Raw genomic sequence first — 288,358 nt, forward strand, 5'->3', positions numbered from 1 at the left:
GCCTCACTGCCCTTATAGCGAGTCGCAATGGAAGCCATACACCTACATCTTTTCGAGGACAAAGATCCTCTACTTGGTTTCAAGGTCGTTGTCATTTCAATAGTGGTCATGGATCTTCCAATAAACACTACCATTCCCCTCACTCTCATCAAGGGTCCAACTCTAACCAAGGGTCCCACACTTACCACGGGTCCAACTCTCACCAAGGGTCACACTCTCGCCAAAATGATGGGATTCTCGACACAGCTCCTTCCCAAGGTATTTCACTACTGAACGAATTCAATGTCAAATATGTAGTCGTCATGATCATTCTGCCATCGACTATTTCAACCGCCTAAACATGTCTTATGAAGGACGCGTCCCTACACTGCGACTACCATACAAGAGTGGTTGTTTGACTCAGGGGCCAATGCTCACATCACAAATAATCCTACTAGTGTTTCAAATCCTCATCCTTATAATGGCATGGACCAAGTCAATGGAGTTGTTGGTGGAACAGGTTTGACAATTTCACACATAGGCAACACTTGCATTTGTACACCTAACTCCACATTTACATTACCCAATACACTACTATGCCCAAATGCATCAACCAATATTATTTCCATCCATCGCTTTACAAATGATCATAACTACTCTCTAACCTTATACCCTAATTCGTACTCTGTTCAGGAACTTCACACAGGGAGGATGCTTTTACAAGGCCTGAGTAGAAATGGATTCTACCCCTTCTCTGGTGTCTCATCATCAATTAAAGGTGTGTCTGCATTTTTAGGTACTAGGGTGTCCAATTCAATTTGGCACTCTAGGTTAGGTCATACATCTTCTCATATTTTGCAAAGTTTAGTTTCTAGGAATAAATTACCCATTAAAGGCGTTGTCACTAGTAAGTTCTGTCACTCATGTCCCATGGGTAAGAGTCACAAGTTGCCTCTTCAATTGTCAGTTTCTAGGTCTTTGTCTCCATTAGTGGTTCATTCCAATGTATGGACTACACCTTCATTTTCTATCAATGGTTTTAAATATTATGTAGTATTTATTGATGATTATTCCCGCTACTCTTGGTTATATCCATTAAAATTAAAATCCGATGTTTTTCCTACTTTTGTGTCATTCAAGAAACTGGTTGAAAACATGTTTAATACTAAAATTAAATCACTTAAAACTGATGGAGGAGGAGAGTACGTAAACAATAATTTTAAAACCTTTTTGACTCACCATGGAGTTCTACATCACTTTACATGTCCACATCATCCCGAACAAAACGGCATTTCTAAACGTAAACATCGTCATATAGTTGAAATTGGTCTCACATTCCTTGCTCATTCATCCTTACCAACTTCATTTTGGGATTGATGTTTTTCATACAACAAATTATTTGATCAATCGTTTACCAACTAAAGTTCTCCATGATGAGTCTCCATTCCAAAAGATGTTTCACAAATCTCCTCAATATGATTTTCTTAAAGTTTTGGGTGTGCATGTTTTCCATATCTTCGTCCCTATAATACTAATAAGTTACAATTTCATTCCAAACGTTGCATTTTCTTAGGTTATTCATTAAATCAACAAGGTTATAGGTGTTTAAATCCGTCCACAGGTCGCATATTTTGTCATGTCATGTCTTATTTGATGAAACCAATTTCCCATACAAAGAATCCATTTCTACAAAGCCTTCATCCTCCCACTCATCTACGATACTGAACATTGATCCCTTGATGTGAAATATTCTAACACTCAAATTAAAACCCTATGATTGTAGTATATGAAAGTAGGGATCGTTTTAGTCTGGGGATTAGAAGGGATGCTAATCTACTCTAAACTGACTTAAAAACACAAAGCTAAACTTAAAAACACTTAACTAGACTTATAAGACTCAAAACAGCACAAAACAATCAAAAAGACTCAAACTAGACTTTAAAGGTGATTTGGACGAAAATTACTTTTAACTTGACTCAAAACACTTACAAACACAATTTGGACAGATTCTAACTAATTTGACACAACAAAGTAATGGGGGATTGGATTTTGGACGAAATTAAGGTAAAAACAAACAGATTGTAAAGACTCTAAACAACTTTGACGAAATTAGGGAAAACTATGGGTGAATGGCTAGCTAGAGGGTCCTTCTCCACACATGATACATATGCATACAAATCGATTTCCAGTTATTATTCCTTTAAACCATGAATGACAATACCCCAAGTTAATTGCATCACACAACCAACCATCAGATTTTCCTTATTTCATTGAATTGAATGAATACGCATTACAACCAAATTATCTTTCTCAAGTTCCCTATATGAAACGCATGATAGAGATACATATCAAAAGTCATTAAGTTCTATAAAAATCATAAGCATTAACAAGGCATTCATCACTATGAAACGCATGAGACTCCTGCCAAGGATTCACTTTACACAATCATGACTAGTGACTTCCACTACTTATGAATATAAGTGAATAACTATTACATGAAACTCCCTTATATTCTAGCATCAAATTCATGCATGCAAACTAAGTAGGCCTCCTTAATCAACATACAAGAATAAGTTATCAATCAAATAGATAAGTAAATCGCATTCATGATTTATGAAACAATAATTGGATGAAATCAATTCATATCACATATATGTTCATGGCTTTGAATTCACCTCTAACTAAAACAAATTTAGTTCCTCATGTTTGCAAAACAAAGATAATTAAACTTAAACATTAAAAATAAAGATATAATACACCTAGAAACACTCCAAGTGGTTCCTCCTTCCTTCCTTGTTGCGCACAATGGGGATTTGTGTGAAATTAGGCTCTTGAGGTGTGGTGGATGGTGTGGTGTGAAATTGTGGTAGAAGGTGGTGGTTTATGATGTTGCGGCATCATGTATTTATAGGGTGAAGGGAAGGCACGAAATTGGGCTGAAAATGAGAGGAATTAGGACTCCAAATCACCAAAGAACAAGGACACTTTCAATCAGATTCCAAGGAGGACAAGGAATGGTCCTTGTGGCAGATTCTAGAACTTCTAGAAGGGTTACATGTAGCATAAACTTAGGGCACGAAAATAGGGCTTCTAGAACCTGATATTTAGGTGATTTAATGTGAAAATGAGTCCTCTTTGAAGCTGGAATTAAGGTATGAAAAGATTAGGATAGGATAAGATAAAATAAGGTTGGATAAGGTTTAGATAAGATAAGGAAATTTGGATAATATTCCTTCTTTGTAGTTGATTCCTTATCTTCCAAGTCTTCAATTTAATTCTTCCATATGTTAATCACATTCCTAGCCTCTCTTGATCTTCAAATTCATCCATCCACCTTGCTTCATGCATGTGCAATCCATTCCAAGCCCAAAACTACTCTAAAATGCTCCAAATTGCACTTTCTTGCCAACTTTGTCAATTGAACCTAAAAACACACGAAAATAGCTTAAAACACTCTAACAAGTAGAAATTAGCTATGTAAATGCAAGAAAACAAGGTAACTAAGTCGTATAAATATGCTCCTATCATCCCTCCCCTTTAATATATCCCTCTAAGAACCCTATTTCCCCTACTTTACCACAAAATCCGCATCACTCCTTCCATCCCACCATACCATCCACACAACCTAACCCTATTCCCCCTACCTTACCTCAAAACATGCACCATCCCATGCATCACATCATAACATCCACATAACCTAACCCTATTCCCCCTACTTTACCACCAAATCTGAACCACCTCATCCCTCCCACCATATCATCCACACAACCTAATCTTCCCCATTCACCTATATTAAATAATCATATTCCATCACCGTCACCCATCTCCCATGTACCCTCTATCCCTGACCCTTCGCCAATTCTATCATCTACGAATGCAGTAGGTGTTGCTCCTATCTCATCTTCCTCTCAGAGACACATTCAACCTGTTCACTCCATGGTTACACATTCAAAGGATGGCATTCAAAAACCAAATCCCAAATATGTTCTTGTTTCTGATGTGACTAATGAAATTGTTGAGCCCACTTGTTTTACACAGGCAACTAAGTACCCTGAATGGCGTATGGCTATGGCAAAAGAGTTCAATGCTCTGCAAAGAACAGGAATGTGGTCCCTGCTTCCTTTTCATCCCTCCATGAATGTTATACCAAATAAATAGGTGTACCGTATTAAACGTAAATCTGACGATTCCATTCAAAGATTTAAAGCACGTCTTGTTGCCAATGGTTTTCGTCAATAAGAAGGGATCGATTACAATGAGACGTTTAGTCCTATTGTCACTCATGCTACCATCAGACTTATTCTCTCCATGGCTCTTCATTTTAACTGGCAAATTCGCCAACTTGATGTCAAAAATGCGTTTCTCCATGGTTCTTTAACTGAGGAAGTATACATGCGCCAACGTTCTGGCTTTATCGATCCACAGTTTCCATCACATGTATGTCATCTTCGGCGATCGCTATATGGCTTAAAACAGGCCCCACGTGCCTAGTTTCAGTGCTTCTCTCAACATTTGGAAGAACTCGGGTTTCAAGCATCAATGGCAAATTCTTCGCTGTTCATTTTCTTCAATGAAACTACTGTCATTTATGTACTCATCTACGTTGATGACATTCTTGTCACAAGTAATAATTCATCCCACATCTCCACATTGATTCAACAATTTGGGACAAAAATTTTCCATGAAGGACCTTGGGGCTTTACATTATTTTTTGGGAATGGAAATTACGAGAACACCGACGGCCATGTATTTAACACAGTCAAAATATATCCTGGACCTCCTCAAACGCACTCAGATGGCTGACGCCAAACCATTGTCTACTCCAGCCCTCCGTGGCCGGAAGCTTAATCTATATGAGGGTAAGCCTTTAGATGATGGAACAAATTTTCAAAGCGTTGTTGGGGCTCTCCAATACCTCTTATTCACAGCGCCTGACATTGCTTTCGCTGTCAATCAAGTCTGTCAATATATGCATTCACCCACCACTACACATTGGGCTGTAGTCAAGCGCATTCTTCGCTATCTGAAGGTCACTCATGATCGCGGTATAGTTTACAAACCCAGTTCATTGTCCCTAACAGCCTTTGCAAATGATGACTATGCTAGTGACCCAGATGATCGTCGCTCCACTGATGGTCATTGCATTTTTCTAGGGGATAACTTAATCTCTTGGAGTTCTAAAAAACAAAGAGGTGTATCTCACTCAAGTACAGAGGTTGAGTATCGACAAATGGCCTATACCTCCGCCACTTTATCTTGCTTCAAACACATATTCCGTGATCTTCATCTTCCTCTCAATCCACCAAGATTGTGGTGTGATAATATCAGTGCATTGGCAGTAGCTTCCAATCCAGTTTATCAGGCTCGTATGCGTCATGTGGAAGTTGATTATCATTATGTTAGAGAAAAAGTAATTCAAAATGAACTTGTTGTGGGATATGTTTCATCCGCTGACCAAATCACAGATATCTTAACAAAGGGTTTGTCCATAGCTCGTTTCAGTTATCTCCTTTCCAAGCTTCCTGTTTGTCAACGCCCACTCAACTTGCGGGGAGGTGATAAACCAAATATTCAAGATATTTCTCCACGTCAGCAATGCATGGTAAAGGACTCTCCAAGTCAGCTACACAAGTTGGATAATCTTCAAACTCTTCAACATAGAGAAAGGAATCACAATCCTTCCTTATCTAAAATTCATGTGTAACTTAGTTTTGAATTTCAAATGTAATCAGATGATATGTTTATACTGTAACCAACCTCATCTTGTAATCTCTATATAATGAAGTCCATACCTCACTCATAATTAATTGAGTTAAGTTTATGCAATCAATCTTTGCAACCCTATCTTAAATTCTTTCAGATTATATGTGTAGTAGTGTTCTTTGGTTTTTTTTGGGAACTAAATACTATTTTGCTTCTCTTGCGGGCAGATTCGCAATTGGAATGTCTACATTTTTCTCGAGTATTGAATTATAGTTGGAACACTTGGCTTAAGTGCGTGTCTTTTTGGAATAGTTTGCATGGATACACTTTGGATTCTACGAAACATACTTCTCATATATCCAATTTCTAATCACACTTTAATAATACAAATGAAACACATAAAACATATGCGAATTGTATTACAGTTAGGCCCGAAGTATTATTGCACCTTTTTAGATGCACATTCAACAACTTTAACTTTTTTGCAAGTGGCTTTTTACCATAGTGGTGGAAAGGTGTTGAGCCATTGCAGGACGGCATGGGTTTAAACCTCGTCAGTGGCTAATCCAACATTTAATCTAACAAAATCTATCGTTTGACAAAAAAAAAAAAAAAAAAAAAAAAAACAACTTAACTTTTTAATGTTTAAATATGAAAATGAAGAGCCGTGTCTCAAAATAAATAAAAGCTGAGAATCACATTCACCTACATTGTTCTACACGTTGTTGTTACATCACTCCTATGTAGATACAAATTGAAGAGCCTAATCTTAAATAAAGTAAGCTAAGAGCATCTTTAATGGATATTGTCAAACATAAAATATTAAGTTAGTATTTAATAGTTTATGTGACGATTTGACAATTTTATAATATTTTACATTCGATGTTATAAAAATAGCATTATAAACATTTTTCATCTGTTTGAGGAGAAATTTTGGGATTTGGTTTTTAGGCCAACTTACTTCACTTTGAACATTTTTCATCTCTTTAAGGAGAAATTTTGAGGTCTGGTTTTCAGGCCAGCTTACCTTTCCTTAAGAGTGAAGAATGTGATTAGTTATGAAATGTGGTTAGTTGTAATGTGTAGGCAGTTAAGGTGGTTATAAGGATAAGTTTGTTAGAAGTTGTTGTGGTAATAACTAAAGAAGTTAGAAGGCATTATTGTAATTGAGTACATCATTTAGCTCTATAAAACCAAAGTGTAAATTGCCATTTATGGCATCTGGAAATATACAATCATTATCTATCAACACATACTCTCTCTTAGTGCTCTCTAGTTTTTCATCTCAGTTCTTTACATTTGTTCAAAGATCTTATTAAAGCTAGTATGGTATCATCGCCGGCAAAGGCTCACGGCCATTTCTGATCTTGAAGCTTTCATTTCTTCCCCTAATTCAACTCTGAAGGGCTTCTGGTTCTTGGTGGTGAATCAATTATGCAGTTCTTCGACAATTGGGTTTTGGAGGTTCGCGAAATTGTTGATGTTGTTACTCGCTTATCAGGTACTATTGTTTGTATTCTCAATCAGTAATTTGGGGATTTTATTCGTTGGTATTCTACATCTGTGTTAACTGCTCTGCAATTTAAAGTTTTCAAGATTATGTGATTTGGGAATTTTGAGTTGATTGCTCGAATGTTCATGTGATTTCTAAATTTTCTGTTTTGTTGATAATTCAAGAAAGTGTTAGTCTTTCTTGATATTGCAGAAAGTATCAATCTTTCTTGATTTAGCTGAAGATATAAATCTTTCTTCGCATATAAGGTAAGTGTCAATCTTCTTGAATAGTAAGAAAGTGTCAATCTTTCTTGGATAACTAGATAGTGGTGAGTATCATTCTCACTTTAGTGGGTGAAATTCTTCTCTGAAGTATTACAATTTGTGTTTCTTAAGTATTTCATCATGTCTACAACTATTGTTAAGGTTGAGAGTCTTTTGGGCATGCTTATAATAAAATTGAAGGATGACAATTTTGCTAAATGGGCATTTCAATTTAAGTCAGTTCTTAAAGGCTATAAAATGTTTGGTCATTTTGATGGTACTGATGTATGTCCACCAAAATTTGTGATACACACTGACATTGGAGTCACAACTGAGAATACTACATCATATATTGAATAGGAATCAACTGATATGGCATTGCTCAATTTGTTATTGGCAACTTTGTCTGATGAAGCTATTGAATATGTTCTTGGTTGTAAAAGTGCATTTGAAGTTTGGTCAAATCTTGTGGAACATTTTGCCTCTGTGTCTAAGTCCAGGATTAACCATTTGAAAACTGAGCTGCATACAGTACAAAAAGGATCAAATTTCATTGATAAGTATATGTTGAGGCTTAAGAACATAAGAGAATAGTTAACTGTTGCAGGGGAGTTTATTTCTGACAATGATGTAATGATTGATGGTCTTGCTAGATTACCAAATGAGTATGCTATAATTTGAACAGTTATTCTTGCTAGAGAATCAATTATTACATTGAAAGAATTTTGTGCTTAGTTGTTAGGTGCTGAAAAACAAATTGAAGGAGAAATGAATGTGCTATCCCAAAGCATGGCTACATTATACACTCAAGGATCATCTACAACACAGAATTCATCTAATGTATCTGGATCTAATCCTTTGGGTCATTATTATATCCCTACAACAGGTGGTACAATTACACAACAACAATTTTCCCAACAGCAATTTCCACTACCACAGTATCCACAGCAGCAGTTTCCACAATAGTCTCAACTCGTTGATTCACAGTCTTATGGTTTTGCTTTCATAGGCAATGGATCGAACTCTGGTAGTCCAAGATAGAACTTTGGTCAAAAATCATTCAACGGTTCAAATTACAAAGGTAATAATTACAAGCTAAATGTTGGTTATAAAGGCAAAAATTTCAGCTCTAGTGGCTCTTCAGGCTTTCAATCTGGGAATTCAAGACTTAATGGCTCTAGTATGTGGTCTGCTAGCATTAAAAACAAGTCCAATGTGGTAATTGAATGCCAAATATGCAATAAAATAGGTCATACAGCTGTCAATTGCTTCCATCAAAATTCAAATACATCAACTATAGGTTCATTGCTAGAATGTCAGATTTGTAGAAAAATAGGACATTCTACACTATAGTGTTTTCACAGGGCAAATTATGCATTTCAAGGTCCTCTTCCACCTGCAACATTGAATGCTATGGCAGCACAACAAACACCTCAATATGTTCAACAAGATTCTTGGATTGTTGATACTGGAGCTTCTCACCATATCACTGCTGATGTGAATACACTCAATCAAGTCACTCCATTTGAATGTTATGAGAAAATCACAATTGGCAATGGCAAACCATTGACAATATTGGTTCAACTACACTCAAACACAATTCCCATGAATTGATCCTTAAAAATGTGTTACATGTTCCTAAAATTGCAATGAGTCTTCTTTCTGTACGACAATTATGTGATGATAACCATAGTTGGTTTATTTGTGATGGGAGTGAGTTTTTTGTGCAGGACAAGAAGACAAATGAGGTTTTGTATAAAGGAAACAGTAAGCCTAGGGAGCTATTTGAAGTACCAGTTGTGAAAGGATCAAGAGGAGTGCAATCTACAGTGCAGAATTCAGCTGTTTTGGAACAGTTGGTAAAGTTAAAACAGTCCAATATATGTATAGATATAGATAGTACTCATAATATGTGTACTTATTGTGTAAAAGGCAAGATGTCAAGGATTCCTTTTTTTCTATTAGAAGTGATAAATGTTCTCTGCCATTTTAGAAGGTTCACTCAAATATTTGGGGACCATCTCCTGTAAAATTTATTGAAGGGTATAGATACCATGTAACGTTTGTTGATGAATATACAAAGTATGTGTGGATTTTTTCATTATGCAACAAATTTGATACAATTATTGTGTTTGTAAGGTTCTATAATTTTGTTCGCACTCAATTTGGAATTGTAATTAAATGTTTACAAACTAATGGAGGAGGAGAATACACTAGTCTTGCATTTAAAGCTTTTCTTTATTCAAAAGGGATTGAACATATAATCTCTTGTCTTTATACTCCACAACAAAATGGAGTGGTAGAAAGGAAACACAGGTTATCACTTTGCTTATTGTTGCTGGTTTACCTGCTGAATTTTGGTATTATGCATGTGTACATTCAGTGTTTTTTATCAATAGGATGACATGTAAGTCTTTGGCACTGGAATCCCCTTACAAAAGATTGTATACCAAGCAACCAGATTTGAAGTCTATAAGAATATTTGGTACTACTGTGTATCCATGGTTAAAACAATATAACAATAATAAACTACAACCAAGATCTGAGAGATGTATTTTCTTGGGATATTCAATGGGTTATAAAGGTGTTATCTGTTACAATCCCAAAACTAGGAAATCCATTGTTTCAAGGCATGTACTTTTTGATGAAATCGTATTTCCTTATATTCAAGACTCACAATATAACATCTCTAAGCAACCTTTTACATCATCTCATTCGGTTAGATCAGTCGTTGTTCCATTTGCAATTCCAACACAGGTTCTACATCATGAAAATGCAGCAAATCAAAATGGCCATCTTCATTCAGCTTCTTCTCTAAGTCGGTCTGGGAACATTTCTTTACAATATAAAGGGTCTTCCAATATTTCTATCAATTCCAATGCTTCTACAAACATAGAAAATAAAGATATCAGTAGTCAAGTCCATGGCTCAACATCTACAATAGGCAATACTCTATCCTCCTCATCTGATACGCCTTTTTTGCTTCATGTCCTTGATCCTGCACAATTCCAAGTAATACTCACTATTTCTTCTTCACCTAACACTCATAACATTGCTCAATGTTTAGATCATGGCATCCAAACTCAACTAAGGACAGGAGTTATTCAAAGACAAAACTATTCATCCTTTGTTGTTGCTTTACCAAAGTTACAATCATTACAATTTCAAGATCCTAGTGTATCATTAGAATTTGATTACATGTGTGGAGAATTCTCATTCATTGTTGATATAACTAAGGTTGAAGGACCTAAACATTTTAAAGCAGCATCCACAATAGTACAATGGCAAAATGCCACGCATGAGGAATTCGATGCATTGACAGCTCAAGGAACTTGGAGATTAGTTCCCCCTGCAACCAATAAAATTGTTATTAGGAGTAAATGGGTGTACAAAGTCAAAAGAAATCCTGATGGGACAGTTGCAAGGTATAAGGCAAGGTTGGTGGCAGAAGGTTACAGTCAATAACAAGGTCTAGACTACTCTGAAACATTCAGTCCAGTAGTTCGACACATTTCAGTGAGATTAATACTTGCATTGGTAGTTCAAAATAATTGGAGTCTGAGACAATTAGACATCAAGAATGCATTTCTACATGGGGAACTTGAGGAGGAGGTCTACATGAAACAACCACAAGGTTTTTTGAATTCCAAGCATCCAACACATGTTTGCAGGTTAATTAAATTTCTATACAATCTCAAACAGGCTCCAAGAGCCTGGAATTCGAAGTTTACTAATTTCCTGCCTTCCCTGGGATTTAAAACCTAATGTCTGATACTAGTCTATTTCTGAAACAAGATGATGGAGATGTGATTATCATGCTATTATATGTGGATGACATAATATTGACTAGTTCAAATCTTGCAAAGAGACAATCTGCCATTTCCCAACTTGCAGAGGTCTTTGATTTAAAAGACATTGGACAATTGACATATTTCTTAGGACTTCAAGTTCACTATCAATCAGATGGATCTATATTTGTTAATCAATCGATGTACACAAAAGAGTCGCTAAAGAAAGCAGGCATAGAGTCATTTAAGCCCACTTTAATTCCATCAAAGCCTCACTCTCAAATACTTGTTTCTAAAGGAATTCATGTTGACGATCCAACTCATTACAGAAGCTTAGTAGGTGCACTTCAATACCTTACATTTACAAGACCTATATAGCTCATGTTGTCAACGTTGTTTGCCAATACATGACAAAGCCATTTAAGTTACATATGCATTTGGTTAAACGGATTTTGAGATATTTGGAGGAACCATTCATTATGGTTTAAGGTATGCAAAATCAGCTGACTCTACCATTTCAACCTATTCCAACTCTTATTGGGCAGCAAATATTAACACCAAGAGGTCTATCACTGGTTATGTGGCTTATATTGGTTATAATCCAATCTCATGGCAATCTAACAAGCAATCCACTGTGCAGCTAATGGGTTTTGGATCCATTCATTACTGAAAGATTTGAACCAGTTTATTCCCATACCACCTTAATTACAATGTGATAATTTGGCAGCATTAGCTTTGTGTTCTAATCCAGTGTTTCACTCAAAAATTAAACACCTAGACTCAGACTACCATTTTGTTCGAGAAAAAAAGAGTACAAAAAGGGATATTATTGTGCAATACATTCCCATTGAAGAACAAGTAGATGATGTATTCACAAAGGGTCTTCATAGTCTAGTCTTTCTTAAACACTACAACAATCTCAACATTGGAGTTCTTCCTCAACAGTTTACAAATGCATCAGGGACTTAGTGTTCTTGAAGATGTCTTGCTATCAATCTAAGCTCTGGCAGCTTAGCGTGAGGGGGGAGTATTAACCATAGTCATTAGTGATGACATGGTTACTAAAGAGTGAAGAATGTGATTAGTTGAGAAGTGTGGTTAGTTGTAATGTGTAGGCAGGTAAGCTGGTTATAAGGATAAGTTTATTAAAAGTTTGTGGTAATAACCAAAGAAGTTAGAGAGCATTATTGTAATTGAGCACGTCATTTAGCTCTATAAAACCAAAGTGTAAATTGCCATTTATGGCATCTGGAAATATACAATCATTCTCGCTCAACACATACTCTCTCTTATTGCCCTCTAGTTTTTCATCTCAGTTCTTTACATTTGTTCAAAGATCTTAGTGAAGTTAATAATTGCTACCTCATCTCTCTTGATTTTTCATGGTTACATGGTCCACTTTTAGTCTCATCCCTCCCATAGAAATAGAATATTTTTGCCAACCACCCCCAACTTCAAATGATGTTGATTAATACTTTATTTTATCACTCTTAGATGAGTTTAAATTTCGAGATCCATCTTGTGAATAGACAAATCTCAAAATTCAAACACATGCACTAATAATAATAGAGTGGTGAGTATTACCACTATTTAAGATGGTAAAAACAAATGCACATTAAAAAAATCTCTCCCCTCTCACACTATCCGGATTAGGGGTGTAGTACCCAACATCATGAAGAGATCCTTTCATGATCTCTCACACCAAACCCCACCAATCAATTAATCTGGGCTCTTGAAATTTGATCCAACAGCTAAAATTATTTTTACTTTTTAAAGGACTCCCTGTTTGTAATCGTTAGATCAAATTTCAAGAGTTTTAATTAATTGATTGGTGGGTTATGGTAGGAGAGATCCGGAGAGGATCTCTTCCCCCAACATCCTCTCCTCAATATTATAATACGACACGTGGGAAAACAAAACTGCACCAACACAAAACAGTAATTCTACCACATCGGCAAATCGGCAAAACAAAGGCAACGGGAAAAACAAAACTGCACCAACACAAAACAGTATTCATCGCACATCGGCAAAACAAAGGCAACGGGGAAACCAAAGTTCATAGCATAGACTCATCGAGCTTACCACTAAAGCCTAAACAGACAAAGCTAAAGAAAAATGGAAGACAAACATAAGAATCTGCTCAAGAATTCAAACATCACAACATCACCAACACAGAACCCACCTAAGACAAAATCCAGGCCAACCCAACTCTCATTTCATTCAAATACCTCACAGTATGACAAATTACAGAATTTTTTTTTGTTTAATTTTATTTAACGGTTTCATGTATATTTAAGGAGGATGAGGGTTCAGAGCAAATGGAGTGCTGTGGATAATATGACCGAGATGGGTGTGGGGAGCTTAGATTCTTCTACTTGTTCAAGGGTAACCATTTTTGTAGTCTTGGGTTTGGTTTTGAACTTGGCAGTGGTTTGTAATGGAGGTCAAACAAGCGCTTTCGTGCGGAAAATTGATTTCAGCGCGGATATGCCGCTTGACAGTGACGTCTTTCGAGTCCCTCCTGGGTACAATGCACCTCAACAAGTATAATCTCTCTCTCTCTCTCTAGAATTACGATACATTGTTAATGCAGTTCTGTCTTTTGTTTTGATTGTTTACATTCTTTTGAATTGTATGGAACCATGTTTACAAGACCCGTTACTGTTTTTTTTTAGTTTTGATTTCAGAATCTTATTGCTTACTACATAGTCTTGCTTCTTTTCTTGATGGGATTGACTAATTTGTGTGGTTTCGAGCGTTTATTTTTTTTATTTAGTTTACTTGTCTGAAATGTTTGTGCTGAGTAAAGGTTCATATAACACAAGGAGACCACACGGGAAGCGCGGTGATTGTGTCATGGATCACTGCCGACGAACCAGGTTACAGTAAGGTGGTTTATTGGAGTGCAAATAGCGAGAACCAGACGGCTGAGGGCATAATTACAACTTATACTTTTTACAATTACACTTCTGGTTACATTCACCATTGTGTCATCGGAAACTTGACGGTACGTTTCCTCTGCTTTATGTTTTGCCTCATTTTTTATTCATCTTCAATTGCATAGTTTCTGGAATTGGTCCGACAGTTTCGGAATTTGCTGACTGAAATTACGCATGTAGCCTAAGTACAAGTTTATAGATAATAGTATGTTCTAATCAGCTAAATTGTTATGCAGTTCAACACCAGATATTACTATGTGGTTGGAATTGGCGAAGAAACTGAAACGCAGTTCTGGTTTACAACTCCTCCTGAAGTTGGGCCGGACGTACCTTACACATTTGGTCTCATAGGTGAGGATGTCATACCAGAAATGGATGCATCGTAACGTGATGCAACTAATTAGACTTGCTTTAACTTTTGGCTTTCTGATTCAAAGATAAGTTCATGCTGTTTAGTGGGTTGGAAAGTTTTGCTAGTTTAAATGTTTTGAAACTCGTTCCTTGGTGCGCAAGTTTCTAATTTGAAACAGTATGCATTTTGTTTTTGGCCTTAATCATTGGGGTTTTATTTGCAGGGGATCTGGGTCAGACCTTTGATTCAAACAAGACTCTTACTCATTACGAATCAAACCCGCTGAAAGGACAAACAATATTGTATCTTGGGGACCTCTCCTATGCAGATGACTACCCGAATCATAATAATGTTAGGTGGGATACATGGGGAAGATTTGTGGAGAGAAGTGCTGCTTATCAACCTTGGATATGGACCGCAGGGAATCATGAAATTGATTTTGCCCCAGAAATTGTAAGCTAAAAACTAAACCGTCCTGTATGATATAGCTAATGGACTAGGAATATAGAATCTTCCTCGACTATGATCCCATTGTGTTTACAGATTTAAACTGGAATTGCTGCTCATTTCACGAACGTATATTTTGCAAATGGGATAAAGTATTTTGCTAAAAGAAGCTTGGTACTTTTGTTGCAGGGTGAACCAATACCTTTTAAGCCTTACACTCACCGGTATTATGTCCCGTATAATGCATCGGGGAGTACTGCCCCATTTTGGTACTCAATCAAAAGAGCTTCCGCATACGTTATTGTCTTGGGTTCTTATTCTGCATACGGTAAGGGAATAAAATATAGGTGTCTCTGTGTGTGTGTGTTTGTGTGTGTGTGTGTGTGTGTGTGTGTGTGTGTGTGTGTGTGTGTGTGTGTGTACGTATTTCGTTTTCTATACAGAATACATACTATATCTGAATTGGTGGTCAGGTCATCCTGCACACGTATTTCGTTTTCTATACAGAATACATACTATATCTGAATTGGTGGTCAGGTCATCCTGCACAATGTTTTCGTTTAATCGAATGGTTCTACTGCTTAATGTGACATATAATCATTTCCCTTTTTTTTTTTTTGTTAAGGTACATACACTCCGCAGTACAAATGGCTCCAGGAGGAGCTACCGAAAGTTAACAGGAGTGAGACCCCTTGGTTGATTGTTATAATGCATTGTCCATGGTATAATAGCTACCAGTCGCACTATATGGAAGGAGAAGCCATGAGAGTAATGTTTGAGGCCTGGTTTGTGGAGTACAAAGTCGATGTGGTATTTAGCGGTCATGTCCATGCCTACGAGCGATCTGTAAGTGCCCAGTGTATATATAACATATGTGTGTGTGTGTGTGTGTGTGTGTGTGTGTGTGTGTGTGTGTGTTAATGAGATTCTCTCTGCAGGACATCCATTCATCAATTTTTGATGTCTTTATTTGACTAGTGATCGGTTATATCGCAGGAACGCATCTCCAATGTTGCATATGACATTGTGAATGCTAATTGCACTCCTGTAAAAGATCAATCTGCACCCGTCTACATTACTGTTGGTGATGGAGGAAATCTTGAAGGCTTATCGACCGTGTAAGAACATCAACATACACGAATAGATTCAGTATTTTCCTATTAGAATTGCATACTAACGTATGAATATTTTTTGCTAATCAATTACCATCAAGGGCTTGACAACTTTTCAAAATACTTAGAAAGACTTAGCATATGTGTTTTCGTGCTTTCTTTCGCGGTGCAGTATGACGGAGCCACAGCCAGATTACTCAGTCTTCCGGGAAGCCAGTTTTGGTCACGGCATCTTTGACATCAAGAACAGAACCCATGCTCACTTTAGCTGGCACCGCAACGAAGATGGATATGCCGTAGAAGCTGATTCGCATTGGCTTTTCAATAGATACTATTATCCCGCTGATGATTCAAAATCCACAAGTGCCTAATTAGTGATGTATAATACAAATGTATGAGTAATTACAAGATTCAATATTCCAAGAAAGAATATTGAAGATCATGAAGTAACCTTCACTTCAGGGAATTTCAGGTGTTGTTCGGATTCATCTTCTCATAAGGGAATTTCAGGTGCTATGAAAAGATTAATTAAGGCACGAAAAAAAATTGGATACAACAATTGTCATCTTCTCATCACGTGACTAGTTATCTGATAAGAAAGATATATAGAATATAAAACTGGTTACATTTTCTCAAAATCTTTTGGCAAGATGAATGCAACTGTTCCTCAACAAGTGACTTGGCTCATTTCTTACGGTAATATTCTCAATATTATGGGCGAGAAAAATGTTTATATATTTTTGTATTTATAACGGGTTATTTCTACTTATGCATGTCTAAAGAGTGGCATTCAAATATAAGGCAAACTTGAATTTGATCCATAAAAAAAACTTAAAAAGTGATTAAATGGAAAGGGGGAGCGGTTTCAGTCCCACTTCCAGGTGGGAATCACTTTTGATATAAAAAATAATAATATATATTAGGCCACTTACTAAATCCTAAATCCGAGGATTGCGAGTTAAAAGCTTAACATATGGTAGAAGACGCGTTATCACAGTAGTGGAAAGTAATTTGTCTATACATTCTGGTATGGGTTTAATTCACATCAATCCTCCTCCTTTTAATAACTAACAATTTAATCAACTACCACTATTTGTCAAAAAGAAAAAAAAAAAAAAAAAAAACCAAAAACTTAATGTATTCAAGCTTCTACATAAAACCCAATATTTGGGTATTCATCGGTCAGCATCTTTATCTCACTGACCACCTATGTGGCCCACTAAAATTGCCACACGTGTCAAGTAATATATTCTCAAACCCTGGCCAGCTTCACAACCAAACATTCATCTTCTTCCTGCCCTTCTTGCTTATGAACAGATCTCGTCAACCATCAATTTGTAATTATTATCCTTATACTACAAGGAATTTTGCTCGTACTGGAGTCTGTGACTTGTATATATCGTACTCTCTATACGCCAATGAAATCATTCAGTTTAAACTTATTGCCTCGTCGAATCACGTATTTTCTCTGCAAATTTTCCCCGTTGCCTTATTCTTACATCACTGCATGTTTCACACATCTTTCGCCTCTCTATCTTGACTTGCAGACTTGCAGTGTAAACTCCATATGCACTTTTTAGTTTGATGAATACACATAAACTCCAAATTTAATAATTAATTAGAAGCATGATTACAAACATAGTATGAGATGAATCCCACATTGGTGAGAGAGGACTTACATGAGCTTATAAGTAAGTTGGCTACTTCTTATATTGCTAATTGGTTTATAGTGAACCTCAACTTCTTTTATGGTATCAGAGCAAGTTATCCTGTGTGTGAAGCCACACATGCTCCACGTAACCTCGGTTGTGTCGTCCATGTGTTTGGTTTGAAAATTTGTCACACGTGACAGGAGCATGTTGAGATGAATCACACATTGATAAGAGAAAGAACCTTGCATGAGCGTATAAGTAAGTTGGGTTACTTCTCATATTGCCAATTACTTTTACAATAAACCTCAACTTCATTCACATAGCAACAAGCTGCTACTATTTAATCCTCGCGTTCTATTCCAAATTCCAGGTACACATGCAAAAATAATTAAACAGCAAAAGCATCCAGTAAAGCTACACACCCACACACATATATATAGATACAGAATGTATGAAACCGATTACATAAATCTTTATTCATTACTATAAGCTTCTCTCAGCAAACGATTACAGAAAAGATAAAAGTAGCATACATCCATGGAAGGATAACTAGTAATTATTTAAAATGCAAAACAAAACAAGTTAAGACTCCTAATCTCTGCATTAATCTTTACTATTTTGTTCTCTTAGCAGTTGTTGAAAGTTTTCTCCAAACCAACTACCGGAGGAAAACCGATTCCATTAATATATGCTGCTTTAGAAGGTCGGGACTTTTTTGGGGCAGGTGGGCATCGCACATTCTCCGGTCGCATTAGTCTAGCCTCTTTAGCTGTGGGTGTAGTTGAACTTGCTTCTTCCGATTTTTCTTCGCTTTTGGTATTGATTGGCTTCACCGAGGTTAAATCCATCTTGATGACTAAAATCAGCTAAAACGTACACTGCTACACAACAAACAAACGCACGGAGGTAATTCAAGACGTCCAACGCAAAGTACGTAGCCAAGGAAATTAAAGGTGGTTTTGTTGAGATTAATATTAAGGCTTATATTTATACTAGTGTGTTCATCGGCTAGTGTTTGTTGGAAATTATATATTATAATTAATATTATAATATTTAATTTCAATATGAATGAAAAATAAGAGTCATGTGTCATAGTTGAATTCAAATTTATAAGTTGCGTCTATTCGTTGGAACTTTAGGCAACAGTCACAATGTATCAAAAGGGGTGGCTTGAGTTCTATATAAACTCAAACATCCCACATATCTAATGGACCGAAGAGAAGAGTTTTCTTCCATATCTTAGTAAAAATCCAAGTCGTGTCTTGAGAGTACGAAATATATGAAATTCGCCAGAGTCCGAAGATTGAAGTGCTTTAACTTCGGATTACAGATTGTTAAATCCTGGGAGACAGACGCCTACCGAACCACAAGCACAAGAGTAGGGGTGAAATTCTGTCTTTAAGACATTGCATTTATGCAATCCTCAATCTCCAAGTTTGTCATTTTTTTCTAATTTTCTTTCTAGTTGTTTATATTAATCTGATATATAATTGATGTTGTGAATTTCTTTATGATTATTATCATTGGAATTATATTGTTATTTTTCATATTTTCTAATATTGCTCCAACAATCTAAAGACAGAATTTTAATTATGCAATAATTGAAAAATATGGTTGTGAGAATTAAATTGAGAAAAATAGAGAAAGCAGCAAGGAAGTTGACTACTTGTTGATGAGTCTGGTGTTAGATCATTTGGCAAGATGCACACTGTTTGTTGTATATTCAGTATACAAAATAGCGAAAGATCAATTGCCATTGAGGGACTGGTTTTGGATTGAAGAAACATTGCAATTGATACAGTGATCAGTACGCAAATTGACGGTGTTGTTTGGGTAAAGTGGAGCCTTTTTTACAACTATTTCCCAGTCTTCGATCGCCGCCGTGAAAGAGGTGAGGTTCTGCTTTCTTACCCGGGAATATTGACAAGGGGGAAAAGCCGCTTCGCACCACTGATAGACTACTTAAGATTCAATTCAAAAGGCCCTTTTGAATTACTTTCTAGTAATCCGGTAATAAAGGCAATCGGCGGTTCCAAATTCTAGAAAAATTGCTTTGCTTGAATACAACACATGATAAAATGTGTGTATTTCAATTCAAAGCCTCTTAATGCAGAATGATTCACCAACAAAATTACGCTAGCATATTGGAAATAATTTCTCTTGCTTTTCAGAACCACATGTTGTGGATTGTATGTTTAGCATACAAAACAACGAAAGAGTTATGGGAATTATTGATGATTAAGATACATTTGTGTGTTTCTTATTTTTATAAGTTGAGATCTAATATGTAACGTGGATGTTTGGTTTGGTAAACTGAATAAAGTTTCTTAACATATATACATGCAGAGTCCTGTTAACTAATGACAGTGGAATTGTTTGAATTCATTCTGCATTAATCATTTGTTTATATTAGTATGTGGCCAAGAATTTGTCGGCATGATTTATAATATGTTATATGTATGAATGTTCATTCATGAGTAATTAATTGAGATATTGAAGCACGAAGATATATTGCACAACTGTCACTAATCGCATAATTAGGCATGATGAAAATGCCCTGATATAGTATCCTCTTTATGCTTTTATATTTAAAGAGTTGTGTGTAATATAGGTATGCCAAAAGGTTACCGTTGTGATGCCAATCGGTTATGTTTGGTAAGTTATGAATGTTTTGAATTTAATAACCGATGCACCTTTTCAACTGATATTATGATTAAGACAGGGGACCTCTGGTTGCATCTCGTTAAACTAGTGCATGGTTTATTAAGTGATTCCTGGAGAGAATCAAACTAATAAGCAATATCAGTTTATGAGAAATTCATTATTAAAAGGTTGCTCTTATATCAGGAAAGTCATATCTTGATACGTAGGAAGATGCAAACCATTGCATAACTGGGATTGATCATTGGGTGTTAATCCGTGAGACCGCGGCTTGCAGCCTTCCATGCCTGCGGTTTTATATCCATTATATTTGAGTCAAGGATTTTGAGTCATATAGAACCATGTGGTGGTTAAGTTGCATAAAGATGCAACTATTCAACAAATGGATGGTTTTGTAATGCGGTGGAATTGAAAATTGAAATCTGCCATGTGAGATTCAAAGAAAAAGCATGCCATTTGAAGTGCTGCTTTTGATAGTGAAAGGGTATGACCTTTTCAACTAGTCATTGACATATTCAAATGCGTTCATGGGCTAGTATGTAAACTTCTACATACCGACTGGATGTATTATCATATAGTGATAATAATGTTGTAAAATCGTTTATATGGTTTCTTCAAAGTGATATATTTATAAATTTCAAGAGGTCCAAGATGATATTGTGCGTCAATTTAGGTGATATTAATATAAAGAAATAATCATGAAAGTGTGGGGTCTTTCAAAAAGGACAATACCATAAGGAAAATATGAAAGACATTTCGCAGATTTGAATTCAACATAATGATGCTTATTAAGTAAGCATACGAATGGACATGGCCATTGGGTCATGCATGTTAGTCATAGTAAGGAAATAATGAAAGCCAAGAAGTGATTTTCTCATAATTTCTACTGAGGCATGAAGGCCTAAAAAGATAAATAGAGTCTATCTTAGTTGTTCCTTACTTCTTAAAGTGGAAAATGTGATCAATTTAATGATAGCATTAAAAGAAACTACAATTGTGAAATAATTGTAGGGGTTGATTAAAAGTAATTTGCTAATTGAACGACATTTAAGATATCATCTCTTGTAATGAGTAATTGTTTAAGGTATGGCAAGGTTAGAGATCTTCTTACAAATACCTTAAATGTGGGGGAGTTTACCCAAGTGCTTCTTGTTAGCAAATTACTTAGTAATTAAGTCCTAATATAATTTTGAGGACTTGACATTTCAAACAATGTCAAACAACTACTCTCGTATGAAATATAATTTCATAAGATGGATTGTGCACACCATTAATGATAGTCAACCTAGTGGTGGATCCAATTATTAAAAGTTAGACTAGAGAGTAAGTTGATCATCGAGGGGAATGAGGCTAAAGCCAACATAACTAATGAATTAGTTGGGCGGAAACCTAACTTAGTTGATTGGAGATCCCATGGTCTAAGTTCAATAGGCAAATTGGTCGGGCATGATTCAAAGAAGTTAACACACTATATACCTCATTCCTATGATGGAAGAAGTGTGTTGTCTGCAGAAGTTTAGGATGTATATTTATACTTAATGACAGTGATATCTTATAAATAAGAGGAATATTGTAGAGTATTCTTAATCAGTGGTCACCTATGTGAAAGTAGAAGTGGGTCGCTTTTATGAGTATGAGATGGCTAAATTCTCTAAAGCTCTCATGAATCCGGGATTTGTTCAGGACTAAAATGAACACAACTGTATGAACTAGAATATATTAGAATTAGTGATGTGTGTTGCTTATTGTCTTGATTTACTACTGCAGTGAACAGTTCAATATTCCATATTCACTGCGTCACCAAGTAAATTCGATAAGTATTCACTAGGGTAGGTTCAAGTCCAAAAGACACATCTCCCGATGCATCTCTTGTCCGCCTGTACTCTCAAATTCTTCCTAATTTTTCATTCATGTGGGGGATTGTTAGAAATCATATATTATAATTAATATTATAATATTTAATTTCTATATGAATGAAAAATAAGGGTCGTGTCATAGTTGAATTCAAATTCATGAGTTGTGTCTATTCATTAGAATTTTAGGCAACAGTCACAATGTATCAAAAGGGGTGGCTTCAATTCTATATAAACTCAAACATCCCATATATCTAATGGACCGAAGAGAAGAGTTTTCTCCAATGTCTTAGTAAAAATTCAAGTCGTGTCTTGAGAGTACGGAATATATAAAGTTCGCCAGAGTCCGAAAATTGAAGTGTTTTGACTTCGAATTATAGATTGTTGAATCTTAGGAGACGAACGCCTACCGAACTACAAGCACAAGAGTAGGGGCGAAATCCTGTCTTTAGGACATTGCATTTATGCAAGCCTCAATCTCCAAGTTTATCAGTTTTTTCTAATTTTCTCTCTAGTTGTTTATATTAATCTCATTTATAATTGATGTTGTGAATTTCTTTATGATTATTATCATTGGAATTATATTGTTATTTTTTATATTTTCTAATATTGCTCCAACAATTTTTCCTTTCCGACAACCAAAAAAGGAATATAGCTTAACCATATAACGGGTATATAGCCAATTCCTAGAGAGAGGGGAAGAACATATAAAAAAAAGCTAGGTATGAAAAGGTTAAGTCTATGAAATATGTAAATAATATAATTATAAGTTACCCATAAATCCAATTTAACCTTAAAAAATGGAAAATCTAGTAGGAAAGCAATTTTTTGGATTGGTGGGATTTCCTGGAAAATTAGCACCAAACTCGACATTTATGATATTCGAACTTAAGACTTTTTATTTACAAATTAAAAGTAATATCATTAAACCGTATTACACTAAATAAAATACCTTCATTATATGTATTAGTTGTTAGCTTCTTGTTCTTTTATCTTTACTTCCTCAAACCCTTTTCAAGCTAATCCGACTTTTAACCTTACCGGACAATTAGGTATTAAGTAAATATCCACATAAACCCTAATCGACCTCGCCATTGTCATCTTATTCTGTTGGATTGACGTCTTGCCTGCCTAGATCCAACATAAACTCAAGCCTGATTTCCAGCTCGAATTCTAAACATGTCTAGAAATTGATCTTGGGATATTAGTACACAAAATAGTTAACTGCAATTGAGTGATAAATATAATATAGATAGTATATAAGAAGGGAAGTGTTATTGGCACTCCAAAAATTTCATTCTGCACTCCAAAAATTTCATTCTACACTCCTTACAAGTGTATTTTTCTTTCTTAATATAGAAAGTTTGGAGTGTAGAATGAGATTTTTGGAGTGTTAATAACAATTCCCTATAAGAAAATAATTTATTGAAATGTTAAGTAAATTGTCATCCAATATCTCGGTGAGTTGTTGACATAAATATTTCTCTACCATCTTGAGTTTCCTCTGTTCGAATAGTATGAACCAAGCATTAACTTTGTTGATATATGAGTCAAATCAGGATTCGAATTGATGATCAATTTAATTCTAGTGATTCGTAAACACCGTGTTGACCTTAAAAATTAATCGGGTACAAACACACTGAAAAAGACTATAAACCATTGTCAAATTTGCAACAATTGTAACTCAAGTGCTTAAAGATGTTTATTTGTGTGCTTGGTTAAAAAAATGTAAAGCAAACTTTTAATGTTATATTTTATTTTGTAATTACAAATAAAAAGTATTCAACTTTTATACAAACAAACGCTTTTAAGTCTTACCATTTGAATTATAATTTGCAATTTAGTATTGTGTTTCGAGTCTCAATTTGGACAAAATTTGTAGTGCAACCGAAATTTTATCTTCATGTGCTTATCTCACTCTTCATGTGACTAAATGTCATATATACAACTGATTGCATCTGAATTTCCTTCCTCAAGCTAAAACACCTCCTCACACAATAGCAGGTGATGTTTGAACTAATTTGTGTATGAACTTGTACATACGGCTTTTCCAATTTCCACCGTAGGCTTTTATTTCTTTCACTTATCCCAGAACTTTTATCATGATCAATTTTCTTTCGAAAGTGGCATTTTATCACAGTGGTGAAAATGTGTTAAGTCATTACTGACGGCATAAGTACGAACTCTGTCAATGACTAATCTAACATCTAACCTAACAAAATCTATCGTGAGTGGATCCTAATTTTCCCTCATTTGAAGTTAAATATGACTTCTAGCCATATTAAAACTCACTACCGCGAATTCAATTCTCTATCATGCAAATTTAATGTATCGACTTCCGCATAAAGAGCTCAACAAAATGACATTTTTACTATTTAAGTGACTCGAATGTTTTCCACCTTAGAAATATGGACAGAATATTTGATTAAAATTTAGAAATTTTGGTGGAGATATAATTTGCCATTAATAAAAGTTGAGTAAGTATTAACTAAAATAAATGTTTATGATAAAAATTGACAATGACCTACAAGTTCATGTAAATTCACGATGATTTTTAACTCATAATAAAAAAGGATTCAATTTTCAAAACTTTACGAATTAAATGTTAATTATGATTTATAGTTTAAGTGGTGTGATATTCACACATCTCATTTTACTTTTTACACATATTTTTAATTTTAAATCGTCGATCAGATGAATTGTATCAACGGATAAAAACTATCAATGAATATATAAAAAGTAAAATGAGATAGGTGGATAGCACACCCCTACTTTAATTAGACATAGCAAAGTAAGCTAATTTTAACCAAAAGTTGAGCTTCGATCTCTGCTTCTGCAGTTTCTTTAATTTTGTGATCCAGCAGCATAAACGAGACAAAGAGTAATATTTCTCATAAGTCAAACGATTTCACCTTCCTCAGATGACGGAGAAAAGCGGCGACGGCGAGGGCAGCGGCGGGGGTGATGGTGGTCCAGCAGAGGAGGAGAAGAATAATAATAATGCTGATGGTGGTGTTCCACCAGAGGAAGAGAAGGAGAAAGACAAGAATGGAGATCCAGAACTGCTGATCTGCTTGCTTCAACCTGCTCCCGCCGACTCCGATCCCGACTACATTGGCATCCGTCGCCTTCTCCTCTCTCGCAAGCCCCAGTCCCCATTTCATCGCCGCCGAGTATTCTCCTCCTCCTCCTCCTTCTCACTAACAATTCGCATAATTCAAACTTTCATTTCGTTCATTCCAGTCACATTGTTATTGCTTCTGATTGTTGAAGGATTGGAGATGCAATGGAAAAGGGTACGTCGCGTTTCGAAATTACATCCGGCGGCCGAGGAATTGGGAGAGGATGCAGACTCCGAGCCTCCAGACCACTCCCGGAAACAGGTCGGCGATCAATTCATATCAAAGCTTTGCTAATCTCTCGAAACGTGATGAAATCGAAAGTTAATTTTCTGATTAGTGAGTGTTTAGTATGTTTTCTTAAATTCGTAATGTATGCTGACATCAGGGTAATTTACTGCTTCATGCATCAGTGGGCGATGGATTCTGCCTACAAGTCCACTGTCCCTTTTGTACGACGTCGAAAGCTGGAGTCCTGGCAGGGTATGCAGTGCATTTCGAGTTCAATTTCCATTACGTTATGGGTTTTTGTTAATCCTATATAGTGTGCATTTGTTGCACATTCTAATCGTTTTCGGTTGATTGAATGAGGACATGTAATTCTTTAGCTTTTCGAACTGTAAAATCAATGACCCTTGAACACAATGCGAAAGTTTGTCATTTGTACGTTCTTTCCTGGATTTTTCCTTTTTCGGTTTTGTTATACTTTCGTTTTATTTTAGGACGTCCAGAGTGGCAGTCAACCTTCACCTCGCAGAAGTTTTGGCTCCAGTATAAGTGATAGTGACCGCCCACATCCTCGGCGTGCAGAACCTGCATACTCGTTTGTAGGAATGCATTGCATCTTTGATCAGTGCAAAGCCTCTGGTAACTATTTTCCTTTGAGTACTAGACTAGAGGGACCCCATTGTTGTGTTATTAAGCTGAGATTGAATGTGACTTTTAAAAAGGTTGAAATTTGAAACCTCATTGGTTTTTATGTACAGTTACGGTTTTGAAGTTTGGGCACATGAGTTCTGATCTGCTTGCATATGGAGCATCAGATGGAACCTTGACAGTATGCACTGTTTCTGATCCACCTTCAATCCTCAAGCATCTGCATGGTCACTCCAAAGATGTTACAGGTTCGATCGACTGGTATTGCTACTGTTGTCTTTTCTTTTGTTTTTGTTATGATATATTTGTAGCCATGTTTTAGTAAAATCTCGCGGTCAAGGACTTTAATTTTATTATTCCTTGAGATGTAGAAAACAGAAGTGCTCGGTTGCAATTTGCTCCAAGTACACACTTTTGTACCACAAAAATTCCTTTTTGGTTTAGGCAATCAATTTCCGGTAGTAGATTAATAGGTTGTATTCTTAGTGGTTCTAATGTTTAAAAACGTAACAGAAACATGATATGCAACAGAGTTGAACATCAAGTCCGTAATCTATACAAGATGCAAATCTTTTTAGCTTCTCTTTCTATCCGTTTTTGAAATTCTGGTTCATTTTTCAGACTTTGATTTTTCGTCGAACAATCAATACATTGCATCCTCATCAATGGATAAAACTGTACGAGTGTGGGAGATTTCAAAAGGCCTTTGTATTCGAGTAATATATGGAGTGTCTCCGCAACTGTGTATCCGTTTTCACCCTGTAAGTGTGCACAAAAATTAAGAAAGTTCAGCCCTCGAAATTGCCACAATATTTTTGTTATATTGGTTATCTTACTATAAAAGCATGTTTAAAGTGTTTTTTTGTTTCATCAATGCAAGTCATTTTATTCAAACCAAGTACTGGTTTCAGCATAGAATACCTGTCAGGCTTTTAGGTTGCCTTTCTACCAGATTCTCAAAGAATAGGGGTGAAGGGGGGGTTTACATACAACCGAGGCAAAGTGGTTTATGATTGAATCTCAGAGGCATTCTTATCATTTGGTAGATCCAAGTCCATGGCCTATTTCGGGTTCACTCGGAGCTTTGGCAACCACCGTAGGAGGTGTGATGTACATGCATCCATTTCAAGGGGGTGCAACACTTCTTAGTTTGGGCCTCATATTCATCCTATAGACCATGTTCGTATGGTGGCGCGATGTTCTACGTGAATCCGCGTTGGAAGGACATCATACCAAAGTTGTACAATTAGGACTTCGATTTGGTTTTATTCCGTTCATCGTATCGGAGGTTATGTTCCTTTTTGCTCTACCAGATTCTCAAAGAAGATTACGTTCACTAGCCTCAAATGACCCTCATTTGCAATAACGTTCCCTTTTAAACCTTCACAGATCAAGTTAATATTGGCTTTCCCTTTGACAATCCGTGGATGACAAACTGTTACTGCATTTTGAGCTCTTAATACAGTATTATTCCTCATAAAAAATCTATGGATGACTTCAGTGCAAAGTGAAAATCATTTGCCCCATTTTATATTTATTTTGTACATGAAAATACTGCCATTTAAGGGTTTTTTTTTTTTTTCTGTTATCTTCTCGATGCAGGTAAATAATAACTTTCTTTCAGCTGGCAATGCAGACAAAGAAGTTACGGTAATGACTGCATACCTTATGTTCATTCACAGTTGAAACTTGAACACATTGTATAACTTGTACTTTAATGTAAAGTGGATGAGGTACAGGTATTTGAGTCATATTGTCATTATTATCTATTCATTTGGACTGAATATGGGCACCAAAGAAGAGTACAGCGGGAGATTTCCCTGGGAAACTACAACTGATACATGTTACATGTTTCTGTTAATCATCAGTTCATCTGAACGTAAGTAATCAGAAAAGAAGGCCCAACTGCGTGCCTATTTTCTCACTGGTGTATCTTGTGTAAGTAATGGCTGCTGGGGAAGGTGCTGACCATGTGTTCCTTATTTGTCCCGTTGCTCAAAATTTGTGACACAGTTTATTATCAGAGGTTGGGGTGAGATAGATTATTCCAAGAGATTATTCTGCTCTACTTTGTGAAGGATAAAGTATTGGGGACAGGAAAAAAGCTAAAGTCTTACGGGTTGTATGGTATCCTTATGTGTTATGGTGATAGTAGTTATTTGGTTTATTTGGTTGAAGAAAAATGAGAGGATATTCGAAATATAAGGGGGTTGGTGTGGAAGTGCTTTTGAAGCAAGTCAGATTTGGGCATTAGGATGGAACTTGAGGAATTTTCTTTTCTGCTATTTATTTAGATTGGAAGGCAGTTGTGTGTTCATCTGAGCTAGGATGAGTATGATATACATTAAAAAAATTGTTTTGTTAGAGTATGTGTTCTTCTGGTCCAATGGTCCTGCAGTATAAATTGTATTTCTTTTAGTTTAAAAAATACCTTGGATCTCAAATTAATATGAATATGGATTCATACTTTATAACTAAAGATCTTACTGCTCTTGATAAAATGAACAGTATGCCCATTTATCGTAGGAATTGCATTACAATCATAATGGAACACCTCATTAGACATCCCCACACAAAAAGTTTTATTGCTACATTGATTTTTGTTTATCTTTTTACGAAACATGAGAGAACCAGTTTTTTTTAACTCCAATAATGTCATAGGGTTGCAAGGATATTATCAATTTAATTGATTGTATTTGATTGTATCTGATTGGTGGAACTTATACATCTATATTTCAGGTTTTCAATTTCAGCACTGGGAGGGTCATTCATAAAATATTCTTTGACAGTGAGGTTACCTCCATGGATTCTGCTCACACTGGACAGCTCATTTTCTGTGGTGATGCGACGGTGTGTTATTGCATATATTCATTTACAGTTCTCTTCCAATGAGCTGCCAATCCTTTTACTGATACACTCTCTTGGATAATTTGTTACAGGGCTGTATATATTCTATAAGCATGAATTCTCACACAGGAATGTTGTCTCGCTCTCATCGTCACCGAAGTAGCACAAGGCGGAAATCTGCAGTCATAACTGTGCAGTACCGAAGTTTTTCTCTGTTGGCTCGGGGCCCTGTCTTGCTTACGTGTACTCAAGATGGAAATTTATCTTTCTTCAGGTTTGGCCACTGAACCTGCCCTGTTACTTTTGTTGTATATTCAAAATTTCAAGCCACTGATAGTGAGGTTGGTATGCTGTAGTGTTGCTCTGGAAATACAGGGTTATTTGACTCTCCGTTGCTCACTGAAACTAAATCCACGAATATACAGAATCCGGGCTTCCTTCTGTCCGCTGCTTTCCCTTGAAAAAGGAGAATTTATAGGTTTGTATGCCAATATCAATGTTACCACATACTTCATTACTACTTTTCTTTTAGTGTTTGCTGACAGTCATACTGTTACAATGCCTAGTTTCCGGAAGTGAGGATTCAAATGTCTACTTCTACGATTTAACTCGGCCAAAGCATACTTGTGTAAACAAGCTACAGGTTCGTCTTATTTTTACACAAGGTTTTATTCTTTCCTATGGTATGAAAATGGACCCTAAAGACCAAAATATATCCAACTGCAGGGTCATCGATTTCCGGTTATTGGTGTTGCTTGGAACCATGGAGAAAACTTGTTAGCATCATCTGATTTCTACGGAACGGTTATTGTATGGAAGAGATCAAAGACAGGTTAAAACAAACATATACAAAGAGATACAAGTTTCAACTCACACTCTCGCGATAGCGGGCTATAATTCTTCCATTTTCCCCAAAAATGAGGTATTAAACGTTATAACGTCTCGTATAATGTACTATTAACCGTATCAATCACGTACGGAATAGAGTGGCATTACTTGTACAAGTGCTTGTATCTTTTTTGCCAATGTAATATGAAGCCACCAACTTGTTTTGAATAAAGAGAGCTATGCAAATGAGATGTATGTTTTTTGTAGTTGATATAATAAAGCTTAGTTTTCTTCTTATGAGCACAAAACAGTTAATATGGCTGGTGATTAGAAAGATTCTTTTTAATTTTTGTTTTACAGTGAGGGATTTTGTCGAGTCATTAGGACTTTTTTTTATATCATATAGTTACACCGAATTGCAGCCTCCGTTGTAGTCTAGTTGGTCAGGATACTCGGCTCTCACCCGAGAGACCCGGGTTCAAGTCCCGGCAACGGAATTTCTTTTTTGATTTTTAATATAATTATAGATTATAATTGTTTTGCGTTACTGTTACCGTTACCACGGAGCACTTGTGCAGTTTAGATTTCCGCTTGTTAAAAGTAGAAGATTCCTTAGTCATCTGTAAGAAGTAATGTCTTTCGTATTTTATAGATAAGTAAATTATAATTGGTTTATTGTAATTTCAATTTATTAAATCCGTGATCCTAATATCTTCTTGTTATTCTTATGATTTTAGAATATGTCTTACAAGTATAAAATAGGTACATCTTCTGTTTTTTTTAAATGAAAAAATGGGTGCCATTCAAACTGGAGAATCCATTGTTACATCGGACAATATGTTCGTTGTCACTAACCCACTAAGGTTACATGATAAATATTCGCACTCACACTCAAAAGCAGTGGAAAGGCCATGGACCATGCACTGTACAAGAGTTGCATTATGTGCATCGTATATTTTAAATCTTAATTCGTGTGGCATCTTACTCTTAGTATAATAAAATATAAAAAGTAAAAAATACTAACCACTAGAGAGAATATAGATAAATAAAAAAACACAAATCCTCGGCCATCGACTCTGGTCTTTAGCTAAGGGGGTTGGTGGCAATCTCTTTTGGTCTTTTACTCATTTTCTGATGCAGGGCACAGCGGACAGAAACAAAATAAAATAAAATGAAAACTAAAATATAGGGTTCATTATCTTCTAATGCGAGAAGAGACCCGAAAACTCCAAAGCTTTGTCTCTAGTACCAGCCTACAACGTAAACAACTAGAAGAACAAAGCTTGAATAATCTCACAAGAGAAAGGCAAGCAACTGAAACAAAGAAGCACTATGAGTATTTCATTCAACAAAAAACATCCAATACACCCTGACTGTTAGTAAGTGCGAATGGCTTTTATTAAGGTACTCAAACCTCAGAAGCGACTCTGATTTAAATTTGAGATGGTGGTATTTTGAGCTTCTTGTGGTCTGTGTACTTGATAAAAGACTATGAGAAGAAAGCTCGACATGTGTTTAAGCCTTGTGGATAATTTATAATACTGCTTTGCCAACGATTGCAAGATCGTGACAAGTAATACATGTTTTCCTCATGGTACCTTTACAGTAGTGATCCAGTTGACAAAGTTTCATTTTCTTTACGAGTATTATCTTTCATGTTGGTTGGATACAGATCATCTTGAGATGATTTCTGCAACGCGGGAACAGTGAAATATATAGTGTCCAAACTTGTCGATGCTAGACCTAAGCAGGAAGATCCAGTAGGGGAATAAATGCGTTCGGAATATTCACAATTCTACATTCCATAACTACATACATACATACATACACGTCCTCGACCTTAAATAGATAGAGGATCTACTTAATTACATATAAAGGTTTTCAAGCTAGTTTTCGTCTTCCAATTAACTCATAGATACACAATTTGTGATGCAAGACATGTCTCCCGTCTCCGTGCTTGCTTAAGCCCTACCAATGATCAGAAGGCCACAACCTCTAGTTTATCAGATTGACTTGTATATACAATATCACCTCCGACGCCGTTTTGTATCCACCTGAAAGACAACATGAATGAAATTCAAGAATACTTTGTGGCCATTGGCTTCAAAGAGATGCTAGAGACCAACAACCATCAATGATAAACACTGCCTTGGTTGTTTTTTCTTGAGTCTTGACAAAATCAAGCTTCAAACAAACCCATTAAATTACCTACATTTCCAAATACTAGTCGTTCTCATAACAAATTATACGCCTTAAAATTCATATAAAGTCGGACAACTTAATGAACGCATAAGTATATTTGCTTTTTTATGCCATTGCCTCGTCGCCTACTGCATGATATTCATGAAGTCTGACCAATGATGCCTACAACCAATAGTCCTGGAAATTTGTAATAAGTTTCTTTCTATTCAATGTATGGTTTCTTTTAACACCCTTTTCTGTTCTTTCTATTCAACTTAATCTGGTCTCAAAACTGAGAGTATATATTCATCACAAGCCCCTATGTGTCTTCGAGTCATTTAATAATAGATAAAGAAATCCGAAACATGTCCAATAACATGTCAATTACCAGAGGACATGCAATTCAAATTGAGTCCACAACTCCACATGCAACCAAGAATGATAATGGTAAACCTAACTTTAAATTTTATCCAACACTTACAAAAGAAATGTACCTTTGTATCAGGGTGTCTGGAAGCAGTATGGGAATTCTGCAATTTCTTTTGACCCTCGGAAGAGCAGCCTTCACAGAAAAAGTGATCTAGTCTTTTGGCTTCCTGTATATTCATGTCTATACAAGCAGGATGAAACCTGAATCAAGTGCAGTAAATTGAATATTGCATCTGTATTATAAAAGGATTGGCAAGGGGAAGAAAGTACAAGTGAAAATAGACAAAAAGCATATCACTTAAGAAAAGACTAGGCATCCGTGCTTCGATGCCTTTGTTTTCACTATTCTCAAGCAATAGCCCCTCAAGTGTCAACCTCAGAAGCTGCGGAAAGCAATGGCTCAGCAACACACCACATGCTCAAGGCAGACCAGCATAAGGTTATACACTTGTCAGTATGCTTCATGCTTATTCCATGTTAGCATTTGGGAATTTGGGACAAATATCAGAGATATATGCATACCGAAAAAGGGTAAAGCAAAACATTCCATCTAAAAATAGTTCCTCTAAACGGTATACTTCTTTAGAAGGAGCAACACCTTGAGACGTCGTCTGGTGCACAAATAAACAAAATGTCTAGCTGATTCACATTCAAGAAGTTCCTCGTAATAACTAACATGATGGTATGGCACGTTAACTATGTATATTTGAATGCTAATCTGTAGTAGTGTATGAACACAGTTCCATGAACTAACCAATTACTTCCCCTAATTTCCCCTCAAGTTATGAATAACAGTTACTTTAAAATTAAATTTATAATCCATCCATCCACTTCAATTTCACAACAATTTCCCCTCCAGCATTTAGATGCAATTTATACCCCAGAAAAACAATGGTGCAAAATAATGAAATCAACCAGGTTAGCTTTTCAAAAATCTGTTACACTCCAGAAAGGTCCGTCTGAAATATATAAGAAGTACAAAGTCACAGTCTTCGAGATCTAGTAAAAGGGAACAGCCAAGTTTCAGTGTGCACCTGGTTAGCAACTGAATGCATGTGTAAATTAAAACATGATAAATAAAATCTATCAAGAGATAAGAGAAATATTCAGACGAAGGACCAACTTTTCAACTTTATGATAAGAATCCAATCCACCCTCCGTGAGGCATTAGCATGGGGAGCGCACAAACAACTAAATAACTTAAACATTTAACTTACCAATCACTACAACCTTCACACTGAACCATGAGGTCATCCGGGTTGTAAGGCATCTCACATTTGCAATACCTGCCACGTAACATCAGAAACCCAAAAAGAGGCATTTTGATATCAGTCATTCCAAAACCCAATGTGGCAACAACTTGAGCTTGTTCACAAAGATCAAATAGAAAGGCTGACAACTTAACAGCCATGAGCAAAAACAAAAATTGTGGGAAACTTATATAACTAATAAAAAATTGGACACTTAAGCTCAAGGCTCAAAATATGTTTCGGTTATGATTTCATCAAACTCAAATATTAGTATAACCTATATAAGATAAAGAGTGAAAACGAAATCTTGAAAGTCAAGCTACGTTGATAACCATAAGGATAGGAAACTGAGAATTAAGGGTGAAGGACCAGATGAAGATGCATAAAACTTAAATCAATGAAGAAAAGTTTTGGGCTTTTAGTTCTAGAGGCCGTTTGCCAACCATTTCGTTTTCAGTTTTCGATTTTGTTTTTACTACTGAAAACTTGCATGGTAACCGTTGTCAGTTTTCAAAAGAAAAAACTGAAAGCTACTGTTTTGAGTATTCAAATTTTGGACTACCATTCATCTTGGTTATCTTGTACTTATGAACAAGCTTGGGGCTACTTTAAAGTTTATGCTTGCTACTAGGGCTTCCAGCCCTAATTCGTACGCTTAATCGGGTCTCATAGCCCCTGTGACCTTCACTTCAGAGCCTGATTCATGCGCTTTAAAAGCGCACTTCTATGGCCCTTCGCCGAGCAGTTCTAAGTTTTCACAATCAAACAAGTTTTCAGTTAAAATTGTTATCAAACGGGCCCATAGTTTTACGTATTTCTTAAAGTTTCCAGAGACTACTACAATGTATGATGGAAGTAACAATGAAGAGTGAGCAAAAGTTCATTGCTTTTATATTTAATGCACTCTAAAAACAATAGAAACCAACCAAATCATAGCAATTGAAGCACGAAATCAATACTAAACACCAAATAACAAGAAAAGTTGAAGAACTGACAACTCAATCTCCATTCCAATTCAACCAATTTGAAGCAAAAGAAGAACAAACATACACGGCAACGCGGTCGGGATTGAAAGCCCCAGTGGAGGAATTATACTCAAAACGACAGAAGAAATCGTCGTTTCCAACAGCGTCAAGCTTGGTGTAGCTCTTGAAGGTGTGGACCGTACACTTGGCCTCGATGGTGTCGGCGCTCTGAACATCGTGGTGATCGGAGAGAAAGACCTCTTTGGAGCCGTGAAACTGCCTCCGGCCGCCGAGCGACTCCTCCGGCCGATAGTACCACTGGACGTGGACCTTGACGTTGGAGCCGCGGCTGTCGGCCTCGATGCGCTCGATCTTCGCCACGTACGACGGCTTCCCCGGCTCCGACGGCCGCATCAGGACGCAGTCACCGGCTGACCCACAAACACAGAAATCAAATTTACAGAGAATCCGAATCGAATTTAGAATTTTTAGAAATAGGGAACTGAATTCCGAGTAGTGAGTAGTGGAAGTGGTGTACCTCTGATGGTTTTGTTGATGGGTTTGACGGTGTATGAGTCCAGCGTTCGTCTCGGAGCTTTGGGTTTGGCCATGGCGGAGATTCTAGAAGCTCATCGCCCGAACCAGATACGCAGAAATTGGAATTTGGAATTCGGAAGAAGAAACGTGGGGGGGGTTAGTTCCTTCGTACGAGGGGTTGGATTGTAGGGGCATAGCATGGACGCATGCAGAGAGGATAATAGCTCCTTTATTGGAGGGGACTTTTTCTTCTACGTATTGACTCGGGTTTCTTTGTTGACTGTTTTTCAACATGAAATTGTTGTGACTTCCCCAGTTGGAATTGTGAGGTTGGAGTTGAAGTTTTCAGCAATTTTTTATGGTGTTTCGGAGTATTAGATATTTCGGAATTTCTAACTGTTAAATTTTAATTAAAAGTCGAGATTTAAAGGTTAGAAAGATTGAAGCATCCTTTGCTCCAAAGCACCGTAAAATTTTCGTGAAATGTAGACCATATATTTGTACTAGATGAGTTGATACTTGATACCCATATTGTGGAGTAGGATTTCAGCAACTTGTTCGTTTGGACCTCCTTGTATAATCAAATTTGAAATCATTCGATCATCCAATAGTCTTCCAATAAACAGACAAGTCTCACTTAAACATTGAAATTTTGACAACGATTTTATTTGGTTGATTTTTGCAAAGTTAATCTTTAAAGGTTGATCAATCAAGTAGACGGTTCTAATCATCAAACAACATTGTAAGATGTGAAGTAGAGCCGAAAAAGTAAAACAAAAATGTTTGAGTGAGAAAGTTGTTAACACCTCATATGCTAATAGCGCACTAACCATATGTGAAAGTTAATGCACATGACGTGTTGGAAATTATATATTATAATATTTAATTTTTATGTGAAAGAAAAATAAGAGTCAAGTGTTATAGTTGAATTCAAATTCATGAGTTGTATTTATTCGTTGGAATTTAAGCAACAATCACAATGTTTCAAAATGGGTGGCTTGAGTTCTATATAAACTCAACCATCTTAGACGTCTAAATAATAAAAAGTAGAGTTTAATCCCCAAGATTTTATTGTCTCTCTCATTATTAAATATCTTCCGAGTTGTGTCTTGAAAGTACAGAATATATCAAATTCGCCAGAGTCCGAAGATTGAAGTGTTTTGACTTCGAATTATAGATTGTTGAATTATGAGAGATGAACACCTACCGAACTATAAGTACAAGAGTAGGGACGAAATTTTGTCTTTAGAACATTGCATTTATGCAAGTCTCAATCTTCAAGTTTGTCAATTTTTCTAACTTTCTCTCGTTGTTTATATTAATCTTGTATACTATTGATGTTGTGATTTTCCTTGTGATTATTGTGATTGGAATTCTTGTGTTGTTTTCATATTTTCTAATATTACTCCAACATGACGTTGATAAAATTAGAATCTCCAAAATGTCGTAAGACTATTTGTCAAAATATGGTGGTGCTTATACTGACAATAAACCAGTGTGCGTGTTTATCATTTTCCTTAAAGTCAAGTTGAATACGAATTTCTCCTGTCATCCTCAATCTGAATCGAAACTTCAACTGGGAAACTTTGTGATTGAGAAGCTTCCTTTCAGTTGTCTGAAAAGATCAGCATTCCATGCCTACTTCCGTAGACAATACCCTTACATTTCCATACACCAAATGTGACATTCTATATTTTGTTGCTAAAACACTGCTCTGCTGCTGCCTAATCCAATTTTCGTATGGCATTAAATTTTTCCCAAGTTCGGTCTTGTACCCTTGAATTTGGTTCTGGCAGTTTTTCTTTCGTTCAGCGGTCATGGCAGTTCAAGTGCTTATAGGGGAACAAACAGCTTCCACAGATAACTTTTTTAGTTTGCTTGGACAAGGGTCCGCGCCGAAGTTGGTGTTTGATATGGTCAATGAACACTTCTGCTTACCTACGCACTCCTGTCAAGATAAAACATCACCAAAATCTCGATTACGTTGAAACTTTGACATCTCTATGAGTTGATTGGAAAACTTATAACTCTTTACTGCAGTAAATTAGGAGCAATATCTGAGAAGTACCTTCTGCAGGACAGCATTTGAGTTTGGAGCGTGACAGGTGCCGTGCTGAAATTTCCCACAGCTTCCGGATGGAGTTCCAAAGCTTGAAAATTTAATAGCAGTAATGGAGTGTCCATCTGTACAGTGTAGGCTAATTTCAGGCTTCTGTTGCACTTCCGTTTGGCCATGGCTCTCAGTGTGCCAGTTTGTAATGCGTGGGTGATTTTCAGAAACCTCGGCACAAACACTCGTCACCGATTTTTTCACAAGAGCAACCTTTGATACATCACCACCAATCTCCTCAAATACTACCAAGAGGTTCTTAGACGGCTTCAGCCAAGAGCGAGGAACATGGTACCTGAGACATGACAGAATTAAAGTTCAGTTCTTGAAGTGGTTCTCACTGTGTTTTCTGCATGGATTTACTGTACCCTAAACCGTGAATGAAGTTGGTACCATTGTTGAGTTGGATGCTGACAACCAAATTGGCATTTCTTAGGCCTGAATGTACCAGAATATGTGCATGCACTGCAATCGCCATCAGCGTAAATAGTCCAGTATCTTCCGATGCTCTGCCCGTTGATCCATACTTGACCCTTCCCCATACTACCCATGTCCAAAGCCAAGGGCTCATCTCCATTTGGTTCATCAAAATATGCCTACGCATTCAACTACAACTGTTAAACCATGTTGCAGGAACGAACTCCAATTCACACTCCAACCAACATTCAGCTCTTAGATAGAACCATATGAAATATGAGTAAAACATTTGGTCAAGATTCAACTTTGGAAGTCACATTTCCATACCTTATACCATGTCAGTGGCTGTTGTTTTTGTGCCACTAAGGACCCTGTCATCCAATCCACAGCCGAAATGGAATTTGGAGAATCCAGATTCGCAGCTTCACCTTTTAGCCCAACCTGTATAAAGAAACAAAAGAATAAGTTGGGCTTCCTCAAGTACACGAGTCATTGGAATTAAGTGGAAGTAGAGATTAAAGACCGACCTGATATGACCATTTCTGCCAAGATAAATCTCTTGTTCCATGGTCTAGTCCATGTAGAGCAACTGGTCCCAGCACTCCTGTGTTCCGCGTCTCAAAGTGAGGACCATTATTCTTCAACGACATCAAGCAGAAAATAGTTCAGTTAAAAGTTCAACTTTGGACTTGGTTTAAAAACAGAGAGAGAGAGAGAGAGAGAGATCAATGTAAGCAAAACCTAAACGACAACACAAGCTTTACACAGACCAATCACAAAATAGATTGCACAAGATAGATAATGCAGTATGTAAACCATACACGTATTACAGAGATGCAAAACTAGAAATACGAACTCAAAACTAATACAAGTTTGAACTACCCGAATTTCATTGTGCTTCCGATGTTCCCTTTGACTCAATTACTAAAGAAGTTGAGGTTCCACCATCAACCAATTGGACATATGGGGAGTAGCACAACTATTTATAAGCACATGCATTGTCCCTTCTTTCCCCGATGTGGGGTTCTCACTCTGAACAATTACATCGCAATGATGAAACCCTCATAGTCATATGTCTCTCACATTCCATGGCTAATTCCTTATTGTAACGAAGGATGCAATAATCATCACAAATTTTTAAAGAAAATATAGAAATTCGAAACATAATAGCCAACAATAAATTTTCTTTTGTACATCAAAGCATTGGAAGTTAGCGAAAATAGAAATTAAGGAACTAACCGCCAATCCAACAGCTATACTGAGAAGTGAAATTTTATTCAGTCCAGCATGCAGGTTGACATTTCCTGTAAAAGTAAACCTTCTGTGTTCCCTTGTCCCAGAAGCCGATCCTATCGTTATAGAACATATACATCTTTTAATCAGACTCCAATAGGTATTCCATTAGATCATAACTAGCTGGTGTACTTCTCTCAGCACAAGCTGATCAACAGTTTACCTGAGAGCTGGTCATTTATGAAGACATGCACAGCATCTCCAGCTGACTGCACAGTTAGACTGGGATGCTGACCTCCGCCCAGAAATGATTCTGATGGATCTATGTCAACACTATAAGCATCAAGTTATTGATAGTTTAGTTTTAACAAAGGGATATACATGTTAGAAGATATTTTGGGTATAAAACATTTTAGTGGTTTTATTTCACCTGGTTGTGTACCACAAATAATCACTGGAGTCTCTTGTGATGTTCAACTGATCTAGGAGGCCAGTGACCGTGATTGTAGTATCACCAGCCACTGAAGAAACATCTTCGTTGAAGATTCCCCACGAGTGCAACTCAGAGTTAGTGCGCAAAAGTTGTGTTTGGGATGTCTGAACTCCCACCTGCAACAGAATGCATGGCAACCTGTTTATCATTTCTGCGTATACACTATACTAAAGTGGAACAAAACCAGTAAAAAAGCATTCCAAAGTTACTTTCGTTTATGTAACTCACTCGGGCAGTGTTGAATGCAACATTTTTGCAATCTGGAAGGATGCTGATGGACCAAGGGGGGAGGTGAAAGTTCATGTTATTGAAAGTCACTTTTGTAGCTGACTTTGTATTGAAATTTGAGAGAAAAGCTGCACAGCCTCCTGACTTGGAAGAGAATACATGTGCCTGGAATTTGAGTCAATCTGGTTAGAAACAAGCATCAATTTCCATATGTTCAAAGTTTCCAAAACATCAATCTGGTTGAAATTGATCTTGTACAAATCTTCAAGGAAGACTTCCTTTTGAAAACCACCAGAAAGACATTCTTAAGCTTAGCTCATAGCTTGTCAAAGGAGGTGGTAGTCAATATGGCATGGCCTCATTTAACACAGAATCCCTTTGACCATTAGATAGATTACTTCTTTTTTTTCATGTGTGATTACTTGTTTAACTAACGTATAAGACGTTTTGAAACTCTACTGATTTCTACTGCAGAAATTCAGAGTAAATGACATTCTTACTTACACGCTCTCAGAGAAGCAGACAAACCTGTTCATAGCTCCCTAAGGTTGTGACAGTAGGATCCGCATTGAGCAGAGCTAACTCACAAAGCTTGACAGCCTTATGGAGTTCCTTTAAGTGGCCATACTTAGGTTGCCTGATCAAGCCTATAAAATCAGTTATGAGTTAGAAGACTGCAAATTAGTAGTCTAGTACTATTTACACATCACGACACACATCTGAAGAAAGATTATGAATTTGGAAAGTCACTGCCGAATGGGTTCAATTTTCTCACCGTATTCATCAATGGGAGCATCATAGTCATAGCTGGTAGATATAAAAGGGCCTCCAGCAGTTCTTCCAAAGTTGGTCCCTCCATGGTACTGCATGCAATGATTAGTTATCTCTGGGAGTGATGTACTATATGATAATGCATTATATATATTGGATTTACATTGACAGAAATAAGGTATCATTGGATTGCAGAATGTTTTGTACAAGAAGTTTTCATACTTTAATGTTTGTCTTCTATCTCAAAGCATACAGACGGCAAAGGGATTGACTGACCATGTAATAATTTATGAAGGAGCCTCCTTTTTGGATGAATCTGGCAACTGCAAATGCCAAATCTTCAACAGGCCGCTGGTAAATTGGGCCACCAAATTCTGTGAACCTTTAAGAAGACAGGACAACGTAAATCTACCACTTCTCAAGCTGCAGTTCTGAGAGCAAAGGTCGATGTAGAACTTACCAGCCACTCCAAGCTTCAGTCCACATCGTGGGTTTGTATGGTTTGTTGGGAGAAAAATAATCGCAATAAAAACCATTGCAAGTGTTTATCTGTCAGCAGCATTCGAACAATCCAAAATAAATTAGACTTGTTAGCAACTCTAACTTAAGCATAGATTCACTTCGTTGCCAGTGGTTAATTAGCCACTCGTCGGATGCAACCCAAAATAAATTGGCTAATATAAATGCAACTCGTCGGATGCTTAAATTTCCTAGTAGAAAATAGAGTTTGATGGGTAAATAAAGGAGACGGGAATGATAATTGAATGTGACTTATTGACTTGTTCAGAGAAGTATGCATAGAGTGGGGCAAAGACATTTCGCTTACCACTGGGTCAGGGGCATCATCTTCCTTGCACATTACCCATGGGACCCCGGTACCCATTCCAACAGCCATCTTTGCAGCCCAGGTCATATATGCATAACCAGAAGCCCCAAACGCCTTGCTTTCTGGCTCGTATTCGTTCTCAATCTGAACAAAAAGTAAATTAATCCAAATACAATTAGTGTTACGAATCATCAGTGTGCTCATCTATCCAAACCGAAAACAGTGTCAAGTGGTAACCTAGTACATAGATGTGCTCAAAATTAAGCTGACTGAAATGTTATACAGTAGTAAAAAATAGTGGCAGAAGTTACCTGAGAAAGGATAATGGGGCCACCTTGTGACTCAAACAACTTTTCGTTCTTCATCAATTGGACAACTTTCTGTGTAAATTTTTGCATTGCTGACTGCAACACCAAAAATAAGCAAAACATTAATCATTGATTAATTCACACAATTGACCAAAAACTTCAAGTTTTCAAATTACATATCCGTCCTTCGTAAAAAAACACAGACCTTAAAAGGCTCATTATCTGTTCTGAAGCTAATGCCTGGAACAAACTTCAGCCAAACTGGAAACCCCCTAAAGAAAATAGAAACATTCAAAAAGAAATTCATCGACGAAACGAAAAACTGCTGAGGAAAAATGATCATTACCCAAAATTCCATTCTGAACAAATATAAGGACCAATCCGAAGATGAACATAGAGCCCTGCCTTGTGAACCGTCTTTATGAAACGAACCAAATCGTTCCTCCCCTCGAAATTATACTACAACCCAATAATAGTAAGAACAATGTATCAAACAGAGAAAGGGATAATGTGCACAAAATTCAGAGAAATGTAAGAAATTAAGTGAAATAAAAACAATGAATACATTGCCAGGAGAAGGTTCATGAAGATTCCAGAAGACATAGGTGTCAATGGCATCCAAGCCACCATCTTTGGCCTTCTGTATAAGACCTTCCCACATCTGCATTTCACTTATCATGTCCAATTAGCAATACGGTCATCAAAATTTTGCAAAAGAAATCACATTTGGTCAGAAAAATAGTTTTACCATTTAAAAAAAAGAAAAAAAAGTAGGCTTTAATTTAGATGGGGAAAAATGGTACCTCAGGAGTACTTCTGGGATAGTGAATGGAGCCAGAGAAGAGAAGTCTCCTCTGCCCATCAATAACAAGAGCCTTCCTATCATACACCACATTGCACTTTGTCACCTCAACATACACAGAAGACCACACTATGCAGCAGCAGAGCAGAACCCAGCTCAAAGCTGAGCTATTAGCCCTCATTCTTCTTCTTCCCACTTCCTAGAGAGAGAGAGAGAGAGAGAGAGAGAGAGAGAGAGAGAGAGAGAATCTAAAATATGGGAAATAATGGAAGAGTGGAAAATTGAAATGTGGTCACTTAAGTTTGTCCGGAATGACATTACTACTGTAGAGATTCACAGTGACATTTGGTTCAAAAGTTGAAATTTAACATGAAAATACAAGGAAAAAATGAAAGGCAGGAAATCTGTTGGAAGGAAGCAGCAAAAGCTGAAGGTCTTAACTTGAAGGAAAAATACAACAAAATGCGTTTGGGCAAAAAATGTATGGAGCGCAATGGTTGTGATATGGACCGGACTGGAGGACACAACCCATCTGTGTTCTGCTAATGGCTGCATGCTGGAAATTGTAACGAAACAATAATTTTGGGATATTTTAAAAGTACCTGATAATGTTATTCACGATCTAGGGATATTCATCATTAACTTGTAAGTCAAAGGTCTGAAGTTTGAATCTCGTGGGTGACAAATTCGATACCAAATTAGATTACCCATTGTGTAACTTCTCTTTAGTGTAAAATATATCGTTGTACTAAAAAAAATACTCATGATATGTCCATTACAAGGGAAATCATGAAGATGTTTCTTTCGCGAAAGAAAAAAAAAAGTACTCTAGTGGCCTAGTAGTATTTTTCTTTAATCGTAAATGACCGGTTTTAGGTTCAAATCTCGTGGATGGTGAATTTGATACTAAATTGGATTGCTCATTATATAGTTTAATTGAACTTTCCTTCCCTTAGTATAAAATATATCATTATACTTAAAAAAAAAAAGGTATCCCATGACATGTCCTTAATTGCCGGGGAAATAATGAAAATGTTTCTTTCACACAAATAGAGACATTTTGTCATGTACCCGGAATATGAGCCGAGTACATTATTGATGTCATAGTATAAGTAGATGGGATGTAATTTTTTGTGTTTTCTATTTTTATTATGATACGTGATTTCCCGACTTGTATTTTGATAACACTTCAAGTAGATAGGGTATATTTTTCAGCGTTCTCTAGTTCCACAAAGAGGAAGGAAAACCTAATCTCAAAAAATAAATTCTCCCTCCAAAAACCAAATTTAATTTAAGATTAGTATCCAATGGTTCTGTTTCCCTCCAAAAGCCAATCTTAATTTTAGTGCTTGTGGCTCTCAAGGAAACACATGGGACAGGGTAGAGGTGGCATCTGATTCTCAACTCTAGTACCAAAACTACAAAAAGCCATGGCCGCGTCTGCCGTAAGAAAGAACAAAAAGATATTAATAAAACTTCTTAATGTTTTTCTGGTCAATAATTCTGAATTTTCACAAGAAGAACTTACTTGTAAAAGGATTGTTTCATTAATAATAAGTTTTTAACTCATTTTTTTCCGGATGAAAGTTTAATAATGACGATATTATACCTTTAAAACAAATTTGTGATTTGTATATTATTGATACGATTGATGTGATTTTTACCATTCAAATCCTTAAAAAAAATGATATAATTATATATATAATATATAATAACTCATCTAATAACGTCGAGAAATAGAAAACAAATTGAAATAGTTAGCAAGTCATGTCATTGATATTTGATGTCAATTAGGAGTGGTTGATCCTAACTTGGTTAATTAACTTTGTCGGAGTCAAAAAGTTGGGACATAGGATCCTTGGTTTGGTCCCTTTTGCCTACGAAAGTGTGCCTCTTTGGACAAAACAAAAAGGGAAATTTGGCTCTTTGCATGCATTTTCTGCATTCCTCTGAATAACAATTGGACCCAAGTGCCCCTATTTTCCTTACAAGCAATACTCATATGCTTGATTGAGCGTAAAACTTTAATTGCATGGTCAAACGCTTTTAACTATTTGAAATTGTCCGTGTTTCATGTCTTCTCTCCGTAATTGTACACATGAGGATTGCGTTTGTTAAACTATGATTTTTTTTTAATTCAAAAATGTAATATTATCGAGAGCATACATGTACAAACGATTAACCAAAACCATTAAGTTTTAACGGAGAGAGTAACCGCGGTATCCATCCCTACATGCAGCCTTATGTCCTGTTTTCTTGGTTTCCCACTAGGAGTTGTTTGTTTGTCATCACTCATCATTGCACTAGGTAGTGGTAGACAGCAAGTTGTCAAACCCTAGCAGCTGAACAGTTGGCATGGTAATCTGATAAGGGTCTGTTTGGTAGCACCGTAGTGTTTTGTTTACCAAAACGTCGGAATGGAATCATTTCACTTCTTAACTTTTTCTTGCGTTAACTTGCATATAAAGAATCGGAAAGCACACAATTTCCGTTAAAATCTGCAATCAAATACCTAAAAGTACAAAAATGTAAATTTCATGCTAACCGGTATTGTCAAAATTTAAACACTGAGCAAAATATATAGCAACTGCATATCCAGCAATTGGTTTTACGGTTTACTCACTTGAGAGATTTATCATCATGGAATTCTACAACATCAACGAAAAATTATGATTGGAACCATTTTCTAAGCTTCTTGGAACCTTGCTTTTCGCCATCAGTTTGGGCGGAGCTCCGTTGTGAGTACTTGGATCTATATTGCTCGATCAGCATGTCGAGTTTATCCACAACGTCCCGCCCTAATGGGTCTTTATTTTTCTTTGGCCTTTTTCTCCTCGTTTCATTCTCTCCGCCCTCTACTTCTTTCTGCGCTTGCAGCTTCCTCTTTTGAGGTTGTACATTTGCCTTTCCCACAGATTTTGATTTTTGTGCATCAATGGCCATGGATTCACGTCCGAATGATCTCCCACGACCACCAGGCTTCGCGCCATCTTGATGATTGTTTGGTTCATGTTTTGAGCTTTCCAAATTCTCTGTTGAGCCTCCTGATACTTTTGTTGATGAGATCTTCTTTTCCTTTCCGAACGGACCCTGTTTCTGCCTCTTAGAAGCTCTCAATTGGTCCGTGGCAGTTCCATCACCAACCCTGTTTTCCACTTCATCTTCTTTATTTGGTATTGATTCATCCAGACTTTGCTCGTCAACACTTTGTTTCCGTTTGTTGAACTTCTTGCTTGGATCAGCATCTGGTCTATTTGAGCCATCCTCTTGCTGTACACCTGGATTACGACGAGCTGCATTCTGCTGCCCTTGAATCTTAGCATTTCGTAATTTCAATTTCTGGACATTATCCAGTGCGAACTCCACAATTGGGCGATGATCAGGACCAAAAGTTTCTACAAGTTGCATCACATTAAATTACAACACAATGGATTCAATGCATTCAATATCTATTCCCCAACATAAAAGGACTGGAACTGAGACTGCAGTACAAAGTTTTACTATCACCGGTGTCTTATGTCAACATGAATTATGCAATTCCGCTGAAGAAATAACTTACCAGGATTGTTGTTCAGAACTCTCAGGGCCACAAGTGCATGCTGATGCTCTGTAAACTCAACAAAAGCAGCTCCACGAGAGTGATTCTTTGTGTTAAGCTTTCCTTTCTTCACATCCTCCAAGAACTTTATCTGCATGCTCAATGCCAAATATAAATAAGGGAAAGTTTCTTAAAACATAATAAACGATTAAAACCATAACAAATACAGACAAAAGTTAACTGCTAATTAACCTGTCGAATAACAGGTTTTTGTTTTGTAGCTCGTGAGGTAACTGCATCAGTACAAAGTCTTTTTAGTTCCTTTTCATTCATGGACTTTGGCAAATTTTTTATAACTATTCTCGTCTTGGAAACATGAAAATTTGGAGATTGAAGCTTCGACATCTTGCTTCTCTCCGCCCTGCATGGTTTCAGAAAATCATTAAAACCTGACCCAAAGGAATGTGAAACATCATGAAGTAGCAGCAGAATAATCAGCATTCGCTGTTAAAAGCTATGGAGTCTGATGTTACTTCTTGACAAATTACCAGATTTTTTAAAGCTTGTGGAAGTTTTACAAGGTTTATACTTCATGTAAAAAATTTTAATACGGGCTGAGAACTATAAAACAGGAGAAAACCCATACAAATGGTTTTCAAGGAAAAAAAAAATCTATAAAGTTAGTAACAAAATGTAAATACCTACAAGGACCAAGAATGGAAAATGATATTACAAAAGATTGTATTAATTTAATCAGAGATTTTGTCCGGAGACGATCAGGTGAGAACCAATTGAACTGTGCTCCAAGCATCCAATGGACAAAGTATGCATAAGCAATATGCAAGCGAACAAAAATATAAGCAAAACTTACATTTGGCGTTTCAACATATCACTAGCTGAAACCCCTTTTGCAGCTGGAGTTCCCTCAAGAACAAGACCTTCCTGTTAATTTTGACGAAAGAAAATGCCAGCCATTCAGGACAATCCGTTCAAATAATCACCACACACAAAACACCGTAGAATCAAAATAAAGAAGGAAGGGGGGAGGAGGCTTGTAGAAGAAATAACCTTTGCTAGATAGAGATTGCGGTGGTCTAGGTCCTCTTTCTTGGCCACATTTAATTCCTTATCATGAGCTGACTTTTTATCCAAAGCCTGCAACACTGTTAATTGTCTACCTTTCAGAGTAATTCCCGAGCCAGATTCCGCATTTCCAGCTGAAACGGCAGAACTGGCTCCATTTTTTGTTTTGAACCTGAGAAAGCCAGATCCTTTGGGTCGCCTGCCACAACATGATATCAGATGTAGTTTCAAACATAAAAGGATGCAGGAGGAATCATATCAAACTACAAATAGAACATACTTGGTGACTGGATGAAGGACTGGGACAAAAGAGTCAACTTTCCCAAAGGTAGAAAACCTTTGTTTGACATCTTCATTAGTGATCTCAAAAGGAAGATTGCTTATGAAAATTGTTCTATGCAAATCTTCTACTTTGTCCGCCTGTTCAAGATTTGGTACCGTGCTTGTACTTAACTTTCCAGGCTCAGTAACGTCTGATGCTTTTGCAGTCTCAAGAGATGAGTTATTAGGCTCATCAACAGATTCATCAATAAGATTTGATGCCGTGGTTTTGCTTTTATTTCCAGGCTTATCAAACTCTGATGCTTTTGTAATCTCAGAAGACAATTTCTTAGGCTTATTAGGTTCATCAACAGATTCATCGATAAGATTTGATGCCGTGGTTTTGCTTTTCTTTCCAGGCTTATCAATCTCTGATGCTCTTGTAGTCTTAGAAGACAATTTCTTAGGCTTGTCAACAGACATATCAATAGATGACTCGTTATTCCTTTTGGGCAGCGTGGAATCATCATCAGGAGTTGCTATACCAGAGGGTGTGATGAAGTTTTTTAGAACTTTCCTTGCAATGTCTGCTTCCTCTTCAAAATTAATTTCAGTAGGGACATCCTTTTTCTCTGCAGTGTTGTCATCTAGAGCATTGTCTACTCCATCATGGTGGTGGGATTTTTTACCGACATCCCCAGCATCATCCTCAAAATCATCACTGCTACTGTCACTTTCCCCATTTCTTTCATCCTCTTGTCCTGTAAAATCAGAGCTTTAACATCATAATAATGTAGAAGCAAGTACTAAAAATGAAGTACATATTTATCAATAAAATCGTTCAAGATAAAAAAGATTTCGAATATCACGAAGTAACTCAAAATCAGGAGTGTAAAGGCATCTTTTCGAAAACTATGAACAATTAAATGCATTTTATTAATCAGACACTCTGTGAATCATCTTATCATCATCATTCTATTTCATAAAGTACAAAAACACAAAACGTCAGTTGACTACTCAGATACTATTGATTATTATTCCAAGATTCTACATGAAACAATAGGACAAAAGTTGCTAAATGAGAAAGAAGTTACAGCAATATAACAAGTACCATCTTCTGAAGCAAGGGCATTATTGCCACTACCATATATCTTCTTTGAAACAGCCCAGTCAACAGCTATGGATCTTTTATGAAGCATTTGTCCATTTAGCTTTTTTATTGCCTGAGAAAGCAAAGGAAAAATGTTAGCTCATGTAACTCAGCACAACAACCCACGGTTTCATTATGTACTCCAAAAGTAAAGCATGAATCTCAATGTACATTTTCCGCATCCTGTTTGCCTGTGAATTTGACAAATGCAAAACCTTTAGATAACCTGCAAACAAGGAATATAAACAGGGATGAAGAAATAGAGAACATGATATTTCACTGAGAAAATCAATACTGGACAATGGTAATATACCCTGTGTTAGGATTATGTGGAATAAAAACATCCCAGACAAACCCTGCTGGTGAAAACATGTCTTTTATTTCATTCTCTTTGGCCTGCGTTTGTGTAAGAAAACTATCAGTTTAAGTTCTCCTACGAACAAAATGTCATATGAAGATACAGTGAGCGAAAAACCTTGAAAGGAAGATTTCTAACAATGAGCTTCCACTTCTGAGTCTTGGAACCCTGACCGAACAAAAAGAATCCAGCTGTTTAGAAGCAATATAATAGCACCACCACCACCAATAACATGAATAACAAAAATAACATCACTAATGCAACAACCCATAATGCTACGTAAATGACTAATTTGAATAACAACAAAAAATCTGGATTTTCTCTCTTATAAATCTAAATGCTGGTTTGGTCCTTGCATGACCTGCAAAGTAAGAGCCTATCAACGTTAGTATAATGTATACTTGTTTTTATTTCTGATCCCTGTAGTTCCCTAACAGATAATGCTAAAACATATTACATCCTTGCATCATCTTTTTTATTTTTCACTGAACCGTAGCCAAGCTCAAATAGAACTAAATTTGAACTGGGAAGAATCCAAAGCCAAAATTGCATTGAAACAATGAAGCAATGAAACTCCATGAATTGGTTCAAAGTCAATTAAGGAATGTATAAGCTAGATCAATTCAGCTTGAAATTGTAGTAAGCAGTACATGTATAATTTACCTCCCCACCCAGCTGACGTGCCCAAACAATGCCGCCTTTTATTTCTTTTTGGTGTAACATAGAAACAGAAGCATGAGCTGATCTGACACTGTTATAAAGTACAGATGAAGCATCCATTTTGCATCCATCTTGCACAAGACCTGAAAAACCACCACATATGGTGAAGACAAATTTACTTTTAAATGAGTGCACACAACAACTTTTGTCTGTCTAGTAACATTGAAGTTTCAAATTCCAATTAGGAAAGCATGTAATCAACTACAACAGCCAAACTAAAAGTATCAAGTGTTTCCCAAGAGTAGTTTGTTGCAACAACTCTCATGTGAGTATTGATTATGTAAATTTAAATCAAGTCATCCAAATTGCAAATTATACTTAATCATAGATACTTAAAACGTTAGTTTATCAAGAGAGCCGATCCATTTTGTAATTTAAATGTCATATGCAAAGGAGAGCGAGACAGAAAAGTCAGATATAGACTGAAAACAAAGGAGGACAATTGTGGTACTCTTTAAAATTTACATTATGTTGAGGCTTTTGTAAATGATGAAGAAATAAAAAGCAATCAAAGGCAAAGACAAATGAAAAAGGAATCTAGGACATTGATGAATAGCATGTTTAAGAGAAGCATGATAGAGGGAGTGAGAGAAGCATGACAGAGGGAGTGGGGACAAGATCAACACCTCAAATGCATCATTGTCCATATGAATATAAGCATGTCTTCATATTCCCAATAATTCCTTTATTTTAGGGTTTTTATCACATATGGTCCTTTATGTTTTGGCAACTCATCACTTTGGTCCCTTATGTTTCAAACTCATCAGTCTAGTCCTTCATCTGTTACTTTGATCATCAAAATTGTCCCTGCCAAGTACTTCCGTTAAAAGGTCTGTTAGTGACTAGCGTGCTGATGTGGCATTGGCATGGGACCCACAAAATCAATCATGTGATGCCACATGTATTCAATATAAAATATAAAATAAAAAAAAATCAATGTTCAAAAATAGTATAGAATTTAAAAAATACCTTAAAATTTTGAAAACCGAAACAGATTTAAACGAAGAGGAAGGAGTGGGTTGGGGACGGGGAAATCTGAGTGGGTGGGAGGGGGCGACGGCAAGAGAGCCGGAGAGGGAGGGAGTGGGAGAGAGGGCGGGTCAATCTGGGCGATTCTAATGTCCTATTATTGAAGGCTTTCTCAATACATGGGGTATATTGGTTGGCGAAAAGGTGGGGCGAAATCTGGGTTAGGAATGGTGTGGTTCGTGGTTTGCAGAGAGGGGGAATGAGGTGGCTTCCTTTTTTTATTTTTCCTTAATTCAGAAAAAACCAAACAAAGCTTTATAATTTCTGTGTATACATATACACACGGACAAGCATTTCTCCAGCAAAAGCAAAATCATGGACTCCAAACGAATTAGCAGTAAACTGTAGATGGTCTCTTTCTAGCATGCTAGATTGCTAGTATGACCCAGTGTTAATATACAAATGGTCCCAAAAATATGCAGTCTATTATCAACAGAAGAATGAAACAATAGATATGGAATTGTGATGAATGAGGGATGGATGTCTCCATCAGATTTTTCCCCTCAGAAGCACAACGTTTTAATTTTTTTAAATTTTTATTAAAAAAATATTATTTTGGTTTTGTCTGTCTTAATTTGTTTTGTGGGCCCCAGACAAATGCCACATCAGTACCCAGCGAACTTGTTAACGGTAGTAGACAGAAGGGACAATTTTGCTGACTAAAGCAATAGATGAAGGACCAAACTGATGAGTCTGAAACATAAAGGACTAAACCGATGAGTTGCCAAAACATAAAGGACCATTTGTGATAAAAACCCTTTATTTTTTCATCCTAGAATTCCGTTATGCTTGTTGACCGTCCTTCCTTTTGGTTCAAAACAATCATATTTTATTCTTCAGTCTGCATGAGTTTTCTATGTTTCTCGTGTTCTACATTAACTGGGAAATCCTAGTGTTTAGCCTCCATATGGATATGAAGAAATACATTTGAGTATATCACACAAATTACACATGCATCAGTAATTGTACAGCATATATATATATTGCAACTTTCCATGTGCTTGTCCATGCTTCATGCATTCCAATGAATTAAAATTTAAAAGAGACACAGCAAAAAGAATCTTGTCTCAGAGGTTTGTGTGTAACGTACATACGGTTGTACAACTACCAACAATTGTTTACATGAATGCAATGCCAATAAGTTGGGAAAAGCATAATATACGAAGTAAAAAATTTACAGGAATGGCCAGTATTATTCTCCATAACAATAACTTCCAGCAACAAAAGCCAAAGAAAACACTGACAAAATCAAACAGTTTGCACCTCATAATATTAAACCAACCCACCCACCAGCGACAATGGCTAAACAAAAAAAATGACAAAGGAAAAGAATTTTCATGTTTCAACTCAAAATATTAAACCAACCCCATTTAATTTGAAAATTAAAAGAAACTTGCAGGTGGTAGTGGCAGGGGAAGAAACAAAATGAAAGAAAATTCCCTTACCATGTTGTTCAAGCTCTTCTTTGGGAAGAGGATAAGTGATGGAACATACGTCCCCAATCTCCCTAGCTCTGCGATGAACATCTTCTGCCATACCAGCATTAAGAAGACCACCGAATATGACAGTTCTAGCAACCCTACACAACAAGAAGAGATTAAGTACATCAAAACGCATTTCTGGAAACTGATGCTATCAATTGACTTTCTTATCTCAAAATTACCTACCTCTGCTTTTCTGAACCACCCACTTTTGCCACTTGATCATTACTCAGTGCTGCGGTCTTTCTAGTCTTCACGGGTTTCTTTGTATTTTTTTCCAAAGTAACAACTACAAATAGCTAAGCAAAATGAGTGAAATTTACAATAGCTAATTTTTTTTTTTTTTTGGTGATTACAATAGCAGGATTCAAATGTTAAGATTATTGACCTCTTTCCTGAGATTTTGAAGCATCCTTTTCCCCTTGGGAATTTTCACTATCAATGTCATTTTCTGTTTTCAAGATCTCATCCACGTCAATTCCTAAAACCAAAAGGTAGTAAGAAAACAAACCAAATTTGCGGAAGAAGTAGCTAAGACTATTAAGAACCTGTTGGAAACAGAGGAAAGATGCAAAAGAAATGAGAAATGAAGGGGAGAATGCACAAGTAAATTAATTTAAAACTATTTTCAGTTTTTGTTTTCTAAATAAGTCTCTGTATTTTAGTCCCCTCTTCGTCAACTCTATCATCTTTCTTTCTTATCACTTTCTTCTACCTTTTCCTTCTGTATTTTTAATTACAAACAAAAACATTACCAAGCAGACCATAAGATATTTTCATTTCATGTGCTCTTCAGATTAATTGTACATACAAACCTTGATTAGTCTTTGGCCTTCGTTGTTCAAGCGGAGCACGATGCATGGCATGTTTAGCTGCAATTTTTCGACCTCCAATGGACAAACCATTCTTTAGCTCAACAGCACGATTAGCATCTTCTATGACAGCACTACAAATCAATGCAAAATACAACCAAAAAAAAAAAAAAAGTGTTCAAAAGTTGCAACCACAAACTCAATTTCATTGGCTCATATTGCTGCAATATCTCCTAAGTAAAACTCCTGAATAAACCCTTTAGTATTAAAAAAACATGTCAAGAAATTTCAAAACAAAATTTTTTATCTTATTCTTCATGATTTTTTTCATACAACAACATTTTATACTAAGGGGTAGGGGGATTTGTGCTAGGCCACACAATGCGCACATCATAATAACGTGGTATTCTTGACAACAGAAAAAAAATATAACGTGGTATTGAACTCACCATCTACGGTAGTCGGACCTAACACCTACCACTTACAGTTGAATAGGAATACTACTAGTGGCCATCATGATTTTCTAATTCAAAGTAAAAAACTAGACTAACTTGGGAAACATAACAATAAAAAAAATGATCCATAATATGGGAAAAACAATGAACTTGACTTACAATTGAACAAAACCAAAACCACGGTGCTCAGTTGACCCTGTAAACAATGTAATGAGACGAATTAGAAATATTTTGACTTAACTGTTAAAAACCAGGTTAAATCCACGAAATCAATAATAAAAAATCTTCTGATAACCAATGTTAGGAAATGAAAATCATATGACACATGAAATCTCATTTTGAAACAAGTTATTGATCAAGCTTCTTCTTGTTGTATTCAATCATTTCCACAATCCCTCATAGCAAATAATTTATAAGACACACACTTTACTAATAATTTTTCGATCACTTCTTTCACTTGTTTCATGTTGTTTTTGTTTAAAGCATGCTTGTACCTCATACCCAAAGTGATTTTACTTTACCTGATAATGGCGGTTGAAGAGAGATTTCCTTCTTCTTTTTTTTTTTGTCGAGTTAATTTACTGTTATGATTTTTAGTTCAATATGAGGGAGGAATTGCTCTTTGTGCTCATGGAGGTTCCTATATTATTGTTGGCCACTCACTGTGATCCTTACGTAAAGGCAAGGGTCAAAGCTGATTAGGAGGAAACTTGCCATACAACTGATCGGCTAAGACTCTTCTTTCCTAAAAAGCATTTGAATATAATGCCCTTCTTAACGTAAGTATAGTTCCAGTGCTAGGGCGTACCTATAAAGTTAACACTCAAATATCACCTCAAGCTAGGGAAATTTTCTAGCTGCAATTAATTCTAGGACAAAAACCTCCCGGCATAACATCTACACGAAGGGTGTATGTGAAGAGATGTTAATAGGTGGCAGACCCTCCAATCTCCCTCTCCAACTTGAATAAGGCTCAATTTACACTGTTCTGAGCACAGAGATGGGGTCCGCTATGAATATAGTGAGAGGAGTGATCTCCAATGAGTATGAGAATCTCCTTTCTATTTTTGGGTTTCTTTTCCTTTGAAGTGCTAACAAATACTACAGGGGGTTATATAGGGTGGACATGTTGTCAGTTCTAAAACCTTGTTTTAGCAAGGGAGCATTGCTTTCTGAAAATGGTGTTGTGGTGATTCAACACGGCAAAATCTAATCATTCTTTGGGGTGTGCTACTACATTGGGGGTTTGTCAAGTAATCAAACTTGAGCTCTGAGCCTTATTCATTGCCTTGAAGTATATTCTGCAGATGGTGTGGCTTTGATACAACGCGGGCCGATAATTACCATTCCAACAAAGCCACACAAATCGAAGCATGGGATGCAGAAAACTTATCCAAAAACATTAGAAACACAACCCTCCCACCCCCCCCCCCTCTTTACAAAAATTAGATATTAACAAGACAACAGGAAACAAGCAAAAGTTCTCCGAAAAACACCAGTGTCAGAACTAAAAATCAAATAGTAAAGTTCCATTTTTTGCAACATTTTCGGCTTACCCTTCTTCATAACCAAAAAGCACCGCCTAATCGGTCCAATGTCGCTGAACGTCTCTTCCAGCTGAAATTCAAAGGAAAAACAAACAAATTAAAGAAATTTGCATTACGAAACAAAGCAGAAAATTAAAATTTGACACCAGTTAGAACAGAAATCGTATGAACAGATTGTAATTCAACAATTTAGCTAATTGGAGTGATTCGATTTCAGTAAAGGAAGAAAGAAAAAACACAAAACTGGGGGTGTGGGGGTACAAGAAAGAGCACCTGAGATTTGGTGAAAGAAAAGGGGAGGTTGGAGACGAAGATGGTGGAGGGGGAGTGCTCGCTTTCGGTTCTCGGTCGGCCGCCATCGCCATCTTTGCTTTTCTTCTTCCCCATCTCTGTTTTGTTTTGCCTGGAGAGAGTGCACCAACGGAGGAAGCAGCTATGGACTTTTGGACCTAAAACCTCAGGAGGGAAACAAAGGACAGAGAGGGTTAAGGAGGGTTGAGGTTGAAATTTGGGCCTGGCCCATGAACAATATGGTGTTGGACTGGGTGGATATTAAAGTGGGCCTAAAACAAGAGCAGGACTTGTACTTTTGGTTATGGTATGTGAAAGGATACTACTACGCTTCTTCTCTGAGGAACTTGGAAGTTAGAAGTTTTACATCCTAAAAATTTGTGTGAAGTAATTTGTCCTTTGTGTGCTTTTGATGAGTTATTTCTGCATACATGTCGGATTGTGGTTGGCAATAAGTAGAACATAAGAGTTCTTGCTTCCAAGAAACGAGCCGCAATGTCCTTTCTAAAACGAGTGGTGTTATACACGTCTTAACACAATTACTCCACTCATATTTCATAACAAAAACCATTAGTCATTTGTAATGCTCTCTAGATGACATATTTAAAGTCCGTTTGGAAGCTATTTTTCATCCATAAATAATATTGTACATTGAATTTATTTGTAATTGGAGATGGAGATTTGAACTTATATGCAGAGAAAAGAACACATTGTTCTAGCTAATTTGGCTCGGTCCAAATATGTTAAAACCAATTAACTATTGAATTATAGTAAAGCGGTTGATGACCATGATTTTTGTAGTTAAATGATGATAAGTGCTATCCACACACCCATTTTCACTTCTTACAAACCTATCTCAATTTTCGACCATCACATCGATTAAATTGAAGAAGATCGATGACAAAACATTAACAAGGACATGTGGGAGGTAACAATGATCGTATATAGCACTATCCTCTGGGAAAATTGATTACATGATCTTTGAAGTACTTATGATTAATGGACACCAATTTATCCGAGAGAAAGAGTTACAAAAATGGAGTTCTTCCCCTTTTAAATATGAGGATTAAATTAGGTGGTGTCACGTGCTTTACCTTATATAGACACTTTGAAACATGTGGTACAAATAAGTAAATAACACAAAACATTGTCGTGTACAAAAATTTCAGCTTACAAGCTAATAACCAAAACATTGTGACGGTCAAGTCCTTTGTCTACCTATTTTCACGTACATGGTGAGTCGTGATTAAATAAACATGGGACCATGGTCCATGGCTCCAAATATTTTCATGTAGTTATATTATTTGAGGATCATATGCAATTATTATTTTTTATTGTTATCGACACGATAAAAAAATTATTTTTCACCTTAAATATATAAAATTATGAGATTAAAAATACACTTAAAATGAGTATATACTGACTTTTTTAATGTGCCAATAACAATACCTAGGCGTTATTGTTGAAAGAGATAGTGTATTGCATAGTGCTAAGTTTACATCCGACTAACTTAATGTTTTCCAAAAATTTTCTTCTCTTACAAGTAAAGCATAGAATAATACAAAATGAGTTTTAAAATCAATAATTAATTAGACCAATATACTCGATAAAACAAACTTTTGATCGAAAACAACATCATATGTAACTTATTTATTTTGAACAAACGATATGTTCTACACTAAAAAGGAAAGAGTGGGTTGAGCCTCATAATGGGCTTGCAATAATATGGTTCAAATTCATATTTGACGAGTATTGAACCTAAAACCTCTCACTAATAAGTGAAGAGGAATACCATTAGATTGTTATACTAAGTGACTTTTAATAGACCCTATTTACTTGATCAGATATATTATCGACTCTCGAGTTAATAGATGAATGCTCTTTTTCACTTGATCTCCAAGGCATTTACGCTCTTTACTATTTTATTAATCATAGGGAATTAGAAAATTAATAAATTAAAGGATGGCCCAAGCTGAAGATTAGGTAGGAAATTTGCAAATGTCCGAATGGGCCGAATGCGTCGAACGAAAAAAGTGGTGACACGAAACCTGAGACAAAGAAAAGCCTAATAGACTTTTGCGTCCAATATGGGACCCACAAAACATTGTGTGGTGGGGACTCTTATTCACGTCATAGATGACGTCATAAACAGTGAACAATGAAGCTGTTTTACCCTTTACATACGCAACTTTTTCTTATTATTTTCTTGGTTTTTTCGTGAGCCACACAACACAAGCACCAGTTTTGTTTTCCAAAACACCATTTTGAATGTTGAAACCCAATTTTTAATAAGGTGTCGTTGTTTTAAACTGCATTATTACTAGTTTATTATGAGATTCACCAAACTTTTATTTTTAGTTTAGATAATGTTGTTTTTTTTTTAAATGTGTCATTGTTGACTTTCTAAAAATAATTTATTTATATGAAAATTGGTATTTTTTACATTTTTATATATTTAAAAATGAAACTTTTAGAGTGTCATTAACATCTTATTTTTTAATAATAATTTTCTTAGTTCATTTCTTACCGACAGAGGTGCTAGAATTTGAACATAAGAAGCTAAGATGCATCCCCCATTTAATACCACTCAAGTAAGTGAGAGAGATAGGTTGAACTCGAGATGTAGTGAATTAAAGAAGAATGCTCTATCTAATAGTTCAATCTACTATTTGCATGTTGTTTTTATTAGGTCTGGCAATTTATTATAAGACTTGTTAACCTGACAGGAAAATAATATATTCCAAGTCAACCTTTTAACGAGTCAGGTATCTAGTCACTCATTAAAACCTCAATAAGATATCGTTTGTCATATCTATACATTAGACATAACAATTTCTTGCATGACCCGTTAACCTGAACGAAACGGCAAGACCCACTAGTAAATTGGGTCGTTATCGTGTCACCTATTGAAACCCCATTCACTTAACGGGTTGACACGACATGGCATGTTAAACGACACTAGTACGACAAACAAGACTCGTTTTCCATGTCTAATTTTGATTATAAAAACAAATCTACCTTGATAACAACTTGTAAATAAAATTAAAATTCTCCTCAAATAAATTATTTTAAAACTCTGTTTCATACGCTAATTGCTAAACACATAAATATACGACAATAATATTTTTTTTAAAATTTAATTCACAAATTAAACTCTGAACCTGTCGTATTCATCCAACATTTCTGATGACCCTAAAAGCCTAAAAGAGTAACAAACCAAAATATTTAAATGCCCTACTTTATTATTTCTAAATCCATACTAATCCATAGTACTACTACTACTTTATTACCACAAATCTTATTTGTGGTCTTCCATCATAATTCCACGTGTCACCTAGTTTAGAAATATCCAAACAGTTGTTGTCAACTGGCCAAGCCAAATTCCACTGGCTTTTGATTATTATATTCTTTTTCTAGACTAAGTTATTCTACAACTAGCAACTGAGCTATACAAACTAGGGATTTGGATTCTGTCATGATTCTCATATTCTATTCGTTTATCGTACATTGTGTTGTAAAAAAATTATTTTAAATTTTTTTATTTAAAATTAAATACAAACTGTACCTAATAAAAATTGGTCACACAATGCATGATTAACAAATAGAATGTGAAAATCTCTAAAATCCTTACAAAGGTGATTCAGGATCATCATCCACAAACCTGATAACAGTTGGCACCTTGTTATTATTAAATCTCCTAATTTTTAATTAATATGTTGTATAATAAAGGATAAGGTGGCTAATCGCAAGTTAAACAATCAATAATTACATATAAAACCAGCTTAGTTTTGTGGATTTCATTTGGTTTATTTATGCTGGAGACCTGCGTGCCGGCTAGACTGGTGTCAATAGGGGTGGGGTCCCATGGGGTTTAATAATTAGAGTTTGGTGTAATGACTCAACCAACATACATACAAAATTGCATGAATAACATCCACAAGAAATGTTATTAAAACTTTATAAATAGAAATATAATAAATTAATAACATTATTGATATACATGCACACCATCACCATGCCTTAAAAACAAAATTTCATGTCAAGATACCGATGGAAAATAAGTAGGCACTCAAAACAAGTACACATGTTTGGGTATCATTGACTAACTCTTTATCAATATTGATTCATTTCAAAATTTTCTCTCACCCGAAGGTGAGCGAGTGCATTACGTTGATTAGGAATTTGGAGAATAGAATAAGTTGTTGGGAAGAGAATACTGCCACTTTTGACTCCTTCAGACAACCCTCGCTGCTTCGCCATAGAGTTAGGTTGCTTAGCTCACTCCTTACCTCTTAGTATAAATACTATCGTTTGTTAAAAAAAAAAAAAAAAATCATGTTTACTTTGGGCATCATGATATTTTTCTGTTAGTAGAGAGGGTATTTCAACTTAGAAGCTCTTTTAAATATAAAGGAGAAAAATGATGTAGGAGGACACTTGTACCACTTTTTTTTTAGTTTTTTTTAATTATTAAAAAGGAGGACAACTGGTAACAAATCACTGTTATTCATCCATTTCTGTCCAGAGGAGACTAGTTGGGAATTACATCTTACCCGATCATGATCAAGCATATTCACAGTTTACAAAATAACAATCAAGCTTGAAAAATATTACCTGCGATTGCAATTTACTTTTGTAAGGATTTAGAATTAAGCATCTTGTTTTACTTTTAATTTCATAATGAGTATTTATTAGGATATTATTTCTAATATGATTATTATTTTTTTAATTTTTAGCATAACCGATATTTTTCACTAATCTACACCAAATGGTAAGGATAGAATTGGAACTTGGGACGTAATTGGTTGACTAGGAAGGCCCTTTCCACTTGTGCAATCCACCATCCTATTAGGTTTATAATTTTGTTATTTAGGTTTAGTTAAATTCAATGGTGTCTTCTCCTTTCTTAATCAAAAAAAAAAAAAAAAAAAAAAAAAAATTCAGTGGTGCCCTACAAATTAGGGTTTATTATTTCTATTCAAATAACTTTAAGATTTGTAGTCATAATCTCTCATATTATCAAATAAAATTTTAGGTTTCTTCATATTCTTGTTGATTTCGGCATTAATTAGTTGTTATCCGAGTTGGGATCACCTTGTTTGATGGCGTACAACAAAGGGAGAGTTAACCATCGCTACCCTCAGCTAACATAGATCCCAAGATCATAAAGCAAATATGCGTGCGGTCATGTATGAACTACTTGTGAGCGATAAGATCTCTAATTCTGGCCAAATCATATAATTCTATGAATATCATGATTGTCGATGGCAAAGTAAATTTTGATACGTCGCAATCAACCAAAGTGGGAATAAAGTATATGAATTATACCAAAGCAAAGTCAGGGTATCATGATGCTAGGCTAAACTCATCTACGATATTCGATTTCATGATCATCCAGTCTAAGTACAGTGAAGCGTTGGCCAATAACCCACAAGATAAGGTTTATGACTTTTCAGCCTTTGTTCAAGATGAACTTCAATTCAAGATGAAGTCGAGGTCGAATTCTTTACAAACATGAGAGATCGACCTAGGACGAGGTTTGAGTTATTCTGGTTGTGGTGAATTTAAAAGAAGAAAATGATGTTTAATTGTGAAAAGTAATTAGAGATAACCAAATTTTGTCCTGTGTCGGGAAGTAGTCATTATTCTTACAATAGTCTTTCTAAACTACGGGCAATGAAAATATGATCATACTATTAAGGTGTCGTTATTAACAGTAAACAAATGCTATCTTGTAAATTCATCTCGATCTATACAGGTTTTTCTGTGTGTTCTTGTAAATTTGGGGTGCATAAAGACCTTTTTTAGTGTGAACAACAACTCTCTCTTTTTTCCTCAGGCGAGAGCATCATAAGTGAACACTGTTAAGTTTATGAATTCAAATGTGTAATGAATCTCTATAACTCATGTGCATGTATTGAATTATTTTGCATGCAATGTATCAAAATTAAATAGAAATGTGTAAGAGAACAAAAAAATTACGTTCTTTTTTATTTCTTTAAAACATGCAGTATCATAACTTAACTTGAGAAAACACAAAAGCAAGTAACTAATTGAACTTTTTGAGCATATGTAACTAATTGAACTTAACTAAAAGCTTTTTCTAGGTGAAAAATATCTGATCTAATAATTCATCACAAAGGAGAGAACCCAAAGCACTACAACAAACAATAAAACACGAGGAGCTGTTTTCACGCACAACTTTTAGTCTTTTAGCACAATTATCTTTATCCATCGTTAGACTGAATAAATTTACTAAAACCAACAAAAATGATTAAACAATGGTATGTAAAAGAACAAAATGTTACATTTTTATCATTTAACAATAAGACATGTCAAAGTTGATTTTCGTACACATAATTTTTAGTCTTGTACGTACACATCCCTTTTTATCTTTGACAATAATAATCAAACAAAAATAATTAAATAAAGGATGTGTAGGAGAACAAAAAGATTACATTTTTACTATTTCCTTAAAACATGCAGTCACATAACTAAACTTGAGAAACACAAAATCATGTAACTAATTCAACTTAACTAGAAGCTGTTTCTAGGTGAAGTCCATATGATCTAATAATTGACACATTTGTTTGAGACTGTGAAGGAAGACACGAAGGATGCCGGACTTGGTTGATGATTATGCCACTTTTAGAATATTAATGCATATCATACATTTCATGACTTATGTCAAAAAGATGGACAAATATGAATAATAAGATGATCGTGACACATTTATTTAAGACTTTTTCCAAAATATTATTTATTTTTCTCACAATTTTTTTTCTTCAAACAATAGATTTTGTTAGATTAAATGTTAGATTAGTCAATGACAGAGTTCAAACCCACGTCATCATGCCCGACTCAACACCCTTCCATTTCTGTGGTAAAGGACCGCTTGTTTTTTTTTTGTCACATTTCAAATTATGGGGATTGCTATTAGTATCACACATATGCGTTCATAGGTTGATAATTATATCATTTTCATTTTTTAACTTCTTCTAAAAATAAAGATAAAATGCACACGAGAAAAAGGAGAAACGTAGAAAAGTAGAGAAAAGATGCTAGAAGCAAATTTTAGTTGTTCTACTTTCAAGTTTTTTGTTTCATACTTTTCTTCCATTTTTTCCCTCATAAACTCACCTTAATGTCTAGCAGAAAAAAACGCACATTAACACCTAAAATTGCAATAGTTAAGACGGGACTTAAAATCTAGAATTTAGTTAATATTATCTTCATTTCTAGAAATTAATATTAAACTTGTTAGATTGGAGGGTTACATTTTTTATGAGTTTTCTTTGTCATAGTATGGGCAAGAACTAGAACGATAGAATATCATGAAACTAAAAAGAATAAAAAATGGGCATTGTCCAACAAATTTTCTTCATCATTAACCTTTTCAAGTTTTCTTAAAGAAAAGCAAATAGTAAATATAATACCGCAAATAGTATAAAAATAATAATTAAAGACATACATGCATAATTTCTGTTGCAACTTGCATGTGAAAGTAAATTTAATTTTACATTTGATATAAAAATTCAGAAACAAAATGGGTCAAAATAGAAAATGGAATGGTTTAGGAAATGACCTACAACTACAACAAAAATGATTACGCATTTGGTTTTTTTTGTTCTTTGAGATTCTGTTATTTGCGCATTTGGTTTCTGTTTCTGTATTCAGAACTTACAGACCGAAAAATGACTGTTCAAGGAAGAAAGAAAAAAATTCAGATCATTCAAAATTTTATTTTGTTGAAATGATCCAACAAAATGTGATTCATAGAAACCATAGAATGAGTTATCAAAATTTCTAGTCCGCGCACTCCTGACTCAGAAATTCATGTTGGATCTCAACCATATAATACAACCCTACGTACGTATGACTGTATGAGTCTACTCTGAACGACACAGATTCTCGGCATTTTCTTGACACCTCTCATCCGATCACGCCTGTCGTTAATTGAGCTTTAGATCCTGCCCAGCTTCCCCAATCCTAAGGCTGCCCAGTGCCGTGTCCTGCGCTGCCTGCCTGCCTGCCCTTCACCACAACGGCTCCCCTGCCTTCGCTGCCAAAAGACAGTGGCTGCTGAAATTGACACCAACTGTATGGGAAGAGATCCACCAAAATCATCAAATCAGGTGATCTGAGATCTTGAAATTTCATCCAACGGTTAAAGTTATTATAACTTTTAAATGGGTCCCTATTTTCCGCCGTTTGATCAAACTTCAAGAATTTAGATCACTTAATTTGATGGCTTTGATGGAAAAGATCCGGAGTGTTTGACCTCACCTCACCTTAGAAACTTTTCGTAATTTCCAAACTACCCTTTTATTTTTAAATTGAGAAGAGGAAAATTTTATCATGCTTATGCTTCGAGTGTATGACATCTAAAGAAATAACGAAGGATCGAACATGCAATCAATGATGTAATATCAAACAGGGTGCATAACAGAAAAACTCACTAGATGAAGTTGTTGGATGAACTATGCAAGTTAAGTTACAATTATTGCATTTCGTTGGGTTTATTTGTCTTGTAAGCCCAGCAATGTGGGTTATACTCACCTTGTTTAATTTAGTTTAAACAACTTGAAAGTTCAGTTTGGTAGAAAAATATTAAAAAATTAAAAGAGTGCAGAGGAAGTAATTTGGGATGTGTGAATATAACAATGAGGTTTTCATGAAAAGGGCTTGAGCTAAGTTTATTTTAACAAAAAACCATGTTATAACTTTATTTAATGAAAAAGACAAAAACCCTTAAACTTTAATAAAAATGATAAAAGAACTTAAATTTTAATGAAAAAAACATAATTTTAATATTAAAAAAATTTAAACTAAACTGACGAGTGGGATCCGCACATCCTCACCCATACTGTTTATGAAACTTACTACACTGTTTATGAAACTTAACGGTACTACACTGTTTATGAAATTTAATACACTGTTTATAAAACTTACTACAGTGTTTATGAAGCTTAACGGTACTACATTGTTTATGAAATTTAACGGTACTACACTGTTTATGAAAGTTAACGGTACTACATTGTTTATGAAACTTACTATATTGTTTATGAAACTTAATGGTACTACACTGTTTATGAAACTTAACGGTACTACATTGTTTATGAAACTTAACGCGCGCTGGGCACACATGTTTATATTTTATTTTTGTTCTTTTTGTCCTTATGATTAAATAAAGTTATTAGATGATATTTTGTTAAAATGTAAAGTTTTGAAGTCATTTTCATTAATTTTTCTTATAATTCAATTGTATATAGGGTCTAATTTGTAATTTTGCCTTATTAGGGGTTTTTTGGGAAACTGTGACATTTTATTAAGTACATGCCTTGCAAGCCAAACTAAATTGGAACTTGTAGTAGAATGGAACAGTATGATGGTTGATTTTGCTTTGCATAGGTCACACTTACAATTTGCCATAATGTCTATTCGTGCTGCTAAAGACAATTGCTCGTACACGTGCATGCCCGATTGTCAATCATTACTGTATTGTAAGATTCACATACATCAACAGCCGATAATTACTCATATACATGTGAATTTCCTAACATTCTATAACGCTTTCTCATAAGTCGTATTTAACTCCACCCTCCTTTGATTAAAACACAAGCTAATGTGGTGTTCACAACATGTCTATAGACAAATGAGCCTTAAGTTTAAACCCTAAACCATGATAGGTATGCAGAATAAATAATGGAACCATTTTCAAAGGCTTTTCCTTGATAACCAAAGCCTCTGGTGAGTGGTGATTAAACACTCTTGTGCTGCGTAGGGCATCATGTATTTTGTAATGCTTGTTTTCTCAACAAAAACAACGAAATAAAAAGAACCTAATGAGCCACTTAGTATTATGGTTTAGTAGTATTCTTTTTTACTTGTAAGTGAAAGATTTTAGCTTCGATTCTCACCACAAGCGAATTTGAACCACATTATTGCTAGCCCATTATGAGGTTAAACCCATCATTCCCCCTGGTGTAAATAATATCGTTTATTCAAAAAAAAAGAAAAATACTCTTGAGCCTAAGGGCGGGCATTGGCTGTTGGTTGGGTTAGACTCCAAATTGTTGGCTAACCCAATAGGCTCATGTTTACATTGTTGTAACGCATTGCCAGTCAAGAAAATGGGCAAACCAACCCACCAAAATCATTATTACGCAGGTTTCACGGGTTAGAATTAATTGATTTCTTTATTATTCTTAATGTGCATATGAGTGACAAATAATTAAAAAGGGTTAATCATATTTAAGACCAATTTTTTTATATTCAATCATTAGGTTTAATCTTGAATATTTGCTTATAAATTTAGGTTAGTTGAATTTCAATCCAACTAAGCAAATTTTCTGTTTTGTTAAAAAAAAAATAATAATTAATTTCAAAATCTTGTAATAAATGGTTGCATCTATTTCATGTACCATGGTTTTATTTTATTTTATTTTTTTAACAAACGCTATTATTTAAACTAAAAATGAGGGAGTGGGCTTAGCTTCACAATGAGCTAGCAATAATGTGGTTTAAATTCGCCATTGGCGATAATCGAACCTAAGACCTCTCACTTACAAGTAAAGAGGAATATCACTAGACCGTAATATTAAGTGGCTAATGTACCATGGTTTTAGGTAACTTGTATGTTGCATTTTGATTGTTACCTTTGCGTCTGGTAATCCTTATGTATATGAAAAGTTGAAAACTGAGTACAAGTTTACTACCATTCAAAGCAAGTTTATTGACAATATCATTCATAAATCATTGACTCAGTGGTTGGGATGAATTACAGGCTCGTATTTCATATGGATCGTATTGGATTCAATTATTGGGACTGGTGAATTACATGATGGTAGCTAGAGAGATGTTGAAATGCTTATGTGAGTCTTTAGACATGTTCGATTAACACATGTATAATTCTTTATAACAAACAGGACCTCTGTATCTACTAGTTGACAACATTATCTTTCATATATATTATATATATCGACAACGGTCTCTTTCTATTTTCATATTGTGTTTCAGTTTAAGGATTCGGGGGCTGCAGGTGTTGCCTTTGAGCTAGTTCGGCCAAAAATTTTGCACCAAGTTTTACAGATAATCAAATACAAAGAAACAAACTTAGAGGTCCTTCAAAATAGGTATACTTAACATTGAAAGCATATGAATTCCCATCTAATACCATTTTTTTGGTTGATTTTTTTTCCTTCTAAAAGGTGGACAATTGGTGGCAAGCCACATTTATCCATCATTTTTTGGCCCCGAAGAGGCTATGGGTAGTTTCACCCTGCCCATGGCCATAGTTAAGCAGACTCATCAGCTCAGAACATCGAACCCGAGACCTCTCACATTTGTTTTATACATTGTTGATGTTGAAAGTCTATAAGAAATTTCTTTTTTACTGATATTATTATTATTATTTTAATTAGCAAATAAGGCAAAATTTGCTAATGGGCCATCAAAATTGGTTCAAAGATATGGTTGAAAATAGCACCATAAGACTGAAAACTTAACTATGAAGCCACATGAAGGCATCATTCACAAATAAAGAAAAACAAACTAATTTACGTATCACTTCTCTAAAGAAATGGTAAATAATAGCTCTAAAAAAATTCAGAGAATAGAACTCGTAATCTACCTATGACTCTAAAGTACGAAGTATCATTAAAAGAAGCACTTCAATTGCACTTCAATTATACTGAGCACTAGAAGAATTATTTTTTCTCCAATAGTTAAAAAAAAAATTTTTTTTTTTAAGCAAATGATATTATTTATACTAAGAGCACTTTCACCCCTCTCAAATCTCCTGAGGGATAGTGAATTAAATCCCCTCCCTCCCCCCAAAACTCATCCACCCCATTCCAATTCATTGGGCTCTAGGGGAGCCTAGTTGCTCACCCAGGCTAAAACCGACTAGCCTAGCCCCTAGGCTATGTGACGTAAGGCTAACATAAGCTATAATTAAAAAATTAATTAAAAATTACAAAAAATATATAAAATAATAATTGTTTTTCTATAAATACCTAACCATGTTCTTCCACCTTACACCCTTACACCACATTTCAATATTTTCAAATACTTTCTACCAATCTTTTATAATCATCCGAAATTAAAAATAAATAATAAAATAATAAAATAATAAAATATTTTAATACGAATTGGCTGAGCTATTTAGTTTAGCGATGGAGATGCACTGGGGCAGTTATTGTTCACTAAAGACAGTTATTATTCACTTGGGAGGATTGAATTGCATATTGCCCGATGGGCTTTTTAGGGTTGGAAATGCTGTAAGGAGGTGGGGGAGTGGGGTAAGCCTCACAAAATGGGTTAGCAATAACGTGATTCAAATTCGTATTTGGAGAGAATCGAATATAAAATCTCTTATTTATAAGTGAAGAGAAATACCACTAGACCGTAGTATTAAGTAACTTTATTTATTCGAATTATTTTCTTTGGTGACATAAGTAAATTATTGGCCAAAAAATAAATAAATAAATAAAACCCGAAGTTCATCTTTATTTATCGGAATCATTTTCTTTGATGACATTTAAGTAAATAGTCCCACTTAGTTTTCAAAAGTTTGTACTTTTCATTCTAATGATCTCAAATGTCCACTCACTTAACTCTCTCCTCCTAATAAAACATAAAAGAGATGCCTTTTTCATTGTTACCATCTAAAAGATCCAAAAAGAAAGCTAAAGGTGTGGTGTGACATATATTAGTGGGTTTGGCAAGTGCCATCTTACATATGTCTACATACATTATCATATCAAATGTTCATGTGCCCTAATTTTTCACTTTTTGGGTAAAAATGAAGCATATGCTTTTGCAACATGCAAATTACTTTTACTTATTATCTTGACATTCAATATATTTATCCTTTATGTTTTTTATAATAAATTTTTAGATCAAATGATATTTTATTAAAAACAATCAAGAACGTATATAGGAACAAATATGTTACATCTAACAAGTAGGTCAAACACACTAGTTAAAAGAAATGCTAAATCTTTGCAATTACAAACTCATTAGAATATGACACAATTGCTTAGCCACGGAAGATCCACAATTGCTTAGGTTTAAACCTTGTAAATGGTAGGATTACAGTAAATGCACCATGAGGAAAGAATACATCACTCTCAGATGATCTTGTAATCGCCGACGAAGATAGCACTACTAAGAGTAAACTTCAAAAAAATGTCTAACTTCCTTGTTATAATCCTTTGCCATGTGTGCAAAACCACCACCCGCTAGTCAAAGATTAGAGTTTGAGTAGTAATCCACACTTGCTACAAAGTCTCTCCTCGACAAAGCTAGAGAGTGTCCAAACAATGAAGACTAATGTCATAAGAACGAAAGGGTGACTACAACCAAGAGAGGAAGATAGTTAGAAGATAGGATTTGAAGGGGAGAGAGGAAAGAGATTAAGAAGAATTGCCACCGACTAAGGCCCGACCCTATTTTTCTCTCTAGTAGCTACAATAAAAATGTGGTAATTTTTGTCTAAATAATTAGATTTAGTTTCTTTTTTAATTAGAAGGAAAGACGACAATCTTACTCGTATTGTAAATGTGAGAGTATTTAAGTTAAAATCCTTTCCACCCAATAATTGATTAGATTTATAGTTACACATTTAAAAAATTAATAATCATCAATATTAAAAAAATAATATATTTTTATCATTTAGTACTATAATTTAATGATATTTTTTATTGTTTTTAAGTGAAAAGTTTAATTTCGTAAATGACGAGTTTCATACCAATTTAATTTTTGTCTGAAAACATTTTATGCAAATTTGATCAATAAATCTGACATTTGTCCTTCGATACATACATACATACATACATACATACATACATACATACATATACAGGTCCAGAGATCTTTGAAAAAATTAAATTTTATCCCCATCAATTGAACAAAAATTACCACATTATGCAAAAGAGAATGTGGAGGGCAGTGACAAATGTGCGAGGGTAGTGACAAGTGTGCAATACCTCAACAATATGGGAAACAACTATAAATACATAAAGATGGCAGGACCGCCAGTGCAAAAATCACACATTAGTTGGCACAAAACGTCAAATACAGAGATATTGGCACCTAATGTTGGACCGGCTTCTGTGCCCACCCAGTTCATAGACTCTCATCCGCTTTTATTTTGAGTGGTTATGATTAAGTCATATTAACATTTTATATTAATTATTTTATAAAGATAATAAGACAAAGAATAATAGTGATATAAAATATTAATATAACTTAATCGTGATCATACAAATAGAAGAAAATGAATATGTATAAAAACTGGAAGGTCAGACAATCAAGGTCGCCTAATGCTTATTGGTGCACTCCATAAATTCAAAAAGAAAAAAATATATAATATTTTGTTAAAAGAGATTAGAATAAAAGGTAAGGACAAAATATAGAAATAAAAAAATAAAGAGGAAAAGAAAAGAATATGATTATATGGTGGATATTGCAGCAAACCCAGACCTTCCATGCTCAAAGGGATGAGAGAGACAGCCAATACAGGTTGAAGTTAGATAGAATTATCATAAACTTTTTTTAGAGAGAGAGAGAGAGAGAGAGATTAGATGGTGGGAGAGGAGGAGATGGGGAGAGGGTTTAAGAGAGGGTTTTAGGTCCACCAACTGGTGGTTAGAGATTGAGCTCCTTAACCAAACACTTGATCTTCACCATCCAAACCAGTTAAGCAGAAGCAATTAGCCATTGAGTTCAATTGTTGAATTGAAGCAGAAGCAGAAGCAGCAAGTAGTCAAGGCAACACTTTTCCCAACTGGGTTTCAAGCAAAAGCACTTATTAGAAAAGCAGTGTTGCCCACCAAAGCCTACACACCACCCCCCAAGAAAAAAAAAGATAACCCCATTTATGGAAAAAGAGAGAAAAGTCATCATTTTTCTTGAGTGGCTCAGTAGATACTGAAAAACTTATCTCTCTGTGTGGGTGTGTGTATGTGTGCGTGCGAGTCTCACGTGGGGTTTGAATTTGACTCAGTGATGGATGGAGAATATCTATGATTGCAAAAAAGCAGAAATTTAAAGCTCTCAATTATCTCCCAACACACTAAATATCTTTTTTTTTTTTTTTTTTTTGTTAAATAAATAATATACTTGTTGTTGTTGGGATCGGAAAGTTTGGCTCTGAGACGATCGGGTGATGTTCTCTAAGACTTTTCTGTTCCCCACACAACCCACAACTCTTGAGGGTTTCCAGGTATTTTTTTATTCTTCCATTATATATATATATATATATATTTTTTTTTTTTCCTGGCTTTAATCATCTTTTAGCTGCTCTCTGTCTGTCTCACTCATGAATTTCTCCTTTTCTTCGGTTCTGTTGTTCTCTTTCTCTTTCTGTTTGTTAAGATGATGATCCAGTAATTTCTTTTTCTGAAAATACACAGAGTTAGCAGATTTATTATTATTGTTATTATCATCAATTTATCTAAATATATTGTTCTTAATTTATATTTATATGTTTAATTTTTCCTTCTGTTGGGTTGATTTCTGAATTCTGTTTGCATGTATCTACTATATGTGTGTGTGTGTAGAGAGAGAGAGAGAGAGAGAGAGAGAGATTCCTTCTTTTTAAGAGTTCTATGTAATTAATAATCATGATGTAATTGGAAGCTTTCAAACTGAAAAAGTTGTATAAATCCTTTGATTGCCAGAAACCTAAAAAGTTCATATGTCAGCATCATATACGTAAATGTTAAGTTCTTGCATACGAAGATTGCTTTTTGGATGATTAAATGAGCTGTTTGTTGGGCATTAATTATAAGCTTCTGTGTGTTTGTACTTGGTAGTAAATTTTGCTTTGGTGAATTGATTTTCTTCTGTGAGGATTGCCTGGAAGTGGAATCTCAACCAGTAAATTTTTCTGTATATGTCATTGGAGACTTGAGCACTTTGCTTTAATGCATTGGCTTATACTGGTGTGAGTGAGTAATAAATAATACAGTGACAATTAAATTCCTGCAAACTTGCTAGTTTTTCGAGTATGGTACGGTTTTGCCAATGATGGAAGTTCTACTCATTTTTTCAGTGTTCGGGATGAGCATGTAATTGGGCTCATATAGCTGTTAAGGGGTTGAGAGAGCTATGTCAAGTTACTATACTGGTTCGAATAATCAAAAAGATGCAACGCCAATGCTCTATTTAAGGGAACCTTTGCCTAGTTCTTATCCAGAAGCACCTCTCGTCTCTGGTAACATGATGATGTATATGAACTCTGGGTCATACTCGGACGCATTGGCTGGGAGTTCTCAGCAGCAAAACAACTTAGGCTCCTCGGTCGGGGGTTCAGATTCCAACCAGCAGCAGCATGATGTCCTATCGCATCTTGGTGGCGCGCATGTTGGAGAGCAGGGATTCAGTCCATGGAGGGAGGGTAGAAATGAGATGCTAGTTACGCACCCCATGGGTACTTCTTCAGGTATTCTTCATGGTGGACACAACTTGCAAGGTCAGGGGTTGTCCCTCAGCCTCAGTACACAAATCCCATCAGGAATGCAAATGCCTTCTATCTCGTACCGGAATAACAACATGGGTTTTGCTTCATTCTTAAGTCCTAATGCATCCGTTTCAAGTGAGGGTGACGGTAGGAATGGTTCTTTTAGAGATGAGCAGCCAAGAAATGTTGAATATTTGCAATCTGGTTTTCCGGGAGGCAATCCAGATTCAAGTAAAGGGGATTTGTCTCCATATGGGATGTCGACTATGGCAAGAACCATTCCCCATAACAAATACCTCAAAGCAGCACAACAACTGCTTGATGAAGTCGTCAATGTCCAGAAAGCACTGAAGCAGCATGATAGAGAGAAGAACCAAAGCACACACAATCATCAGAAGAGTTTCAAGGAAGGAGATGATGGATCAAAGAATGATCTTGAGAGTGGAGTATCTACAAACCCTCAAGAGCTGGCCAATAACTCACCGTGTGAGCTTTCACATGCCGAGAAACAAGAGTTGCAAAGCAAGTTGACGAAGCTTCTGTCTATGCTAGATGAGGTATGAGCAATGCATATAGTTTAATGTCTCTTTATGAGTTAATTATATGGTCTGGTCAGTTTGTCATAATGTTAAGAGCTTAAATCAATTTTAGTTGCAAATTTGATTGGCATTATCCTTTTGTCTTCGCGCTTTCTACACTGTGATGATTGCTTTACATCACCTGTCTTTGTTACTTCTTATGTGTGTGATGTGTTGCATGTTTAGGCAGGTGATATTATGTAGCATGTTTATTGTCGGTGATCGCCTCATCAGTATGCTTTTATGTTGATGATATTGTTCTGTTCTCTTAGGCTCTTAGTTACTGGTTTCACAGTAATGACGGAAATGATCAGTGATATGTTTCTTTAATTTTTAAAAATAGGAAATACAAAAGGATCAAGACATGCAATAACAGTCTTCTTAAGCAAAACCAAACAAAATGCATAATGGTTTCGTTTTTGAGCTTATGTCAATTGTTGATTGTTCCAACTGAAACTGATCAATTAATGATGTAGTCATACAGTGATGCATTGATAGATAAACCAACATCTGGTAACGATTCCATTACGGTTTTGTTCTTCGATTCAGACATATTTTAATGAAGAAAAAGTTTCAAGAATTTCCAAAAGTTTTGAGTATATCCTTTCATGTTTAAGGGATGTTTACACTGGCAATTGATTGATCCTCCATCTTTCCAGTTGAAGCACCTGGAGCCTTGCATTGTGTTTGACATGTGAAATAGTTGGGGCTCTCAATTTTTCTCCCAACGGAATATCTCCAAGCGGAATATATTCCAACTATTCTTTAGGTTTCCTAGGTGTCTAATAAATTGAACGAGATGCTATGGAATGAAGCATAGCATCCTCATGCGATTTCTAAATAAGTTTAGGCTATTGATTTATCTCAAGCTTATCATTAAAAGGTGTTTTAGATATAGGTTTTGGCTGTTTAGTTGACATGTCGATAAGCATTTTATGAAACAATTACTCTACCATTGATTGAAGGCATTTGCATATACTAGTCATTCTGCTAAGAAAATGGGGAGATGCGAAGTAAAATTGACCTCAATGAAATATTGGGGTTATTGTTCTCCTTATTTTCTTACCCCGTATGTTTACGGACTCTGATGGAACATCAAGGTGATCCTTCTATGTTGACAGTTGACGCAAGTACCCTGTTCTGCTAAGAACCAGAAACAATATAAGATGTAGAATTGACCGAAGGTACCATTGTTAATTGTTGATGCGAGTGGAGAAGGACAACGCCATTATTTGAGGCCAGAATTTCCATGGTCCCTGAGTTGCTAATGATTATATTTCTGGTTTTCGTTTCTGTTAATTGAGGCAATTTACTTCTGGAGCAGCTAATGATTACGGAAAATATTTCTACGATCATTGTTTCTTTGAGGATGTTGTAGAAATTTGTGGTTGTGGTTGGTTGTTTCTCGTAGGCCTTTGTCTGATATAATGGAGCTCCTATTTTTCCCATGAGGTGTAATGGTGTTTATATCACAATCACAGGTTGACAGAAGGTACAAGCAGTATTATCATCAGATGCAGATTGTTGTATCGTCATTTGATGCGATAGCGGGAAGTGGGTCAGCTAAACCGTACACAGCTGTTGCCCTGCAGACTATTTCACGTCACTTTCGGTGCTTACATGATGCAATCACAGGGCAGATACGAGCAACCCGTAAAAGCCTTGGGGAGCAAGGTGCCTCAGGAAGCATGAAAGGAGTTGGAATATCTCGCCTCCGTTATGTGGACCAGCATCTCAGGCAGCAGAGAGCCCTTCAGCAGCTTGGCATGATGCAACAACATGCATGGAGACCACAAAGAGGTTTGCCGGAAAGCTCTGTCTCAATTCTGCGAGCATGGCTGTTTGAGCATTTCCTTCATCCGTAAATCCTGACTTCAACCCTTTCCTCAATTTCTTTTCCGAAAACTTTATCGATTATCAGTTCTTGACGTAATTTAATGTTAATATTGATATTTTCCAGCTATCCGAAGGATTCTGATAAGATCCTGCTAGCAAGGCAGACAGGCTTGACTAGAAGTCAGGTAATGACGAAGTAATCATGTTTTACATAGCATTTTTCCTTAGGCACCACATACATACATAACAGAGAATAAGATCTTTTATCTTTATTGACTTCAATACGTATAACATTATGATCCTCGCAAAATCTGCTGAATTAGGATATGGAATGTACAGCTTGAAAGAAATTGCAAACTACAAAGCAATCCGGGAAAAGGAATAACTGTTTCGTTCTGCAGGTTCTTGCAGCTACAAGAATGCTGCATAATTCATAACAAAAATCGATTATTGAGTACAAATGTTTACATTTTTAATTTGAATTAACTCGATATGTGAAAGTTCGTGTACTCTTTTATTGCGGCGCAGGTCTCAAACTGGTTTATCAATGCACGAGTGCGCCTTTGGAAGCCCATGGTTGAGGAGATGTACAAAGAAGAGGCTGGTGATGCTGAGATGGACTCCAACTCTTCATCTGAGAATACACCTCAAACAAAAAAAGGTGACAACACGAGGACCATGGAAGACGGAGTAGAAGGTATGCAACCTAGCGCAAGTTCGACAGCCATTGAGAAATTCAGCACGGGACAATTTATGGATTCCAAATCTGACCATTTCCATGACGTGGAAATGGCTGGATCCACTGGATATGCCAATTTCCAGAATGTGACTCGTCATGAAGCTGAAGCTGAGTACGGGCTCGTCAAGCTTAGAGAGGGGCAAAGGCCTGGTATGGATGACTCGAGTCTCTTTTCTGATGCAAATGTTCAGACTGATAGGAACAGTGAGAGGTTTACGGCAGCTGCTGCTGCATACCACATGCCGGAGCTGGGGAGATTTGGAAGTGGAAGCGGGGTTTCTCTGACACTGGGATTGCAGCATTGTGACGGTGGCGGTAGCCTACCCATCTCTAGTGGGACTCATCACGGGTTTGTTTCTGTGAGAGGGGACGATTTATACAACCCTGCAGCTTCTTCTGTAGGATCTGAGACAGCAGATTTTGAATGCCTTGATTCCGGGAACCAGCAGCAACACAGATTTAGTTCCTCCCATCTGTTACATGATTTCGTAGTGTGAAAGATGCTTCATTGCATATCCACATTACTTATATCCAAAATATTTTTGGGGCGGGGGAGAAAAAAAAAAACAGACAGCGATAGGCTTTCGACTGCTGGTTGAGGAACATTCGACTTTGCGATGCAAATGGTGAAAAGGAATGTTGCATTCCGCCAGACATTGGAAACATACTACTAGTACAGTTGTAATATATGAAGAAATTGATTGAAGGTCAGCATATTTGTAAAGATGAGATGCATATTCTTTGTTTAGTAAGTTGGAAGGGAAAAATGTACAATCAGTGCCAAACTCTGTTGATGGTATTGAAGAAAATAGAATAGTTCGTAATAAAGCTTGCTGGAAAGTTGTCCGCCTGTTATTTCGATGTTGCCGAGTCAATTTCATCAGGGGCAAGAAGAGGGGTTTCGTTCCCTTCGGAAGAAAGACTTGTGTTACCGGGGATATGTCGCCGTGAATGAGGGTACTCACACGAGAATATATCTCCGGTGACATGCAAGAATCCGCCCTTCTTTTGTCTCGGCATCTTGTGGCTGAAACTGTTGCTTGTATTCCCTTTTCTAATCATGGGTTGGCTAAACCCCTGAATTCTTGAAAGGCAACGTAACATAGTAAAATTCACTAGACCATCATCTAAGACCCCCAACCTCAGATTAGATCACATAGATGGAGGAGGAACTGTTGTGAGAGAGATGGGAAAGAAGATGAACAGAGAGATAAGGGAGTTGGAAGGGAGAGATGGAGATGGAGAAAGAGATGGGGAAGTTGGAAACAAGAAAAATGTTTTTGGAGATGGAAAGGGTGAGGAAAAGTGGGTTCCTCCTAGCCTAGCCTTTTATTTTGTTAGGAAATGATTTGGTTCTAGCATATCGTTGTTATTATCATCGTTATGTTTTCTGATATGTGATTAACATGTCGTCGATATTTCATTTCAGAAACCAAATATCAAAAGTGGATCATTTTAGCCAATTAGGACCGCAAAGATAAAGTAGCCCATGTGCCACAAGAGTATCCAACCAAGCAGAAATTATCTCCCGCACATTTATTTGCTTTACTTACACCCCACATAAGAATTCATTATTTAATACATGTATCCAATATCATTGTTCTTCAGCCTCTATGGTCATCTGGCAAATGGTCGCATTGGATATGTGGGTATGCGGGTTGGTGGTGAGAGAGCAAGCAATTCTAAGTGACACGAACCTAGCCATTGTTCGACAGTGACAAAGTTGTTGAGCGAAAGTAACATTTTTCCGGTTGATTGGTGCAACGCCCAACGATGACAAGTACGAGCGACTAAAAATAAATAAAGCTTGTCTGGTTTTCTTGAACTCAAAGCAAGATGTCCAGAACTAGCATAACCATATACACTTAACTGTAAATGCTCTATTTCCTTGAAGATCAGTTAAATTAAAAGCAGAATGCTTAGCCCCCAAAACGAAGCAGCGGTACAAACCAGACTCGAACAAGAGAAATCACACCGAACATCATAGTTCATGTATCCTAGAAGACGAAAAGCACCCTCCTTCAAACAGCGTTGTCAAAATTTCCGTTCTTCACAACTTTTACATGTCAGAATCCATTGCCCGGTGGACATAGAGGGACTAGTCTGATTCTAAGAGCAGAAAACAGAAACTGCCTGTACTAACGAATAAACGCTAAGCAACCTGCCTGAAATTCTTCCAGAAATCAAAAATCTAATGTGAACAGACAAAGGACGGAATGTCAACCAAAGTATAGTGAGAAAATATTCCCTACTCTGTACGTCAGTTGTCAGCCCAATGACGATGGCAGTACCTACCTGAAATTATAGAAATAAGTAGTTAGGATATACCAACAGAAACATTTAGGTGTTGGAACTCAATAACGACAATTAGATGTACAAGAGTACAAACCTTCTGTACACAAGCTTCACATCCTCCCTCAACACTGGACTTTCGAGGAAGGGATCATCACTCTCATTCACATCAATGGTCTCCACTTCAAAATCCCGGTAACCACAATATTCATTCCATTCAAACCACATTTTTGCAATTGTTTCTTTTTGGAAGCAAGTGCTATGATCTTCCTCTTCAGGTGAATTAGCAGCTACCAATCTATACACGAAAACTTTCTTCTTCTGACCTGGTCTAAATGCACGACCGATGGCCTGCCTGCTCACTGAGGGGTTAAGATGTACATCCAGAAGTATTAGTCGAGAAGCCCCTACCAACGATATACCCTCCCCACAAGCCTTAATTGAGCCGAAGAAAACCTTTGCGGTGGGGGAATTGTTAAATCTATCCATAGACCATTCCCGTTGCTCAGAGCTTGACTCACCTGAGATCACAAACATTTCTCTCCCAGCACTCCACCCCTTCATTTTGACTACTAATCTCTCCAAAAATTTCAGTGGTAGGAGGTACTGACTAAAAACTAAAAGTTTCTCACCCGCTGACTCACATAAGTTCAGTATATTAAGAAAGAATCTTGCCTTGACTCCATCTTTCACATCTATTTTGTCCAAGAGCTCATCCACTCTGTCATCTGGATCAGTAGGCTTCCAAGCCAAGTTGGACAGTTTTGGGTGAAGATAAACAGCACTTCCAACAGCATTTTGCTTGAACTTTCTTGCAAACTTCTTTAATTTCTCTGTCTCGTGCTTCTGCTTGGGGGTGAGATTTAGTACCACAGTGAAATCAACTAGCCCAGGAAGTTCATCGAGGGTATCTCCTTTGTAATAATGAAGCACCTTGCTAGTCATCTCACGCAATTCGTGTATGACAGTGACTTTCCTTCGAAAATCATTATCCTTCTGTAGAGTATGCTCCACTAGTTCATAGAAGGCTGATTCACTACCAGCTTTGAACTGCTTCCTTACACCTGGTATATGCACTCTACTCATGATCCGCTTGATGATGGGTCGGGATGTTTCAGCTCTTAAAAACTTAGGACGAACAAGATTCAAAAGGTTGAATACTTCGTTGACATGATTTTGGAAAATGGTTCCAGAAAGTACAACTTTCCTAGGTGTCTGCAACTTTGCAAGGGATTGGAACACGTCAGTGTTATCATTTCTTGGAGTATGCCCTTCATCCAGAATAAGAATTGAAGGTGCCTTCAGCAATATTTCTTGGCACGCAGTTGATACCTTGCTAGTTTCTCGATCACAAACGATAGAGGAGAATTGCTTGTACCCTAAGAAAAGGATACTCTTGTGCTCCACCCATTGTTTCAACACCTCCAGCTGCTGTGATCGATTGTCTGCTTTATTTTCATAGAAATCAATTAATGGAATATCCTCCACTTGCCAAATTTTAAACTCCTTTTTCCATGTATCCAGGATTCCTTTAGGAAGAACAATCAGGGGTCTTGCATTTGGATACTTAGCTAGAAAACTTTGCATGAAACTTATTATCATAAATGTTTTACCAGAACCTGGAGCATGGGCCAAGATGCAACCACCAGGATTATCACCAACCAAGTTGCTAACAAGAAAATTGAAACCCTCCACTTGATGAGGTTTCATTTGTTTCATATGTCTTGGGTGAGCAGATATCTCAGTAAGTATCAAACCATCCTCTGACAATTTAAATCCATCTATCTCGGCTGAATCTCTTTCTTTGCCATTCCGAGAATCAGGCATGTAAGTTCTTGTACTCCTTTTGACCTGAGGTAAACAGAAAAAAAATGATACTATGAAACTTGCTTCCAGAAGAGGCCATTTAGCTGTTGAGATATCAAATAACTTCCAATGAGTTTACGCAGATCCGTGATCCATTTATATCAGACTTTGATTCCACAGCAATGAGGCAAATACAAAAACTAGAATTCAAGGCAAAAATAAAAAGTTCAACCAGGCAGTAACACAAATATATCACTTCCAATATGTTATAAATTCATCAAACTTCTAACAATTTATCTATCTACTATTGTTGGGTTGCTATTCTCAGAATATTATCTCCTTGTCTGAAAACCCTGGTTATCTCATTTAAATTCAACTGCTCCTGAGCCTGGTTAAGAGAGAGTAATGTGGTGGGTTCACAATCAATTATGAACATTGTCAAACACTATGAGTACGTCCTTCAGAGATACATGCTGGGTTTTTCTACCAGACAGACTTTATTGGACTTCATAATAAGTAGAGAGAAGTCAACCTTTGGTTTGCTTTCTTGTTGCAAAATGTTTAGGGAGTTGTCTAGTGCCAAAAATCATGGGGAGAATTAACAAAGAAAAAAGACAAGAAACCTATAGGGATACCCAGTTAACTTATTTTTTGACGTTTCCTTTGGAGATGCTCTAACGTGGTTGAAATTTGCTTTTGGTGAGAATCGAACCTAAGACCTCTCACTTACAATTGAAGAGGAATACCACTTACACCGTAGTACTAAGTGGCTACCCAGTTAACTAATTCACATGGTGAGTTTACTATATTGGCTGGCTCATTGAGAATCTGGGATATCCAGTGCACCAATTAATAGATAGGGGTATCTACATGTTACATCGGATTAGGTTGGGGTATTTCTCATCTAATGCAACCCTGTCACGTTGAATTTTTCTTCATGCACAACTACCTAATATTGGTCCTAACCTCCTAGAACCAAAAGAATTGAATTGACTGAATGATTGGATTAGATTGATTAGGGCTAAAAACAAACACCAATTTTGTTCAGAAACTAAGAAAAAAAATTGGACAAACAATTATGAAACCCCAATCGAAGCACGATGGTCAGTCATTCCTGCTCAGTCCATCTTGTTTAGAAAACTTTATATATATGGTCTGGTTTGGGTTTTTTCAGTTTAAAATATACAAAAACAAACAGATGCATATCAGGTTTAAAACAATGAAGCGGACCTGACCTATATAAACTAATGAAACCAACAAGAGCTGATCAGATGAAACCAACCCTATTGACAGGTTCACTGCCAACTACAGGGACATTTTACGCATTCCCTAGCCCTGTTCACATTTTTTTATACAGGCAGATAGTCAACCAGAGAGATTGTTCATAAAGGACCAGAAGAGAAGGATTAACCTTCGTGTTTCCCCCAAGATGGATTAAAACTATCACAAACTCTTCAAACTCATGGTTGTAGACCACAGATTCACATGTCATGCTCCTACCATTCATAATGAATAACTAGAAAAGAACCAATGTGTTATATGAGTTAGATCAACATATTAGTTCTTCAGGTTACCATGAACACCTCTTGTGGAATGTGGAAACAATAGATCCTCAACTCACAAAAAAAAAAAAAAAAGCAATCATTTCAGAATTTTATTACTAAAGTCTCCTATTCCACTCTAGATAACAGGAGCTGAATGCTTCCTTTTCCTATATGAATTGGTACATCAATCTAGCAACATTTTGGTCGAGAAACTGAATTTCAAATTGAGCTAATACAAGGATGGTCAAATCAGCTGCTGAATCAGGTAGCCATAGGGACCTGCTCCACTAGGGGAGAGTTTGGGTAAGAACAATCAGGTTTGGGGCTGGCATGGAGACTTTTATTAAACCAGGATGTAGCAGGGCATGAATTGGTAATAACAATGGGAAACATGAATCCAAATTATTAATTTATTTAATTATTACTATTTTTTTTTTAAAGAAAGCATTCTGCTGCTGTGCCCTACGTTATTGAAAAACTCATACAAGTAAAAAGAAAAGAGGGAAATGCCTTAGAATCAAGGTTCTAAAAGACGCTAGGCGCTAGTCAGGCAGCGGGCTGGGGCCTAGCACCTAAGCAGATTTAAGTAGGGAACTGTTATTAACACTCCAACAATCTCAATCAACACTCCTCACAAGTGTACGTTTCATTCTAATTATAGAAAGTTTGGAGTGCCAAATGAGATTTTGGAGTGCCAATAACAATTCCCTTTAAGTACATCCATTATATTTCGTGTAAATAAGTGTCTACATGTACTTTAAATATATATAATTTCATCATAAACTACAAAATAGAATGACATATATATTATGAAGTGTTGGAACATAATGGACACATGCAGAACAATGATATAATGTGTGTTCATTTAAGTATGCAAAAAGTCTCTTACAATTTATTGAAAAAAATAAAATGCAAAATGATAGTTAACTATTTTCTGTATAAGTGAGTCGCGACCTAGGCGGGTCTGGGCAAGCTAGGCGGGAGCCTAGGTAGTCTAGGTGGGAGCCTTGGCAGGTCTAGGAGCCCTTTCTTAATTTTCAAATGCCCAGGCATTAATCGGCGCGGTGGTCAGCCGCCTAGTGCCTAGGTGGCGCTAGGCGGAGATTTTTAGAACAATGCTTAGAATGCTATCAATTTCATGCGTCTTCTTCTCTATTTCTAGCAACCAAAAGTGGATGCCAAAAGTTGAAAAAGACAAAAGAAAAGGGAGGGGCTGGTCATGCCTTCACAAAATAAGGGGATTGAGAAGATGAGAGTAATAGATGACTTGATTTCGTCATTGCTCCATTCATTTTGAGGAATCAAAGGAGAGTTCACAGAAAAAGAAAGCCTGAATTGATAAGGCAAAGAAGATGGAAAACGAAAAACTTTATATATGCAATACAGTAGATAATTAATATGATTGCATCTTTGGATTCAACTGACAAATTGGAGGACATGAAGTGCTTAGATGCTCCGGTTCTTGCATGTACGTTTTCCCTTTTTATTTCATTTTGTGCAGAAAGGAATTTTGATAATACTTGGGCTTATGTATCAATGTGGAGGAATTATGGGTCAGGTTCTTCATTTATAGAAACCAGTGAACAAAAATGATTTATTAATGTGGAGGGATTATGGGTCAGGTTTGGGTAAATCCATAAGGGCCCATTGCAAGATAAACGGGTATGGATTTGTGGGTGCCCACCCACAGGTAATTTCGCCAATCCTACTTAAACTCGTATAATGGGCCAACCTATCCTACTTGTACACTGCACAAGCGAATAACAGTCTCAGAAATCGTCATAAGAGAAAGCTGATTCAATGGCTGTTAAACTTTTGTTTTCCTGTTGGTTCTAGTGTTATCACTGATACCTAGAGAGAATTGGTACATGTGCCTATAAGCCCTGTTGAAGTCGGTCTTCCAAAACAATATAAAGAAATTCAAATTCTAACTGTGTGCTTACATTAAGACAAAAATTCAAATGTGCTTTCATATTTAATCTAATCAAGTTTAAAAAAGGAACGCTAACCATGCACATACCTTGTTATACTGAAACTCAAATATTGTCTCAATTGCTCTGTCAATAACCCCACAAATGCGGCAAACATATCCAATATCATCCTTCAAGACAAAAGAATGATCACAGTCACCTTCCTCTTCCCCGCCACTCATTCCTTCTACAGCAGCATCCTATCAGAAACAGCAATTGTCAACATAAGATAATCATGACAACTGTGAATCTGGAAAGTTATCGAAGATTTTTGGACAAAATATTCTTAACTCTGATGCTTATACTAGTAATTTGACATATAGACACTTTCCCTGTGAAATTGAATAGGGATGACAAACTTGCAAAAACGTACTATTTACTGGGAGATATATTTTTTCCTATCCTGTTTACTCAATATTTAAGGGTTTTTTCCTCCCTAAACATTAATCTCTGTTCAGGTGAGCAATCACTTTAATTGGGAAATGAGTTTTATTAAGCATCAGTGGCTCTATTTTTTCAGAAATAATTATTATATCAAAGACGGAAGTTGTTACTTTGAGCTCGAGCAAAGCAGAGAGAGCTGACACAATCTGCACCAAACATGTGACAAGCCAACATGTTTTTCCAATTTGGAACATAAAATACATGCACATAGCAAAGAAACATGTTATTATAGTAAAGAATGTACATAAATGATACCTTGTTAGTTTCTAAACCCATTGACATTTCATTCCAAATATCTCCCAGACCATCATCTTCTTCAACATCTGTCTGGTAATCACCATCATCTTCTACACCAACATAAATTCCTGGGTGATTCTTGATTCCTGTTTCACTGGACAGACTTGGTTTTTGACCTGGAAGTCTGTTCTCCAAAAAGTCCCTTTCCTGAACATACGTTGACCAATCATTTGACAGATAGGATTAAATTGAGCAGGAAAGTAGAGATATTATATATAGGGCACACATACCACTGTGTTATTCATGGAATTCTGTTCTGACGATTGTCCCAAGAAAACCTCCCGGAAAGAATACGATGGTTGTGGCAAGACAACCTCTTTGAAAGGATAAGATCTCGGATCTTCACTTTGTTCCTCATCTGAATCAATGATTACCACAGGCCTCACTGATGCAGGAGCATTATTTTCAACGCAGTCATCCTCCAAATCAATGACTTTATCACTAGCTAGTGGATTTTCAGATTTGGGAGCTTTTTTACTCTGCCTCTTGTCTTCCTCCAGGAATGCATTTGCCAGTGCAGGATACTTTGCAAAATAAGGGACCATAGTTTGGGTCTTTTTAGCAAGAACTGCCTCTATCTCCTTTGTAACACTTCCATATTCACCACAGTCTAACCTCTCCAGCAAGTTCCGTATGGCAAATGGATCAGTGTAGTCAACAACTTCTGAAGTAGACTTAGGTTTCTTCTCTACAACTTCATCATGCTTACTTACAGAGAAGTCCAAGCCATCATAATTCTTTCCGTCCAAACAGAGTTTCATCCTCTTATGCCCCTTGGAATACAAACCTGAGCTCAAATGGAAGGTAACATACAAATAGATATAAAAATGAGGATCTTGCGAAAGATAAGAAGAAAAAGAAAGTAGGCAAATTACAGAAACTCATAAGTTCAGAAAACCATCTAGCCAAGTATATCAAATCAGCATCAGCATAGGAAAGAGGAGGAAATTATATGTGAAAAACTTGGATTTTTTTCCCTTTTGTATGAGTATAAGTGGAGGATATTGTGTGCTTTCTTAATAGAAATTGCATCCTAAAGCAATGCAAGATGCATGAACATAAAAAATGAATTATATATTAATTTCAAAAGTTTACAATACAAACCTTGTATACGTACTGTTTAACACTTCACAATGCAATGCATGCACGAAAATTCTAGGCGATCATAGAAGTAGCACAACCACAAGGGTAATAGAGGTCCAGGTTAATAGTATTACTTGTTATATTTTGAAGGTAGGACAGAATAGCAGCACTGACAATGCTTAAGTAACAAGAGAAAATCAATCTGCTGAGATTCAGTTTCAGCTGGACTGATGGAGACAGCTAAAAGGCAGAGGACACATTATTGGACCTAAGGTTCAATATTTTGGTCATGACAAGAACAATTTGATGAAGAAAAGAGTTGTGTAATATTAGTTAACTACAAGTTGAAAAATATGTTGTTGTTCAGCATCAATCTATTTATGTTTCTTTGTTTGCCGAGTCAGATAGCTGATTTATAAGACAGTAAAAAACATACATCTAGCCTCAAAGCTAGAAAACTTCTGATGAAAACAAAAGCAATATATCAGAGCTGAAGTTTTTTAATACGAACGTCAGCTTCTAGATTATATCCATACAGCCTAACTCTCATGGAACATGAAAAATTCACAAATCACAAAATATTTTATTAGTTGGTGACGTCAACTATGGAGAATGGAATTCACAACGTTTGCCCAAAACCTTAACTGTTAAATTTCAAGACTGCATTAGTGGGGCTTTTCAGGGCATGCTACTACTTGTTCACAGTAGAAGCAGACCTAACACCGTTTGGTAATTTGCAACAAATAACTTTGGCAAGAAGAACAAGTTCTCTTTTTTGGATAGCACAGAATCTGCACAAGGTGTTGCGCTTCCAAAGGCTGTATGTCTTTCATACCCCACTTCTTGTGCCCTCAACCCAAATAAAATAAAAACTTATTTCTCAGTTTCTCAACAATAGCTACACAATAGCCACAGACTACTGAATTAGCCCTATTACAAACCACAAACTACAGAACCCTAATAACCCACAATAACTAAACAATCCCTACAATTTTTCTTTGTAATCAAATTTCTAATCTTCAAGTCCCCATTTTAATGCATAAAAAATTTCAATTTTTTTCAACCAAAACGTTAATTTCACAAAATGTAATCCCACACAATTGGTTTGTCACAAGCTCAACCTGCATTTCTCTCACATGCCACAACAATCCAAATTTCCAGATACACACACACACACACACACACACACATGTATAGAGAGAGCGAGAAGCTTACTGTCATATGTAGTTTTAATGGGGGATACATCAATTGGTGACTCCATGGCTCAAACACTGAGAACACAAGAAACCCAAAACAAAAAGTCGGTCACTTCCATTAACCAAAAGACAAACCGAGATGACAAAATCGCCATTTTTGTACAATGGAAACACTTCCGAGCTAAAGGAAAAAAAATCAAATTAAAAGAAGCAAAAATCAGAAAAAGAAAAAAAAAAAAAAACCTTAAATTTGGGAATTTAGAGAGGAAAAAGCAATCGCATTTGGCTTCCGAGTACGAAACAGCCACTCCCTCTTGCCCTCGCAAAAGACTCTCGGAGCGAGAGCGTCGGCACGAGCGTGACGAGTGTCCGTACACAAACCCTTTTACAGCAGCAGCTGCTTCTCCTTCAGGCGTCAGCGAGGAATGCAGAAATGAAAGCTTCAGAGAGAGAGAGAGGAGCTTTGTGTGTTGGGGGCGGACCGTGTGAAGGTGTGAGGGAGTGACGTGGCGGTATTTGATTTGTTGGTGGGGTGGGGTTCGCTTGCAGTCGTCATTGTCACGCAAGGAATCGGAAAGCGACTTGCGGTCCCGCAAAGGGATATGAGGGATGTTTGGATACGTGAAAATACAGCTCCCGGGACGGTACAGATTCAGGCCAGTGTTTGGCATGCGTTGAAATTGAAACGACACCTGTGTCCATATTTTGCCAATTTTGGTAAAAAGTTAAAAGCTAGGGTGACCTAATTTGTTTATACTCTTTTTCGCTTGTCTACGCAAAAATGTAATGAATATTTTAATGATAGAGTACGGGTCAAAACCGTAACATGTGACTTGACACAATGTACAGTTATTAATAGAGATGTGTTATCCACACATTCCTTTTTACTTCTCACACATCGTTGTTAATTTCTGTTCGTTGATTTTCTTCAATTCATCCGATCCGACAGTTAAAAACCAAAAAGGTGTGGGAGAAGTAAAAAGAGGTGTGTGGATATCACATTCCTTATTAATATTTGAACTTAATTATAGATTTTCAGTTCAATACGTGTAAAATTATCGAGTGTAACAGTAACACTACGGGTCATATGTGAGATCTTGCCAAGCAATAGATATATGACGCCAATCGGTGATAAATAAAAATTAATATTTAATGGACTACATTTTAAAATAATGTAATTTAGAATAATAATGTCACTTAGTACTACGGTCTAATATTATTCATCTTCACTGGTAGGTAAGTAAGAAGTCTTAGATTCGATTTTCGCCAAAAGCAAATTTGAATTACAATATTGTTAGTCCATTGTAAGACTAAGTCCATTCTCTTCCCTTAATGTAGATAATATCGATTGTTAAAAAAAAAAAAAAATTTGCTTTCCCATATGAGCTGATGATGTCATGCCTTAATTCTAAGGTATACTATGGAGGTAGAGGTAGAGGTGTCTAGTACTAAGCCAATATTATGTGTGGACTAGTTAATGCTGCTAGTGGCATAGTGTTAGCGTCACTACCACTATTAACTAGCCCACATTCATACATATTATACATTAAATATTCACGCAAAAACATAATTCATAACAACAACTAGTTCGAACTTTAAAGATGTAAAGAGTTACTGAAACCTACTCTTCAAGCGCTTTGCCTTGACATAGTTATACTCGAAGACCTCTTAACCAAAATTACTTGATAACTTGCAAAACCAAATCCCTACAACGAGGTTTGATGCTAACAATTGATCAACAATACGCTTTTGTGCTTTGAAGTGTTAAAACACAAGCACACGTTTGCCTTTTGTAGTATTTTTTATCACATTTTTTTATAAAAATTATTGTTTCGGGAACCAGAATTACTATTTATAGCTTATCGTTAAGGTTGGATTAATCTCAGTTACCAACTTTTTGTAGATTTGAAACTTCTAGCACCTCGTTTCTCACTTTAAGACTTTCTTAACAAATCGAAACTCATCGTTTGTATCTAAAACTATCATATTTGTAGCATTAGTAATCAAATACAAGACTTGACCCAAACAAGACATAAACGGATACATCTAGTTGTTAGATTTCCAAATTCAAATGGAAAATCATTGTTGTGATGACCAAATGCCTTTACCATCCTCCCCTAGACATGGCAAAGTAGGCCAAAAAACGAGTCAAACAAAACCCTCAAACCCAAATGGGGAGCAGAGGAAGAAGAGATGGGAGACTCAAAAGTCTCAAACTTTATTAACTCCGCCCACAGGCACCACGCTCCCTCTCTCTCTCGTCGCTCCTCCATTACTCTCACACGAAAGACAGAACCTAGAGAGAGAAAGAGAGGGAGGGGTTTTTTGGCTGTGAAGTTTCACCTTTTTGCTGTGTTTTTGGCGCCCTCAACCTCGACTGCCCTCCTTCCTCGAACCTCCCCACCTGGGTCTCCACGACCGCAACCCACCATTCCAAGATTCCCCCCACGTCCTCTGTTCGATTTCCACAGACCCATCTAAAAGCTAAGCCCACCCACCTCTCTCCCCCTCTGTGCTATTAAGTCCAATCCACTGTTGCAGTCTTCCCCTTTCTCTCTCTAGCTGCTTCTTCTGCAACTCTCATGGCTTCCCGGAAACACTTGGCCGCTGTAAAGGTACTGCTGCAGCACCCAACTGTCAAAATTTCTGTTGAAACCCTAACCCCAACTGTGAAAGTCTCTCCCTGCTCGAATTCTGAGTGGGTTTTGGGTTTAATTTTTTGAAAAATGTTTCTGGGTTTTTTTTTGCAGGGCGCGAAAGTGCTCATGGTTGGGGCAGGTGGTATCGGCTGCGAGCTTCTCAAGACTCTCGCTCTCTCTGGCTTCCAAGATATTCATATTGTGCGCTTCTCTCTCTCTCTCTCTCCCTCTTCTGCTGTTGATTTTTAAGGGATGGGTTTCTGTTATTCTCTTATTCCTTTGGTAGTTTGCTAGGGTTTTCATTATGTGTTATACCCATATCATGTTCTTTTATTGAAGTTTATGTGCTGTTTTTTTAGGGTTTTAATTAGGGAAAATAGTTCTGTTAGTACCAAATTTAGTTCAATTTTCTTCTGAATTTTTCTTTTTTAAAAATGAATTATCTGTACAGGTAATCATGTGTCAATTAGAATGAAAAGTGATGAAATGTTGAGTTAGTATTGGTTCTTCTTTCATTATCATCGTCGTTGTTGATTATTCAAAGTTTTGTTAAGAATTATAACATTCTTAGAAGAATCTAGGATCTGGCTAATCAAAGAATTGGAAGAGAATTAACCAAATGTTTTACAGGAATCAAAGTGGTGGCAACTTCTTACCTAAGGCTTAGACCTTAGGGTGTCTGGGGATTTTTGCTCGTTTTAGTAACAAGTGAAATATTTTTAACCGAACCTCTGACTTGAACTTATAATAACACACAGTAGCTGACTAGTGCCAGTCAGGGCGATTCCTGAAGTGGTTCTACTCATAAGTATTCATTTTTCTTCATTGTTTGTTAATTTTTCAGTTTGTACCTTCATTGCTGTCCTGTCCATTGATTAATTCATATGCTCTGTGGTTGAAATCCTATAATTTGTGTAAAAGGTTAATAAGCGAAAAGAAAGAAAAGCTATATATTTAAACAAATTGATGGGGTATATGATATCCAATCTTGAAAAAAGATGAACTATAAGCCACATTTTTATGGTATAGTGGGTTTGGATGTGGTGGTTTGACTTATATTTACCACTACTTGGATAGATCCCTTTATTAATTTTTCAATTCACGACCTGCGGATTGATATTAAATTATAATCCAAATTCTTTTTCCAGGTTCTGTGTATATGCAAGAATGAACAAGTTTACTTTGTTTCTTTTGGTTATTATTCACTTGTGCAGTTGGTTATCTCAAATTGCAGATTGACATGGACACTATAGAAGTGAGTAACCTCAACAGACAATTCCTCTTCCGACAATCACATGTTGGGCAATCCAAAGCCAAAGTAAGTATGTTTAATCTATCTTTGCTTTCTATTTGCAAAGGTGTGCAGTGTATGATATTTTCATGGATATTTTTAACAGGTTGCTCGGGAAGCTGTCTTAAAATTTAGACCTGAGATAAGCATAACTTCATACCATGCCAATGTAAAGGATTCTGACTTCAATGTGGACTTCTTTAAGAAATTTAATGTGGTCTTGAATGGACTTGACAACTTAGATGCTAGACGACATGTGAATCGCCTGTGTTTGGCAGCTGATGTTCCCTTGATTGAAAGTGGGACAACTGGGTTCCTTGGACAGGTGAGTTATTGCTTTAGAGTTGGTTGGCAAGAAACTAATTTTTTTCATTGGAACTAGGTCTGTCAATTGATTGCATCTAATAAATTATTGTCTGTCCATTATGTTTCTGGTTCCTTGTGTGTGTGTGTTTATATTTTTTATCTGAGATCACTTGAGCTTTGTAGAATTGTAACTGGTTTGATTATTAGCGATGCCAATCTTCATATGTCAAAGATGTCTAGGTCGGGAAAGGTAATTTCTTTGCTTCATGCGTAGTTGGCATGTTGGTTTTTTATCTGGACAGTGCTCCATAGCAGTTGCAGAAAGGGTTTCATAATGGAATGTCTTTAGCTGAGTTCATGCAGTGAACTATCTTTTCCCTGTCTAAGAATTCACGTGCTTCATTGAATAATTACATCAGCTAAGGATCCTATAGTATTCTTTATTATGTGTTTGTCTGTGATAGTTTATCATAGAAATGTTACATTAATCATCATCTATGTCATCATTGTCATCATTATCATCTTTACCCTTGTTCCAATCGTACGGGGTTAGCTATATGAATTTTCTGTCTTACATTATGTGATTCCTGCATAATGTTAAATAGTTTCAAGTCCTTTTTTTGAGTGTGGCTAGATGTAGTTTTGGAGAGATATATTATGTACTATGTAAAACTCTATATTTTTTTTAGAAACACATGGTGGAAAAAACCATCTGTGCATTTGACCGGCATATTCAAACTTCTGCATCATTTTTATTATTTCATTTGTCCTTTTATTTGTTTTGCAAAATGCTTCAGTGTAGTTGGTTTTGTTTGAAGATTCTTTCCTCCCCTTTTCACTTGTTTGTTGAATCTTTAAAATCAGGTGACTGTACATGTGAAGGGAAAAACAGAGTGCTATGAATGTCAGCCAAAACCTGCTCCTAAAACTTATCCTGTCTGTACCATTACCAGTACTCCATCAAAGGTATTGTTGATGGATAGTTATTTTTGTTGTTGTCTTTGCATAATTGTGTGTGGCTTGTATTGGGAAATCAGTTTTCTTGATAGTTGGTTACTTATGTACTGTGAATTAAACATCTCTAGTTCTACCTTGGAGACTTGAATAATCTGGAAGAGAAAACAACACGAGTAATAAAAGACAAAGGAATCCATTGGGGGGGGGGGACCAAGAAACTGTGGAAACCATTTATAGTTAATAGATTTAAGCTGGGCTTAGTTTTTTCCTCAGAAATTACTACTGCCGCAGCTGCTGCAATTTGATTGTTGTGAAATTGGTATAAGCACTATGGATTGTGAATGATGTTTTGGGCCATAAAAATGATATTGAAAGATATACAATAGAAAACTAAATTATATGGTTTGCCAGTTTGCATGGAACAAACTTTTAGTCGGATTGGACGATGATCATTTTCCTCCAACTAATTAAAATGGTATATTCATCATTGTTAACACCCTGCTCCATGGGTCTAGACTTTGACTGTATAATCTGTATTTTGCAGTTTGTTCACTGTATCGTATGGGCAAAGGAACTTCTCTTTGCAAAGTTGTTTGGGGATAAGAATCAGGCAAATGATTTGAATGTACGTTCTAGTGATGGTGCTAGCTCATCAGAACAGGCTGAAGATGTATTTGAACATAGAAATGATGAAGACATTGAGCAGTATGGAAGGAGAATATATGATCATGTATTTGGTTATAACATTGAGCAAGCTTTGTCTAATGAAGAGACATGGAAGAACCGCAATAGACCAAGGCCTATATATAGTAGGGATGTCATGCCTAATGGGCTCGGTCAACAGAATGGAAGTATGGAAAAGAATGGTGCTTCCAATGATGTATATTCAGTATCTGCCATGGCATCTCTAGGAATGAAGAATCCACAGGATATATGGAGCCTTATGGAAAATTCCAGAGTCTTTCTTGAGGCTTTGAAACTATTTTTCTTGAAAAGGCAGAAGGTTAGTTTAAACTCTTGTAGCAAGGAAAGTCATTGCACAACGATTTATTTTCCATATGTCAAGCTGGACTCATAACTTTTATTTTGTTCTCAGAACTCTTTTAACTTTTTTTTGCGTTTTTGTTTCTCATTATCTTTGCGGGGTGTGGGGGCACTGGTGGCAGGAGATTGGAAATCTGACTTTTGATAAAGATGATCAGCTAGCTGTAGAATTTGTTACTTCTGCTGCAAATATACGGGCTGCTTCTTTTGAAATCCCATTGCATAGCCTTTTTGAAGCTAAAGGCATTGCTGGTAATATTGTTCATGCTGTTGCAACAACAAATGCTATTATTGCTGGGTTGATTGTCATTGAGGCAATCAAGGTGCTGCAAAATGATACAAAGAATTATAGGTGTGTGCGATTGCCCTTGTAATAAAAAAAAGTGCTCTTTTTTTTTTCCCTCCTTTCTCTTTCGATACCATCTAAAAAAATGTGTTCTATTTCAATATAATTTGCTATTCTGAATTTTAGTATTTCAAAATGGTGAAGAGAAAATATTTCTGTTCTTGGTTTTTTCACTATTATCTTTTACTGAATTGTTGTATCTGCACACAAATACACTTGTGCATCGACACACATACCCACACAGAAATGCACTTATAATTGGTTGATGTGCGTCGATGAGCCTAGAGCCAAGATCATATATTGGTTTAGGGAAGAAAAGAATTCTTTGACTGCTTCTGATGGGAATAATTCAGGAACACGAGATGGTAGTACATTTCTGTCATTGCTTTATTTGCACTGGTTGGGTTGCATATAGGTGTAATCGGAAGGGTCCTACTTTTAAGTCATTTTCAATTTCCATTTGTTTGATTGAAGTCATACCAGTTTAACAATTAGGGAAATTGAAATTTGAACAGTATGTCATTGATGATGGTAATTCAGCCAGTGGAGTGGCTTTACTTTTATTTTTTTCTTCCAGCGGTTTGTCCTACACTTTATTTTTTTTTCCTTGTGGTCTGATTCTACCCTGATCTGAATGGCTATGTAGGATGACATATTGTCTGGAACATCCAGCAAGAAAAATGTTGCTCATGCCAGTGGATCCATTTGAGCCTAACAAGTCCTGCTATGTCTGTTCAGAGGTATACTGATTGTTCTTTTCTAAATTCCATCTTTGTGGGATTTTTTTGCCGACATTTAAAGTAGAATTGCGGTATGCACTAATGCAATATGATTGTAAGCAGACACCACTATCACTTGAGATCAATACTCACCGCACAAAGTTGCGGGATGTAGTTGAAAAGATTGTTAGAGCCAAGCTTGGGATGAGCTTGCCACTCATTATGCATGGGTCAGCCCTTCTTTATGAAGTTGGTGATGACCTGGACGAAGGCATGGTTGCAAATTATGCAGCAAACCTTGATAAGGTATGAATTCTTTTCCTGTGTTTCAGGAAGACTTGCTCATGTAAGTTCACCTGATACATGTGTCTTGTTTGTGTGATTTTTTTTTAAAATGTTTTTACCTAAAATTGCAGGTGCTGTCTGAGCTTCCTACTCCAGTTACCAGTGGGACCATGCTGACAATTGAGGATCTTCAGCAAGAACTATCATGCAAGATCAATATTAAGCACAGGTGGTTCTTTATCCAGTTGATCTGCAAGCTCCTATGCATCATTAAAATTGCTTCTTAACATCACATACAAAATGATGGATGACTTTAAGACACAAGCATTCGCAATGACTGATTTTCCTGTTATGGTTTATAGAAATAAAGCTTCACGCAGCTGCAGAAGCTGTGTTAGTTGAAGTTAATGTCCTTCATCCTGCAATTTATCTTCTCTTCCATTATTGGCTCCCCCACCCCCGAAACCTAACCAAGTATACCATTGAGGTTGCATGAAGCATTTTCTGATTCCAGTTGCCGTTTTTTTTATAGGGTCGGGTGATGATGTTATTTTATTCTTTACTGTCATGTAATCTACATGATTATTTATGTAAGTTTGATTTCGTGCAGAGAGGAGTTTGATGAAGAGAAGGAACCCGATGGAATGGTTCTATCTGGTTGGACTCAATCTCCCGCAGTGGCACAGGATGACAAGAAGTCTACTGCAAATGCTGGAAGCACGTCAAATGCATCATCATCTGCGGAGGCTGAAAAGACTGATGATGTTGAAACTACTACTGGAAGGAAGAGAAAACCGTCTGAGGCTTCTGAGGCTGTCAATCCAGATATACCAAGTGTTGCTGGCAGTAGTACAAGAAATCCCGAGAAATTGGAACTTGTTGATGACGACGATGAGCTTGTCATATTTGATAATTGGGATTCAGTCACCAGCAAGAAGATAAAGTTGCAATAGTTCTTCCTTGGATCTCTAATGTGGAGGCCTCAGTTCAGTTCTAATTTTGTACCATTAGTGAGAAGCACTGATTCTTTTTGGGAGGTTGGCTCAATTGCTGTTTATTAGGTCGAGCCGGTACAAATTAAGCGGTCTTTTCGCTTCCCTTTTTCTGTGGTTATAAGTGTAATGCGTCTTCTTGTTTTTCCTAACTTAGTTGACAGATTTTTAGCCGTGTAACTTGAAGAAAACCATAACTTAGAAAATGCACCTAAACTAGTGAATCATGAATTTCAGAGTTCCTTTTTATGTCATCATGAATTAAGTTTCCACCATGGATTTGGAAAATATTTAGGATTGAGTTGCGAAAAGCGAAAACATTTGAGGTGTTTTTTCGTAAAATTGCTTGGAAGTAATTTTCCAAGCGAGTTTATGGCGAAATGCTTCTTATGTCCTTCTTCCCAGAAGTGCTTATGCCCCTTTTACAATCGCGTCTAAGTGGGCCTTTCTTTGCCATGGTTATATGCGAAAGTGGCAGTGGTTTGTTACTTAAAGTGGCAAGGGTTTGTTACTCAAAGTGGTATAGAGCGTTCACCCTTGTTGCACCTGAGGTTACAAGTTCGAGTTCCTTTTTCAATATTGCTCGTATGTGTGGTTGTACATGAAAGTGAAGCCTAATAATATTAGCAATTTGAGGGGATTATACAACTTAGATGTTAAAGCAACATCATCTTCTGCATGAGGATTTCAAGGAACTAACTTGGTCATGTGATGCTATTGATGTTCTTGTATAACATGGCTAGATACGACAAGCAACTATTTTATTAAAACAGCCACAGGGGAATAAAATAAATGAATGAACTGTAATACCATATTAGAACCGACATGTTGTACGATAAAGAGGAAAACAAAAGGGGAAGGTAGCTAGCGTTCTCCTTTGTCCGTTCGTTTAAGTATTTTGCATGTTGAATAAGCTTTCTTTTGAGTTATCAGTTTTGCAGAGATTAAGCCTAATACTGCTGCTGCTCATTTCATTGAATTTGCACCGACTGTATATGCTCCAATTTACATGTAGCTTTGTAAGTTTGTGTTCTGTTTGCTTCAAATCTTAGGTGTAACCGGTTATACAACACCGTAAAAGGGAAGATTTCTCCCCAGTGGTGACACCAAAACAAAAAACAACAGATTTCGAAACACAAAAGCAAATTTATTAATAATAAACTCTCACAGCATTCATCATCTGAAATCCCCATCAACTACCAAAAAGCATCTAACAAAAACAAACATCAAAATATAACTCCTACAAGGAGAGAGAAGTCTATCGAAGAAACAATAGCAGCACACTACTAGTAACTCCAAGCGCCCTCAAAAACCATGAATCTTGATCCGCTCCTTGTCGGCAATATTAGCAATAACAAGAAACTGAAGCAGCTTGTTGCGCTGATCGCCTTGGAGCTGAATTATCTTGCCGAGCTTTTTGTCCTCAACCACATTGCCATTGCAGAAGAGCTCCCTTTTCAGATCCTTAAGCTTCTTCTTGAAGTCCAGGTCCTCCTTCAGTCCTTCAACTATTGTCAGGCGCTTCTTTCCATTACTCTGCTGCACTCGAATATGCAAATACTCCTTGGCTCCGAGCGCATCTGGCTCTTCGGTGTCTCTAAAAGGGTCATTAAAAGGGTCGAAAGGAGCTAGGGGCGTGCCGTATATATCTCCGGTGTCAGCTAGAGGGTCAATAGTAGTTGCGATCTGAACGTCTGGGTCAATCATGTAATTTGCCTTGATTGAGAACCTAAACAAATTAATCTGCAAACTGCAACACAGAACAGTAACTGTTTGTTAGCCTTCCTCACATCGCAATCTTCAACTGACAATCCACGTAAACCACGTAAGAAATCAACGCCTCCGATCCAACAGATTAAGAACATGAATACACAGAAGTCAGGAAGGTCTTGCATAGAAGAATGCATACATCATGCCTCACCAAAAAAAATTCAAATAATTCATCTCATGACAGACTCGTAACTGGTTGTTGTGACATAATCGTTGTACAAAGGGTTCATGGGTTTTTTTTTTTTTTTTCAAATCTTCCAACGAAAAACCCTAACTCTAATGACCAGGAACATCAAAACACTACGAACATAATTCAAATTATTCATGCATGCTGTAGATTTGTCACGAAAATAAAAATTCAGAAGCGTAATCCTAATTAAATATTTCAATCAAACATATTATAGATACTTTCACTACCAAAATCCAGAAAAAGTATGCGAAACCCTAGAAAGTAGAAACTCTAATTCCTAGCATCAATCTCAGAGAACGCACAACGCAATTCACATCCCGAAGAAAACAAACATACGTCAAGAATAAAACTCGAAAAGGTGAAAGGGGTTTAGGGTTTCTGACTTTCTTGGGAACTAAGGAATGTTCGATGATTAAGCTTCGGTGATTTGCGTATGACATAATTATAGAGGCAGCGGTGTCTATGTATAGGCATGGAAGGCGGCAGCATATTGCACGCGGATGGACGAGATGGAATGTTTCGGGGAGAGACTTGAACGGTGGGATTATGTTGGTGCCTTGTTTCCTTTTTGTTGGAGGACTGAAACTCAATAGCGTTTTTCAAAAATAAAAATAATTTTTGTGCCTTGGATTTCCACTGATCCTCTTGCCTAACAAAAAAAACTTTATTATTTATAGTGCAATAACAAATCCGATACTATAACAGAACAAATCAAAATGAGGCTTTGAGTTGAGTATAAAATTTAATTTTAAGTACTACTAGTGAAAGAACCCTAAATCTTTAATGTAAAATATTAAGGGTAGTGCTACCCACACATCCGTTTTTACATCTTACGCACTCTTCTCAATTTTCAACCATCAAATCGAAAAAATTGAAGAAAATCACAAAAAATTAATAAAAGTGTGTGAGAGGTAAAAATATATATGTGAATAGAAATATCCAATTTGAATGGAAAATTCCATCTATGATTAAAGTATTATGTGTGAGACAATATAAAGGACTTTGAATGCAGCATGGTCACCCAGTATATAGATATAGCGGACCATCTCATCAAATGAACTAAACTTGGAGTTGGAGGAAACTCATTGGCTTTTTATGCATCGAAAGGAACTTTCTTTGAAGCTGCCGGTAATTCTCTCTTTGGATCTTTTTAACATTGGTCTACAAATCCAATTAATTAGATTTATGTTTAATCAAGGTTCTGAAAGATGTTAGGCGCTAGTCGGGCGCTTGGTTGGAGCCTAGTGCCTAGGCGATTAGGCAGGGTCTAGGCAGGGGTCTAGGGATTTAAGTAATTTTATTATATATCATATAAATAAGCATCTATTTATACTTAAAAAAAAATACATAATTGTGTTGGAATACCTAATTTGCAAAATAAAATGACATATAGATTACAAAGTATTAGAACATATTGATAACATAGGGAACAAGCATATAATGAGTATTCATCCAAGCATTCAACAAGTTTCTTACATTTTATTAAAAAAATAAAATAAAATGCAAAACAAAAGGTATCAATTTTATGTCTAAGTGAGAGTCGCGATTTAAGCGAGTGCCTAAGCGGTCTAGGCGGACATATAAGCAGGTTTAAGCGCCATTTCTTAATTTTCAAATGTCTAGAGATTAATCAGGACGGGACGGCTCTAGGCGAAAATTTTTAGAACAATGTGTCTATTGTATAGTGCATATGACAAAAAAGGCCAAATTTTCCACAAGATTGTGGCATGTGCTGTCTTTGGCTTGGTCTCCACGTTATTCTAATTAATTAGGTCTATGAATTTTTTCGGTTTCTCTTTAATTTATTTAACCTATTAATAATATCGTTCTCTTCAAGGTAAATCACATTTTGCACCCTTTTATTTTAAATATTGACCGAAGTTGCGGATTGTTACACTATTTACCATTCCATAAAGTTAATTGATTAATTTACGCAAGACTCGAAAGCTTTTTGCTTACATATACACCATATTGGTGTCATGTAGGTCATATTATGTTTTTTAAACAAAGTGGCAAAAAGCCCGAGAAAAGAAAGAAAACTACAATAAGTCACGAGACCAAGCGACCTCTAGCTATTTAGCAATTAGAAGACGTCGACAGGATGAAGGAGCTTGCTAAAAAATATAAAATGTAGGGCATATTATTTCACTCTATCTAATATAGAAGGTTAAACTTTTATTAAAAAACTTTCTTAGGTGTTGTGTAGATGCAAATGGCGCTTTACCGCAATGGCATAAAACAATCATGTCTATCACTAATGTGGATTCGATCCCCACTGATCTCTCTTCCCCCACCCCCACATACAACAATAATTTTACTCACTAACACTATTGTTTGTTAAAAAAAAAAAAAAAAAAAAAATTTGTTGTGGCCACCATTTCCAATCCCACTCCTTGCAAAAACATACTGGCTGGCTTGCTAATACTGATGCCACGAATCATGTTACTCCTAATCTTAGTGTACAGAATCAGATCACCAAACTAAAAAGCTCTTGCTATTACTTCATTGAGAATATTTGGATTTCTAGTGTGTATAGGGATTACAATTCTTCCTCTTTGTTCACTTCTATATTTTGTGATAATATTTGAGCTCTGGCTCTTTCTGCAAATCTTGTTCATCACTCTAGTACAAAGCATATCGAGGTTGGCTTTCCCTTTGTACGCAAGTTACTTTGTGGTAAGTCTATTCAGGCTATCATGTTGTATGATTCAACTGACTGATGTCTTCACCAAACCTTCCTCCCATTGATCGATTTCAATTTCTCACATCCAACATGAAGTTGTGTGCCACACCTTTCAGCTTGCTGTAGGTGTTGATAGTGTTGGATGTTTAAATACTCAGCCACATACTAATAGGAAACCAATTGCCACACAAGAATGCTTGGACAGTGCCATTATCTTATATATAAAAGAATATCAATCTAATTATCGTTGATTGATTAAAATAAAAAACAACAGATTTCTCAAGACTTTTTCTCTCTACTTAATTAGAATTTTCTCGACTACCAAACTATCCTATATTTTGTTGACCCGTGGGTACGAATAACTACTTCCAAGAGGGACTCCCTTCATTTGTAAAAGGAGTCTCCTTTGAACCTTTCCCACATTTAAGGTCCTTAATCCCTTAATCTCCATTTAGATTCCACTAATGAGTTAAACCGACATTATATTATGCAAACACCACATTATCTAAATGAGAACTACTGTAACTCTATGAATGTAGCCCAACCACGTACGTGTTGTGCTCCGCATCCATCACTATCTATCATCTCCACATGACCACTTCATCTCTAAGTTTTTTTGGCATCAACAATTGAAAACAAAATGTGACATTAGATTTTTAAAGTTGTTTAATTTCATCACAAAGATATTACACCAAACAAAGTTCTAGCACAGAGACAATTACACAAGTCTGTTTTCTGTATAGAAAACAAAAACCAAAATTAAATAAGAAATAAGATCTAATACATGCATATGTTTAAATTAATTCTTTGATATTTACACAATGTGGGAGAAAGGGAAAACAAGCTCTTCCTTCCTGGTTCTCCCGCAGCTAGATCCTCCAAAAACCACATGAATCCTTAGAATGATATTCGAAATCTGCACCTCTTGAGATTTTGGAAAGCAGCAAAGCATTGCAGAAAAGAATGTTATTGTGCTTTTCCCGTTCGTCAGTTGATTTATTTTATTCACACACCAACGCAGGGTGCAGTACATTGCGTGGTGCTAGAAACTCTTCGACAAGGATAAGGAGGGTAGGCTGGAACGGGGAAGTTCCTCCTCTCAGAATGTTTCTTCCTCTTTTTAGCATCGGGATTTTCAGGTTTCTTCAGATCTTCGAGGCTTCGTACATCGGCCATGCACGTAAATGATCTCGATTTCCCTGAGTAGTACCTTGACAACCCTCTCTTGCTGAGAAACAAACATGTGCACATTTCATTCAATTAACCATGTTTGAAATATAAAAAATATTTTCTATAACCCATGCACGTATTAGAACAAATTTGTGTACATCTGGTGCATTGCATTCGACAGTAGTACATAATCTGTGCACGCAATGTACCAAATAAAATTTAACCGTTAAAAATATTCCCTCGAGAAACCGAAACATCATAAATGCAAAATCAAAATGGAAAATCTAGAGAAAACAATGTGTTCTTTGAGAAACCAAAACATTAAAAATGCGAAATCAAAATGGAAATTTAGAGAAAACAATGTGTTCTTACTTTTGTGGGAGACTTGTTCTTAGCGCCGCCATGTCGAATGCTCTCATATTGTCATCTTCCATGATTTCCAGTACTAGAAAGCGAAATGAGGTAGTGAAGAAGAAGTTCAGAATTATAATGAGTTTTTACATACGTACTGCAATTTGTGTTTGAAGTATGTATATGTGTGTGTGTGTGCAGGGAAACATTTAATTGTGGGATGTGTATATAAAGGTCACATATGGATAAATGGCAGTGGGGATATATAGGAGCTCACACGTCATGGGGATTAGGGTTGCAAACTTGTGTTGTGGATTCGATAAAAGTGGGTTATTTTGGAGCCTCTCAGAACTGCTCACACCGTGTTTGGTGTAGGTTATTCATGCCAACCTCACCACATCCTTATCTACCTTCACTCTTGTTCGTTGGCCTTGCCCACCATACGCACCCTTATTTTCTCTCTTCCTACCATTTTGTTGGAAGAAGGAATCCTATTCTTACACACTCTTTGACTCTCTTACATATGTAATACATGTAGGAGGATGAACCTTGGGGACCCCTCAGAAATTGGGGCCATGCTGGTGCACCTTTTGCACTCCCCCAATGCCCAACGCTGTCTTTGTTTATTGTCACCTCCGTTTTTGAATATTCACCTCATACAGATGCTACTATAAATGTAGTCACTGATAAAATCGAATTTACTATAAAGGATTGTATAATTACATGTGTATATATACTTTCTGTCTATCTCTAGGGCAATAAAAAATTTTAAACTGATGGTATGGAATGTTGAAAACCTATTGAACCAAATTTTTTTAGCGTAAGCTAGTATACTCGTTCTTTCAATGAAAACGCATGGAAATACAAGATTGTTAATGCTCAAAATTCGACCGGCCAACATTTAAGTTCAAAGTTGGTTTAACTCTAAATAGGTGACTTGAAAGTGGAAAGAGGCTTCTAAGTAGAAGTAAGTATATTGGAAAGCATGAAATACATCAGAACCTTTACATGTTCATAGGTTCTTTCCTTTTACTACTCTTCGATGTGGCATAAAATGTTGAGCATTAGTGCACAATCTTTAGAGTGGTTTGTTCCTAACCACTCATGGCGTCGATTCATAGGGACTCACGAGAGTTGTAAGTCACATTGCCATGGTTCCGAATGAATTGTGTATGAGGGACCTTGAAAGATTTATGTAACTCGAAGTGGGAGTACCTTCGAAAATTTGGTGGGATGGCATCGTTTTGATGTGTTGCTATTTTCTATATTGTGAAGGACTTCCCACTCGCTCCTTCCTTGGAGCCATATTTATTTAGGGGGTTTTGAACTTAAATCCTTAAAAAAGATTGAAATTTAATTGAAACTTGGTTTTAGATTACATATTGATTATAGTCCATTGGTGTGTACTCTAATTTAAAGTCAAAATTTGTTTTTGTTGTCACTTAGTATTATGGTCTAGTGGTATTCCTTTTCACTTGTAAGTGAGAGGTCACATTGTTGCTAGCCAATTGTGAGGCTAAACCTACCAGTATACCCTTCTCCCTTAGTGTAGATAATATAGTTAAAAAAAAATCTGTTTTTGTTTTAATATTTAATGTGTATTTTATTCAACGTCTCCCTTTAAATATTTGATTTTTTTTTGAAAAATATTTGAATGTAATATATACGCATTGTAATTTATTAATTTTGCACCGAAATTGATGTAGAACAAATGACATAATGGATTGAAGAAAAAATGAACCGTCGGAAGACAAAAAGATGTAGTTGGAATTTATCTATTTGGAGGAAGTTGTATTATATGTCCATTTAAGCCATTTGTTTGTTCATTTTTGGGGCTTACATTTGTATCCTTCTTGCTTCGTGCTACGTCAAAAATATAATAGGATGAATTATTGTACTCAAATGTTTGTACAAAAATATATTATATTGAATTAATGTACCTAAATGTCTAAACCAAAATATATTAAACGAATTAATGTAGCTATATAAAAAAACACAAAGTGTAACATAATATATTATATAAAAAAGTTAGCTTAACTGTGTCGACAATATAAAATATACGAATGAAATGAAAATTAGAATTATGTTGCAGTCATATTGGAATAGGAATGTGATTGTGTAAATCCTAGTAGATATGTGAATGTATCTTATATTCCTATTAGGAGTAGATTACCTATTAAATGTTGTAATCCTAAAGGATGAGGAATTAACCTTTCCTACTACTATAAATAAAGGATCAATGGGGTGGAATAATACACACCCACAATTACACATCTCTCTCTTTCTCTCTACTATTGCCCCACCTTTCTCTCTCTCTATGGCCTCCATAATTGTTCAGTAAATTATGCCTACAACACATTATCAACACGTTCCTGACGCTGCGCTAAAGAGAGTTTATTCTTCAATCAGGGCAGTATTCCGTTTTAATCATTCTTTTTATGATTAATTTATTATTTTAAATTGATCTACATGCTATTGATTCAATTTAATTTTTCTGTGTTAAACGTGATTCAACGCATTGAAGATGCAATTCCGGCTTACAAAGAAGGATATTCTACAAATTCAAAGGCTTTTATTTGTTTTCTGCCAATCAGGTACGCTTAAAATAAAGTAAGATATTTGAAACAACCATGAAGCATGAAAACATTCCCCATGATACATGAACCCCCCCTATGTTTTTATTTTCCTTCCGATATATATATTGTATATGTTCATATATTTGCCAATATATATATATATATATATATATATATATATATATATTTGTTTCATGCATCGCACAATTAAATTGTTATGTGGAATATGTGAGTCAAAGTATCAAATTAAATTAGAAGCAATTCTAGGTTTCTTAAACCCTACATATGTTGAAAAAAATTTGGGAATGGTATGGCACCACCCATTGCGGCACAAACTGGGCAGCAGCCCTTTGGGCTTTGCTGCACCCACATGGACCTTGACTGCAGCTTTGCTGCGAGCATATACACACCCCAGGCCTTTGGCCTGGTTGGGTTGTATCGGGCCCCTAGTCCCCAATCATCAAGGAAGCCTGCAGCTTTCCTTTTTGAACCTCATTTTGCTCTCGGCCCATGCCAACAAGCTGTCATGCTTGTTGGGCTACTGTCCCGCGCGTACTAAGGCTTATAGTCTGCTCCGGTATCAGCCCATAGACATGGGTTTGGTCCTTGCATGACGCCAGCTCCCGTGTATTAATAGGCCAGTAAATCTGCTGGGCTTTGTCCCGTGCCATCCTCGAGGCCCAACCTTGAAAACCAGCTGTGGTTAGGGTTTCTCCCTCACCCCGTGTCCTGAAGTTCACACCCGAGGCCCCTTTTTAGGCCATGCCTTTTACTCAAGGTACCTAACACGAGCCCAATTATCTTTTGGGGTAATTTTTTCGACCCACATGTTATTATTTTAGCATTCTAAATAGTATTAACCCGTATGTTAATATTATTTAGCTTCTACAATCGACCTTGTTTGGTCCCGATCTATTGAATTAATTAAAAGTGACATGCAGTCCATTAATCTAATAATGAACCAAAATTATTGACCTAAAGATCACTTTTGGACATTAACGATTCAATAATTTATTTTTATACTTTGAACCGTTGACATACTTTCGTGTAACGAAGCTTTCACACTTAAGTTCTCGAAGAACCTCAAATCCACCACACTTAGTTGTATATTGCATTCTGTGTTTCTTGTAGGTACCTCTCTTTTATGAACTAAACGTTCATAAACTAAATTGAACCTGTAGTTTCAAATTTAGTGCCTTTGAAACCTGAAGTTTTTGTAAAACAATACACCCATGAAACCCGAATTTTTCATGAAAACCATGTCTTAGAACCCGAATGTTCTAACTTTGATGCGTATGGATGATTTATTCCCATAGCACCAATCACAATCTTATTCCCTCCAATTCAATGGATTGTCAAACTGTCACAAGTTCGATTTCCCTGATTTGGACGTTTCTATTAGAAACCACTTTATATGGGTACAAGATGTGAATCTCCACTTGACTATCAAGAAGCTGAGAAACCATTGTAGCCAATAAAGGTAAGGAGGAGCTGAATAAGCATTCGCCATGATCTTTATTCAAAGACTTGTGCCCGAAGCATTACAAATGGAAATACCTCATGAACGAGGATTCCATGGCTCTTTGGCTCGCTTCTATGGACCGTTTAATCATGAAAGACATTGCCTGAAGCACACCATGATTACGTCCATGAATGAGTACAATTCTGAAGTTTATAAATCCGATCGAATTTTGACTAGAGAATACTTTTCTTGTCCTTCATGTTTCTAACTTGCCCCTGAAACAGCAGTGTAGAAAGAGGAAGTTTACCAAATTCTCGGACCTGATTACTACCACAAATGTGAGAGAAAGGTATGAACCTAGTTCGGCTGGAGTCCACATAATGGCTCGACCCAGTTCGGTCAAAGCCTAACCGAATGGTGATGCACTGCTTTGGCAGGGATACACCGAACGGTATACTCTCTCACAATCCAATTTAGAGTTTGTTTTTACAACATATGGTAGAATTGGGGCTTGCTAAGGTGTGGCATCATGCTCGAAGTGTGATCCTTGGCACCTAAGACCTAAAACTTCAAGAATAAGGGATAATATTCCCAAACCTTAACCTTGCAGAATCTACTTCTGTCTTTATGAAATAGATCATTGGTTATGCACCTGTTCGTGCCCCTACCAATGTTGTTAAGGAGTACCATTCTAGTAGTTAATATGTGAAACTAATTTTGCTCTACCAAACATTGTTGGAAGAGCAGAATTTTGACATGGATGGCCTTGTTGGCCGAATCCACCCTAGTAACTTTGGTTTACTTTGTGAACATTTTTCCATGTTCTTGGATTCAAGTTTGGTGTATGTTTTACTTATGGATAATCTTATTGATATTGTCCTCAAATATGAGTTAATTGAATCATGTTTCTTAATACACGTGACCAATTCAATTAAACACGTGATTAGGTAGGAATGTGGGAAAGTTAGTTGTCTGGATGAATGCGTACTACACACACTAACTTTACACCTAAATCACATCTCTAACAATGACTTCAGGTCTATCCAACCTGATTAAGAGCATTGGCACGCTCCTCGTTGTATGAATGGTACTGCATCACCATTTAAGGGACCTTAAATTCTCCCTGAAGTTGAGTTTTTAAGGATATTCGAGATGACAATGATCATAAATGAAACCACTGCAGAAAATAGAGTGAAATATCTGTACGCCACTTCCAAAAATGAGCCTAAAGCTTTGATTTGGGGCTGATGAGTTGTCTTCCAACTGGGAATACACCATATGTGGCCGGCCTGGAGCTTGGTGATTGAGCAGTTTACTTTCTTTGACACGACCTTTTGGGACACTTAGGTCGAACAATGATGCTACAATGCATCTCCTTATCTAAAGTAAGGATATTGTGCCTACAAGCACACTTTGCCAAGCAGGCTCATTAACGAAATTGATTTTCTATATCATTCATCAAAAAGATACGACACGACTCTCTTTTCACAGTGGATTCAAGGGAATATATGTGGACTAATCCAACGAAAATGCGGACCATATAAATACTTATGGTTTTGGTTGATGAATCAACAAACTGGTCACATGTTTGTCCACACACATTATTGCTAAACCTTCTGGCTGATAAATGGTTCACCACCTTACTTATCCCTTAAGGTTCGGGAGACTGAATAATGCCGGAGAGTTTATATCGACGATTTTTGATAAAGTATTGCATGTATTTTGGGTTTATAATTGAACATTGAATTCCCATGTTCACCCCAAATAACCTTGCCTAGCGATCATAAAGCGCAAATTTAAATAATCGCCCGAATTTTGGTAAAAGTACCAAGTTTTTGGTTTCTGCTTAGGGCTATGCAATCCTTGTACGCAGTTATGTTGGTCCGCCTTGAGGCCCATTGCCACTTAACCTATATGACGTTACAGTTGGTTACTAGGTACGAACTTGATGATTTTCGTATTTACACATTTGGGTGTGCATTCCATGTGCCAAGTTGTACTGCCACAACGTACCAACATGGGTCCTCAAAGAAGGATATGTATTTTTTGTCAATCATGATTCTTCTTCACACTAACTCTCTTAGAGCCCTTGCACGCGATCTCTTTACCGCTTATTTGTGGGTTGTAACTTTAATAAGACAGTATTCCTTCCGTTAGGGGGAGATAAGAACGTCAATGTTCCTGGAGAATGACGCGAATTTGTGTGGACGTTGCCCACTATGTCTCATCTCAATCCCCATACCGCACAAGTATGATAAGCAAGTGTGATGAATTCTAGTTTTCATAATGTTGCTCCAGACGCATTTCTCTGATCTAGCTAAAGTGACGTGATCATATACCAGTTGCAAACATGCCCGCAAGGATAGACGTATTTAACGGACGTCGAGTCATCATCCCTGGAGGATGTGCCGCCTTTGTTGGACTGTTTAGACGCCCCTGTTGGATGGTCCGGTACATCGGCGGATAGCCAATCAATATGTCTTGGCCTGGAGCACAACAAATCATTCGGTTCATAGGATTCACTTCCCTAGAAGAGGAAGACATGACACAACAATGAATCTAAACTTGATCGCTATCTCAAATCATTTCCATCTCATGAGATTAATCCAGATTACTCCCGAGACTTGAAGTTCTTAGTTCAGTATACTAGTTTGGATGAGCTAAATGGAATTGAAATGAGATTATCATTGATGATATTTTCACTTATATGGTAGCTATCGACATAAATGAAAAGCGACGATATCGAACAATGTTTAGTTGATTAAGTGGCAACGTAGAACTGATTGGACAACTGAAATTACAATCTAGGTCAAATTTCTTACCAAAGTGTCTATTGGACCTGTTGTTCCTACACTGCCCAAGGTAACCCTATTGTGTTACAAGTGCGAAAGGAAGTGTTATGATATGAATGAAATAATGCAATATGATGCACTCCTTACAGTGCAAGGTTTCTCTCAAAACGTCTTGTGATTGATAGCAGCATTATGAAATATGGTTAGTGTTTTCTCCATGAGGATATAGATATCGAGTTTTACATGTAAGTTCCCGAAGAATTACATGGACTGGTTCAAATAGTTCCAAAACCATGGAACACCCTGTTAACTCGTTTTGAGGCGTTCACTTACAGTCCGACGGATGTGGTACACCCGTCTAAGTGATTATTTGATCAGTTAAGGATATAAATTATGCTTGTGCATGTTAAACTATGAAGTCTTATTCCGAATTGCTAGAGTTACAGTTTATGTCGTTAGCACGAATCTCACTAAGACTCTGGAAGAGCTTAAGAAAATTGCCTCGTACCTGAAGATGGAATTTGAGATGAAAGATCTTAGGAAAACTCGTTTATGCCTTGATCTGAAGTTCAAGCGTTGTTCTGACGGTACCTTGGTCTACCAGTCGAACTACACCCCGAATGTGTTACTTTTGAGTATACCTTTGATCGTCCATACGTTATATGCAAATGAGACCTTTGAAGAGGTTATGGAATCCGAAATTCCATATCTAAAGTTCAAATTTGCGCTTCGTTGTACTTAGCTCATTGTATTTAGACATGACATCTCATTCACTGTTTATCTTGGTAAAGATGCAGCATCGCGCCTACACGCAACCACTGAATTGGTATTAAAGACATACCCTGAAGGTACTACGAAGGCAAATCCCAACGCATCTAGAGCGGATCCAACCCCTTAATCCTCGAAATGATGCTTGCCTTATTGTTATGCTGACGCATGTTACTTATCGAACCCAAACAAGGCAAAATCTCCAAATGGTTATGTCTTTACCGTTAGGGATATCACAATATCTTGGAGGTCCACGATATGACCTTAGTTGTGAAATCTTCGAATCATTCCAAGACTCACCTCACCTCACTTCACTACGCCATAAGTGAGACATGGTTAGGAGTTCTTGTTGAGCATATTTGAAGTACTTGTTGTGTTTTCATCCATCATTGAGTCCCGATGACGATCCATGAAGACTATGCCGCATGTATCCACCCATTAAGACATGATACATCAACAAAGTCAACGCCAAGACATATTGCATCTACATTTACATCAGCAGAGCATCAGGAGATTGAAGTCATGCAAGCCGATCCCAGACAACCTTGCCGACCTCTAACGACTTCATTGCCGAAGTCAACCTTTCAGAAGCTTGTCCGAGGAATTGGTATGCCTAACTATCATATGCAATGCTTGTAGTTCTCATTTGGAAGTTATGTTAAACTCAGGGGAAGTATCCAGAAGTATACTCACTTGATCTTAATGTACTTTTTTTCCCTACAATTAAGAGCATTTTTCCCACTGGGTTTTTGCTACCTAACTAGGTTTTAACGTGGCACTCATTCTGGGTTGATCATACCCTTGAAAGTTCTTCTACTTGCGTCCAAAATACGTATAGTTTTGACTTAATGCAATTTCTTACTTTTCTCCTTAGTCTATGGGTTTTTCTCCCACCTTGGTTTTGCCATAGCAAAGGTTTTGAGAGTTTTACTTTTTATGCATTCTTCCGTTGATTTGAGACTCGCATTCGCTCATTGTGCGAACGACTTCATTAACTGTACTTGCTTCATCACTGAAGACTTGATGCGCCATTTACTTGAGTATTTACACACTCAAGGAGGAGTGTTGCAGTCTTATTGGAATATGAATGTGATTGTGTAAATCCTAGTATATATAGAAATGTATCTTATATTCCTATTAGGAGTAGATTACCTATTAAATGTTATAATCCTAAAGGGTAAGGAATTAACCTTCCCTACTACTGTAAATAAATGCAAAATGGGGTGGAATAACATACATCCATAATTACACATCTCTCTCTTTCTCTCTACTATTGCCGCACCTTTCTCTCTCTCTATGGCCTTCATAATTGTTCAATAAATTATGCCTACAACAAATTATATATAATTAATACATTAAGACTAGAAATAAAAAGTGTTAATATATGAGTTGAAATGAAATATATTACAACAAATGAAATGCAATATTAAAATACAATTAATAAAATAAGGTGATTAAATGTATTATTGGACTAAAATTAGATTTTAATCTCACACAAGATTTTAATCTAAAAGTCATCTTTTTCAAAGATTAGAGTATTAAATTTTCTAATTTATTTAGGATGATGCTATTGTAAACATGAAGATTCCAGCGACAAATGAAACAAGAACAAGTGTACAAAGTAATATGTTGTATAATGAAATACATTATAACAAATGAAATACAATATTAAAATACAATTAATAAAATAAGGTGATTAAATGTATTATTGGACTAAAATTGGATTTTAATCTCACACAAGATTTTAATCTAAAAGTCATCTTTTTCAAATATTAGAGTATTCAATTTTCTAATTTATTTAGGATGATGCTATTGTAAACACCAAGATTCCTGCGACAAATGAAACAAAAACACGTGCACAAGGTAATATTTTGTATAATGAAATATATTACAACAAATGAACTACAATTTTAAAATACAATTAATAAAATAAGGTGATTAAATGTATTATTGGACTAAAATTGGATTTTAATCTCACACAAGATTTTAATCTAAAAGTCATATTTTTCAAAGATTAGAGTATTAAATTTTCTAATTTATTTAGGATGATGCTATTGTAAACAGGAAGATTCATGCGACAAATGAAACAAGAACATGTGTACAAAGTAATATGTTGTATTAATGAATTTGAGGGTTACAATCTTTTTACAATTTGATCCTCTGATTCGATCTTTGTAAGGTGGTAGATGTGTGATGTTGTTGATCCAAGGGTCGCGATGACTTGATCTTGGATGAATAGTTGCCTCAAGGATTTGGCTTGGAAGAACCGGCACGTGTAGTGGGGCTTGTTGATTCTTGTGATGGTTATTGATCTAAGGGTCGCGGTGACTTGATCTTGGATGAACGAGGGCCTCAAGGATTTGACTTGGGGTGAAGGAAGAACCGGCACGTGTAGGGGTGCTTATTGATTCTTCAAAGGTTTTGGCGAAGAACGAATCGTGCTTTCTTGATTCTTTGGAATTCTTGGGAATTTGGGAGGTTGGATGCTTGAGATCTTTAGAGTTTCAAAGCTTCAAGGATTTTGGATGTGTGGTGTGTGAATGTGTTGGTTTGTAAATTGGTGAGTGAAATGAAATGAAATGGCCTCCTATTTATAGAATTTTTCAAGCCTTGGTCTTGAATATAAAATTAGAACCAAATAATTCCTTTCTGCCAAGTGTTGACATGTGTCATTCTTGATGACTCGTCCAATTTTGTTGAGTCACATGCCATGTGTACAATTTGCGCGACACATGGCATATGCCATGTATGCCTCAACACGTTGAAACTTTAATGCGTTGGTCAACATTTATTTCACCGAAATTTAGATGTCTATAGCTATAAACACACTCTCACACATTCTTCTCAAATTTTGACCGTCAGACCGAATGAATTATAGAAAATCAACGAACAAAAATTAACAAGGTTGGGTGAGAAGTAAAAATAGGTGTGGAAAGAATACTACCTTTTATTTGTTGCCATTTAGTTCAAGAACCAATTTCTCAGGTTATGCGGTAGCCCTTAAGCTTGATAAATGCTCTTAGGCCATCTTTAACCGAAGGAGGGCCAGAGGGCTCGTTTTAGACCTATAGCCCTCCAACAAATTAATATTTTAATGAATAGTGTAGGACCATATTTCTTACCATTTCCAACCGAGGGGCCAAAGGGCCATAGGCCAAACATAGCTCTGTGACAAAAAACCATCTCCAACAGAGGGGGCCAAAGGGCCATAGGGTCAAACATAATTTAAATTTAAACACTACAACTTAAATTTAAACTCTATAATCATCATCATCTTCATCATCCGCCATTGTAGGAGTATAGTCGGAGGTAAACAACTACCGTTGGGCCATAATTTCCTTCTTTTTCCTATCAAAATAGGCCTTACTCATTCGAATGTAATCTAAAGTGTTCGTTAGCATATTCCTATCGTCCATCTCTTATTGTATTTGTTTGGCCCATTCTTCATGCTTACGGTTCCTTTCTTTCGCGGTAATGACATTTTGCTCTGCCATGAATTGTAAAGTGGCCGCCATTTCCTGTTGAAAGGTGATATCATCCTTTGCCTTGCCTTTTTCCTTCAATTTTTGGGCTTTGTTTCGTCCCATAGCCCTAGGTATGGAGCCTTCACTCGAAGACGGATTTTTTACCCTTGTTTCTTGAATGGTAGGTGATCCATCTTCATCCCCATATACAACTGAGGATGCATTTCCAAACACTGGCGTAGGACCTACTCTATGTTGAGGTGGATCTTCAAATAACACCCACCCTTTACAAATTTCCCAACAACCGTGATGCTGAAAGAGTTTCGAGTTGCCCTCCATATACAATTCCTCCGCTTGGCATACATAGAAAATATAATTACAAAAATTAAAGGAAATTAATTTATGAAATTAAATGTAATATAATTAAATATTTAAAATAAATTGTGAAAACACTTACTTCGTCGTAGTAATTGGCGTTGCTTTCATGTCTACTTACGGATGTTAACAGTGTTTTATGCCATTTATTCAAACTTGGATGAAGATGTTTCTTCAATCTTGAAGAACAACTCTCGTGGTTTCGAGTATTCGGTGGAGTGGTGCCTTTGTAGAACTCATAGTATTTTTTGAACACATGAGTCCAAACACCTTCACTTGTTTGAGAAGTCACACTATCTTTCGAGACTCATCTATAAGCCTTACAAAGAGCTTCATCTTCTTTTCGGATCCAAGCCCTACCTTTCATTACAGATGTGGCCATTTCAAAATTATTGAAAAAATTAAAGGAAATATTATTGGAAGAGGTAAGAAAATAGAATGTGAAGAATTGAAATAGAATGAAGTGAGATAATATGGAATGGTGAAAATTATGTAGGAATGACTTAGATATTTATAAGGAAAAAAAGGGCAATTTTTTAAATTTTTTTCAAAAAAATTTGGTCGAAAAAAAAAAATTCAAATCCAACCCAACGGTAACTGATGTTAGTTACCGTTGGATTCAAAATTTTTGCCAGCCCCGGGCCGGCTGGCCGGCTGGCTGGCTGGCTGGGTTGGGCTAGCCGGTTAGTTCTTTTCTCCTTTTTTGGCTCGGTAGGGCCCATAAGCCCTTTGACCTGGCTCTTGATTAGAGATGATTTTCGTATCATTTCGAACTATTTTCAGCCTTCTAGCCCTCTAACCGGATCGGTTGGAGATGGCTTTACAACCAAAATGTAGTCTCGATGGCAATATTTGGCTAATAAATAATTGTTACGTGTATGGTTCAATTTGTCACGAAATGTAATTGTAAAATATCTACGCTAACCTGAGTAACCTCCCCAACCCATCAATCAGCATCGTATTAATGTAGCTGGGGACTCACTGTCTTTACAATTTTGCTTTACGTGATCGAATCATTTCCATATCTTCTATGGTTCCAATTCAATACTCAATCTCAATTTTCCAGTCTATCGCCATCTACTAATTCAACCATACTACCAATTTTCTATGATTCCAATTCAATACTCAATCTTCCAATATCAACTTTACAGTGAAGAGTCACTTATTATTACAGTTTAATGATATTCCGTTTTACTTAAACCCACCGTCCCTATTACGATGTGGACATACGACCTAACTATAGTGAAAACGGCACAATAATTGTGGGCCCGCTTTATTTATTAAAAAAAAAAACAACTAGTAACAAGCCAGTTATTCATTATTTTCAAAAATCGAAAAGATTTGTAAAAACATATCAACATCCCTCGTACCATAAGTCTAACCCCGCTTTATTAGGTAGCAATTGGTTGGCCTGTTCGCTGCACTCTCGAGTCTTCGTCTATATTTTCAGTTGAAAAACCGCCACCAACAGAGTTTCGTTCCACTTTCTATCGGCGATTCGATTCCCCACCATGACGACGTCGTTGGACTCCAATACTCAAAAAACCGCACCGTCATGGACTTCTCTGCCGTGGAGGACGCGGGTGTCGTTGTCCGTTCTGTCCAAAATAACGGACGCTGCCCGCCGCGCTGACGGCACCGTCAATCGTCGTCTCATGAACATCCTCGATTTCAAGTCCTCCGCCACCCCTGCCGCTCCCGTCAGAGGCGTCACCTCATCCGACGTCACGGTGGAACCCGCTCGCAAACTCTGGTTCCGCCTCTTCGTCCCCCAGTCCACGTTGTCGACTCCATCTGATCTACCCATCATCGTATTCTTCCACGGCGGAGGATTCACCTTCCTCAGCCCTGCCTCATTCGCATACGACGCCGTTTGCCGCAAGTTTGCTCGGAAATTCCCGGCTGTTGTCGTCTCTGTCAATTACCGCCTCTGCCCCGAACACCGGTACCCTTCCCCATACGACGACGGGTTCGATGTCCTTACCTTCCTCGACCAAAACGACGACGTCCTCCCCAAAAACGCAAACAGATCCAGAATCTTCTTGGCCGGGGACAGCGCCGGAGCCAACCTGGCCCACCACGTGGCGGTTCGGGCCGCCCGCGAGAAGGATCGAATGCGGGTCGTGAAACCTGTGGGGTTGATATCGATACAACCGTTTTTCGGGGGAGAGGAGCGGGTTGAGTCTGAAATCCGGCTACACGGAGCTCCTCTGGTATCGGTGGCCCGAACGGACTGGCTGTGGAAGGTGTTTTTGCCTGACGGGTCGAACCGGGACCACGAGGCGGCGAACGTGAGTGGGCCGAACGCGGTGGACATATCGGGCCTGGAGTATCCGAAGACGATTGTATTCACTGGGGGATTGGATCCGCTACAAGACAGGCAGAGGAGGTACTACCAGTGGTTGAAGAAATCGGGGAAGGAGGCGAAACTAATCGAGTATCCAAACATGGTCCATGCATTTTATGTGTTTCCGGAATTAACAGAGTCTAACCAGCTGATTAACCAAGTCAAAGATTTCATTGCTTCCGTGTGAATTTGACTTGACTTTGTATTCTACCTTGGAAATGGTTTCGTTGTTATCTAGTACCACTATGTCTTTGCTGTATGATAGTCATGTTGAATATATGAGAATTAATACTAAAATTTTAGTTTAATTAGAGATTTGGTTTTCAAACGGTGAGCAGCTTCGTTGTTTTGGCGGTGAGTATGGGCCACAGTTGCTCTAGTGATCGAAGATAACAAGACCTTGGAATCCTCCTCAATGATCTCGATGAGGGAGTATTTAGAAAGAGACGAGAATGACACCTAAACAGAAGGGCAGACAAAATAATGACACCTAAACATTGGCAGTAGAAAGCCTTAGGTAGTTTTGTGGTCTACTCATGATGCAAGGGTAAAACAGTTATACTTAGCATTGTTCACATGTCCTTGTCCTATTGAATATGGTTAATTTATGTTTCCACGTGAATATAGTTTTACCTTGCATCATGAGTAGACCACAAAACTGTCTAAGGCTTTCTATTGTCAATGTTCAATTAGCCCTAAATCTGATGTAATCCACAAGCAGTCCAAGTTTTCATAAGGTTTTCTACTCAATCTTCCTCTCTCGTAGGGCTTTCTACTCTCTCTCGCTCTCTTTTTCTTCTAGTTGTTCTAATTATGGTCTAGGGTTCCACCAAATTCAATGAGACAATTCAACTCAATTTTGATCAAATAAACAATGGATTCTTCTATTGGGTTATTATTTTTGTAATACTTTAGGGTTTTTTAAATACTCAATTTTGGTAGATAGGTTTTTCTGATTGGGTAATTAATTGGTTTCTATGATTGTTTGTTAATTTTATTGGCTCTGCAAGGAGATGAATTTTTGCATGAATTTTCTAATTTAGGAATCATGACATGATTCCTTAATTTGATTAATTGTTATTATCTATCATTGTAGGATAACACAGATGCTCCTGACGTATATAGTCTTTATTGCTTAAGTATAGTCGGTAATAGATGGAGAGATTGAAAGTGTCGAGTAAAGCAAAGATGGTATGACAAGTATGAGACTGATGAACAACGTTTAGCCATCACTCCTTGGGTCACTGCAGAGCAATGGAATACTAATAAAGTATCACGGGGTCTTCCGAAAGTAAAGGTAAAAAAAATATGAGTACAAAGTTTTAATAGGAATTTATCTTAACTGAATCAAACGGAATGTTCTGAGGCAAATAAAGCTAATCGTTCCCAATGAGGTGCCTCTCATAGAACATGTCCCCTCATAGAACGTACGTGTCGTATTTCATATGCTCAATTGAGACACAAGGTAAATGCATCAGGTGTATTTAGTTTTTGGTTCTTCTCATAGGCACATACTTAAGAACATGCAATAGTTCAAGAGACCTAATTCACCATTCATATGATTTTTTTTTTTTTTTTTTTTTTTTTTTTTTTTCAGATGAATTGTTGATATGAATTTAGGACATATCCATGCTTTCTTTTTTAGATGAATCGTTGACATTAGTTTAGCACAAATTCATGCTTTTTCTTTAATGAATATTGCTGGTATTAACATTGGTCTCCAAGTTACCAATGCCGTTCAAGGGAGATTTAGACCTAGACCGGTACCTGAAGCACTACCGAAGTGTTATGACACTTCACAAACAGAACGAAACTTCATGTGCAAAGTCTTTAATTGCCATGAGGTTGAAGAATCCGGGAAGGAGGCTAAGCTAATCGAGTATCCAAACATGATCCATGCGTAGTCTTATGTGTTTCCGGAATTTCCAGATCCAACCAGCTCACTTCTCAGGTCAAGGATTTCGATGCTTCTGTTTGAACTCATTTGTACTTGTATTTGTTGAAAATTGGAGGATGAAAATTTAAAGAAATTAGAAAGTAAGGGGTACGTTAGCCAAAACAAGGACTTCTTGTAGGTGGGATTTCTGGGCAATAACCCGTAAGGTGGAGTTGGGATGGGAATCCAATAAATAAATATAATTCTTTTCTTTTCTTTGCAGTCTTCGCTTCTGTAATGCTTAGGTTTCTACTGTTATATTTTATTTCCTTATTCCTTTATGGTGAGTTATCCTATTGGATTGGATGCAATTGGAAGCTCAATTTGTATGAGACCGAATGGTTCTTAAATGCAGTGTAACCCATTATTTGAGAGAGTGTCGGTGAATAAAGCATTCAATAGGAACCTAATCAGCATGTGAACTCAATTGAATGGGAAGTTATATCTGTGCGAGGTCGAATGGTACTTAAATACAACGTGACTCGTTATTTGTGGGAGTGTCAGACTATCTAACTGGTCAAACTCCCTACCTAAGTTTTATGAGTGTTTCGAATTTCTTGATCAATTTATGATATCTTAACATTTGTTTGTTTGCCAATAAGGGCAATCTCAAAAGCTTTGGGTCATATTTGCATCTTTGCAATGAGGTTTTATTTCTTGTAAAACCAATGATAAGCATCATACATTTTCACTTTGCTGTCTATTGCAATATGATTAAATCCCTAATCACACATATATTCAGTCTAATCTATGCTACAAATAAATTACAAAATATTACACTAAAATATTATATAATTTCCTCATCCAGTACATCATCATATTGTATAAACTTAAAAAAGTTTTGTTACGATCTTGGAAACCCAATACCCCGAACAAAATTAGAGAGAAAAAAAGGAAGGACCAAATTATTAGCAAGAGTAGATTAGGCCACCATGGCTACAAATACTATAGATCATCGTCTTTCATTTGGTGAACCAAATTTTATGAATTTACCTACCATTTAGATTGGAAAATTGAGCCAATATATCAGTTCCCGAGTGGTCATTAATGGGGTGAGCATTAGTTGAACCCTTGTCGCCTTCATGGATGGTAGCCGGGCGGATAGCGGGAGTTGGGGTACTAGGGGGAGGAATCGCAGCAGCAGCAGGGGATGTCGCAGCGGCATCGACCTCAGTGGAAGGCAGCACAACGCTGCTACTTTCATCCTCAGGCTTTCCTTGAGTGAATGCCTCTTGAAGTTGCAGAGCATACTCCAAGTTCCACAACACATCTCCCATTGTGGGCCTGTCCACACCATGTTCTTCCAAACACTTCTCTGCAGCCTCGCCAAACTTCTTCATTGATTCAGGGTCAATGGATCCAACGAGGAGAGGATCAATGATCTTTTCGAGAAGTCCTTTCCTCTTCCACTGCATTCCCCAGTCAGCCAAGTTCACTTGCTCCCTCGGAAGTGCCGGGTCTATAGCAGGCCTTGCACACAGTGCTTCAAGTAAAACAACCCCAAACGAGTACACATCCGACTTGTCTGTCAACTGCTGCCTCCTGAAATATTCAGGGTCTAAGTACCCGAAGCTTCCCTTCACGGCAGTGCTGACGTAGTTCTGTCCCATGGTTGCGTCTTTGGAAAGACCGAAATCAGCAACCTTGGCAGTGAGTTGATCATCAAGCAAAATGTTAGTTGTTTTAACGTCGCGGTGAATAATGCCTTGTGTTGTTCCAGTGTGAAGGTAATGAAGCCCGCGAGCTGCCCCGATACAGATTTCTAGTCTTTGCTTCCATGACAACGGAGGCAAGTCCTTGCCATAGAGATGATCGCGGAAGGGTCCATTAGACATGTACTCATAAACTAAGATCATTTCTGAGTTTTCGTCACAGTAGCCAATTAGTGACACCAAATGCCTGTGCCTTAACTTGGACAACATCTGGATCTCTGTCTGAAACTCTGTAATGCCTTGTTCGGATTGGGGGTTGCCTCGCTTGACAGCCACGCTAGTCCCGTCATCAATAACGCAAAGATACACATTGCCGAATCCACCAACACCAATGATCTTACTCGAGTCAAAGTTGTTGGTGGCTTCTTGTAACTCCTGAAAAGTGAAGTAGCGGCCAAGGCCTAAAGTGGAGTTGTACATGTTGCTTGAGGTCTTGCTCGACATGAAGCTAGTGTCACCGGCTTGGACAGGAAGTAGCCAAGAAGAGAAGCTGTTCCTCTTTTGCCAATCTTGAGGTCTCTTTCGCCATTTGTAAACCATTGCTCCAAGCCCTACAAAGGCCCCGAACATCAAACCAAACCCAACTGCAGCCACCGCACCCTTGTGAGGCCCGCTGCCGCCTGTTTCCACTTTCTTTCCATCAACCCCGAATTCACCATCCAAACTGTCCACAGAATTGCTTAGTTTCATCACCTCCAAACCATTCAAAATGGCATTTGGTGCACCATTGTCCATTCTTGAAGGACCAATCTGGACTGATAACCCATCGGATACCAAGGAAGCATTTACGACAATGTCCTTATAGTACGGAATTGCCAAACCGTTGACAGTGTGTGACAAATCCAAATCGCTTATCGCCATGTTCCCGTTAATGTACACATTGAAGTAGAGGTTACCAAGCGACTTGCTTACAATGTCACAAAAATGTAATCGAATTAAGTAGGCAAATGCATTTTCCGCCTGGAAATTCCATGTTATGTTGAAATTTTGATTGCTCACAATAGCATCAGCCATTTGCACGACGGTTGCATAAATAGTTGGTGGCGCGATTTGGGGGGTTAGTCCATCGGGGTACTTGACCGTACTAGTCCCAACCGACGTAGCCTTGGCCATATTTTTGGACTTGATGTATGCGTCATCGGGCAACCAAGAGCGTCCTAATGTGTCATTTGCGGATGTGACAAGGGGTCCTCCCATGTTAAGCCTGTACATTGTTTCGTACCCGAATTTGGATAGCCCTTGAAATTGGCTCGCCGGTTGAAGGTTGTTGGCCGTGTCGGTGATCAAATTATCAGGAGCTGAAACCACCTCAATGGCATTGATGAACGCCGCAGAGTTCTTCATGGGAGAGAACTTGATGGAGAATTGCTGCTCGGTTATGTTCAAAAGGTACTCCTTCATAAAAATTTGGTTCTTGGTGTTGTTCTTGTTCTCGTCCACATTGAAGCTGTGCAGCAGAGTGTACTTTTGCGTCATGACATTGAATGTAGCCTTTTGAAGATCGAACACCGAGTTGCTTAGTGGGTAGAAATGAAGACGAATCCAATGCCATCCCGGCCTTGCCATGTGGAACGTGTAAGTGGCATCGCTCTTGAAAATCCTGGCAGTCAAATAAAGAGGGGAAGGCACGTCTGCCTTGTCGACAAAGACCTTGTTGTCATCGTCTGCCTTCAACTGCTGCGTGGATTCTGATTCAGTTTTGAAGGCTCTCCCATCGGGGAGGGTGGCCTTGTTGGTGGCGCCACAATCGATGAGGAAGTTATCTTGGGGAGTAAATGGTGGGGAGGACGCTGAGAGGACGAAGGTGGGGGAGGCAAGGAGGGAGAAAAGAAGGACCAGGAGGAGAGCCATCGATGTCGAAAGTGGTGATGGCAAGGAGGATAGAAAAAGATTGGGTTTTGTTTGGTTGGTTATTTTTCTATCTCCATCCCTCCTGGGCGGGATGAGGTTTGAGCACAAAAGGTTGGCAAATGTACTTGAAAAAGGGGTCTAAAACTAACTGTAGTTGGTAATTTTTTTTTTCTTTTTACTTTTTTACTTTATTTTTGGGTTTTTATTTTTTCTACAAAGCCGTGGTTGGTGTTTTGTTTAGATTATAAGTGGAGGGAAGGAGGTGACAACCCAGATAGGCTGTGAGTTCCCAAGAAAGAGGCAACGTTTGTGGACAAAGATTTTGGCTTTGGAAGCTTTGTTTGTTTTGGTGCCTTTATTTAGAAGTAGAAAAATAATTAACGGTTGGACTAATACTAACATTGAATTAACGGTTGGACTCACTTTGAATTGGTCTAAGTTCTAACATTATTTCAACCTCTCTCTCTCTCTCTCTCTCTCTCTCTCTCTCTCTCTCTTCTGTTAATTTGCATCTAAAAAAAGGCCTTAGGTTTTGAGGAACTAGTTTGGCCTAGACACCAACATTTCTTTCCATCTATGAGTGATCAAGTAGAGTAAAAGGTCTCTGGCATGGCAAAGTAGGCAACCAGAAAATTTTACGGAGTGATGTCTGCACAACCTTTTTCATTTTTTGCATGCATTCACGCCGCTCTGCTTTATGCGGTGATGAGTTTTTCCAACCTAAAATCTTAATCTGCCACTTCAAACTGAACTTTGATGCTCAGCCAAAGGTTAACAGGCCGCAGCATGATTTATCCTCACACACAAGGAAAAGTTTCAGACAAGTTTGCATTGAAGGGGACCCCAAATAAATTATCAATTATCCTTTAAAATTACGTTATTTCATGAAGATTTTAGATGTATTATTTAAAATACAGACAAATTGCTCGACGTTTTCACATATTTCTTGGACACATGTGCTTCGTGAGAGGTTAACTTCTTAGCTGATGCTATAACCGGTCGCGGCTATAATGCACATGAAGTTGAGTTGTGGGATAGATCTTTTGCCTCCCGCTACTAGAAATGTTTTCTTGTTTGACCTCGTAGGCATGAGTTCTGTGAGGGTTTAGGGTGGCAGATTTTTGGTGTTGATTAAGCCTTATAAAAAAGAACAAGGAAAAAATTGGGGATTAAACGTAAAAAGTGGGTTCATGCGTATATGTTATGTATGATTTAAATAAAAATAGTATATTTTAGCGAATTCTTCTGAAGTATACAAAATAATCATATTTTTTTTAAACAATATGTATGTCTGGATGTAATATGCACATTATACGAGAATTTATCTAACAATATATTTCGGATAGTGATATACACCTTTTTTTTTTTTTTGTACTTTTCAAACATTCTTTTAATTTACAGATGTCAGATCGAATAAATTGAAGAACATTAAAGTACACAATTTAACATAATGTTTGTGAGAAGTAAAAAGAAGTGTGTGAATAACAACATTCTATATTTTAACTAAGAAATGAGGAAATAAATTAACAATTTAACATCGAACTAACTATTGACAAGATTCAAGGGTAATACATCATCTACTTAGAAGTTTTATTTTATACAAATTCTACTAACTAGTAATGTGTTCACCTTGGATAAAAAAATAATTAATCTAATTTACTTTCTAGGGTTTTTTATTATAATTTTATTAATCCTATACAAAAAGAAGAGTTTGCTACCACTTAGTAATATGATCTAGTGATATTACTCCAGAAAAGGAAAACTAATTAAAAGAGATTGAAAACTTTGAAAGTTAACCAAAAACCATGTAATAACTTTATTTAATAAGTCGTTGTTTTCCGCACTCCAGACCAAACAATACCCGCCAGAGATTGAGCTCGACTCGAGAGATGGAGACATAAGGGTGCCTGATGGAGTTGGAATAGCGTTTGCGTTTCCTACTTGCTACTTCTGTAATTTCCCATGAAGTACAGTGAAATTCTCTTTTCTTATGAACAAAAGAACAATAGTCTTGTAAAAGGTAAGCCAAAAGATGTGCATCAACTTGACATATTAAAAATACAAAATAGACCATCTATTTCATCTCGTTGTTGAATGAATAATTCAAGCGATTTCAAGTTAAGATATACAGACTTCAAATTTGGATTTTTTTTTTTGTTAGCCTTATTATATGGTATTGAGCAAGTATTTGGTAGGAGATTGGTAATGCTGCTAAATGATATATACCGCGTTGTTATTTTCGACTATTTTCTACACATGAAAATTTTAGGAGTTTAATGGAATTTTCAAAGCTTAAACTATCTTAAACATTGGATTAAATATATGGAAATTTTTAAAGAACGAGCATGCCTGCGAAAATTCGCAAGTAGAAAGCCAAATAGTTTTTATGGTTTCAGTTTAAGAAATAATGATAGTACAAATGTTTAGTTTAAGTAGTTAGTGTTCAATTTAAAAAATAATGATAGTACCCGTATTTAGTTCTAGAAATAGTTAGCATTTAGTTTACGAAATATTGATAGTACCGGTATTCAGTTTAAGAAATAGTCAATGCTCACTTTAAGAAATAGTGATATTATCGTGTTTAGTTTTGGAAATAGTTAGTGGTCAGTTTATGAAATAGTGATAGTATCAGTGTTCAGTTTAAGAAATACGCAATGTTCAATTCTAGAAATAGTATGTGTTCAATTTAAGAAATAATGATGTACCAGTGTTCAGTTTAGAAAATAGTGATAGTACCAATGTTTAGTTTAAGTGTTCACTTTAAGAAATAGTGATATTATGTGTTTAGTTCTGTAAATAGTTAGTGGTCAGTTTACAAAATAGTGATAGTACCAGTATTCAGTTTAAGAAATAGTCACTGCTCACTTTAAAAAATAGTGATTGTATCGTGTTTAGTTCTAGAAATAGTTTGTGGTCAGTTTACAAAATAGTGATAGTACCAATGTTTAGTTTAAGAAATAGTCTGTGTTCAGTTTAAGAAATAGTGATAGTACCAGTGTTTAGTTTACGAAATAGTGATAGTACCAGTGTTCAGTTTAAGAAATAATCAGTGCTCACTTTAAGAAATAGCGATAATATTGTGTGTAGTTCTAGAAATAGTTTGTGGTCAATTTACAAAATAGTGATAGTATAAGTGTTCAGTTTAAGAAATAGTGAATGTTCAATTCTAGAAATAGTCTGTGTTCAGTTTAAGAAATAGTGATAGTACCAGTGTTTACTTTAAGAAATAATCGGTGCTCACTTTAAGAAATAGTGATATTATCATGTTTAGTTCTAGAAATAGTTTGTGGTCAGTTTACAAAATAGTGATAGTATCAGTGTTCAGTTTAAGAAACAATGAATGTTCAATTCTAGAAATAGTTTGTGTTTAGTTTAAGAAATAGTGATACTACCAGTGTTCAGTTTACGAAATAGTAATAGTATTAGTGTTCAATTTAAGAAATAGTCGATGTTCACTTTAAGAAATAGTAATAATCATTGTTCATTTTCATTAAAAGAAGATCAATTTGTCTTATTGATATGTTCAACAAGTTCATAGGGATTTTGAGTGACTGATTTTCCGCGTCATACTAAAACTCAATGTTTCTTACATCACTTGTTGTTTATGATCTGACCGTGAAAAATAGTTTTCAAGTTCAATTTCATAAATAGTTTTCGTGTTCCGTTTCATAAATAATATTTATGTTCAGTTTCATAAATAGTTTTCGTGTTTAGTTTCATAAATAGTATCGTCGTTCAGTTTTATAAATAGTTCTCGTGTTCAGTTTCATAAATAGTTATCGTGCTCAGTTTCATAAATAATGTAGTACTTGTGTTCAGCTTAAGAAACTGTCAGTGTTCAGTTTTAGAAATAGTGATAGTACCCATCTTTAGTTCTATAAATAGTTAGTGTTCAGTTTCAAAAATAGTTTAGTACTTGTGTTCAGTTTCATAAATAGTCAGTTTAAGAAATAGTGTGACACCCCGTATTTTAAAAATATATGTCTAAATAAAAAGAGTTATATTGAGTTTCTTTTACCCGTGTGTCAGGTGCATGGTCCATTTTGCCACTGATTTCGGGTCTAGGGCATATGTGACAAATATTCAGTGTTCAGTTTAAAAATAGTGATAGTACCCGTGTTAGAAATAATCAATGTTCAGTTTAAAAAATAATTAGTTTAAAAATAGTGGTGGTACCCGTGTTAGAAATAATCAGTGTTCAGTTTAAGAAACAGTGATAGTACCAATGTTCAGTTTAAGAAATAATGATAACTCCGTGTTCAGTTCTAGAAACAATAAGTGTTCAATTTATAGTTGATATTTTTTTTACTTATGAAAATATATTTTTAGCTAATTGATTTTTTGTTTTACTTGAAAAATTGCACAAGTATCAAATTTCTAGTTGTAATTTTAACGTTGTTTTGGAATTAATCAATGCGGAATGTAATACCTATGTATGGTTAGAAGCTCCACACAAATTTTTAGTTATAACTTCAAAGCTGTAACAATAAAAAAATGAATAAAAAAATAAAAACAAAAATCCAATCATCCCTCTCTTCTCACTTAAAATCTGGTCATCTCTTGCGAGAACCTCAATTCCACCACACCCACCGCACAATGACATTTGAAGCAGAGACACTCGGCAAAGCGGCCTCCTTTCTTTCAAGCAGAAGCGGAATGTCTGTGCAAGCGTCGGTGAGAACGGAGTGAACAAGTAGCTTGACTACAGGAGATCCACAACATACTGCAAACTTGATCCTTCTCTCCTGCCATCGATCCTCCAGAGGGTCCTAATTTCCATTCCCATTGGTTTAAATTGATCCTCATATGAAATCTGCCACGGGGTCTCTATGAATAGGATGCTTCATCTGAAATCCAGTTTCGAGTTGCATACTTGTGAATAAAGGGAATTTAATTTCTAACGGAATGGGGTTTCCGTTAGCGGCAAGGACTGGAATTTTTTTATTTATTTCATGTTGGGCTTTTAGCTTAGCCCATTGTGTTCAATGTTTATAAGGCCTAACATAGAATAGTTGTATCCTTATGATTAAATATAAAGTCCTTTTGGTTAAATAATAGTATAAGGTGGTTTTTGGTTAAATTAAATTTAGTCCAAACCTTTTTCATTAAAGCTCCCAATAAGAAATCTAAGATTCAATTTTCATTAAAGGTGAATTTGAATCATATTATTGCTAGCCCATTGTAAGATTGAGTTCGTCCTCTTCTCTTTTATATAAATAATAACGTTTATTAAAAATTATCAATGGTTAAAAACTAAAAAAATAAAAAATAACAAGAAAAGAAAATGAAAAGAAGAGTTTGCTTGAGTGACAAAACAGCTGCAACATAAAAGAAGCCAAAAGCTTTGGCAGCTTAATTTCTTCTCCACCCTCAACGAAACGCCAAATCTCGTTTCTGCTTACCTTGCCCACCACAACGCACCTGCGATGTCGACTGAGACAGAGGACGCCGTGCGACGTCGCACAGCGGTTGCCGACTACCGCAAAAAGTTACTCCAGCACAAGGAGCTCGATTCCCGAGTTCGTGCAGGTCAGATTCACTCCCAAACCCTAATCCCCTTTTGCAGTTAACAAACCAAATTGTTCCAATTAGTAAGCTTTATTGTGATCGCCCTTTTAGGGTTTCGATTCGGATTTTCAATTGAGCGGTTCAGTTCCGATTTTGTTATCTAGATTTTCAAATGCATTCGATTTCGCCTTTTTGGGGCTTTCTGTTATGTTATGGTTATAGTAATTGAGATGCTTTGAAAAAATTGTTTGGGTCACGCAATTGATTTTTTTTTGGCCATGGGATGGTGTGCAGTGAGAGAGAACTTGCGGGCTGCAAAGAAAGAATTTGGGAAAACTGAAGATGATTTGAAGTCCCTTCAGAGTGTTGGACAGATTATCGGTGAAGTTCTCAGGCCTCTCGATAACGAACGCCGTAAGTAGTTTGTTTGCGTAATGCTTGTTTCATTGTCTAAAATTTGATTGTTGGAAACCTGCAAGAGTAGTGCTTTTAGGTCTTTCTTTGTGTTTGAGAACTGCAAAAGTAATGATCTTTTATTTTATTGACTCAGTTATTGTGAAGGCAAGTAGTGGCCCAAGGTATGTGGTTGGGTGCCGCAGTAAAGTTGACAAAGAAAAACTAACAGCCGGCACGCGGGTTGTTTTGGATATGACTACCTTGACAATCATGCGAGCTCTTCCCAGAGAAGTAATTATCTTCCGATTATCTGTTATCAAGTTTGACACTTTATTCAGCTACTCATGAACATTCTTTTTGTAGGTTGATCCGGTTGTGTATAATATGCTTCACGAAGATCCTGGTAATGTTAGCTACTCAGCCGTCGGAGGACTATCGGATCAGATTCGAGAGCTTAGGGAATCCATTGAATTGCCTCTAATGAACCCTGAGCTCTTCCTTAGAGTGGGGATCAAGCCTCCTAAGGTAATTTTGTATGCTGTTGGTGTTCTTTGTATTTTTAACCACATTTTCCGAAGGCTGATGCCTATTTTAGAAACCTAGAAACTTAGAACTTCCAAATACAGCTTTTCTTTTCTTATTTTATTTAAATTGTTCCAGGGTGTTCTTCTGTATGGACCTCCGGGAACTGGAAAGACGTTACTTGCCAGAGCTATTGCTAGCAACATAGATGCTAACTTTCTTAAGGTTAGTTATTCTTTTCTGTAGAAGTTTGGAAATCACGTCATAACTTTTCTTGCTGCGAATTTCGGTACTCATTCTTTGAATAAGAATAGAATCCTTTTTAGTTGTTTCAACTTATCTTTGATATACGATACTACATACTTGGTGTAGGTTGTATCAAGTGCCATCATTGACAAATATATCGGTGAAAGTGCAAGATTGATAAGGGAAATGTTTGGTTATGCCCGTGATCACCAGGTAGGTGCTTGATAATTACTTTCAATTTAACAGTAGATGTTCTTATTTAAAGGCATACTTATTGTGTTGACTTTATGTTTAGCCTTGTATCATTTTTATGGATGAGATCGATGCTATTGGTGGACGGCGTTTTAGTGAAGGGACTAGTGCGGACCGAGAAATTCAGCGAACACTCATGGAGTTGCTTAACCAGTTAGATGGATTTGATCAGCTCGGAAAGGTATGTTACGTTTTGGTTGAAATCAAGCTTTATTTTTTTGGTTTGGTCATAACAAATAGATGCAAACACATTTATCCAGTCATGCTTGTATAAACTGACTAATGCCATAAAAGTAGATCATATCTTGGCATGGATGATGGATGTTGATTTGTTTCATTTCACAGGTGAAAATGATCATGGCAACCAATAGGCCTGATGTCCTGGATCCAGCACTTCTCCGCCCTGGGCGACTAGACCGCAAGATAGAGATCCCATTGCCTAATGAGCAATCAAGAATGGAAATTCTCAAAATCCATGCTGCTGGGATAGCCAAACATGGGGACATTGATTATGAGGCAGTTGTGAAACTTGCTGAGGTAAGCAAGACTATATTTATTATCTATATCAAAAGATTTTATTTCATGCTTTACCTCAACCATTTGTTTCATTGTTTTCATTTCAGGGTTTTAATGGAGCTGATCTTCGTAATGTCTGCACTGAAGCTGGGATGTCTGCGATCCGTGCTGAGAGGGATTATGTTATTCATGAAGATTTCATGAAGGTACGTGTTAATTAAAGTACTGATGTTATACTAGATTGAAAATGATGATGATTAATAGATGGAAATGAGGCTTGAAACTACATGGGTTATGGTCTCGGTGATGTGGCCTGAAATCAATGATGGTCATCCTGAAAATTATGGAATCCAAGAATGTCTATGGTGGTTTAGGGTTGTCTGATTCGTGTTGTTCTATGTCACAATCTGTGTAAGAGGTGCTTAACCATGCACCTTAAGAAAGCATCTAGATACAAGTTATATGCTTTAACTTGTTTACCGGTGAAAAGTAGTTAGTTTAGATTTTACAAAGGATTTACGAGTTAAGAAATTTCATTAGTGCAATGGCTTGGCTGGGTTTGTCACCTATATGGGGTTTGGACTACCTACTCGCATATCGAACCCAAAGACCACTCAAGTGAGAGAATGATAGTGTGCTAGTGAAGTCAAAAGTGGTGTCAAATATTTGGTTCTGTAGCATACTGTCTGTTGCGTGGCGATGTTTGTCTTGCTCGTTTAGCACTGTGCATACAAATAATAATTTTCGGTATCTTGATTGCAAGTGTTTTTTATGTTTTATATTTCAGGCTGTACGGAAACTGAATGAAGCCAAGAAACTCGAATCTAGCGCCCACTACAATGCAGATTTTGGGAAGGAATGAAACTAAATTTGAATTTTGAACCTACCCGAAGAGTTACTTCAGAGAAACTGCAATCATGTGCTGGCTGGCTGTTGTGCTGTATTTTCTTTATGATATGTGGGGATGGTGGTACTGCAATATAGCTTCCAGGAATGTCTTTACCATCAGACTCACATTACGAATTGTATTCTGAAGACGCGACGCCATTTACTCATTCGAGTCTTTAATTAGTATTATGATTCTCCAACATTCTATTGTTTGTTGCTTACTGTGGTTCTATAATGTGTTTCTTACGGATGGTATTAGTGTTAAATCTGTGATTTAATGCCCTTATGCTACAGAAACTCTCCGATTCTCTCTAATTAACAAATAATAACTGCATCATTTGTAACTTGTGGCTTTTTCGTGTGGGATCAACTAATAAACTTAAATGCTATAAGTCGTATTCACACCCCCTTCAAGGTTTTTACTCCTATTAAGGAGAAATACCTATATAGACGTGTTCAGTGTCATGTTTCTTGTTGGATTGGGACGTCACGTGGCGGTGAAACTGTTCCATCTAAGTTGCTCTTGGTCTCCTTATAAAAACGCTAACACACCTCCGTCCACCCGTCCTTCCAATAGCCAATAGCACTTTGAGGGATGAGTTTATACAGGGTAAACGAATCATCAACTTGTTTATATTATTATCCACTAACAAACAACTCTAGCTAGTCAGAAAGAAAATTAAAGCACTGGTTCCAGAGCTAGAACTGCTCGAGCATTGGTCCTTGAATTTATCACCTGGATGTTCCAAAATTCCAACACCTCGTTACATGATAGCATTCTGTTCTTATTGTGCATCTGGAATTCCATTGTGGTCCACTTTTCAGGCAATATGCTCTGCCAAACTAAGAATCTTGACATGCTTTTTCTTCCTCAACTCGTGCGGGACGGGTCCAAATACTCTTGTCCCAATCGGCTGCCCTTGCTTGTCGACGAGTACCACAGCATTGTCATCAAACTTGACCTCACTCCCATCACAACGGCCTCGCTGCATGGCAGCACGAACAACCACACCATAAACAACCTTTCCTTTCTTCACTTTTCCATTCGGATGGGCCTCCTTTACTGATGCAACAATGGTGTCTCCCAATCTTGCTCCCTTCTTATTTGCCTTCAAAGCTTGTATACACATCACCTTTTTTGCCCCTGAATTGTCCACGACTTTGAGAACAGTCCTCATCTGTATGAAGGTCCTTTGCTGCTGTAAACGTGCAACAAACAAAAACCGATAACGACAACTACGAATCAGTCTCATCTCAACACCAAGTAATAAACGAGTAGGCAATTTGAGACGAAGATAAACACAATAAACAGTAAGCCAACTTGGAATTAATTAACTAGAAATTTTTTTGTTGACTCTTCTAAATGGCTCTGTAAATGTTACCAATTCAAGACTACAAGAAATTCTTCATTCTATGCAACCTAAAATATTCAAGATTTAAAACCAGTAAAAAAAAAAATTTACATGAAACCATCCTAGTAAATATTCTACCTGAAAATGTCGTAAATATTCAACGGATATACTTTTTAATATAGGTATAATGTTCAAAAAATTATCAGACCAACAAACTGACCTGAGATAAGAAAGTGCTGCTTGTCGTCTCATGTGATGTACTCAATAAGCCAGACAAGTTGTTGCCGAGGCCCCCCAACAACGAACGACCAACTAGGTTTGTTTCCAGCAGATTGAACAGATTGCAGTGAGTGATAAGCAAACAGTTGCAGAACATAGACCAAAAAACACTTAAACTTAATCCACGAAATCAGAAAATTGCACCACTTCAATATGGCAATATCCACGATATCCCACACGAATAATGAAAGAACCACATCTTGAATCAGATCCACACTCACCTACTTTACTTTAGTTATCATGCAAGGTGCAAGAAGTTAATGGCAGAAAAAATCTTGATTCTTGAAAAATAAAAGTTCTTACAGATTTTCCTAACACAATTCAATGGATTTAGAATCTAACATTTGAATAAGAAATCACACAAATAATACAAAACAGATTACTTGACAAATGACGTACCCCGTGAACATTTCGAAGCCAAACCTGCAGCCATTCCTTAATAGTAACTTTTACTTTCAGCCAAACTGAAAATCTTCTTCTATCCTCCGTTCAGCTGTGTATAAAATGTCAGAAAATTCATAAAAGAAAAAGAAATCTCATCACAGATTTAGAAATTTAATTTAATTCATTTTTCTGGACCAGATTTTTAAAATAAAAAGTAACAAGAAACGATGTTGATGAAGAAAACACACACACACACATAGACAACTTTGTCCTGCACTAAATCATCTTAAAGTATAACATTACATTCAACAATGGGGACAATGAAAAGTAAACTATGAAAAATCAATGTGAAGTATCAAACACTTAAAACAGCATAATAACGACAGAATTCACAACTCACAAACTATTGTAGGGTAATCGCTGATGGACTCTCAAATCTTTAATTAAAATGTGAGAAAAAAAAGACACAATAATGTGTTGTAAGTTGTAACTTGTATATGTGTATGGTGTACATTAATTGCGCATACACTTGTCCATAAAATCCAAACACGTATATGCATGAATATCCATCACAAGCAGGCACACCAATATAAGTTAGAAGAACACAAACAGAAAGATATCTCCTTTAGGGGAAAAGCAGTGCAACGTAATACCAAGTACCTGTTGTGTAAGAGTTCAGATTACACTCGCAGTAAGAAATCAGGTTTCAGCATTTTCACTTGCTTTTAGTCTGTTTGAAACCGACCTGTTTTGAAGGATCTTCCACCCATCCATTCAATTACAATCGGTATTGGTCTTACCTTACGACACCCAATCCAACCAGAATTGAACGGGAAATCCATTTCAACTAAATCCCAGATGAGTTGTTTTACAATCAGTTTTCTTTTCATTTGATTATAAGGACCTAGCATCAAAAGTGGTCCCAAAACAGAAGAAACCTAATCCAAGCATCAAAACAACAACATTCATACGCAGCAACATTTCGTTCTATCATTCATTCACTCAGCAAACACTTAACCCAAGACTTCCAATGATCAAAACAGCAACGAATACCCGCAAAGAAATAACCCAACAGTTAGAATCACCCATATTCCCGGAAGAGTGCCGCAACTACAAAAACCCACGAAATCCGATATGGTTCTAAATTCTAATACACACACATTTCGAAAATCCTTTATTTCGTTTTGAATGATTTCATTTTGCTCACTTAGACATCCAACCTGTTGTCATTGATAGAAAACCATACAGATGAGATAAATTAAAACAATTACCATTAGAAATTAGCAAAATTATGATTAATTTCTTGAAAACCCGCAAATCATTCAAATGCAACGACGATCAAATTGACATTTCTACCACGACGGTGAAAGAACGAGACAAGTAGACCAGAATTAAATTATCTAGATTGAAATATGAATAACGGATTTACTATAACTAACAAACAATTGATGTAAAATTAGAAACGAAACGGAAGGATGAAACGCGAGAAGAAACTGAGAGAGAGAGAGAGAGAGAGAGAGAGAGGTTGACCTGTGGCTAAATGGGAGCAGAGGAGTTGCAGAGAGTGGTGGTGTGGTCGGAGCTTCGAATGATGCTAAAACCCTAAACGGTTAACCCCCGAGATATTAATCAGTAAATATTGTCGATATCAATTTTTTAATATCTCACCGATATAAGGGGTGAAGTTTGCATTTTACCCTTCTTTTTCCATATTGAGTCTTAATTTTTAAAATAGTTCAATAAAAATTTCGATAATTTCGTAGATATTTTGAACATTGGGTATTAAAAGTAATTTTTCATTTTTGAGATTCGAATAATTTGATATGGTACACTAGAGATAGAAAATTTAGATTAAACTGCATGATAAATCAGTTATAAAAATTTGGTATCGAACTCGACATGATGTTATTTATTTGAGTTTATACTAAGATCTCCCACTTAGCGCTAGGATCAAGTGGTAATTCTATGCAAGTGAAAGGTTTAGTGTCAATATATCATTAACAAAAGGATAATGCTATTGACACTCTAAAAATCTCATTGTGCAGTCCAAATTTTATAATAGTACCCCAACAAAAATGGTTTAAGCTTTTGTTTTTTGTTTTTTGTTTGGGGAAATGATAACACATCTTTTTTTAGTCCCCTACACACCCTTGTTTACTATTATTCATCGTTTTCGTTTGATTTATTCAATTCAGTGACCAAAAATAATAAGAGGCTTAACAAATGTAATTCCTTACAAATACTGAAAAATCCAAAAAATGAGGTCCGTCTTTCGCTCCTTTATTTGACAACAATTTAATTGTGATCAAAATACCAGCAAATCTTAAATCTATGGGGGAAAAGCCCCTTGCTAAATGTTTTATATCGCAAGGTGAGCGCAAACGCACAACGCAGCTTCTCCAGATTACGCTTTGTATTTCACTTCTCACCCGTCGATCAATCCACCCAGCTCCTTGATGTCGTATCAGCAGAATGCAAATATTCACTGCCATTGTAATGAATCTAGAGCTTGTTGGTGAATCTGATTATCTCCAGCTGCCACTACATTAAAACCTGGGGAACGTACCAAATTACCGTTATCCGTTAACTCCAAGGATAAACAAATAAAATAAAACGAAGAAGCAGAAATAGCCCCAATAAGGCGCGATGACATATAAATAGTCAGCGAAAGCGTTGTTAGATGTTAGCATACTTGTTGCCTTTGAATTTGGAGAAGCATCCCAATAAAGCCGATGTCCCTTCCAATCTGTTATGACACCGCCAGCACCTTCTATCACAGGTATCAGTGAAAGAAAATCGTATGGCTGATAAAACAGTTGAGATTCTTGTTAGGTAAAAGCAATGAAGTCTATCTAACACAATAACATCTTTCATGGATGACGAGAAATGTAACGAGATTCATGCATGGTTGCGGATTTAAGACAGCTCAATGCAAGAAAAAAGGCGCTAAAAGTGCAGAAAAGATAGACGCAGATATCACAAAGGTTATCTAACACATCATCAGAAACTACCAATTCCCTTCTGCTTTAAATTCTCTCTCTAGTTCAACCAGAGATTTAGAATAGCTACCACTCATATCATACACCAGGCATCGCCTTTTTAGCGGCCCAGACATTCCGAAGAGAAAAGCATATCACTTGATAGATTAGTCATATAAACAATTTAACAACGAAGAGTTCAGCTTACCTTGAGACCAGACTCAACAACAAGATCCACAAAACCAGAAGCCAGCAGAGCATAAGCATAGCAGTCACAGCCGTATAATGGCACTTTTACCTATAGACCAGATATGAAGTACATGAGTCATTTCATTATTCGCTTTTATAAGAATTTAAATTTAGAATATTTAAGATGAAAACGTCAACCGGCAAAAATGTAAAGATGTATGAGACACTTGGAAGTTATATTTTCACAATAGGTTTCCTGATGTTTTACATACTAGGATATTCAGCTTAATATCAACTTCAGCATAATTATGTGTTCCCAAAGTCGCTCAGGATCGAGTGAGAATGAGAAATTCACACTGATTATCCCAAACGCATAGGAACTTCACAAAAAGTAAAAGGACAAAGCAAGCCTAGCACTGCCCAAATTTGCTCTCCCTTTTTTTCCCTTTGAGGTAATTCTTATTAACTGAGTCTGATTTTTAATATAGCTCATATAACTAAAAGTGAATCCACTAATATGGCAGCACTTTTCTGTCACCTAATTTCAAAATTATATATTTTATGAACGGACCTTATTTCTAACACGAATAAATGCCTCTTCTGCCTTTGCACTGAATAGGTGTGGGCTTGTAGTGTACCTAATCACGGGAACACGTAAAGTTAAATAAGAGAAATCCTAAAACAAAAATGATAGAGAAAAGGAAAATTATAAATCCCTGGCTCACACGAATTGGATGCAATAAAGGTCTAGATACATTTTGGACATGGTTACTTTTTAAGCAACAATCATTTCGGCTATACAATAGATACTCAAAGGAAAAAAAAGAACCTACAAATAAGCCTGTGCCAGATTTGCACAAGCGCGTGTGGACACTACTTGGCCATTCAATGTAGTTTTCCTTCCACTAATCCCAACCCATCTTTCTCTTAAAACAGGCTGATCAATTATCCCAAGAATCTGGAGGAAAAGAAGTATCAGTTCAAGAAGAGTACGTACATGTAATCTTTAAGTCTGAAATAATTTCTTGTGCAATTATTCAAACTCAGTGTGAAAATATTCAGTCGGGGAAACTGGGAATGAGCACTAATTTTAGATGTGCACGATATTTTAATTCCAAGATAACATCTATTGCATGCAGAAAATAAAACGAATTACTTTCACTTGGCAAGTGGCAAGTGCTAAAGTGATGAAACTACCTAGATTTTTCCTGCCTGTAACACATTTTTTAAACAAACTTTTCTTTCAGAAATGCTATCTTCCATTCACAAGAGATGAATACCAAAGGAAAGAAAAATATCTTTCTAGAAACGGAATCCTGCAATTACATATTAAATTTTTAAGAAAAATAACGTCAAAGAAGCCAGTTCCTATTTTATGCACGTTGTAGCAGATGATTCTTACTGGTTTACCCCGATGTAGCAGAGCAATGAGAGTACCAAACACAGGTTTTCCTGGAAAAAAAGTACAGATTTTACTAGAGAAAACATTTAAGGTCATAAGACTCATAAATATGATGTTCCCTTCAAGAGAAACATACCAGTGATAAAGCTCTTTGTCCCGTCTATTGGATCTAAAACCCAAACATAATCTGTAAACTTCTCATTGCATCTCCACCCATTCTCTTCTCCATAACTGCAATGAAAACTCTATCATATCTTCACCGACAGCATAAAATATAAATATTCATGGTTGTACATACAAATTTAAAATTGAGATAAACCAAATCTTCTTTTATGTTCCATTGGGTTTGAAGAAAATAGTCAAGAGTCATACAAAACAAACAACAACAACAACCACCAAGCCTTATCCCACTAAGTGGGGTCAGCCTTATGAATCCTAGAACGCCACTGTGGTCAGTTTTGCTCCAAGTACTCCATAGCTTTTCTAAGAGTCATGCGAGAGTGGTAGAGAATAAAAAAGCTAAATGATGCCTAAACTTGTCAACCGAATTAAACTACTTATCATAGTTTAAGCGAAACTTGTCATGTTCAATTCTAAAAATGGAAACTCCAAGCCAAAAAATTCAGAAACCAAAACAGTTAGAGATATAACACTCTAACAATATTTCCTTTCAGCTTTTTCTAGGTAAAATAACATACATTTAGAATGTAAAGCTAAAGACTCAGAATTTACGGTCCAGTTCAACTTAAGCAGTCCAGTTTCCTTGTGACCAATTGAAATTATAGGAAAATGATCAATTCACATAGAAAGCTTACATGGCATGAGAAGGAAGATTCTCTGATATAATTGAGACCATTGCTCCCTCTGCTGTTTGATCTGCAATTGTCACAGGGCCTGCAGCAAAACAATCAAGCCGGACATCAATGACTAATAAAGTTTCCCATACTCCACACTGCACACCAATCACTTACTCTCGAAAGGACTTTCGCGGATGAACTCACTCAGCTTCATCAATTCAATGTTTTCCCAATTATTTTACAAACCAAACAGCTCAGAGCTCGAAACTCAGCGCTCCAATCGAAATTTTCTTTTCCTACATTTTCTCAGCAACCAAACAGAACAACAACAATTGAATCCAGCATTCCTAATATTCTCTAAATTCCTCACAAATCCTCGTAGTCTCAAGTTTACTCGTCTTGCCACTTGGAACTATAGTTTTCGCTCGAACCCTTAGTGTAAATATATATGTTTTCTCTTCACTAGAAAAATATTTACCAAAAAGATTCGTGCCATTTTCCGAGTCTCACAGTTAGCTTTCCCGGAAACCAAACAGAGCAGGTATGACAATACACACTTATAGAAACTAATACACACATATAGAAACTTACTGGAATCCTCTTTATCGAGAATGTCAAACTTGTGCCGGAAATATTTCCGAATCACTTCCCCGGAGGCGTCGGCAACCTTGCTGGCGACCTCAGCGAAGAGGTCGAGCTCGAAATCGTTGGGCGGGAGCGAAACGACGGGGTCTGGGAGGTCGGGGCGGGAGGCCATTGCGAGTGGGAGTCGATGACGGGAGACAGGGAGGCTGAGGAGCGAGAGCGAGTACTTGGGAGTGGAGAAACGAATGGTGAGAGTGTTGAGGATGGGAACGGGAATCGGAGGGGTTTGGGAGAAGGAGAGGGGTTTGGGAAGCTGGGAGAGCATTTGGGAAGACAGATGAGGCAGAAAATGAAGAGAAGAGAAACCGATGGAGTGGTGGCCAGTTCGGTTGGGGAGGAGGAGGGAGGTGGCCCGGGGGTGGTTTTGGAGGTTTACGGAGCGGAGGTTGACGTGTTTTGTGCACCGTTGGATTGTGAAAGGGCGGCTGGATTTCACCGGTCTCAAATGTGGACCCACCACCACAGAATTTATGTGATATTTGCACAATAATAATACTAGGGAAACTAATTTGTAGAAAAAATTTGCAAAACTAAAAGACACGAAAGTTGAATAATTGATTGATTTATTATTTAAGCGTTTATAAACGTGCTCATCCTTATTGATGATACATTGTTTAGTCTGTTTATTAGTTTACAAATTTAGTATGCTTAGCATTACCCTTTCCAGAAGGAGCTTGGGACTATATCTAAATTTTTTCTTCTCGATTCGGTTTGTCGTTGATGTTATTAACCACTTATTGGTATGTTGTATGAAAGAAAAATTATAATTGAGTAAGGAACGTTTTAGGGTCCGTTGAGTAATGCTTTACAAAACGATTATTGTAAATCGATAACAAATAGAATTTTGTATTTTTATGATTTGTGAATGTGTCTAGTAGTTTAAACCAGAATTTTTTTTGAGAATGAAAACGTCTCTAATACTAATATCTGAAATGTCATTAAAAATTAATAAAGTCGAGTTTGGTAGTAATATTTTGTACTATCACTACAAGAAAAGTGATTATTCGTTGCGGTCAACTAGGGGCAAATGGAAGAATTAGCCTCTATTAATAATATACTAGTACTTGCCTACACACCTTGTGTGTATGAATACATTTTTTATAGAAAATGAGAAGGTGAGAAGGAGAGAGGGGGGGGGGGGAGAGAGAGAGAGAACGTGGGGAAGTGGGAGGTTTTTTTTTTGGTTTTTTTATTTTTTATTTTTTTAATATTAGATGTATTTTAACTAGGTGATGCTTTAATAAAAAACAGTAAAATTTGAACATGTAAAATTACATTATTGCCCATCATTTTTTTTTTTTTGTGATAGAAGACTAATTTGTTGTTTTACATTATTGCCCATTATTGCCCTTCATTTTTTGTTCTCCCTTTTTTTTTATTTCTTAGTGCTCGTCATTGGTGGATTGAAATCAAGATAAAGAGATCATTAGGGGTTGAGAAAGTTTAAAACTTTGATTGATTTCTGAAGTTTATTATTCTTTCTTTTCTCTTGTTCTGCAACGTTCATACAGGTAATAATTTTCATTGTTTTTCTTTACCCAGTTATTTTGATTTTGAGTTTTGTATATATTTTGTGCGATTACGTTATGAGCCCAACTTGTCCCTATTCGAATTTAAGCTTTCTCTTTCGTTTTTATATGTTTTGTAGGTTTTGTTTGGTTTTCGATTTGGAATGGGAGGCAGTATTCGAGTGCGTATTTTTTATTTTTGGAAAAATTTGTAACAATTATTATGATCTTGTGTTTTGTGTTTACAGGGAAGATGGAACACATACTTTTCATATGCATCAAGGGGAGATTGAAGACAGACTTTTAATCGTTTTATGTGTTTGAATCAAGGGATTAAGTCTTTGATTAGATTTAGATTTGGAGAGAACTTCTAGAACCTTATGTACTGGGGTGGATATGTATGTATTCATCGTACTCCTATCATGTAACATTTGTACCTAATCAATTGAAGAATGTAAACTTTAATATTAATTTGTTGGCAATAGTTGGGTTGGTGATGATAGTAGTTTTGAATAATAATTTTCAAAAAACTGAAAAGAATTATAAATATACTTGATTTTGAAAATGTAAGAATACGTATCAAATAATTAATGGTGAAATGGAAATTTTTTCTCAATTAAAGCAATTTCCAAAATGCAATACGACAAATAAAAACTCAATTAAATACAAATATTAAAGTAGGGGCCTTAATAATCGCCCCTAAAGCTTTCAACATCCGCACCTAATGTTTTTTCCACATCATGCTTGCCTACATAAAATAATAACTATTAGGGGGCAGAAATATGTACCCTTTTGTCTCTATTTATCAATAGTAACACCTTTTTAGGTGCAAATTTAATATCCGCCATTCCTTACTATTAGGTGTGGAAATCTTTACTTTTTGCCCCTATTTTTAAGTAATAGATGCAAATGTTTTAGCCTCTACTTGTTCTAAGTTTTGTAGTGTATACTTAAGATGATGGTCATGGTGGTAAAAATGTTGGTTGTAATGAGAGTGGTGGTAATAGTGGTGCACTGGTGGCCATGGTGGAGGGGGAGGGGTGATGATTATGGTAGTGGTGTGGTAAAAGTGTTAATGGCAATGAGAGTGGTGCTAGTCAAAATGGTGGTAACAGTGGTGCCCATGGTTAGAGGCAGGTGGGAGAGGGATCAGGGATTTATCACATGGTAAAGTGCAAAAGGTAGCGGTGGTGACAATGGTAGCGATGGTGAGACGGTGAAAGTGATGGTAGTCCATGTTGATGAAAGATGTGGTGACAATGTAGTGTGTCAAAAGATGGTGATGATAGTGAGATGATGGAAGTGGTGTTGGCCATGGTGGCGTAAGTGGAGAATGTTGTGATAATTTTAATTTTTTCTTAGAACTCTTGTTTTATAGTGTCATTTCTATTTCTTATTATTTTAAGAAATCATTTTGGAAAATAAAAGAAACATCGATTTAATGTTTGAATCCTCTCCTGTATCTAAATTGAATGTAAATTATCCTATCATTTGTATAGAAATAATAAAAAACTTCATTCTAATCCTTGACAAATATGACTTTTAGACTAAAACCATGAGTAAAATCAAAATATAATTTTAGTGCCTTGACACATTAATAACCTCATTTATTAATTACATTTGAATTTTTTTAAATTATTTCTCTTTTTCTTCCTAATTTTAATGTATTAATTTTATTTCATTATAAATTATAATTTTCATTTCATTTATCGTAATATATTTTGTTGTAAACATTTAGATAAACTAATTTTTGTTATACAATATCTTTCGATGTACTCTGTCTTCTTCATTTAAATACATTAAATTCATTATAAAACATTTCGATGCATACACTTTTATACAAACATTTAGGTACATTAATTCAATATAATATATTTCGGTACATACATTTCGATACTAACATTTCGATGCATACATTTTGTCGATACAAACATTTAGGTATATTAATTTAAAAAAATATTTCAGTATATATGATATTAACATTTAAATACATTAGTTCAATATAATATATTATACATTTAAGTACATTAATTGAGTCTTTCAAGTTTAAATTGTAAGATCCCACGTCGACCAATGGAGAGGGGGTGATGTGCCTTATATGTACATGTTCCCCTCCTTATAGCACAAGACCTTTTGGGAACTCACTGGCTTCGGATTCCATTGGAACTCCGAAGTTAAGCAAGTTCGGGCGAGAGCGGTCCTAGGATGGATGACCTACTAGGAAGTTCTCGTATGAGTTCACAGAAACAAAACCATGAGGGCGTAGCCGGGGCCCAAAGCGGACAATATCGTGCTACGGCGGAGTCGGGACTAGGATGTGACAGAATGATAGCCTAAAACGGACAATATCGTGCTAAAGCGGATCCGATCTGGGATGTGATGGAATGGTATTAGAGCTACTCTACCGTGTGGTGCAAGTGTGCCGACGAGGACGTCGGGCCCTAAGGGGGGTGGATTGTAAGATCCCACATCAACCAACGGCGAGGGGGTGATGTGCCTTTTATGTATATGCTCCCCTCCTTATAGCACGAGACATTTTGGGAACTCACTGGCTTCAGATTCCATTGGAACTTTGAAGCTAAGCGAGTTCGGGCGAGAGCAATCCTAGGATGGGTGGCCCACAAGTTCTTCTCTGAGTTCCCAGAAACAAAACTGTGAAGGAATGGTAAGCCCAAAGCGGACAATATCGTGCTACGACGGAGCCGGTCTAGGATGTGACATAAATATTGTTAAATAAATAAAAACATTTTTTTTATAAAAAAAAAATTAAAATTTTTATATTAATAAATTTAAATATTTAACATGAGAGACTAAATAAAATACACATTAATTATTTTAAATTAAGAACCCCTAAAAATAATTAGACAAGAAAATCAATTTTTCTCTCGTCAACCTTTTGTTAGGGTATCACGTCGCATGCAAAACAAAATAATAAATCATTGTTCTGAACCACATTTTATCAGATAAATTATTATTTTCTGATAAACTAATGAAAATAAGCACATCAACAGCTAGAACAGTTACAAGAAGAAGTTCTTTATTATTACACTAATCAAGCTCACAAGTCACAAACTGCACACAATTAATTCAAACGTAACTAGCAACCCTCACACAACACATCAATTCCAGAATACACTGATTAAAGCTTAATTAATTCACTGGTGGCTATGATGACCAGGCAACTTGTCCTTGATCTTCTCCATCATGCTTTTCTTCTCAGGCTCGATTGTGACTCTGGTGGTTCGAACAACTTTGTTTTCATGTCCATGGCCCTGTGTCTTTGCTTGCTGCTGATCATCCTTATGCTTCCCTCCACCGAGTTTATCCTTTATATTCTCCTTCAGTTCCTTCTTCCTTCTCCCACCTTTCCCATCATCCTCAGACTACAACCAACAAATTATAAGACATCAACCAAAAAGTCAACAAAAACCCTTAACTCTACCATTCAATTTTTCTTTCAGTTACACTCGAAAGAAACAAGGGTGTGCAAAACGACACACTGAAAGCGTATAGAACTAGCATAACAGAAATTAAGACAATTTTTAATACTTGTATATAGAAGAAACGTGTCTTACACTAGAGCTTAAGCTAGAGCTGCCGGAACGGCGGAGTTCACTACCAAGATTGCCATGGGGCTGCTGTTGTTGATGCTCACCGACACCAACACCAACACCGTACCCAGGTGATTGATCACTTGTTTGTTTGCCACCAAACATGTCATGCTCTCCCGTAACTCTAGCAGCGCCACTATGCTCTCCATACTCTCCGGTGGTTCTAGAGCCGGGAACATGCGGACCTGCACCAGTGTGTGCTTTAGTCCCAGTTCCGCCTGTGGTGGCCACGCTTGTGAGGTGAATAGGGTTTCCAAGCTCCTCTGTCAGTTTGACAGGGTTTCCATGCTCGTCTATGAGCTGCACCGGGTTTCCGTACTCGTCTCTAATTTGAGCCATTTGGGTAATCTCCAAAAATGATCCTTTCAATCTATTGATGTTCAAACATGAACAGGTTCGAGGAGGGTTGGTCTTTTTTTTTTTTTTTTTTTAAGGGAATATGAATGACGGTGGATAAAGTGTATGTTGGTTTCCATGTCACTGCATGTTGACACGTGTTATGACAATATGCAGATAATGTCACTAGCAGCACGGCCACGTTTGATGAAGCTTCCACGTGTTAACTTGTGGGGGTGGCACATGCTTACGATGGCTCTGCGTTTTGGATTGGGATGGGATATGAATCAATCTCTTATAGAGAACAAAATATGATCGCCATGATGTTTTCTTCCTTGGCCGCTAGTGTTTAGTGTGTAACCACGATTCAAGTCTTGTTAACAAAGTGTAGTCGAATTATCAGATAGATGGGCAAAGGTCCACTTCTAACCACATCAGTATTTTTTCCAACTTAATAATTACCACTTGTACAGTCTATTAGGTGTGAGGTTTTATCACAAAACAAAAGACCGTCGGGTGTGAGATTTTATCACAAAACAAAAAGCTTCGGTATTAGTCGAAGTGAGTTAAGATATTTAAACTCTTCTTTTTAGATAGAGCCAATGTGTGATATTTCAACACGTCCTCTCACGTAAGACCCAATTAGTGAGTCATACGTGGGAGATCCATACATTGGCAAACAATTGGGTCACACGTGAAGATTCTCACATTAGCAACCACATGGAGCTAGTGGGACTCACCTTACATGCGGGGCCATGGAGCCTACCATCATTGCGTAGGGCGAAGGGGACCCACCCATCACGTGGCAGTACGGCCTTGTTCTATGGCTCTGATACCAAATTGAATTATCAGATAGACGGAGCAAAGACCCACTTCCAACAATATCGATATTGTCGCCAACTTGGTAATTACCAAGTGTACAGTTCGTCAGGTGTGAGGTTTTATCACAAAAGGCCACAATATTAGTTAGAGTGGGCTTAAGGATATTTAAACTCTTATTTTCTTAGAGATACAACCGACATGGGATATTTCAACATAATTATAGTTTGTATTCATGATTTAAGTCTTGTTTATTCAATATTCATATGAGTTATTCTATCAAAATCAATCCTAAACAGCCCATCAGGTATTACTAATGTCTTCAAAGACGAAATCACTCTTAGGGTTTAGTTTGCTATTGTTGTATTTTTCAATTACATCTTAAAAGCAATCTTTTGATCCTAAATCGAAGTCAAAATTAGTGTTGTGGATGCAAATTTCTGTCATCTTCTCCTTTGATGAAAATGCACCTGCAAAATATTAACACCTAAGATTAAGGCCAAAAGACTCACGCGCCAACATTGAATGCTTTGGCTGATGAATCTCCAATGCCAAAGTTAGAGTTTGAGAGAGAAAGTGTTTAGGAATTTGTGGGGGAGAGAATGACTTAGCATTTTAGTTGGTAAACATAGCTATGTACTGGGGAGTGACCAACCCTATTTGGACAATAGGGGGCCGGCCATATATGGTCAAATTGTGAGTGTAATTGCAAGTTATTATGTGGAATAATATCTTGCAATTAACTTGGCAATTAATCCCAAATTGAATAGGAAAATTGGGCGTTACCTTTTGAGTGAGGACTTGATGATGAGTGATGAGAGGGTTTTGAATAAATACCATTTTGATCACCTTTGACTCTTCATTGATTGAGCCGTTATTATCCGTTGCATACATGTGGGAATCTCAGTGTGTTCTAAGGGTAATTTTGTCATTTTAACCCAAAAGTCCACGTGTCACCTCCATAATTTTCTTGATTATTTTTGGCTCCACAAATGCCCGCACACATGTTGGGCTGCTCGCAGGAAAGGGTAGCAAGTGTAGAGATCTACCCTTGCTTTAAGAACCATAGGATTGTTTCCTATTTTGATGTAGATTCCCACATTAATTGGAAATTAGATCCTTATAGGAAAGGGAAATAAATTACTTCCAAAGTCTATTTAAGTGTACCTTAAGTAGATGATTAAATTAACTTCAGAGAGCAATTTATTCTACCATACAAGAGAGAGAAAGCTAGAGGATATATGTTCCCCCTCCTCTAGCAATCTTCCACACTTGCCATTGCAAAAGACTGTCTTTCGTTGTTTTCTTCATCTTATCACCGCACCAAGGTAAGAAAAAAAATTAATTTTCCTTGTCTTTTTAATTTTTTGGGAGCCTTGGGGCTTGAAATTTGGCTTGACAAGGCTCTAAGATATGTCAAAAATGGTTGGGGAACCATGGCCTGGCTGCTGCCGTGGGTGACTAGGTACAGCGACGGTTGGCTAGGCCAGGTACGGCTCGGCTTAGGCCGAGCTGATGGGGCGCTGGGGTGCTAAACCAGTCCAATGAGGTGTGTGCCTCCTTCCTTGTTGGGCTTGGGCCCGTGTGCAGAGAAAGGTGAGAGAGAGAGGTGCAAGGGCACGAGCCCTCTTCCTTTTGGATTGGGTCGAGAAAGTGCATGACAAGCTGGGGCGCTTGGTGTGCTCGGCCAAGAAGGATAGATGGGAGCCAACACAGGCTAGGCTCTCTTCGCTATTGTCTTTGGGCCGTGAGGCCTGATGCCTTCTTCGGTCTAACGATTCTTCCTTGTGTCTTTGTAGAATTTCTTCGAGCATGTCTTCTTCAAGCCACAATGGTGATGATGGTGTGCTGTCGTTGTATCGTCAAGGCGGGTTTTGAGTAAAATGGGCTACTTCAAGGCCACTCACTCCAAAATTAGCTCCGATGACTTGTTTAGAGATTTTCTTGAAGCATATAGGCATGTCATTCCGTCTGGGGTACGTATAGAGCGTGTTAAGGAGGGTAACAGTTGTGAGCCATGTAATAGGGCTCTGAGAACCATCAAGTTTCACCCCTACGACTTCGTGTTGGGATTTACTTTTCCCATGCAACATTTTTTTTTCTAAGAATTGCTTTGCTCCATGAAGTGTACCCCCGCTCAATGTTCTCCAAATGCGGTCCGTGTGATGGTGAGATTCCTCAATCTTAGCCAATTATTTGACTTGGATCTAACTGTCAACGAATTCTGGCATTTCTTAGACATAGGCCATATTGAGGGAGTTGGGTAGCTGTGATCCCGCCATAGGCTCTTTGATCATTCGAGCAAGGGAGATCATGATTGGGCCAATGAGACTTTGAAGATAAGTGGAGAGAGGGAGTCTGATTCTTCCCCTGAGCTGCGTGTTCCGACGATTTTCATCACTGGTAAGTAGACTGCTTAGTCATTAGGCTGTTTTGTGCTTTTGTTGAGCTACTCTCTAATTTGCTGATTGTCCTTCTCTGCTTATGTAGATTCGAAATTCAGCTTAACTCCCAAGACTTCTCCAAATATGAAGAAAGTGCATGTTGCTTTAGGTATCCCCGCTGAGTATAGCGTTGGCTGCTTAGTCATTTTTTCCAGGAGAAATGTCGGATGCCCTTGAGATTAGACCTAATATTCGTGTCGTGTTTCTTATGTTCGTGTTATTTTCATGTCATACTCGATAGCCTAATGGGTCGTGTTGTGTAATACCCATTAAAGTAAACGGGTAATATGACCCGACCAGTTAAGAAAAATATATTTTAAATCAATAAAAATGAAAATGAAAAACATAATTTGACCCAAAAAAATGTAAAACATAATACTAAATGAAAAACATAACTTAACGGGATGTCTAAGCTATTGAAGAATAGTCTTTTAGGTAGCCTTTAGGATTTTCTTTATTTTCCTTGTTGCTTTTTGCTTTGCTTGAAGTCATTCGGCCTTTGCTATTTGTTTATGAATTTTGCTAGAAAATTTAATAAACTTGCTTCATTCGCTTTTATTGATATTCGCTTCTTTTGTTTATGCCCAACCTGTGACCTTTAGACTAGTGGCAGGCGTGCTGCTGTTCTATAAGCAGACAAGCCCACGTAGCATATGCATCCATAGGTGTTTTGTGCAGAATTTTTGCAAGTTGTTAGCCATAGGGTCGGTAACCAAACGCCTTATTTACAGAAGCAGACGAGTCCGCGTGACCATTTGGCCGTTAACCTTGGCTTTCTTCAATCCTTTAAACTGTGTGGCCCGCATCACAACTTACTAAAGATTTTTGGGTTATGATAAAGATTTTTGGGTTTTGAAGTGCAAGAGTGATCAATTGTTGTAAGCATGCAGCAGAGCCAAGTTGTAAATTAGTTCTGAATTCCTCATTGAAAAACGAGCGAGATGAACGAAAACTTAGCTGTAAGGTAAGAACTGCATAACAACTCGATAGTCCTCGACTTGCGAGATGGTGCCTGTTGTGGCGAAGGTGTAGCTATCCTTATCGCCTACTCTGCTGATCTTGTACTGACCTTCCTAAATAGGATCCACCTTTTTGGAGCCTTTTCTGTAGGCAATGGATGAAGGCTTTTCTTAGGACTAATCTCCGGGCTAAAATTGCCGGATCTTGGTCCTTTTGTTGTAGTTGGAGATGAGCTACTACTGGTAGGCTGCAATGCGAGTGATGACCTTCTCACATTTCTTCTCTGCCAGATCTATGTTTGTGCCCGTCTCTTTTCCGTTCTGCTCTATGGTTGGCAGTAGAGTGCTGATACTTGGCATGACGACATTGGGATGAATGATCGCTTCTGAACCAAATGCCAAAAAGAAAGGAGTTCACTAGTTGCTCGTTGTTTGGTTGTACGATATGCCCATAGACATCCAAAAAGTTCATCTGGTCATTTTCCCTTCTTGTTAGAGAAAGATTTCTTGAGGCAGTTGAGAATTGTCTTGTTGGGTGCTTCGGCTTGCTTATTACCTTGGGGATACCTTGGCGTGGACATGTGTAGCTTGATGCCATATTTCTTGAAGAACTTTGCCAAATCTTTGCCTACGAATTGCGGGATGCTGTTTATGATGATGGATTGAGGGATGCCAAATTGGCAAATGATGTTCCTTCATATAAAGCGCTCTATGTCCATATGAGTTGTGGTTGTCATACGCTCTGCCCCCACCCATTTAGTGAAGTAGTCAGTTGCCATGATCATCATGCATTTGCCCCCAGTAGTGGGTAACATTGGCCCTACCAGGTTGATTACCCACTATATGAACGACCAATGACTCATCTGCGGGTGTAGTTCGCTGGTAAGCAGTACCAGTACCGACTTGCAGCGTTGGCAGCAGTTGCACTTTTGTATAAATCCTTGGTGTCATAATGCATAGTAGGCCAGTAATAGTCTGCGTTAATAGCCTTTTATGCCAATGATAAGCCTTCGAAGTGATTTCCACAAATGTCTTTATGGATTGAGCTTAGAACATTTAGGTCGTCGGAATGCGTTAGGTAGCAAAGATGTGGTCTAATGTAGGATCTTCTGACGAGAATGTCGTTCTATATATAGTAACGTGCTACCTTTGTTTGGAGCTTTCTAAACTCTAATCTTTACATGGGGAGTGTGCCATTGACCAAGTAGTTTATAATAGAATCTTGCCAGTTTGGAGTTATACTAAGTTGTGACACCTCGACTACTGGCTCATTCTCTATGCTCTGCTTGTCTAAATATTCCACTGAAATAAAGCGTTTTAGTTGATGATTGAGAGCAGAGCCTAGGCTAGCTAGCGCGTCCACGTGGACGTTGATGGTCGAGGGCGAAGCTTAGGCTAGCTAGCTCGTTGGGTCAAGCTTTGGATCTCCTTCAAAGAAGTTGGAGACTTCATCTCTATGATTGCTCGTATCTGCTTAGGATGTGGTTTGATTCATCTGTGGGTTACTAGGTACCCTAAGAATCTTCTTGAAGATACTCTGAATGTGCATTTGGTGGGATTGAGCTTCATCTTGTACTTTCTAAGGATGTCAAAAGTTTCTGCCAAGTTACCGATGTGGTCTAATCACTGCTTGCCCTTCACCATGATGTCGTCGATGTAGACCTTCATGGTTACTTCAATTTACTTCTTGAACATCATGTTTAACAGTCGTTGGTAAGTGGCTCCCTCGTTCTTGAGGCCAAAAGGCATGACCTTGTAGCAGTAGGTGCCTCGCTCGATCACGAACATGGTTTTCTCATTGTCAGGCTCGTGCATGGCTATATGGTTGTAGCTGGAGTATGCGTCTAAGAAATTGAGTAGCTGGTTCCCGAAAGTTGAATTTACTAATAGGTCGATTCGGGGAACTGGATAAGGATCTTTTGATCATGCTTTGTTAAAGTCGGTGTAGTCTATGCAGACCCTTCATTTTCCATTTTTTTTCTTCATTAGCCATTCATGGGCCACATATTCAATGAATCCAGCCTCTAATAGCTTATCGATTTCCACTTCTATGATCACCACTTGTTCGGGTGCAAAATGTCTTCTCTTTTGGATTATCGGTTTGGCAGCGGGGTAGACGTGTAGCTTATGGCAAGCTATCTTGGGGTCGATGCCGGGCATGCCGGAAGGTGACCACGCAAAGACGTCATGATTTTCCCTAAGGAAAGTCGTGAGTTTTTTTTTTTTTTTTTAATTTTTTTTTCGGGCTTAGACGTAAGCCGATTATAGCAGTCCTTTCCGGTTGCTGAGGATCAAGAATGATGTGTTCGGCATCCATTTTGGGTTTCCATCCCGTCTTGTCTGCTGGTGTATTGATTTGGACACCATCTTCTTGATCCGTCTGTTCTAATTACTATTTGGTAGCTTCGTCGTCCCTTTGGACCTCAATAGCCTCTATAGGGGTAAAAGGTCTTCTTTTTTTACTCATTCAGCACCTGCATAGTGTATTGTCAAGATATAGCCTGGTTAGACTTGATTTCTCCGACTTTTCCTCCCGGGATTCAAAATCAGATTTTTTTGATACTTGAAGAAGTTTACGACGTCCAGCTTTATCAGCCAAGGTCGCCCTTGAATCCCAATGTAGATAGATAGGTCGCTTAATATCGTGAACTTCTACTTTGAGACAACTAACGATGTTCTCATGTCAAGTGTAATGTTGTTGATGGCAATCAAGGCGTGTCCGTTGAATTTGGTAAGTACCTCAGCTCGATGTATGATTGTGCTTTCCAGACCTATCTTTTGAATTACTGATAGCTGAAGTAGGTTGATTGCACTTCCATTATCAACTATCATTTTGTCGACTCTAGCGTACGCTAGTTGGACAGATACTACTAGTGGGTTGTCATGTGGAAAATCGACGTCTTCGGCATCCTGCTCAGTGAAACCAACAATAGGTCTAGGTTAGGTATTGACTGCAGTACTTATGAGACTAGTAGAGCCTCCTAGATCTTTCTCTTCTTGGAGTTATTGGTAGCCTCCAAGTGCTCGAATTTGGCGAAAATGTCATTGATCCGAATTTTCTTGGTTGGTGGCTCTTCATCGGTGTCTGCATTTCTCCTAGGATGCGCAGTTGGCTTGTCTAAGTATCTGTCGACCTTGCATTCTTTCACCAGCTTCTCTAGGTAGTTCATCCAAGTGTAACAGTCGTCAGTTGTGTGACTGAGACCTCGATGGAATGCGCAATACGTGGTGTTGTCCATCTCGGAAGTATTTCTCTTTGATTATTTTAGCAGCTTGAACCATGGTTCGCTCTTGGTGTCGCAGATGATTTGGTGGATCGGGATTGAGAACTTATAGTAGTTTTCAGGTATCAGGCATTCTTTAATCGGGGATCGGTTCCTGCGCTTGGCCTCTTGCCCGCTTTTGTTGTTGTACTGCTTCCCGTCCTCCTTCTTTTGAGCTATTGTCGATTCTTTTCAAGGTTGCTTGGGTGCCTGGTCTGCTCGTCGAGCCTCATCCCAAAGTACATGCTTCTCTACTAGAGCGAAAAAGTTTGCTAGAGTTAGATCTTATTTCATGATCAATTTTATGAACAACGGGTGATCTGCTGTGAGTCATTTTTGGAAGGCTGCACTAGCTATTGAGTCATTGCATCCGACTATCTTTGTCTTCTCTGCTTTGAACCTTTTTACATAACCATGGTGTGACTCCTTTGGTTCTTCTTCACGTTGAATAAGTGGTCGAACTTCTTCTTGATTGAGCGATATGATGAATACTCCTTGGTGAAAACCAAAGAAAACTCATCAAAACTCTGGATGGATTGTGACGGCAAGGTGTGGAACCAATCTTGGGCCTTACCTTGTAAAGTAATGGTAAATATCTTGCACATGAGAGCGTTGTTGTTTCGATAAAGGATCATTGAGCTTCGGTAGTGCTTTAGGTGTCTCTCCGGGTCTCCATCCCCTTTGAAGGATGTGAAATGTAGCATATTGAACTTGCGTGGAGGCTCTGCTTGCTCGATCTCATCAGTGAAGGATGACCTGCTTATGTTGTTCATGTCCCGTTGTAACGCCTCATCAATGACCTCGTTGTGTTGGAAATCGCACAATTGCTTGGTCAAGAGGCTCTCTATGTCTTCCTGAATTTACCCTTGTTGGGTAGCGGAGCTCTTGGTTAGCCCTAGTAGTTACTTGCTGGTTTAGGCTGTTCTTCTACGTGCTCGGCTCTTCTATGCCTCGGTTGCGATGTGTGTGGTACGTTTCTAGCAGGCGAGCGAATTACTCATAAGCTGCTGGTTGAACTTGAGCTGGATTGAGCGATTGCTTCTCTCTATCTGTTGTACTACCTACTCTGATGTGAGGTGTATGATACTCCTTACAAGCCTAGCCTGAATGAACACTTCACCTGGAAGGTTGCTCATGTTGATTGTCGGAATGTGGCCCCAACCATGAATGTATGCTCGTTCGCAGGCTTAACTGATAGTGCACACTCTTCCACGCATTAAGACGAGAGTATACGCTATCTATAGGGCATAGTCGGGAGTGTACACTGCCCTAACGCTTGGTTTGTAACTGGTCGAGTAACTGTTTGCTGGGACGCTGTTGGAAAGGTTCGTTGTCTACTCTTGTCATACTTTAAGACACGTTGTTTGAGGCACATTGCAAGAGCTGATTCCCCAGGGTCGTCTGCTGCGTGAGGGCGCTTGTCAACTCTATGACTTGTTGAGACAAGTGTTGTTCATCATTTGGCTTGGAAAAGCTTGGACGGTATGCGTTTGCTTTAGTAATAGACTCAGAGTAGGAGATTTAAGTTGGGAAATGTCAAATCTGCAGAGAAATTGAGTGAAAATACACCTGGTTCAATCATCGGTTTAGAAATATGAAACCGAGACGGTTGAACCGGTCATGGACCAGTTGAGGTTGTTAGGAAGGTTACATGAGTAGGTTGGGCCACGTGCGTAGGCTGTCTTGTGTGTGGCGAGTGTGGGCGCTGGGTATGGGCTTAGCTTGGGAGCGAGATGAGCTTGCGCTTGCCTTGGGCTTGCAAGCATTGGACTTGGACAACTTGGGCCGTGCGTTGAGTGGAGGCGTGTAGGGTTTGGGCCTGTGCTGCTAGGGCAGCGGCTTAGGCTACCTTTGGCGCCTGGGCTCGTTGTTGCACAATGACATGGACTTGGGCTTGTGGTTGCCTTGCTACTTCTTGCTCATTGTGGGCCATGGGCTCACCAAGGGCTGCCATGATGGTTGCCATAGTGGTACCGTGCAGGTGGTGCCGCTCTACTAGCCACCACATTGAGCCTTGTGGATCGTCGTGGTAGGGTTATGTCATGATCTCCATCACTTGGTCTGAATCCTTGAACGTAGGAAGTTCCGTTCGTTGTGATTTCCGAATTTCTAGTCATTGTACTTTTCTTTTACATTTATTCAAAGAACTTTATAAAAAATTCTAGGAGTAAGAACGTATGAAAAATCTACAAATGAACGAGAAATGAGAAACTTTGAATGCGAAAGTCTTCTTCGAGCATGTGAATCAAGACTCTCAATGAAAGCACCAATTTGTGGATGCAAATTTCCGTTGTCTTCTCCTTTGACGAAAATGCACCTGCAAAATAATAACACCTAAGATTAAGGCAAAAAACCTCACGTGCCTATGATGATTTTTTTTTTGGGGGGGGGGGTGTGGGGGAGGGCTTTGGCCGAAGAATCTTCAATGCCAAAATTAGAATTTGAGAGAGAAAGTGTTTAGGAATTTGTGGAGAGAGAAATGACTTAGCATTTTAGTGGGAAAACATGCCTATTTATAGGGGAGTGGCTAGCCTTATTTGGAGAATAGGAGCCGGCCACATATGGTCAAATTGTGAGTGGAATTGCAAGATATTATGTGAAATAATATCTTGCAATTAACTTGGAAATTAATCCCAAATTGAATACGAAAATTGGGAGTTACCTTTTGAGTGAGGATTTGATGAGGAATGATGAAAGGGTTTTAAATAAATTTCATTTTGATCACCTTTGATTCTTCCTTGATTGAGTCGTTATTGTCTATTGTATGCGCGTGGGAATCCCGGTGTGCATCGAGGGTAATTTTATCCTTTTCACCCAAAAATCCACGTGTCACCTCCATAATTTCTTGATTACTTTTAACTCCGCAAGTACAACTTACCAAGTTAAAAATTGGTTTACTCCACCTTAAGAACTTCTTAAACAAAGTACTTGTGAACGAAAATAAAATCAGCCTGCGCGGTAAAGTTTATGACTCCGCCCTTGAAAGAAATGTTTGTCAATGCCTGTGATCTCAATAAAAGAGACAACACTCAGCATACATGCATCCTTCTGGTGGTCATAGCAATAATCATGGAAGATTGGCAATGCCTTGCACATACTAAATTTTGGTTAATATTATGTGCTGGATGCTAAATTGAAGAAGAAGAACAGATACATCAGGTGCATCAAGAGACCATCACAGAGGTATATTTGACTTAAGACTTCAAATCTAAAGTACGAATACAAAAACACGCAAGATCCCGAAAGCAAACTATATTTTTGGGTTGCAGTTAAAAGCGAAAAAGCTAAGCAAAGAGCTTATTCTACTTGAATTAATGATGTCATTTTTACTTATGTGTTTTTATCCAAATCAATTTCTTCTGTGCAATCACGAATAAATAACCTACGCTGGTATTTTGATTTGACCTAATACATTCAGGGATATATGATTGTAGATGGAGGAGTGTAGATTAGGCTTAGTGTTATCCCTAGATCTTTTAGGTTGCTGTTTTTTCTTCAATGACTACATACAGGAGCGCCTTCTCTATCGTAGATTTTTGGGTAAATTACACTTTCATATCTCAGGTTTGGGGGTATATTTCAATTCCTTACAATATCTTCAAAACATTTCACTTTCATACCTTAAGTACTATTTTATTTCAAAATAATACCTCCGTTACATTTTTTATCCATTGATCTGTTAAATGCTGACGTGGCTGCCACATATATGTCATGTGGATGCCACATATATGCCATGTGGCTGCCACATATATGCCATGTGGCTGCCAAATATCTGCCACGTGGCAAATAAAATAATTTTTTAAAAATTTTCTCAAAAAAAAAAAAAAAAAAAAATTGAAACCCATTTCTGCAAGAAGAAGAGGGAGGAATAAAGAAAAAGAAAAAAAAAAATATTGTCCATCCCCACCCCACAAAAAAAAAAAAAAATTGTCCCTCCCCCCCCCCCCCTCCAGCAACCCAGAAGAAGAAGAAGAAATGGGTTTCAAATTCCCAAACCCCCCGTCACCCCCCCCCCCCCCCCCCGGCTTGGCGACCCCCTTCCCGTCCCCCTCCCCCCACCTGGCAACCCTCCTCCCGTCCCCCTACCCACCCCGACCCATCTCCCTTCCTCCCTCTTCTTCTTGTAGATGTGGGTTTCACTTTTTTTTTTTTTTTAAATTAAAAAAAATTATTTTATTTGTCACGTGGCAGACATTTGGCAGCCACGTAACATATATGTGGCAGCTACGTTAGCAATTTAACGGATCAATGGATGGAAAATGTAACGGATGTATTATTTTGAAATAAAATAGTACTTAAGGTATGAAAGTGAAATGTTTTGAAGATGTTGTAAGGAATTGAAATAGACCCAAAACCTGAGGTATAAAAGTGTAATTTACCTCTTTTTTATTTATCCCCACATTTCTCATTTTGTGTTCTTCGACAGTTCTTATCCTTATCCTCTACACGGCCTAGATTTTGTTGAATTTGTTTGAAGGGTTTACTGATGAGCTAACAAAATCCATGGCAAGAAACATCATTTAAGTAATGATTGAATCAATCAAACCGTTAAACTACATTCGTAGTAAACCCTGGTTTATCGAACCCTAGCAATCCTGATAACAGTAAAACTTGATTGCAGCTGAAGAAATCTCATCGATACCTTGGAATTTAAATTGAAATTCTTTATTGTTCTTGCTTGCAATAGGACAAGCATATGTCGAACATCCGTTATATAAGAACAAGGATTCCTTTTCAATGTCACTAGTAAGTTACTCACACGTTGCTACGGGATTGAAAATTATATTTAAGATTATGCAAATTCATTCACTTCATAAGCAATGTTTGAGTCAAGAACAAAGGATTACAAATGCCCCCAAAAAAAAAAAAAAACCAAAAATGAAAAAAAAACAAAAAAGAAAGAATGAAAATATAACTTGACAAAGAGACCTCAATGATCTGGCTCCATTCATCATTCAAAACTTGGTCAATCTGTTCTCACTCTATCAGTAAACAAAAGAAAACCAAACCAAGTTCAACAAGAGTTATGCACGATCTTTGTGAAACTATATAATGAATGATACCACATTGTTAAACAAACATGAACTGGAGCTGATTTTAAAATTCATTTAAAAGGGAAAGTGGTAAATACCATTTGATTGAGATGATAACTTTTCAAGATACGACACTAATAAAAATTGCATATAAGGATGAAACACATATGAACGCTTACACTTAATCATAGAGAACTTTAGCAAAATTTTATTTTATTTTACTCAATGTTGCAGGAAATTGCCTAAATAGGCAATGAACAATAGCACAGGAAATCTGCACTTGTGGATATGTAATTATATATGTCAGAATAGTTGATGTAGAGTATCCAGGGTATTGATATATAGTACTATACCTCTAGACAATTTTCTGGCTTCCTTTTTAAAGTACAAATAAAGACTCGCAATATTTCCCTGATGACGATGGAGGGCATAATCAAAACAAATTTTATAAATCTTTATATGCGACATTACTCTTTTGAATAATACTACACCAGAAAATTGTTTTCTGATCCAGTTTACTGCTCTTTGAAGTACAATAAGTGTAGCAACAATTCCCTAAAAAGAGTATATATGTTAAAGAATTGATTGAAATAATTATAACAGAAGTAAGTTGAAGATTAGATAACGGAAAATTTGATGCAAAAAAGATGTCAGCGGCGAAGTAAATGTAAGTGGTGCGAGAGGCTATCCTGATTACGCCCTGATCATCTTAAGTCGACACAGGAGGATTTGGAGGTGATGGAGTAGTATCTACAAGGGCTCATCATGTATGAGTATAGGATTACTGGGTATTTAGTCTTTGCTTGCATCGCAGCTCTAGGAGGCTCTCTCTTTGGCTATGATCTTGGTGTTTCAGGTCAGTTTTCTTCCTGGTTTGTGATTCAAAATTTGAAATAAATTAGATTTATTTTCCCAGGCACCCCTTCGTCTTTTAAGCATAGGGGTAGAGGCTGAGGTTTTGAATTCAATGACTACCGTGTGATATGAAAATCTAGGAATAAAAAGTTTGGAAGGCATGATGCAATAGGTAAACTAAAATTGAAAGCCGTAAAAGGATGGAAACGGAAACGACTTGGTAGCATCCAACTAAACTTCATCATTCAAATGGTATTGCTTTGAACGAAAGTATGTGGAAAAAAGAATGAAAAGTTGATTAGGAATTACCACTTCCAGTGGTGCCATGGTGCTAAGTTTTCCTTCTCAAATCTCCAACAAATATGCTCCTTTGTAATTTCTGCCTGAACACTAAAACAAAAAATTGGTAATTTCTGCCTGAACACTAAAATAAAAATTGGTACATAGACAAAGAGTTAAGACTAGCTACCTTCCATAAATCAATAAAGAACTACGATAATGTGAAAATCCGCATGTATAACCTATGCATCCATCGTTATAGGTTTCAGCAAAAATACCATATTTTCAAAATCATTGATGATTCAATTTTAACCTAAAACCTGAAACCATCTCCGGTTCTTGGCAGATTAAATTTCAATAAACAGCCACACATGTGAAATGTACAAAAAGAAACAGATATCTCAGGGATTTCAACGAAGTTCTTGGTGAGCCAGGCCGACCTAAATGCTATAAATCACGCGATGCCTCCAAAATATCCACGGAGAGTACAGCACCAAGCACCCAATCCAATTTGAATCCATAGTGCTGTGATAAAGAACGAAGAAAAAGTTAATTATTAAAACACCAGATTTTATAAATGCCATTTCCCAATCTTGTACTCGATCATATACCAAGGTATTGAGGCTAACATTTCTAATCTAAAAGCGAATCATAAAGCAAGGGACAAATCTTTTGTCTTTTAACCAACCATGCCTCTATAATCGAATTTCGCATACCAATAAGGTCTTACTAATATTATTCACAAAGAAAAAAAAAAAAAAAAAAAGACCAATAAAAAGACCAAAGAAACTTTCTTTGATTTGAGCTCACCTAATAAAAATTCCTTCAATTAAGAGAATAAAATAAATCATACATTAATACAATATCTTATTGAATTAGCCCTTTGGATTGAATAAATTATAGGAGAATCAAGCGATTGAATAATATAGAAGACGGAAGTGTAAAAATCATTACCTTTTGATCTCGTCATATCTGTGATTCATAGTATCATTATATCATGCGAACCAGATTTGTTAGACTAATACATAGCTTTAGTACTAATGTTTTTACATAACTAATTTGAGAGATTTGAGGTGTGTGAGATATATGAAGTTTTTAGTTTTTATGTACATTTGAAGTTTTGAAGAGAGATTTTTTATGTTTTCTAAGGGAAAAAACTACAGAAAATGAAAATACAAGGCTCTGTTTGGTGTTCTGAGCAACTAAATCGATGCTTTCATGGGATTTATTTTCAATCTTGATTGCATTTCTTCGAAGTAATTATCCACTTCTCATATTTCCATCCCTTGATTCTCGGTTTATTTATTCAATTAAAAGCCTAAAAAAAATTGGATCAGTACAACAAAACAAAAGAGGAGTGCAATCATTTTTCTTTGCTAAATTTCTAAATTGTTGCAAAAACTTTTCAATGATATACCTTAGTTGCAACATGCCGTCAGTGATGTACTCACCTAACATTCAAATGAAGAGAGATGTAGGTATACAGGTCAATGGAGGAAGCCACCGGACAAAGCTGCGAACGGGAAGGCAAAGTTATGGTCGTTCATTTCTGTGAGAGGGAAGCAAAATGTATTTTACTTATGCAAAAACTTGCATATTTATTTCATACCCAACACTCATATCTTTAGTAGGAATACAAATTCACCAAATAGTTGGTTGAACAAGAAACCAGATAAAAATCCAAACATTCCAAGGTCTAGTAAACAACACTGCGAAAGGGAGTCCAAGTTCTTCAGCAGCTGTGATGGTAAAAGGCATGAAACCGTAATCACCAATATTATTCAACGAAAGATATAGACATTTGGTAATAATCATACATGAGATTCATACAATCTTTTCATATATTGCAAATTAGAAAAAAAAAAAAAAGAAGGAAAAAAAAAAAAAAAAAAACCTCTTGCCCCTGCTCTTGTAAATCCAAATAAAAAATAAATCCTAAATACCAAGCAAATATAGAAGCAATTCAATAATTACCAAAGAGAAATCCACCATGCATGAAATAGAAATTAAACAAAAAAAAGAAGGGTACCTCATACTTCACCTGCAACTGCTCTTCAAAAACCAAAAATCTTAGATCCTAAATACCAAGAAAACACAAAAGCGATTCGATAATTACCAAGAAAAATTAGAGGCATTGTTGTCGAAGAGAGGGAGAGTGACACGCCCCAATCTCGATATCTCCAAATATTAGGATAGGCACGTACTGGCGACACCCAAGGGTGATGAAGCCATTTTAAACATGCATACAAATAAAATACGTAATTAGAAAGAAATATACCAATGCAGAACCGTGTTCAGAGCATACAACTAATTAAGAATAATGTGAAAGAATTATTAAAAAGGTACAAACAAAGGAATGGGTCCTACACAAAGAAGACTCGAAGATACCTATGCAAAAGCACCCTGACACCAGGATCGTATACGTTAATTCTAACTTTTAAACATATAACCCTTTGTTTTGAAAACGTATATATAGTACTACATAGTAGGTTTTCTGAAAACTCTAGCATGCCATGAAAAATATTCATAGAACATGTACGTGTAAAATAATGCTCAATAATTAATGGTAATCTAGTGGCTCGAAGGAAAATTTGTACAACATCCGTAAATTACATCAATGATGTACTCAACTAGGAGTATCATAGTGGCCCGAAGGTATACCATCACCCGAAGGTGAAGCTGCACGACACTGGGTTACACCAGTGAAGAAATCATGGTCCATCATCCAAAGGTGAAGCTGTACGACACTGGGTTACGCCAGTGAAGAAATCATGGTCCATCACCCGAAGGTAAAGCTGTACGACTCTAGGTTGCACCAGAGAAGAGAATATAACATATATATATATGTATATATAGTGGGTCCATCACCCGAAGGTGAAGCTGTACGACTCTAGGTTATGCTAGAGAAGAAATATAGGGTCCATCATCCAAAGGTGAAGTTGTACGACTCTAGGTTACACCAGAGAAATATACATACACACACACACACACACACACACACACACACACACACACACACACACACACACACACACACACACACACACACACACACACACACACACATAACACACCGACACTAGCCCCGGGCTAGTGAAGCTAGGATTATGTCATAAATATCATCAACTGTGTACTGTGGCCATAGACATCTACATACTCGGTTGTGTGTAAGTGTTGTATGATAACCCACTAAATAAGCATCGAAAACGTATCTCAAAAATCTCATATCAAATCTGGAGCTCAAAAGCTCAAAGCATCATCTCATAAATCCATAATAAATCATATTCATAAATCTGGAGTATTTCATATACGAAAATCTAATAATTCATAACCTTTCGTAAAACGTAAATTCGATAAGTCATAAATAATGCATAAAATGTAAAATCATGAAATCATGCTTTTCTTGAATGCAAGCCTAATATTTTATAAAAAAAACATGCAAGAAATGGTTCATTCACAGATATTTTGTTGCCGAGGAGCTGCCCAAACGAGAGAGGACAGGTCACTTCCCACTGACGCACCTAAACACAAATCGAGACCATTTTATAATACTCTACTAAAATGATAGAATTTGGGAAAACGGACAACGGATTCGGATTTGGAACATCCAAAAAACCTAAGGATAAACCTCGGGTTCCCCCATGAGTCGCCACGAACCGCCACGAGGCGGCAGTCCGGGAGGCCACGCTCCACCGCACATGCCGAGATGGGTTGCCAGAAAAGTCACCAACGCTGTCATGGACGGCAACGGAGTACAGTACCTCCGGTTGAGGTGTGTGCTCCACGAGTTGGTCATGATAGCCCTTCACGAGCACCTATGCGTCGACCATGAAAGCTGGGTATTGGGATCGGGTTGGGTTGGATCCGGGTCGAATTTGGGCTTTGGGTTATTGGGTTGGGCCGAGTTATTGAATTGGGCCTAGTTATTGGGCCCGATTTTGGTTTGGGTCTAGGTTGCTGAGTTGAGGTTAATAGGTCATGGATTTAGGCCGGATTTCAAATCGGGTTTGGACCTAGTTTTGGGTTGGGGATCGGGTCGACCTGATTTCAGGCCGTGGGTCGGCCGACTTTCTCGAAAAAGAAAGCCAATGCTTGGAGAGCTCTATTCAAGCTCATTTCTCTACCAAAAATGATGTTCTACTTATGGAAATGAAGCTAGGAATGAGAGGAATAGATTTGTACTAAAAATAGGCCGAGTGGTGGTCGGAATTGGCTGAAAAATGCTTGCAAATGTCGTGGCCCTCGCAGGAAAACTGGGGAAGGTTCCCTCGAGTTATTTCCTACTTCTAAAACTATCCTCATCGTGCCCTAAGACATAATCGAGGAAGTTTGGGATGGTTTTCGAAGCTCACCATCATTGGAAACGGCGAGGATTTGCCTAAGAAACTTGGACAATGAGAAAGAGAGAGGAGGATGAACCTCAGCCAATCTGGGTTGCGATGGGGAGGTCTCAAGGGTGGTGGGGTCGCCAGAATGTAACCCACGATGGTGGTGGTCCAGTTGTCGTTGTGGTGTTTGTGCGTGTATGTGTGTCTGTGTTCAGTGAGGATAGGAGTACAAAGATGGGGAGAAGGAAACAAGGAGATAGATGAGGGAGAGATGAGAGGGAGTTGAGGGTTCGAGAGAGTCCGAGAGATTGGGGGAGGAGATGACACAGGGAAGAAGGAAATGGGTGTAGGCCTCACAACCATAAAATTATAAAATAATAAAAATATATAACCCTAATATCTAGAATAGTGAATTGACTACTTTGCCCCTCGACTTCGTAGTTCTATAAAACGTTCATCGTAACTCCAATTTTGATTCCGTTTGCACCCACACATTTGTAACGTCGAGTACTACAAGGATACTCTAAGGAAACAAATCTTATATGACACAACAAGACGGTCAACAAAAGTCAACGTTTTTCTTCGAAGGGTATTTTTGTAAATTCACACTATAAATTATAAAAGCCGAAATATTTGAAGACGGGTCATTACAGAGAGACACGTGAAGAAGATGGTACCAGATGATTTGAGGATGTCCTTAAAGTCCTGTGAAAAAAATAAATAAAAATGAAAGCCCAAAATAACCACCAAAATTGATGATGACAGGGGAGATACGCACCAAAATTAAAGAACACAAAATTTCAAATCCCATAAACTAATTTAGCAGATAATTAGCAGCTGATGAGATAAACAATATATATATATATATATACACACATACTTATGATTAAACAATCCAAGAGTTAAATTATAACAAATTCATATACTTTGAAACTAAAATACCCGTTGACCACAAAAAAAAAAAAAAATTCATGCAAAGATTTAACCTTTAAGCATGAATATTAAAAGCCAAAACCCAAACTTAAAACCCGGGATTCATAAATCAGACTATTGATAACCATAATCAAAGGCTTATTGAAATCAGAGCACTCTTACTTCAATTCATCTTCAGTGCTCCAAAGCCATTTTTTGGTTTTTTTTTTTTTTTAGAGAGAGAGTTGAATAAGAGAGGGATTTCTTAGAGAGAGAGAGAGTTGAAAGAGAGATGCAGATCGTGCTTTCTGGTAGCAATTAAAGCTTTTGCATCCTTTTTCTTTCCACAATGATCGACACATGCATAACCTTCTCCATAGCCAGGTTTAAAAAACGAAGAACAAACCAAAAGAAAGGCTCCACCAATCACGGACACCTGGATAGCAAGGGCAAATCCGGCCCATCACTGTGGAAAAAGTGGCAAAAGCAAATGCTGAAGACCAATGGAAACGTAGCAAATGTTTTAATCGGGCCCATCACTGTGGAAAAAGTGGCAAAAGCCGAAAGTTCCATCAAGCGTGTTTATTCCGGGTTTAAAACATTTAAATCCAACTTTAATACAATTTCATTTACTAGGTTTCGATAAATTAAAACAATGGTTCGGTGAAACTTACCATATAGAATAAAAAAAAAGATTTTGTCGGTGGATTTGACATCTCTAGTGGTTGTTCTGCCGATGTCATGGGTCATTGCTATAATGAAAAACGTAAAATATTTATTTTCCTCCAATATCTCAGTATATTTCAATTCAATGGTTAAAGTATAGAGTATTGAATGCAATTTTTTGCACTTACTGCATGGTTAAATCAATTCTAAAAACTACAACTTATTTTTAAATTAAAAAGGTCCAGTCCCTGTAAAACTCATGCTCTTATCGTTTATGTTTGTTAAACAAGATATGTACGCTCCAAAGAAAATGTCAATTTCATGGATTAGACACCTTATGATTGTGTTACGAAATAAATAGGTTCTTTGTGAATACTGCAAAAATAAACACATCAGCTTTACGTCTACATTCACCGGTAAGTAACATCGTGTATAATGTAATGTACATATACATCTGGATATTTTTAAATTATGGGTTTAACCTCATAATAGTCTAGTAATAATTTAATTCAAATTCGTCTTTGCTGAGAATCAAATTTAAAACCTCACTTACAAGTGAAGAGAAATACCACTAGATCATGGTACTAATACTAAGTGGCGTAAGTATTTTCTACATTGAATATACATAAAATATCACACATTTTTCAATATTATTATTGACCCTAAAAATTAAGAAGCCTACATGACGCATAGGCCAATAAACTATTTAGCTAATTGCGTTCTTGTGAATGCAGGCATACCAACTCAAGACCAAGCTCAGTCGTGCGAATACGTCGTTCGTTTTTGCACTTGAGCGACAACTATCGTGGAAGGAACGTCTATCGGCCTAGGGTTCTAGAACATAAATACAAGGTTGCTTAATTCACTATAAATTTAGGATCTTATGCAATTGGTCCAATTGCTTCAACTATATTTGTGAGAATATAAGTGCGTTGAATTGGTATTAGATTGTACGGACAAAGATACTAAAAGAACATGAGTGTTTTTATAGTGAACATGGTTTGGCTGTCTGAACGTCGAACTATGAAGTGCACTTGAGAGTAACAAACCATAAAACACTACACTTTGCTGGAAAGCTAATGAATGACCTTTTTAAGCGAAATAATTAGAGACTTTTTGCTTGCCCAACTAGCCAGTAGCAATTGAAGGTGCTCCTAAATTGCCTGGTTTTACAACTCCAGTGTTGTTTACTTATCCAAATTGAAGATGTATCAACGAGAGGGTTAGGATAGTACTTTTCTCAGGATGTGAGAAGGGTTTGAGTAGAACCAGGGTTTTCGTGTAGAGTGTTTTCGGTTGTTTGCACCTCCCGTGGCCCCTGCATCAATGATTTGACGCACCCCCCCTAGGCTAGAGGCTTCACCTACCTGACCTCACAGAGAATAGAATGAGTTGCCGGGGGGCCAAACTCATCCGGAGTTCGGAGAAAAAATAAAAACCTCTCTCAACATGAATGCATCAAGAAAACTGGGTCGAGTTGAAGGGTATCTCTACGTTGCATGTGAATGTCATGATGACCGAGTGCTAAGTTGTAAAATCAAGTAATATTCCAATTCCTCAACATGTTCTCTAAATCCTAAAACTACACCCCCGACTACGTGCTATAACCCGAAACAGCACGGACAAGTTCAGACCAACAACACTCGATTATAAAGCTCAACCATGCCCGCCTCTTCCACCACTTTACCGTGTTCATGTTACTTCGCTCCACACCATTTCGCCAGTCACTATCTGAAACGGCAAAACTTACAGAAAGATCTGGCAACTAAAATGGGCAGCACCTGCAAAAAAATTACGGCACCAACATAACATAAAGTTTTGTAGGAAGGAACCATGTTGCCTTTTAAGCAAATCCAGGATCCAATTGACATGCATAAGTTCATTTCGATAAATTCAAGTATGAATTCACGCAAAGAAGAAAATCTGTACAACAGTAAGAATCAGATCACAGCTCCTTTCAGCGTTTCAATTCTACTATCTTTTTCTTTCTATAAAGAACTGTTATATAAATTCGTTCTTCTCTTCTTTACAGTGCAACTTCACAAGCTAACCTTGTCGAATGTCAAGATGCTGTTGTGCAGATGTTTACAATGTCTTGATTAATGCACTCTTCCCAATCCTTTTGCCCAACTGAGATTGCAAAAGAAGAACCAAGACCGGAATCTGAATAAAATAACAATACCGAGTCTGTAAGAACCCTTGAGAAAATAAAAACAATAAACATCGCACCCTATTTGAAGGCTTTGAAGTTTATGGCTTTCAGAGGAAAATAGAAGCTAATCCCGAACATACAAGGCGGATAAATCATGGTCCTAGTGTAAGAAAGGCGTAGGACTTGTAAAGGTATGCCAAAAAGTATATTAGTTTATTTTTTCTGATTTAACGATGCATGCAATATTACATGAGAAACGAATGTCCTCACCTCCTAAACATCTTAGTGGGAGCTCACATCTTGCTGGATTTGGCCCAGAAGAACCCTTTCTTTCTAGTAGAATGATTCTCCGATAGGGCTCGAGCGCTCCTGGAGCCAAATGAGAAGTGCCGTCTCAAAAAAGGCTTTCCCAAGGAGCTTTTCATGCTGGAACTGGATCCCAACTTAGGATCCTTTCCTTGATGTCCAGTGCTTTTCAAGCGATCAAACACAGCAGAATCACCATCAAGATCTAACACCCGGTTCCTCGATCTCTTGTTTCTAGCCTTCAAATCCATTTCAGCTTTCAAAGCTTTTTCAGACAACTTGTGGATCTGTTTCTCCCCAAAAGTACAAACTGGGCAAGCTGGGTCATACTTGTTAATTTCAGGTGTCATATTCTCCAAACACTCGGCATGATAAACATGTCCACAAATTAACACTGAAACCACAGAAAGCTCATTGGTTGCAATAATCTTTTGGCTGCTCCATGAAGATTTCTCACCCAAAAGCTTTGAGCAAACCCCACACGTCTGCGAATCAACAGAGGGTGAAGCTGAAACTCTGCTACTGGATCTAGTTATCTTTTCACGATTAAAGCCAAAGGACTCGCTATCAAAAGACCACCTTTCTCTATTAGATGTGGCCATGAGCTCGGAAAATGCATTCATAGACCAACTATCAGAAGAACCACCACGGGAGCCCCTAGCAGATTCATTGCTCCATGAGGGAGGCCTTGCCTTATCTTCAGAAATTGAGAAGCTGTTGGGTGACTTGTTTCCTGGGACTCGGCCATCAGATACTTGCCTTAATAGCTGATGTCCTGGAGAACAGCGGGGCCACCTCAATGGAGTTGAGCTCGGAGGAGGCAGGTGACTCTGGGATGACAAAGGGGATGCCGACAAGGATGAAGTAGAAGGCAACGAAACTGATAATTTTGTTGGGGATGGATATGAAACAGTAGGGGATTCTTCTGACTCTTTTACCTACAGACATAATGAAAGTTAAGGGAGTAAATGCCACAATCATGGGATGATACAAAGTAATGGTGCTTAAATCATAGCAGAAAGTGCCACCCTGGCATAACATCTACCTGCTCAAGACTTGCATCCATGGAAATATTTCTTGAAATGGATTGATCTGCAATAGAAACATACATATATATCAGATAAAACATGTCATGCTAAACAGCTTACATAGAAAAGAAAAATTAAACTAAAGAGAAATCTTAAGGAGATCATCAATTTAAAAAAGATAAACTACCATACTATTCTATTTCCCTATAAACCATCCGGAAAAATGAAAAACATTTAACTCAATGTTAAGCAGGAAGTAACATGATCTATTCATTTTCTATCACAATTGACAAATTAAGATGGATGTTCCCTTTTAAGCTCTCAAGCTAATATGCAATAAACTGAAACTGCCCAGTCCAAAGGGCTTCACAACATAGGCCCTATGATTCTATAATCAGTTTCCCGGAAATTACATGAAGATTTGAAAAAAAAAAAAAAAAACTATAACATTTAAGTAATATATTGAATTAAAAGTATGTAATGAACCACAGGATTTGACACCACCCCTAGTTGCAATGTAGACAAGGCAACAGGCATAAAGATTCTCATTTTGCCTACCCCAATCATAAGCCAGTTACAGGAATGAAAAAACCCCCACCAAGGAAAAGGAGATCGTCATGACATGGAAGCTAAGAAAAAAGACGGAGTACACAGTTTTGACAAGAAATGTCACAAAGATTCCAGTATTGTATTTAAGCATGGGAAACACTATTGGCATTGAAATTTATAAGGAATGATGATATTATCATTAAAACTACAACTCTGGCAACAGAAAAAGTATTTTGGAAAACATAACAGCACAACAGAAGCACCTGTGGGCAATCGAACCCAGAAACTCATCCTTCACCCTTATCTTCAGGGGAAGGAGGTGCCACTATACCCAACGGCCATTTACTGGAAAAGTAATAACATCTAAAGAATGTAATACTAATAACCAAACCATCAGTGCCTTTTTCAATCCATATTAACATACATGAGGTACATAAAACTTATAATCCAAATCATCAATGCCTTTCTTTCAAATTACTATTCACCTTCCATCAGTGCATATTTGTAATGCATAGCCATCCAAGTCACCCTCAGTTCAGAGCGTGGCCTTTCATGGAATATGAGCTCGTACAGACAAGGTAACTACATCTGCTTTGTCTTTTGGATTACAGGCAACTAAAAACATTATAAAGTTGTATATTGTTTTTGTCATTCGCCCACCTAAATACTTTAATTGGATGCAAAAGTCTTGTCTTCGTATTTGACGAAGTCTCATAATGCATGTGACACTAAAGCCAATATGGTACATGCAAAAAACATGGCCAACTTGCAAGAACAACCATAAGAATAAGAGTACAATCTAGCAAGACATAATCCCGTAAACAAGAAACAAGAGAGTAACCTCTCCAATCCAAACGTGTGAATTGTATATGAAAACCTTTCAGAAGAGAAGAAAATTATTCAAACTTACACTGCAAAACTCTTGAAATATGAATAGAATAGAAGAGTTTTCATACTACAAACTACCTGAAGCAGGAGTCCGGACATGCCCGGCAGTTCCCTCAGATACTGAAGATTTTTGCGCCCTATGTCTTCGAAAATGTTCCAGTGGACTTCCCTCCTCAGATACACATGCCGACTCAAATTTAACTTCTGATCCATCATTTCTGCTAACACCATCAGAAAACCAACTTACAGAAGTCTCTTCAGCTGCCACCCCCACCCGGTTATCCCACCGAAAGCTCCAAGTTGGTGAGTACCGCATATTACGATGCACAATTTCGCTATTAGCTCTGTTTGTTACAGTCTTGTCTCTAGCAGCAACACAACAAGCAGAACCCATCCTCAAAATACAAAAAACTCTAACTTACAATTGTAACCCCTAAACCACAGCTCGCATCCTCAAACTTCAAGCTCAACTGACAGTCGCAGCAACCCTGACCCCATAAAAATTTGCTCCTTCTGAAATTTGCAATCGAAGAAACAAGCCATCATCATTTCTATCGTGACAAAGCACAAGCATAAAAGGAAGTGATTGAGTTTAATAAACCCTAGTTCAGTTACACAAAAGCACGAAACATAAACGTATCCGAAACTACAAACCGCGAAAAACATAGCAAAGAAAAATTAAGAAGAAAACCAAACTCCTCATAGACACCACAAAAATTCAAAATTAAGTTTACCCAAATGAGAACGGTTCACGAATCTCACATCTATTCCTTTTTCCAGGTGGGATTCACAGTGAATGCAAAATATGGCCAAACCCGACTCGAATCGAATTTATAGACTGTCAAATAAATCTCTGGATTTCAGCACAGCTTCAAAAATTAGACAAACACAGATTCATTTTTCATATTTTTCCCCTCACAAACACCACCAAAACTGTGCCCACCTACACACCAACAAGCACAGTGACAGTGAGTGGGAAATATATAGAGCTCCAGATATCGATTCAATCTGCTACTCCTAAGGGAACTCAAGATTGAGTCTAAAATCCAAAATTGCAGGAAAAACAGATCACAAAAATGCCCTAAAATTAGTAAACATTGAGGAACTACAATAGTCAGAGGATCCGAATTTCATGCCCAAAAGATCGAATACGTAGTCAAAATTCCAAATATTTCGAAAAAAAAATCCAACTAATTAATCCCTAAATTATGAAACTGGATAACAAATAATCAGAATACTAAAAAAATTAATTCTAATAAAAAATAAATAAAAGCAAGCTGTGCATTACGAGTTGCTCCCGGAGAGGTGAAGCTGGAGAGAGAGGAAAGCGAGACTTGCAGACAGAGAAAATTCTAGAGAGAGAAAGGGAGAGAGTGAGAGGCTGCAGCCGCTGCTTCTTGTTCGTTGCAGAAGAAGAGTGAGAGGAATCGAGGTCGTTTTAGACGGTTTTGGTAACGCCGTTGCTGGCTGTTGAGCACTACGACGTCGTAGCTGGACTAACGGCGTTTGGTGACGCAAAGTGCGTGGAAACGAGCGCTTTGTTTATTCACCGATCGATTTGTAGAAATTAAAAATTAAAAAATAATACACTGTGTTTGCTTTTGGTGGGAATTTAGAGAAATTAAAGCATGCTTTACGGGGTTGTACTACAATGACACAGTAGTAAACAGTTCCCGATGGATTACGCTGGAGAGTGTTGTACTTTAGAGCTTTTGGAAAGATTTTGGGCGGCGGTCGTCTTATGGGGTACGCAGAGTGCGTAGTATGCATTCCGTGCCTTTCACGTTCCAGCAAAGTATCCTGTGAATTAATTTTAGAGGCGGATTGTCTGCTCTCATGTTTGGGTGTTTTTTCTTTTTTTATTTGTGCGGTTACGGTTAAGTTATATCAACATTTTATATTTTTATTGTTTTTTATCTTATTATCTTTATAAAAAAAATTCAATATAAAATATTGATGTGGCTTAACCGTGATTGCACAACATAATAGGGAATGGAAAGGGCATCCAAACAGGAGGACAGACAATTTGCCTCCATTAATTTTAGCATTGATGACAAAATTAAATTGAATGACCGAGGTACAAAGTTACACTATGTAATTTGAATTTCAGTTGTCCAACTTAGGGACTTAAATCATACCTTAAACAAGCGATATTGGTTTACTACTGCAATTGAAAGTTACACCTTTTTTCGATGTTGCCAGCTTGAGTTGTAAGTAAAGTTAGTGGTTGTGCATTGAGTTTGGAGGTGATAGCTTAATGGAGGTGGTGGGTGACCGTTAATTGGTGGAGGTCATGCTTCCATGACATTTGAATGATTTTGAGACAAAAACAGAATTTAACTGCAGTTTAACTGACATTTTCAATAAATTGAGTGCTTATTTGGAATGTTTAAAAAGATTGAGATTGGTTTGAAATAACACTAAAAGATTAGAAAATTTCAGTACTTAATCCTAAAATTTAAACGGCAACATTCAGAATTTATGGTAGATGGTTTCTCATTTACTTATGTTATCTTTAAGTTTGTTTGTTGCACAATTGTAAACCACTGCAGCCACCTTTTGTTTTTTTGGTCGACGTCTATATATAAAATATAAGGTAGGGTTTAACAAGTCCAACAATTTATTAGGTGACGAGAGTTGGACGGTGCAAGTGTAAACACGATGACTAATTTGGACACTTGAGTTTTATACGTAAGTTCGAGTTATCTGCTTAATAATAAATAAATGAAGTTTGCAACTTGCAGTTGGCCTTTTATTTCTTCTTTTCCTTTTGCTTTTTGTGGAGTTAAAGTGGATGCTATATTCATTTTTACAGGAAATATCCTCGTCGGTTGTGCTTAAATTGGCAACTTAGTAATTTTTTTTTTTTCCATTTATAAATGAAAAATTTTAAGTTTGATTTTGGTTTATAACGAATTCAAGTTATATTATTGTGAATGTTCAATTTGGCTTAATTCAACTTCTTTTTTACCACTTAATGTAATAATAACGTTGTATTTACCAAACACGTCGAATCTTGAGAGTTTAGGGAGCAGGGAGGAGATGTCTTTTTCGGTTGTGGTGAGGTGGCCACTTTAAAGTGCAAAAAGTGATTTTGTCAAGAAGAAGCGTGTGCGGTTAAGACTTGAGAGTCGTGCAATTAAGAAAAAACATCCACATCAAGGGGGGATTAGTGTCATTTTAATCACCAAATGGGAAGGCTACAAGCAAAAGTGATGAGCAACCTTTGCCACTTTGGTTTGGAATGTTAGGTAACACACGATTTTGACCGTGGGAATTGTATCAAATGTTTTTGCAAGGTGTGTGGGTGGGATCATTGGATGAGTAATGTCTTTTGGTAAAACATGTTATGAATAAGGAAAGAGATTTTTTTTTTTTTTTTTTTTGAAATATCATATGGACATGGCTGACTAAGAAAATTTGGGGTTTCTAGGTGAGCCTTAGAAGTGGGACTCTAGAGTTCTTTGATTCCCGAGCCTTTGTACATTGATATGAATAAAAAGGAATTCTCCAAATACATGAAAAAGCCAATTTTTACATGAAATATGATTAAAAATTAATATCAAGAAGAAAGGTATACAACGATTATTTTTTTCCTTTTTTGAGACTCAAAAGAGATATTATCTGTTAGTAGGCTTACTGTTTCTAATAGGAGGCATGATACTAACTCGTTTTCAATCATGAAATCACAATGCAAAAATCAGAAGAGAATGCTTGAAAATATATTTGTATTTTTCTCAATGAGAGGCATTTATAAGAATACAACTCTAACCTAAATAGAAAGAAAACTAATTACACGGGATTACATGAGATTACATGGGATTGATATCAATTAAGGATCCTACCTAAAATACAAAGTCAACACTACGCCTAAAGTTGATGCATATTTGTCACACATGCCCAACTTGTGTAAGAAACCTAAAAACTTATGACTCGAAACAGCCTTGGTGATGATCTTCCATTCTTATTGTCAGTACCTCAATTATTTTTCATTCCAAGTTTTCTTTGATGAAGAATCGATCAACTTCAACATGTGTTGTTCTATAATGTTGTATTGGATTATTTGCAATGTCACGTGCATCTTTTTTATCACAAAATAATTTCATGAGATGATCATGCTTTTGTACCCAAATCACTTAACAAAAGCTTAAGCCATAAAATTTCACAACTCCCAACACCATATATTCAACTTTTGCAGTTGAACGGGCAACGACGTAACCTAATGTTGGGTGCGTATCGTCAACTGAACCTGCCTAATCTGCATTAGTATAATCTTCAGTCCTAAGAAGGTTATTCCTTTTAAACAAAATCATTTGCCTAGACTTCCCTTCAAATATCGTAAAAATCTTCATTACTACATCTATATGACTTGCTACACTCAAGACATATGCAAGGTCTGGTCTTGTGTGTGCCAAATACATTAAATGACCTACTAACCATTGGTATCTCCCTTGGTCAACTAGTACTTGATTAGGATCAACATTAAGCTTCAATCCTTCCTCTAATGGTGTAGCTACTAACTGACAAGCTGACATGGTAGTTTTGTGCACTAAAACAATAATACACTTCCTCTGAGACAAGAAAATTCAAGAACTATTTCTTGATACCTCAATCCCTAGAAAATATTTCAGGGATCCAAGGTCCTTCATCTCAAATTCTGTGGAAAAGTATCTTTGCAAGTCGCACACTTTTCCGGATCATTCCTTGTCACCACCATATCATCTACACACACAATTAGTGTAGTAAGCTTCCCATTTTGTATTTTCAAGAACAAAGTATAATCGAATTACTTTGTCTGTACCAAATGCTCTTATAGGTTTTGTGAATCTTTCAAACCATGCTCGAGAGGATTATTACAAACCATTCAAAGATTTCTTCAACCTGCACACCTTTTTTTTGTATTTATCTAGAGCATTACACCACGAAGGAAGATCCTTATAAATATGTTCAGTCAAATCTCCATGCAAGAAGACATTCTTCACATCGAACTATTGTAAGGGCCAGTTAAGTTTGCAGCCAAGGCCAACAAAACACGAACTGTGTTGATCTTGGCCACAAGAGCAAATGTATCTGCACGGTCGATTCCAGATTTTGTTTAGTGTACTCTTTCGCTACTAGTCTTGCCTTGAAGTGATCCATCGTTCCATCAGCTTTGTACGTCATTGTGTAAACCCATTTGCGTCCCACATGCTTCTTACCAGTTGGCAAGTCTGTGATCTCCCAAGTAGCATTCTTCTTCAAAAACTTCAATTCTTCATTCATTGTAGCTTGCCAATTTGGATCAGCTAAAGCCTCCTGCACACTGTTAGGAATATATACAATAGATAGAAGCACAAATGACTTATTTGATTATGATAAGTGACTGGTAGACCTCGGTTTGACGCAATCAGGGTTGGATTTATTCACTGGTATCTAGTTTTGCATTTAGGGTTGGCTTCGTAAGTAATTTAAGGAATACCTTTGTTGACACAATCAGGTAGACCACGAGGTGGTGCATGCTTCATTCTTGCCGGTGGAATTGTGGATCTTGATGCCGCAATATTTCGATTAATTAGCATTAGAAGCTGGAATTGTCGATCAATTGATCGATCTTGTTAGTGTTTGCACATTAATTTGTCTTCCTTAATTATTATTATTCTCATAGCTACTTAATTAGTTAGCCAACCTTTTATGTTTAAGTTAGCTTCTTTAGAATTGGCTTCAATTCTTGTTCAGCAATTTGATTTTCTTTCCCTACTAGGCCCCAAGGCACACAGAGGGAAAGGTCATAATTAACCACAAATCAAGACCATACATATTTAGGACATGCAGGTACACCGTACATGTTACAGAATTCTTATTTATATTTCATTTTCCTCGTCTTCATTTTTTTTCAATGATTCATTTGTTGAGTGTTGGCACATGCATACGTCTGTGAAATGTGATCCCTCTTCCCTTGATCCCACCCCCAATCCATTGCCTTATGTTAATTTAGAAAATGATCATGATTATGGACGTCCATCGATCGTTTTCCACTATTAAGATTTCTTCACGGTTACCACTAGACACTCTTATGTGTTTCATGCAATACTCACGAACACTTCCAAGAATAGTCCTGTAACAAAATATCAAAATTACAAGAAGATATTAAATGTAATTAACTTGATCCATCACAAACCATTAAAAATAAAACAAATTCAGATAGTTTATGTGAATGAACTTAAAGAAACCGTAACCATGGCTTCCTTTGACCAAAGTGTCAGCTTTGAGTTTCTCAACATCAGAAACTATATGATAAATACCCAAGTTAGAGTATTTATATATAGATCTTAAGAGAGTGATCGTAATTAAATTGAGAGATCATCTAAGAGGGAATTTAGCATAAGATATCCAATCTTCTTAGGATTATTATTACTTGTCTAATCCCCAATTAAGTTGAATTACGTGTTCCTTACTTGGGAGACAAGTAATAAAGTATCGACAAAGTCCGATCATTTGACTAAGGCTAAGTCCAATCATCTAAGAGTTATAGCCGATCCTCTAACTAAGGCTAAGTCCAATTGTCAAAGAGTTATGGGCTACGGGTATTCCGGTCCTTCTTGCCGCCTAGAGTGCCATTTCTCAGGAGCCTATAAATTATAGTCACACACTAAAATATTGTTGATGTCGGTGAAAGGATTAACCAGTGCCCATTGCGTGAGTGTTAAAAAAAAAAAAAAAAAAAAAAAAAAAAAAAAAAAAGAAGAAGAAAGAAACTTCTCTTGTAAAAATAATTCCAAAATTCTTATAGTGTGTACAAAAATAATAAAAACTCTTAAATCCTTCGTCTAACACAACCTCCGGTTGTCTATCCCCTGTCTTACCAAATAACTCATCTGTAAAATAAAAGAGTGAGGGATGAGTAACAACCACCATCATCAACATGTAATATGTAGTCAAGCGTGCTGTTTTATAGTGACTATGAAATATGATATATAACATCAAAGCTTTAGCCATATCACATTATCCCTTTACATTTTGGTTATCCTTTATAATATACAGCTCACCACGTGCCCTTTATATTGGCTATTCTACTCTAATGTCCCCGTGTGCTATACATTTATCCCTCGGCTAACACAATACTAAAGTTCTCATGCTCCATAAACAATCTCAACAATTCCACGTTAATGTATATATACTCATCTAAATATTTTTCAAAATCAAACATTCTTGACTTGTAAATAGATCAAAAACCACAATAGCTCGTGGTTTTCTCATTTATTGAAATATAAAAGGTTTTGCAACACATTACATAAACCACTTATCCAAAATCTAAGTTTCGACAAGACAACCCAACTAACATTTCCATACACACATATAAGACTTTAGCACTACATGCAAAGTAGCTAATCTCTTTGCACAATATTAAACAGGAGCATTTCTAATTGGATGGTTTTGGCGTCACAAGGGCAAAGGTTGAATTGGCGTTCTACCTTCCACGTAGCCACTATTGGGTGAAGAATAAGCACCCTATAAAGCTATAATGTCACACATGTATGGAAATTTAAGTGACCAAGCACTTAAACGTGTCAACCCTTGCCACCTCCAGGTTCCATGCTTTAACAATCAACAAGCATGCAACGCCTCAAGCCTCCTCGTTGCACCATTAAAACAACAAGCATGCACCGCCTAAAACCTTAAATAAATATTTCTAATTAAATTATTGAACATTCGGGGTCTGGTAGATATACCCATCTGTTAATGTCAATAAGAGCATTTACTTGGCATTCCACGAAATTTTATTGGCCCATACACCATATTCCAGTCACCAACCATCATTTTACTAGTTATGAGAGCAATTATCATTGCATGAGTAATTATCAATAGATTATTTTAAATTTTAAGATTTGTGTAGTATATAAATCAAATCAAACTTACTTCATATGATTAGTAAAAAAATTTCTCATTTTTGATCACTTGAGTTGCAAACAGATTAATAATTAACTATCAGTAGTCTCATGCAACACACTTAAAGGTGTGTCATAATTAATCACTAGTATCATGCCACACACCTAAAGTTGTGTCAATTCTATTTTTTATTGTTTTACTTATTTTAAAACTAAAAAAACCAAATACCTATAATTTTATGGAAAAATTACATTTAGTATACTTTCAATACTTAATTATATATTGAGATAACATTTTTTAAACATTTCAAGAATGGACATTTTTAAAACCTGCGTAAGATGATGTTATGTCCGGTTTTTACGTTAGAAACGGAGTTCCCGTATTCTGTTAAATAGCGATCGGCGGTAATTCGAATCTTTCGAATTATATTTTCGTTTCTCTGCTATTTTTCTTTCTCTCTGAGGTTTATCTGTTTTGATTTATATTTCATCATCTCCCTCAATTATCTCTCGCCATAATTTCTATTCTAATCATTCAAGTTTTCTTCGAAGGTAAGTGTCTCTCACGTTTATCTCTCTGAATTTTATGTGTTCCGATTTTGATTTTCAAAGTGTTGTGTATTTTTAAATTTATTTTGGTTTAGATTTTGAAAGAGTTTCTGATTTTTCAGTTTTTTTATTGGTCGCATTGAGTTTTTTTGGATTGTTCTTATTTTTCGCAATCACGGTTTTTTAGTTTTGAAGATTTTGATTCAGTTTGACCTTATTTGATCGAGTGTTTGGCGAAGGTGATTTTTTTGTTGTGCTGCTTTTGTTTTTCATTGAAGGTCCTTTTGTGTTTTTGCAGTATAGTTATCATATATATTTGTTAGAATTGGAATGTATTTTGAGTTAGTTTAGTATTTGGTGAAGGTTATTAATATTTATGCAACATCAATTCATAGAATTGTGCAGAATCAGTTAGTATAAGTTTTTTTTTTGGGAGGGGGTTGGGGGGGACCTCCCTCATAAACATTTAATAATTTTCAACGTAATACTTGTGTAGCATAAGTGGGCAGCATCAGTTTTATATAAACATTAATTTTCAACGTAATACTTGTGCAATATTAGCTCATAGAATGTTGCAAAATCAGTTAGCTTTAGTTTGTGTGTGTGTTGGGGGAGGGGGGTTGGCGAAGGTTATTAATATTTATGTAGCATCAATTCATAGAATCGTGCATAATCATTTGACAGAAGTTTTTGGGGGGACCCCCCATAAACATTTAATAATTTTCAACGTAATACTAATGCAGTATAAGTGTGCAACATTAGCATGTAACATCAGTTTTACATAAACATTAATTTTTAACGAAATACTTGTGTAACATCAGTTTTGTGTTGCACTGTATTACAAATATTTATGCATGATCAGTTTTTAGGGAGTATTGATTATAGATTTACATTTTAAAATGCATAGATATATCGAATTATTTCTATGTAGCATCAGTTTAACTTTATGTTGTTTTTTTTTTTTTTTTTTGGGTGTAGATCATGTCTATTGTTAAAATGTTGAAGTGTGTATATGAAAATTGTGCAATAGTTGTGCCGCTTTATATGCATACTAGTTATGAGGATTTGTATAGGCAATTAACTTCGAGGTTAGTTTGTTATCAGGAGGCTTTCTCAATTAACTTCGAGGTTAGTTTGTTATCAGGAGGCTTTCTCTTGAAATACTCATTATATAGAGGTGAACTAAACTATTTATTAGAGTGCAATGAAGATATTCAGACCATTCCACTGGTGAATAACTTGATTTCAAATCCAGTTGTTGATGTTTATGTTCAAAAGCTTAGAAGGAGATGTCTATTGTTTTTACTAGTAGTGTGTTGTCTTGCATAAGTGAAGTTATTAGTATTGGAGATGAGAACCAATTTTTGGGTAAGTATGGCTTTTACAGCCCTCACAATTATGCAACAAATGAGTGGCAAAGTTATATTTCTTATGAAAGTCAAAGTTATGAAGATGGTGCTATTGAGTTTCGTAGAAAACTTACACAATACTCTATTGAGGTTGGTTTTGTTTTCAAGTTCACTAGAAATGATTGGAAGCGTATTACTGTTGTTTGCTCAACGAAACTAGCAGAGGGGTGTCAATGACATGTTCACGTTATTGTGCAATAGCCTAGTAGTTGTTTTATCATTAAAAAATTAAATAATATTCATATTTGCACTGGACGTATTCATCAAAGGGAGAATAAAAGGTTTTGCCCTTCTGTTTTATCCTCTTTGTTGGTTGCCAAGGTTTGTTCGAATTTGTTAATTAAAGCAAATGATGTTATGAGAGAAATGAAAGAGAATTATGGTCTTGATGTTAAATAACATGCAGCTTGGCATGGCAAAGAGATTGCATATAATGAGGTTAATGGTGATGAGGCTTTCTCATTTGGATTTTTGCCTTGCTACGTAGATGAGTTTGTGTGTGCTAAAGATTGATCGTTTTGTACACTAGAACTTGATAATGATAGTAATCAGTTTGAAAGGTTATTCATATCTTTTGAAGTTTGTGTTAAAAGATTCCTATGGTGTAGACCAATATTGTTCCTTGATGATAAGTTTTTGAAGGAAAGATATACTGGTACTCTTCTTGGTTAATGTGCTAAAAATGCAAAGAATGGTAAGTTTTTTTTTTTTTTTTAATTTTTTTTTAAAGTTTATTAAAGTGCAACATCAGTTAAATAATGTTCAACATCAATTTAATAATGTGCAACATATGTTTATTAAAGTGCAATATCCGTTTAATAATGTACATCATTTGTTTATTGAAGTGCAGCATCAATTTAATAATGTGCAGCGTCAGTTTAATAATGTGTAGTATTCTGTGTATTAAAGTGCAGTAGCCACTGAAATCATCTTAAGTGATGATATTGAACCCCGATCTGTTGATGAATGCAAACAGAGACAGGATTGGCCTAAGTGGAAAGATGCAATCCAGGCAGAATTAAATTCCTTGGAAAGTCGTAATGTTTTTGGACCAGTAGTCCAAACCCCGCCTAGTGTAAACCCCGTGGGTTACAAATGGGTATTCACAAGGAAACGCAATGAGAAAAACGAGATCGCAAGATACAAAGCACGACTTGTTGCACAAGGCTTTTCTCAAAGACATGGAATTGATTATGAGGAGACATACTCTCCTGTAATGTACGCAATTGCGTTCCGTTACTTAATAAGTTTAGTGGTTTCAGAAAGACTTGACATGCGACTTATGGATGTCATCACTGCGTATCTATATGGAGAATTAGATACTGACATCTATATGAAAGTCCCAGAAGGACTTAAGTTGCCTGAAACAAGTAATAAACCACGAGGTATGCTCTCAATCAAATTAAGGCGATCATTGTATGGTCTGAAACAATCTGGATGAATGTGGTATAATCGTCTCAGTGAGTATTTGATCAAAGAAGGGTATATCTACAATGTTATTTGCCCTTGTGTGTTCATTAAGAAATCCAATTCTGGATTCGCTATAGTGGCAGTATATGTTGATGATATGAATCTAGTTGGAACTCCTGAAGAGCTCAATAAAACTGCTGAATATCTGAAAAGCGAATTTGAAATAAAAGACCTTGGGAAAACAAAATATTGTCTCGGCCTGCAGATCGAGCATTGTGCTAGTGGAATTTTGGTCCACCAATCAGCTTACATTGAAAAAATTCTGAAGCGATTTGGTATAGACAAGGCTTATCCACTCAGCACGCCAATGGTCGTTCGTTCTTTGGACATTAAGAAAGATCCATTTCGTCCAAAAGAAGATGATGAACTGGTCCTTGATCCAGAAGTACCATATCTGAGTGCAGTAGGTGCTTTGTTGTATTTAACACAATGTACTAGACCAGATATAGTTTTTTCAGTTAACTTATTAGCAAGGTATAGCTGTGCTCCAACAATTTGCCATTGGAGGGGTATTAAAGATGTATTGCGATACCTTCGTGGGACAACAGACATGGGTCCTTGTTGGATATGCAGATGCTGGTTTCCTCTCTGATTCGCATAAAGTCCGCTCACAAACTGGATGTGTTTAAGAATGGAGATACAGCAATCTCATGGCGCTCAACCAAGCAAACATTAGTTGCTACATCTTCAAATCATTCACAAATACTTGCTTTACATGAAGCAAGTCGTGAATGTTCTTGGTTAAGATCAATGATCCATCATATTCGGAATTCATGCAGTCTAGCTTCGAAGACAGACAACCCAACTGTCATTCATGAACATAATGCAGCCTGTGTTGCCCAAATGAAGGAAGGATTCATCAAGGGCGATAAGACTAAACACATATCTCCAAAGTTTTTCAGTGCTCATGAGCTTCAGAAGGCTAAAGTTATTGAAGTCAGACAAATCCGTTCAAATGAAAATGTGGCAGACTTATTCACCAAATCTCTACCAAAGTGCACATTTCAGAAGTTAGTGCAAGGCATCGGATTACGTCGACTTACCAAATAGCTAAATTTGGAGAATGCGAAATCAGGGGGAGATACATATCAGGGGGAGTATCTATGATACATGCTTGTTGTACTCTTTTTCCTTCGATTAGGATTTTTCCCACTGGGTTTTTCCTATCAAGGTTTTAACGAGGCAACATAAGCATATTTGACACTATATCAACAATCTAGGAAAAGTTGTACTCTTTTTCCTTCGCTATGTTTTTTCCCACTGGGTTTTTCCAAGCAAGGTTTTAACGAGGCAACTCATGTTGATATGTGGGCATCCAAGGGAGAGTGTTGAAAAGTTTGGTGGGTAATGAATGCCCACAATATGTTAGCAAAAGTCTTCAGCATGGGCAGAAGTTTTCAATGCCCATGCAAAGTAAAAGTTGAATATGAATTGTATTGTCAAAGGAAGTGTCATAAGTTTCAAAATGAAGTTAATGCATCAGTTTGGAGTTGCTCTATAAATAGAGCACTCCGTATGTTTTCAAGTTACAGAAAATATAAGAAGAAGAGAACGAGAGAAAAATATCAGTAACATCATCTATTTCTCTGCCTTTTATTTGTTATCCTCTTGTGCTATAGTTTTAGTGTGACATTTTACATCTACCTTGCACCTACCATTAAAAAGGTTATTCCTCTAACTTTGACCTATTTATAACAATATATATATATATATATATATATATAGAGAGAGAGAGAGAGAGAGAGAGAGAGAGAGAGAGAGAGAGAGAGAGAGAGAGAGAACTCAGACTGGGAAATACTAAAGCCACAACGCCTGAAATTTAAACCAAGTTAACTGTAAAACAAAATATAAGTTTCTGCTTTACCAAACCCGGGAGTAGAAACATGGGACGCCTATAATCTCCAGCCTATGACTGTTATACGCTTGGATTGTTGAATAAAAACTGAGAGACGTTTGTAAGATGCTTGTCACTGCTTCTTTCATCAACTCTTCTTGATCTTTAACTTTGAGTTGTGGTAGATTAGTGGCGCATGAATTTTCCCTTGTAAACTAAATTTTAGATCTAAGAACGAAACACATTTATTAAAAAAGAGGAATGCACTGTTAGAAACATGGGTAATTAACAATTAAAATAGTAACCTCAAAATTCATATAATCTGACCTAAACTAATTAAAATGATTTGCTTATTTTGGTAGAGGATTAAGAAATTAGTTATAATGTATGAGATTAATTGCAAGGATGAATAAAACACTTCAAACAACTATAAGTTTTATAGAAAAGCTTTTCAAGAGCTTAGTTGGAGGAGACAGTATCTGAAATACATCACTCAAAAGAAAATGATTATTGAAATTTACAATGCTCAATCCTACATATTAAATTTTATAATGCAATGTGAAAAAGATTGTTGAATAATATTATGAAATTCAGCAGATTCACTAATCATCATACAATAATTTGTGTAGAATATGTACAAAGATTGAGACATTACTTACAAAATGTGATTCAGAATGTTGACCACTTGTGTGGGCAGTAAAGGGTAGGGTCAATGAGATAACCAACTCCTACACTGCAAATGAATAAATTGAGAACAACAATGCTTAGAAAATCATTTTTTAATAAGTTAACAATGAAAGAGAATACTACATTTCTTCAGTGTCATAGTTGGAAACTCCTTTTTTTCTTCCATAAATATGGATTTAGAATAATGTGAAGCTGGAATAAACAAAAACTGAAAAGGATTAGAGATTCATGGTTCTTACCTAAATTAAGTTGACATACAACAAATTTAGTTTGTATAGCCTCAAATGACCATCACGAACTTAATCAATTAAACACAAATAATTTATATTGTACTTTATTTCCAACGTATATGCTGCATATATGGATACTTTGATTGTGTAAGAATAGTTTTGTGCCATAGAAACAATATGGCTTTTGCCCAGTGAACAAAAGGTTCTTTTTAATTAGTGGAGAAAAAAATTTATACATGCAACATTCGAATACCTGCAATTGAAGAAAGCGAAGCGTTGGAAAGTGGAATTTGTTGATAAAAAATCTACATAAGCTTTCCTGTAAAGTAACCAAACTAATTGCAGCAATTTTATCTTTTTGAATAATTCATAGGGATGTAAAATGCAAGCAAATAATATGAACAACAATCAACGTAATAACATTAATAAATCAAATATTTCAGCATTTTGTTTGAGAAAAAACACAAAGGAAGCAGTTGAAATTTCTCGTCTCAATGACTAAACCAAATTATACACCTACATGCAAGATCGGAAGGTACAAAGAAAACCTTCAAAACCATGGAATTTTTTTTTTTAAAAATAGAATACCCATTTGCAAATCCTAAATCAGAAGAAAAAAAAAGCATATCGATCGAGAGAGCTGTGATATTGAACTTAAATGACATAAAATAGAATAATAAACTGAAAATATTTAACTAGGTTTTATCAGAACATACGCTAAAGATGACATCTTGATGATAGAATTAATGAAAATTTTAATTGACATTATCTACAAATTTACACTTTCATTAATCAAGAAAATTCCAACATATGATTTCACTTGTAAAAATTGAGGAAAAAAAAACTTGGTATATAATTACAGGTTAAGCTGATCTTCCAAACGACTGAATTCCCTGCATGGAAGATTTCTTATCTGTGCTTCAAAGTAAATGTATTTGTGTGCAAATGCCTGTTAATGTACTTCCAAGTAATAGGAAAAAAAAAAAAAAGGAAAAGAAAAAAAGCGGATGAGAATCATTCAAACGCGGAAAAAGTTGATATATAAAAAAAAACAAAGTTGGATAGGAAAAATAGGGATGAAAAAAATACCAGGAGAAAGAGCAGAGGAGATGCTGACCCAAAAACTTAATTGCAAGTGACTAAGAACCCAAATCAAATCTTTCAAAAACAGATCAAGCTTGGAATTTAGCATAGCCAATGTAAATTCAATTTTCAAATCACAATGTCTATGACTTAAGCAAATTATTGCCTAGTTCTACCCTAATTGCATCTTAGTTACTACTAAATATAACTACTTTTAAGGAATTTGAGGAATTGAAGTAGTAGATAAAGGACATATATTTAGCCACCTAGCTAGTAAGTTCCCTGAAACAATTAAAGGTGTAAGGTGTACTATCTGGATTTAGATATATATGAAACGAATCAATCAAAACGGATAACACACCCTTTCCCTAAATTCTGGAACCCCATGTTGTATTAAGTAACTCCTTTACTTATGTCATCATCAGGATATCATGAGGCCTAAATTTGGAAAATTCATATTTAAAGTAAAAAAAAAAAAAAAATGAAAAACTCTTCTATTCTTCTTGGACTATTTGAATAGAATAAGGAGCGACAAATCTTCTCCACATTCAAAGATTAATAAACAAATTAAGCAGCAGAGAACATCCCAAAAAGAAAATAAGAAGCAAGAACAATTTAATCCAAGAAGAATTCAAAACATAAAGAGAGGAGACAATAGAATCTAATTGATAATTAATTACCTAGAAAGAAATATGATTATCCTAGGGATTAATCTCAGATTTTTTGGGCATGTTTTCCGGATCCTCAAATGGCAAAAGATGTATTCCAATACCTATACCGTACCCAAGTAACCTACAACACAACGTATAAGGCATATTCATCATAACCAGATACAAATGTTAATTTGTTGGGGAAAAAATCCCACCAATGCATTCTTATACAAAACATTTATTTAAATACTGATTTCATGCAATCCAGTTACTTAACTCAAAAAATAAAAACTCCAACCCTTGCAATTAGATAAGGCTAGAATCAATCTACCATTAAAATGGTTTACATTATAGAGTCTTCGTGATTTTACTGTTTGTATAACATGAACAAACTAGCATCAAATCACTTACCCCAACAAAAATCACGACTCATCAAATCACTTACCCCAACAAAAAAAATCACAGAGAACAAACCTGCATCAACATGCAGCCAAAGCAAGAAAAAAAAAAAAAAAATAAATCAACAATTCATCAAATAGAAAAGAGGATGTATTTAAGGTTGGAAAAAAGCAGGCTTAACATGCATCGGCATGCAGCAAAACAAATTTTTTTTTAGAAATACTGACCTTTCACTGATATTGCAACGAAAATGGCAAGGCGGACAGATTCAACCCAAAGATCAGGCACCGCACTCTCCTGAAATCAAAACAATCAATCAATTCCCAAAATGAACTGTAACTGAGAAAATTACCCGCCCCGAATAGACTTGGGATCTAAGAATATTCAAGAAGTTCTTATAACTAACTATAACTTTACCTGTCAGCATTGATTTTCAAGCCTAGACCAAAGGTTTCTGCATAAAAACAAAGTCTGTGTTATTTCGCTAAATACTATAACATGAGAAGGTTTCAGGTAAAATGAATTACCAATGAAATGAACTAACTTGTAAGTTTCTCTTACGGACAACACGTAGTAAAGTGAATGCATGTTCTTCTCTCTAAAAGAAAAAGTTGGGTCACAAGTTTTAAGAAAAAACCTAAAAAATAAAAAATAAAAAAAGAAGAAGTTAATATGTTACCTTCTCGGGAAACAAACAGACCGCCATTGAAATCCACATGTCACGAAAAAAGAAGCACAACTTGCAAACAAAATCAAGCAAGATGGATCCAGATCCAAAACATGATTAAAACCCACAAATCCATCACCAAAACAAATAATTTCCCTAACAAAATTAATCAAATTAATAACTTTTCAACTTGATATATAGATACACAACGACATGTATAAACATATGAGAGATATAGAGTGAGAGAGAGAGAGAGAGGTAGAGAGAGACTTGATGGTGTTGATGAATGCTGGAGAGTGATAAAAGCAGAGGACAACTGGAGGTTGCTAAAAGAGATTAAATTTGTGATCTAAGTGACAAACTACAGTGAAAAATTAAATATTTGGCTTTTGGGTATTTGAGAAGAAGTGAGATTTAGTTACCTGTGTAAGGAGAGATTGGGAGCAAGATGAGGCGATGAGGAGATTGTGAAGCAGAGATCGAAGAGATGAGGAAGTAGAGATTAAAGAAATCATGAAATAGAGATGGAAGAGATCGCAAAGTGGAGCGTAATAAGCATGATCGAAATTGCCAATCGAGTTGCACAGCAGTTGAGTTTTCTCGTTTTAGGTTTCTCTGGTTTCCGAAGAGGTTGATAGATTTCTACTGGACAGCAGGGCCAAAATCGTCGCTTTACTGTGTAATACACAAAAAACGCTAGGCTTGAAGAGCAATTGAAGAGCAACTGAAGGGCAAAACGGTAGGACACTGTAGAAGTAACAGTAACTCGTTTTCTCTTTTAGTATATATATAAAGGAATTGTTATTGGTACTTCAAAATTCTCATTTTACACTCCAAACTTTTTATATTTAGAAAGAAAAAAATACACTTGTGAGAAGTGTAGAATGAGATTTTTGGAGTGCCAATAACACTTCTCTATATATAATTTCCCAAAACCTAAAAGCAGTAAAATAACAGTAATTCACATCCACAACACATTTTCACAATCTAACAAATTTTCACAATCATAAAACTAATAGTTTTAAAATGAAAAAAAATACGACATAGTGAAAATTAGAAAAAACTACTTGGCTGGGAGTCCCCACCCTCGATTGTGAATGCGAATGAAGAGTGATCAGAAGGCTCTGGATGGTGGCCCCAACGGTGAGGTCGTCGTGCACTGAGCGGCTGAACTGACACTAATGACGTCGATGATGTGAGCACCTAGGATGCCCTAAGAGCAACCAGAGTAAGCAATGTAGGCTTCCCAATTGATGGAGCACTCACGGTCACAGTAGTAGGTGCTGAAGATGCGGGAGGTGCATTGGTCACACCCCGACGACGAGTGATCAACTGCAACAACTATACAATTTTTGAACCATAAAAATATAATATTAGAGACCCATATATATATATATCATCCTAAATAATTGAAGTAGTTTGTTCCCTAATCCTTTCTTGCATTTGAAACTAATCAATTAGCAGCCAAGTAATCAATTAGGAGAAAATTTACATCCCCTCACATTCACGCAACGCAAGATATTGGAAACATAGCCATCTGGAAACTTTACAGAAGAAATAAAGTTGAAAAACTCTTTCTTCCCATCCAGGTTAACTTTAAAAAATAGATGGCCTTTCTTCAGTGTAGTACTGACTCTCTTCATCCACAAGGATGACCTAACGCCCATTCATTCTAAATTGAAGCGAGCTTTGATCGTGTGTCTCATTTTTAACTTTGACCAGTACATGAGCTCAAATAACATACGCTTGTGCGTCTAGTTCAGATGTGTAGTTGGTCTGGTCGTATTAACCCCTTTGCCAAAATGACCAAAATCTAAATGGTTTATCTGATCCAAAATCTCATCTCCGGACCATTCTTTTGGTCTTGGGCTAGTCTTTGTTGTGCCGTGGAAGGCTTTATCGTTCTAACAGCACGCATTGTCCTAAGGGAGCCACCTACGATGACTAAGATAACATACTTTTCTCGCATGCCAAGACGATGTTACGTTCTCCTTGCATATTGGACATGTCAAATAACCCTTTGTCATCTACCCGGAAATCATGGCATACACGGAAAAATTGTTTACGGTCCACATCACTACTGCTCGAATGGTGAACATCTGCCTAGTATACTTATCGTATGCACAAACATCATTTTTCCATAAATCCTTTAGCTCATCAACCAAGGACCACAATAAATATCAATGAGCTTTCCTGGATCTTCAGTAATTAATAGAGTTAACATCATGTATTTTTTTTTTCATGCACTTCCAATGCGGCAAATTATAAGAAAACACGACGACTGGCCAAGTGCTATGAATTTGGTTTAGAATCACGAACGAATTAAATCTGTCAGTGGCAAGTCTCAATCTGACGTTGTGCGGGTCAACTGCAAAATCAGGGTACATCTGATTAAATTCTTTCCAAGCCTCTCCGTCTACATGATGCCTCATAACATCGTCATTTACTCGTCGTTCCTTATGCCACCTCATGTTGCTTGCAGTATGCATCGACATGTACAATAGCTACAACCTAGGCTTTAACGGAAGCTAACACATTACTTTTTGGGGAATCTTGGTCTTTCTATTCTGTGATGTCATTTTAAACCTTGGCTCATTGCATACAGGACATTTATGCAACTGTTTGTTCTTCTTATAAAACAATATACAATTATTTACACATGCGTGAATTTTTTCAAACCTTAATCCGAGACCCTTCAACACTTTTTGGCCATTTTTATGATCTTGAGGTAAACAATAGTCCTTTGGAAGCATCCTCTTGATGACTCCCAAAAAGTAATCAAAACACTTGTTTGACATACGAAACTTGATCTTGCCATGCATCAACTCCACAGTTGTCGTGAGCACCAAAAAGTCCTCGCAACCTGGATATAATTCTTGCTTGGCATTTTTCAATAGTTTTTAATAGTTTTTTAATGCCTGACTGTCCATGGTTGGAAGGACGTCATCTCCCCCTTCTTGATTGGTGTTGGTCGAGGCTTATGGATAAATGTCATTTAGAATATCCATAACTTGTTTGTTTGGATCCACATTAGATTCAACAATCTCTACTCGTGTCACATATGAAGATGAAATATGGTCTAATTATTCTCCATGATGATTCCAAGTAGTACAGGTCTCCATCATCCCATTTCTTACTAAATGAAATTGAATATTTTCGAATGTCTCCCTCATTGAGTTGCTACACCTCCTACACAAACACTAGATATGAGTTGAACCTAGGTTGTGTCTACTTGCAAATTCAATGAACTCATCAATTCCATCCAAGTACTCAGTAGCACATCTATTCTAATTTTGTATCCACTATATGTCCATTTTGTCTGCAATCACAATAAAAAGACAAGAATTACAGCAATTTCAACTATTGCCTTGTCATCTTATGCAAGGCTGACCCAAGCCTAGTGCCAACATGGCACCTGTCCAGGGCCCAAAATTTTAAGGAGGCACCAAAAAAAAATCCCAATTATTTAGGCAATATATATATATATATATATATATATATATGATACAGTGCACACCGTTTTGTTGACCACCACTTCATCTTCTGGTCTTGGACGCTTCGAAATTCTTGGTTCTTTAATGCGTATTCCAATTCCAAGGATCAAATTCCATGTTTGAAGCTTGAAGCCTTTAATTTGATTAAAGGATTATAAATGAGTTCTTAAGAACAAAGAATTTCTTCCAGATTTTTCAGAATTATATGCTTGTGCCAGTCCTTCAAATTCCAGAATTTCAAACGAATTCGAGTTCCAGAATTTCAGTCGGTTCAGTCCCCTTATTGGCCTTTCTTTTCAGACTTCAAGTAATCCAATTCCATTCGAAAATCGAACACCTAACACCATGACGGTGTGAAACGCTCTGTACCCTATTTTTTGGTTTTGCAGGGTAATGAACAATTTTTTTTTTTTTTATTTTTTTTTTCCAGTTTGTTGTCTGCCACTGCCCAAATTAAAAACCGAATTTTTTTTTTTCAATTTTTTTAAGTTGGTTTTGCTTTTTACAAATTAGTTTTAATGTGTATCAGGGTTGCAAACTACAACAATCGAGTCATGTCGAGACTGCAAAAGCATCAAAGTTTGAGACTTTGAGTGGTGACTGGCGAATAGGTAATTTTGAAAATATATGATGAAATTTTAATTGATATGTTTCCATTACTAATTTTTTATAATATATGTTAGAATGTTAGGCAAAATTGATTAGTAATCTTATGCATTGAATGTGATGAGATTGAACAGTTGGAGTATTATGCTATAGTTGATATTTTGCTTCAGAAAGTGCAAGAAGAAAATTTCATAGAGGCTGAAATTTCATAGAGTTTTGCTTGGAGTGGTTATATAAGATTTTACTTTTGATTATCGGGGTTTAGCTACTTTGTCCCCCAATTGTATATTTTTTTAAGTAATATAATTTGGGCGTGAGCACCTAACCTTTAGCTTTTACTGGGTTACAGCCGTCTTTAAATATTCTTTTTTGAATACATTTTCGTGTATTGAAAAGAGGCACATTTTGAGCCTTCGTCCTGGGTACCGAAAAACTCAAGATCGGCCCTGACCTTATGCCTTCGGTAAGGGCCCTATCCCATTTAGGAATGCACAGTTATGTTTTGTAATTTGTGATTTCATTGGATTAAATTTCGATGTGGTAAAATTTCGGAAGCATCTCCTTACAGTTCTTCAAGTGCACGCTGTAGATATATAATATCTACCATGCACTCAAAGAACATCAAGAAATATTACCAAAATTCCCACTATCAAAACCTAAACCTAATCCGTTAACCACAAACTACGACACATAACTATGCATTCCCAAACTGTTCAAAAAATGGGACAATTCAAGAATTAATTGGACCATGGTCATGCTTTCACATCCATGCACGAAATCCAACTAATTCTCAAACAAGGAAACTAAGCTTTTCTTGAAAAAAGTGTACAAAGTTAAGTAGTATTAATTCCATACAATACAAAACAATTTTGTACGTGATGTACAAAAATATGTCTATACAAATAAATTAAATCACAATAATTACTAAAACTAAATAAAATAGTTAAAATTAATAAAGATTAATTTAGCCAAAAAATACCTTCAAATTCGTTCTTCAATGATATTCGTATACAAAATCCTATACAAAACAAATTTAATTGTTTTAGTTTGAATTCTCAATTCAAAGTTACATATACAAATTCAAATTGCTTACCGGATAGGGATAGATCGAGCAAGGGAGAGGAGATGGAGGAGAAGAGAGATGGAATATTTGTATGATGAATTTAAGAGCAAGGGAGGGATTGGACAAGGTTTTCAAGAGAGATGAGAGAAGGAGCTGCTGCAATTTGGTTTATAGTTTCTGCCTCCCAGACTGCTTTTGTGATCTGGAAATACTCGTTGACTTTGTGCGACGAAGGTGCAAAGTATCAAACAAAGTCGCTCATACTGTTTGATGCGAAACATTACCGTGTATTTACCAGAAAATTGCGCGACGGACCAACCTCGTTGCGCAAAGGGTCTTTGTGCAACCGAGAACTAAAACGTTGCACAAAAACCCTTTGCGCGACGCATTTGATCTGTTGCGCAATTTTCTGGCACCAAACCAGGATTTTACCTCATCTTTTCCAAACATTGCGTGGTGAATGTGTACCTTCGTCATGCTAAAAAAGTTTGTGCGATGGAAAGCTTTGTCCCCTAATGTCCCGTCGCACAAAATGTCATTGCATGACGCTTCTTTGTCAACATCGCGCGAAACATTTTTGCGTGATGTAATATACTTATTGCGCAACTTGCTATCACGTAAGTGTGTTTTTGTACTAGTGCGTGCTGCTTCGAGATTTACCGAGAAGATAGTTTTCTGGTAAAGGACAACCTAAGATGTTTGGCATGCTTGGCTTGGAGACCCGTCCTTTGAAGTTTTTTCAAATGGTGTTGAATAAATTACCTGTTAGTGGCGAGATTGATTCTAATAAAGTTTGCTATATTTGTCTTATGGGAAATCTCGTAGACTTACTTTTTCTAATCGTCCTTATCATGCACAAAAACTAACAGAATCATTGCATCTTGATCTTTGGGGACCAGCCCTATCTTGTCAAAATTTGGATATAAGTTTTAACTGTCTATTGTTGACGATCATACTCGTTATGTTTGGCTTTATCGATTACTAAACAAATTGGATGTGCTTGCCACCTTTGTTGAATTTAAAAAGATAAATCGGCTAAATTTAACAATCAAAACATTGCTAATGGATGGTGGTAGTGAATTCTCAAGTGGGTTATTCATGCAGTTTCTACGAGATAATGGTATTGGTCATTAAATATCTTGTACTTACTTGCCTCAACAAAATGGCTTAGTCGAAAAAAAACATTGACATAACGTTGAAAAAGAACTTTGCTTATTGTCTCGATCCAAACTGCCATCTAGCTATTGGATTGAAGCTTTTTCAACCTCTGTATCTCATCAACCGCTTGTCTGCAGTGAACCTTGGAAATATTTCTCCTCATGAGAAACTAAATCAGAGTCCCCCGGACTATAAGATGCTCAAAATATTTGTTTGTCCATCTTTCCCGAACTTGGTTCCGTACATAAGCACAAACTTATGCCTAAATATATAAAATGCCTTCATTGGGTATGATTTACGTTACAAAGGTTACCGATGCTTCGAACCCATCTCAAGTCGTGTGTATATTTCATCGCATGTAACTTTTGATGAACCCAATTTTTCATTTCCTGGGCTTATATAGAGGGACAAAGCAACTGCTCCACCTCTTCACAACAGCTTTTGTCCTCTTTTGAGACCAATAATACAATAACAGCTCTGCCAGCTTCTGATCACGAGCAGTCTCTATCCACGCCTCAGTGAAGTGTTTCTTCTTTTCTGCCGCTCGCTTTACATTCTATGCATGATTTGCCAGTAGCAGTTGAACAACCAACGACCACAGAACAGGCACTACAACTTACCTCATCGCCAACAGTGAGTTCATCATCACCACTCCCTGCATCAGTGCCATCTACAACAACATTGGCTGATGAGTCGATAATATGCTATATATTTTACCCTAATTTTAGTGTTAATTTATTATTAGTTATTTTGTGAGAGTTTTGATATATTGAATTATATTTTCAATGTAAGACGTTCGAATTCCTCTTGAGCAAAAGGTGGCCAAATGGATGAATTTTGGAGTGATTCCAATTAGAGGATGTTCGTGAGTCTCTCAGCTTGTTTGTATAAAAGTTTTTGATTTTTCTACTGAGCAGTTGATTTTTGACGATAAAATAAAAGAGCTGCGTGCTGTGCTGTCAAAGTGACATTTTGGGCTTATTTGGAGTCCAAGATGTCTTTTGGGTTCGAGGTCTTCTATAGTTATGTTCGGAACATCCCAAGCTTTAATTCAAGTCATTTTGGGCCTGTTTTGTAGCCCTGAAAGTCTAAAAACATGGTTAATTTGTGATGCGAAAATTAACTTAACACACAAATTAAACCCCATTTTGACAATTGTAGTATATAAGTAAGTAGGGATCGTTCTTAAACCGGGGATTAGGAGGGATTGCTAAACACTTTAAACTGACTCAAATAGATAAAACTAACCTTTAAAACACTTAACTCAACTTAAAAGACTCAAAACAAGTCACAAGACTCAAAATAAGCTAAAAACACTCAAAACTGCCTAAAAAACACAAACTGGGCAGATTTGACTTTAAACACAATTTTGGACGAATTCTGGTTCTAGCTTGACTCAAAACTCTTGAAAACACAATCTAAAACATATTCTAACTAGTTAGACATTCTAAAATAAATGGGGATTTGGTTTTGGACGAAAATAAAACAAACAAAACAAGAAATTAAACTAGGCAGATTTGCACGAAATTGGTGGAATTAAGTGGATGATGGCCTAGCTAGGAGGTCTTTCTCCACACATGACATACTTGCATACAAAACAATCTCTAGTTGCTTATTCAATGAACCATGAACTTCAACACCCCAAGTTAATTATGTACGCTTAAATTAACCCTCAAATTTTCCTTAAGTCATTGAATTGAATGGAATTAGCGCATTGCAATCAAATCATTCCTCAAAAGTTCTCTACATGAAAGCGCATAATAGAGAAACAATCAAAGATCATTAAATTCTATGAAAATCATAAGTGTTGACGAGACATTCGTAACTATGAATGCGCATGATACTTATGCCAAGAATTTACTTAACATAATTGTGATTAACAACCTTTACTACTTATGAATATAAGTTCCCAACGATTAGGTGAAGTTTCCTTATATCCTAGCATCAGATTTATGCATGCGAATTAAGTGTGCACTCTTAAACCACATACACAAACAAGTTTTAATTCAAATAGATAAGTAAATTGAATTCACCATTCATGAAATCACAACTGGAAGTAATCAAATCATAATGCAAATATAGCCATGGTTTCGAAATTCCCCCTAGCCAAGAGGGGATTAGTTCCTCATACTCACAAAGCAAAGATTCTTGAAATTAAACATTGAAAAACATAAGAAAGATTACACCTAACACGTTCCAGCAATTCCAAGTCAAATGGCATGCACGGCTAGGGCTTTCCTTCTTCTTCCTTGCTGTGGCACAAGGTGTGGGTGATGGTTTTGGGCGTTATGAACGATGTATTCTTGCTTGGGATGATGAATGATGGCTGATTATGGTGGTAGAGTACGGCAGGTTGTATATGGAAGTTTATGGAGTGAATGAATGAAGGAGGATGGAGGCTAGGGCTTGCGGCAAGGAGTTTTTGAATAGCATAAGGGGTTCCTCCGAATTTATGGCTGAAAATATGTTTATATAGTCCTAGGGTTAATTAGATTAGGGTTACACTTAGCAGATTTATTGGATTAGGGCCCTAGGGTTCGACATAAGTGAGTTAAATCCACTTAGGAGAGGGTTTGGCCTAATTAGTTTCATAAAAGGATTTGTGTAACCCAAATCCACAAGGAATGAGGCCCTAAAAATCAGAATCCAAAAGGAAAAAGGTTTAGGAAATTCGTCCAAAATTGGGCCTTCTAGAAACTAAGTGTTTTGTGGCTGATTTTGGGTTTTCTAGAAGAGATAAAAGGGGGAAGGGTGTGGCACCCTTTTAGGGTCAAATAAGGCTTCTAGAAATCATGTTTTTAGGTCCACTTGCAACTAGGATTAAGGTGGAACAAGATTAGGTTAGGATAAGATAAGATAAGGTTTGGATAAGATAAGGTTAGATAAGGTTTTGGATAATGTTTCCTCTTTTGAGCTGATTCCTTACCCTCTTTGTCTTTAATTTAATTTCTTCATCTTCTTATCAGATTCCTAGCCTTTTGAACTCCAAATTCGTCCATCCATGTTGGCCCATATACAAGCTATCCATTTAGTGCCCAAAACTGCTCCAAAATGCACCAAAATGCACTTTCTTGGTACTTTAACCCATTGGACCTACAAACACACGAAAATGAGTTGAAATACTACATTAACTAAGAAATAATAACACAAATGCACAAGAATAAGCTAGCTAAGTCGCCTAAATATGCTCCTATCAATTTGTGGCCCGGCAGCTTTTTCATATTTAATTAGGATTATGTTTCCTAGTTTATCTTAAGTTATTATGTTTCATATTTTTTGGAAAATCTTTTCTAGTAAGGATTTTATTTTGTAGTAGTATAAATAAAGCTTATTAGCCATTAGAGGGGAGAAGAACGCACTATTTTGGAGAATTCGGCTTAGAGAGTTTTTTTTTTGGGCCAAGATGTAATTTTATTACCAACAACAAAACAGTACACACAAAGGGCCCAAAAACACACTAAATACAAAGAAACATGGACCAAAAAACACACAAAAAACCCAAAGTCTACTTTGGAGCCCAGCATGTATAATCCATAAAAAAGAAAAAACCCTAAGCTCCCACAACTGCTGTAGCTGCATTCCCCATTGCCGACGCTTCCCATAACGGAGCATAGAAATTTTTGCCCACCATTGTCGCCAGACATCAAACCATCCAGATTCTCTAAGTTAAAGAAGAAATATGCTGCACCATTCTCCATGGACCACCAAAACGAATGCCACCAAGAAACAAAAGAAGAGCCCACCAGAAAAGAGATCCGATGAGTGACATCACCAACCAAGGCTAACACCGAGGAGGACCAACAACAAGGGTGGTGGAACCAGTTACAAGAAAGGGGTAGATCGGGGAAACGGGGTTGAGTTTATTGCAAAAGACAGTAAGGAAAAGGAAAAAACAATAGGAATATAAGGGTGCGTTTGTTGCACTAGACTATCTTGGACTGGACTAGCTTCAAGGACTAAACTAGATTGGCTTAGACTACACTAAGCTGGACTGACTTAGTGAAGCGTTTGGTACAGTGTCAAACTAAAATGAAGGATAATACCAAACTACAATATTATATTTTTTGTTTCATATCTAATAATATTATATTAATTAATTCTACCTTTTTTATTCGAAAAAAACTCTCCCTCTCTCTGGAAGCCTTAATCAGTCCATCTTTTTCTCCCTTTTATCTCCCTTATTCTCTTCATCCCACACTATTCTTCCCTTCCCTCTTTATCTCAAGTGTAGGAGACAGGATTAGCAATCCTCTCGTTTTCAAAAGGTCTCGTTAAGGCCCCTTAGCAAAGCAAGTGTAGGAGACAGGATTAGCAATCCTCTCGTTTTCAAAAGGTCTCGTTAAGGCCCCTTAGCGAAGCGTTTTATCCCAGCGAGTCCGGCTTAGTCTCATTAAACACAACCCCTGCTTGCACCAAACATAGTCTAAGTATCCTAGCCAGTCTAGTGAAACTTAGAGAAGCCAATCAAACATGCCCTAAGGGACTACCACTGACCCTGACCATAGTAGGGCCGGCGGCAACGCAGAAAATCTGAACTGAAAACTGGAAATCACACTACGGTGAGAATGTCTCTCACTGGAGTGGAGAAGAGCTCTCATGGAGGAGAGAACTTTCAAGGATAAATACTCCTTTGTCACAAAAAAAAAAAAAAAAAAAAAAAAAAAAAAAACCAACTTTGATAGGGCGAGGCCACGAGCGTTAGCAAGAATATGTAGTTTCTTTTCAATTTACTTATGATTTGATGCAATTTTGGTCAGAGGTAAGTCCCTGAAATTGACGAAGGCTTCTTGTGGTTAATATGTTCAAGTTCACTTAAGATGAATACCATGTCTTAAGGGTTGCATGGTTTTTCAAAAGGTTTCACAAAGCTTAATGAGCCTTGCATGTTTAGATTTGATCTAAATACTACAGACAGATTGCATGTTTGATATATGCTCTATGTTGGGGGTCCAAGTAGGCATACTTAAGGAAAACCTAACCTTCAAAATATGCATGTATAGGTCATAAGTAATTGAAAGATCTACATATGATTGTTAAGGTGACGGCGAAACCGTAGTGCTTTCACAATTTAATTTTCAGAAACCGTTTTCTTTTAGGTTATTTTATTTTACCGATTTATTTAATTATTTCTATTAAATTCGTTTTTGTTATTTTAAAATTCAAAATCAACCATTTCTCAAACTTCGTTATAAATATTTAATTAAGATTTGGTTTGATATAAATTATTCATTCAATCTCTGTGGAGAACGACCTTGCTAGAGCCAACTATACTACGATTACCTTGTACTCTTGCAAGCACTTTAAGTATTTTTATCCCTACTTTTGTAGGTAGTAAAAATCATATCATTAGCCTCTCCTGATCATTCGTCAAATCACACTAAGTTTCGCAGCATCAATTTTCGTGTTCATGGCACTTCTCCACATCAACTCCCTCATGCCTTGATTGCTGTAATGCATCATCCACTTTTCCATGAACCTACGAGTATATATGCTCAAGCTTCCAAACACGCACATTGGCAGCTCGCTATGCAAACTGAATATGACGCTCTCATACATAATAAGAGTTGGTCACTCATGCCATACTTTCATTCTGTGAACGTCATTGGGTGTAAATGGATATTCAAGGTGAAAAGTAAAGTTGATGACTCTATCAAACAACATAAAGCACATTTAATTGCAAGGAGTTTTAACCAACAAGAATGCTTGGACTATGATGAGACCTTTATTTTAGGAGTTAAACCTGTAAATATTCGAACAATTCTCTCATTAGCTGTCTTAATGGGTTGGACACTCAAACAATTAGATGTTCACATGCCTTCCTTAATGGCATATTATAAGAAGAGGTTGATATGAAGCAACCACCTTGTGCTTAGTTTTAGTGGTTTACTTCATTTTTACTCTCTCAAGGATTCTTTCACAGCCCCACTCTGATGCTTCGTTATTGATTCAACTTGGCTCACATTCTTCTATCTTTGTGTTTATATATGTTGACGCCATAATTATAACAGGTCACAATACCGTTGAAATTTCTTCGTTTATCGATGTCTTATGCTCTACATCTGATAGTCGATGAATGGGCCATCTTAGCTTTTCCTTGGACTTGAGATGCATTGTATATCTAGTACGATATCTTATGGTTAAATTTGATGTGCCATGAACCTTCTCAAAAAGTTTAACATGGAGTTTTGTAAAATTAAGAGGATCTCCAATGGAAGTCCTTATTTAGAGAATGGTCTTTATTTAAAATTAAGGACTTTGTGTCCCTAAATGAATATTGTCTCTAGTTAGAGAGTCCTTATAGTAGAATCCTTAAATTTGAAGGTTTTTTTTTATGATTTTAGGTGACAATTTGATTAGGTGCATTTTTTTTTCTATGTTAGCCTTTTTTTTTTTTAATTAATTAAAAACATTAACATTAAAAGCATTAAAAGCTTAATCAAGATTGTGGGCCCCTTTCCACTCAAGGTGTACATTTTTTGTTTATGTTAACATTTTTTCAATCAAGAATGGTGCTGGATGGAGGTGGCCTTTTTCTTCCTCTAATGATTTATTGGAAATTCGAGTTTCTATGTTTCACCTTTCTCCGAACCAGTTTAGGCGTAATTCTGTTACTTGGACTTGTCACCCAATAGAAGCTACTCTGCCTCATTCGCTTTGAATACTATTAGGGAGTCCCACCCAAAGGTTCCATGGGCTGGTCTCTTATGGTTTGGTAAGCATGTCGCAAGGTGGAGCTTGCTATAAGGGGTAAGTTATCTACCATGGATTGGGTGATGATCTTTATTACTCCTCATGCCTTGCCTATTTGCTTTCCTTGCTTGACTGATAATGAGTCTCACAATCATTTGTTCTTTGAGTGTACGTATAGTGCCAATATTTGGTCTCATGTGCTTTCTAAGTGTGGTTGTGATCCTCCTCCTTTGGATTGACATGAGTTTATCACTTGGGCTGCTAATAATTGGACGAATAAGTTGTGAGATGTTAGGATTAAGAAGTTGTGCCTCCAAGCTGTTGTCTATGCTCTTTGGAAAGAAAGGAATAACCAGAAGTTCAAAAATGAACACCTCCACTCTGTTGCCATCTTTGAAGCCACTACTACATTATTAGCTTTAGGTGGAGGATGATGGTGGCAGATATTAGAAAAATCTTGTTGGATAAATTATATCTGACACATCATTTAATTAGTGGCGGATATTAGAAAAATCATGTCGGTTATATCCGACATAAAGTCCTGACGGATATTTAGTGACGGATATCAAAAAAATACTGTCGGTTATAACCGACAGTATATTTGAATCTTTTTTTTTTAAAATATTTTTACTGATTCTGGTGGTTTTTAAGTTAATGGTGGCCGTTATAACCGACATAAATTGACTATTTTATTATTTTACTTTCTGGCGGTTATTATTTTAGTATTTTGGCGGTTATAATCGACATAAATTAAAATTTTATTATTTTAAAATGTTATATTGATTAAAAATAAATAAATAAACATATATTTATTTATTTTTTTTCCACTCATGACCCTATAGTCTAATGAACCCAATTCTCACGAGCAATAAATTTTCTGAGAGAATAATAACAACAGACTACAATATGAAGCTCTATCATTTTTGTAATATGGATTATGCTCCCTCACAGGCAAGCAACAAGATACAAAGAAATTCAAACAATTTTTTTCAATGTGTCACAAAGCACATTGTCTGGCACATAAACACACATGAACATCTAGTGTACTCTAACATGTCTGATTTTATTATTTTAAAATGTTATATTGATTAAAAATAAATAAATAAACACATGTTTTAAATATTTTTTGTTCACTCATGGCCCAGTCGGATATAACCGACATGAACAAAGCAAAATTTTAGATGGCTGCCAGAATAATCTCTAAATGTTTTTTTTTATTTTTTTATTTTTTTTATTTTTTTTAGTGATTTTTACTATCTCAGAGTATATACAAACATATTTGATGATTGGATCGTTGAAACTAGTTTCGTAGAATGCATGTCCTATCAAATTGATAGATTTAACAAACACTTAAGAGTTAATGTTATATTTCCATTAAGTATAAAATAAGATTTATCCACTAGTGTAAATATTTTAAATTGAAGATCGAATTCATTGATTGCATTCTTGTAGGATCGAGGAGTGTAGCTGCAAAAAATCATCAAAATCGGAGCTAAAATAACTGTTAAATTGTGATTTTTCTTTTATAACCATCGAAAACTTTTGTTCTGTTACCTAATCTCTGAATGTTTGTTTTTTGCGATTTTTTACGTATGCGATCTCGGAGTGTGTACAAACAAGTTTGACAGTTGGATCGTTGAAAAACGTTTCGTAGAATGTGTATCACATCAAAACGGTAAATTAAACAAACACTTAAAGTTAATGTTATACTTCCCCCATCAAGTATAAAATAAGATTTTGTGGTATCTACTAGTGTAAATATTTTAAATTGAAGATCGAATTCGTTAAATGCATTCTTATAAGGTCGATGAGTGTAGCTATAAAAAATCATCAAAATCGGAGCTAAAATAACCGTTAAATTGTGATTTTCGTTTATAACCGACGAAAACTTTTGTTATGTTACTTAATCTTTGAATGTTTGTTTTTTGTGACTTTTTACGTATGCAATCTTGGAGCATGTACAAATAAGTTTGACTGTTAGATCATTGAAAAAAGTTTCATATAATGCATATCCTATCAAATTGATAGATTTAACAAACACTTAGGGGGCGTTTGTTTGCCCTCACTAAGTTGGACTGGATTGGACTGGACTAGCTATTAGTCCAGTACTGTGTTTGTTCCATGCTGGGACTAACTTTAATGAGACTAAAGGGGACTAGCATGGACAAAACCCTTCACTAAGAGGTCTTAGCGAGACCCCCCCAATAACAATGAGACTAGCTAAGACTATCCTCTCTTTCTCGTCCTCGTCATGATCAACGACCACTCCCGACAGACTCCTCGTCATCTCCGGTCACCTAGATCAATCATTAACTTTCCGACTCCCTTTCAGATCCATTTCACAACCAACTTTCATATAAAATATACCAAATTGAAGCTGGGAGTGACAAGATTACGATTTTACCTTAATAGAGGCCAAAATGTGGTCGAATGTGGCCGGAAAATGGCTTGGAAGTCTCGGCCTATTTGGGCTTCTTCAAATCCATGACAGATTCGAGCATTCAAAGCTAAGATCTCGGTCTAGGGATGGTGATGAATTTTTTGGCGGTGCTAACTTCATCCAATTTAACGAGGGTTGGCCGAAAAACACATCGGGAAACTTGCAACTCGTCGGGAAAATTGGAGCCGTGAGGTTCCATTCAAACAACACATAACTAGAGAGGGAGGGAGGACAGAGAAATAGACACTGGAATCAATAAGGAGTTTGACCAGAAATGAGAAAGAGACATGAATTGAGAGGTCTAAGAGGAAAAAAAGAGGGAGAGGGTGGGACGATGAGAGAAGAGGAAAAGAGTGGGACGGAAATCGTAGGAAAAGATGAAGAAAAAGATAAGATCATAATAAAATATTAATAATTTATATATTAAATAATATAATATTAGAATTTGTTATTATCTAGCTTCTTAGTCCAATACTGCACCAAACGCTTCACTAAGTTAGTCCAGTTTAGTCTAGTCTAAGGCAGTCCGGCTTAGTCCTTGAAGCTAATCCAGTCCGAGATAGTCCAGCGCAACAAACGCCCCCTTAAGGGTTAATGTTATACTTCCATTAAGTATAAAATAAGATTTTATGGTATCTACTAGTGTAAATATTTATACTTCCATTAAGTATAAAATAAGATTTTATGGTATCCACTAGTGTAAATATTTTAAATTGAAGATCAAATTTATTCATTGCATTCTTATATGATCAGGAAGTGTAGCTGTAAAAAAATCATTAAAATCGGAGTTAAAATAACCGTTAAATTGTGATTTTTCGTTTATAACCATAAAAAACTTTTGTTCTGTTACGTAATCTCTGAATGTTTGTTTTCTACGATTTTTTACGTATGCAATCTCAGAGTGTGTACAAATAAGTTTGACGGTTGGATCATTGAAAAAAGTTTCGTAGAATGCATATCGCGTCAAAACGGTAGATTAAACAAACATTTAGAGTTAATATTATATTTCTATTAAGTATAAAATAAGATTATATGGTATCCACTAGTGTAAATATTTTAAATTGAAGATCGAATTTGTTCATTGCATTCTTATAGGGTCGAGGAGTATAGCTGTAAAAAAATTCATCAAAATCGGAGCTAAAATAACCGTTAAATTGCGATTTTTCATTTATATCCATCTAAAACTTTTGTTCCGTTACCTAATTTCTGAATTTTTTTTTTTTTGCGATTTTTTACGTATGCGATCTTGTAGTATCTATAAACAAGTTTGACGGTTAGATCATTGAAACTAGTTTTGTAGAATGTATATCTTCATTAAATTTGCATAAATTTTGAAGTGGGAAAAGTAATTTGTGTTAAATTTTTATTTATGTTTTTTCAAGTATTGATTAAACAATACTTATTTGTGTGATGACATTTTCATTGTACAATTATCCTTTTGTTTCTTTATTGCATATTTTACATGGGTATCTATTAAACCAAACAATTATTTATTTAATTTTTAAAAACGTATTCTATTTAAATACATATTATTTATTTATTTATTAACCCAAACAATTATTATTTTAATTTTTTAAATCGTAACAAAATTTTGGGAGGAAATTTTGGGGGGAATTTTGCCGTCATTTTGTTTCTGATGAAAATTTTCTATTTTAAAAAATAATGTTTCTGTCGGTTTTAGCTGAGAGTAGAACGTGTAACTTATATCTTAACCTTGTTAATTCTCAATCGTGAGCCACCCACCTACGACCTCCCTCTCTCTCTCTTCTCTCTTTATCTGCACTGCCATCTTCGACTCCTCACATCACATTTCCAAATCTAAACAAAAAGAGCAACAATATATTGGCATCAAACCTGCCAAATAACACCTTCTTCCCCACCCAGTATGTCCCCATCTCCCGCTCCTTCCACATCACTCGCAGTGTCTCGCAGCTGCAAACAGTGGTGGCAGAAGCAGTGAACGACTGACTTTCTGAACGGAACGAGATTTGCCTCGACCTGCCCAGCAAAGGCCGTATGGCCGCCGACACTCTTGATCTCCTCAAGGACTGCCAGCTGCCCATTAAGCACGTCAATCCTCGCCAATACGTCGCCTAATTTCACGAAACATCCTTCAAATTCACCTTCTTTTTTTTTTTTTTTTTTTTTTGTGGGAAAAATTAATTTCATTTTTGTGAGCCTCAGTTATTTTTAGGGTTTCCATTTCGCCGAATCGTTTAGATCTTCGCCTTCTCCTTACCAATTTTGTCCTAATTTTCAAATTTTTAGGTACGATTAGGGTTCCGTTGTTTGCCTTCGGTTCTCAATTCTATGGAATTTAAATTCAATTTTTTGTTTTTGTGTAATTCTGATCTCTTAGTGGTTTCTGTTGACGTTTTTAGGTGTTGATATAGAGATTTAAAGGGGAAATTTTGAAGGAGATTGTAGATTCGGTATTAGATTATACAAAAAAAAGAAAAAGAAAAAAAAAAAGAATTGTAAGCTTGCTTCCCTAATCTCGGTTATTATTTCGGTGTTTGATTTGATTATACAAAACAAAATTTTGAATTTTAATCCGAGCATTGATGCGTAGAAAAATGCTACTGCGTACTACTAGATCGGAAGAACAATAAAATTGAGAGGCAATAGAAAGTAAAGTTAGGAATTGCAGAGAGTTTGATGGAGATGGGAGCTTTCAACAAATGAAGGAGATGTGAGTGAACTTACAATGCAGAAGAGAGTGAAGAAAAGCAAAAGGCTCTGTTGGTGGCCACTGCTTCTCTGTTTTCTCTCTTCTTTCTCTTCTTTCTGTATATTTACAGAATGTGGAAGAATGAATTGGAAGGGGAAGAAATGATTGAGAAAGTGGTTTATATATATTTTTTTATTAATATATTTGTTGTCAATTTTATTCGACAAGAATGCTTTTATTTGTTCATTATTAATAAATTTGCTGTCGGTTATATCCGACACAAGTTCTGTCGGTTTTAGTATTTTTTGTCGGTTTTATTCGACAGAAAATGCTCTTATTTATTCATTATTAATATATTCTCTGTCGGTTATATCCGACACAATTTCTATCGATTTTAGAGTATTTTCTGTTGGAAAATTCATTTCCTGACGCTGGCAGATCTATCGGTTATTATATTTGCCACTGCATCCATTTTTTGTAAAATTTTGCTTAATATCTGATAGTAATATGTGGTTTTTGTCGGTTATCATAGCGACACTAATAAATGATTTCTTAGTAGTGAGCCATTGTGAACTTTATACGCTTACAGTTATGTTCTTTGAAGATTCTGCTTTCTACTGCAAATGAACCTATTTTTCAAGAATGGAGAATTCCTATGTAGTTCTTCTTTTGGTGCTGGTTGTTAGGTTGGGTTGTTGCTGTTTTATATAGCCTCCTGGCTTTTTTGTTTGCTTTTTGCTTGGACTTTGTTGCCTTTGTTGTGTTGTAGTTTGTTGCTTCTTTTGATTCTCTTTCAATACAATAATTCATTTACCCAAAAAAAAACTTTTTTTTCAAATTAATTAAAAGCATTAAAAGCTTCAATCAAGATTATGAACCCTGTTTTTCACTCAAGTTTATGTCTCTATACAGTCCCTATACATGAGTACATATACTATGTATTTGGTAAGTCTATCCACTTTAGGAACTCACTTTTCAATCCATTGAAGATTCATTTTGTCCCTATATTTATTTTATACTCATTTTATACGGTAGTTGTCCTTATTAGCTCATTTACACGACCATCTTCCTTGAATGGTGATCCTCTTACTGACCTATCCACTTATTGAAGCATTGTTGGAGGCCTATATTTACTTACACGCTCTCGCCCTGACATAGCCTATACCGTCAATCTAGTATGTCAATACATGCGTGCTCATCGCTCCACCCATCTTCAAAGTGCAAAGCGCATCCTTCATTTTGTTAAGGGTACGCTTTCATATGGTTTTTTCTTTCACAATACATCTTCTTTCAATTTACATGGGTTCTCTGATTCCGATTAGGCTGGTAGTGGTGAGGATTGTCATACAATTACTAATGCATGCATCTTTCTTGGATCTAATATTCTTTCATGGATGGCTAAGAAACTGTCTATTGTTTCTTGGTCTAGCATGGAGGTTGAAGTTGTGCTCTTACTAGTACGACAATTGAGATTCGTTGGTTTTGTCATTTATTTCGCAAACTTGACATTCTCTTGCACTTTCCTCCTTGCATCTTTGTTGGCAAGATGTATGCCCTACATATTGTTGCGAATCATATTTTTCATGCAAGGACAAGACACCTAGAAAATGAGTATCTTTTATTTGGGAGCGGATCAACCTTGGTGTTCTTCGCACTTGTTATGTCCTTTTTGTGCGTCGGCTTGCTGAAATCTTCACTAAAGGACTCACTCCTAAGAAATTTCTTTCCTTGGTTCCTAAGCTCAAGCTCCACTATGTTTCATCTCGCTTTAGGGGGAAGGGGGTTTGAAGAGACAGACTTTCAACAAAGCCATTAACTTGTTCTACTCTTGGAAACCAGGAGTCTCAAGTACGTCCAAGTTCATAAAATCTGATGTAATTATTAACTCCACTAAGATCTTTAAACAAATGTAAAGAATTGAGATGAAAAACTAGAGAGCAATAAGAGAGAGTATGTGTTGAGAGAGAATAATTGTATATTTCTAGATGCCATAAATGGCAATTTACACTTTGGTTTTATAAAGCATAATGATGTGATCAATTACAATAATGCCCTCTAACTTCTATGGTTATTACCACAACAACTTCTAACAAACTTACCCTTATACCCACCTTAACTACCTACACATTACAACTAACCACATTTTTCAACTAATCACATTCTTCACTCTTTAAGTAACCATGTCATCACTAATGACTATGGTTAATAGTCCCCCCCCTCAAGCTAAGCTACTAGAGCTTAGATTAACAACAAGACATCTTCAAGAATACTAAGTCCCTAATGCATTTGTAGACTACTGAGGAAGAACTCCAATGTTGAGATTGTTGCAGTGTTTAAGAAAGACTGGACTATGAAGACCTTTTGTGAATACATTAGCTACTTGTTCTTCAGTGAGGAGTTGAGGTTGTTGCAGTGTTTAAGAAAGACTGGACTATGAAGACCTTTTGTCAATACATTAGCTACTTGTTCTTCAGTGAGAATGTATTGCACAATAATATCCCTTTTTTGTACTCTTTCTCGAACAAAATGGTAGTCTGTGTCTAGATGTTTAATTTTTGAGTGAAACACTGGATTAAAACACAAGTCTAATGCTGACAAATTATCACATTATAAGTGAGGTGGTATGGGAATAAACTGGTTTAAATCTTCCAGTAATGAATGGATCTAAAACACATCAACTGCACAGTGAGGCAAAGCTTTATACTCAGCTTCTGTGGAACTTCGAGACACTATGGATTGCTTCTTAAACTGCCATGAGATTGGATTAGAACCAATATAAACCACATAGCCAGTGATAGACTCCCTAGTGTTGATATCTGCTACCCAATCAGAGTCGGAATAGGCCGAAATGGTAGAGTCAGTTGATTTTGCATTTTAAACCACAAGGAATGGTTCCTTGCAAATATCTCAAAATCCGTTTAACCAAATGCATATGTAACTCAAATAGCTTTGCCATGTATTGGCAAACAACAGTGACAACTTAAGCTATATCTGGTCTTGTAAATGTAAGGTATTGAAGTGCACCTACTAAGCTTTTGTACTGAGTTGGATCTTCAACAGGAATTCCTTTAGACATAAGTATTTGAGAGTGAGGCTTTGATGGAGTTAAAGTGGGTTTACATGACTCCATGCCTGCTTTCTTTAGCAACTCCTTTGTGTACTTTGATTGATTAACAAATATAGATCTATCTGATTGATATTGAACTTGAACTCCTAAGAAATATGTTGATTGTCCCATGTCTTTTAAATCAAAGACCTTTGCAAGTTAGGAAATGATAGATTGTATCTTTGCAAGATTTGAACCAGTCAATTTTATGGCATCCACATATAATAGCATGATAATCACATCTCCATCATGTTCTTTCACAAATAAACTAGTATCAGACATTGAGGTTTTAAATCCCAGGGAAGACAGAAAGCTAGTAAACTTCGAATTCCATGCTCCTGGAGCCTGTTTGAGACTATATAGAGATTTAATTAACCTACAAACATGTGTTGAACGCTTGGAATCCACAAAATCTTATGGTTGTTTCATGTAGACTTCCTCCTCAAGTTCCTTATGCAGAAATGTATTCTTTATGTCTAATTGTCTTAAACTCCAATTGTTTTGAACTGCCAATGCAAGTATTATTCGAACTGTAGTGTGTCGAACTACTAGACTGAATGTCTAAGACTAGTCTAGACCTTGTTCTTGACTGTAACCTTGTACCACCAACCTTGCCTTATACCTAGCAACTGTCCCATCAGGATTTCTTTTGATTTTGTTCACCCATTTACTCCTAATAATAGTGCTATTTATTGGAGGGGCAACTAATCTCAAAGTTCCTTGAGCTGTCAATGCATAGAATTCCTCTTGCATGGCATTTTGCCATTGTACTATTGTGGATACTTCTTTAAAATGTTTAGGTTCTTCAACCTCAGTTATATCATTAATGAATGAGAATCTTCCACACATGTAATCAAATTCTGATGATACACTAGAATCTTGGAATTGTAATGATTTTAACTCTAGTAAAGCAGCAACAAGAGATGAATTGTTTTGCCTTTGAATAGCTTATGTCTTTAGTCGAGCTTGGATGCCATGATCTAAACATTGAGCAGTGTTGTGAGTGTCAAGTGAAGAAGAAATAGGGAGTATTACCTGGAGTTGTGTAGGATCAAGGACAAGAAGCAAAAGAGGTGTATCAGATGAGGAGGAAAGAGTATTGCCTATTGTAGATGCTGAGCCATGCACTTGACTACTGATATCTTAATTTTCTATGTTTGTAGAAGCATTCGGATTGATAGAAATACTGGAAGACCCCTCATCTTGTAAAGAAATGATCCCAGACTGACTTAGAAAAGAAACTGAATAGAGATGACCATTTTGATTTGCTGCATTTTCATGATGTAAAATTAGTGTTGGAATTGGAACTGGAATAACAACTAATCTAACCAAATGAGATGATGTAAACGAATCCATAGGTTTCTGAGACATGTTCTGTTATGAGTCTTGAATATAAGGAAATACCATTTCATCAAAAAGTACATGCCTTGAAACAATGCATTTCCTAGTTTTGGGATTGTAATAGATAACACCTTTATAACCCATTGAATATCCCAAGAAAATACATCTCTAAGATCTTGGTTGTAGTTTATTGCTGTTATATGGTCTTAACCATAGATATACAGCAATACCAAATATCCTTATAGACTTCAAATCTGGTTGCTTGGTATACAATCTTTTGTAAGATGATCTAGTGCCAAAGACTTAAATGCCATCCTATTGATCAAAAACACTAAATGTGCACACTAAAATTCAGCACGTAAAACAGCAGCAATAAGCAAAGTGATAGCAGTTTCAACAACATGCTTGTGTTTCCTTTCTACCACTCCATTTTGTTGTGGAGTAAGGTCAAGAGATCATATGTTCAATCCCTTTTGAATCAAGAAAAGCTTTAAATGCAAGACTAGTGTATTCTCCTTTCTACCACTCCACACATACTTTGTATATTCATCAACAAACGTTACATAATATTTATACTCTTCAATAGATTTTATAAGAGATTGTCCCCAAATATCTGAGTGAACCTTCTAAAATGGCAGAGAACATTTATCACTTCTAACAGAAAAAGGAATCCTTGACATCTAGCCTTTTATACAATGAGTACACAGACTATGAGTACTATCTATATCTATACTTATATTGGACTGTTTTAACATAGTGGACAATATTTCATGTGTTGGATGATCCAATTTCTGGTGCCAAAGTTTTGACTTTACCAACTGTCCCAAAAAGCTGAATTATGCATTGTGGATTGCACTCATCTTGATCATTTCACAACTGGTATTTGAAACAGCTAACTAGGCTTACTCTTTCCTTGATACAAAATCTCCTTTGTCTTCTTATCTTGCACAAAAAAACTCATTTTCATCTCAAATAAACTAACTAGGGTTATCAGCACATATTGTTGTACAAAAATAAGACTCCTTGCAATTTTAGGAACATGTAACACATTATTAAGGATCAATTAATGAGAATTGTGTTTGAGTATAGTTGAACCAATATTGTTAATTGTTAGACCTGTGCTATTGCCAATTGTGATTTACTTCGAACTTTCAAATGGAGTGACTTGATTGAATGCATTCACATCAACAGTAATACGATGATAAGCTCCAACGTCAACAATCCATGAATCTTGTTTAACATATTAAGGTGTTTGTTATGTTGCCATAGCATTCAATGTTGTAGGTGGAGGTGGACCTTGAAATGCATAATTTTCCCTGTGAAAACACTCTAGTGAAAAATGTCATCTTTTTCCACAAATCTTACATTCTAGCATGAAACTTGTAGATGATGTATTTAAATTTCGATGGAAGCAATTGATAGCTATATGATCGCTATTATTGCATATTTGGCATTCAATTACCACATTTAACCTATTTTCAATGTTACCAGACCACATACTAGAGCCATTATGACTTGAATTCCTATATTGAAAGCCTGAAAAGCCACCAGAGTTGAAATTCTTGCCTTTATAACCACCATTTGGCTTGTAATTGTTACTTTTGTAATTTGAACAATTGAATGATTTTTTACCAAAGTTCTGTCTTAGACTACCAGAGTTCGATCCATTGCCCATGAAACCAAAACCATAAGGCTGTGAATCAAAGAGTTGATACTATTGTGGATATGTTTGTTGTGGAAACTGCTGTTGTGGATACTATGGCAGTGGAAATTGTTGTTGTGGGAATTATTGTTGTGTATTGCACCACTGTTGTAGTAGGGATATGACAGTGACTTGAGGGATTAGATCCAGATGCATTAGATGAATCTGTGTTGTAGATGATCCTTGAGTGTATAATGCAACCATGTTTTGGGATAACACATTCATTTCTCTTTCCATTTCTTTTTTAGCACCTAACAACTGAGCACGAAATTCTTTCAATGTGATAACTGATTCTCTGGCAAGAATAACTATTCGAATTATAGCATACTTCTTTGGTAATCCAGTAAGACCAGCAATCATTACATCATTGTCAGAAATAAACTCCCCTGCAACAGTTAACTGTTCTCTTATGTTCTTGAGCCTCAACAGATACTTATCAATGGAATCTGATCCTTTTTGTATTGTATGCAGCTCAATTTTTAAATGGTTAATCCTGGACTTGGACACAGAGGCAAAACGTTCCACAAGATTTGACCAAGCTTCAAATGCAGTTTTACAACCAAGAACATATTCAATAGCTTCATTAGACAGAGTTGCCAATAACAAATTGAGCAATGGTATATCTGTTGATTCACATTCAATATATGTTGTAGTAATCTCAGTTGTGATCTCAGTGTTAGTATGTATCACAAATTTTGGTGGACATACATCAGTACCATCAAAATGACCAAACATTTTATAGCATTTAAGAACTGACTTAAACTGAAATGTCCATTTAGCAAAATTGTCATCCTTCAGTTTTATTGTAAGCATGCCCAAAAAACTCTCAACCTTAACAGTAGTTGTAGACATGATGAAATACTCAAGAAACACAAATTGCAATACTTCACAGAAGAATTTCATCCTTTGAAGTGAGAATGATACTTACTGCTATCTAGTTATCCAAGAAAGATTGGTACTTTCTTACTATTCAAGAAAGATTGATACTTTCCTTATATGCCAAGAAAGATTGATATCTTCAGCTAAATCAAGAAAGATTGACACTTCTCTTGAATTACCAACGAATAAAAAAAAAATTTAGAAATCACATGAACATTCGAGCAATGAACTCAAAATTCCCAAACCATAGAATCTTGGAAACTTTTAATTGCAGAATAGTTAACACAGATGCAGAATACTGACGAATCAAATCTCCAAATTACTGATTGAGAATACAAACAATAGCACGTTAGCAACATCAATAATGTCGCGAACCTTCAAAACCCAATTTTTGAAAAACTGCAGAATTGAATCACCACCAAGAACCAAAAGACCTTCAAAGTTGAATCAGCGGAAGAGATGAAAGCTTCAGGATCAGAAATGGCTGTGAGCCTTTGCCGGCGATGATACCATATTAACTTCACTAAGATCTTTGAACAAATGTAAAGAACTGAGATGAAAAACTAGAAAGCAATAAGAGAGAGTATGTGTTGATAGAGAATGATTGTATATTTCCAGATGCCATAAATGGCAATTTACACATTGGCTTTATAGAGCTAAATGATGTGCTCAATTACAATAATGCCCTCTAACTTCTTTGGTTATTACCACAAAACTTATCCTTATAACCACCTTAACTGCCTACACTTTACAACTAACCACACTTCTCAACTAATCACATTCTTCACTCTTAAGTAACCATGTCATCACTAATGACTATGGTTAATAGTAATAAGTGGCGGAGCCAAAAATTTACAATGATGGGGTTAGAAATTTACCCTCGGCCGGTGACGTCATCATCGGAGTACTAGACACCGGCATTTGGCCCGAGACCAAGAGCTTCAATGACACCGGATTTGGACCCATGCCCATGTATTTGTTTCCCCCAGTAAATAGATCCCCACCCACCCAAATTAGCACAGGAATAAAGCACACTAACATAAGTAGCTTCATTTGGCTTCACAAAACAACCCATCACATTCTCATGATTCATCATCATCTGGAAAAATCTAATTCCCTCACTAAAACACCCATTTCTCCCAAACCCGTTTATAATGCTTGTCCATGAAACCACGTCCTTTTGCGGCATGCTTTCAAATAGCAAAACAACAGAACCCATATCCCCATTCTTCCCAATTCCATCAATCATCACATCCCACGTAACCATACATGGTTAAGACATTTCCTCAAACACCTTACACGCATCACACAACTTACCAAGCTCTGCATAGAAGCTCACAAACGAGGTCTATATAAAAGGGTCGCGCAAAGTGTATGGAACCCATCAAGGAGTCCAAAGAATCCAAATCCCCACTTGACGATGATGGAGTGCAGGCTGATTCGACGCTCTAGACAGGGCAAGCCAAAAACACAAGTCTGATGATCTGGAGGCTGCCAAGCGGTAGATTCACAATGGTGGGAAGATTTAGCAAGGGGAGAAGAGGCACTGATGGAGTGATGGCTAACAAATGGAGCAGCAGCTCCTTCTTCTTCTTCTTGCTTGGGCTATCGACACAAGGTTATTGGGGTCAAGGAATCCCATTGCCCCCACCTTGACTCCGCTACTGATAGTAATTACTTCCATGTAATTATTCTATTCATTATATTCTCTTGGTACATATTCTATGAATGAGACTCCAAAAGTCCACTTAATGCAATTATATATTGGAATGAATATAAAGACTGGAACATGATTCTTACCATACACTATGATATTATTTTCATCACTCACAATTCTGTAAAAATTTAATATTACCAAACATTTAATTGTTTTTACTTTAGAATTGAAACTGTAAAAACACCATGTTAGACTCTATTGTTGCTTGTTTAACTTCGGCAATAAAAATAAAAATAAAAATAAAAATTAGTAAACTACCATGGCTTCTAATTATTCTTCTACTAGTTTTTGAACCTTCTCATTTTATATTTGTAAATACAACAAATGTCATTCATAATATTTAAATTCAGCAATTTGTTTGACAAAGTAAAAGCTAGATGTCACTCTATGCTAATTATTTACTGACAATTTTCAGCAGTTATATTATGTAACATTCAAAACTAAATGTTGTAATTCATATCTTATTTTCAACAAACAAAAAAGTATATATCGTAATGTATGATCTGAATAACTCCAAACAAAACAAAGAACTGCAAGAGGGGATGAGTTCCCAGAATTACGCATATAGATTGGTCATTATTCAGTTCATGCAGAAATATATAGGTGAAACTAAATGCCCTACACACGTAAACATCATTCTTCTTATGACTTAATTAAAATACAATATTACACTTTAAAACTTAATATATATGTCTATATATATCTCACATAATTACACTAGCTAGGATTTCTTTTATAGTAGTGGGTACACAGAGGCTACTTCATTTATTTAATTAATATAATTAAGTCACTAATCCGACTGCAAACGCCGAAGGCTAAAACGCTAAACCATCACGATCATCTCAGTTGGGAATGAGCTTGAAAGGAGGCTTAACAAGAGCAGGTGCTGGATCATATCGTCCGTAGTCTTTGGTGTTAGCTCTAAGAAGCCTTTCATGGATTCTAGCTATTTCTTCGTGGTTCAATGGCTTCCCTAACATTTCCTACCACATGAAAATCAATAACGCGCGAGTCAGATGCAAAACTTATAAATTTATACAAGTAATACTAATTAATTAGGAGGAGGAAGAAGAAGGAGGAGATCATAAACACCAGAATTTCTGAAGCCTTTCTAGTTACAAACCTCTGTGTTTGCATCCACTTCTTTGGCCAACTTGTTGACAAACTTCGATTTTCGACCTACAAATGCAGTTCTCATATCATGCATATTAAGAGTAAGGGTGAAATTCTTTCTTTTGCATAGATCAATATCTTGTTGCACAATATTCCTAGAAGAATCAAAAGAGTAGAAGTTTATGAAAACTATAGTAGTTACTTTATTTATATGCTTCTGCATGATCTGCTCTGACGTAATAAGTATCAAGCAAAAGATCAAATCCATGCACACTATCTAAAGTTTCATAAATATCATGACTAAGGGGCTTCTGGAGCTGCTAATTATGCATGAGGGCATAACTACAAGAAATCAGGGTTTTACGAGGATCATTTTGGTTACTACCAATTCTTGGCGTTAATTGTTTCGTCAGTAGAGCTCTTTTTTCTTGTAGTGCATGCATATACATATACATACATACATACATACATACATATATATATATATGTATATATATATATATATATATATATGCGTGTGTGTGTATGTGTGTATACAGACACATCTCTGACAATGCAAGGATTTATATGACTAATTAAAAGCAAGGGCTGCAGACTTATAGAAAGACCAACCTGCTGCGAAAGAGGATGAGAAAAATGATGCCGAAATCAGAAGAAAGAGGATGCTGAACTTCTTGAGGAACATGAAAGCCATGTTGTTAGGCAACTTTGTTGTTGGATCTTGTTTCTTTCTGAGGGTCTCTACTCTCATTCAAGTTCAGAGAATTTTAATGGACCAAATGATATGTGCTTCCTATATAACTATAATGTAATGTAAAGGAACGTTAAATCTACTTGAGAGGACTTCTTAGAGAGAAACAGAAAATTTGGAATTCTTAGAGATAAACAGAAAATTGACAGTTAATTATAAATTAATCAAAGCTTTACACCTTTTAGTTTTGAATTGTAATGAAAAGGTGACATAGACCACTTTTCTTTTGTTGGGGCACTAAGTCTAACAAGTTAGTGGACTTATATAGTTAATTAACAGAATAGTACCTAATGTATGACCCTCAGTGGAAATTATCATAAAACCCCTAATTGTCTTGGCAAAACTTTGTTTCTAACTTTGCAATCAAAATAACACATTTCTGTTTATAAAAACTTTAACAGTATAACAAAGACTTTTGGAAAAAAAAAAAAAAAAAAAAGAAAAAAAAGAAAAAAAAAAAGAGGAAAAACACCAAAGTTCCAATAGAGGAATAAAATTGAGCTTAAAATGGAAAAACTATAGAAACCAGATTGAAAAAAAATCGATATAAATTTGGGACACCCCATCATGAATAAGCATTTACATATTTGAGCTTGCCATACATGTTCAATTCAGTTACGAGTACACTCAAAAGGACTGAAATGGAAATTTGGAAGGCATGTAAGTTTGGTGAGTAATTAAATGCTTTTCCTGTGGCTGTGCTTGAATTAAAAAGAAACATTAGGTGTAAAAATTGCTTTTATGGACGACTAGTGCTTTCAATTATCTATAAAGACAAGGACAACACACCAAATACCACTGAATGGACGCTGGTGGAGAATAAAGAGAAGCATGCACTGTAATACCTAAAATAATCCATCTTTCTTTAATTTATTTTTTATAAAAAGTGGTGTTAGGGCAACCCCTAACTTAAGCAAACCATCCGTACTCTTGGCCTCCAATAATTGGCCAATCTATCCCTTCCCTAACATCCAGTCAATTATTGTCTAATTTGATTAGACCCAATTAGCACGTCATATGATCATTTGATCTTCGACCCAATTAGCACGTCGTATGATTAATGGGAATGTGGGAAGTTATGCACTAATTTCAAAAATTAGTGTGGGATATTTGAGATGTTTGCCATCAATCACAACATATACCTCACTAAGATGAAGGCATAGTGAAGCCCATATATGCCTGCATGCATGTCTTACAACCATAGCTTAATTCAGTTCTTAAATTTCCGGGAAACGAAGTATATGCCATGTACATATGTCATCCACTTTAACAACTAGTTGCAACTTTAAATGTGAGTTGGTTCGAACAGCGTGTATGCATTCTTCCATTCAAGCTCGCTCCTTACACCAAAGTTTTAATCTCTCTTTCAATATATTAGAATAGTTTAAAATATCACTTTGTAAAGAAAGAAAAAAAAACTAATTAACTAATTGCAATTAATATTACATTATTGGTTTGTGTTGTAAATATGAAATGCATTCTTGATAATTTCTCCTCTGTCGCACACTTCTAACCAACGATCTGCACATATAGGATAAGCTTGTTTAAGTTCCAAAGAATTGACAAAAGAAAAAGGTTCCATATATAGAATTGCATGGCTTGAGTAGGCTATCTATTATGGCTACAACCTTTAGTCATTAATTTTTCATTCTTTAAAATTTTTAGAATGATATATGCCTTTTAGCATGAAGACTATAACAGAGTGGAATGACATATGTGCAGAGAATATGAGTATCCATATATAATATCTCCTGAATCTCCTCTAGAGATTGCCACTAACTTTTATTTATTTAGTTTATGTTGACAATGGGGACATGAAATTGAAAGAGAATAAAAATTATATATTAAAATCAGTGGCGGAGTTAGGATTTTGAAATAATTGGATCATATGATTTCGACCATAAAAATGTTATTGGACCATTTCGTTGAGCACCTGTTAGGAACATGTTAATTCTTACCAACATCTACTGAAGGCTTATGCCAACATATGTCAACAACTACTATGATATGTAGGGACTTGTCAAAGGTGGCTATAGGAAACTATAAAGTAATGTAGAAGACTGCAGAGGCTTGTAAACTGAGGCATTTCCTCAAGCATTTGATGCTCATAATAGAGTCGCACACAAGAAGAGAGGAAAAGAAGACATGATGATAAAAGAATAGAAGAATTAGTATGAGGAGGTTGTAAATTAGTTTGCCTTAACTATTTACAGGATCAAATACAATACAGATACAAATATACATAGGTTTTTGACGTTGTTGGGGTTATGAATAACCAATGACCCTATGCTGGCTCCGCTATTTATTAAAATGTCACGAATTCAAGTAATTCCAATTATGTTAGCAATCAATAACCGCCGACAAAATAAATAAATAAAAAAAACTTAGTAAAAATGATTGTATCTAAATTGCAAAATAAATTTAAACAAGCCAAATCACCAAAAACAAATTTCATACAATGTAATTAGTACTTTTAATTTGAAATACGTACAAAACTTAAAAATGTTCACTAAGTGTTCAATGAAATGATTGCTCGATTACTCTCGTCCACATGCGTCGAAAACACTCAACACCACTCGTATGTCCTGCTCGGCATCTCGATCGAATTATAGGTAATTGACACTTTTGCTCAATTTAACCTATCAAATATAGTTTCATTGATCTCTTTATGGGGCTATTTGCCGCACCAGCTTGCACTAGACATCATGTAGCCTTTGTTTTTATTCTTTGGCTAGTGGTTTTTGACACTCCTCTCTTAGCCTCATGTACTCCACATGTAAGTGCAAGATAAATTGTTGAATTTTCATTAAAACTCTCTTATATATTTAATTTGGAGTATAGTTGATAAAAATAAAAATTTTAAAATTTTAAAAATTAAAAAAAAGAAAGAAAAAAGAAAAAAAAGAAAGAGAGTAACTAAATCGCTAGCTTGTTGTAATATACATGTGGATACCACATATTGAAATTAAGAAGAAGAAACAATTTGGCTGAGATAGTTTTCAAACCAAAGTAAATGTTATTATGCATGTATATGTTGGTGAAATGGTAGCTTATGTCTCTTAAGATTTTCATCAGTTGAAGACTTTTGCTCCACATCATTGAATGATATATCTTGTAACACTAGTAGAAAAAATTATTTGCATGACAACGGGAAAATCGTCGCGCAAGACAATTTTGCTTGATGAAATAGGATATTGGTCACGCAAGAAAGGTCAACTTTGAGCGATGCAAATCTTTGTCAGGCAAACCCAATTTGTGCGACGAAAACATTATACTCGTCGCTCAAAGTCTGCAAGGAAAAACGTGGGTAAATTTTTGGCACGAAAAACATGCGCTATGAAGGCTTCGTCGCACAAGCTACTATCAGTTTTGCCTTCGACAATTCAGTGCATGTGAATCAAAGGAATCGATAATGTATTTAGTGCAGCTGTTTGCACAACAAAGCCTTCGTCGTGCAAAGACCCTAACCTTCCTATAAATATACACTTCTACTCTCTTTGTTCTTCACAATTATGTTCGTGCTGTGATGGAGGATAAAAATCGGAATGAGAGCATGCCCACCAACCCTTATGATTTGAGGCATGTGGAGTTCGCACATGCAATTGGTGAAGCTATGCGTAATATTATCCTACTGCCCAGTGACGTTCTTGGAAATATGTGCCCGAGAATGTGAAGAAGGTGGTGATGGATCATTTATTAGTAAGTATACTGTTGATATATCAATAATTAATTTTTGTGACATTTTTTGTTATATGTTGGAATTAATTATTTGCATATATGTGTAACAGTGTATGTATACTTTTGATGATGATACGAACAAAGAGTTGATGAAGTTGATGGAGGAGGCGTTAAAGGGAGGTTACAAGCGATGGCATGATGACGGGGAGCAGAATTGAGGACCATCGAAACAGTAGCTTTAAATTTATGTTTTTTAGGACAATATTTAAATTTAAGGTTTGTTTTATAAGTTATGTATTTGGAATTAATTAGGCTTTAATTCCTATTTGGGTTTTTAAATAATTGAATGGATTAATTCAATTTATTTAAGGTTTTAATTATTTGTAGAATAAATATTATAACTGAATAGTTGTTTGTAATTATTTAAGGTTTTAATTATTTTGCGGAAAACTTTTTTTTTCTTCCGATGTTTGTGTGATGATGAAGATTTCATCGCACAAGATGACTTTGCGCAACAAAGTCTTTCGCCGCGCAAGATGGCTTAGCGCGACGACTACTACTGTTCGTCGCACAAAGTTTTATGAACACAGTCAAATTGGTCAGTCGGGCATCAAACGTTCCCATTTATAGCAGGGAGTTATAACAAACTTGCGCGACCGAGGGTTCGTCGCTCAAAGTGTGTCGAGTTTTATATGAACACAGTTTCAGAACCTTATTTTGCGAAGGTTTTATAACAAACCATGGTCGATTCGATTTCAGATTCAACGAAAGGTTGGGAGGGAGAAGGCTCTCATGAAAGGAAAGGTAAAAAAAAATTATTGTCGAGTTAATTGTTTGACATTTGATATGGTTGAAATTATTGTTTTAATAGGCAATTACGTTTTAATTTATTGTGGTAGGAAAAAAATGAAGAAAGCTGTGGTGACATTAGAGAGGTACCGACGTAAGCGTTTGCCATCATTTGGTGACAAAAGTTCTGCTGAAGTGTACGCCGAACTTATTTTCGATATAAAGGGATTGGTGCGGGAAAAGTGTTCTATCAAGTTTAACTCTTGGAAAATGGTGCAAGTGGACGGGAAGAACTCCATGCTGCAGGAGTTCTCAATAAGTTTATATTAAAGAATGTGTAATTGTTTTAGTTTAAAAATAATATTTTTGCGATATTCCATTTAATTTTATTGCCATTACATGACACACCCTGACCTAAATCGAGCCATGCTGGCCGTCACGTGATGGTGACGTAGCCATGTGCGCAATGCGGAAGTGACAGTGATATGAAGATGTGAGAAATCAAAAACCAATTAACTAATGCACACAAGACAAATAAATAAGTGCGGGAAGAAGTGTTAGAGTGTAGATACACATAATAAGAGCGTAGGTACCAAGGTGCAGTCTAGCAGGCTAAATACTAATTATACAGGGTATGAAAGAAAACCCTACATTGATGGATGTTTGTTAGAACCGCCGTAGAGTCCTCGTGAGCCACCAACACTCACTTCTATCTAGAACCTAGAGGGGCGCAAAACAGAAAACGAGAGTGGGCAAAAACAAAGCTTTTCAAAACCATTTCTCTTTCCAAAAGTAATAACCCCTCACCGTAAAACCCATATAGTTTCCTAGAAAATAAAAATACATACGTATATAAAAATCACACTTGAGAGTAGTGAAAATAAAAAATATGCCATGTTGAGTGTCCCAGTATAGAAATAAGTAAGCCAGGTGAAATAAATCAATGTAAAATGATATGCCAGCTGAAGTCACCTAACGTGACCTGTATGGCTGAACCTATAGCTCATCAGATATGCCTACACACAAGTCGGAACCACCTATTGTGGTCTATACGACAAAGCTGGGTGCAAATAAGTACGCTCAAGTGCTACGATCACGTGAAGGTTGTGCGAATAATCGCAGGTTATCTACGAGGAACCACCTAATTTGGTTTGTACGACAAGGTTGTGCACCAAACTTGGATCAAGGTGAGCGTACGGTGTGGGAGGTGAACATCACATGAAGAATTGTGCCCTGGCTACATGCGTGAGCTCTAAATGCATCTACGTATAACCACAAACAATGCATCCACTATCATCAATATATATTCACCTGAAGCTTACTTGGGTGTCCGCAACATCAATCAACAATATGCATATCTATACTAATGCATACTCTAAAGCATAATGCAATTGACATGGCATTTAAAATCGTGACTCCATTTAAAACAAATTTCTAGGAAAACGTAAAGCATATATACGTATATATAGAAAACCAAAAGCCCACTCACTGGTATGTAGCTAGATCGTAACCCCCGAGTCTCGCCTGACTACGCTCGTCCTTCGGAAACGTCTCACCTATATGTGAAACCACTATTTTAACGTTAATTTTAAGTACATAACCAAAACCATGTAATAACTTCTCATACGTTGCTTAATTGGGGTGTTTGAATATACCATCGTGGCCTACTCAACACCACCCACGAGCATCCCCATATTTTTAGAATAATTTTTCAACGTCCCACACACCCTCACGTGCAGGCACGTTCTTGGCACACTGATGGAATCTTTAACTCCGTTAGGGAATATTCCGTTAAATAGTAACATACGCCGTTAACTTTACCTAACGTCGTTAGTATATTCTGTTAAATAGTAGCAAATACCGTTAACTTTACCTGACACCGTTACTATATTCCGTCAAAGTTGAAGGAATATTCCCCTTCCTTCTCCTGTGGTTCGTCGGATTCCGACGCTGATCACCATTGCGTTGCCAGAAATTGGAAAAATCTTTAAACCTTAATATCTTCCTCATTTTTCAACCAAATTTCACAAACTTTATATCAATTTGAAGCCCTGAATGAGTAGAACATGTTCTTACCTTTTAGAGGTCCTAAAATCAATGAGAAATTGTCAGAAAATTCCTCGAAATTCCAGCTAAACCTGGAAACCCACAGTTGAGCTTATTTCGACATTCAAACTTAACCAAAATTAGTCTCAAAAACTCTAAAGGAGTTGTATTAATACCTTTCTAAGTCTCAAAAACAAGTAAAACCTCGACGATCACGTCAGGGAAACAGGGTACTCCGCCGAAGCTTCTAAGTTCTCGGGTCCCCATGAACTGTTGTTCATCCTAAAAGTGTCACTAGACTCGTGGAGTCACAAGGAATATGATGGTGACCTCCAATCACTCGATTTGTGAGTGATTGATGGTGTTTGAGGGCTGGAGGAATCGGATCGTACAGACGGAAGGAATTTTCGAGAGAGAGAGAAAGAACAAGGTTGCACGTGTGTGTCTGTGTGTGGTTTACAGGGTTGGTCGCTTAAAACAACCTCAAGCCCTGATTGGGCTACCAAACCCAAGATTCATGCAATTGGATCAAGCTAAAAGAACCAACCCAATCTCCCTTATTTCAACATAACATTTTCTCTACATACTCGACTCGGCCTTAATTTGCATCCACGATCTTGTAACGTCGAATACAACTTAATCACGTCAATGAAAAAGTAATTGAAGACTATATACATACATCCACATCACAAGGCCCACGAGAGCAAAATAGTCATTTCCACGCACTTAAGGATAAAATATAATTGTGACGAGTCAGGTTGTTTGGGATATTGATGAAACCGATGAGAAGCAGTGGAAGCATGTGGACGACCTTTTCAAGAAACAGTTCCAACAGTGGAAGTTCAATGTACAGCGAGCTGCAGAGCGCTCTCAAGTTGACAATGCCGTTGTCGATGCCCCTGCTGATGACCCAAAGGAAAAGTGAACGTAATTTGATTTTTTATTTATTTACGAAATAAGATTTATTTGAACGTTATTTTGGACTCTATTTTTAAAATTTATGTTACATGCATGGAAGGCTCAAAGTTTACATTAGTTATAATATATATTTTAGTTGATAAATTAGTTTTAATAAATATTTTGGTAATATATAATTTGGTTTTATAATTTTAATTGGATAACAAAAAAATTACATTAGTAAGGAAGAAAATGAAAAAAAAAAAAATGCAACTTGCACGACAAAATGTAGTGTTCGTCGCGCAAATAGATTACATTCTTAAATTATAAGAAAAACGAAAAAAGAGAATTTTGAAAGAAAAAAAAATAATTGTGCAACGAATGTATGTTTTGTCGCGTGAAAGAAACTTGCGTGACGAATTCTATGTTCGTCGCGTAAAGTGTTTCTTCCAAAAGTAACCTTTATAATGTGACTTTAGTTGCAGAGGGAGAAAACTGCAGATTTCTCCCCTGCAATTTTCCCCTTGTTTTTCTTCAATTTGGAATTCATCAGTCCCATTTTCTCTCAATTTCTTCCTCTAAAACTTCATCCATCTAAATCTCTAGGTTGATCAACCTATTTCATTGTGTTTGGTAAGGGTTTTTGTTATTTTCATTTAAAATTATCAATGTCAATTCATACTAACACCGTAAAATTCGTTGTGTATTTGTGTGTGACTAAAGCTCGGTGGATAACGATTTGGAAGGTATTTTCTTCATTTTAATTTTAAAAAATATGAATTAGTTGTATTGAAATTATGGTGTTATGTTTATATTAAGTTGTTAAATTATATTAATTACAAAATTTTGTATGTTATAATTATGTGTAATGTTGAATTGTATATGTACAAATTTGTACATGACATACAAATATGTGTTGTGATGTACGGAGCTAATTGTAATCAACTTCGTATTTGTTTTTTTTAGTAAAACTTAGTTTCCCATTTGAGGATTAGTTGGATGTTGCACATGGATGCGAAAGCATGACTGCGGTCCAATTGATTCTTGAATTGTCCCATTATTTGGATAGTTTAGGAATGCAAAGTTATGCCGCGTAGTTTACGGTTAAAGGATTAGTTTTCGGTTATGGAGATTTCGGTGTCATCTCTGTACGTTCTTCGGGTGGCAAATAGGTATATCATATCTATGTCGTGCACTTGAAGAACTGTAAAGAGATGCAGCCAAAATTTCTCCATGTTGAAATCTAATCCGAAGTAGCCGTAAATTACGTGGCATAATTTTGCATTCCCGAATGGGATAGGGCCCTTACTGGAGGCATAAGGTGAGAAGATCTTGTAGAAGTTGTTGTGATTGTTGTACTGTTATTATGGTTGTAGGAATGATGAACAGAATATGGATGCATAACCCGAACAGATGAGCCAACAACTACTTAAACGGAATCAAGGATTTTATTGACTTTGCACGTACACACAACACGGGTGTAACTAGAATCCAATGTCCTTGTAGGAGGTGTAACAACATGTTAAGGGAAACTTTTGAAAATGTTCGATTTCATTTAGTACGGAATGGAATGGTAGAGACCTATAATATTTGGAACCATCAGGGGGAATAATTACATAATGCTTTGTCTTCAAATGTGACGAGAGTAGACAATGTTAAACCTAATATGGATCCTAATGAACAAGTCATGGAAATCTTAAATGATGTTTTCCCATTTGCATCGACAAATACCAATCAGGAAGAATTCGAAGAATATGAAAAATTATTAAAAAAATACCAACCAAGAGTTATACCCGGGGTGTGAAGGATTTTCTGTTTTCACAACTATTATGGAACTAATGCACATGAAAATAAAGTATCGTATGTTGAACCAGTGTTTTGATTATTTCTTAGGGGTTTTCAAGAGAATGCTATGAAAGGAAAATTGTTTGCCAAAAGAACATAGAAACCCTCAAAAGGTGTTGAATGGTCTCGAATTAGGTTATGAAAAAATTCACGCTTGCAAGAACAATTGTGTATTGTTCTATAAGGAGAATGAATCATTGGACAAATGCCCTGTATGCAATGAGTCGAGGTTCAAAATGACATCTCAGAATAAATCGACGAAGATCCCACAAAAAGTCATGCGTTATTTGCCTTTGAAGCCTAGGTTGCAGCGGTTGTATATGTCAAAGCATCGCCTCAGACCTAGAGAATGGTCAGGTGATCAGATTTTGGAACAACTTAACCATTTAGATTTTGCTCCGTTCGGGACCAATGTCAGTAGGACCAGACCTTCTACACATATGAACTGGATGCATAAGTTTATGTTTTTTGAGCTCCCGTATTGGTCAAAACTAAAATTGAGACACAACCTCGATATTATGCATGTTGAGAAAAATGTATTTGACACATTGGTCGGCACAATTCTAGATATTGAGGGCAAGACAAATGACACAATCAAAGCTCGTTTTGATTTGGAACAAATGGGAATATGACAAGGTTTATGGATGAATAGGGATAATGATAAAACCAGAAGGGATCTTGCATTTTTTCCATGAAACCGAATGAAAAAAGAGAATTTTTAAAGTTTTTATCATTTGTAAAGTTTCCTGATGGGTATGCTTCAAATATCGCACGTTGCGTGAACATTGACGGGGGTAAATTAGTTGGCCTAAAGAGTCATAATTGCCGTGTGCTTCTACAACGCCTACTTCCTGTTGGTATTCGACATTTCTTACCAGCCGATGTAGTGAAACCAATCATGTTGTTGTCCAGTTTTTTTTTCACAATTGACGTCATGATCGTTGCAAAAGACGGACATTAATCAGTTGCGCCATGACATTGTGCAAGTTCTATGCAAGTTTAAGATGATATTTCCTCTAGCTTTTTTCACAAGTATGAGTCACTTGATGGTTTACTTACTGGAAGAGGCATTGCTTGCTGGACTAGTTAACTTTCGATGGATGTATCCAATCGAAAGGTATATATTCATCGTCATTTTTATTAATCAATATCTTATGATTAGTAAAATTTGTTTCATATAGTTTTATTTTGGCAGGTTTCTTGGAGACTTGAAGAAAAGTGTACGAAACAAAGCGAAGCCCAAAGGATCAATTACACAAGCTTGGGTGGCATATGAGGCGCATACATTTTGTGGAATGTATTTAAAGGATGTTGAGACAACTTTCAATCTTCCTCCTTGCAATAATGACAGGGGTGTGAGAAAGGAGAAACTTTCAGTTTTTGCCCAAATCGCTTAACCATTTGAAGATCTAATACGAGGCGAATCGTTTTCCAAGAAGGACATGGAGGTAGCACATTGGTTCATACTCAACAATTGTGATGAGACACTGTCATACCTAGACGAGCATGAAGATATGATGAAGTAGGCACATCCTTCACATTTTTATGCCAAGAAACACCGTGAATTGTTTCCGAGGTGGTTTCTCGAATATGTAAGTTAGAAGTGTTTTGTATTGGACATATATATTGTACAAATTATTTTGCTTGAACTAACAAATTTAAGTATTTGTGTAATATTAGGTGAATCAATTGAAAGCATCAAATTCCCCAACGTACAGTGAAGAGTTATATAACTTGGCATTCGGACCGATTCGTGTTGAATTGTACTTGGGTTGCCATGTCAATGGCGTCAAGTTCTTAGCGGGTGCACAAGATGACAAGTTGTGTACGCAAAACAGCGGTGTTCATGTCTCAGGTGGAGGTGAAAGTACAGACATTGAATTCTACGACAAACTAACAAGTGTCGTGCAATTGCTTTACAAAAACTGGTGCCAAGTGATCCTATTTAAGTGTCAATGGTTTAATACAAACCCAAATAGGTAGGGAAGTGTGAAAAGAGATCATGGATTATTATTAGTGAACACTACCAAAACTTGATATGATGACGATACTTACATCTTAGCAAACATGGCAAAACAAATTGTGTATCTAGATGACCCTAAAGCCGAGAGGGGTTGGAAAGTTGTTCAGAAGATGGATCATAGGAACATGTATGCTATGAAGGAAAATTTGTGAAAAACAAGTTCATTTGAGCAACATCAACAACATGCAATTAACAATTAAAAGGCGGAATCATGTTTATATGCACTCAAAAACAAAACTTAACCCATGAACTTCAAAGCCTAGTAGATAGGTGAACCAAGACTCAACTCAAAACAAAGTGAGTTGAGAAATCAATACCTTTGTAGATTCCTCTTTGCATAAGCAAAGGCTAATCACCGAAAGAGAGGGCCTTCATTCCTTGCATCTTAGATCCATGGATTTGGATGGATGAAAAGGTTTCTCCAAGTTCCCAAAATTGAAAACCTCTAAGTCTCCACACCAAGGCATATTGTAGAAGAAATGAGTGACCTTGGAGGAGTTTGATTGCTAGATGATCCCTCCAAGATGGCTGAAATTTTAGAGAGAAAGGAGAGCTTATGTTCTCATCCTTTCCCCAAAAATTACCCTTCATGAATTTTGGCTATAAAGTCATACTTATTCCTTAATTCATTTGAGTGGCAAACTTGTAAATAAGTCCAAAACCACTCCTTCTTTAACATGGGATTTATTGGGCTATTTGGGCCTTTGTGAATCATTATTCATTAAGTTGTCACACAACTTAAGTCAATGGACTTGACGTTCGAAGCCCATTGGGCCTTAAGGTCCAAAACTATCCCGTGGTCTTTTAACGAACTTATTCGTTTGATTAATAATCATATTAATTAATCCTTGCCATAAATAATTAAACCATTTAATTATTCTTACTCATTTCCGTTGAATCTTCAATCTCTACCTTACACGGTGTACGATCCATTAGGTTCCTTTTAGCGAGGCAGTGGGCGATTCAAACTCTTTCAAATCGATTGTGAATTGAAACTTACTTTCAATTCTCCCGTTAGTGATAATACACTTTTAGGGCTTCCACAAACCATGGTTGACGCCTAGCAGCATGTCATGGTTACCCAAGCTAATCAGAAGAGGTGGAGAACCTATTCAGTTTTAGGATTACAAATGCAATATGGTCTTTCTCTAATACAATACTCTTGACCACATTGTTTGGTTTGATAGTTTATTCATGTCTACTATCCAATGTGAGTCTTGTGCTTATATGATTACCTTGAATGTGATTTGGAACACATTCCTAAATCTCATTCATACTCTGGCCAGAGATTCTAAATCATATCATAGAGTATTCTCCCTCAAACAGTTTGAAGGTTAGAGATCCCTTGTTGCGCATTCACTTGTCTCCATGGCTAAGTGGCTTAACCCCAACGATGCCGTGGACACCCTCATGATGGAGTGACTTTGACATAATCAAAGATTAAGGACCTAACCACAAGACAACTGTGATGCCTCAGGTCAAAAGACTAATTTGCATTATCCCAACCATGAGTTCTCATGTGACATGAATATGAGAACTCTTCGTTGATCGTGTTCAGTGAACTCATTCTCTATTGAGCACCTACGTACTTGTCTTGATGTCACACACACCAATGACTCGAGACTAGTCACTCTCCCTGAGAGAAGACATAGCACGTACTGATCTTAACGGACTGTCAATGCCCAATTGACAATCCTATGATCAGGAACGTTTAGGATGTGTCAACGAAAGAATGGCCTCATGAATCTAACTTCTTTAGATCGCATTCTTCCAATCACATATTCCTTGGACTTATCGTTTAAGCATATAACATTTATATGAGACGGCTCAAACAATAATCTTTGCCCTTTACATTAAACTAGATTAGTTTAACATGTGAAATGTCCATAAAGTATCATCATATGATTGGTTTTAGGGCACATTTCCAACAATCTCCCACTTGCACTAGAGCCAATCAGCTTAGTCGTCAGTGATGATACCTCTTCTGTAGTCATTTCATAAATGGCTGAGTAGTAGGCCTAGACAATGGATATCTATATGTTATCCATAGAAGCAACCTTGAGAATAACGACGTCACCATTATACATGATTCTCAATCATGTGGTTCAGTCTCTCATTTGAGTTCGGACCTTGATGAGACCTTGATTCCCTGGCTTGAGCTATCGCCCCATTAGTGTCATACACTTTCTGGTTGGAACCGAATGGAGAGTTCATAAATGAACTTTCCCATCCAAACAACAATGTTGTAAGCTTCTATATGGCAATATATTTTGCATACATGATGGAACACATTAAAGTCATTACTTTTAACGTTTCCACCCAAATATCTCTTTAGTCATAATAAAGAAATATCTCATTATCACTTCATTCATAATGAAGAGATATTCTAAGATGGATTAGATTCATAATCTAATACATTTACGCTTCCATTACGTTACTCTAATTCTTCCTCATTCTTGAGGAATCCATCCTTAGTATTTCTTAAATACCTAATGATTCACTTGACAGTTGCCATGGTTCTGATCCTGGGCTTGCACTGATATCATCTTGTACCGTTCTAGGTACAACTTATATCAATGTTTTCATACAACATGAAATACATAAATCACCTTTCTGCGTATGCATAAAGGATTCTATTTACGCATTATTTCTTTGGGAGTCAAAGGGTACATTCCCTTTGAGAAGAACAACTTCCTAGTCTCACTAGAATTGTCATTCTAATTGAAGTTTATCATCATATGAGAAACTTCCTAGCATCTCTTGTCTATTTTAGGGATTGATATAATCCAATTATATCTTGAAATATATCATTATAGATTTCCATCCCATAGACTATATCTCCCATATACATTCTATCATTATAGAATGTTTAAAGTCATAACTTTAACGATGAAGAATTCCTTTCATTTTCAAAATTAATATATATCATGTATATATATTTTCAAATTTAGGAATATGATTAACTCCCACTAATCTTTTGTAAACCTAGTAAACAAAAGATTCATTTACATCTTTATGAGAAATCAAACGATTTGATCTTTTTTTCTCATAAGATGCTTATAGCACCCACTAAGTGTAGTTATAAGGATTTTCATTCTTATTTCTTTCGAATTAAGAGGTGTAACTCTATGACATAGTCATAAAGTTCAAACCATTCAACTGAGACGATTTATAAATCCTTCTCGACTACCTTGGAGCTTGTGGTGTAGGAACTGGTTGTTATATTTGTTGATCATATCAAACAAATATTGCTTATTAGCACACAACCCCAAATCTTAACATGTTTAAGATTTGTCTTTCTTTCCAACTACATCTTATGGAGTTATGAAAATTTCGGAAGATCTTCTAATTGACAATCATATTGTTTTAGAAGTATATATATATCCTATATATGGGTAATAGATAACATCCAACGAACTAAATTTTATTTCAAGTTCGTTCTTCTCCTAATGGAGAAATTCATTATCTTATGATGCTATTTTCCTTGATATCTTTCAAGGAAACTCATCTAAAGTGTTATCTTTCCTTGGATCAAATCCAAGGAGGTAAATACTTTAGACGTCTTACTCATCAACTTGCATTTCTTGAATTCTTTGAAACCTTTTCAAAGTATTCGGACTTGTGTTTATTCAAAATAAATTATAGTCCAACCGAGAGTGATCTTCGGTGAATGTCATACAACATGAGTAGTATTATGTTGTGGACAAGTGCCACTAACATCTAAGTGAATTATCCTTAACAACTTTGTGATTCTTTCTTCTTTCCAAAAGAATAAAGATTCGAACATTTCGCCTCTATACAATATAACAAGAAGGTATTGGATCCGGGTCTAACGATCCAATGCATCCATCTATTACCAACTCGTAATTTATGTTTTAGAGGTATCACAACTCAGTTGGGATTAGTCACTACCTTGCAACCTTTTGGGTTTTAAGCATCATTGTATTCTAAACAGTTAAACTACCACATCATCTCTACTATAGAGACAACCAATTAAATTACAATAATCTAATTATTGATTAATAAAGAACAATGTTTTGTCAAACAAAACATTTATCCATCTCTACTATAGTGACGGATTTAAGTTCCTTAAAATTGGAATGTAAAGACAATCTTTAGTATTTTCCAATTTCTTTGGTAGTTCATATGAGGAAGTAAGTACAATCCGCTTTCGCAGAGATCTATATTTTATTCACTTTCCGAATGTGAAGTACTTTCTCTTCTCTCATTAATCTTCTACTTCTTATTAGCACACTTTTACAACAATTGTAAAACATAGTTACTAATACAGAATCATGCATTCAAGTAGAAGAACCAACTGTAATGAACTTTTCAAGAACATTTTACAACACCTTCAAAAGGTGTGTTCTTGACACTTGCAAGACATTTCTTGCAAATACCCCTTCCAATGTCCATCCTTTCATAAAGAAAGTTTGTTCCCTTGGAGTTATTTTTGCTTTCTTCATTTGACTTCTCTTTTGACTACAATAGTCATGGTCCCTAAACTCCCACTATCTCTCTTGAAACTTATTTCAAATGTGTTATACACATCAAACGATTTGGAGAGTGTGCGGTTATTGTTCACTATATAGTTTACAATAAACTTAGTGAACCATTAGGATAGGGACACAAAGGTGAAGTCCTTGCCTAGTTTCCGTCTCGTTAAGTGTTTTGACACTTCAACATTCAATGATTCAAAATCATCATTAGTCCATGTTGATGGACTATTTTTGTCAACCAACCATTATGTTCTCAACATAAATTACAAACTTTCAAGAGTTGTTCAAGGCAACTCTCATTTCTTCATACAACAATTTGTAAGTGAAGAATCATGGCACATAAAGTGTCCATGCCCTTGTGCTTACTTCTCAAGTTCCTTGTTCGTGTAACAAAGAGACAAGCACTAGAGTTTGCATTGTCCTCTTCATGGTAGACTTATCTAACATGTTCTTCCATTGATACATTATCAATGGGAAGATTGTGAGGATGAGACTACTTAGGCACTTTTACAATCCATTCAAGACAATCTATGGGATTGTGGTACCAAGTACGGAAACTTAAGCGTTCGGTTTTTCTTTGTTAAGTTTTGGATAGCGTTTGCAAATATATTGGTAAACAAATACATAACGAATATAAATTGATTGATTTTAAGCTATTTGATCCGGGTCTTTAAATCAAAATAGCACCACCCACTATTTTTGGCAAATTCCATATCCCTCATCGGAACTCGAGAGTTTTGTTGAACTCTTAGCGGGGTATGGGAGACTCACCATTACCAAGCCCACCTCACGATGATACGATATCGGTTAGCAAAAATAATGATGAGAGAATAACACTTTACTCATTTACAACTCTTGTAATTACCCATCTAGTTTGGCCTCTAGAGAATGTGGCCTCACGATGATACGATATCGGCACCATTGCACTTAGTTAAGTTATTCCCACCATGCTTAGTTCATGAAGGGGTTCAAGAATAGCCTCACAATGATATGATATCGGCCATCCTCGTTGCCTACACTTACCTCATCATATATTTATGGACTCCTCCTGAGTGTAAGCATGCACTTTGTACTCCCCCATGATAGGGTGAAGCCGGTGTACAAATCACAAACGATTGGAGCCCACCACGGTGGAAGGCCACGAAGAGATATTCAAAGCATCTCTCGCTTATCAACTTAATAATGGTTTGTTGAGGGTTTTAGGTCTCATCACATATAAACATACATTTTAATCCAATTAAAACATTTTGGTCCTATTACAACTATTGGTCCATATGATTGATTTAGTAGTATATAATACTCCCACTATACTTTTAAAACGGTTTTTAAAGCAAGAATATATGGTACTACTAACATAAGATTTGCATTCATTGATGGACTATATAGTTGTCTTAGGGCCTTAGGATGACTATGAACCTTTGATTCGATTCAACACGAGCCTAGTGTTGAATCTCGGTCTAGGGATGGTGATTGATTTTAGTTACGCGTTTAATCACATTAAGGCGTGTTGTCTTATTGGGCGTTGGACCCAACTACTCCAATTTCATGCATATCGAATAAAACAAGAAAGGAGTACTTCAAAGTAAATAAGAGCTTATGCTCTTTTACAACAATTGATCAAATCAAATTACTTTAAAGTAAAGAAGAGCTTATGCTCTTTTACAACAATTGATCATATCAAAATACAACCAAAATTTAATCTACACATTCCCATGGTTCAAACAAATTTGAAACGGCCTTTCACATAGCTCAATTATAGTAGGCTTAGGTTCATAATCACCCTTTCTTTAATTAATTAACGCTTTAACTAATTAAACTTGAATGCAACATTTTCATTTGGTTTTTGTATCCATAGAATTGATTTAAATGGAGCTAAATGAAATGAAAATCCAATTCTCATTTAAAGAGACAAAACAATTTTGTTCTCTACCTAATTTGGGCCAAAATGCTATGACCTCAACTTTTGGGCCATTTTGCAAAACTTAAACTTTTGGGGTCACTTTGTAAAAACACAAAAGTCCACTACTTCATGTAATTACAACTAGAACCCAAAAATTTCCACAAAAGCTAAAACTTCATTAAAGGAGCAAAACAATTTGTCCTTTTAGTGATTTTGGACCTTTACGTAAAAACGTAAACTTTTGGGTCAAACTACAAATACACAAAAGTATCAAAACTTTATGTAATTGCATAAAAGCCCCACAAGGACCCTAATTGAGTAGGGTGGCCGGTTTTGAAGCAAAGTAATAAAAAAAAATTTCAAAGTTTTTGTAAGTGGGGTGGGTGAAATGGAATAAATCATTACACACCTACCCACTAAAATTTCTTTAATTTTTCAAAATAAATATCTAATATATTTAAACATAAGAAATATTTCAAAACAAAAACTTTATGAAATAAATCAAAACTTTGAATCAAAACACCAAACCTTTTGTTCTTGGCAAGAACATATCAAGAACAATGAAGAACATCCATGAAAACCCATAAGAGCTCCATGAACATTCTTCACCCAAAAACATACCAAAACCACTCAAACTTAAGGGAAATAACATACAACCATACTAGGGTACATAGGGGTTCCAAAAGTCACTTTAAAACACTTTTAACAAGTCAAACAAGAACCCAAAAATCCACCCTTTGGATTTGGCCGAATTTCCCCAAAAACATGGCACCAAATTTTAGCTCCAAAATTCATGCTCATATGAACTACATCTACAACATTTGAGATGGCAAATTTTCTAACAAAATTTACATTCAAAAAAGCAAGAACAAAGCTTGTAACAATTACAACATTCAAATCACAAACTATGAACTACAAAACCCAAAAGGATTCACCAACTACTAGACCTAGGCTCTTGATACCACTTGAAGGAAAATTTGTGAAAAACAAGTTCATTTGAGCAACATCAACAACATGCAATTAACAATTAAAAGGCGGAATCATGTTTATATGCACTCAAAAACAAAACTTAACCCATGAACTTCAAAGCCTAGTAGATAGGTGAACCAAGACTCAACTCAAAACAAAGTGAGTTGAGAAATCAATACCTTTGTAGATTCCTCTTTGCATAAGCAAAGGCTAATCACCCAAAGAGAGGGCCTTCATTCCTTGCATCTTAGATCCATGGATTTGGATGGATGAAAAGGTTTCTCCAAGTTCCCAAAATTGAAAACCTCTAAGTCTCCACACCAAGGCATATTGTAGAAGAAATGAGTGACCTTGGAGGAGTTTGATTGCTAGATGATCCCTCCAAGGTGGCTGAAATTTTAGAGAGAAAGGAGAGCTTATGTTCTCATCCTTTCCCCAAAAATTACCCTTCATGAATTTTGGCTATAAAGTCATACTTATTCCTTAATTCATTTGAGTGGCAAACTTGTAAATAAGTCCAAAACCACTCCTTCTTTAACATGGGATTTATTGGGCTATTTGGGCCTTTGTGAATCATTATTCATTAAGTTGTCACACAACTTAAGTCAATGGACTTGACGTTCGAAGCCCATTGGGCCTTAAGGTCCAAAACTATCTCGTGGTCTTTTAACGAACTTATTCGTTTGATTAATAATCATATTAATTAATCCTTGCCATAAATAATTAAACCATTTAATTATTCTTACTCATTTCCGTTGAATCTTCAATCTCTACCTTACACGGTGTACGATCCATTAGGTTCCTTTTAGCGAGGCAGTGGGCGATTCAAACTCTTTCAAATCGATTGTGAATTGAAACTTACTTTCAATTCTCCCGTTAGTGATAATACACTTTTAGGGCTTCCACAAACCATGGTTGACGCCTAGCAGCATGTCATAGTTACCCAAGCTAATCAGAAGAGGTGGAGAACCTATTCAGTTTTAGGATTACAAATGCAATACGGTCTTTCTCTAATACAATACTCTTGACCACATTGTTTGGTTTGATAGTTTATTCATGTCTACTATCCAATGTGAGTCTTGTGCTTATATGATTACCTTGAATGTGATTTGGAACACATTCCTAAATCTCATTCATACTCTGGCCAGAGATTCTAAATCATATCATAGAGTATTCTCCCTCAAACAGTTTGAAGGTTAGAGATCCCTTGTTGCGCATTCACTTGTCTCCATGGCTAAGTGGCTTAACCCCAACGATGCCGTGGACACCCTCCTGATGGAGTGACTTTGACATAATCAAAGATTAAGGACCTAACCACAAGACAACTGTGATGCCTCAGGTCAAAAGACTAATTTGCATTATCCCAACCATGAGTTCTCATGTGACATGAATATGAGAACTCTTCGTTGATCGTGTTCAGTGAACTCATTCTCTATTGAGCACCTACGTACTTGTCTTGATGTCACACACACCAATGACTCGAGACTAGTCACTCTCCCTGAGAGAAGACATAGCACGTACTGATCTTAACGGACTGTCAATGCCCAATTGACAATCCTATGATCAGGAACGTTTAGGATGTGTCAACGAAAGAATGGTCTCATGAATCTAACTTCTTTATATCGCATTCTTCCAATCACATATTCCTTGGACTTATCGTTTAAGCATATAACATTTATATGAGACGGCTCAAACAATAATCTTTGCCCTTTACATTAAACTAGATTAGTTTAACATGTGAAATGTCCATAAAGTATCATCATATGATTGGTTTTAGGGCACATTTCCAACATGCTATACCACAATAAGACCCTACTGACAACGACATTGACAATGTTGCTGACCAATGTCTAGAATCTTCGATGGAAATTGGTGCAGAAACACTCCGAGATACTAATCTTATCCAAGAACCATTTCAGATAGAAGGAGTATCTTCAATCGAAATACGAATTTAATTGATCACAATTGACCTCAATAATCTTCTGCGATACGATGGTCCAATGCGCACAAACAATGATGGTGACGTACCTATCAATGATGAGGAATGAGACACTGAAAATCATGATAACGACGAAAGTGAAAGTTCTTATAGTTTGGATGAAGATTAATGCAATTTATTTGTAACTTTTGTTGTAAAACATATTAAATGGTTAGCAGGTGATATACAGGGCTAGAAAAAATGGTATGAATGATTCCCATTTTATATGTGAATTATACTTTGTAAATAAATTTTTTTTATTTTTATTTTATAATAAATTGTAATCAAAATTATATATATATATATATATATATATATAAAATAAAAAATAAAAAAATAAAAGAAAAACCATTTTTCAACATAATTACACGATGCACAACAATTTTTGGTCGCGCAAGTGTTTTAATTTTACGCGGGAAGATTGAATTTTCAGACACTTGCGCGACGAATATATATATTTCGTCACTCAAATATCCTTTGCGCGACTAAATCTATGTATTCGTTGCGCAAGTGTCTAAAAATTCAATTAAGGCGCTTTTTTTTCATGGAAATTTTAAAAAACTTGGACGACGAATTTTTTAACCTTGCACGACAAAGCCTCCGTCGCGCAAAATTTTATATTTTAAACCCCGTGTGTCGCATTCCTCCCCTCACTTCCCTCTTCTTCATTTTTTTGCCCGCACAATACCCTCTCTCTCCTTCCTCTATCTCTCCATCCCTCTCTCCTTCACTCACCTCGTCTCTCCGGCCGTCACGTCTTCATCTCCAATAGGTAATTTCCTCTTCAATTTTTTTTTCAATTTTCTTTATTGACCATGTTAATTAGGGCTTATAGATTGAGGGTTTTTGTTTTTTCAAATTGGGGATTAGAATTAAGGCAATGAGGTTAGATTTAGGGTTCGTAAATTGGGGGTTACATTTAGGTTCTTAAATTAGAGTTTTTGGGGTTCTTAATTGGGGTTAGATTTAGGTCTTAAATTAGGGGAACGATTTTGGGCAGTGAGGTTAGATTAGGTTTTCTTAAATTGGGGTTTAGATTTAGGGTGCTTCAATGGGGATTAGATTGGGGTTCTTAAATTAGGGGTTTTTTAATTTCAAGTAAAGGGTTAGAATTTGGGCCGTCAACCTTTGGAAATTGGGCAATTGTTACTTTTTTCCTGTGTTGTATGTCATAAAATGCTTGTTATATGATTCTTTTTTCCTCCAAGAAACATATATTTTAAACAGTACTTAGTTGCTTTTGTAATGTGATAGTATTTAAGCCACGGATTAGATTCAAGGGTAAGATACACGTATCACCCCCTTAGTTTCTTAACTGTTTTAAAGTTCCTGCTTTTCTAATATGAAGAAAATGTTGGCCTCATGTCCTTAATTTGTGTCAGCTGAATCCTCTATTCATGTTTGTTAAATGTAACTGGTGGAAGGTATTGTAAAATGCTCATCATGTGAATTTTATGTTCAAAACAGCTTGGTGGAAGTCAAATGAGCATAGATCAAAGCAGCTTATTGTATGTCATAAAGTGCTTGTTAGATTAGGTTTACTTATTATACTCAAGGTACATTCTTATGTTTATGTAAATAATATGGATGTGACATCAACCTTTGGAAACTGGGGAAGCCCACGCTTGATGTCTATGAAGTTCTTTTCTTGAAATCTGAGTTTCTTTTACTTGCTATTTCAGTTAATTAGAATTCACTCGAGGAATTCACAACTGGGTTGGACTCGGCAAAAAGTAAGTGACGAGTCATGCATTACTATTCCTTATTGAAATTCAGATTGTATTTGTGTTTCTTCTTGTTTTTGTGTGTGTTTTTGCCCATATGCATGTGAATATGTACATAGATACATGCATATGTATATGCATACATATTACATACATACCAAGTTACCAACACATATTTATATGTGTGTTTGTGTGTACAACTGTGCATGCATGATGTAGCTAAATTATAAAAGAAATTGTTACGTGGCTGGATTAACCTATTGTTCTGGACATTTTGCTGTGAAGTATTTTGACATCGTATGGCTTTCTGGGGATCAGTCAATGTGAAGATTGTATGACTCTGTTAAAGAAATAGTGATGTAGCTTAATTAGTTAGTCATAGAATCGAACAAAGATAGTTATAGAAACTGTTTTTTATGTTCTTCAAATTAAAAAACCCCACGGACCTAATTCGGTTTTTTAATTTGAATTCAGTTTTTTATGCTCTTCCAATATGAACAAATCGTAGAGGAAAACAGTTTCTATAATTATCGCTGTCCAATGAAATCAGTTTTTATGTTCTTCAAGTAAAGGGTTAGAATTAGTGCCGTGAGGTTTTTTAATTTGAAGAACTTAAATAGCTTAATTAGCCTACTATTGCTTCTCTCTCAAAAGTCTTCACTCCTATATAGAAAGTGTTATTTGGTGCTAATCATTCTTTTCTAAATATATTGCATTGTTAATTATTCCAGTTAGTAAGCTCTATTTATATCCAATAAGCATATGATTTCTATATGTAATGTGGATGTTTAAAGAGACTGAGAATCACTTCATATGGTCCCTTTTCTTGTTACTACCTGTAAAACTATTAAGTATTTATGGAGTTGGACTCTGGTGGAAACTGTTTGTATTTATGTTGCTTATTACATACACACACAACACACACACGCAACTTGCATACATCAACACACACACACACAGAGTACATGGATACACAGCGCACAAGTAGAACGCGCCCTGCAAAATTAGCATACATCAACACACACACAAACCCAAAATCAGCGTACATGGACACACACAGACATAGTACATACACACACCCACACACACTCGGAGCACGTACATACATACATACGCATACACTCATAGATTATATATCTATCAATTATTAGATCAAATTCAACGATGGTAGAACAAATATTAGATGAAATTCATATATATATATATATATATATATATATATATATATGTATGTATATGTATATGTATATATCAAATCCACATATTATATCACCAAGCAGATATTGGTTATATGATTCATGTATAGTAGATGTAGTTTTAAATTTTGTTTCTGCCAAACTTGAATTGGGTTTAGAATTAGGGTTTTTAAATTTCGTTTTAAATTTAAGTAAAAATTATTATGCACGTGTATGATAATTTTAATCTTTGCAATCTAACAAATTTATTTCTAATTTTGTAGATGTCACAACTCATTAGAACCTGGAAGGCGATGACTTCCATACCTCGTCCGACGACTACACCTAATACTGCCACCACTACTCCGGTAAAGATGGACCATAGGTCGGTGAATCCAGTTGACCCAGTTGGTCCTCCAGTCCCACAAATGCCGACATCTTCAACTTCTTCGGTGGCATTACCTGTTAACGCCCGACGTGCTCACTAGGGCCCCCGCACCCCAGAGCAGATGTCGCCATCGGGATCCACAACCAATGCCTCAGGTATACTATCCTAATTTACTCCCTCATTCCCATGTTAACTTAGTTTTGTTATTTTAGGTTCAGTTTGTTAAGTTATGTCATTTAAGGATTAAAAAGTTATTATATATATATTGTTTATTGTTGTCATCGTTCCAAACCTAATATTAAACAGTTGTGATCATTGTGTTGGATACGTATATTGTTTATGTAATTTTCAGGGTTTAGGGAAATGTTTTAATTATAGGGAGGTTATGCTGAAATTTTAGTAGGATTTGTTATTAGTTTTGGGTTAACGTTAATTTTTTATTTCTTCACAGCCAAGAAAAACACCTAGGGACCTTGTCGGCAATTGAAGACAGCGAAGGTCACCTGGGTGCCCAACGATCGTATCACAATCGGATATGATGAGCTATATTAGGCAGCACCAACAGCAAAGAAGCATAGTGCATTGGTCCACGACATTGGGCACGTCGTGCGGACCTATTGCCCTATGCGGTGGAAGTCTTGGAAGGTGATGCCGGATGAGGTAAAGAACATGGTGCGCAATCATTTGTCGGTAAGTATCGTCGCCTTTTTAATGCTTTTCATGTAAAATTTATATATGTATATCTATTAATGTCTTTCATTACTAATACTTTCGTAATATTTGTTACATTGCAGACAAACTACAATTTCGATGACATCAACGAGGAAATGTTGGCGTACCTCATTTGGCTCTTCTCCAAACGTTATAAGCAGTGGAAGAGTGACCTGCACCAGTATTTTGAGATGTTTGATGATTTGCAGGTCGCTTTCGAGGAAGGTTGCCTGAAAAAGCTCGAGGACCGACAAGATAGTTGGCTTTGACTCTGCGGTCATTTTCAGGATCCAGGCTATGTGGTGCGTTTTTAATTAGGACTTCTTTCATTTTACTTTCTTAAATTTTTAGGAATGTTTATTATGAATTTTTTTATTTATTTAAATATTACAACTAATACATTTATTTTTGTATAATAGAAAAAGGTGAAGGCGAACAAGATCAATTGGGAGAAGAAGACTCTTCTTCACCATTTGGGTTAGAGGCCTTTCTCATATAGGATGGATGTGCGGCAAAAGGTATATATTATAGCTTTCATTTCCAATTTTAAAATGTCGCTAATAATTTTTATTTTTATGTTTTTGTTTTTGTACTAAATTTTCCTTATCTTTTTCTATTTCAAAAGGGTTCAAAATTCCCGGAGATCAACATCTTTGCTGACGTTTATGTTCGGCCGATGAATTGATCAAGTCATTTCATGTAAACAATTTCTTATGCATTAAACAGTTATACTAATTATTTCAAATTGTTTGCTCTTAATAATCCATGTTTTTTTTCATAGGCAACTATGGTGGAGAAGCGTCAGTTGGTCATTTGGGAGTCTGCCTCCCAACTTCCCCCGGACATGCCGATCGAGTCTATGGATCCCCCTGAGGATGTAGGGTTTCACATCCTTATAGAGATGATGGACCAGACTTTTGGTCGGAGGCCAGGGACATATTGTCGAAGGATGGGAAATGTCAGGTAGCGGGAGAGTGGAGCCTCTTCATCCTCGCAATCAAAGGACGAGGTTACAGCTTTGACGTAGGAAGTTGCTGGCCTGAGGAGTGAGCTCGCATCGTACAAGTCTTAAAATGTCATTGCTTGTACAAGCCCTCAGTTTCTTCGAGATCTGCCTCCCCGGTTTTTCTGCCCCATTGTCGTTAAAGCCCTTCCACCCCGAGTATACACAGCAATCAGACCCGTCAATCTCGGACCCCGTCCCCAACCCCACCCTATTCCAGTAGCAAGATTACCAAGCACCTCCGAACGACTTGCCCATAGATTATTCCTCTTTTTTTTCGTAGTTTTTGTTCCTGCTTTCCTTTTAAACTTTGTATTTGTACGTACATTTTTATTTATATTATAAATAAATTATTTTTTTTATTCATTATTCTTTTTGTCAATTGTATGAAATATATTTTTTAATAATATTCTATTTATTATTTTTTATTAAAAAATACACTTGTGTGACGATGACATGTCGTCGCGCAAAACCACACACGTCTTACGTTTTTCATCGCGCAAACATTTTCGAGACGAATTATGGACGTCCCCAGAAATTTCTCGTCACAAAGCACACTTGTATCCTCTTATATCGTGCAACAAAAACCTTTGTCCGTATATCTTTCGCGCGACAAACACTAAAGTGTCATGCAATCGTTTAGCTACGCGATGAATGTGCACTTCTTCGTCTCACAAGGTCTTTCTTCACGACCTTTGTGCAACAAATTCTACGCGACGATTTCTACGTCGCCATAGGTTTTGTGCGACCTGGAAATGCTTTGCACGACAAAGACTCCCTCGTCTCGCAAGGTGTTTAATTTAGTAGTGTAAATTTGTAATATCCCTCTACAAAGGGATTGGTTCGTAAGAAAGATGCACACGAATTCTCACGCATCAATGTGTTTGAGCAAGAGGATTACCTGAGGCCAGGGAGGATAGGTAATGAGCTACTTAGAACGATTATATACACTAAAGTAAGAGTTATCTTTGCACTCTTATTATTTCAGATACTTAAAGAAATTACTGTTGCTGCATCAATGATGTAAGCATGATTATTGAACCTTATAAATATTGTGTTTTATTTACTTTATAGGTCACCACACATATATCGTCTATTTTACCACACGTAACCAGCATGATAAGCTCTCGCGTCAATGGTAAGAACAACACCATGAATCCGTTGAAGTACTACCTACGTCCGATTGGAATCTCACAAATAGAAAAATGCACACACGGGGAATGAAGATCATGTGCAATCTCCATTCAGAGAAGATAATGGTGTAACTTTTAAAATGGAAAAAAAGTTAGAGAACTTGTATTGGTATTAGCATGACCAACTAGAAAGAACAACAAAAAGAAATAATAAAGTCTAGTCGCTGTTCTCCGATAAGAAAACGGAAAAAAAAAAAAGGTGAAACAATTTCCACTCTTTATCTTTGTTTTCTTTATTATATATTAATTTTGTTACTAATGCGATTGGTACAGATTTATCGCCAGTCCTATACTATATATTATTATAATATGAATTGCGAGTATTTATCGCCCTTTCTTGTAATAACATTCATTTTTTTTTTTTAACGGTATTTATGTGAATGGCGTTGGATTAAAACCTTTGTCATAAGTTTTATTTATTTAAAACAATTTATTCACATTGGATGAAACGATTGCCCTTTGCAACGATTTATTTATTGTACTATGCTTTGTTATGTAAATTTCGGTGAAACAAATACTCACCAATACATTAAAATTTAGATGTGCTAGGGCTTACATGGCATACGCCATGTGTCTCAGAAATCGTACATATATAGACATGTTGGACAAATCATCAATGGTGACACGCGCCGACACTTGGTGCAAAATGATTAAGGAATTATCTTTATTAATTCTTTGATTAATTTAATTTAAATCAAACAAATTAGTTGATTTAAAATGCCAAATTAAGGGTGCCCAATTAAGGATGAAATGTGATTGAATTATTTGATTTAATGTCATAGATTATTTGATTAAATCAAAGGTTATTTTGATGAAGTCAAATCACGAACTAAGCCTCAAATCAAATCTTGGTTCTTTCGTCAATTAATCAAGTCCACAATCAAGGCAAATTCAACAGTATGCAAGACTTGGAGAGCCTATAAATACGAGGCTCTAAGACAAAGTAAAGCTTCTGAGAAATTCATGCACACGCCCGAATGCTGAAACTCTCAAACTTCCAAACACTCTACGCACTCTGAAGATGCAGAAAGCTCTCTACATTCTTCGACACACCTATGAAAAACCACCAAGTACCCCACACGTGCAGATCCCTCCATCGCCACTAGCGAAGCTCTTAAGGCGTTCATTCATTCGAGATCAAGTTACCGCGACCTTCGGAAGACACACTTTTCACCCTAAACACTGAATTAGAGGATTTAAATTGTAACAGAGACTTTAACCCTAAACCTTACATTAATACAAATATTATTTTGTACACGTGTTCTTGTCTCATTGGTCACAAGATTTTGACTAGAAGTTCAAAATATAAATACTGTTGAGAACTTGAAATTCTAACACTTTGTGTAGATATACATTTATATATAAATAATAAATTGTTGCAAGTTTTGTCATACCTCATTTTCTTCCATTTGGGTATAAGAAAAGGGTGAAATTGTCAAAGCTCAATTTTATCAATATTGACATCTTAGGCAAGAAATACTTCATTATTTCATGATACTAGAGAATTGTGGAGGCATATGATATTAAGAAACATCTTTTCTTACAAGCTCATTGATCAAATTCACAGAACCAGAAGTTTTCATGGGTTTCTATATCTAAAAAGTCAAACCAGAAGTTTCAGGCATGTATGAAAATATGGCTTTTAGAACTTTATATGACCAAAAAAAAAGGGAATTTTATTAGTACTCCAAAAATATCATTCTACACTCCAAACTTTCTATATTAGGAAAGAAAAATACACTTGTGAGGAGTGTAGAATGAGATTTTTGGAGTGCCAATAACACTTCCCAAAAAAAAAAAGAACTTTCATATAATTCATCAAGAATTATCCAGACAATGATGTACAAAATATTGTTGGAGGACTAGACTTTAAAGTGTATAGTTAAATTGGAACATAAAGTTCCATAACTGCAATCTTCTATACTAGACTTTGTGTAATCCAGACCTGAAGTCCCTCGATCAATTAAAAATAAATGTCTACATTACGGGATTTTAAAGTATGAAATTTCTTGATTTGGAACTAGAAGTTCAAATTCGACAAATTCAATGATTTGAGCCCTGAAGTACAAGTCCCCTTATTCAGTTAGTACTAAGCACAATAAATAACAAATCAGTTTATATACGATAATGTTCAAAAGAGAGAGATAATAATTGAATCTATTGGTACTTATTCTCAAAGAGTTATTTTCACGAAGCCTCTTCAAGAGGGCTGGGCGCGTGTAACCTCGCCGTTATTACTATGCATGAATTTTGAACGAGATGACAAAGCCTGTCTCTGAATTTGAGTGAGGATTCCCTCGTGATCTTCTCGAATTCGATCTCCAGAATTCTGCAACTCATCAAACTGTATTCTTGTATCATTTGTATACACAAGCAAAAGTCTTTGTAACTCTCTATTATCTCGTTTGAGTGCTCTAATCTCTTGTTTAACAAGAGAAACTTTAGTGTTTAATATCTGAATGTCATTAGTCCTGGCAAGCAAACGTTGATCCAAGTTCAACACAGATACAACACTTTGAATGCTAAGGGCCAAGGAATTATTAACGGCTACTGTGCCAGATCTTCTTGTTAATAACCTTCCATCTCGGGGAGTAAGAAAGTTCTTAGCTACTGCTATAGCAGTTGTATCATTTAAAGTCACAGAATCATTGACTATGAGAAGGTCAGTTTGTGATAAGAAGGTTGGGTGACAGACATTCGCATCAAGAGTCACTTGTCCATTAGGAAGAAAGTTGAAATCCAAATGGTTTTGAGAAAAAGAAGTGGATGTCATTATAAGAAAACTGTCAAACTAAACATGGTAAATACCAAAAATATATATGACAATGTTTGGGAATTTCTTATATATTTATTAATTTCCAAAGTAGAGTATACATAGAAGTTACAATTGGTGTTACATATGCACTTCGTCAATGTAGGACAACAAACTACTATTTACACTTTAACTAATATATAACTCGTGACACTCCTTCTCAAGTTGGAGCAAAGATGTCACGCATGCCCAACTTATCAAGCGAGTTGGAAAACACACTATTAGACACAATCTTAGTGTGCATCGGTAAGTTGATCTTCAGATCCCACAAACAAAAACATAGTAATTCCAGCATCCAATTTTTCCTTGATGAAATGTCAATCAATCTCCACATGTATTGTTCGATCATGTTGCACTGGATTATGAGCAATCTCAATAGCAGCCTTGTTATCACAATGGAGTTTAATAGCACCCCTGGGTTTAAATCCAAGATCTCTCAACAATTTTTTCAACCACAACAACTCACATACACCATGAGACATACCATGAAACTCAACTTCAGCACTTGGCCTAGCCACCACTTTTTGTTTCTTGCTTCTCCAAGTAACTAGATTACCACCCGCAAACGTAAAGTATCCAAATGTAGATCGTCGATCAGTGATAGAACCTGCCCAATCTGCATTTGTATACCCTTCAACATTCAAAAGACCATTCTTGGAGAAAACCAAGCCTCTACCAAGAAACATCTTCAAGTACCTCAAAATACGAATTACTGCATCCATATGAGCTTCACTAGGTGAGTGCATAAACTGAATTACCACACTAACTGCATAAGCAGTGTTAGGGCGAGTGTGAGACAAATAAATTAATCTCCCCACAAGCCTCTGATACCGTTCTTTATGAATAGAAACTTGATCCAGAAATAAGCACAGACGATGATTCTGCTCAATCGGAGTATCAAAAGGTTTGCAATCTAACATACTTATTTCAGCTAACAAATCAAGAACATACTTCCATTGAGATAGAAAAATATCATGCTTGGATCGTGCAAACTTGATTCCAAGAAAACACTTCAATTCGCTCAATTCTTTCATCTCAAATTCAGTAGCTAGGTAATTTTGAAGGCGTTGTATCTCCTTCTGATCATCATCAATCACTATCAGGTCATCAACATAAATAATCAATGAGTTAGCTTACCATTTTGTCTCTTTAGAAACAAAGTGTGATCTGAATGACTCTGGACATACCCAAACTTCTTAATTGAACTTGTAAACCTCCCAAACCATGCTCTAGGAGATTGTTTCAAACCATACAAAGTCTTTCGCAACCTGCATACAACACCTTTTCTGGGAAATGTTTTGATGCCAGGTAGGAAATCCATTTAAACTTCCTCTTTGAGATCACTATGAAGTAAAGCGTTATTAACATCAAACTGCAACAGAGGCCAATCCTGATTTGCTGTGAAGGATATAAGAACACACACAGTATTAAGTTTGGCAACAGGAGTAAAAGTCTCCTGATAGTTCACCCCATAGGTTTGAGTATAACCTTTAGCAACTAATCTGGCTTTATACCGATCAAGTCCAAAAGACATCTACATCTAATTGTGCTTAATAGTGAACACCCATCTACATCTAACAGCTTCCTTGCATTAACCCACTTAGGGTCAGACAAAGCATCGTGGAATTTTGTTGGAATTGATACACTAGATAGCTAACATACATAAGATGCATATGGTTTGGACAAATGATGAGTAGACACATAATTGTTGATAGAATATTTGGCTTTGGCATACATATCAGGCTCATATTGTACTTTAGGTTTTCCACGATTAGCTCGTGGAGGCAACTGATAAGTAAATAATCGTCAAAATTTACCTCATGTATGCCACCATCTTGTACCAAACTGTTAGAAGAATCATCATTGGACGAACCATCACCAAGCAACTTGTTAGACATTCCAGCAGAAGGCAACCGGTCATCAAAAGGTAATTTATCAGACATACTAATAGGCAACTCGTTGGGCACATCTACTATGTCGTCAGTAGAAATAGTTTCGGGAATGGCAGGTGACCGATCACTATTTATAACTGACTGATCAGTATTACGCAACATAATAGATTATGTCCCCAACTCTGCTTGTAACACATCATTCATACCATCTCTTCGAATCTGCACTTCACTCCCCCTCTCCCTTTGAAGTGGAGAGTCGGAAGAGGGCTTCACAAAATACGAAACTTCCTCGTGGAAGGTGACATCCATGGTAATATAAGTTTTCTGAGTCGGAGAATGATAACACTTATAGCCTTTCTGATTGTTAGCATACCCAATAAATACACATCGGAGAGCACATGCATCAAGTTTACTCCGCAAATGAGAGTAGACATGCACATACATAATACACCCAAACACCTTCGGAGGAAGTTTTGATACAGAAACAAGATATAACATGTTTTTATAGCACATCAAGCGGCATCTGAAAATCAAGAACCCTACTTGGAACACGATTTATCAAATACACAACAGCCAAAACATCATGAGCCCACAAATGATTAGGAACACATTTATCCAACATCAAGGAGCGAGCAACCTCCATTATTTGACGATTCTTTCGTACAGACACACCATTTTGTTGGGGTGTAAACGAAGTAGTCGTCTGGTGAATAATACCTTGATCACGAAAAAAGCATGCCAAAGTGTGATTCACATATTTTCCTCCATTATCAGACCTAAAGACCTTAACTTTGGTCCGAAACTGAGTAGACACCATTGCACAAAATTCTTGAAGAAGCAAGGGAACATTACTCTTATTCTTCATCAAGAACACCCAAGTTAATCAAGTACAATCATCAATAAAAGTAACAAACCAATGGAATCCATTAAAATTAACCTTCGTCGAACCCCACGCATTAGAATGTATCAAATCAAATGGCAAAGTAGCTTTAGAATCACTTATGGGAAAGGAAGCACGGTGACTCTTAGCCATGACACATGCTTCACACTTAAACTCTAAATCACTACAAGGGCGAAACAAATAAGGAAATAGATGCTTCATATAACTGAATGATAGATGTCGCAATCGTCGATGCCACAACCAAATTTGATGTCTGTCATCCACTTTAGCACTTAAAACTTGATGATTATTTGAATCGGAAATAGCAGTATCATCCATAGTCAAGATGTACAAACCCCCTATTCTTTTACCATGACCAATTATCTTCTGAGTTTTAATGTCTTGAAAAGAACAATACGTAGAGTAGAAGTGAGCAGAACAATATAAGGTATCAAGTAGTTTTCCTACCGATAAAAGATTGCACTTAACATCAAGTAAAGCATGGACCAGTGATAAGGTCGGAACAAGAGAGATAATGCCTTCACCCTTCACAGAGGAAGGTGCTCCATTTGCACTAGTAATATACAAATCATGAACATAGTCACATAACTCATCAAACACTCTAGGGTCATTAGTCACATGATTAGTGGCCCTAGTGTCAATTATCCATATATTTGTTCCACCAAGATGCATAACAACACTATGATTATATTGAGCCCTTGACTAAATCACGAACAATAAAGATACAAAAGATATGTAGCGGAAATAAAACAACTTACCAAAACACTATAGCAAATCATTGTTCACGGCATGCAGCAAATCACTGTTCACACATAATAGCCAGCATTGTAGCAAGACGATGTTCACTGTACTGTAGCCCGGCACTCTACACTTTTTTTTTTTTTTTTAACAAATGAAATCACGATAAAGGTGGGCACAAAATTAAAGCACACAGGTCATCAAGAGCGAACTACTTTGATGTCATGTCAAACTAAACATCGTAAATCTCAAAAATATATATATGACAATATTTGGGAATTTCTTATATATTCATTAATCTCCAAAGTGGAGTATATATAGGAGTTACAATTGGTGTTATGTATGCACTTCATCAATGTAGGACAGCAGACAACTATTTACACTTTAACTAATATATAACTTGCAAAAAAAACCAAGTGATGTTTCAGAAGGAAAGGGATCCTCTCTAGATCTCTTTCCACCTAATCCACCAAGTCCGTGATCCAAGCCATTGAAATTTGATCTAACGGCTACAAACAGGGAGGGCCCTTTAAAAGTTATAATAACTGTAGTCGTTAGATCAAATTTCGACGATCTGGATCCCGGACTTGGTGGATTAGGTGGAAAGGGATCCGAGATGATCCGTTTCCATTTCAGAAACCTAAGTTAAAGAAAGTAAAAGAAAAAAGCTTACATGTCACTTTGCTTAGGTGGATGACTATAGGGGTGGATTTTTTTGACAAATTACTGTGCCAATCGAATTGCTAACCATATCATACCGATTTTGTGCCAATCGGTAATTGCATGGTATTGTACCAAACCAAAGTTTTTTTTATACGGTATTGGTATTAGCTAACATTACAATGGTATTATACCGAAAAAATATAATAATATATAACTTATAAATTATATTAATATATATTTGTAATATATCTATAATATTTCAATGCCTCAATCTTCTACAAGTATGCCTCCTCCAAATACTTCTACATCTCAAGTTTGAAGAATTGAGTTCCAATTTTAATTAGTTTGAAAGTTTAACTTCTATTTTGGATTATTAACTTCTATTTGTTTTGATTCGTAACCTCTATTTGGATTGTAAGCTTAATTTTTATTATGAATCTTGATGCATCATTCAACTTATTATGCATGTGAATTGTAAATGATAAATGATAGATGGATTTAGGCCACAATGTATAAGATAAAGGTACAAAAAAAAAAAAAAAAAAAAATTAATAATCACCCTTGAATTGGGTTGAATTTTTTTTTTTTTTTTTTTTTTTTTAGATTTTTGGCCCAAAAAGTATTACTATTTTCATACCATGTCAACCGAATTTCTTAATAAATGATTTGCAACAAAAGGATTTTTTTTTTAGTGAATGTGTCACAATTAATTACTCCTATTTTTGTTTTTATTTATTTTTTGTAAAGACGAAGAAACAAATTATACCGAAAGTTTGGTACGGTAATAGTAATAGATTTTACTAAACCAAAAATTTAATATAGTAATTTGTACAATAGTTTTAGTATGGAAACCATACCAAATCCATGCCTAGATGACTCTGACAGCATTATGGCTCTAATTTGTAACATCTTAAAATTGCAGCAATATGCATATTTTTAAGGGAATTTTAACAAAAAACTCTCGGTACTGTTCACTTTAACGAAAAACCACATTTTTACACTAAAAAGTCAATCTTAATACTATTCACTTTACTCTTTATTTTGTCATTTTTCGTTAAAACTCAAAGCTTTCAAACCTTTTTAATTAGTTTTCCTTAATTTTAAATTGGATCTTACAAATATTTTCAAATTTCAAACTACATGATTTATTTAAGTCGACAGCTTCCAGGTCTTGAGGTTCTTCTTTTAAATCAATCTTGTAATTGTAGATATCTTGGATAACTTTGTCAAAAGGATTTTTATTTTTATTTGGGTAAATTACATAAAACTACTTCAATTATTGGTCGAACCATAATCTCATACCACATGTTTTAAACATTGTAATGTCATACCTCAACTTATAAATTCATTACAATATCAGATCTCCGTTAACTTTTCTGTCAATTTGATGAAACCCATTCTTTCACTAGCTGAAATAAAAAAAATAATAATTAATTTTTAATAAATTAATTAATTAAAATTTTATTTTAATTATTTATTTTGAAACTAAATTATTTTCCCTTATCGCTTCTGTTTAGGATCCTGCGAAGATCTCTCACAAGTCTCAACTTCATCTTCTCCCCTTCAAGTATTCAACTTTCTAATGAAATTTGATATTTTACCCAAAAAAACAACCCGTGCAAATCACCGCTCAAGAACCCAGATCCACCCCGTCGTCCTCCATGAAACTCCTGCTACCTCCATGTGTGCCAGGCTTGAGCCAGCACCATCACAATTTGCTCCTCTGTGTACGACGCCGCTGTCTGGATCCATTGCCCCTTCCCATACAAAAACCACTGTCGCCCTCCCACCTAATTCATGCAACCTCCTTCATCTCTTTCTCTTCCTCCTTCTCTCACTCTAACCTCGAAGTGGCGTCGATCAAAACCCAACGAGTAGCCTGTTGGATATATATCAACAATCTGTGATAAAATAATATATGCTAATAAATAATAAATACTAATAAATATTGAACAGAGCATGAACAATGAAATAATATTGAACAGAAAAATTGAAGATCGAGGCTTGCGTACCGCAATGTCCTTGAAACAGAAATTTCGTCCCTACTCAATGCTTGTAGTTGTACAGACGTCTGCTTCACCAGGATTCAACGATCTAAGTCAGGAATTCCAGCACCGGAAAAATTAACTTATGGCAAATTTTTGTGTGGTTCTGTCATGAAGGATGTTTATGATTGTAGAAGAAGATTGTTGATTTTATGTATTCTCAATGTCATGCAGATGGATGTATATATAACGGGATTATTCCTATTCGCAACAGGTATGAGAATGGGGTGTGACGGCTGGGAGACATCTCTTCCGAGTGGTGCTTTGCTCTGCATTTTTTCTGAACTCTTCAGACTTCATCTAAAAGGATGAGTCTGTTGGTAATACTAAAAAAAATAATTAATTAATTAAATTCGAAATTAATTAAAAATAATTAATTAAATCTGAAAATATTTAATTAAATAATATAATTATTAGAGCCCGAGCCCTAAGGCCCATCTTTTGATAATTAATTATATATTAATTATCAATTAATTATTACACCCCAAAGCCCAACCTCAAGGGTGAGCCCAATTTTATTCTCCAAGGTCCATCACTCCAATCACTTTCTATAAAGGACAACGTGTTATAAAGGGAGGAAACCTTGTGGTGGTGAGCAATGTGGGACAATGAAATTCTACTCAAAATTTCCAACAATACTCCACATTTGAGTTGAAATTTCATTTAAATACACCACCAATTCACTTGTAACACCCCACATTTGAATGCAAATGTATGACTAAGCTGCCTAAAACTGAGAGAGAATAGACATGATATGCATCGAGTGAAGTGTCTTTTGGACTTGAACTTACTCTAGTGAAAACATATCGGGTTTACTTGGTAACGCAGTGGATGTGGAAGATCTTGAACTGTTCACCACAGTAATAAACCGAGACAATATGCTACACACATATCACGTTTGCCACACTTCAAATCATACGGTTGTGTTCATTTTGGCCCTGAATAGATCTCGGATTTCGTAGGAGCTTTAGAGAATTCAGCCATTTCAATTCTCATAAATGCGGCCCCATTTACTCCTATATAGGTGACATTAATTAAGAATAGTCAGTCATATTCCACTTTATAACAAAGCCCCAAGGCCCAAGGCCCATCTTTTGATAATTAATTATATATTATTTATAATTAATTATATTAATTGTATATTAATGATCAATTAATTATTACACCCCAAAACCCAACCCCAAGGGTGGCCCCAATTTTATTCTTCAAGGTCCATCACTCCAATCACTTTCTATAAGGGACAAAGGCTTATAAAGGGAGGAAACCTTGTGGTGGTGAGCAATGTGGGACAATGAAATTCTACTCAAAATTTCCAACAATACCCCACATTTGAGTTGAAATTTCATTCAAACACACCACCAATTTACTTGTAACACCCCACATTTGAATGCAAATGTAAATGCAAATGTATGACTAAGTTGCCTAAAATTGAGAGAGAAGTGTCTTTTGGACTTGAACTTACTCTAGTGAAAATATATCGGGTTTACTTGGTGACACAATGGATGTGGAAGATCTTGAACTGTTTACCGCAGTAATAAACCGAGACAATATGCCACACACATATCATGTTTGCCACACATCAATTCATACAGTTGTGTTCATTTTGGCCCTGAACAGATCCCGAATTTCGTAGGAGCTTTTGAGAATTTAGCCATTTCAATTCTCATAAATGCGGCCCAATTTACTCCTATATAGGTGACATTAATTAAGAATAGTCAGTCATATTCCTCTTGATAACAAAGCCCCAAGGCCCAAGGCCCATCTTTTGATAATTAATTATATATTTATTATAATTAATTATATTAATTGTATATTGATTATCAATTAATTATTACACCCCAAAGCCCAACCCCAAGGGTGAGCCCAATTTTATTCTCCAAGATCCATCACTCCAATCACTTTCTATAAGGGACAAAGCCTTATAAAAGGAGTAAACCTTGTGGTGGTGAGTAATGTGGGACAACGAAATTCTACTCAAAATTTCCAACAATACCTCACATTTCAGTTGAAATTTCATTCAAACACACCACCAATTTACTTGTAACACCCCACATTTGAACCCAAATGTAAATGCAAATGTATGACTAAGCTGCCTAAAACTGAGAGAGAATAGACATGATATGCATCGAGTGAAGTGTCTTTTGGACTTGAACTTACTCTAGTGAAAACATATCGGGTTTACTTGGTGACGCCGTGGATGTGAAAGATCTTGAACTGTTCACCGCAGTAAGAAACCGAGGCAATATGCTACACACATATCACGTTTGCCACACGTCAATTTATACTGTTGTGTTCATTTTGGCCGTAAACAGATACCGGATTTCGTAGGAGCTTTAGAGAATTTAGCTATTTCAATTCTCATAAATGCAGCCTCATTTACTCCTATATAGGTGACATTAATTAATAATAGTCTACCATATTCCTCTTGATAACAAAGCCTCAATGCCCAAGACCCATTTTTTGATAATTAATTATATTAATTGTATATTAATTATCAATTAATTATTACACCCCAAAGCCCAGCCCCAAGGGTGATCCCAATTTTATTCTCCAAGGTCCATCATTCCAATCACTTTCTATAAAGGACAAAGCCTTATAAAGGGAGGAAACCTTGTGGTGGTGAGCAATATGGGACAAAGAAATTCTACTCAAAATTTCCAACAATACCCCACATTTGAGTTGAAATTTCATTCAAACACACCACCAATTTACTTGTAACACGCCACGTTTGAATGAAAATGTATGACTGAGCTGCCTAAAACTGAGAGAGAATAGACATGATACGCATCGAGTGAAGTGTCTTTTGGACTTGAACTTACTCTAGTGAAAATATATCGGGTTTACTTGGTGACGCAGTGGATGTGGAAGATCTTGAACTGTTTACCGCAATAATGAACCGAGACAATATGCTACACACATATCACATTTGCCACACGTCAATTCATACGGTTGTGTTCATTTTGGTCCTGAACAGATCCCGGATTTTGTAGGAGCTTTAGAAAATTTAGCCATTTCAATTCTCATAAATACGACTCCATTTACTCCTATATAGGTGACATTAATTAAGAATTGTCTGCCATATTCCTCTTGATAACAAAGCCCCAAGGCCCAAGGCCCATCTTTTGATAATTAATTATATATTAATTATAATTAATTGTATTAATTGTATATTAATTATCAATTAATTATTACATCCCAATTCCCAACCTCAAGGGTGATCCCAATTTTATTCTTCAAGGTTCATCACTTCAATTACTTTTTATAATGAACAAAACCTTATAAAAGGAGAAACCTTGTAGTGGTGAGTAATGTGGGACAATGAAATTCTACTCAAAATTTCCAACATAGCCACCATTGAAATCGAAGGTTAGAATCTGGGATCTGGTGTTAACCGTTCGCCTGCTACGATTGTAGTCACTTCGAGAGACATAGATAACTGGGTTTGGGGATAGTGGTATTTGCTTGGCAAGTACCAACGGCTGGGGCTGTGTATTTCGAAAATTTCTCTTAATCTTTAGAAATGGTGTTGCTGCTGTTCAATTGATTTGTGGTTTCCTCCATCTCTGTGAAAATGGTGATGGACAAAAGCAGGAGAGGTGGGTGAGGTTGGGCCGCTGCTGCCTACCCAGTTGCTTCTCCTATTTTTTCTGTAAATAACATGAATTGTTGGGTTTAGGATAACTCAGAAGTGCACCATCGCCAGAAACCTCATCCGAAGGCTTTTAACCATTTCAATTAATGAAAATATTTTTTAAAATAACTAATTAAAATAATTTTTTCATTAATTTAGTTGTTAAATAAAAATATCTTAATAATTAATTAATTTTTTTATTCTAGCTGGCGAAAGAGTGGACCCTACTCCTACTACGTCATCATTTAACCGCCAAATTAACATAAAATTTTAACGGATGTCTGACATTGCAATGAATTCATAAGTTGAGGTATGACATTGCAATGTTTAAAACATGAGTATGAGATTGTGGTTCAACCAATATTTGAAGTAGTTTTATGTAATTTACCCTTTTTTTTTTTTTTTTTTAAATGATCATTTACTTCATATCTACGTCTAGTTCAACTAACGTTTTTCATATTTTGATTGGCGTGAGACATCTAGTAATTATGTTTGGACGAAATTTCGTGCTTCATCTTCACTAATGAGACAAGGGGGAGGAAAGATGCATCCTAGAAGAATAAAAAAAAAACGGCTTCAACTATTATTTTGTCTCACCCATTTATATCATTCAAAAGATGTACAAAAAGATAATCAAATCTTGACAATTACTAGGTAACTACTAAATGCATTAACAAGTTACAAAGATACCGCAAGAGTTGAAGTCTCAACGAGACCATCCATGGACTTGGCACTACTAAACTGTTGTCGTCGCATGGATTCAAGTCTCAAAAGGACAATCCATGGACATGAAAATGTTAATATTTTTCATGCTACAGAATGATAGGCCTATAGGTTCCAATGGTTCAACTCTCTAGAAGTGGAGATTAATTAAAAATTCAAGCTCTATAACTTTCTAGAAGAAGTTATGATTCACATTCTCCAAACAATTCGTCTTATAAGAGATAATTGTCCTTGCAAAGACATCATATATAAGCCCTTGAACAGGTGTAAGATATCCCGAAATGCTTATAAACTATGCATGTGTATGCACATAAAAATTATGGGATCACAAATTGATGATAACCACTGCCATTTGCAGCCAAAAAATAAATAAATAAATAAATAAATAACGCATAACAGTAGATATCGCAACACACAGTCAAACTAATTTGAATTCGAACCAAAATTATACAATCAATTGAACAACAAAGAGATCGAACAACATATTAACTAGATTTCAGGCACAAATCAAGAAAAATAAGAAATTAATTTATTATGGTATTTACTTGGGTCAAATTAGTAAAAGTAATGTCTCCTTGCATAATATGGATTCCAAACACTCATGATTTGGATGTGAATGCATGTGGCTATGAACCACGGTGTCGGAGGTTCGCTAACCCAACAGTAGAGTACTCGACTTTTAAGTGCGGCTAGCATCTTTTACACATTTGTGAACCGGACACGAGAGTTTCTTCTCATCCAGCTCCTTGTGGGGTATATATGATACCTGGGCTCCAGGTGGGGAAGATGTAAGAAAAGTTACCAACTTGACCCAGAGTACCGTAAAAAGAAAAAAAGAAACCTTTACTTTCCCCAACCGTTTCCGGTTAAGAAGATGTGAAAGCGCTTTACCACTAAACTATACATGCTACAATCCGATTATTGAACTTACGGTTTCATGTTCTATTTCACTCCCCGATAAGTTATTTACTAGAAGAGAAACCAAGAAATCCAAGCTATATATTATTTATTGGGTTTGAGACATTTAGAAACAATTTTGTTTGTGTTGCAGTTATATTTAGAATAAGAATGTGATTGTGTAAATCCTAGTGGATCTAGGAATATCTCTTATATTCCTATTAGGAGTTGATTACCTATTCATAATTGCAATCCTAAAAGGGTAAGATTTTTACCTATCCTACTACTATAAATAAAGGCACAATGTGGTGATACAACACACGCCTTACAATTAAATCTCTTTCTTCACTCTTGCTACCGCTGGCCCCTTCTCTCTATTCCCTTAGAATAGCTCAGTCAAATAGGCCTACAACACGTTATCAGCACGCTCTTGCCAGAAGCTGAGGAAATAACAGATCATAGGAAGAGGCTATCTTCCACAAAATTCAAAGGCTCTTATTTGTTTTATGTCAATCAGGTACGCTTAAAATAAACGAAGATATTTAAAGCATCCACAAAGCATGAAAACATTCCCCATGATGCATGAACCCCTCTATGTTTATATTTTCCTTACGATATATATTGTATATGTTGCATATAATTTTCAATATATATGTTTCATGCATTACGCAATCAAATTGCTATGTGGAATTGTGAGTCAAAGCATACTAATAAATTAGAAGCATATTAGGATTTTTCAAACCTTAAAGAAATTCGGGAAAAAACAAAAGCAAAAGTCTGGGATTTTTTTGCAACACCGCCACAACATCACTAGGGCACCACTCTGTTCGTCTGAAGCCCAGCCATTTGGTGACAGACATTGGGACGACGTCGCTTCGACGTCCTGGAAGCACAACCATTTAGGCATGCTGCTTCTCTTGGAACTCAACCAGGTCTTGGGTTGGGTTGGCTACCACACGGAACCTGTAGTTTTCATGCATAAATTAAACCAATGCATGTCTATAAAACCCGAATGTTCTATGATATATGTCAATGGATCACCATATCAATCACGTTTTTGTTGTACCCTCCGTTTTAGGGACATGTTGAACTTGAACAAGATCGATTTCACCACTCTGGAAGTATCTGGAAGAAACTACCTGAAATGGGTTTAAGACGTGAAGCTCCATCTTACTGCAAAGGGTATTAGAGCCACCATCGAGGCACCTACCGACAACAAACTTGTAGACAAAGCTCAGAAAGCTACTACAATGATCTTCATTCGAAGACACATCTATAATGCTCTGCATACTGAGTATCTCGCTAAGGAGGACCCACGCACCCTCTGGCTTGCTTTGGCCGGCCGTTTCGATCACCAAAAAGATATATACGTGCCTGAAGCAAGACACGACTGGCAGAATCTTTGCTTCCAAGACTTTAAGTCTGTGAATGAATACAACTCTAAAGTTTGTAGAATTCAATTACTGCTGAAGTTTTGTAAAGTGGAACTAACTGAATCAGATCTCCTACAGAATATCTATTCAACCTTCCATGCCACCAATATTGTCATGCAACAACAACATAGGGCACATAAATTCACCAAATTTTTGGATTTAATCTCTGTTTTACTTCTCGTTGAAAAACAAAACTAGCTTTTGATGAAAAATCATCAAGCTCGACGGACTGACTCAAACGCTGCCCCTGAAGCGTATGCGACCAATTCTAGCAGCCACAAATGACAAAAGAATAATAATAGCCTTGGTAATGGGCGGCAAGCCCCACCACGGGCATAAGGCCCACCCAAGGGATGAAATGTGACCCAGCAGCGACAACCCTTGGCCCTAAGGCCTCAAACTTCAAGAACAAGGGAAAAGCTATCGTTCAATCAACTTCCACTGAAATGGACATGTGCTACCGCTGTGGATCAAAGGATCATTGGTCACGCATATGCCGAGCTATCCCCAAGGCTATTGCCAAGTACCATTCCCATCATGAGTTTAACTTTGCACATGTAGATCATCCGAAAAATGCTACTACATCCATGGAGATATCGGATTTTCATGAGGTATCAGCTCCTATGGCTAATAAATTAGACATGTTTTAGGGTGTCAGTGGCCGAACTCACTAAGAGTGGCCGAACCCTCCCCCCCCCCCTATTTTTCTAGGTTTATGGTTTAATTTTGAACATTTTTTCTAAGTCTTTGGAATAATTTGTTTGCTTTTGGTTTGTTTTGAATTATGGATTGTTATTTTATGGATATTATTTCTCGAATTGCTTAATTGAATGAATGGAATTATATTTATACATGTGACCAATTCAATCAATTTATTTCAAGGTATGTCTAGTAGGGAAGTTAGTTGTATGGTTGATAGTGCTACCACACACACCATCTTGCATGAGCGACTTTATACCTAAGAAAGAACCTCTAACAACTCTTTCAATCCCATCCAACTCGATTAAAGGATACAGAAAGACATGTATCATGTTGTCCAATGGAACAGTCTTAACCATTAAAGAGGCATTATATTCTCCATGTTTTGGAAGAACGTTGCTAAGTTTTAGAGATATTCGAGATAATATCTATCATGTTGAAACCACTGAAGATAATGGTTCTGAATTTCTTTGTATCACTTCATACGAATATGGCCAGAAGTGTATTCACAAAAAGTTGGAACGTCTCCCGAGTGGGTTGTACATCACAACCATTTGCGACATAGAAGCCCATATGTGGCTGGCCTTATGCCTGAGTTCTATAGCACTTTCTTGCTTTGGCATGATCCTTTGGGGCATCCTGGACGTGACATGATGCACCGTATCCTCAAAACATCTCATAGGCATCGGTTACCTCCCTATGTTGGATTCCCACCATGCAAAGCGTGTTCTTTGGGGAAATTAAATACTCAACCTTCTATTACAAAGATTATTCACAACCCTCTTAAGTTTCTTCAAAAGATTCAAAGGGATATTTGTGGACCTATCCAATCAACATGCAGACCATTTAGATATTTTATGGTGTTGGTTGATGCATCGACACGATGGTCACATGTTTGGCTATTGTCCACACCCAATGTTGCATTTGTGAAATCCTAGTACAAATTATTAAGCTAAGGGCTCACCACCCTGATTATTCGATTAACTCGATTCCACTAGATAACACTGGAGAGTTTATGTCATAGACTTTTGATGATTATTGCATGTAAGTAGGGATTGATGTGGAACATTATGTACCCCATGTTCACACCCAAAACGGCCTAGCAAAAGCTTTCATAAAGCACCTTCAATTGATAGCTCAGACTTTGGTTATACGAACCAAACTGACGGTATCCACCTAGGGCTATGCAATATTGCATGCAACTATGTTGGTCCGCCTAAGGCTCATCACTACCCAACCTTATTCACCATTATAGTTGGTTACTAGATACGAGCATGACGTCTCGCATTTACATGTGTTTCGGTGCGCAGTTTATGTGCCAATAACACCACCACTACGTACCAAAATGGGTCCTCAAAGAAAATTGGGAATCTATGTCGGTTATGATTCGTCATCAATTGTTCGTTATTTAGAACCCTTGACAAGAGATCTATTTACCGCACGTTTTGTGAATTGTCACTTTGATGAGACAGTATTCCCGTCGTTAGGGGCAGATAAGCATGTTAACATTCCTAGAAAAGGTCGCAAATTATCGTGGTATACTCCCACTATATCTTATTTAAATCCCTGCACTGCCCAATCTGAAACTGAGGTGCGACGAATTAGAGATCTTCAGAGCATTGCACAGGGCATGCCATATGCTTTTAATGATCTAGCAAAGGTGACAATATCACATATACCCACTAAAACGCACCTGCAAGGATAGATGTACCCCACATACGTCAACATGCTACTCGGGAAGACCGAACCGTCCTTGAAGGTGGGGAGGCCGCACCTTCCACGTGGCCTGGTACATTGGCGGCTAGCCAATTATTTGCTCCGACCCTAAAGTGTGGCAGACCCCTTGGTTCAAAGGATTCACAACCCCAGAAAAGGAAATCGGCACCAACTAGTGACTTTAGTTTGAATCTGACCATCCCTCACTCATCTGTTCCAACGCATGAGGTTATTCTAGATTACGGTGATGTCCTAGACGAGATAACCCGGCCTTCCGAGAATCGTGAGATTTCGATCCACTACGCAATATTGGATGAGGTTTGGAATCGAAATGAGACGATCATCGACGATGCATTTGCGTACACAATAGCTACTGACATCATGCTTAGCAATGATATTGAACTAAGTTCCATTGATGATTGCCAACGTAGAATAGATTGGTCAAACTAGAAACAAGAAATCCAGGTCGAACTCGATTCACATGCGAAACATAAAGTGTTTGGACCTATTATTCCTACACCACCGCGTGTGAAGCCCGTTGGCTACAACTAGGTTTTCATGAGGAAAAGTAATGAGAATAATGAAATAGTGCAGTACAAAGCACGCCTCGTAACACAAGGCTTCTCTCAATGCCCTGGGAGTGATTACGATGAGACGTATTGATGTGAAATATTCTAACACTCAAATTAAAACCCTATGATTGTAGTATATGAAAGTAGGGATCGTTTTAGGCCGGGGATTAGAAGGGATGCTAATCTACTCAATTTAAACTCTAAATCACTAAACACTCTTATGACTCAAATTAAGCTAAATAGACTCAAAACACACAAACTAAGTTAAATTGACTCAAAACAGGACCTAAGGAGTAATTTGGACGAATTCTAACTTATGTTGACTCAAAACACTAAAAGAAACAAATTAAAACAAATTCTAACTAAGTGGGCCCTCTTAATCAATACACAAGAATAAGTTCTTAATCAAACAGTTAAGTAAATTGTGTTCATGATTTATGAAATCACAACAGAAAGTAATCAATTCATATTGCAAATTTAATCATAGTTTCAAAGTCTCCTCTAGCTAAAACAAGTTTAGCTCCTCATGTACGTAAAACAAGGATAATTAAACTTAAACATTGAAAACAAAGATAGAATATACCTAGAAACACTCCAGGTGGCTCTTCCTTCCTTCCTTACTGCGGCACAATGGGGATTGTCTGAATTTAGGCTCTTGAGGTGTGGTGGATGATGTGGTGTGAAATTGTGGTAGAGGGCGGTGTTTAGGAGTATTGCGGCATCATGTATTTATATGGTGAAGGGAAGGCACAAAATTGGGTTGAAAATGAGAAGAATTAGGACTCCAAATCACCAAAGAACAAGGACACTTTCAATCAGATTCCAGAGAGGACAAGGAATGGTCCTTGTGGCAAATTCTAGAACTTCTAGAAAGGTAACATGTGGCATAAACTTAGGGCATGAAAATAGGGCTTCTAGAACCTGATATTTAGGTGATTAAATGTGAAAATAAGTCCTCTTTGCAAATGGAATTAAGGTAGGAAAAGATTAGGATAAGATAAGATAAGATAAGGTTGGATAAGGTTTGGATAAGATAAGGTTTGTTTGGATAATGTTCCTTCTTTGTAGCTGATTCCTTATCTTCAATGCTTCCAAATTTGTTTCTCCAGATATTAAGCACATTCCTAGCCTCTCTTGATCTTCAAACTCGTCCATCCACCTTGCTCTATATGCAAGCTATCCATTCCATGCCCAAAACTGCTCCAAATAGCTCCAAAATGCACTTTCTTGCCAACTTTGCCATTAGGACCTACAAACACACGAAAATAGCTTAAAACACTATAATAAATGGAAACTAATTATTTAAATGCAAGAAAACACGCTAACTAAGTTGCATAAATATGCTCCTATCAAATTCCCCCACACTTAGCTTTTGCTAGTCCTCGAGCAAAACAAAACAAACAAAACACAACCTAGACCTTCCAACAATTGCCTCAGGGATTTCCAATGCAACATGACATGTTAAAAATCACTACTCTGATAGATTTTAGTTATCCCTACCCTCGAGCATATACTTAATTGCAATTACCACTCACTAGCTCGCATTTAATCAATTAAAACAACATTTTGAATGTAGTAACATGCCTTACAGAATCCCTTAATTTCTCACCGGATATACTCTCTATTTTCTCAAAGATTTTCTGACGACACTCCCTACACTAGGTATACGTGAGAAGATTGATGTAAACATGTAGACTAACACTCGCATATGTCATAACAAAGAAGGCAATTTGTGGAATTATTAACATGTATATGATCTCATGAATGGAATGCCACTACTTAGACGTGAGAATAGGATACCATATGCTCATACCAATTTTAAACTCTACATATTGAAACACATAACAATCAAGATCGAAGTCTAAGGGTTGTAACGGGGCTAAGGTATTGGTTAACAAAGAAAGGTAAAGACAAACAAAAGTTCTTAAAGCGATAGTAAGCAAAATAATGAAATAAACACTTAGAAGTCACTTTTCAATGCAGAAATTGACTTTGAACACAAAGGGAAACTTCACACAACACTTGGGGCCAGATTCAAACTTTTAGACCCTTTCTTCAACAACCAATACTTGTGAGTTCAATCTCACTTATTTCTCAACTTTTTCTTCTTTTTTTCTTTCTTTTTCACGTTTTTTTTTTTTCGTGCCCTTTTCTTTTTTCTTTGGCACACTAAACGTACATCCTCATAAGTTTCCATCAAAAATCCTTCCCCCACACTTGTTTTTCTGCAAATTGTAGATCAAAAGGGGTTCCCTCTAAGTCATGCTCCACTATACTTTAACAACAAGGGTATGGATAGTCCTATTCTAGGCTAGGTAAGGTCAATGTGGTTAACAAAGAAAATAGGCTAACTAAGGCTCAAAGAGGTTAAACCTACAATACATATGCAAGGGGTAAGGCTTTTTGGCTCTGGTTTAAACTAAACAACTTCATCTTGTTATATGTTATACACTCAATTTTATGCTTTGAATGAAACGGGCATGAGTTCTAGTATTTGGAACTATAGTGATGAAACGCATTCTAAGTAGCAACCAAGCAAAGAAATAATGAGATCATGCAACGACTTTAGAAAACAAAAATATCACAGATTAATAACTCTCCAAACAAAGTTTAGGCTCAAGTCTCTCAGGGTTGTAGCGTTAGTTTAAGTTCCTTCCTTCAAGCATGTTACAAAAACGGATTTTTTTTTTTTTTTCTTTGTGATTACATGTGAATTCGTAAACGACAACTATGACTAAGCATAAACCAAAGAGTAAATCAAACTTCCATCCATGTTTGTAACTTTCTTTAACAATCATGCAATTAAAAACCAAATCTTCATCATTGTGTTGGAAGGTACCCTAAGACACAAACAAACACACAAAAACAACTCTAAAACAACTCTTTTTGGGTTTTTCAAAACAGTTTCAAAAAAAAATTTCTTCAAATTTTCGGATTTTCTGTTTAAGACACATTAAAACACCTCAAAACACACTAAAAACAGTTAAAAATAGTGAGTAACAACTTTAGAAGTGATAGGTGATAAAATCCAACAAATTTTTATGAAAAACACTTTGTTTACCCCCCTCCCCCAACACTTAAACCAAACATTGTCCTCAATGTTCCAAACAAAGACTCGCATGCAAACATTGTCCTCATGTTCGCAAAACAAAGATAATTAAACTTAAACATTGAAAACAAAGATAGAATACACCTAGAAACACTCCATGTGGCTCTTCCTTCTTTCCTTGCTGCTGCACAATGGGGATTTTCTAAATTTAGGCTCTTGAGGTGTGGTGGATGGTGTGGTGTGAAATTGTGGTAGAGGGTGGTGTTTATGAGTGTTGCGGCATCATGTATTTATAGGATGAAGGGAAGGCACGAAATTGGGCTGAAAATGAGAGGAATTAGGACTCCAAATCACCAAAGAACAAGGACACTTTCAATCAGATTCCAGGGAGGACAAGGAATGGTCCTTGTGGCAGATTATAGAACTTCTAGAAGGGTTACATGTGGCATAAACTTAGGGCACGAAAATAGGGCTTCTAGAACCTGATATTTAGGTGATTAAATGTAAAAATGAGTCCTCTTTGCAGCTGAAATTAAGGTAGGAAAATATTAGGATAGGATAAGATAAGATAAGGTTGGATAAGGTTTGGATAATATAAGGTTTGTTTGGATAATGTTCCTTCTTTGTAGCTGATTCCTTATCTTCAAGGCTTCCAAATTTGTTTCTCCAGATATTAAGCACTTCCTAGCCTCTCTTGATCTTCAAATTCGTCCATCCACCTTGCTCCATATGCAAGTTATCCATTCCATGCCTAACACTGCTCCAAATAGCTCCAATATGCACTTTCTTGCCAACTCTGCCATTAGGACCTACAAACACACGGAAATAACTTAAAACACTATAATAAATGGAAACTAACTATGTAAATGCAAGAAAACAAGCTAACTAAGTCACATAAATATGCTCCTATCACGTATTCCCCCATAATAGACGTTATAACCATCCGCTAACTAATTAGTTTGGTAGTTTCTGAAAAACTGAATATGCAGCTTATGGACGTGTTATAACCGTCTGAGTGAATATTTGACAAGTCAGGATTATGTGAAAGTTCCAGAAATCTACATGAAAGTTCCAGAAAGACTTCCATTGATTGGTTCAAATAGCTCTAGACCACGGAACACTTTCTGTATTAGATTGAGGAGATCACTCTACGAATTGAAACAATTTGGGTGGATATGGTATAACCGTTTGAGTGAATATTTGACAAGTCAGGGTTATGTGAACAACGAATTATGCCCATGCATGTTCATAAAGAAGTCACATTCCGGATTTGCAATCGTTAGGTGTTGCGACGTTTTAATGAGGATAAAGCGAAGCCGTCGAGTACACCTATGGTCGTTTGGTCTCTGGATGCTAAACGAGATCCCTTCCGTCCAAAGAAGGATGAGGAATAGATTTTGGAACTCGAAGTTCCATACCTAAGTGCAATTAGGGCTTTATTGTACTTGGCTCAATGCACTAGACCCAACATCTCCTTCGTTGTTAATCTTTTCGCTAGATACAGCAATGCACCCACACGCAGGCACTGGAATAGTGTTAAAGACATTTTCCACTACCTCAAGGGTACGACGAATTTAGGCTTGTTCTATACCAGCGAATCTTCGAGTGTTGCCACCCCCTTGGTTCTCGGATTGATTCTCGCCTCGTTGTACACAAATGGTGGATATCTGTCTAACCCATATAGGGCACGCTCTCAAATGGGCTATGTCTTTATCTTTGGAGACACCACTATATCTTGGAGGTCTACCAAGCAAACACTAGTTGCAACTTTTTCGAACCATGCTAAGATTCTCGCCTTACATGAAGCATCGCGCGAGTGCTTTTGGTTAAGAGCAGTTATGGAACATACTTAAAGCACTAGTGGTCTTACTTCCGTCATTGACCTTCGTACGACGATCTTTGAAGACAATGCAGCATGTATCAAGCAGTTAAAGAAGGGATACATCAAGGGAGACAACACCAAGCACATAGCGTCGAAGTTCTTTTATTCTTACCAACAACAACAGCATCAGAACATTGAAGTCAAGCAAATTCGTTCTTAGGACAACCTGGCTGATCTCTTCACCAAGTCATTGCCCAAGTCTACTTTTCAGAAGCTTGTCCAAGGAATCGATATGCGTAAATTATCTGAGTTGAATTGCTTGTAGTTCTCTTATATTGAAGTTATGTTTAACTCAGCGGGAGTATCCAGAAGCATACTCACTTGATTTTAATGTACTCTTTTTCCTACGATTAGGAGCATTTTTCCCACTAGATTTTTGCTACCTAACGAGGTTTTGATGAGGCACCTATCCTGGGATGATCATACTCCATTGAGTTCACTACTTTCATCCTGTTTGACGTTTGTTTTAGACATTATGCATACTTCTCACTTTTCTCCTTAGTCTATGGGTTTTCCCCATACCTTGTGTTTTACCATAGCAAAATTTTGTGAGTTTTACTATCAATGCATACTTTCATTAAATTTGAGACTCCTATTCACCCGTTGTGCTGACGACTTCATCAACTATTCTACCTTATCTGCTTAAGATCTAATTTGATGGTTTGTTGAGTATTTACACTCAAGAGGGAGTGTTGCAATCATATTTAGAATAGGAATGTGATTGTGTAAATCCTAGTGGATCTAGGAATATCTCTTATATTCTTATTAGGTGTTGATTACCTATTAAGAGTCGTAATCCTAAAAAGGTAAGGTTTTTACCAATCCTACTACTATAAATAAAGGCACAATGGGGGTGATACAACACACCTTACAATTAAATCTCCCTCTTCACTCTTGCTACCGCCGGCCCCCTCTCTCTCTATTCCCTTAAAATAACTTAATCAAATAGGCCTACAACAGTTTGTTCTTTAAATATTCCTAGAATTATAAAACATTTCTTTGAAAGAAGCTATTCAGAACAAATGGAACGTTTTCTACTTCAGGAACAAGTATAGGGTCTATAGAGCAATTGCTTAAAAGTACATTTAGATCTTTTTGGGTGAGAAAATCAATTCATTGTACTAAAGATCAAGCAACATTTCATTGATTCATTCTTAGTTTTATTAGATTTTTTGAATTCTTAGCGGACAACCCCAATCTTGGTTTTATAGTACATCGAGGCAGCATTGAATACAAATGTTTCTCAAACAGGCAAAAATGTGGCCAATCCTGCAACAACATTCACCTGATTTTAAGGCTATGGAGCTCAAGAAAAAGATTTCCAGCCTTGAAAACACTAATTCATATTTATATAGCTCATTCATGTACATACAAAAGAAACACAATTAAATACAACAGAAACAAGCAAAGGTTGATTCAAGTCAAGGGTAGCACACTAAACTAATCAAATCAAGCGGAAACATACGCTATAAAACCCTATCACCTTAAACATGCCCACGCACATCACAATGAAGATGGAATTGCTTTTTGTATATATGAAGCAATTACGATGATGATGCAGAATCTATTTTGGTGTCGTTTTCATGGCGGAGACTGTTCTCTCTACTGTAAGCAGCTTTCGCACCCTGGAAAATAATGGAAATATGAGATTGTAAATATTCGTTCGCCAATAAAAATTACTGAGTCTGAAAATTTCACATCCGGCAAAAAGAAAAATTCGGGTCCTGGAAGGACATATTGCTACAATTCAAGGAAAAGAAACGCTTACTTGGAAGACTGTTCCTAACTTTTTCAATGCTTTAGCCCGATCCCTCAGAACATCCCTGGACACAGTGGGGTCTTTAAGTACCTGAAGAATAGAACACAATTTTTAATGATTTCTTCAAATTCTACTAGAGGCTACCTCGATTGTATTTACCTAATACCGCAAAGTAATAGCTTGCCGGATGAAGTACTATTATTAGGCTTAAGAAAGGAAAAACTGGAACTCACTGCTTGGCAGACACGTGATAAGGTTGACTCAATATCAACGACATTAATTTGCCATAGAGAATTAAGCACTTGATCCTTCCTCTCTTCAATGGCCTTCATTAAGGTCTCTTCCTTGTTTTCACCTTGGTTCAACTTCTTTAGATCTTCCTGTAGTTGAATTAAAGCTACAGCACCTGCACAGATCAAGATAATAATCAGTTTTCCCGGACCATAACAAATTTTTACACTGAAGGATATACACCCAGTGCTTCACCAAAGAACTCCTGGATGGCAAATGTGTACCTGAAGCTGCTGATACTTGTGATTTTATCTGGTGTCCTTTATCTCGCACCCATTCTGCTAAAAATGGAACCTTCATGTATCGTTTGTCTTTTCCAATTTCTCTTGCAGCTTGCCTCGTGTAAATATAACCAATCGTATGCAGCATAGCCTCACCAAAGGCTAATAAAAAGAAAATCAATTATGGCTCAGGGCTAATTGCAGCAAGCAAGAAGCAAAATTAAGGTTTCATTTAGTAAGCACTGTAAAGTTTTAAAGTATACATCAAAACCAATACAATTGGTGGAACATCATTGAAACATTTTAAGGGCTTTTCACATGTAAGCCCTTGATAACATTACAATTTCTTGAAAAAAAAACTTCAAACTCAATACTTATGGAAAAAAACCATCTTACTTTGTAATTGTAGAAGGGCATCTAAGAAACTTTACAACAAAAAATCAATTAAATCAGGACAAGTGGATAGACAAGAGTTTTTATTCCCCAATTGATCTCTTGAAGTGTTTTTGTATAAAAGTTATAGTAGTCGGAGTGCTTTTCCTAATTTGCTAGAGTGTTTTAAAGTGTACATTGAAACCATACAATTGGTGAAAATGCAACATTTCTCCAGCTCATTTATTTATTTTCAGAAGCAAGCAGGTCATTTGGTGAGTTTCATTGGAAGAGAGAATTAAGCTTTCATCTCCTTTAGGCAATTGCTTATCGAAAGTTAAATGCAGCTTTATAGTGCCTGCTGAATGAAGTAATTTTTTTTAAAAGGCAAATGATCAGGTACAATGTCATAATACAGATTTTTAAAACCTTTTCGGAAAACAATATTGTCACTTTTGGCGGGAGAACAAAAAGGGTATACCTGCTGACGAGAGGCGTTGTGCTTCTGAATTTGCCCATTTTACAAACTCATCATTACGACCATCAACAAATGGTTGAAGGCGATCTTTCAGAATAGTTATGAGCTTTACTTCCCTTTCCTTCTGCAAGGTCTACACAACAACAAAAAATAAAATAAAAAAGAGGTAGAGGATATAATTATGCATACTGAAAACCCAATATCTTAATAGTGCCAGTGTAAAATACGTACCCTCATTTTCTCCGTGACTTTCTGCCTACGGACTTCAGGGTCCTGTGTCTCTTCTTCAATTTCAACAGATGACAAAGAAGCTAAAGCAAGTTGACCAACATAATCTTCAAAGAATTCGCTCCCAAAAAGCATCCCAAACACAGCTGCAGGGTCTACCATGGAATCCCTGGAAAGAAAAAACATAATTGCAGATATAAGTATTTCCAACATGTTATCCTTGAGACAGAATGAGAGCCTGATGGTATCGTGCATCTCATTCACGAATCATTTCAACACTTTACTAATTGTTACAACTGGAGAATAAACATCATCTCCAAATTAGAAAAACTTCGTTTAGGCACAACTTAATATCATGGAGACTAATTGCAGGATATGTTTAGAAATGCATTACAACTCTTTCCAGGAAATTACAAAATGGCATAATATCATTAATGATTATTATTTTAATGATAAAATATTTAAATAGTTATTATATTCCCTAGTTTGTAAAAACTTACTGTGGTATGCCTGCCTTTCCGTGCTTGTCATATGCTTCACGCTTCTCTGGATCACTTAAAACCTGATAAGCCTCGCCCAGTGCCTTAAAGAAAATACGATACTCAGGAAATTAGGACCCAAAATGACAAGAAAACTTAAAAGTAATAAATATGAACGCAACATTAGATGTGAAATGAAACATTTTCCTGTACTTTTTACATGAATATACAACTGGCTTGGGGAGGAAATGTACATATACATTCAGGGCAGGTAGCCCAAAGCGTACTTGCCTAATTCAAGTTAACATCAAATTACAATATAATTCTATAAGTCTTGAGTTTTGGTTTTTCAATAATGCATCTTCAAACTTTCCCAGCAAAAACACATCGATATTATAAGTTCAACACAATGAACACAAGTATAGTGATGGTTATGCATATGAAAACTCAATCACAAGTTTCGGTTGTCAATAGAAAATGTAATTTAATAGCTCAGATTTTTAGTTAGCTTACCTGGAAATTTTCGGCAGCCTTTGGATCTCCAGGATTTTTATCAGGGTGAACACGCCTTGCCTAGAAACAACATATAAACCCCATATTATAATTAAGTAGATGTCTCTATCCTAAACATAAAATAAAATCTGGGCATACAATTATAACGAGAAGTAAATCGAAATACTTTAAACATGAGAAGGCAGTCAAGGTAGCATATAGCAAAGCACAGTGCATAATGATGTGGAGGCATAACTAATAAACGAATCAATGCTGCGTAAGAATCAGTTCTGTGATGTGATTAAAGCTTTGGACAAACAATAATTTTGAGGCTTTAAAAGCCCGATAATTCCTGGAAATGGCGAACTTTCATAGAGAATTTAGAATAAATAAACATAGAGTATATATTACAAGCCAGATACCTATAAAAATTGTGTGAACCGAACCAAACCATGCTACTGAATTCAAACAATGCACTAACTTAAATCGGCAGTTATAACTACTCAAAAGCAACTACAAACTTTTGAAACTCTGAATCGGGGAAAACAAAATTATTATTGTTCGCGGTTAAGATTGCTTCTGCAAGAGCGAAAACATGAAGAAATCAAGAAAGTGAATTACCTTGAGATAGTAAGCCTTTTTAATCTCAGCATAAGAGGCGTCGACATTGACATCCAATACTTCATAGTAAGCAGTGTCCTTCACCATGTTTCTTAGATCACAACCCTATCAGACCAACAAAACACAAACAAATCAGTCCATTAACTGGAACAACAAAAAGTAAATAGAATTCAAAAAATAAATAAATAAATAAAAACATATAGAAATCCACAAATAATAAGCTAAATTAGCTTCCAAATTAAAAATCCCAAGAAACAAGAAAAAAGAAGAAGAATTGAAAGGAGTATAGCCAGATCTGATCAGCAGAATAAACCCAATTGAAAGTAAGTAGCAATGCAATTATACGACACCCCAAAATTAAGATTTTCTGATCATATTCCAGTTCAATTAAAGCAAGCAAATTGAACAAAGGAGAAGAAACCCAACAAGGAAAAACTTTGAATCGAGCAACTTACGGGTTCAGGAGCTCAGGCAACGAAATTTGGACGATGAAACGAAGCAAAAGCACAAGCGAGAGAGAAAGAAAGCGCTTTGATTTTTTTTTATATTTATTTTACTTTTTTTCTTTTTTTTTTTTTTTTTTTCCTTTTGCGATGCTACACATCTATTTATTTATTTATTTATTTTCTTTAAAAGTAGTTGTAGATTTTATTCTGTTTCACTTTATTTTCTACTCATTCTTCAAATTTCGTTTTTCACATTGCCTAATTTTATCAATTGGATGAAGAGTTAGTTTTACTTGTATGGCAATGGTTCAGGGGCTGTTCGTTAGTATTTTGCAAAATGGTTTTTTTATTTTTGAAGATAAAAACGAGTAAAAGATGTGTTAGGTTTACTGTTTTATAAAAACAAACTCAAAAAATGAAAAACGCATAAAACAATATTTAGACTAGGTTTTGTAGATATCAAATTAATGTTTCTTCTATTTTCCCATAATAATCTTCAAAATAATAAAAAATGAAGAATACATTACAAAACAAAATTAGAGTTTTAATAAAAATAAAAATAAATCACGTCAACCACTACCACATCATTGTCAACACCATAACATTCTCCACTGTCTCACCACCACCGCTACCATCTTTGACACCACAACCTCCACCACCATCGTCACAACTACCATGTTCTATATTCCCAGCACCCTCACCACCATGGCCACTATCGCATCCACCGTCTCATCATTGCCACAACTGACATTATCGCTACCGTCTCACCATGACCACATCATTTTTTGGTTGTCATGACTAAGTTTGTAACTTATTTATTTCATTTTTTATTGTAAGGCTTTAAGCCTCCAACTACATTAGAGCTTATTTTTAGGTTTTGGTTGCATGTAATTGAGTAGTTTGCTAGTGATACATTAGTAGTAAGTGTTAACTACTAGTAACTAGTGTAGTAATTTAGTATCCTGAATTTCTAATGATAATGAAACTCAAAATTGTGCCAATTTTTGAAGCAAAGTGGCAAAGTTTATAAAAATTGTCAAAATTAAGGTTGTAGAATTTTGTATGTGGATTGACAATAAAAAAAAATTGTAAAGATTCCAAAGCCCAACAAAATTGGGCTAAAAAGCAACATAAATTCACAAGGCAAAAAATTGGGCTTAAAAAAATGGGCCGAAAAATGGAAAATATTTCGATTTATCAAATTTTGGCATACCAAAGTAATCAGTTTGGTTTCAGTTTTTTCCCCCTCCCGAAATGTTCGGTTTAGTTTTCGGGAAGACCATATTGGTTAGGTTACCAAACCGAAAAATAAAAAGGGACTTGTTATTGACACTTCAAAAATTTTATTTTACACTCCAAACTTTCTATATTTAGAAAAAAAAAAAAATGTTAATTTGAAGCCTAAAACAAACGGCTGAAAATGTTAACTTGAAGCCTTGCGGAAACACACTGAACTGCTTCTTTATCTGGACTTGAGTCGACAATAATGAATCAATAACAGATAGCGAGCTGCTCGAATTATTTATATTTGATTCATTCAAAATACACAAATGAATGTGCATATATACCAATTTGTATTTCTGCTTCTTGTTTATGTGAGCCACTACATTCCTTGCATATCCCGGTGCAGAATAGTAGATGTCATATTCCTTCCCAAGTTTGTGTTATTAAGCTTGATGTTGCCATAATATTAAGCAAGAACACACCTAACCCAAACAACAAATTTCGCAACTCTTTAGAAAGTCGTCCTCTCTACCACTGCATAAATAGTATGAATTTTTGCTTACTCCATTTCCTATCATTCTCCAACTGCAGGTAGCTCAAGGATGATTTGGGTTCTATTCTTTCATAACTTTAATTTATGTTACAAGACAGCAAAAATCAACTCAGAGCAAGAACAAACCTAACCTAACCTAATTACCACAAATTTCGCATCTCATGAGAAAGTTGTCATCTCGACCATTGTTTTGCTTGATAGGACAATACCCCTCATGGTAAAAAAGTTGGTAACAAGAAACGGATCTTCAGTTATCAATTATTGTCCAAATCTAAACTTTTGTTAGTCTTCCGTTAATAAAACACACGTGCATCTCACATGCTTGTGTGAAAGTTGTGATTTGAATACTGAGAAGCCAAAATATCCGTTGTAAGACTTGGTTTAATTAGGAGTTTGTTTGCTGGCTACAAAGTTGGCTTAGGGTTTGACTAAAATTAGAATTTGATGGAAGCTGGAGGCTTGATTCATTATTTGAGATGAAAAATGAAAAACAACATACAAGAATATTAGTTTTGCACGAGATTTCGAATACATACAGCACCAAAAAGGTTTAGCTGTAAGCCAAGAGATTGCCAGGAAAGTTTGAGTAGAGAGGGACTTTACACTATCTAAACCACTTTGACATGCTACCAAAAGCAAACGATTTTTTTTATGCATAGAAACAATAATCCAATTAAAATTTTTGAAGATTAAAAATAGATTAGATAAACTTTTAATTAATTTAATTTGAATGCATTATGGCGCATTCTAGAATTGCAAAGTCGAATCCTCAACACCGCTTTGCATGTTTTCTTAACAATGTCCTGTAAATTGTCCAGAAAAATCCATCAATATAGGGTTTAAGGCCGCCCGTCCGCATTCACCACAACATAATGAAAATTCTTAACATGTTTCACCTCCTCCCTAGCAGTCCTCACAAGAAGTTGCTCATTCGTCTCAGTTTGTCTCAGTTTTTCGATCAATCAGGCTCTCCACAAGCTTAGCCTCACTCTCCACCATAAAAAATATAAAAACCGCCGAATTCCCAAGAATCTTCCTCATGAAACGCAAGTTGTCGTTGGAAACCTTGAACTTTTTTATGCTGTATTCCGGAGAACATCCAAGTCCATGTTTGCCAATGCCACAAGCACATGAGCTATCCTACTAAAAGGACTCTCAGAAGGCAATTTGTGCCTGTAATACATAGTCCCCATCAAAAACATCACAAGTCAACAGAGAATGCAAGCCCAAGTGTTGGGAAACCATATCCAAGGGCCCACCCAACTTTTTCATGTATGTAAATCAAGAAGGTGTTCAAGAAAAGGGTTCCAAAGAAGATGTTGAACATCCACCAGTTGAAAAATGAGAGCTTTTGGATCCTCTCTTTGGGCTCAAACTCATCAAACTGATCTGCCCCCATGGTGGAGATGTTGGGTTTGGTTAAAATACAATAGCCATATTAATATATACAATATATTCTATATTAAATATATACTTTTGTATTATTATTCTATATAAGTAAAAGAAAAAGTTTTATTATTTATTTATTTTTATTATGAGAGTTCCTTATTATCATTACTAGGATAAATTTTACTTAACATGTTGTTGTCCAAAATTAAAATAAACTAGTATAGTATTTGTATATGCAAGAACTAAGAAGACATACATACAATACAAGTATGAAAAATGGGAAAGAATATATAAACACTTGTGATTCATCATTATTCCTCCACGAGTAGATAATGGTTACACTTATATTATCGTTTAGATTTTTAAAATCCTCCAAACCCTCATGAATAATGTTTTTTATTTGAGGGAAAAATTAATAATAATTATTGTAGAAGTGAAAAAAATGTAAAAAAAAATATATATACAATCATTTATGATGACAAGTTTTACAACTTTCATGAAGGGGTCAGCTTCGAAATCCAACACTATAATCCATAAACCTTAAATTTGTATTTAACCGTCGATTTTCATTTACGCTTTATTCCTGTTACTGAATTTCATTTTTTAAATTTTCTTTTTTGAAAACATGATCATCTGGCAGATGTAAGAAGATGAACGGTTTAGATCTTTGATATCACATTTCGATATTTACAGTTAATTGAAATATGAGTCGATGTCATATAGTTTGAAGAAACTTTATAAACGTCAAGCAATATTTTCACTAACCGTAAAACTCTGAACATAATATCAACGATCCAAACCATTCATCTTCTTTCATCCTCTAATAAATCATGTTTTCAAAAAAGAAAATCTGAAGAAAAAAAAAACAAAATTTGATGAGAAAAATGAAGCGTAAATGTAAACAACAATCAACAAGTAAATTTTGATCTATGATTTATATGATTATAGTGACAAATTTCGAAGTTAAGCTCTTCACAAAAGTTGTAAAGCTTGTCATTATGAGCGTTTATATATTTTTTTCTATATTTTTTACACTTCTACATTAATTAAAAAACTATTAAAGACTTTACTTAAATAACAGTCTTAAGATAAATGAGAGTAAATCTGTACCGTTTGATTCTATTTCACTTATATTATTAGAACTTTTTTGGACAAAAAAACCCTTATATTTTCCAATTTTACCATCTGATCAGACTGATCTGATCTGAATCATTTGATCAAAATAAAAGCCAGCCCAACCTTAATCCCTTTCTCTCTCCCCACTCCCGTAACCCTCTATCCCGACCTGCCGTCTGTTCTTCCTAGCCCCTCCCTCCCTCCGTCTGTTCTTCCAAAAAGCTCTGATTCGACAGCCACGATCTTCTCGTCCTCCATTCGTATGGCCACTTCCTCTTTATTTCTCTACGTAAGTGTTTCTCCCTCTTCAAATACATAGCCTTATTGTCGGCAGTCATGGGGCGTATGCACAACAAAGGGTTCGTTCTCTTCTCATTCTCTGAACAAAGCTCTGTGAGCCAATGATCTGTGCTCTTTAAGCCGTTGATTTTATTGGGATTGATCTGTTTTTCATGGTGGTTTTTGTGTTTTGTGGTGTTTTGCAGAAAAGGGTATTTCAGCTTCAGCTTTACCATACAAGAGGACCCCACCTAGCTGGTTGAAGATCTCTATACAGGATGTGAGAAAACCCTAACTCTGTAACTCTTGAATCAATTTGGGTTGTTTTAGGTTTTGTTTGGATTATGAGAACATGGGTTGTGTTTAGATTTGTATGGCTGATGAGAAAATGGACTAAAGTTCGAATATTTAGGTCAATTTTGTTCCCCAATGTTCTAATGTTCCAATGTCCTTAATTTTGCAAAGCTTTTGAACATTTGATATTTTGTAATGTTCTAATCTTTTTTCATTATGCTCTTATTTTGGGTATGTAAATATATACTTAAAAAAAATGCGTTTTTATGTTTTTCATTTGATTATTTATTAGTTTAAAATATATTTTCCTTAACGGGTAACGGGTCGGGTCATATTACCTGTTAATATTATTGGGTCGATTTTGGGTCGGGTCGGATCATTTTACCCGTTTATTTTAACGGGTGTTACACGACATAACCCGTTAAGATATCGGGTATGACACGAAAACGACATGAACACAGAAAACACGACACGAATGCCAGGTCTAGATGAAAGTGAACTAAAACCTCAAGGGGTGTTAGTGTTATGTTTCAAATATGAAAGATTTTATGAAAACACAATAAACCTGAGGAGATGTTAGCGTAATTTGCCCCTCGTCTAGTCCAAGTACATTTATGTATTTATTTTTCTTTTCTAGTTAACATCCAATAACAATCAGCAAAAAAAAAAAAAAAAAAAAGCATAAAAAGGGTCAGACAAAAAAGGCACGTATCATATTTTGCCTTCCTCTTCAACAATAAAGTTATAAAACCTAATTAATCCACTTTTTTTTCATTCAAATTCCCAGTCCCTCCATTTCTATTGAATGTGAAAATATTTTCACATGGTCTTGAAGATTATAATTTAAGGTAACTAACTCATATATATGAATTTAATGTCCTAATGTCAGTTTTCACATAAAAACCTACGTTTTCTTTGTATCATTTGGTGGTGGTGGTGGTGACTTCTCTCTGTCTTTCATCCTTCTCTTTCATTTTTCACTTTTATAGCAAAAGAAAGAATCAAGTTGTTCATAGATCCAAGTATTGCGAGTGTACGTATACGAGGACCGCGTTGTTGTATCTTGGAGGGTAGGATGCTATTAACATAATACACCGAGACATTGTGTCTAAAGGGTGAAATATACTCTGAAGGAGCATCGACGAAGAGCGCTTTCTACCCTACAAAAGATAATATTTTGTTGTTGTTTCATTATTTTATATGATTTTGCCATGTCAACTTAAGTTATCATTTACCAATATTTATCTTTTGTGATTTGTTTTAGGAGAAAGCATCCATGTCGTCAATTATACCAACATGAATTCGGCTCTCAATGTGTGTTTAATAAACAACTTTTTCACAACAAAAATCACAATAAAAGAATTGTCTCAGCACAGGGACCACAAAAAAATAGCCATTGACTAGTCTAAAAAACAAAATTGTATCTTGTCCTTCTAATTAGTAAAACTTTTATTGATCTCAACCTAAATTCTCTTTTATGTTTCTTGATATCATGTGATCAACCATTTTTTTCATTAATGATCATAAACTATTATTGTGTGAAAAATAGTATAACCCGCTAACCAATGAGAAATTCATTTCTTAGTAGAAATGGTTGTATATATGGGTAATCTTTGACAAAAAAAATTAACGGGTAATTAATGTTTGCGGTTATGAGAATGGATATATGTCATAATTAGGTGGTTACAATGGGATATTAGCTCAAACAAATAAACTATGGTTGTATGAGTCGTCCAAACAAAAATCGAAAAGCACTATCATACTATTAGAGAATATGTGAAAAAGAAGAAGATTCAGGTTTAAAGAGTTAACGCTAGAGAAAACATAGCAAACCCAATCACTAACGCGATGACACAGAAGCACCTTGATTGACACCTAAATAGTTTTGGTGTGCGTCATTGTGATCATTGGCTTTGGAGCAAGTGGGAGATTGTGTTAGAGTTGTATCCTAAAAGTCAAATTTGTAATAATATTATTATGTAATACTCATTTTAGTTAAATAATAACAGGGCATATTAAGTCATTCATAAGTTTGGCTGTATATTAAAGAGATATTATATGAAAGAGTTTATTGGATTTAAGATCTGGGAACAATGTCCTAAATGAGGTTAGGAAAGGGAGACTTGTATTCTATAGTCACTCAGTCCTTAAAAAATGTTCCTAGCCGTTTGGAAAGTCAATTGGACATTGACTATCTGAAAGGGCGAGTGTATATCGCATTAAGGTTAGCATGGTCTCATGTTACACGTGTTGGACACGTGGATATACCCGTGCTTGTCTATTGAACAAATTCATTGAACACTGACCGCCTAAGAAGATAAAACGTATGGATGCTTATCATATGTCAGAGTTATAAAGCATTGGGTTGTAGTATGCAAATATGTTTTGGACTTGAGGCATCATTAGATATCTTGTGCTTATAAATATGAACTTTAACTTCACCTCAAAGCCCTCACTACTTCGCAGGGCCAGATAGTATGTTATTTTGGTTCATGTGCAATAAGATATCTATCACCTTCTAGTATTGTTAATAGAAAGAGAGATCCCTCGAAGCCACTTGAAGATCTGTCTCATAAATCTCTCTGCAAGGTACTTGTCGATCAAACTATGTTTCTAAGAACTACTTCAACATGAGATGCATCATTGTGATTAAAGATACCTCTATGTAATTTGACATTATTCCATATCACATAGATCTTCATCGAGATATGGATGATAGAAGAATCAAATTGCAATGTTACTACAATCAAGATTCAAAAGAGTATCATGATTGTTTTACGAATACGTCTACCTAATCTGAGTGGCCATGAAATGCTGCTAGGTGTCACTCATGGTTTGTAGAATTAAATTAAGGGGTTATTTAACTTTAATCCTTCAAGAAGATTGAAATTTAAAATAAACCTGATGTTAGATTACATATTGATTATAATCCCTTGATGCGTCCTTAATTCAAAATAATTAATGTGCATTTTATTTAATGTCTCCCATTAAATATTTAAATTTATTAACATACAAAATGTATTTTATTTTTTGAACAAAAAAGAGTTTTTTATTTCTTCAAACTTGAAGGACTCAATTAATGTACCTAAATGTGTATACCGAAATATATTATATTGAACTATTGTATTTAAATGTTAGTACCAAAATATATGTTACATCCGAGCCTGGGATGTGGTGAGGGCCCATACGCGAAATGGATATGATGGCATATGGGTGATAGTGAATCGACTTACTAAGTCAGCACACTTCATTCCAGTTTAGGAGAACTATTCCTTAAGCCAATTAGCTGAGTTATTTATCTTAGGAATTGTTAAATACCACGGGATTCCGATTAGTATCATTTATGATCGGGATCCTAGATTTACTTCTAAGTTTTGGGTGGCATTTCAGGAGGCATTTGGTTCGAGATTGCTTTATAGTACAGCATATCACCCTTAGACTGACGGACAATCCGCAAGGACTATCTAGACATTAGAGGATATGCTGAGATCTTCGGTACTACAGTTTCGTGATGCTTGGCATAAGTGTTTGGATTTGATAGAGTTTGCTTATAATAATAGCTACCATTCTAGCATTGGGATGTCACTTTTCGAGGCACTCTATGGTAAATCTTGTCGTACACTTTTTTGTTGGTCAGAAGTTGGTGAAAGGGTATTAGTGGGCCCAGAGATTGTGGACAAGACTACTCAGAATATTTAGGTAATTAAATCTAACCTGAAAGCGGCCCAGGATCGACAAAAGAGCCTTGCTGACAGACACGCTACAGATAGAGTGTATAATGTGGGAGATTGGGTATTTTTGAAGTTATCCTCGTGGAAAGGTGTTGTATGGTTTGGTAAGAAAGGTAAGTTAAGTCTTCGATATATCGGACCGTACCAGATCATCGAGTGGGTCGATGAAGTTGCTTATAGACTTGAGTTGCCTCCAGAGTTGTCAAAGGTGCACGATGTTTTTCAAGTTTCTATCCTTTGCCATTATGTTTATGATCTGACACACGTATTACCTCCTCAGCCACTAGAAATTAACCCAGATTTGACATATGAGGAAGAGCCCGTGATGATTTTGGATTAAAAGGTTAAGGTTCTGAGGAACAAAATTATGCGTCTGGTGAAAGTTTTGTGGAGGAAGGAAGCCACGTGGGAAACGGAGTACCGTATGAGAGATATGTATCCACGTTTGTTTTATGGATATTAGTGGTTGTGATATTAGTTTATGAAATTTCGGGGACGAAATTTTCTTAAAGGGGTAGGTTGTGACAACCCATCCCAAATTAAAATATATTTTATCCTTGAATGCGTGGAAATGACAATTTTGCCCTCGTGGGTCTTGTGACATGATATACGTAGATAATTTGCGAATCATTTTTCAGTGGACGAAATCAAATTTTATTTGACGCCACGAGAATGTCGACGTGAATTAAGGGCCTAGTTGGGTTGTAGTGGAAAATTGGGTTTGTTTGGATTAAATTGTTAGCCTTAAATTGTATGGCCCAAATTAGGGCCTATCTTCTTTTTTTATTTTTTATTTTATTATCACCCAACCCAGACCACGCACACACATTCACCCTCATGTACCTGCACTCACCCTTTCTCTCGATTCTTCCCCATCCGTACAGTCCTTACATGTACACCCACACACCCAACCAGTCTCGTCGTGCATAGATCAAGCTAGTGGAGACTACTTCTAAGTTCCTTGCAAGCTGAGGAACACAATCATACCAGTAGTTTGGGGAAAAGACCTCGGGAACCTGAGAATCTTTAAACTCCGCGCGAAGAGTTAAACTACTTCGACGTGATCATGGGATCTACTTAAGGATTTAAGACTCGTGGTAGTTCTCAAACAACTTCCCTAGTCTTTTAGAAAAATTTTGGAGTAGTTTGGACGTTGGGATACACAGGTTTAGGAAGTTGCAGATTTGGCCAAACTGTCGAAGGATTTGTTTTTTTTACCATCTTTCGTTGATTTTAGGCTTTTAAATAGGTAAGATCATGTTCTCCTAGTTGAGAGCTTCAATTTGGTACCAATTTCATGAAATTTGGTGTTAAAACAAAGAAGATATTAAGATTTAAAGTTTTTCCATAAACCGGCGAGTGTAGCGGCAGCCGGTGCTGAAATCCGACGAACCATTGAAGAATAAGAGGAATATTTCGTCAACTTTGATGGAATATGCTAACGGCGTAAGGTAACACCGTTAGTTTTTAGACAAAATATGTTGTTATTTAACGAAATATTCCCTAATGCCGTTAGAGATTCCGTCCATCGTGCCAGGCGTGTGGCCGTACCTTGGCTAGCGTGTGAGGGCATGTGGGATGTTGAAATTTTTTTCTAAAAATACAGGGATGCTCAGGGTGTTGAGTAGGCCACAATTGTATATTCAAACACCCCAATTGAGTAATGTATGAGAAGTTATTTCATAGTGATGGTTATGTGCTTTAAAATAATGTTAAATTAGTTGTTTCACATATAGGTGAGATGTTTCCAAAGGACGAGCACAGCCAGGCGAGACTTGGGGGTTGTGACCCGGCTACATACCAATAAGTGGGCTTTCCAGTTATATATATGTATATATACGCACACAGACACACATATGCCTTATGTTTGCTAGAAATCGTTTAAATGGTTTTTACATTTTAAATACCATGTCGTATGCCTTACATATTAGTATATGTTATAATATAGCTGTGCATATTACTACTCGATGCCGTGGACGCTCAGGTAAGCTTCAGGTGAGTATATAGTGATGGTTGTGATGGTAGTGTGTATGATTATGATGAGTTGTTTTTGGTGAATTATATCCTGCACCCCGATGTTAGTGCTCCACCCGAGGATAGGGCCTTGCCTTCACGTGATCGTTCACCTCCCGCACCACACACTCACCTTGGATCCAAGGCAGGTGCCATCCTGTCGTACAGACCACATTAGGTGGTTCTGACTCATAGGTGACTTGTGATACTTCACACAGCCTTCACGTGATCGTAGCACTTGAGCGTACTTATTTACACCTAGCATGTCGTATAGACCACATAGGTGGTTCCGACTCGTATGCAGTATTTAATTTGATTGTTGAGTTATTGATTCAGCCATACAGGTCACGTTAGGTGACTCCGGCTGATATGTCACTTTATATTAGTGCAATTCACCTGGCTTACTTATTCATGGTTGAGATGATTGTCATGGCATACACATGGTTTGGTTATTCTCGAGTATAGTTTTCATATATGTTTACAGTATTATTTTCTGGGAAACTTATACGGGTTTTACAGTGAGGGGTTATTATATTTGAAAAGATAAATGGTTTTGAAAGTTTTGTTTTTGCCCACTCACACTTTCTGTTTTGCGCCTCTCCAGGTTCTAGATAGAAGTTCGTGTCGGTGGCTCACCAGGATTTCACGGCGGTTCTGATAGACATCCACCAGTGTAGGGTTTCTTTTATGATCTGTATAATTATTACTTAGTCTTCTGGACTGCACTTTGATACCTATGCTCTGTTTGTGTGTGTCTTTACTCTAATCACTCTCACTCGTACTTATTGGTTAGTCTAAGGTAAGATAACTAGTGGTTTTTATTTATTCGCATTTTCACATCGTTACCACTTCCGCATGGTGCACATGATTACGTCACCCTCACATGATGGCCAGCATGCCTCGATTGAGGTCGGGGTGTGTCATATATGTAACAAAATATATGCACCGAAATATATTATATTAAATTAATGTACATAAATATGTGTACCGAAATGTATGCACTGAAATGTTAGTACCGAAATGTTTATATTGAATTAATGTACCTAAATATTTGTATTGAAATGCATATACCGAAATGTGTGTACCTAACTGTATTATATTGAATTATTGTATTTAAACGTTAGTACCGAAATATATGCACCGAAATGTATTATATTAAATTAATGTACTTAAATGTGTGTACCAAAATGTATGCACCAAAATGTTAGTACCGAAATGTATTATATTGAATTAATGTATCTAAATGTTTGTATCGAAATGCATGTACCTAAATGTATGCACCGAAATATATTATAAAGAATTTAATGTACCTAAATGAATAAGAAAAAGTACATCGAAAAATGTTGTATAGCAAAAATTATTTTATCTAAATGTTTACAACAAAATATATTACGATAAATGAAATGAAATGAAAATGAAAATTAATACATAAAAAATTAGGAAGAATAAAAGAGAAATAATTAAAAAAAAACTTAAAATATAATTAATAAATGAGGTTATTAATGTATCAAGGAACTAAAATTAGATTTTGATTTTACTCATGGTTTTAATCTAAAAGTCATATTTGCAAGGATTAAAATGAAGTTTTCTATTAAATGAATTTATTGATTAATTTCACCGCGACTTTAGTTAGAACCTAAGAGGTCACACACCTATGATAGTACTAACGGTGATACATGGATGATGATAAGATATAATTAATTTTTAACTATATTAGATTAATTATTTGGACCTATTGGACATGGTTAAACAAAATAAGGGGAGTGTTATTCACACTCTTTTTTACTTCCAACATACCCTTATTAATTTTTGTCTATTAATCTTCTTCAGTTCATTCAATCTGATGGCTGAAAATTGAAAGGGCGTGTGAGAGGTAAAAGGGTGTGCAGATAACACCTCCCTAAAATAGACGCTAAGTTTTTTTTTTTTTTTTTTTTAAATTAAAAAAGTTTCGAGTCACAAGTCCAAAGTGGGCAAGTGAATGGGATTGACGCAAGGTAAAGGGTGCAACAAAGGGGTATTATAAATACCCTTGGTTATCTTATATGTCCCTAATGCAAATGCTAAGAATTTTCCCTCAAAGAAAAAGAGAAAGCCCTAGCTTATCTGCACCGCCCAACCTAATTATTTCAACCAACCTAATTATTTCAAGTGAGTGATCTTGCTAGTCAATCCAACCTCTTATTCCATCATCTGTTGTTAGTGTACCAATGTGAATAATTGTAGAGGCTCAACAATTTGAGAGCTTCTCATGAATCATCATGAAAATGAAGAACATAAGCATAAAGATGATCTTACAAAACGGTGCATATGTGGCTAAAAATTTATATAAGTTAATCTCTTCTAACGATTAAAATCAACTAAATATCTAATGGGATTAGATATTACTTGTTTATTTATTTATTTTTACTACATATTTAATTATATAAGCTAGATAAATCTCAATAATATGCCGGGAACTCAAGAACTAGGTCATCCTTTTAACTAAGCTTTTCATTGTGATTCAGTCTTTCTGACTTGATAGTCGTGTTTAGGAATGACGATGCCATGAGGGTATAACTTAACATTTCCGATCCAGAAACACCAAACAAAAGAACACAATATTTCTTATTAATTATTTATGACTGCCTTTAAATATTTTGTATCCCAAAAAATGGCATGCACAAAGAATTTGTATGCAAGTACAATAACATAGAACTTAATGAACTTCAACAACTTTAGGTGACATGACCCGTAGCATCCCCGCCTCTGCTCTCTCTCTTTGGCTCAACTTCATTGTTGGAGTTGACTACTGACAACCATCATCCCAGTTGTTCACGAAAAATTATTACATGGTACTATAATATGGTCGAACAACGAGGTTATACTTTCAGGTATAGTATTTAGACATTTATACGTGTTGCAAGAGGCTTATAGCTTAAGTGTGCATTCAAGATCTTGTGTTCCATTCTTTCCTTTTCAACATCGATTGTACCAACATAAAATTTGTGTTTAACTTAAATAAATTGATATTACCACAAGACGGTGTTAAGATCAAACAAAAAAACAATCGCACCGATTGGAATGGAAAGAAACAGAAGAAAATGGAAGTTCAATTCATTTCTGCTCCTGCCCAAGAAAAAAGAGGAAAATGAAATTCTTTTGTCTAGACAATGGAATTGAATCGATCATGTGCCAACTGAATGGGTTAATTTGGTATGCCCAACATATCATGGACAACAAAGTAACCTTGTACTTTCAATCACATTCAAATTTTGTAACCACACCCCACTCTTTCGTTTTCTTCACAATGAAGGCACCGACCACCAGTGACCACTAAAAGCCAAGTTGCATCCCGAGTCTTGGAGAGGCCGGCAGAGGGACATTAATACATTGTACCAGATCAGGATACAAAATTTTAAATCTTTTATTGACCATACCATGCGAGACTAGATTTGTGAAAACGACGACCATTTGACTAATCTTTAATTATTAAGATTTTAAGAACGTCATTCGTTCACGTCTGCTTTAACAAACAGTCATTAATGACGAACAAAGTTCTAAAATCCTAAAGATGACAATTTTTTATTTCCTTGAGAGATTCTTTTATGTGAAAAGCGTGTACATATATTACTGGAGCGGCGGCGGAAGCTTTTGATGCAAAAGAAAACAAGGGGGGGAAGCGTGTACATGTATTACTGGGGCGGCGGCGGAAGCTTTTGATGCAAAAGAAAACACCGCCGCGGGGAGGGGGTTGTTTAGAATAACCAAACCCAGACTAGCTAGGTCAAAATATTTTATAATTAAGTCGCAGTTGAAAACTCTACTCCGAATAATACTAAAATGATCACCGGTGTTATTTCTAAGCAATGTATTGCAAATCTAAAGTAGTTTTGTCACTTTGAATTTTACAAATTAATAATCATAGACCATGCATGGTTAAATAAGCAACACTATATATGTTATACAAATTGCTAATTTGTTGGTATTTTGAAGTAAATACATACTATTTCCGTAAATTTATTGTCAAGAAAAAACTTATAAATTTTTATATTTCACTCCTTGGAAAGCATGATTTCGTCACGGAAGACAATTTTCACGTATCTTCGCTTTTCCATGCAAAGTCCGACTTAGTGTAGATGGGAAGTGGAATATTATATGGTCTCTGTTGATGTTCACAAATCTCATTTTAATTTGTGCTAATATTTAGTTTTACTAGATTGAGAGATAATTTAAACAAGCCAAACTAATCATGCGACGTTATATATTATGATTGAGATACTGTTGCTCTAATATCCCAATTTTCATGCAAATTCTCTTATTCATAGGCTGGAAATGATGAATGATTATCTTATCCAGATTCTCTTTGTGAGGATTTTGAAGATCCTTTAATCGTGTTCATTCATCGTACTTCATGAGATCAAAAATTAATTTAAATTTTTTATTTAAAATTAAACACAAATAATATATGATGAAAACTAACCACGCAATATACAATAAACATATACGATTAAAGAATCCTCTAAATCCTCGGACAAGGATCCTCATTCGGAAATGAAAACGGCAACCTGAGATTAAATCAACAATTGTGACCCCGTCCTCTTGTAGCAGCCTGCCTCGTGCTTGAAGTAAAATGTGCCACCCAACAGTTTACAAGACACAATCCCACACTGATTAAAAGTCCACAGAACCAATTATAAGCTTACAAAATTCTCTTTGGTTTCTCTTTGTGAGAATTCTGAGAATTTTTAAATCGTATTTATTCATTGTGCAGTTATAAATCATTTTAAATACTTTTATTTAAAATTAAATATGAATAGTATTTGACAAAAATTAATCTCACGATATACTATGAAATAACACGATTTGAAAATCTCACAAATAGAATCCGGAAAGGGTCCTCATTTACAAAAACCAACACTAACGATATGGATCTCAGTTGGATGAACCAATAACGTTGAAACACAAGCATGCCTATGTTGGTGTTGGCCATCACGTCACCTTTATCAAGAAACATTCTATTTTTCTTTTGAAATACTATTAAATGGAGAATGCATGATTTTATTCATTCAAATTTAGAAGTTTTAACGAAAAATTTACGGTACTGTTTATTTTAATAAAAAATCATATTTTTATACTAAAAAGTCAAACATGTTATTATTCACTTTACTTTTTATTTTATTTTTATTGTTAAAATTCAAAATTTTCAAATTCTTTTCATTATATTTTTTTTCAAACTTCGACTCGTCTGGGTCAGAGAAAAATTTATGTCTTGTCAGATTTATCAGACACGTGTCTACGAAATAAGATTACAACGTACAATATGAAAAAAAGCATTATGTCATATCTTGTTATAAATTCTGTTTTTATTCGATGGGATATTCATTTTTTATTCTTTTTTGGAAATTATAAGCTACATTGAAGGATATTTGAACTTTATTGTTGTAGTCAACTTGACTATGCTACTCTTTTGTCTATAACATTACAAAACGTAGTAATTATTATTCATTTATCAAAATAAAAAAAATTATTTAACCCCAATACGGCAGGAGTTTTGGGAGTTTTTCCTACTAAAATCGGATGTTGAACAAGTTACAAGTTCTCACATCCTGTACCATCGGTCGAATGAACAGACTAAACGTATACACCAGAAGTTTTAACTCACTCTACTTGATGCTCGAAAACGTGATTTTATAATGTGGGTAATACTTGGGATCTTCCATACACTTTGATTGTTTCTCTCCATGATGTGGCCACGCAAATTGAAATGACTCCCTTTTATTAACCCCTTCAATCGATTCTCCATGTTGGTCTTGTTCCCTTCCAGCTAAAGAAGTATACATACATTAATTCATTTCGACTTACAAAGGGCAACAGGCAACGTCATTTGGTCCCAGCATGTCCAATCTAGGGACAATCCAACAATGTGAAACTTTTTGCATGGTCGTCTTCTACTGATTCATCTCTTAATATTGTTCTTTTTTACCACGAACTATGAGTCTTATTTTCATTTATTTTTGGGTTGCCCTTGGATTGTTGCTTTTTGGCATTGGTTGTTTGCACTCTTCCAAAGCCCTTCAAAGCAATTCTACTGTTGGGCAAGTGATGTGATATATAATAGCACACAAATTAAACCCTATAATTGTAGTATATGTAAGTAGGGATCGTTCTAGGCCGGGGATTAGAATGGATGCTAATCTACACAATTTAAACTCTAAAACACTAAACTAGACCCAAAAACAGAAAACTAGACTCTAAGAACTCAAAACAAGCCAAATAGACTCAAAACACACAAACTAAGTGAAATTGACTCAAAACAGGTCTTAAAAAGTGATTTGGACGAAAATTGAACTAAAGAGACTCAAAATACTAAATAGGGACAGATTTTGACGAATTGAAACTAAACTAACACAAATAAGAACTAAAGGGGTATTTGGACGAATTTTAAACTTAACTTGACTCAAAACACTAATATAAATAGACTTAAACAGATTTTAACTAAGTTCAAACACAAAATATTAAAGGGGGATTGGTTTTGACGAATTTAATTAAACTAAACTGATTGCATAAACTAAACAGGTTAGACACGAAATTGGGTGTTTTAAGGGTGAAAGGCTAGCTAGAGGGTCATTCTCCACACATGACACATATGCATATCACTCGATTTCCAGTTATTATTCCTTTAAACCATGAATGACAATGCCCCAAACTAATCGTGAGAAGCACAAATTAACTTTCAGATTTCCCTAAATTCATTGAATTCGATAGATAACGCATCGACAACCAAATTATTCTTCAATAGTTCCCTACATGAACAGCATAATAGAGATACAATCAAAGATCATTAAGTTTTGTGAAAATCATAAGCATTAACAAGGCATTCGTAGCTATGAACTGCATGATACTCCTGATATGGATTTACTTAACACGATTGTGACTAGCAACCTCCACTACTTATAAATATAAGTTCATAACAATTAGGTGAAATTCTCATATATTTTAGCATCAGATTCATGCATGCAAACTAAGTATGCATCCTTAATCAACACACAAGAATAAGTTATCAATCAAATAGATAAGTAAATCGCATTCATGGTTTACGAAACAATAAATGGAGGAAATCAATTCATATCACATATATGTTCATGGCTTTGAATTCACCTCTAACTAAAAAGAAATTAGTTCCTCATGTTCATCATAATTGAAAACCAAATTAAAATAAACATCGAACTAAAACTAAGGATAGAAAGAACTCAGAAACGCTCCAACACTCCAAAGTAGGCTGCGGCACTCCCTTGGATGGTGGCAGGCACGGCACTCTTCTTCTCCTTCCTTCCTTGTTGCGGCACTAGAGAGATTTTGTTGTATGTGGTGTGGATTATGGTGTGAATATATGGGAGGTGGTGGTTTGAATTGTGTGGCAAAGACATGTATTTATAGGCTAGGGTTTTGCACAATTTCTGAAGGGAAAAGGATTGCACAATCCTAGGGGAAAAGGACTAGGATTTGGCAGAAATTAAGGGGATAAAGGATTAAGAACCTGCGGCAAGGGTTGGGTCTTCTTAAAAAGGGTGTTCTGGGAGGTTTCTAGAAGAAAAGGGATGAAAAGGTGCAGCACCAATGTAGGAGAATGATGGGGCTTCTAGAACCTGATATTTAGGTGATTTAATATGAAATTAAGTCCTCTTTGCAGCTGGAATTAAGGTGGAATAAGATTAGGTTAGGATAAGATAAGATAAGGTTGTTTGGATAAGGTTCCATGTTTCTTGCTCTTTCCTTATCTTCTTTGTCTTGAATGTGTTTCTCCAGGTTTGTAGCATGTTCCTAGCCTCTTTTGACTTCAAATTCGTCCATCCACCTTACTCCATATGCAAGCTATCCATTCTAGCCCAAAATTGCTCTAAAATGCACCAAAATGCACTTTCTTGCCTCTTTTGCCATTTAAACTTACAAACACACGAAAATAGCTTAAATCACTATAATAAATAGAAACTGTGACATCCCACATCGCCCAGGGGAGTGATCCTTAAATGTATATTCTCATCCCTACCTAGCACGAGGCCTTTTGGGAGCTCACTAGCTTTGGGTTCCGTAGGAACTCCGAAGTTAAGCGAGAAGGGGGCTAAAGCAATCCCATGATGGGTGACCCACTGGGAAGTTGGTCGTGAGTTCCCAAAAACAAAACCGTGAGGGAATGGTAAGCCCAAAGCGGACAATATCGTGCTACGGTGGTGGAGCGGGCCCGGAAAGTGATACGCCCTGGGCCGGGATGTGACAATTTGGTATCAGAGCCTAACCCTGGTCGCGTGTGTGCCGACGAGGACGTCAGGCCCCTAAAGGGGGTGGATTGTGACATCCCACATCGCCCAGGGGAGTGATCCTTAAATGTATATTCTCATCCCTACCTAGCACGAGGCCTTTTGGGAGCTCACTGGCTTTGGGTTTCATAGGAACTTCGAAGTTAAGCAAGAAGGGGGCTAAAGCAATCCCATGATGGGTGACCCACTGAGAAGTTGCTCGTGAGTTCCCAAAAACAAAACCGTGAGGGAATGGTAAGCCCAAAACGAACAATATCGTGCTATGGTGGTGGAACGGGCTCGGGAAGTGATCCGCCCGGGCCGGGATGTGACAATTTGGTATCAAAGCCTAACCTTGGCCGTGGTGTGCCGACGAGGATGTCGGGCCCCTAAGGGGGGTGGATTGTGACATCCCACATCACCCAGGGGAGTGATCCTTATATGTATATTCCCATCCTTACCTAGCACGAGGCCTTTTGGGAGCTCACTGGCTTCGGGTTCCGTAGGAACTCTGAAGTTAAGCGACAAGGGGGCTAGAGCAATCCCATGATGGGTGACCCACTGGGAAGTTGCTCGTGAGTTCCTAAAAACAAAACCGTGAGGGAATGGTAAGCCCAAAGCGGACAATATCGTGCTACGGTGGTGGAGTGGGCCCGGGAAGTGATTCGCCCCGGGCCGGGATGTGACAGAAACTAACTATGTAAATGCAAGAAAACAAGCTAACTAAGTCGCATAAATATGCTCCTATTAGCAAGGGCAAATACAAGGGAAAAGACAGCCCAATGGCACATACTATTAACTCTAAAAAGTAATTGTTTTTGTCTCAACCTGTTTAAAATTGTTTTTGTCTCAATTTTGGAGCTCGACCGAGAAGAAGAGAGAATTTGAGAAAGGTATATGAGAGTTAAGAACTCAAGAGAGGGTATGGTGTGGACCATGATGGCTAGAACGAGTTGAGATGAGGCCATTTTCAACAGAAGAGGTTATGTTTAGTCTCGTCCAAAATTATAGCCCTGCAAGAAATTACTTTTAAATGAATAGTGTCAAGTCATATTTATATACGTACCATCTTCAACTGAATGGGTTATTCTTTAGCCACCTCAATATTTTATTATTTTGAAGTTTGTTCTTTAACTTTATTGGTTAATTGAATTAAACTACCATAATAAAATAAGTTTATCCAGATATATTTTGAGTGTCGGTCGCTAAATGAATAAGGTTAATCATATATGACTGTTGGGCAAGGGCAAAGGCAAGGAAAAAGCTAGCCCCAATTGCACATATTATTAACTCTTAAAAGTAATTGTTTTTGTTTCAACCTGTTCTAAAAAAGCCTAATTAAATTATTTAATAATTAACGCATTTGTTAAATTTTTAGTGTGGAAGTGAATATGATAGTTGGGTATTTATAGAATATATATAATATTTTTCTTGTTTTTCTCAGATTTTTAAAACATATTTTAATATTTGATTTCATAAAAGTTTTATGAAATTTTTTTTTCCAAGTTTAACTAGGCAGTTGTTTGCCCAAGTTCAAGGTTCTAAAAGACATTAGGTAGTCGGGCAATGGGTTATGGCCTAGCGCCTAGTCGGTTGAGTGGAGCCTAAGCGGGTGTCTAGACGAACTAGGCGGATTTAATTAAATTTATTATATATCACATAAATAAGTACCTAATTATACTTAAAAAAAATACATAATTGGATTGGGATACATAGATTACAAAATAAAATAATGTATATATTATAAAGCATTAAAACATATTTAAAACATAGGGAACAAGCATATAATGAGTGTTTATCCAAGTATTCAACAAGTCTCTTACATTTTATTGAAACAAATAAGATGCAAAATGAAAGTTATTTATTTTCTGTCTAATTGAGAATCGCGATCGAAGCGGGTGTCTAGATGGGTCTAGGCGGGGGTCTACATAGGCAAGGCGGACGCTTAAGCAGGTTTAGGTGTCTTTTCTTAATTTTCAAATGTCTAAGGATCAATCTAGGCAATGATTAGGGGCCTAGCACTTAGGTAGGGCCTAGACAACGCTAGGCGGGGATTTTAAGAATAATGTCCAAGTTTAATTAGAACTCTCATTCTTTTGGCCAAAGCTAACTAAAAATCTATTTCACCTTGCATGTGGGCTTTTGTCAGCTAAAGATGACAGGAAAAAAAAAAAAAAAAAAAAAAACCTTTGCCTGCAAATAGTAGCTCGAGCAAGGAAAGGGATCATCTTCGGATCTCTTCCTCCTAATCCATTAAGTCTGGGAATCCGGGCAATTGAAATTTGATGTAACG

At 36.3% G+C, this 288,358-nt stretch overlaps 18 protein-coding genes, 2 long non-coding RNA genes and 1 other non-coding gene across 26 annotated transcripts; 7 read left to right on the forward strand and 14 right to left on the reverse strand.

Annotated features, from left to right (window-relative positions):
* Nucleotides 1–5,354: 5,354 nt before the first annotated feature.
* On the forward strand, nt 5,355–16,449 carry LOC137730276 (purple acid phosphatase 2-like). 2 transcript variants are annotated; one of them, XM_068469337.1, is made up of 9 exons: nt 5,355–5,362; nt 13,613–13,772; nt 14,038–14,235; nt 14,404–14,518; nt 14,743–14,972; nt 15,156–15,294; nt 15,592–15,812; nt 15,963–16,084; nt 16,251–16,449. In XM_068469337.1, the coding sequence occupies exons 1-9, from the start codon at nt 5,355–5,357 to the stop codon at nt 16,447–16,449; spliced, it is 1,392 nt and encodes a 463-aa protein (XP_068325438.1). The 2 variants fall into 2 exon arrangements, with proteins under 2 accessions (XP_068325438.1, XP_068325437.1); XM_068469336.1 differs by lacking the exon at nt 5,355–5,362 and having other exon boundaries at nt 13,566–13,772.
* Nucleotides 16,450–25,085: 8,636 nt separating this feature from the next.
* On the forward strand, nt 25,086–30,166 carry LOC137729027 (uncharacterized). 2 transcript variants are annotated; one of them, XM_068467845.1, is made up of 12 exons: nt 25,086–25,417; nt 25,518–25,627; nt 25,777–25,846; nt 26,086–26,230; nt 26,350–26,487; nt 26,861–27,000; nt 27,842–27,889; nt 28,979–29,089; nt 29,179–29,360; nt 29,443–29,564; nt 29,653–29,729; nt 29,813–30,166. In XM_068467845.1, the coding sequence occupies exons 1-12, from the start codon at nt 25,166–25,168 to the stop codon at nt 29,921–29,923; spliced, it is 1,506 nt and encodes a 501-aa protein (XP_068323946.1). In that variant the 5' UTR covers nt 25,086–25,165; the 3' UTR covers nt 29,924–30,166. The 2 variants fall into 2 exon arrangements, with proteins under 2 accessions (XP_068323946.1, XP_068323947.1); XM_068467846.1 differs by having other exon boundaries at nt 26,095–26,230.
* A 172-nt stretch (nt 30,167–30,338) lies between these two features.
* TRNAE-CUC (transfer RNA glutamic acid (anticodon CUC)) lies at nt 30,339–30,411 on the forward strand. The gene has a single exon. It is a non-coding gene; the product is annotated as a tRNA-Glu (tRNA).
* A 1,254-nt stretch (nt 30,412–31,665) lies between these two features.
* Nucleotides 31,666–35,463, reverse strand: LOC137727504 (chromatin remodeling protein SHL-like). Its single transcript, XM_068466355.1, has 5 exons — nt 35,278–35,463; nt 34,825–35,170; nt 33,742–33,810; nt 32,590–32,725; nt 31,666–31,968 (listed from the first exon to the last, which is right to left on the reverse strand). Exons 1-5 carry the CDS (start codon nt 35,348–35,350, stop codon nt 31,942–31,944), a joined length of 651 nt encoding a protein of 216 aa, XP_068322456.1. The 5' UTR covers nt 35,351–35,463; the 3' UTR covers nt 31,666–31,941.
* Nucleotides 35,464–36,743: 1,280 nt separating this feature from the next.
* LOC137727503 (beta-galactosidase 5-like) lies at nt 36,744–43,000 on the reverse strand. The gene is made up of 19 exons (XM_068466354.1): nt 42,466–43,000; nt 42,228–42,323; nt 42,009–42,121; nt 41,868–41,934; nt 41,666–41,758; nt 41,355–41,498; nt 40,989–41,077; nt 40,805–40,910; nt 40,533–40,620; nt 40,286–40,404; nt 39,758–39,922; nt 39,467–39,645; nt 39,260–39,369; nt 39,043–39,152; nt 38,331–38,441; nt 38,131–38,244; nt 37,780–37,982; nt 37,345–37,681; nt 36,744–37,224 (listed from the first exon to the last, which is right to left on the reverse strand). The coding sequence occupies exons 1-19, from the start codon at nt 42,643–42,645 to the stop codon at nt 37,102–37,104; spliced, it is 2,547 nt and encodes an 848-aa protein (XP_068322455.1). The 5' UTR covers nt 42,646–43,000; the 3' UTR covers nt 36,744–37,101.
* A 1,968-nt stretch (nt 43,001–44,968) lies between these two features.
* LOC137729773 (uncharacterized) lies at nt 44,969–55,342 on the reverse strand. The gene is made up of 18 exons (XM_068468797.1): nt 55,172–55,342; nt 54,908–54,968; nt 53,511–53,547; nt 52,900–53,030; nt 52,473–52,565; nt 52,271–52,373; nt 52,049–52,182; nt 49,518–49,657; nt 48,972–49,022; nt 48,810–48,892; nt 48,668–48,722; nt 48,458–48,569; nt 47,366–48,107; nt 47,071–47,284; nt 46,874–46,944; nt 46,255–46,423; nt 46,024–46,153; nt 44,969–45,859 (listed from the first exon to the last, which is right to left on the reverse strand). The coding sequence occupies exons 1-18, from the start codon at nt 55,283–55,285 to the stop codon at nt 45,132–45,134; spliced, it is 3,168 nt and encodes a 1,055-aa protein (XP_068324898.1). The 5' UTR covers nt 55,286–55,342; the 3' UTR covers nt 44,969–45,131.
* A 14,345-nt stretch (nt 55,343–69,687) lies between these two features.
* Nucleotides 69,688–75,671, forward strand: LOC137729788 (BEL1-like homeodomain protein 6). The gene is made up of 5 exons (XM_068468810.1): nt 69,688–70,418; nt 71,250–72,214; nt 73,717–74,096; nt 74,196–74,256; nt 74,600–75,671. The coding sequence occupies exons 2-5, from the start codon at nt 71,306–71,308 to the stop codon at nt 75,305–75,307; spliced, it is 2,058 nt and encodes a 685-aa protein (XP_068324911.1). The 5' UTR covers nt 69,688–70,418; nt 71,250–71,305; the 3' UTR covers nt 75,308–75,671.
* A 610-nt stretch (nt 75,672–76,281) lies between these two features.
* LOC137729787 (protein CHROMATIN REMODELING 35) lies at nt 76,282–85,957 on the reverse strand. The gene is made up of 7 exons (XM_068468809.1): nt 85,686–85,957; nt 85,462–85,517; nt 83,394–83,950; nt 83,122–83,310; nt 82,473–82,622; nt 77,200–78,953; nt 76,282–77,105 (listed from the first exon to the last, which is right to left on the reverse strand). The coding sequence occupies exons 2-7, from the start codon at nt 85,505–85,507 to the stop codon at nt 77,102–77,104; spliced, it is 2,700 nt and encodes an 899-aa protein (XP_068324910.1). The 5' UTR covers nt 85,508–85,517; nt 85,686–85,957; the 3' UTR covers nt 76,282–77,101.
* A 1,617-nt stretch (nt 85,958–87,574) lies between these two features.
* LOC137729287 (SUMO-activating enzyme subunit 2-like) lies at nt 87,575–94,275 on the forward strand. Its single transcript, XM_068468165.1, has 11 exons — nt 87,575–88,057; nt 88,193–88,282; nt 89,316–89,399; nt 89,479–89,697; nt 90,543–90,644; nt 91,180–91,638; nt 91,802–92,031; nt 92,672–92,765; nt 92,868–93,050; nt 93,161–93,258; nt 93,640–94,275. Exons 1-11 carry the CDS (start codon nt 88,025–88,027, stop codon nt 93,980–93,982), a joined length of 1,935 nt encoding a protein of 644 aa, XP_068324266.1. The 5' UTR covers nt 87,575–88,024; the 3' UTR covers nt 93,983–94,275.
* A 966-nt stretch (nt 94,276–95,241) lies between these two features.
* LOC137727388 (protein translation factor SUI1 homolog) lies at nt 95,242–95,728 on the reverse strand. Its single transcript, XM_068466257.1, has one exon. The coding sequence runs from the start codon at nt 95,726–95,728 to the stop codon at nt 95,327–95,329; it is 402 nt and encodes a 133-aa protein (XP_068322358.1). The 3' UTR covers nt 95,242–95,326.
* Nucleotides 95,729–99,312: 3,584 nt separating this feature from the next.
* LOC137727417 (uncharacterized) lies at nt 99,313–100,391 on the reverse strand. Its single transcript, XR_011067797.1, has 2 exons — nt 100,207–100,391; nt 99,313–99,892 (listed from the first exon to the last, which is right to left on the reverse strand). It is a non-coding gene; the product is annotated as an uncharacterized lncRNA (long non-coding RNA).
* Nucleotides 100,392–112,991: 12,600 nt separating this feature from the next.
* On the forward strand, nt 112,992–114,282 carry LOC137730047 (probable carboxylesterase 18). The gene has a single exon (XM_068469113.1). It carries the CDS (start codon nt 113,134–113,136, stop codon nt 114,154–114,156), a length of 1,023 nt encoding a protein of 340 aa, XP_068325214.1. The 5' UTR covers nt 112,992–113,133; the 3' UTR covers nt 114,157–114,282.
* A 2,271-nt stretch (nt 114,283–116,553) lies between these two features.
* Nucleotides 116,554–119,649, reverse strand: LOC137729928 (probable receptor-like protein kinase At4g39110). Its single transcript, XM_068468978.1, has one exon. It carries the CDS (start codon nt 119,466–119,468, stop codon nt 116,895–116,897), a length of 2,574 nt encoding a protein of 857 aa, XP_068325079.1. The 5' UTR covers nt 119,469–119,649; the 3' UTR covers nt 116,554–116,894.
* Nucleotides 119,650–124,783: 5,134 nt separating this feature from the next.
* LOC137727822 (26S proteasome regulatory subunit 10B homolog A) lies at nt 124,784–128,080 on the forward strand. Its single transcript, XM_068466654.1, has 10 exons — nt 124,784–124,997; nt 125,271–125,390; nt 125,527–125,663; nt 125,736–125,897; nt 126,033–126,119; nt 126,267–126,353; nt 126,436–126,573; nt 126,738–126,929; nt 127,016–127,114; nt 127,696–128,080. The coding sequence occupies exons 1-10, from the start codon at nt 124,895–124,897 to the stop codon at nt 127,768–127,770; spliced, it is 1,200 nt and encodes a 399-aa protein (XP_068322755.1). The 5' UTR covers nt 124,784–124,894; the 3' UTR covers nt 127,771–128,080.
* Nucleotides 128,081–128,415: 335 nt separating this feature from the next.
* LOC137727823 (large ribosomal subunit protein uL14mz-like) lies at nt 128,416–131,453 on the reverse strand. Of its 2 annotated transcripts, none has more exons than XM_068466656.1 (4): nt 131,342–131,453; nt 129,827–129,920; nt 129,369–129,460; nt 128,416–128,992 (listed from the first exon to the last, which is right to left on the reverse strand). In XM_068466656.1, exons 2-4 carry the CDS (start codon nt 129,858–129,860, stop codon nt 128,618–128,620), a joined length of 501 nt encoding a protein of 166 aa, XP_068322757.1. In that variant the 5' UTR covers nt 129,861–129,920; nt 131,342–131,453; the 3' UTR covers nt 128,416–128,617. The 2 variants fall into 2 exon arrangements, with proteins under 2 accessions (XP_068322757.1, XP_068322756.1); XM_068466655.1 differs by having other exon boundaries at nt 128,416–128,995.
* A 553-nt stretch (nt 131,454–132,006) lies between these two features.
* Nucleotides 132,007–136,226, reverse strand: LOC137729962 (bifunctional phosphatase IMPL2, chloroplastic-like). The gene is made up of 9 exons (XM_068469014.1): nt 135,769–136,226; nt 135,196–135,274; nt 134,517–134,611; nt 134,381–134,430; nt 133,812–133,936; nt 133,550–133,616; nt 132,998–133,087; nt 132,504–132,615; nt 132,007–132,364 (listed from the first exon to the last, which is right to left on the reverse strand). Exons 1-9 carry the CDS (start codon nt 136,085–136,087, stop codon nt 132,294–132,296), a joined length of 1,008 nt encoding a protein of 335 aa, XP_068325115.1. The 5' UTR covers nt 136,088–136,226; the 3' UTR covers nt 132,007–132,293.
* Nucleotides 136,227–140,485: 4,259 nt separating this feature from the next.
* LOC137727701 (late embryogenesis abundant protein-like) lies at nt 140,486–141,280 on the reverse strand. The gene is made up of 2 exons (XM_068466521.1): nt 140,906–141,280; nt 140,486–140,713 (listed from the first exon to the last, which is right to left on the reverse strand). The coding sequence occupies exons 1-2, from the start codon at nt 141,278–141,280 to the stop codon at nt 140,486–140,488; spliced, it is 603 nt and encodes a 200-aa protein (XP_068322622.1).
* A 21,052-nt stretch (nt 141,281–162,332) lies between these two features.
* On the reverse strand, nt 162,333–167,299 carry LOC137729665 (uncharacterized). Of its 3 annotated transcripts, XR_011068025.1 has the most exons (6): nt 167,047–167,299; nt 165,837–166,271; nt 164,339–164,385; nt 163,258–164,231; nt 162,887–162,998; nt 162,333–162,616 (listed from the first exon to the last, which is right to left on the reverse strand). XR_011068025.1 is itself a non-coding variant. In XM_068468667.1 (5 exons), exons 2-4 carry the CDS (start codon nt 166,150–166,152, stop codon nt 163,281–163,283), a joined length of 1,314 nt encoding a protein of 437 aa, XP_068324768.1. In that variant the 5' UTR covers nt 166,153–166,271; nt 167,047–167,299; the 3' UTR covers nt 162,700–162,998; nt 163,258–163,280. The 3 variants fall into 3 exon arrangements, 2 of the variants coding, with proteins under 2 accessions (XP_068324768.1, XP_068324769.1); XM_068468667.1 differs by lacking the exon at nt 162,333–162,616 and having other exon boundaries at nt 162,700–162,998; XM_068468668.1 differs by lacking the exons at nt 162,333–162,616; nt 167,047–167,299 and adding an exon at nt 166,521–167,005 and having other exon boundaries at nt 162,700–162,998.
* An 11,560-nt stretch (nt 167,300–178,859) lies between these two features.
* LOC137730070 (uncharacterized) lies at nt 178,860–183,224 on the reverse strand. The gene is made up of 5 exons (XR_011068082.1): nt 183,024–183,224; nt 182,352–182,388; nt 182,162–182,231; nt 179,545–179,618; nt 178,860–179,113 (listed from the first exon to the last, which is right to left on the reverse strand). It is a non-coding gene; the product is annotated as an uncharacterized lncRNA (long non-coding RNA).
* Nucleotides 183,225–210,015: 26,791 nt separating this feature from the next.
* Nucleotides 210,016–211,576, reverse strand: LOC137729965 (protein CASPARIAN STRIP INTEGRITY FACTOR 1-like). The gene is made up of 3 exons (XM_068469017.1): nt 211,194–211,576; nt 210,592–210,647; nt 210,016–210,451 (listed from the first exon to the last, which is right to left on the reverse strand). Exons 1-3 carry the CDS (start codon nt 211,330–211,332, stop codon nt 210,311–210,313), a joined length of 336 nt encoding a protein of 111 aa, XP_068325118.1. The 5' UTR covers nt 211,333–211,576; the 3' UTR covers nt 210,016–210,310.
* Nucleotides 211,577–263,121: 51,545 nt separating this feature from the next.
* LOC137728891 (chaperone protein dnaJ 10-like) lies at nt 263,122–267,315 on the reverse strand. Its single transcript, XM_068467683.1, has 10 exons — nt 267,200–267,315; nt 266,745–266,849; nt 266,145–266,204; nt 265,653–265,735; nt 265,156–265,321; nt 264,928–265,057; nt 264,078–264,236; nt 263,796–263,968; nt 263,572–263,652; nt 263,122–263,428 (listed from the first exon to the last, which is right to left on the reverse strand). The coding sequence occupies exons 2-10, from the start codon at nt 266,829–266,831 to the stop codon at nt 263,348–263,350; spliced, it is 1,020 nt and encodes a 339-aa protein (XP_068323784.1). The 5' UTR covers nt 266,832–266,849; nt 267,200–267,315; the 3' UTR covers nt 263,122–263,347.
* Nucleotides 267,316–288,358: the final 21,043 nt, after the last annotated feature.

This window comes from Pyrus communis, chromosome 3, assembly GCF_963583255.1.
Source record: "Pyrus communis chromosome 3, drPyrComm1.1, whole genome shotgun sequence".
Classification (NCBI taxonomy): domain Eukaryota; kingdom Viridiplantae; phylum Streptophyta; class Magnoliopsida; order Rosales; family Rosaceae; genus Pyrus; species Pyrus communis.

What these genes read in the sequence shown, in the direction of transcription:
- LOC137728891 (XM_068467683.1), bottom strand. Translation starts at nt 266,831, where the DNA reads ATGGTGAAGGACACTGCTTACTATGAAGTATTGGATGTCAATGTCGAC. An exon ending in AGGCTGCCGAAAATTTCCAG is followed by an intron (nt 265,736 to 266,144) that starts GTAAGCTAACTA and finishes ATTTTCTTTAAG; the next exon opens with GCACTGGGCGAGGCTTATCA. An exon ending in ACAAGTATCAGCAGCTTCAG is followed by an intron (nt 263,969 to 264,077) that starts GTACACATTTGC and finishes TGATCTGTGCAG; the next exon opens with GTGCTGTAGCTTTAATTCAA.
- LOC137729788 (XM_068468810.1), top strand. Translation starts at nt 71,306, where the DNA reads ATGTCAAGTTACTATACTGGTTCGAATAATCAAAAAGATGCAACGCCA. An exon ending in TTTGAGCATTTCCTTCATCC is followed by an intron (nt 74,097 to 74,195) that starts GTAAATCCTGAC and finishes GATATTTTCCAG; the next exon opens with CTATCCGAAGGATTCTGATA. An exon ending in CAGGCTTGACTAGAAGTCAG is followed by an intron (nt 74,257 to 74,599) that starts GTAATGACGAAG and finishes ATTGCGGCGCAG; the next exon opens with GTCTCAAACTGGTTTATCAA.
- LOC137727504 (XM_068466355.1), bottom strand. Translation starts at nt 35,350, where the DNA reads ATGGCCAAACCCAAAGCTCCGAGACGAACGCTGGACTCATACACCGTC. An exon ending in AATCCCGACCGCGTTGCCGT is followed by an intron (nt 33,811 to 34,824) that starts GTATGTTTGTTC and finishes GTTACGTGGCAG; the next exon opens with GTATTGCAAATGTGAGATGC. An exon ending in CCAGACACCCTGATACAAAG is followed by an intron (nt 31,969 to 32,589) that starts GTACATTTCTTT and finishes GTTGTCTTTCAG; the next exon opens with GTGGATACAAAACGGCGTCG.
- LOC137730047 (XM_068469113.1), top strand. Translation starts at nt 113,134, where the DNA reads ATGACGACGTCGTTGGACTCCAATACTCAAAAAACCGCACCGTCATGG.
- LOC137729027 (XM_068467845.1), top strand. Translation starts at nt 25,166, where the DNA reads ATGACGGAGAAAAGCGGCGACGGCGAGGGCAGCGGCGGGGGTGATGGT. An exon ending in TGTGTATCCGTTTTCACCCT is followed by an intron (nt 27,001 to 27,841) that starts GTAAGTGTGCAC and finishes TTCTCGATGCAG; the next exon opens with GTAAATAATAACTTTCTTTC. An exon ending in TTTTCTGTGGTGATGCGACG is followed by an intron (nt 29,090 to 29,178) that starts GTGTGTTATTGC and finishes AATTTGTTACAG; the next exon opens with GGCTGTATATATTCTATAAG.
- LOC137727503 (XM_068466354.1), bottom strand. Translation starts at nt 42,645, where the DNA reads ATGAGGGCTAATAGCTCAGCTTTGAGCTGGGTTCTGCTCTGCTGCTGC. An exon ending in ACTGAAGCTTGGAGTGGCTG is followed by an intron (nt 40,911 to 40,988) that starts GTAAGTTCTACA and finishes GTCTTCTTAAAG; the next exon opens with GTTCACAGAATTTGGTGGCC. An exon ending in TTGCATTCAACACTGCCCGA is followed by an intron (nt 39,646 to 39,757) that starts GTGAGTTACATA and finishes ATTCTGTTGCAG; the next exon opens with GTGGGAGTTCAGACATCCCA.
- LOC137730276 (XM_068469336.1), top strand. Translation starts at nt 13,566, where the DNA reads ATGACCGAGATGGGTGTGGGGAGCTTAGATTCTTCTACTTGTTCAAGG. An exon ending in GGTACAATGCACCTCAACAA is followed by an intron (nt 13,773 to 14,037) that starts GTATAATCTCTC and finishes TGCTGAGTAAAG; the next exon opens with GTTCATATAACACAAGGAGA. An exon ending in TTACACATTTGGTCTCATAG is followed by an intron (nt 14,519 to 14,742) that starts GTGAGGATGTCA and finishes TTTTATTTGCAG; the next exon opens with GGGATCTGGGTCAGACCTTT.
- LOC137727823 (XM_068466655.1), bottom strand. Translation starts at nt 129,860, where the DNA reads ATGGCTGCAGGTTTGGCTTCGAAATGTTCACGGG. An exon ending in GGCTTCGAAATGTTCACGGG is followed by an intron (nt 129,461 to 129,826) that starts GTACGTCATTTG and finishes AAACAAACCTAG; the next exon opens with TTGGTCGTTCGTTGTTGGGG. An exon ending in GCAGCACTTTCTTATCTCAG is followed by an intron (nt 128,996 to 129,368) that starts GTCAGTTTGTTG and finishes GCACGTTTACAG; the next exon opens with CAGCAAAGGACCTTCATACA.
- LOC137729787 (XM_068468809.1), bottom strand. Translation starts at nt 85,507, where the DNA reads ATGGAGTCACCAATTGATGTATCCCCCATTAAAACTACATATGACA. An exon ending in TGGGTTTAGAAACTAACAAG is followed by an intron (nt 82,623 to 83,121) that starts GTATCATTTATG and finishes TGTTTCTGATAG; the next exon opens with GATGCTGCTGTAGAAGGAAT. An exon ending in TTGAGTTTCAGTATAACAAG is followed by an intron (nt 78,954 to 82,472) that starts GTATGTGCATGG and finishes TGTTTACCTCAG; the next exon opens with GTCAAAAGGAGTACAAGAAC.
- LOC137729928 (XM_068468978.1), bottom strand. Translation starts at nt 119,468, where the DNA reads ATGGCTCTCCTCCTGGTCCTTCTTTTCTCCCTCCTTGCCTCCCCCACC.
- LOC137729965 (XM_068469017.1), bottom strand. Translation starts at nt 211,332, where the DNA reads ATGAGAGTAGAGACCCTCAGAAAGAAACAAGATCCAACAACAAAGTTG. An exon ending in CTCATCCTCTTTCGCAGCAG is followed by an intron (nt 210,648 to 211,193) that starts GTTGGTCTTTCT and finishes CTGCATTTGTAG; the next exon opens with GTCGAAAATCGAAGTTTGTC. An exon ending in AAGTGGATGCAAACACAGAG is followed by an intron (nt 210,452 to 210,591) that starts GTTTGTAACTAG and finishes TTCATGTGGTAG; the next exon opens with GAAATGTTAGGGAAGCCATT.
- LOC137729773 (XM_068468797.1), bottom strand. Translation starts at nt 55,285, where the DNA reads ATGGGGAAGAAGAAAAGCAAAGATGGCGATGGCGGCCGACCGAGAACC. An exon ending in TTCAAAATCTCAGGAAAGAG is followed by an intron (nt 52,374 to 52,472) that starts GTCAATAATCTT and finishes AGCTATTTGTAG; the next exon opens with TTGTTACTTTGGAAAAAAAT. An exon ending in CACGTCAGCTGGGTGGGGAG is followed by an intron (nt 49,023 to 49,517) that starts GTAAATTATACA and finishes TTGTTCGGTCAG; the next exon opens with GGTTCCAAGACTCAGAAGTG.
- LOC137729962 (XM_068469014.1), bottom strand. Translation starts at nt 136,087, where the DNA reads ATGCTCTCCCAGCTTCCCAAACCCCTCTCCTTCTCCCAAACCCCTCCG. An exon ending in AATCTTCCTTCTCATGCCAT is followed by an intron (nt 134,612 to 135,195) that starts GTAAGCTTTCTA and finishes TTTTCATTGCAG; the next exon opens with TTATGGAGAAGAGAATGGGT. An exon ending in TTATTCGTGTTAGAAATAAG is followed by an intron (nt 133,088 to 133,549) that starts GTCCGTTCATAA and finishes TCTGGTCTATAG; the next exon opens with GTAAAAGTGCCATTATACGG.
- LOC137729665 (XM_068468667.1), bottom strand. Translation starts at nt 166,152, where the DNA reads ATGGGTTCTGCTTGTTGTGTTGCTGCTAGAGACAAGACTGTAACAAAC. An exon ending in TGTCCGGACTCCTGCTTCAG is followed by an intron (nt 164,386 to 165,836) that starts GTAGTTTGTAGT and finishes TTTCTATTGCAG; the next exon opens with ATCAATCCATTTCAAGAAAT. An exon ending in TGGATGCAAGTCTTGAGCAG is followed by an intron (nt 164,232 to 164,338) that starts GTAGATGTTATG and finishes TTATGTCTGTAG; the next exon opens with GTAAAAGAGTCAGAAGAATC.
- LOC137727701 (XM_068466521.1), bottom strand. Translation starts at nt 141,280, where the DNA reads ATGGCTCAAATTAGAGACGAGTACGGAAACCCGGTGCAGCTCATAGAC. An exon ending in GCTCTAGCTTAAGCTCTAGT is followed by an intron (nt 140,714 to 140,905) that starts GTAAGACACGTT and finishes TGTTGGTTGTAG; the next exon opens with TCTGAGGATGATGGGAAAGG.
- LOC137727822 (XM_068466654.1), top strand. Translation starts at nt 124,895, where the DNA reads ATGTCGACTGAGACAGAGGACGCCGTGCGACGTCGCACAGCGGTTGCC. An exon ending in CGATTCCCGAGTTCGTGCAG is followed by an intron (nt 124,998 to 125,270) that starts GTCAGATTCACT and finishes GATGGTGTGCAG; the next exon opens with TGAGAGAGAACTTGCGGGCT. An exon ending in GCCTCTCGATAACGAACGCC is followed by an intron (nt 125,391 to 125,526) that starts GTAAGTAGTTTG and finishes TTATTGACTCAG; the next exon opens with TTATTGTGAAGGCAAGTAGT.
- LOC137727388 (XM_068466257.1), bottom strand. Translation starts at nt 95,728, where the DNA reads ATGATTGACCCAGACGTTCAGATCGCAACTACTATTGACCCTCTAGCT.
- LOC137729287 (XM_068468165.1), top strand. Translation starts at nt 88,025, where the DNA reads ATGGCTTCCCGGAAACACTTGGCCGCTGTAAAG. An exon ending in ATGCAGCAAACCTTGATAAG is followed by an intron (nt 93,051 to 93,160) that starts GTATGAATTCTT and finishes CTAAAATTGCAG; the next exon opens with GTGCTGTCTGAGCTTCCTAC. An exon ending in AAGATCAATATTAAGCACAG is followed by an intron (nt 93,259 to 93,639) that starts GTGGTTCTTTAT and finishes GATTTCGTGCAG; the next exon opens with AGAGGAGTTTGATGAAGAGA.